The 288358-nt window shown below is 42.4% G+C and overlaps 3 protein-coding genes and 4 long non-coding RNA genes across 12 annotated transcripts; 4 read left to right on the forward strand and 3 right to left on the reverse strand.

The window, feature by feature from the left end:
• Positions 1 to 9220: 9220 nt before the first annotated feature.
• LOC119566566 lies at positions 9221 to 107070 on the reverse strand. Its single transcript, XR_005225758.2, has 6 exons — positions 102739 to 107070; positions 84330 to 84584; positions 82391 to 83066; positions 80452 to 80533; positions 39319 to 39380; positions 9221 to 11314 (listed from the first exon to the last, which is right to left on the reverse strand). It is a non-coding gene; the product is annotated as an uncharacterized LOC119566566 (long non-coding RNA).
• On the forward strand, positions 99087 to 117941 carry LOC119566565. Its single transcript, XR_005225757.2, has 3 exons — positions 99087 to 99343; positions 101101 to 101166; positions 116101 to 117941. It is a non-coding gene; the product is annotated as an uncharacterized LOC119566565 (long non-coding RNA).
• On the reverse strand, positions 111720 to 118772 carry LOC119566564. 2 transcript variants are annotated; one of them, XR_006291296.1, is made up of 4 exons: positions 118633 to 118772; positions 113377 to 115557; positions 112343 to 112429; positions 111720 to 111734 (listed from the first exon to the last, which is right to left on the reverse strand). It is a non-coding gene; the product is annotated as an uncharacterized LOC119566564 (long non-coding RNA). The 2 variants fall into 2 exon arrangements; XR_005225756.2 differs by lacking the exon at positions 111720 to 111734 and having other exon boundaries at positions 111742 to 112429.
• Positions 118773 to 118925: 153 nt separating this feature from the next.
• VLDLR (very low density lipoprotein receptor) lies at positions 118926 to 140989 on the forward strand. Of its 2 annotated transcripts, XM_007065587.4 has the most exons (19): positions 118926 to 119178; positions 126249 to 126368; positions 128449 to 128571; positions 129685 to 129807; positions 131072 to 131443; positions 131611 to 131733; positions 131822 to 131944; positions 132439 to 132558; positions 132642 to 132767; positions 133387 to 133558; positions 134040 to 134264; positions 134558 to 134676; positions 135367 to 135506; positions 135895 to 136036; positions 136433 to 136579; positions 138031 to 138120; positions 138702 to 138779; positions 139337 to 139509; positions 140364 to 140989. In XM_007065587.4, exons 1-19 carry the CDS (start codon positions 118926 to 118928, stop codon positions 140397 to 140399), a joined length of 2805 nt encoding a protein of 934 aa, XP_007065649.2. In that variant the 3' UTR covers positions 140400 to 140989. The 2 variants fall into 2 exon arrangements, with proteins under 2 accessions (XP_007065649.2, XP_007065651.3); XM_007065589.4 differs by lacking the exon at positions 138031 to 138120.
• Positions 140990 to 159132: 18143 nt separating this feature from the next.
• On the forward strand, positions 159133 to 170425 carry LOC122466082. The gene is made up of 3 exons (XR_006291317.1): positions 159133 to 159187; positions 161791 to 161935; positions 169905 to 170425. It is a non-coding gene; the product is annotated as an uncharacterized LOC122466082 (long non-coding RNA).
• Positions 170426 to 186357: 15932 nt separating this feature from the next.
• Positions 186358 to 220632, forward strand: KCNV2 (potassium voltage-gated channel modifier subfamily V member 2). The gene is made up of 4 exons (XM_043546474.1): positions 186358 to 186413; positions 190760 to 190837; positions 213429 to 215198; positions 219273 to 220632. The coding sequence occupies exons 3-4, from the start codon at positions 213651 to 213653 to the stop codon at positions 219555 to 219557; spliced, it is 1833 nt and encodes a 610-aa protein (XP_043402409.1). The 5' UTR covers positions 186358 to 186413; positions 190760 to 190837; positions 213429 to 213650; the 3' UTR covers positions 219558 to 220632.
• A 13094-nt stretch (positions 220633 to 233726) lies between these two features.
• On the reverse strand, positions 233727 to 272534 carry PUM3 (pumilio RNA binding family member 3). Of its 4 annotated transcripts, XM_007065590.4 has the most exons (18): positions 272228 to 272534; positions 270648 to 270739; positions 267962 to 268144; positions 264013 to 264148; positions 263346 to 263421; positions 262261 to 262354; positions 261920 to 261986; positions 260389 to 260563; positions 258553 to 258656; positions 257796 to 257874; positions 255985 to 256083; positions 254348 to 254401; positions 249852 to 249932; positions 245211 to 245353; positions 243772 to 243994; positions 241803 to 241890; positions 239437 to 239527; positions 233727 to 233994 (listed from the first exon to the last, which is right to left on the reverse strand). In XM_007065590.4, exons 2-18 carry the CDS (start codon positions 270727 to 270729, stop codon positions 233865 to 233867), a joined length of 1905 nt encoding a protein of 634 aa, XP_007065652.1. In that variant the 5' UTR covers positions 270730 to 270739; positions 272228 to 272534; the 3' UTR covers positions 233727 to 233864. The 4 variants fall into 4 exon arrangements, with proteins under 4 accessions (XP_007065652.1, XP_043402410.1, XP_043402411.1 ...); XM_043546475.1 differs by lacking the exons at positions 249852 to 249932; positions 272228 to 272534; XM_043546476.1 differs by lacking the exons at positions 257796 to 257874; positions 258553 to 258656; positions 272228 to 272534.
• Positions 272535 to 288358: the final 15824 nt, after the last annotated feature.

Consider the following 288358-nt stretch of genomic DNA (forward strand, 5'->3'; position numbering starts at 1 on the left):
TATATGTAGTTTTGATGGTTGTTGCCACTGTTTTCTGAGTAGGTACTTAATCAATGTCCCAGCATTGTTCTACAGAGCACTCTGAAGAAGAAGGTACAGGCCTAAATTCTATTGTCAGTTACATTGGTGTAAATCCAGAGTAACTACAATGGAATTACTCTGGTGGGACTGACAACAGAATTTGCCTCACCACCTTTCAGAAGAAATATAAACTCAAGGCCATAATTTCCTGTGGCTATAACATCCTGTGACCTTTTTAACAAGAGTAATAATGGCACCTAGCCATCTTGCAAATTGGGTAATTAATACTCACTATCTCAAATTCCGATTGTATTTTCAATTGGAGAAGCTGGTCTCCTTCCCCATGAAAACTGCTGTGTAGCATGACTGGTACAAAACTGATGCTGCATTATACCAAGAGGTGGTAGCATATCAGTGGTGGGTAAGTTATCATATAAATAAAGTGTAGCATTTGGAAATCCTTCAGGATGAAAGGCAGTGTATAAATGCAGGTTAGTATACACTGTTGCCATTTCAAAACATTGTCTTTTAATATCAAGTGTCTCAATGACCCAAGGTAAAGAGAATAACATAAGCTCCATAAGAATCTTCACCCAAACCATTAACAAAACCATTTTTATTCTTTGAGTTTTGGTTAAGTTTAGCTCACTCCTTTCCAACCTTTGCACTCCTTAGTTTTGGCCACGATGTGAAGCGTAAATGTCAAAGTACCCCAAGCAAAGCTGTTCTTATGCTATTTCTGTACCAGGCAGTACTAGACACAAAATTGTCAGTGTGATTTCTTGACCCAAAAAAATTCCCATAAATTTGGATCAGGTGGGTTGGTTACCTGAAGCAAACTCCGAGTTAGATGTTATGATCAGACAAGTGACATGGTAGAAATGGCACTTTGTATAGTTTGTTTTTGTTTTGAAAGGATCTCAGATAGTTTGTTGCTGGTTAATCTGAAAACCAACAGAGCTCTCATATAGGATTATAGGATCTCAGACCTTGCAGGAAATATGAATATGAATGAATGGAAATGCAAACAGGATTACAGGCTCAAGAACCTCTTCCTACTAAGATTACTTACAATATGGCCTCATTTTTTAGGGAGTTTCCCTTTGACTCTCCAATTAATTGAAACTTCTTTGCTTTTTGCTTGTCTCCATTTTTTAGAAGATGAAATTACTGTGAAATTACTGTGTTTGCTCCCAATGGACAAAAGCCTGAAGGGTGCAACTGCATAAAGCCCAGACGTGGTAGAAATGCTGTATTCATGCTGCTATAGTCAGCCAGGCAGTAGAGAACCCCTGCAAGCGGACTCTGGCCCAGATCCAAGCCGTCCGAGTCCCTGTTTTGGCTCCACTGTGATCTACAAAACTCCTGCAGGCTCCTACACCCACTCAGTGCCTAACTTTTCAAAGTAAACATGCCCTAGATGCTATTGTTTCTGCCTCCGGGCATGTCCTGCCTCCATCTAGATGCTTATCTCCCCTCTAAAGCCCAGAGCAATCCAGGAACCAGGGAAGATAACTATTTGGGCTACCTAAGTTGAGTGCAGGGCCTGATCCGGTAAGTATCCAGAAGCCATATACAGGATAGGGTCTCATTTGAAATCCAGCAGGAGAAGGCAGTTTCCACCTTCTAACTTGTAGTCCAGTGGTTAGAGCACATGCCTGGAATGGAGAGACTCAGGTTCATTTCCCCCACGCTCTCTCCCCCGCAAGGGAGAATTTGAACAAGTGTTTCCCATCTCTCAGGGGAGTGCTCTAACAGCTGGGCTATGGGGTATTCTGATGCAGAGCTCCCTCAGTTTGGCCTGTTGAAACTATTCCACTGTGGATAAATAATGAAAGAGGGACTGGACCCAGAGTCCCCCATCTCCCAGGTAGGTGCCCTAACTACTGGACTGTAAAGTCTCTCTCCAGCCCAGTGTCTGTTCCATTGTGGATAAATGCTTTCAATCATTGAGTCAGAGACCCAGCGAGAGGGAGTCCTACCCTCTGTGCCTTGGAGGAAATCTCCAGAGAGGCTCTTTGCAGTGTCACAGGGGTGGGGGTAAGCGATGCATGATGGGTGCATTAGCACCCAGTATGAATCCAGAAACCCTGCATCGGAACGGAGTAGCATCCTGCATCTATAACGCCATTCCATATCCTGAAGCAAATGGCTTAGAGCTGACTATGCAGGTTTGGAAACTCTGCTCTTTATGGACAAACCCTGTACCAAAGGGCTGAAACCCATAATGTTCTATAGACATTTAATAAGAATCTGTAATATATATAATAAAGACCAAAAGAACTTATAAATGATGTATAGTTTTTGAATCCTCCTATTGCTGGGATATAGTTCTCTGATAAATTCTATAGCAGGGGTGGGCAAAGTACAGCCCATGGGTCGGATCCGGCCCATCAGGGCTTTGGATCCAGACTGCGGGATTGCCACCCCCGTGGCGCTGTGGGTCCTGCACCGCTCCTGGAAGCGGCTGGCACCATGTCCCTGCGGCCCCTGAGGGAGGGAGGGCAGAGGGCTCCGCACACTGCCCTTGCCTGTGGGTACGTCCCCCTGCAGCTCCCATTGACCGGGAACGGGGAACCGTGGCCAATGGGAGATTCGGGGGAGGTACCCACAGGCGAGGGCAGCATGTGGAGCCCTCTGCCCCTTCTCCCCCAGGGGCCGCAGGGCTGTGGCACCGGCCACTTCAGGGAGCCTGCCCTGGCCCCGGTGCGTGCACTGCCACCCCGGAGCCGCTCCAGGTAAGCGGCGCTGGACCAGAGCCCACACCCCAACTTCCTGCCCTGAGCCCCCACCGCACCCTGCCTGTACCCCCAACCTCCCGTCGCACCCTGCACCCCTCCTGCACCCCAATTCCCTGCCCTGAGTCCCCTCCTGCACTCTGCGCTCCTTAGTACACCCTGCACCCCTATTCTGCCCCAACCCCTTGCCCTGAGCCCCTTCCTGCACACCTCACTCCCTCCCACAGCCCGCACTCCCTCCTACATCCCAAGCCCCCGCCCCAGCCCTACATTCGTGGCCCTGCATGCAATTTCCCACCCAGATGTGGGCCTTGGGCCAAAAAGTTTGCCCACCCCTGCTCTATAGGACAGTTCAGAAAAACCTTGTGATAAGTCCCACACTGGCAATGAGAGGGTTAATGAAAGCTTACAGACCCAGTTTGCCCCACCCTGCCAGGAAATAGCAGGCATGGAAAGGGGAATTAAAAGGTGGAATTCAGAGCTGCCCAGAAAGGATTGCAGAGCTCAGCTTCTCTTTATGTGAGAAAACTCTGGCTGAATCCTACTAGCGTCCTGAGCTAGCTTGCTGGCTGGCCTGCCACACCCCTGTTGGAAGTGACAAATAGACACACGGGGGACTTAGCACACACCTCTCAGATTGGGATGTCCCATTGGCCACCTTAGGTGGCTCCCCACATGGTGTGCTGACTTTGTGGATCACACTCTGGCTACATCAACGCTACACACCAGTGTCGGTGGCATGTAGTGTACATGTAGCTACACACTGCAGTGAAAAGCAATCTGTGACCACCCCATGGTGTGTAGCTACATGTGTCAGTGAAAGGCTCCGGCAGGGGGAAAAGGCTCTGCTTTCCCCGGGCTCCAGCAGCAGGGAGCTGTAGACACTTTCCTCTGCTGCCTCCCTGGTGCCGGAGTCTTTCCGTGCAGCAGGGAAAGGCTGCATCAGTGAGGAGGCAGGAGGACCCTATCCTGCTAAACATAACAGTGTAGATGGGGAGGCATGGCTTGGCCGTGTAGAGATACATGTAGATTATACACTCAATTACATACCCACACCCTTCAGGCATGGCTTTACTCTCCTAAACTAAGCCTCATGTTCTACACTGCTATTTTTTATACCTGTACAAAGGAGGCTACACAGGTATGAATGCTCTACACCCCTGAAAAAAGCATGCAGTGTAGATGTACATTCAGAACCGATGAATTTGACCCAGAAAGTCCATGGCAGAGTTAGGAATAGAACCCAAATATCCTAAATGCCAGGTCAATACCTTATGCACAAGATCTTCCTCTCCATCCTACATTCCCCCCCCCCCCCCACATCAGTTGTCTCCTGCCAGCTGCACTCCAGGGATGGGAGGAACTATTGGGAGGGAGGCGGATATATGCAGCTGGCTCTAAGCTGCCACACGCATGTAGCCATGTACACCTCTACCAAACCAAACCTATAATGCTCAGTTTAGATTCAGTTACCAGAATGCTGGTGCTTCAGGAAGTGTCAGGTTCTCAGCTCATCCAAATAATTCTCCCATCCCTATTCTGCATATTAGTTGATTTACAATTAAAACAATCTCTTAACTTAACTCCACTTTTCTGTTAAGTGCTTTAGTTAAAGGGTGTGGAGCTGGATTTTCAAAGCTCCCTAGAGGGTCCAATTCCCATTAATTTCTAGTGAGAACTGAGCATCAAAGACCTTTAGGTGGCTTTGAAAATCTCAGTCAGGATGATCAGCAAATACATTTGTATAAAATCAAACTACTTTTTGTGCCAGTTGTCCCTAATAAAAGCACAGATATCCCACTTGTTGACAAAAAGCTGTCTTCGAGGTACCATCAGATGTTATGTAAAACTGGTCACTAAAGATCCATAACACATTTTATAGGAATTATTACATTTTTCCATACTTAGCCCCACCCTCCTCTGTTGGACTGAAATTCAGCACGTAGAAGATGGGTCTAACAAATCTTTATTAAGGCAAAACACTCAGCAAGTAATGATCAGTTACTTACAAGTGGGAAGTTTATTGGGATGGTCTCTCACAGTTGCCTCCGGCGTTGGACAATACACGGTTTAAGCTTCCTTTTATTAGGCTGCTCATTTATAACTTTTGTTATCTTGTCTCATTTTCATACCAATTCTCCACCCCTGTAACTAACTCAAACTGCGTGCTGTGGTGTTAGTTTTTTTTAGCTTTCTGGTTACTTTACCTTCTGTTTTCGCCACAAACATGATTCCTTTTCATTTTCTTACATATATGCAACGCTAAACATGATTACTCTGCAATTTCTCACATGTGCAACATCACTTACGTGAAGCAAGTTTTAAGATGAGAAAAAAGTAATATTTTACCTAATTGTCAGATAAATAGATGAGACAATAACCAGTTTGGTTTTACAGTAAAAATATGATGCACGCTTGCAGACCACTACCGTGATTAATATCATTATGTAGGAAGTGTGATTTAGTGGTGATAGCTAGAAAATGGAAAACAAGACTTCTGGGTTCTATCCCAGACTCTGATGCTGACTCACTGCAGTGACCTTCAGCCAACCACTTAATATTTTTGTGCCTCAGTTTACTCATTTGTAGAATAAAATATGTACCTCAAAGGGGGTTTGTAAGGCTTAATATACTGTTTATAATGGAAAGGGCTTTAAGGTCCTTTTATGAAAGGTGCTCTGTAGAGTGTAGCATTATCGGCAGTAGTTTCTAAACACTTTCATTTTGTGAATCACTTCTTAAGGAAGATTCTTTCATAGATTACCTTTCCCCCAGTCCTGATTCCACAATTTCTCTCTGGCAGCTATATAAAACCAAATCCTATTGGATTCTGTTAATTGTATTATATGGAGGACTTCAGCATTAGAGATAAAATTAATATAGGTTTTATCCTGTTATGCAGCCAGCACCACGAAATAGCAGTGACTGTCAGCACGTGCAATAAGCTGTAGTTAATTTTAATGTTTCAGAAGGTAGGAGTGAGGCATAGATTTAAACTGTGACTCCATGCTTTGACTTCCACAAGTTCCCCCATTTCCGTACAAATGATATACTTTAATTCTGGAAAGGCAGCTGAAAGTGCAACAAATTGAGAGGAAGAACAGACCCATTTCAGCATTTGGTTATTGAATTATGTACTTGTTAAGACTTGTGTTTTGTCAGTGTGTACCCTAGTTGTGAAGTATTTCCTACACTTGACAATCCGCAGGCTCCCATTGCAGCTGCTAACTAATGTCAGTACAGATGAACCCAGTCACCCCCTCAGCTTGGAGTCTTTGCAGGATACCGTACCATTTTGTTTTACTTCTATATACAGCTTGAATAGACCTAATGGATGCCTTGGTACATTTCGCCTCAGTCCATGCTTGAACTCCAGTAATGATTGTGGCAGAAGATGACTACAAATCTTACTGATTGTCTATGGGTTTTTAACCAACTCATTTATTTAGCGGTAAGCAAATGGGTTCAGATCTTGGTGTATGTGTGTACACTGTATACAAACAAACTTTTAAAAGTATTACATAATTTTGAAAAATAACTGTAGCCAAATCATCCCCTCAATGAGAATAAGCTGTATGAGACAAGAAACTCCATAATGTTTGATATCATCTGGAAAGGGCAGAGACTGCATCCCCTATCTGTAGATTGCCTGAGATCCACATGCATCTTGAGGATGATCTGCAAGAGGCATCCACACAGAGGTCCTGTGCATCGTTGCAGCCTTCCAGACTCTTATAGCCCTCTACCAGCCCCTTAGCTGCATAGCTCCAATGAAGCCGTGCTCTAAGACTTCCCCTCCGGCCAATTGTCCCTGAAATCCCACACATGGATTTATTCCATAGCATATAGGGACACAATACCTAAGTGAACTCTAGCATTAATTTTGATGTCGAATTCCCACAGGCTTGTGTGATACAATGCCATGGAGAATAGCCATTTCTTCAGCTGCACTCCCTCCCCCAATTGCCCATTCCCTCCTCACACTTGGATCCAGATCCTTGCAGAACCTTCAGTAAGGTCAGAAGAACCGGGAATAGTGCTGGAAAGGAAGCACTGTCCCATATCACAAGGCATCCACTAGGTTTTTTTCCCCTTCCACATGCAGAGGAGGAGGGGACAATTTGTCTCTCTCTATTTTAGTTACGGTTCCAAGTTATACATGGCCCCTAAGCTTAGATTGACGGATGCAGGTGCAATATCTAGAATCCCTCAATTTTTATCTTGCAGAAAAATAGAATTCTACCTTCTGAAAAACACAGATTACCTATTGGCCAACTATCAAAGTCCTCGTCTTGTGGATGCAGGTAAAAATTAAGCAAGGGAGCAATTAAATCCATATAGTGACAATTTAGAGAGTACCATTAGTTTAATCCAATGTAGGAGTATCCCTCCCTGCTCTGCCATAACATTTTGTAACAATTGTCATCTCACTGTTGCACAGTCATAATAACCAAAGGAGGAAATGAGATATGACCATTTAGATTTAATAAAACTAGTCAGTTAGAAGTTAACATTTTTGGTTATGATTTCACAAAACATACAATAAATCATCATTCACAAATGTGAAGCCATAATTTCCACATACTTCTTCACTCCCTTCTAGTATTTTCATGGTGCTGATCAGTGTCCCTCCTGCTCTGAGAAACTCAGTAGTATTTCCTCCTGCTCTAAGGCGGTGAAGGTGGCCTCCAGGTCCATGGACAAGGGGCATCAGCCTGGATTCTAGGCCTTCTTTCCTCCCAGTAGCTCAGTAGTGTTTTTCTTTCCAGTTGCATGGTGGGAGCAGAGAGTCTCTGGGTTGTTGAACTTCTGTACCTTATATGCTTGATCCATCACCATGAAAATAGAAAAATAATAGACATGTCACTGAACTCTACCTATCTCTTAATAGACCCTCCCTCCTGGGTTCCCTCCTCAATCTGCTAGTGATACTGACATTGGCCTGAAGTGGAAGAAATTAGACCCATGTCACATTACAGAGATCCAGATTTTGGTTAATGTTTATTAATATTGTGGTCTAAAAAAATGGTTTAGGCAAATAGGTATGAGGATGCTTAAATGCAGCTTGTATCTATTACAGTGTCTTGGCAACAACAATAAACAAGTCTTTACACTGTAATCAAACCCAGTAGAAATACATTTTAAAAATATCTGGCCAAGCAGGATACATTTTTCCTCCTATCAATTCTGAATTATCCACACTAATCCCTATAAAATGGTCTTTTGAGATGACTAGAGCTGTGCTTTCCCAGCTGATGAAATAAAAAGCAGATGGGGTGAGTGGAAATGCTGCAGATGTGACTGGTATTTCTGCTCGATCTGCCTTGTACACATTCCTCTGAGAAAACACTAGCAGATAGATGCAAACTACAAGTGTATATTGGGCTCTTGGAAATATCCCCTTTCATTCTGGATTATTAACACTACCAACGCTGACTACCACGGGTTAGGTTTGAACTGTAAAGAGTAAATTACTCATGTGGAGCAAATTCTGCTCCTCCCCATTCCAAGGTGTGCTGGGTCCTGCATACAGCAGAAATGGGGTGGGATGGTTTGTGAGATGCCTGCCCATGGCACTTGCACTCTTCAGAGTGCTTGGGATCCAATATCCTAGAATCATAGGGGTGGAAGGGACCTCGAGAGGCCATCTAGTCCAGTCCCCTGCACTCATGGCAGAACTGAGTATTATCTAGACCATGCCAGACAGGTGTTTGTCTAACCCGCTCTTAAAAATCTCCAGTGAGGGAGATTCCACAACCTCCCTAGGCAATTTATTCCAGTGCCTAACTACCCTGACAGTTAGGAAGTTTTTCCTAATGTCCAACTTAAACTTCCCTTGCCGCAATTTAAGCCCACTGCTTCTTGTCCTGTCCTCAGAGGTTAAGAAGAACATTTTTTTTCTCCCTCCTCCTTGTAACAACCTTTTATGTACTTACGAGCAAACATATTGGGAGCAAAGGCATAGTTAGGCCTCACAGAAGCCTGCTGCGGTTTAACTCTTTTACAGTTTAAGCATAAGTAGCGTTGCACATGTGTAAGAAAGATGCAGAGCAATTATGTTTGTGAGGAATACAGAAGATGCTAGCAACTACAGTAGGGTTGCCAAGTTTGGTTGGATGTATTCCTGGAGGTTTCATCACATGACATAATCTTTAATTAAAGGAGAATCTTTAATACCTGGAGGCTCCAGGACAATCCTAGAGGGTTGCAACCCTAAACAACAAAGCTAAAACAGAACAGTTAGAGTTAGTACACACCTTGTACTGACAGGAGTGGAGAATTGATAGGGAAATGAGAGACTAATACATATTTATAAGAAAAGATAACAAAAAAGATATATATGTCAGCCTGACAAAGGGAAGCTGAAACTGTGGATTGTCCATTGCTGAAGGTGACAGGTGAGTTCATCCTGATGTGCTTTCCACTTGTAAGTAACTGATCACTACTTATAGGTGCTTTTCCTTAATAAATATTTGTTTGACATTCATCACTCGGCAGATGAGTCTATCTAATATAATTTTTCAGGAACTTCCTGCATACAGCACAGAGGAAAGCTTGTGGGATAGGCTGAAGCATGTAAGCATGGTTGGTGTGTGACTACATGGCCTTACTGGCCATTTCTGCCTGCAGAGGGGACATTCCAGCCACAGGGGCTATTACAGGCTATAGTCGTGGCTTTGGGAAATGATTCCTTAGCTCCTTTCCCCAGAGATCTCCCCAGAGCACAAGCCAGTTTCTCAAGCTGTCTTCTTGGGCCAGACTTTGAGCTGCAGTGAAATAACAACAAAGACTCTCAGCCTCACCAAGAACAAGTGTGAGGTAAAATATCAATATTTCCTCTGGTAAGAACCAAGAGACTTGGTTTCTCCTTACATATTGCAATTATTTTTTATGCAGTAACACATTGACAAAAGGTACGGTATTGATATCTTCACCCAGCGTGATCAGGATTCAGGCACTTCGTAAACATTAAAAAATGAAGCCTTAACACATCCCTGTAAGGTAGATAAAATAGCCATTTTACTGATGGGTAAACTGAGACATAGTCCAGATGAGCTCGGTATAGACTCCAACCAGGCATCTTGACCACTATCTCCCAACTTTAACTAATAGACAATGCTGCCTCTCCTTTCTCCTGTCCTTCTGCCCCCATAAATTGCTCCAGGATTTGGCAGGATGAATATTTAAGGTTTGTTCATTGATCTAAATTGGCTTGTCCATTCCTTTCATGGCTTTAACTCATGGATCGAAGCAGCCAGACTATGGAATTCTGATGCAGAGAGACTTGGCCTCAGGGATACACACATCTTGGCACAAAATTAAGTCTAGTACTAGAGGTCTCTTGTTTACCACCAGGTCTGACTGGTGAGATTTTTATTTACTGTATCTTCTAACTCAGTTTTACTTTGATGTACATTGAAAGCTTGTTTATCTACTTTATAGACGCTCTCTCTCTCTGGTATTATGACATCCAGCAGGATAACTAATAGACTTCAGTGTTTGGAATCATTCTCAATATATTACCTACAAGAAAGCCCTGGGGGCGGGGGGCTAGCAAAATACACTGATTTTAGTTATAACTTGGAGAAATTGTATCCAGTTCTACAAAACACATATATCTGTAGGAATCTCATTTTTTATTCATATTGTAGTGGCTTTTAAACTGATTATATAACAGAAAAAATATAATACATGAGTATGATATGTATAAAAATCCAATGTCCTGAGCATAAAGCAAGCAAATTAAAATGGCATGAAATAGCTAAAAAGAAAAAAATGGGGGGAGAGTGACAGGGCTACAAAATGCTTCAAAGTTTTAAAATCTATCAAATAACTTTCACACTTACATATGCACATAACATGCTCTGTGTAATTTTAGTTTGGTCATCAGAGGTGTCCATAGTTATTTAGCTATATGATCTTTGTGGACAGCAACAATTTCATATTTAATACTCAAATCTTAAATGAAGCCTTGCTGTAAATTTTACTTATGAGGTATATTTGCAGTTATTTAAAGGAAAACTACAGTGATTTTTTACAATTGCCTTTGATGGTTTCAGAAAAATCTGTGTAACTTAAGGAAATGAAAAGCAATATTTTTAAAATACCTGAATTTTTAAAAAAATCTTTGATATTAATTAGGCAGCTGTGAGATCCCCGAGGATTCTCATTTTAATGATTAGGCAAATTTCCTTTTAGAATTATGACACATATCAAAATGTCTCATTTGTAGTATATGAAGGATTCATGTATCATGTGCTGGGTAATAACACAAGAGAACTGCATGCTGGTAAAACTAAACTAGCTCTTTTATTAAGAGAATATTTACAAAGATGCTGCAACTAGGGCTAGCATTCCAGCCATATACATAATGACTAACTTCCTGGTGCCTCTTCCAAACTCTTACCTTCTGCAGCCTGTGCTCTTCACTCTAAGTTCCCTGCAGGTTGCTATAGAGATGATCAGAGTTTCATCCAAAGACACAGGAAGCTGCAGCCAAAAACGGATGGAATGTTTTGGATACCTGTAGAGAGTTGGATCTGGCAAATATGGTGCTACATGAATGTACAAATGAAATTAAATTAAATCAAATAAAATAATTAAATAGAAACAAATGCAGAACATAAATAAAAAGAGCTATGGACTTTTCCTGATGCTCCATTTCCAACTTCCTATTAAAAAGACAAGGAGGGTGAGGTTATTAATATCTTTTATTGGACTGACTTCTGTTGGTGAAAAGGACACGTTTTTGAGCTACACAGAGCTCTTCTTCAGACCTGAAGACCTCAAAAGCTTGTCTCTTTCACCAACAGAAGTTGGTTCCATAAAAGATATTACTTCACCCACCTTTTCTCTCCAACTTCCTCTGTCTGGCTGGAGCTCAGTCTTCTTAATATGTGTCATCAGCTAACAAACTGGCTGCTTATTGTTTCCTTATGACTCCACAAAGAGTCCCATGTATTTCACTGGAACTAATCATATTGAGATTCATATTAAGATGCTACCCACTTTGATAGCATCTTACTCTGCAAGTAGTCCCTTTGATTTCTGTGCAGAGTAAACTCCTGCTTAGTTGGCAAACAGCTTGTTTGGTGTGTGGTTTCTCTGGTCAGTGAGTGCACTGAGTAATTTTGCCTGAGGGGGAATAAAGTTTTGGATTGAAGATTTTGTATAATATGTAATTAGAGATGGACCAATACTGAAATCTCTCTAATCCAACCCCCTTTGATTTGTGTGTGTGTGTGTGTGTGTGTGGTGGGGGTGGGTGGGGGGAGAATTCAGATCCAAATCCCCAGTTTCAACTGGCACCAGCAGCTTTACTTTCTGAATGGATCCAAAAAGGGCCTTTTTCCTGGATCGGGTTTTGATGCAGCCAAAAATCTCACAAAATGGGTAGCTCATAGAAAGAGGCTGATGATGTTGAACCTGAATCCAAACCCTAGCCCTGAGTCAATCTTGAATGTGAACCCTAGTGTACACTAAGAGAGGCAGTTAGGTGTTTGGATCTAAGTGGGATGTAACACTTTATTGTGGAGGTGGAGTACAGGATATCCATGTCTCAAGAGGGTTTTTTGATAATGTGCCATTTGGTTCAATCTGGTAGATTTTGAAAAGTAAAATGTTGCTATTTATTATACCTACAGTAAACAGTGTTAATCTCTGTATGTACTATTGCCAAAATCTAGACACGAAACTGGAGGAAAAAATCTCTTCAGTCCCTGTGTATTAAAGAGAATTGCCACATGGACTTAAAATGGGAGAAATATGCTTGTGAAGGGAGCCAGGAAAGGCTAAAGGACACCTTGACTCCTCTTGTCCTAAAGCCAGTCACTGCACTGTACTGCAGGGGCACTGTCACAAAAAAAAAAAAAAGAAAAAAAGAAAAAAAAAATCTGGTTGTTCTAGTCCACGGACTACTCAGAGGAAGAGAGGTGGATTCTGCAATGGCTAACAAGTGACTGGCACAGTACTGCTGCCTCCTGGCATGTTTTGCAGCTGACCAAGTTATTTCGATTCTTAGTGAAAGTTATTCCCATGAAAGCAACCAAAACTGCTAGTCTGATTCTTTTTTTAATGAAAGTTTCCGTGGTCTAATGGGGACATTAATATAAAAGACAGTCAGAGCCAGGGATCAAATTAATTCCAGGCAGGGTTGGTTTAACATTCCAGGGCTGTGATGGAGGTAAAGATAATTTTCTTTTCTGTCATAGCAGTATCAATCAGCAGAACCATTCCAGATAGGAGATTGCCTAGTAAATCCAGCCTGCCTCACCTCAGAAATAGAGGCGAGTGTTTCTTGTTTTTAAATATTTTCCAATTTGGGATAAAAGTTGTTCAGCCCTGAATAACTGAACTGCTTCTGTGGTAGAAGATTCAGGGGTGAGAGTCAGGACAGATGCAGTGTTAAATCTCAGATGGTTTTTGCTCACCAAAATTCAGACTTCCTTGAGATGAATGGGGTACGGAGAGGTGAATTCTCATCTTTATTACTAGTATCTGGCTGGAGACAGCTTTAGATTGACTTATGTTACGATGGCTGCATCATTACAATGAAGGGTAGAGATTTAGGGCCAAAGAGAGGCATCCCCGAAACAGTGTCCGCTTCTGGAAATTTTTGACAAATTTTATTTTAAAATGAAACTGTAGAATTTATAGACTATTCAGAATACAGCAGAAATAGTTTAGAGTCCCTATCTCATGATCCTTAATTTTTACCCATGCACGCTTATTTCCTGTTCCTAATGTTAAGGTAAAATAACTCTCCTGAGGATTTGCTTTGCATATCAGTGTGACAGTTTTTTCTCCCTCATGTAGAGCCTAGTTCTGTAAAGAATGAAGCCTGTGAGTTTTCCATTGACTTCAATGTGTGTTAGGGCCCAGTGTCAGGATCATGGGCGAATGTAGGCGGGACTAGTGGCAGGAACAAACACCAAGGTTTGGAGTCAGTATCAAGGTCAATGATCAGGCTGAAGGGCAGACCTGGACAGGTAGGGGATCAGGCTAAGGGTCAATACTAGGTATCAGGGTCCATGTGGATATTCCGGGGTTCAAGTGGGAGTCAAGGCTCAAGTCAGAGCTGAGGTCAATACCAGGAGTTCAGGAACAGAGAATGCAGGGTGGTCGTGGCAGCTAGCTAGTGATCCGTGTTGTTGCATGGACACTTCCTGAAACACCCCTTGGGTTTATATAGGGCAGGGAATTAACCAGGCACCATAAGGCTGCAGTTTGTTGAACCCCTTGAGATGGGACTTCCTGTGGTCTGTGCCCGCAGCAGATTGTGGGTAGGGGAGCATGAGTTGGTTACAACTGCTGCTGGGTAGCAGTGTGGAGGTGTTAGCTGCCTGTCAATTCTGCAGGCCTGGGTTTGAGACCCACCCGGCTTTACAGACAGATCTTCAAAGGTAATTAGGCACCTAGTTCTCCATAAAATCTATGAGGCCCAGTCCTGCATGAAGCAAAGCACAGCGCCTTCAACTGTCATTAGCTGGCGGAAGGCACTGCCCACCTTGCAAGATTTATCTGCATTTTAATTTGGATGCAATATTTGCCTCCTGTTCTGAACTGTTGTGTAGGGTTTAACAGAGCCTGGTAAGCGTTGCCACTTTCCATCCCAGGGACACCTTATTTTTCACAATGGATGAATTGAGTCCTGTATATGTTAAGTTGGTGATGTGCCTGGGGATCCTGTTGGATGAAAGGCACTATACTTTATCAATGTAAGTTATTGCTGTTGGGTTACAGTTTCCAATGGGTGTCTGAATTCAGTAATTTTCATACACCAAAGGGTCACTTGGGTGCCTACCTGGCCATATACTTCATGGTATGGAAGAGGCATAAAGTCAGAAATGAGCGACTCAGTGGGAAACTGAATGAAAACACAGGTCAGGAAAGTAGCAGGGTGGAGTGTAGAGAAAGCAAAGCTGTGCACTATGTATACGCTGATGTTGAGGTTGGTACTGTACAAGACACAACTAAAGACTTAGGATGAAATCCTGGCCCTGCTGAGGTGAATGACAAAGCTCCCATTGACTTCAGTAATGCCAGGATTTCACCTTGCAGGACACACTTTTATTTTTAATTGGGATAGTGGCGACAAAGGCTAGCATTTTCAGAAGTGGCCTTTTGAGAAAGATTTCAGTGCAAGGAGAGAGGGAGCCTGGCACACTGGGATTGGCAGGTTCTATAGGGAACAGGGGATGGCTTGGATGAAGGCACAAGCACAGGAGTGGGAGAGGTGAACAGTCAGAATGATGAGTCTGGGGATCATTGAGTGTCTACTAAAGATACAGAAAACAGTCATGGAGGAAATCACGCGAGAGATTTTTCTGTCCCACTTATGTAACATTTAGGAAAACACAGACATTGGCCTTATTGTGTAGGAGACATGCCTTGCAATAGGCAGTTCTTGTGAACGTGCTGACATCGACTGACTCGGGAGTTTTTTAGAGCTTCACAGCTTCAGGGTGAGATGAAATTATCCTTTCACTGAACTACCATGCTATCTCATCATGAAAAAATCACTGTGTTCGGGGATGAATAAATCCAGCATAATTATTTTGTAAAGATACAAGACTACATGCAGCTTGCTAATGCTGAAAACAGAGCATCTCCTGATATTCGTGCATGACGTAGACAATGGATTTTGTACTGAAAGCGCAGACTTCAGACTGTTCATTTATCCTTTTGGTTTCTCTCAGTAATATTTTTACTACTGCTCCAGCCCACTTCCATCACACAGACAGGTGATGCAAGATAGGTGGAATAGATAGAAGCAAATCATTATAACTTATCTTACAAGTATTTATGATAAATAAATAATAAATGCTACTCAGTTTTTCACTTCTGTCATTAGCTGAGTTTTGTTAACAAGGCTGAGAACGTTCATAATTACTATGTTGTACGTTACAGATGAAGTAACAAGGCAGTGTGTAATCATTACGCATCAATGTAATATGAATTCATTCAACTTTGCTAGATAAACAAATTAAATATGAATGGAGTGTTTGATTCTGGACCCTGTGTTCGCTTTTAAAAACCTAAGGGCTGTCCCATAGTATGGGATCAATGTCAGACATAGAACAGAGGAACCATGTGGGGAATGACATGCAGTGATTTATTTATGGTTGAACAAATAGTATATAGTGGCTTAATTTTTCTGCAATGTCCCCAATTTGCACAATTTTCTACCAGCTTTTCTTCCCTATAACAGCTTATCATATTATTAGACATTTCACTATGTGCACAACTCCCAGTGATTTCACAACTGGGCCCTTTTGTTCAGCTTGATGGGAAATGTGATTTTTTTTCCCCCAACAAAAGAACCATAAAACTTTTGACTTACTATGAATATTTATCTGCAATTTCAGTTGCATGCAATATTCTATTTCACTTCCTTTCTTAAACTGTAGGATAGCATTGCAGGATGCTGCAAAAATTGCATCCAAGGGGAACATAAAATGGAGCAGTGAGTGAAGTGATGTAAAGTTAGTAAACATTCTGCAATCTTACAGAATGCAAAGGTCTGTTCTTAATAAATGTAAAATAATTATTGGGTCAGACTTTGAGTTGTGTGTACCTAATACTTGCATACATATTTCATGATTGTGTACATGAATCATGTATTTTGCTTGCATGTGCACAGGAGCACAGGGACTGTGTCTGTGACTGGCCCCTGTGCCCTACGCCACCCCATACTAGCCATGCTGGTCAGTCACAATCTGGCCCAAATTGTAGCTGGGCTTTCAGAAGTAAAAGTTTTAAAGTCTCTATTGGTTGGAATGAATTATTTTCTCCTCTTTTCTTTGTTTTGGGAGGACTGTGAGGAAGACTGATGTTCAAGGATTGCTTGAGTTCTGACGACAAAAGGATGTGTTATTGCAGCACCACTGGTAATCCAAAAATTGCCTAGGGGATGATGGCTATTTATTGACCAGCCATTGGGAAGGGAACTGAAATACAAACTCTTTACGTTTCTGAAAATGAGTCTCTGAACACGGCAAGCATGGAACCATTGTTATGCTTAACAGTGATTTGACTGATACTATGGATTGCATTCTTTATGCTGAGGTAACTTGGTTTTTAGAAAATCAATTTTAGATGACCACTTTTAACTATGTACTTACAGACTCACTTCACTGAAGACCTGAGCACCAGTAACAAATTTATCCTCACATCCCCCATGTAAGGTAGGGAAATATTGCCATCACTATTCTACATATAAGGAACTGAGGCACAAAGGGATTCAGCCAACATGCTCAAAGTTACCCAGGGAGTCTGTGGCAGAGCTAGGAACAGATCTCTGGAGTCCCCATCCGGTGCCTCAACCACAAGACTATCCTTCCTCTCTGCTTAGTTTACTTCCGGTATGGGCCTTTGAAGCTCCATATATTTCGGGATTACAATAGCTTCATTAGTTGCCCACTGCATGAGAAAATTATTTGTATCCATGAAGCTACAGGCTTATGCTTCATCACTTCCAGGTACTTAAAGCAGTCTAGAGGAAGGGGTCTTTTCAAAGCGTGTTCCTAAAGTATATATGTGCTTGTGTATCAAGTAGCCTTGTTAATGTTTCCTTTTGAAAGGCCTTGCTCTGCAGAGGGACATTGGGATTTAGTGGCAAGGGGCCAGATTTGAAAAGAATTTCGGCACCTAAAGATACAGGTAGGTTCTTCTGAAAAACCCACTAGGTGCTGCCTCTTTAGACACCTCCTAAATACCTTTGAAAATCTGGCCGTTGCGCTCTTTCTATCTTGGCAATTGTGGATAAACTGCTCACCATTGCGCTTGCACTGATATATCTCCCCAGTGCTATCAGCCGTAGGAGCTCTGGTGTACAGTGCCCAGAGCCATTCCCCGCACCGTGTTGTCTAATGTTGTCTGGGATGAATGTATCGAGTTTCTAGTGTGAATACAAAATTCACTTTATAAGTGCAACTCTGCAATGTTTGTTTAGAATTTTCTGTGTCAGCAAACACTTCCCACGAGCAAACTCCTTCACTAGAATAATTATGGGAAGGGTAGGCAAAAGGGATGTGAACATGGGTGACTGACTGACATCCATTCAAAAATCAAAATTAATATTTAAGAATGCTTTTCTACGGTATTCACCCATGCAACAGGATCATCAAATTAATTTGTGGGACAAACTCTCTCTGAAAAGCTTTGCCAGTCAGGTGTAGCCTCCTTTATATCTGCGGGGATAGGAGGGGAATTTTAAGATGCATGTCTTATTATGAGAAATGTGTACATATGTTTTGCAAGCTGCCTAGGCAAACCATAATGAGATGGCACAAACTTTTAGGCTCTGATCCAGAGTTCATTGAAATCAATGGGAGACTTTCCATGAACTTCAATGGACCTTGGATCAGGACCCAAATGCTTAAATATGAATGTACTTGAACTGGAGACAAGCTGCTATGTCTTTTCCTACAATGATCCACATTCCAGTGAGATCACATATATCAATTCGTATTGCAAAAAGACCCTAAAGTATTTCTAGTTTCTGACCAGCCACCTCCTTCCTACCGCAGACCTTGCTGAATAGCCCCTGGTACATCATCTGTGGAAGACATTATTACAGATTCTTTTGCTGGTTTTTACACTTTTACAATGGTTTTCCAATCATTGGCTAGGCCCTCCACATTTATTAGATCATTAAGATATATTCCCTGTCACCTTGATCAATCAGTTCATCAGCCCTCACAGAGAGAGCGCTGTTCACAACACGTCATTCTAGCCAGTCCTTCGGCCACTCACTGGCCAGGCTGTCAGGGGTACCGGACGCCGGATCAGCAGAGTGCACTGCAGCTGAGCAATCCGCCAGCCTCAGCCTCCCAAGTAGCTGGGATTACAGGCGCATGCCACCGTGCCCAGTGTCTATATTCCCTGTAGCTGATGATAAATCCCTTGTGCTGTTCGGTTTTTTGAAACAATGCTTGATTGTCTTCTGTTGTTAAATATTTTCAATCTGCCCATTTTGAATGCTGAAGGCAAATAAGGATAATTATATAGAGTTATAGATCTTGTTCGCCCTCTTCTTTTCTGCGGTCTTTCCAGAGGACATTGCAACTGCATCTTTTCCTTTGAATTTTGATTTGTTTAAGTTTTTCTTGAATGTTTTATTGTATAACATTGACTCTATTTGTCGGAGTGCTTTCAGAGACGTTTTACGAAATATCTGTAAAGTATTTTAAAACTTGCTAGACCTGATCCCAGGTTGTAATTAGCCCTAGCTTCTACATTTGTGAATGAACGGCTGTGCTGTCTTTTGTAGCACACAGTTCCTTATATGTTATAATTCCAACTCGGCTTTACAATTAAATGTGTAAACCTCTGTATGTTTCAGTTAAAATAACCATAATACAATACTCTGGATTGCTACACTACCTTACATTTGATCTCAGGCCATACCACAGGTATGCAAATAATAAACAATATTTATACAGCCTGGTTACATCAAACAAGTTGAGCTCCTATTGTGAAAGACACTGTACAGACACATAGTAATAGACAGCCCCGGCCCTGAAAAGCTTATAGAAAAAATATTGGAGGGAACCCAGGCAGAGAGACTTTAGCCAAAGCTCTGTGCCTATATCACAGAGCAGAGCCAGGAATAGAAGTGAAGTCTCCCAAGTGCTAGATCAATGCCTTTTTGCTGGACCACACTACCACATCTAATATTGCTTAACCTATGCTACATCCCTGTAAAGAAGGGAAGTGTTATCTTCATTTTACATATGTGGAAACAGAGGTACCAAAAGGCTCAATACCTTTCCTAAAGTCACACAGGAAATCTGTGACAGAGCTGGGAACAGAATCCAAATCCTGTGTTCTAACCATTTCATCACAAGAGGCTCTCTATGATTTTTATTTTTTAATGTTTCTAGTCAACCGAAAAGTACCACAAGAATAGATTTTTTGCATAGTAGTTTGCAAACCATCTATGCATATGGTTCGGGTCCATGTTAAAATCTAAAGTGAGTCACAAATATATTTGTTTACCTACTTAATTTTAAATCTTTAGCTCCTTGAAGGGTCTGTTTCCAGACAAGCAACAATGGGGAAATGAGGAATATAAGCCCTGTAAGAAAGGAGGGGAAGGTAGGGAGAGAGCTTAAAGATAACTCACATTTTGACAGAATTCTTGTAGGTAAATTGTATGGTTTTCCCTTATGAGAATTCCTTCATCCATTATTTATAAACAGATCACAAAACACATGTAGGCCAGTTTACAAGCAATAACGTTTATATTCATATCTGAAAAGGGACATCTTCTAAAATAACAAAATGGGCAATTGTGCATCAGTTTCTCTTCACACTAGTTGGATATAAACAGGTGTACTGAGTTGAATTGCACCTGAATATGTACTTTACCAAGGGCCCAATTCTGCAAGTTGCTGGGGAGCCCCCAGAGCTGGCAGGCCACATGGAGGGAGCATCCCATAGCCCCTTAAAAGAGATAGCAGTAGACATGCTCTCCCTGCATGCAGAGAGTTCCAAGAGGCGCTCTTCTAGAGCTCCTGCCAGTGCAGCTCTGTACTTCCCTCAGTGCAAAGCTGTGGCTCTAAGGGACAAATGAGCCATTGGGCCCCAGTCTTGCCATCAGCTCCATGTCCGTACAAGCATCCACCTGCGTGGATACCAACTGAAGGCAGTGGGTACCCACATTGTCACAGAGGGCCACACACATGGTTCAGTTTGCAGGATCCAGCCTTAACTTGTACTTAGAAACTGAAAAAGACACCTTTACATGCAATGGGGCATGTAAAAAAAAAAATCTGAAAATGTCCCTTTATTTTATTTAGTTTTAAAATTAAAGTTAGTGCTTGAGAAAGACAGAGCACACTAAGGACTAAACAGGGGACAGCCTGGGCACTGGCAATGTAAGCTTCCCCTGACAAAATGTCTTGATCCTCGCCTGGAGGGATCACCTCTGGGGCTAAGAGAGTATTTCAGTCTCCATGACTATTCATTCATTAGTCTCTCTACTGACACTGTGTCAGCTAAGGATGGCAGTTAGGGCCAACCTGCACCACCTGTCTACTAAGAACAAGACTGTGATGATTGTTCCATTTCACATAAGTCAAAGAACTTATTACAAGTTAACTTTTACAGTATTATCATTCCCCCTAGATTTCACCAAAGTATTGTACTATATAGGCATGATGAGCACAATGTGGTAGTCGAATGCCATCAGTGTAGATCAGTATTCTGGTCTTAGCTGCTTATGTTGCTTCATCCCAGTTGTCATTTTTACCGTGCAAAAGGGGCATAAGTTATTTGGCTTACAGTACGGTCTGGCACTGGGCCTGTGATGCTCTCACTCTATTCTGCCAGCTGGACAGAGGAAGACTGGCATATTACTCAGTTGTAAGCCTATAACTCTCTCTTGTTGTTGGCTTTGCATTAGACTGAAGGAGAGAGAAAAAAGTCTCTTGCTTGAGAGTTGGCTGCTAATATTTGTATCATGGTAGTGCCTTGGCACGTTGTGAGATGCACAGAAACAGTTCTCCCTTGCTGCAGAGTCAGCAGAGCAGGTAGTCTCTGGTGGTTATAATAATGGAGAAAGAAGAAGAGTACAGCATTATGCTGCTCACTGAGATGCTGCTGACACTGTGCATAAAGCAACACAATCCCAAAAAAGCACAAACAGTAAAAATTCACTGAGGAGTAGTTTCTGTTTACATCCCTAAAATGTCTGGAAGTACACGCACGGGGATTGTCACATGCAGGGAGCATTAAGTCCACTGTATTGTGTAACTATCAGCATGATGAGATCTTAGATAGAATGGAAATCACCTCCACTGTTCTGGATTGTAGTGTGAATGTTGTTTTTCATTAGGGGAATTTGAAGAATGGCTGCCCCCACCCCCATAATTATCCAAAGCATTATTCAACTTGACAAAAGGACCTTTAATTTCCATGGGCTTTTCTATGTATTTGACACAGAACTACCAGGATGCAATGCAGGTTAGCAGCTGTTCTCTATCAGACTGCCTCTGATTACTAACCAGAATAATATGAGATATAAAGAGAGTCCCATTCCACTCCCTCCCATCCTGTTCCTCCAGAAAATGCTTGCCTCTTAGGTAAAGGAAGCAAGTTATCATTTAAGAAATTAAAATAAAGCACTGTCACGCTATGGTTATTGGCAGTAAACAAAAATAATTGTGTTTTTCCTGTGGTAATCAGAGATAGGAAAGATCTACAGCTTTAGGCCATCTTGTCCTTTATCCTGCAAATGCAAGAGAGTTGCCTACTACCGCTTCCCTTGGGTAAATACAGAATTCAAACTCACTGCCTTTGAAATATCAGGGAGACCTCACACTCTGACTATAACTATAGGGCTTTGTTGGTGTGAAACTGGCCACAGGGCTCTCCTACTGAAGAGTGGAGGTTGACAGATGGGATGTAGAAATGTCAGATTAATATAGAAAATATGTAAGCCCAAATTTCACTAATTACAGGTGGCTCAGTTTGGGGTGCACTGTATGAGAGACACCCAAAAACAGTGGACACTTTAACTTTCACAAGGGCAAAGCAATCCTACGTTTCCCCTTAGCTCTGGTTCATTATGCCCATGTCTTGAACTGATTTCAGTGGTTTGCCATGCAATAAAAGACAGATTCTCCATGCCATCAATGAGTGGATGTACATGGGCAGAGTGGGAAAGGGGCATATTGCATGCTGCGTAGGAGGTGTCTGTCTCCCCTTCAAATCTTACCCCTTTATGCAGAACAGTAGTATGGATTAGGCTGCCAGGGAACCCTCCTCACTTGTGGCATGACAGACAGATTTTGCACCCAAAGAAAGGTCTTAAGTGCAGTGACTTTCAGCTCTGTGTACTGAAAGCATTTCTAAAACCAGGGGACAAATATGGCTATCACTTTTTATGGAGGGTCTGGAAGCTTCCTTGGGCTTGACTCCAGCCATTCCTGTGAACCTCATGAGAATAACTGTTCTTCACAGTTAGTAATTATTTGTATGTCAAGAGCCCCTAGAGGCCCCAACTGAGATCAGAGTACACACAGAGTACAGTGAGGCAATCTCAGCTCATAAGTGTAGTCTGCCTTGTCTATTCAGATTGTCAGAGTGAGAGGGGAAGCACAGGTACAAAGAGGTGAAGTGACTTACCTAGGTCACATAGCAGCTCAGTGCCAGAAGCAGGAACAGAATCCACATCTCCTGAGTCCCAGTGCAGAGCCCTATCTACTAGACATTGATGCTACATGCTATAATCTATAGTAACAGTAAAAAACACAGCTAAGCTTACTGCAGTCTATAGTATTCTTGACACTGGCAGTAGTGCTTTGATTAAGGATATAATTTTCCTGTTTATGGGAGACAGCAATATTCTCTCAGCGCTTTCATTACATCTCAAGTCTGTTACATATAAAAGTACAGCTGTAGTACGGTAAGTTCTTGTTGTTTTCAACATTTCATAGCAAGCCACTGCACACAGTGTTTGCATTAATTTAGCCTTAAAAGTATTGTTCACATGCCAATGGGCAGAGCTGTGGGAAGGGAATGAAGTGATGGCTTTTTCCTTTACAGAAACCTTGGGGCTGAGCTGTATAAACATGACAGAAGCATTTCTTGTTGGAAGATCTGACAGCCCAACTCCTGATGGCTTAAAGCACTGGGGGGTATCTGCTCTTCAGCACACGTGACCTCGTTTCACTACTGGCTATAACGAACAAGGATGATCTGTGGCAGCTTTGTGCTAAGCCACACTTTAAAAAAAAATCTAGAGGCAAAAGGCCAGAGTGACATCAAGGCAATACTGTACAATGTGTGGATTCCCAAGAATGGCTATCTCCTTCTGCAAGTCCATGGCTGTGCCTTTCCCTCTTTGTTACTTAATTTCTATCCACTTGTCTCGAATGTAGAAAATTATCTGTTTCAAATAATTGTCAGAAAGTTTATCAGCTGCTATCAGCACGTGCCACTTATTGGTGCGTAAATTACCAATTGCAAATGTGGTGTTGTAAAATTACACTTGTTTCTCTACTTTTCTTTTTCACACCAAATCTCATTAACAAATTGATTGAGCTGGTTGAGAGTATAACAGAGTAAGTCAAAACCCAGCACTTTGTCCTGTTAACAGATGAACCAAAAAGGTGTTGGGGTGTCTGCTAAACTAATGAGGTAATGTGAAAGAATAGGAATAATGGGATTTGAGCAGTGAGGGGTGGTTTGTTTCTCTGTGTTGCCTAGCCTATGACACACTTTCTGTCCTTGTAAATGAACTTGTTTTTCCTGTTTCATTCACTACACAGTTGTTTTAGGTTGGTATAGTTCTCAAGTGGTTTGTTTCCTTTTTTTAAGACAGCATATTGTACATGAATGATATTGAATAAACGATGACTGCAATACAAGAGATAGTATGCCTGTTATTTTCTAGTACCAACCATTCTGTATCTTTTAAAAAAAAAATTGAGTTTGCAAAGGAATGAGTCAAAGATGAAATCACCATTATTTAAAGCAGCGAGTGCTTCCAGAAGGCTGCTCTGCCTTCCAATAACGAAAGTTCAAGTGGAAATATTATTTAACTTTAATATAGATTCTTCTGAATAATTCCTACTTTTTATGTTTAAAATGATTTGCCTAATGCAAATACGCAAAATTAAACACACAGAAGGAGGTGACAAGGACTAGCTTGTGCTTCTGAACCAGTCCTGAGCACAGGATGGTGAATGAATTCCACCAATCTTGGTATAACTCAGGAAGGAACTGTGACTATGATGCGTCGACATTTGAGCTGGGAGATATGGTTCCCATTCACAGATGTACCTGCTGTCGCTCTGCTTGGGCGAGGGCCTAAAAACGAAGTGAGTCTGCAGTGGCACAGGTTGTCCACTCGAGCTAACTGTCAGAGTGCAATCCCTGGGTACAACCTCAAGTGGCTAACCCGAGATGCCAGCCATATTGCCATGGACACGCTGCTATTTTTAGGTGCTAGCTTGAGCAGAGCTAACGAGGGTATGTCTATGCAAGCTGGGAATCACACCTCCCAGATTAAATGTAGCTGTATCCTTAGAGGCCCACATCTGAAGCATAATTCTTTCTCTGCTTCCCCCTTGCTTCAGGAGCACATTAAGAGGTGGGGAGGGGTTAGCATTTTTCTGAGGCTTATGCCAGCAGCAAATTATCAGACCTTCCATGTCAGTTTAGTCTGGCTAATGTATCTGGGAGCCATTGATCTATGCCAAAAGTGGGAGTAAGCATGTGCACAAACTCCAACTTACTGCTGTGTGCCTGGACGGTCCAAAGTCAGGGTATCCCCCTGTTGTAATCATTGGGCCTACAAATTTACCCAAATCATCAGCTCAACTGGGAGAAAGTGAATAAAAGTTCACGAAATGCTCCTATCACATATAATGATAAATGCTGATGGCGGGGAGAAATGCGAAAGGGAGACAGACTAAATTAGTCCAAATGAAAAGGCTTACTGATATAATTCAAGGACTGTGTTAAGATCATATCGGATAAAGAAGAGAAGTGGCTGGAAATCAGTGACCCAAAAATGGCATGTCGGATATTATGCCTAATGTGGACAAAATAATGAGAGGACCAGCTATTCCGTCCATTATTCCCTTTCTGGGGTTCTCAAAAAGAGACTTTGGGCAGCGGAAAGCTGACTACCATGATACTGGCTGACTTAAAGAAGGGGAAGAAGCAAGCTTCTCATAGCTCCCACCCCACCCTCTCCTGGGACCCCAGAATCCAGTATTGTGCCTTCACTGTCCTGATCCTGAGAGGTGTCCGGACCAGACCAGACCAGGGCAGAGAGAGGGACCCAGATGATTCCTCCATCTCCACAGGCTCTGGCTAAATACCGAATGCATCTGGGATGTGAGATTTTTGTCACACCCCCTCCCACCCCCCCGCTTGTGTGTCCTTTTCCAGTTCCTCCCCCGCTTTATTTTTTCCCTTTCCTATCCCACTCCTTTTGCCTTCTGTCTAATAAGAATCTGGTTTAGCTGGGGAATAATGTAACTTTTGCAACATTACTGTAAGCCTGTGACCAGAAGGACAACTAGAATCAATGCCCTACACAGCCCAATGCTGGTACAAGTTTGCCATGTCTCAGAGTGGCTAATAAGACCAAGTGCTATGCCTGTGTTTCTCCAGCAGTGAGGTGGCAAGTAAAAGTCAACAGCAAAGACAGAAGCTGCATTTTAAGTGTGTGTGTGTATGTTTTCTAGAAAATGGGAGTGGACTTTAACAACAATAGCTCCAGCCTCTTTCAACCAGCTTCTTCTCTGTTCTCCAAAAAGGGCAGTTCTCACCATCTAAGAGACTGTCAAAGTGGGGAGGGGATCCTTCTAAAGACTCTTTCCAGGAAAGAGAACAAGGAATGATGTTAAAATAAAAGCCTTACTTAAAGCATTTGAAATATATGGTATTTAACTGTTTTTCATTCTTGTACTGTATCCTTTTAATAAAAGGCTAAAGAATGTTTCATGGTGTCTCTTTGCCAGGCTGAGCTCTCTGAATACCAAATCCTGAACTTTGTCTAATACTGTTTAATGTTAGACAGTGACAGGGTCACATTAACATCTTTGGCTTTTTGGGCCGATTGAAATTAATATTACACTCCACAGGGATATAAAATTGGGGTTTGCTTCCCTCTGTGGGCCTGATGTCCAAAACACGATTTAGCACCATGATATGACAAGCCAGATGATTCTTCCAACTTCACTCATGTTGAGTAGTACCTCACTCTGAGCTGTCTTATTGAGGGAAATGGTGCTATTCCTGGAGTAAGGTATTAGTGTGATCATGGGCCAGCTTCTGCCACTTGTAATGACCAACAACTACTTCATAATGTACAGTGTCCCAGTGGAACATAAGAAAGAGGCTCTGTCTTACAGATGCTTCTAAAGGACCCATTCCTCTCCCAGCTAAGTCAATGGAAAAACTTCCACTGAAATCAGTGGAAGGAGGATGAGGCCCTAAACAAGGGGCCTACCTATACTATGGGATTCCAGATGTTGAAGAACAATTCTGTTTTGTCATGCATGGGACCATATTGTCTCCAGTCTTCACAAATTGAGATGAAATCAATCCAATGTTCTATACAATTTCCAAAATACCTTTCTAGTGCTGAAAGATTATTTTGAAGTCCAAGTTTAATATCAAATAGGTTGGGGTTTTTTGGCACATACCCACTCAAAACACTGAGCTAAAGTTGCTGAATTTAAAAAGTATTAATGGCATGGTTAAAATTCGTTTTAGTTAAAATTCAGAGTTGTCAATAACTTGGTAACAGAATGATCAGGCTAAAGGACATAAAGACTGTAACTCAGGAAAGCACTTAAGCACATGCTGAACTTTAAATATGTGCTTAAGTACTATTAACTTCAGAGGAACTTAAACACATGCTTAAACTTAAGCAGATGCTTAAATGCTGTCCTAAATAGGGATATTTTCCTGAATCAGGGCCTAAAATGATGCAATGAAGTGTACCACTTGCCACCCAACAAGATCAACAACAGTCAATATTAAATATCAGCTTTGTACATCCTGACTGCTGTACTTAGTGCTTAGTGACTGGATACAGATGGACATCTGTGGAGAAAGTTTCTTCAAATGTTGGGTTTAGGTCTCTTGAGATAAAGTAGTACTGGAGTGTATTTCCCAACTGATTTGTACTCCCAATAAGGGATCTGCAGACACAGAAATACATTTAAAGGCTACCTGCGGTAAGATGTTGACATCATAGTTCTGAGTGCCCCCAGTCATCAAATCTGTATGCCATCAGTAATTTTTAATTTTTCAGCATAATTTCATTTTTGTCATTTCTCTCTGTTCAAGGTCTACTCATCCCAGCTGAATAATTCTAACAAGGCTATAAATGCAGAAAGTATGTTTTGACTGGGGATAGTAAAAATAATTTATATCTCTGGAAAGTTACTACTTATACAAGTCAGCACAACTGTATATGTCTAACATTTAGGGCATGGCTACACTTGCAGATGTAGAGTGCTGTGAGTTAAACCCACCTTCGGAGAGCGCAGTAGGGAAAGCGCTGCGGTCTGTCCACACTGACAGCTGCAAGCGCACTGGCGTGGCCACATTTGTGGCACTTGCAGTGGCATTGGGAGTGGTGCATTATGGGCAGCTATCCCACAGAGCACCTCTTCCCATTCTGGCGCTGTGGCTTGTGGGAAGGGGGTGGGGGGAGCACGGCATTCTGGGTCCTGTCCCAATGCCCTGTGATGCATCGGTTCACATCCCAGCATTCCCTTTGCTTCCGTCCACATTTGGCACCATCTTTCAACATTTTTCGTACTGTGCACTCTGTCTTCCCTTTCGGTCTGCGGGAATGGAGCCCAAACTGCTGAGGAATATGCTGACGAGTCTCGCCAGCACGTCATGTTTGGCAGTCGAGTTATTCCTTAAGATCCAGAGTGACAGTGAGGACTCCGATGATGATATCAACTCGAGTAACGCAGACAACACAAGTTTGCTTTGGCATTCACGGACATGCTCACCACCGTGGAACGCTGCTTTTGGGCTTGGGAAACAAGCACTGAGTGGTGGGATCACATCGACATGCAAGTCTGGGATGATGAGCAGTGACTGCAGAACTTTCGGATGAGAAAAGCCACTTTCATGGGACTGCTTGGGAAACACAAAGGGCAAGGGGGTGGGGTGGGGCGGGGAATGGTACAATCACAGATTTGCGTATGTCCTGTCTGGAGTGCTGTGCAATGCGTGCTGCACTTCAGGATGGCTATACTGCATGGTGATGGGGGTTGAGTGCCGTGGGTACGGGTCATTGTTTTCAGGGCTGGGTGGTGAAGCTACAGGTGTTGGAGGCAGCGGGTGGCAGTAAGAACCTGGATGTTGGGGAAAGTGGTTTGGAGGTGACATGGGGGCACAAGAGAAAGAGTTTTGGGACAAGGGCTGGGGGTGGTGGCAGCGGTAGTGCTCCGCCTGCATGGCTACGAGTGCCTGGATCGAGTCCGCTTGGTGCTTCATGATGCTTATCAGCCGCTCTGTGCTTTGGTGCCAGCGATCCACATTCTGCTGGTGAACCCTCCTTTCACTCTCCCGCCACTCCTGTACTTTTTTATTTTCATTAGTTGAATGCTGCATGACTTCATGCAGCATGTCCTCTTTGCTTCTAAGTGGCCTCTTCCTGATTCTTTGCAGCCTCTTGGCCGTTCATAACACGGACGGCTGAGATCTCAAGGTTGCATCTGGAAAGGCAAAATGCAACACGTAACAGAGGCAGCATTGTTCACACCAGACACAGCAATGATTCCCCCGTACTCAAGGGCAAACACAGTCTACACAATAGCATAATTTGCCTGTCCCAAAGCAAGCACACATAACCCATGGGAGCCCCGAAATGGTGAGTAAGCCCAGGGTCAAGGGGGACTGATTGTTTCACGGCTGTACTGTCCTCTGGATTTCTGTGCCTTGGGGAGAGCCAACAGCAGCGGGGGCTTCTATACTGAACACTGTCCTCACATTTTCCACAGGACTTGGTCCTGGAAGATATCTCGCTGCTGAGGGTGACCAGGGAAGCAAGGGAGGGTCTTCTACCACAATGCGGCTTCCGCCCTGGCCCATATGCAGCTTGCCTGTGTGCAGCAATGGTCTCCCCTGCCCCTCGGGGCACAGTGGCACAGACAAGTTAGCCTTACTGGGACAAGGACCACAGTGGTTCTCCCGAAAAGCCTGCGCAAGCATATTGCCCAAGTTCTGGATGAGATCTTTGAAGAGATCACTGAGGTTGATTACCGTGATGTGAGAGAGCACATCAAGGCCCTATTCCGCATCTAGGCATGCATTCAGCCCTAGCCCTCCTCAGCCCAAGAGCCCTCACCGAATAACTTCCTTCCCAAAATAAAAGCCGCTTACCGGGAACCTCCTCTGGTGTTTGTCCTTCCCCAAGCACCAGCCGACACGACTGGCTACCTTCCTCCTGGCTTGAGAACAGCTCCTGGCTGCATGCATCTAGGGATTCCAGGGTGTCTTTGTCCACCGGAGCACCCTCGCTCCTTCTTTGCTGGTCCTTCTCCTCCTCCTCTTCCTGCCTTGTTGCACTGGCCTTTGAGGTGTCCATGGTGGTACTCGGCATGGAGGTGGGGTCACCCCCAAGTATCATGTCCAGCTCTTTATAGAAACAGCAGGTCGCAGGGGCAGCACTGGAGCGTCTGTTTGCCTCGCGGGCTTTGCAGTAGGCATTCCACAGCTCCTTCACTTTAACCCTGCACTGCAGTGCGTCCTGGTCATGGCCCCTTTCCAGCATGGCCCTTAATATCTGCCTGAAGGTATCGTAATTCCTGCAGCTGGGGCGCAGCTGGGACTGGACAGCTTCCTCCCCCCAAACACTGATGAGGTCCAGCACCTCGCCATTGCTCCATACTGGGGATCACCTGGCACATGGAGGCATGGTCACCTGGAAAGATTCGCTGAGAACACTCCACGCCTGGCTGAGCAAACAGGAAGGGGATTTTCAAAATTCCCAGAGAATTTAAAGGGCAGGTCTGACGGTTGGTCACCTGAGGGCAGGGCAGTAGAGTTCAAAGTGATGACCAGAGTGGCTAGAAAAGGCATTGTGGGACAATTCTGGAGGCTGATCACAGTGCAATAACAGACCAGGGTGTCCACACTGGCGCCGCGGTGCTCCAGTGGGGATGCACCAAACGTTATTCCCCTCACCGAGGTGGAATACCAGCAGCGCTGTAGCCATGGAGACAGAGCCCTCTACGTGCCTTGCCAGTGTGGACGGGTAGTGAGCTAGTGCGCCCGGGGCTCCTTTATTGCACTGTAACTCGCAAGTGTAGCCAAGCCCTTAGATACATGCAATTAGCCAAATCCTGGACTCGCTCAAGTCAGTTGCAAAATCTCATTGACTTCAGTGGGACTAGTGCTTAGACACCATATTTATAGGCACTTTATAAATATCAATGGCTCCAATCCAGTAAACATTACTAGGCATAATTCTTACTAGCAGGACAACTGTCATTGAACTCACTGGCAGTCCTCATGACAGTAAGCACTATGCCAAATTGTATATTTAGGACTAGGCACTAAAATAAATAGATAAGATAAAAGCTCAATGCATGTAGAGCACTGCACTGCCTGAGACTTGGTCTAGACTTAAAAATTAGTTTGACATAGCTACATTGGTCTGGGGTGTGAAAAAATCACACCCCTGATCAGCATAGCTATGCTGACCTAACTCCCAGTGTAGACGCAGCTATATCAACAGAAGAATTTTTTTATTAACACAGCTTCCGTTGATTGCGGAGGTGGTGTTCCTGCACCAACTGGAAAAACCCCTTCCAGGGATGTAGTCTGTGTCTACACTGTGGGGTTATGCCGGCAAAGCTATGATGATATAGCTATGCTGGTATAGTGCTCTGTAGCATAGACAAACCCTGATGCTGATGTTGCTACATTTTAGTATTTTTGTTTCTTCACAACTGTCATGATGCGAACTTGACCTGATTAAGCTGACACAAATAAATGTTCTAAACAGTTCGTTTTCAATGTTTCAGTTCTCTGTTATTTTGATGGCCTCCCCTTTCGGGGCCAGCCTTGGCAGGAATTAATCCAACAAGTTTGTATTATCTTCATAACAAATCTCCCCATTATTCTTTATACTGTGTGTGTGTGTACACATGCATACACATAAAGATCATAAAGTTTTAAGACTAAATGTTTTGAAAACATCTTTCAGAAAGAACATGCTCAACAGTTCACAAGAGGATTAGTAAATGTAGTTTAATTTCTTAGAAATCACCTGTATTGCATTAAAATTCTAACCATTATCCAGAAGTAGCTTGTTTCTAATGTTTATCTTGCAGTTTGCATTTTTAATGTATTTAGGCTGTGACCTTGTGAGATAGAAAAACAAGGTGGGTGAGGTAATGTAAAAGACTGGGCCAACTTCTGCTGGTGAAAGAGACAAGGTTTCGAGCTTCCACCAAACTCTTCTTCAGTTCACATTTTCTGTTAAAACTATATTTTCAAAACTTTGCCATTTACAAGTTTAATCCAATCACCAAAGCATGCAGATCTTTAATGCAAATTTTGGATGTTGTAGTGCATTGGACAACTACATCCAGAGCAGATTTCCAGCTAGGAAGATGTCAGTTCACCCACTGCTATGAAGTGAAGACCTGTAAAATGAGGAGGTCATTTTAGAGGTCAACCTAGAGGGTGGGTTGTAGAACTTCTGGCCAATGTACATGTTTTTTTATTTCCTTCTGGTCCAGGTTGTATGGTACATTCTTCCCAACTCCAATTTAGGGAGAGGTGGATTGAAAGTGCAAATTTTTCAGTGATTTCACTCTCTCAAAATTTCTCTTCAAATATGTTATGTTGTTTTCTTGTTTAATTTTGCCAAAATGCAATGTCACTAGGCTGTCTTGTGCTGTGACCTTCAAATTCTCCCTGAATGAGAAGGTTAAACATCTTGGTGCCAGACCAAGAGTTAAAAGCAACACAGCCAACTTCCTTTTGCTCCATTCAGTGCCCGCCAAGTCACAACCTCAGATCTATCTTTATTCATACAGGCTGGGAGAGATTCACCTGCTCTGAGGCCAGGCTACCAGAGGATGTCACTGCAAGATGAAGTCTGTCTGTGCAGGGGAGAGGAGTTTACATCTGCTGGAGGGATTGTGATGTGTCTGTCAGAAGGGATCAATCTTTGCTAGATCTGAAGAGCTAGTCCTTTACTCTCATAGGATAAAGGGATTAGGCATATTGTAAGCCTCAATATAAACACCCTGATGAGCAAACATGACTTAAACATGAGCAGGACTGTTGTGAACACTTCTAAGCACAGGAGAAATTAAGATTTCTTAGGCTTCTTTATCCCAGTCTTCTCTCTTTCTTCCCATCTCCTCTCTTTCCCCTCCTTCGTGCATTTACCTTCTCGTAAACTCATTCTTGGTTTCTCCATCTCTTCCTTCATTTGTTTCTCAGGCCCAACTTGCTGTGTTTGTTCACCGAACAACAACGTATTTCAAATTGTGTAGTTGGGGGTGATGCAACTAAGCATAGCATAGTACCCTGAATCACTTGCCTTGCCTGGCACTTACATATTTTTCTGATATAGTCTAAAGGTATTCCTCATCATGTTTTAACAGAAAATAGACTCTGCAGGCCTGAAACAAAGTATGCAATTATTGATCATTAATTCTTCGAGTCTTATAGTGCTCGGTTCAGTGTGTCCAATGCACCTTTTCAATAAAGCTGTTATCAGAAATGATGATCTTAAAGAGACGCTGAACACACACCAGTGCACACTTGTGTTGTAGAATAATCGAAAGAGAAAGATGCCTCTCTGTTCTGGGCTTTTGCACGCATTAATTTTGGCCTATGTACCATGGGGATAGGCTGTATGAAAATGCAGAAGATAGACTAGATAGATTAACTAGCTAGGAACTTTCTGAATGATTAGAAATATTAATAAGAAATGTTTCATCATTGAACCCTATTGGTTATTTTTATATCATAGAATCATAGACTTTAAGGTCAGAAGGGACCATTATGATCGTCTAGTCTGACCTCCTGCACAATGCAGGCCATAGAATCCCACTCACCCACTCCTGTAGCAAACCCCTAACCTATGTCTGAGCTACTGAAGTCCTCAAATCGTGGTTTAAAGACTTCAAGGAGGAGAGAATCCTCCAGCAAGTGACCCGTGCCCCACGCTGCAGAGGGAGGCGAAAAACCCCGGGGCCTCTGCCAATCTGCCCTGGAGGAAAATTCCTTCCAGACCCCAAATATGGCGATCAGCTGAACCCTGAGCATGTGGGCAAGATTCACCAGCCAGACAGCCAGGAAAGAATTCTCTGTAGTAACTCAGATCCCACTCCATCTAACATCCCATCACAGGCCATTAGGCATATTTACCCTAATAGTCAAAGATATTATGTATGTTTATATAAAATGACAATTAACCTTTGTAAAAGCATGTTTCAAAGAGTGATCCATTTGCTCATGATGGGGCAGATTGTGCAATTTACACACAGCTCTAACTAGAAAGTAGTATGGAACAGCATGACCCTGGGACAAGCACTGGAGGGATAGTGTCTTGAGAGGCATAAGAAAGCTGTGCTGGAGTTTCTCACTATGCTTGAATTGTGCATTCTCCTAGTAGCGTCTAGTGCACTGGGTACAACACAGACATGTTGAGAAAGCAGATTGCACCCTCAGACCTACTATACTGGGCTTGCCCCAGCACCCAATTTTCTTTCAGCCACTTGTAACAGGTAGGCGCAGTTTTAAAATTTAGATTCTGAGCTTTAAAATGACACCCAAGTCACCTGGATATTCTAGGTGTAAAGAAGTGGAAGTGAATAGTGTAAACAGATTTTTAAAAACCCATTAGATTTCTTGCCTCCCCATCGCCCTCCCCTACAAGAAGTAAAGAAGGATGGAAGACTCTGCCTAGTTTTGTATTAAGCTTTCAATTCCATGAAACAACCCTTACTCATGTGAGTAATCAGTAGTCTTTACTGACACGGGTCGACTACTCACGAGAGTAAGGGTACCAGCATAAGTGCCTATTACATTTTTACCCGATGGAAGCAGAATGTAATGTAGCACCTGTTTGAAATAGTCTTTTGCTGATAGACCACAGAACCAAGAGACCACAGTTCCAAAAAAGGGAAGCTGGAGTTCACATACATAAGTGTTCCTGCAACTGCACACAAATTTACCACAATTATATGTGGACATGAGTTAACTATGTGTACAAAGCAATAGGTAGGTGCCCAAGTGCTCATTTGCACATGCACTTAACCAATGAGTTTGCATGATTCACATCTATTAATTTGCTGGTGCAAATGTACCCATGCAATTATTGCACCTTATAAGTATGAAACTGAAAGGAGGCACACAACTGAGAGAAGATGGAATGATTACTTTAGTAAATGACATGATGTGTGGGCTAAATCCATCCCGCAGATATGCAAGCATAGCTTTTACTGCCACAGGAACTGCAGGTGCATTTCTGAGGCCACAGTTCATATCACTATATTATCCTGTTTCAGTATATAGTTATGTGTACATGTTGTATCTATTTGTGGTATTGTTGACTCAGTAGGTGGCACTCTTTTCTCTAAATTAGTACTTAGCATGTGCTTCAGTCTCCTGTTAGGAGATGCCAAAGTGATGGTTCCTTCATCATCAAAGTGAGATATAAAACCAAGGTCTAAACTACTTTGGTGATTAAAGATCTGACACTTTTTGCAAGGGAGTTATTGGGGTGTTAGCTCCAATAACAGAGGCAGGCTGGAACCTGACCACCACAATTCCATATGTAGTTTGTACTGGACACCCTATGACTTATTCTCATCTCACTTCTACTTTTACACTGGTATAACTTCAGTTGAGTTACAGTTGATTGACACGAGAGTGAGTGAAATCAGAATCAAGCCCAGTGTTCTTTACTTTCCATCCTAATATGTTGGGTAGTGTTTCTGGGTGCTGTTAAACAGGTGCTGTACTTCATTCCAGGAATGGCTGCATTTTAGTGTGAATGACTGATTCATACATATTAAAGGCCAAATTCTGCAGTCCTTATTCATGCAAAAAGAAAAGGAGTGCTTGTGGCACCTTAGAGACGAACCAATTTATTTGAGCATAGGCTTTCGTGAGCTACAGCTCACTTCATCGGATGCATACTGTGGAAAGTGTAGAAGATCTTTTTATACATACAAAGCATGAAAAAATACCTCCCCCCACACAAACCCACTCTCCTGTTGGTAATAGCTTATCTAAAGTGATCACTCTCCTTACAATGTGTATGATAATCAAGGTGGGCCATTTCCAGCACAAATCCAGGGTTTAACAAGAACGTTTGAGGAGGGGGGAAGGGGGTTGGAAAAAACAAGGGGAAATAGGTTATCTTGCATAATGACTTAGCCACTCCCAGTCTCTATTCAAGCCTAAGTTAATTGTATTCAATTTGCAAATGAATTCCAATTCAACAGTCTCTCGCTGGAGTCTGGTTTTGAAGTTTTTTTATTGTAATATCGCAACTTTCATGTCTGTAATCGCGTGACCAGAGGATTGAAGTGTTCTCCGACTGGTTTATGAATGTTATAATTCTTGACATCTGATTTGTGTCCATTTATTCTTTTACGTAGAGACTGTCCAGTCAATTGACATGAAAGTTGCGATATTACAACAAAAAAACTTCAAAACCAGACTCCAGTGAGAGACTGTTGAATTGGAATTCCTTTGCAAATTGGATACAATTAACTTAGGCTTCGATAGAGACTGGGAGTGGCTAAGCCATTATGCAAGGTAACCTATTTCCCCTTGTTTTTTCCTCCCCCCCGCAGACGTTCTTGTTAAACCCTGGATTTGTACTGGAAATGGCCCACCTTGATTATCATACACATTGTAAGGAGAGTGATCACTTTAGATAAGCTATTACCAACAGGAGAGTGGGTTTGTTGGGTGGGGGAGGAAACCTGGATTTGTGCTGGAAATGGCCCAACTTGATTATCATACACATTGTAAGGAGAAAGAAAAGGAGTACTTGTGGCACCTTAGAGACTAAGCTTATGCTCAAATAAATTGGTTAGTCTCTAAGGTGCCACAAGTACTCCTTTTCTTTTTGCGAATACAGACTAACACGGCTGTTACTCTGAAACTTATTCATGCAAAACTCTCATTGGGATCTCAGATACTACTGTGTGGTACCCAGAGCTGAGCAAATAAATCATATAGATGAAAGAATTAGCCTCTCATTCTACTTACAAGTTATCTGTAGATATTTATATCTTAGGTGAATTTGAAATTATCTATTGAATAGTTACTTCAAATATTTATTTATGTGTAAATTGATCTGCAGCAGTTGATTGCAATTACTCTATCAGAAATCCAAAATTAAAGGTTTGAGTTTTAATTGGTCATATGGATTGTATGGTATTATTCCCGTTAACTTGTGGGACGGTGTTTCTGGAACAAATACATTTATAAGTTCAAAAACCAATTTTGATAGAGTCAGTTAAAATTTGCTGTTGCAATGAATTTCTGTCTGTGAACTCATGCATTAGGATATTCTTTGGAAAACATAAAAAGGGAGAATGCAGGGAGTGCAGTTCTAGTTTTGACTGAATATTTATGAAAAATGTCTTGGTGTTTGTCTTGCTGTTGGTAAATGCAGAATTTTTAATGCCTACCCCCTTGAAGGATCCTAATCCCCTTTACACATTTTGTAGTCATTACTCAGGAAAAAAGGCTCCCACTGGAAATGTTTGGGCAAATGGCATATTTTAAAAAAGCAATCTGTGAACTTTAAGTACAAAAAAGTTTCTCTTTAGAAGTCCAGGATCTTTGTGAGCCAGGGGTAAGAGTAAGTTCTGGCAGGGATGCTTTGGTAGGATCCAGAGAGCGAACTACAATCCATTGGAGGCAGAAAAATTCCCCTCATCTCTTCTTCCATTAAAATACTAATTTATTAGAGGAATATCCTTTAAAAGGGGCACCTTTAAAGTGATGGGAGAGTGAAAGTCTTATCCCCATTTTACAGGTAGGAAACTGAGGCACAGGCTGATTAAGAGATTTGCCCAAGTTCTCACAAAAAGTCTAACAGAGTCTGGAACTGAACCTAAATCACCCAAGCCCACTGCCTTAGCCACAAAAACATCCTTCTTCCTCCAACCCAAAGATTAGAAAGATCCAACCACATTGTTTGGATGACTATGCGTGCTTGTAGAGCACTTGTGTTCATTTAACTGGAGCATTATTGCATGGCTCATTGGAGCAAGGTGGAGTGTAATTAAATAAGGTATAAGGCCTGGTCTATACTTGAAACTTATGTCAACATAGTTACAGTGCTCAAGGGTATGAGAATTCCACACCCCAGAATGCTCTAGCTATGCTGACCTAACCTCTGATGTAGACACAGGTAGGCTGCTGGAAGAACGCTTCCGTCAACCTAGCTACAGTCATTTAGGGAAGTGGAGTTCCTATAGCAATGAAAAAACCCCTTCTGTCACTGTAGTCTGTGTCTATGTTACAGGGGGTTCAGAGGCATAGCTACGGGTAGATGTGGCCTAAGAGACTACAAGCAAACATATTGGCTTCTCAATTTCGATTTCCCGTTTTGTTCATTACTTTCATTTTAATGCTTTATTAGTGCCTTTGTCACATTCACCCCATCCAAATATTATATACTGATGGCAATGAACTTGGCTGAGGGATATTATCCAGGAGCTCTTGCTGGGGAGGTCTTTCTGTAGCTCATAGAGTGTAATTAATCAAATACTATATTGGAAATCTAGTTGGACTGAGTGTTTGCTCAGCCTCTTCTATAGGCATATACATATATGGAAGGATAGTTGCAGATCTAGAGAAGTAAACCAATCAATTTAAGAACCCAGTTATCATATGGGGAACGAGGTGGGGTGATAAAAGGGAGCACCCTCTTCCTGGCCTTACAGTGGTACTGATTGGTAATGTAGTACCACTGAGTACTCTGGAACTAATCTGGCCTATGTCTCAGTGAGAGGTCAAAGAAGTTAGAATGGCATTTATAAGAACTGGTCATTCAGCAAAAGCCTGAGTCTTGACACATCCTGAATTTGTTAGCTCAAAAGCAAGCTTTTATAGAGATTGCTGCTATTCAGGCTGGCAACTGAATGGAATGGGGGCCTCTGTGATGTAGAGAGCAGAGTAAAGGTATATGAAGCCCTGACACTGTAAAACCTTTATGCTCATAACCTTATTCACATGAACTGTCCCATTCAACAGCTTATGTGAGTAACTGTACTCAAGTACATAGTGTTTGCAGGACTGAATGCTTAAGGCCCAGGCCTGGTCCTATTGCAGTCAATGGCAAAACTCTCTGGCAGTGGAACCACATGCTCGAATGCTTTTTAGACCTGGATCTGAAGTGATGAACCTAAGATAAGTACTAGATTGCTAAGCATGACACCTAAAAGTGAAACCTATCCAAGGCATAGGGCTGCTGATATAATCCTCTACAGAGCAAACATCTGAGATGTAGGTGCTGAGAGATTTAACACCCATAAAAAATGGAAGAGTACTATTCAAAACCAGGAAGGTTTCATGATCTTTTAACCAAGGTTTTCACAAAACCGGAGCGGGTTGCCTAGATTTGCTTTTAACATATTGTAATTACTGATGTTGGAATTACACTACGATTAGTTGGGGACAAAACCTGAAGGTTAAAGGAGAAGATTTCTATGATCGAGATCAGCCAAGAGTGGAAGTTAGGGCATCTGAATGCAACCTAGATTGAAAGCCACATTGTACTGACTTGTCTTAGCCCTCTAGGAGGAGATGCCTGTTTCTTAAACAGGCAATAATCTGTATGCAGCCTCTAATATTGAAACTTTGGTTTTAATAAGTATTTTTCCGCAAATCATTAGAGAAAATTCCAAGTGCATTACAAGTGACATGGTTTATTTTCAGTCCCTGTCCCAGAAGAGAGACATACTGTAATTGCTTTCTGTATGTTACAGGACCACCTGCTTATTGCTTGTGAAGATAAATGCCATGAATAATTCTTCTAATTCTAGTGAGAAGTTTCATTCACACTCACCAGTTGGAAACTGAGTCAGAACACTTCACTTCACTGGGAGAAGACATGGGTTCTTGCAGGCTCTATAAAAGATTAAGCAGTCTATGCAAATAAAGCTGTTGAACATTTCTTGTGACCTACGGTCCAATGCAGCATACAAAAAATCAAACATAAAGTTCATATTCACAAGCATTAATCTTATACATAGTGGTGGTTCTTTGATAGTAAAAATTAGACACATTTCTCAGGCCACATCCTCATTTGATGTAGTCAGCTTAACTCTATTGACTTCAGAAGAGCCAGCCAGGGATCTGGCCCTGCTATAGCCACCTCTAAAGGACACCTACTTCCACCCCAGACAACCTGCTCCTGGCTGGCATTTATCTCTCTAAGTTGCCAGTGCTGAAATAACATAGGATTGTGTGTAAAAAAGGAGGAACTAGTAGCCAATATCTGTGTAGTTTAGAGATGAGATGTAAGTTTATGTAATGGATAGATTGAGTTCCCACTCCCCGCCCAGTTTAGCTGCAGAATAGATTCCCAAGACATAACAGCCTATATATTATTATTACCTTAGTAAAGCTTATTACAACTCAGACTGCTGCTAACCTAACAGCAGGAAGAAAAGATTCTTGCTGCTGCAAAGAATGAAATGATTACATTTTCAACAGGGTAGAGAAGAAAAGCATTTTCACTTCCATTTCCTGGAAGCCCCCTGTCCTTATTTGGGAGCACTGTCTGAGTCCCAGAACATAAAATTCATGCATACTAGACTGAAAATAAGCCACCTTGACTGCAACCATCCTGAGAGCAGGAAATAAAAAATAAAAAAGCATAATGTTTTACTGTCAGATCTTCTGCTGATGCACACAAGTTCTGTCTTCTGTGCAGCTTTCCCACCAGATTCAAGGACAGTGACTTCTTTTTGGTGAGGTATGGAGAGGTTTTTTATTATTATTATTATTATTTATTATTTTATTTTATTTAAAGTCCAGGTTTTTAAATGCAATTTGTTTGAGGGATTACCCAGCCTGATACCTGAAGACACCAGGGATATCTCTTAATTCATTCCCAACAGTGCTTCCTCTGGATTTATGATTGACAGCTTGAGTGTATCACTCTTGCAACCATCATATTGTTCACAGTCAAGCTTATATAGCTCAAATAATTGACAGGATGGTCTTGTGATTAAGGTGCTGATCTGCAGCACAGGAGATCTGAGCTCAATTCTTAGTTCCAGCATGGACTTTCTGCGTCAGTTTGGGCTTTGATGTTCAAAACTGGGTACCTAAAATCAGGCTACTAAGTTAATTCTTACCGAGGCACCTAAATAAAGGGCCAGCCTTTCAAAAGTACTGTTGACTTTAATGAGAGCACTTGAGAGCTCCGCACTTTGGAAAATTAGACCATTTATTTAGTTATCTAAAAAAAGATTTATAGCCAAACTTTAGGTACCAATTTTTAAAAAATCTTGGCCTTAGTCGCTCTCTGCCTCAAATCCCCGTCTGTAAAATGGGGATAACACTTTTCTCACAACCTTTGTCTATCTTGTCTATTTAAATAGCCCCTTCCCAAAGAGTTTACAATCTTACTTTGTGCACATCGAGCGCCTAGCACAACAGGGCATTGATCTTGCCTGGCACTACTGAAATACAAAAAAAAAAATTGTACTAAAACTTGTGAATAGGTAAGGATATCACCGGGGTATAGGGCAAACCAGAAAGTCCTACTTCAAGTAAGAACTCAGTTTGTCTTTTAAGTGTTCCTTATTATGTGATTATTGTTGCACCATGGCTGTCGTTTTGTGCAAATGTGGCTCACTGTCATCCTTGCCTATTTTTAGTTATACAGAAACAGCAATTAGCAGCTCAGGCTGCTGTCTGTTTTCTGATGTTATGCTTTCCCATACATGTGATCCTTCCTGGGTTCTATGAGTTACATGTAAGCTAAGACATGGGTTGGAAATGAGAGATTTTATTATTGTGTTAGGTGAATTCTGTGTGTCTGAAGAGTGCTAGATTTACAGACTTGGAACCTAAATTCCTTTATTCAGCCACGGAAGAGGGAAAACACAAGCAGTACAAGATTCCTTATATTGTTCTGCCAATAACTGTCAATCCTGACCCGAATGAATCACCTCTAGAGTGACAGGGTAGTTCACTTTCCATTCCCATTCACTCCTTGGCCTCTTAACACAGATGTTAATAGTGATGGCAGCTTTTGTAACGTAGACCCGTGTCCACTAGAAACTGGACTAAAACTACCACATTTTTCACACAAGCCACTGAGCAGCCATCTGACATCAATTATTGGTAGAGGCTAGAGTTGAATCACTGGAGGTCAAAGGGTCTGTATGCCAACTTTAATCCCTGCAGTCTTCCAGTCCCCTTAAATACAAGCTATTGACAACTTCAGCCAGCAATGAGACTTTTGATTTGCTAGAGTTCTTTTGATTACTCCCCTCTTGTGTGTGGTGGGGGTTTAGGGGGAAGACTTCTATGTTCATCATCACTAAGCATTCCAGTCTGCTCCTGGTCAGGCTCAGAAAAAGTCAGTTAAAGAGAGAGATAGAGGAACAGCACTCAGCTTGAAAGAAGTACTGGGAAATAGTAGGTTTCTGTATGGAATCTTGGACTGACATGCCTGTCTGTCTCCAGCGAGGAGTGGGGGAGCACAGGAGAAGGTTCACTTTTTAAAAAGTATTATTATTTATTTGGTAGCATTATCACCTGTGGACCAGGAAATTCTGTGGGAGGTCAGAGCCTCTTCCAAACCTTGGTGTTATACTCGGTGCTGATGGAGCCATATGGTACAAACCTTTAGAATCTGAGTTTCATAGTGTAAGGACAGTGCCCCTTCTCTGACTGCAAGCACCTACCAGTAGCATAATTGGGCACCAAGAGAAATAAGCAATAAACAACGATAGCTATAGGGGTGCCAAGGTATTTGAACAGGAGTTAAACCAAGATACAGTCAAGGCAGGAAAAAATTTAGGGCCTTCCTGTATCAGTAATTTACATAGCATTGAAAGAAATCTTTTTCCCTTAAAAACAACAAGGAGTCCTTGTGGCACCTTAGAGACTAACAAATTTATTTGGGCATAAGCTTTCGTGGGCTAAAACCCACTTCATCAGATGTATGGAGTGGAACATACAGTAGGGAGGTATAAATACACGGCATTTGAAAAGATGGGAGTTGCCTTACCAAGTGGTGAGTCAGTGCTAATGAGCCAATTCAATTAAAGTGGAAGTGGGCTATTCTCAACAGTTGACAAGAAGGGGTGGAAATTATTTTTGTAGTGCTAATGAGATCAATGTAAACAAGGTGGCCAATTTCAAACAGTTGACAAGAAGGTGTGAGTATCAGCAGCAGGAAATTAGTTTTTGTAGTGAAAACTCCCAGTCTTTATTCTAATGAAATTAGGCCTGAATAAAGTCTAATTAAATTAAGCCTGAATAATGGATCTGTGATCATTTACACCAGCTGAAGATCTGCCCCTGGGTTTTTTCCATAGATTCTAAGGCTAGAAGGGGCCATTGTGGTCATCTAGTCTGACCTCTTGTATAACGCAGGCCACAGAACTTCCTTATAAAATAATTCCTAGAACAGATCTTTTAGAAAAACATCCAATCTTGATTTTAAAATTGTCAGTGATGGCGAATCCACCATGACCCTTGTAAATTGTTGCAATGGTTAATTACTTTCACTGTTAAGAATTTTTTTTTAATCTGACGTGTAAGGAAACCCTCAGACTGTGTGTGTGCGTGCACGTGCACACACTTTGCACACAATTCACTTGAGTTCGTAAGTATCATGTGATGTCAGTGTAACCTGTTTCAGGAATATTGGAGTTTGTGTATATAGATAGATATAGATATATGATATTACAGGAAGTAACTTTGTATATGAACATGCACCTGCAATTCAACAAGTATCCAATCTTTCCTGCCTGTTCATTTTTTCAAACACAATTATGTGGTCATTTGTTTACAGTATTTATCACTTACACCTAACAATGTTCATATTACTATGCATTTGGGTGACATGGTGCTGTCAAGTGCATACCGATACCTGCTTTGCAGTTCCATGGCACTGTTTGCCCATTTTGTTTGTGTATTAGTGGCAGCCCCAGTGTCCTGGCTAACCTCCAGCTAGCAGATTGTTATCTACCTACTTAAAATTTCCTTTAATTTAATTTGGATAAGTTATTATGTACTTTTTAACCTGGACTGGTGTGGAGTGTTGCTCTGCAAGGCTGCCACCTACTTCTACCTTCAAGGCATTTCCATGGTGGATGGGGTGATCTCTCTGTATACCTAAGCTATGTATAGTGAACAGGGGCAGCAAACCCTGGGGGTGAGTTTGTTATTGGTTTGTTTGTTGTGTGATTGCTTGCTTGAGGTTTATAGTGTGGTCTGTTCTGGGGGCTGTGTGCTAAGCAAGCGGCCTGCTAGGCTAGGCTGACACTTTAATAACAAGGTTCTAGCCTGCTATCTTTTGATCCCTAATCCCTTTCGGATCCCTTGATAAGGAGACAGTGCTAACTGAAGGAGAACAGGGGTTTAAAACGCCAGCTCCTAAGAAACCAGAGGAACTAGCAAACAGGGAGTACATAAGAAAGGCCATACTGGGTCAGACCAAAGTTCCATCTAGCCCAGTATCCTGTCTTCTGACAGTGGCCACTGCCAGGTGCCCCAGAGGTAATGAACAGAACAGGTAATCATCAAGTGATCCATCCCCTGTTGCCCATTCCAGTTTCTGGCAAACAGAGGCTAGGGACACCATCCCTGTCCATCTTGGCTAATAGCCACTGATGGACCTATCCTCCATGAACTTATCTAGTTTTGGAAGGGAGTTTAGAGAGGGAGCGTGAGAGGCAGCTACACCTAGCAAACATACTCTAAAATTAGGCCAATAACCCCTCATTCCCAAAAAAACAAACAAAAAATAAACCCGGCAAGAGTAAAACTAATGCAGGAAGAAGTCTAGCAACCGAGTGGGGGCTATCCTGCAGCATGTATGATTACCTATCTTGTGGGCGGGTGGCGTATGTGTGCATTTGGTACAAGCAACTCATGGCCCTCAGAGACCAAGTACAGGCTCTTTAGACCAGGGCAGCTGAACTGGAGGAGCTAGAGAAGATAGAAAGTTACATAGAGGAGACTTCAGAGACACAGTAGAGCAGTCCCGCCCCCCCCCCGCCCCCACACACACAGTCTGACAGCCTCTGTGCTGTTGAGGAAGATGAAGGTCTCAGAGAAAGAGAACATCAAGCTGTAGCAGAGGGAACCCCATAGTTGGGACCTTCCTTCCAGATGATGTCATGGTATCCTCTCGCACTCAGAATACCCCTCTGGGGATTAGGGGGGTGGCAGTTATTGGGAAGAGACAGATAATAGAAATAGGGGATTCAATTATCAGAAAATATAGTTTGTGACGACTGGAAGAATCATATGGTGAATTGCCTGCTGGATGTGAAGGTTGCAAACCTCTTGAGACATCTTTATAGACTTACGTACAGTGCTGGAAGCAGCTGGTGGTTGTGGTACATTAGGTACCAGTGACATATGGAAATGTAGGAGAATGGTCCTGGAGGCCAAATTTGGGCCACTAAGTAAGAGATTAAAATCCAGGACATCCATCGTAGCATTTTCTGAAATCCTTCCAGTTCTGTGTGCAGGGCCAATTAGACAAGGAGAACTGCAAGGTCTCAGTGCATGGATGAGACAATGGTTCTCATTGGGAGGAGGATTTAGGTTTATTAGAAATTGGGGAACTTTTGGGGAAAGAAGGAGCCTATAGCTGAAGGATGGGCTCCACCTAAACCAAAACAGAACTAGATTCCTGGCATGCAAAATTTAAAAGGTTATAGAGAAGTTTTTATACTAAGGGGTTGGGGGAAAGCCAGCAGATACAGAGGAGCACATGGTTTGGACAAAGACATTCCTTAGGGGATTATTGATTAATGGGGATGCTGTATATCTTAGTAAATAGAAGGGGGTGGAAGTTGATAAAGCAAAGTTAGAAACTGCAGAGAAACAGTCAAATGAAAAAGAGTCCCCCACTCAATTACATCACATGAAGGCAGACATCTAAATATTGACAAATTTTATAAGTGCTTGTATACAAGTACTAGAAATCTAAATAGTACGATGACTGAATTTTAGTGCCTGGTATTAAATGAGGATGTTGATATGATAGGCATCACAGAAACTTGTTGGAATTATGATAATCAATGGAATACAGTAATATCGGGGTACAAAATATATAGGAATGACAGAATAGGTCATGCTGGTGGGGGAGTGGCACTATATGTGAAAGAAAGCACAGAGTCAAATATAGTAAAAATCTTAAATGAATCAAACTGTACCATAAAAACTGTACGGATAGAAGTCCCGATAGGAATATACTACTGACCACCTAATCAGGATGAGATGGTGATTGTGAAATGCTCAGGGATATTAGAGAGGCTACAAAAACAGAAAACCCAGTAACAATGGGGCATTTCAACTATCCCTATTTTGACTGGGTACATGTCACCTCAAGACGGGATGCAGAAATAAAATTTCTAGACACCATTAATGACTGCTTCTTGGAGCAGCTAGTCCTGGAACCCATAAAGGGAGAGGCAATTCTTGATTTAGTCCTAAGTGGAGCACAGAATACAGCTAAACTGCTTGGTAATAATAACCATAATGTAATTAAATTTAAACTTCCGTGTAGGGAAGAAAATACCAAAGAAACCCACCACAGTAGCATTTAGCATGAGGAAGCTAGTTAAACAGGAGTGAAATGCCTGAAAGTTGCATGAAAGCTATTTAAAAACACCACAACGGGGCTCAAACAAAATGTACAGTAGAACCTCAAATTTACAAACACCAGAGTTAACAGACTTACCGCTCAACCGGACACCCTGTGAAACTGGAAGTCCTCAATCAGGCAGCAGCACAGACGGGAGGGAAGAAAAAAAAAAGCAAATATTGTACTGTCTCTGGGTTTTAGCCCTGAGGCTCCAGGTTTCAGTCACTGAGAGGTTGGGGCTGCAGACGCAGGGGGCAGGTCAGGGCTCCAGGCATAGGCATGGGGTGGGGGTGGGGCCTAAGGGCTTCTGATCCTAGGGATCACTGGGGCTCAGGGCTTTAGACCAGGCGGAGTGCTGGGGCTTGGCATTCCTGACTTCAGCCACACGGAGGGTGCAAGGGCTCAGGACTTCAGCCCTCCGGCTCTGTTCGCAGATTCAGCCCCACCGAGGGAGCTGGAGTTCGGGGCTTTAGCTACCAGGGGAGTGTCAGTTTCAGCCCCAGTGCTCCCCCCAGAGCTAAAGCCACGAGCCCCAGCGCCCCTGCCCCCCAGCTGAAACTGGGAGCGGAGCCGTGGGGCTGAAGCCCCGGCACCCACCATGAGGCTAAACCAGGAACGGAGCCGTGGGGCTGAAGCCCAAGCCCCAGCACTCCCCCCCAAGTCTAAAGCCTTGAGCCCTGGTTAGAGTGACCAGATGGCAAATGTGAAAAATCTGGACAAGGGATGGGGTGTAATAGGCACCTATATAAGATAAAGCCCTGAATATTGGAACTGTCCCTGTGAAATCGGGACAGCTGGTCACCCTAGCCCTGGTGCTCCCAGGGGGCAGAAGCCCTGAATCCCACTCGCCCAGAGTCCTAACCCGCCCCCCACTCTGTGGCTGCAGCCCCAACTCTCCCATGGCTGAAGTCCATAACATCTTGTTCAGAGTTATGGACCATTTTAGAGTTACGGACAAACTCTATTCCCAAGGAGTATACTACAAATAAATAAAATAGCAAGAGGACCAAAAAAATCCCATCATGGCTAAACAGCAGAGTAAAAGAGGAAGTTAGAGGCAAAAAGACATCCTTTAAAAATTGGAAGTCAAATCCTACTGTTGATAAATTGTAGAGTCAATTGCTTGGCCACACTTTAGGTTTGTTATGAAATATAGTCAAGAGGCCAAATAACTAATCTCAGTCAGGTTTATTGCTGGAAGCCAATAATAATAGAGTACAGGGAAAAGGTTCCATATGATCGGGAAGCCATCTCACGCAGCAATGTCAAATTCACCTTACGCAGAAGGTGTGCTCCCAAAGATACACATTTCAGCTGGTATTTTTATATGATGATTTTACAAGTTAGACATCTCTTTACATGTCACTGATATTCAACCCCTTTGTCCCAGTCCCCTAGCTCATTAAGTCTGTTCCTCCTTTATCTTTGTTTTGGTTACTAGCATTTCAGGTACTGGTCTGTGGAGGTAGTTCCGTAGCTTGTACTAAGATATAGAATGAATGTATCTTGATTTTGACAAGTTTTCTATCTGCTTATGCCAAATGTTTACTTCAGCAAATGCAAGGTGTCATAGGGTACTTAGCATAAGTGAACAGGATTGTGGTATAAGCTATTTTAGGCTATATCATTGTTACAGAACTTGTGCTTAATGTTATTGGTGCTTAATGCATACTAATTATATGGTGAGGGTAATACAGATATTATATATATATATATATATATATATATATAAAACCAGCATATATTAGTCAATGCTACTGAGGAAAATAAAAAGGACCCTAAACTTTGGCAAGTCAAGAGTAAAGATATAATTAGGCAGGCCAAAAAATAATTTGAAGAGCAACTAGCAAAAGACACAAAAACTAAGAGCAAAAAAATGTTTTATGTACATCGGAAATAGGAATCCTGCCAAACACTCAGTGGGGCTACTGGACAATCGAGGTGCTAAAGGAGCACTCAAGGAAGATAAGGCAGTTGCGGAGAAGCTAAATGAGTTCTTTGCCTTAGTCTTCACTGCAGAGGATGTGAGAGAGATTCCCACACCTGAGCCATTCTTTTTAGGTGACAATCTGAGGAACTGTCCCAGATTGAGGTGTCAATAGAGGAGGTTTTGGAACAAATTGGTAAATTAAATAGTAATAAGTCACCAGGAACCAAGAGTTCTGAGGGAACTCTAATATAAAATTGTAGAACTCCTAACCTGCCTCTTAAAACAGCCTCAATACCAGATGACCAGAGGGTCCAGAGGTGATCCTTGCAACTACAGGTCAGTAAACCTAACTACAGCACCAGACAAACTATAGTGAAGAACAGAATTATCAGATACATAGATGAACACAATATGTTGGGGGAAGGATCAACACAGCTTTTGTAAAGGGAAATCATGCCTCGCCAGTCTATTAGAATTCACTGAGGTTGTCAACAAGCATGTGGACAAGGGTGATATAGTGGATATAGAATACTTGGACTTTCAGAAATCCTTTGACAAGGTTCTGTGCCACAGGCTCTTAAACAAAATAAGCAGTCATGGGATAAGAGGAAAGGTCCTCTCATGGCTCAGTAACTGGTTAAAAGATAGGAAACAAAGGGTAGGAACAAATGGTCAGTTTTCACAACAGAAACAGGTAAATAGAGAGGTTCCCCAAGGACCTGTACTGGGACCTATGCTGTTCAACATATTCATAAATGATCTAGAAAAAGGGGTAAACAGTAAGATGGCAAAGTTTACAGACAATATTCAATTATTTAAGATAGTTAAGTTGAAAGCTGACTGAGAAGATTTACAAAGAGATCTTGCAAAATTGATGACTCATCAAAAATGGCAGATGAAAATCAGGGTTGATAAATGTGAAGTAGTGCACATTAGACAACATAATCCCAACTATACATACAAAATGATGGGGTCTAAATTAGCTGTTGCCACTCAAGAGAGTGAATTTGGAATCATTGTGGATACTTCTATGGAAACATCTGCTCAATGTGCAGTGGCAGTCAAAAAAGCTAACAAATTAGGAACTATTAGGAAAAGGATAGATAATAAGACAGAAAATATCATAATGCCACTATATAAATCCCTGGTATGCCCACATCTTGAATACTGCATGCAGTCCTATTCACCCTATCTCAAAAAAAAATTATTAGAATTGGAAAAGATACAGAGAAGGGCATCAAAAATGATTAGGGGCATGAAATCACTTCCATATGAGGAGAGGTTAAAAAAGACTTGGTGCTGTTCAGCTTAGAAAAGAGATGACTATGGTGAGATATGGTAGAGATCTATAAAATCATGAATGGTATGGAGAGAGTGAATAAAGAAGTGCCATTTATCCCTTCACATAACACGAGAACCAGGAGGCACCCAATAAAATTAATAGACAGCAAGTTTTTAAAACAAACACAAGAACTATTTCTTCATACAACACACAGTCAACCTGTGGAACTCGTTACCAGAGGATGTTGTGAAGGCCAAAAGTGTAACTGGGTTCAAAAAAGAAGGATATAAGTTAATGGAGGACAGGTCCATCAATGGCTATTACCCAAGATGGTCAGGGACATAAACCTGTGCTCTGGGTGTCCCTAAATCTGACTGCCAAAAGCTGGAACTGGATGACAGGATGGATCACTTGATAATTGTGCTGTTCTGATCATTCCCTCTGAAGCCTCTGGCACTGGCCACTGTCGGAAGACAGGATACTGGGCTAGATGAACCACTGGTCTGATCCAGTATGGCCATTCTTAGTTTCTTATAAACACAATGTGATAGAATTGCAATGGGAATCATAACTTTCAGTTCCCTGACTTTTGTGGACCTGATTCTCATTTACACTAAGGTTCTTTTATATCAGTCTGGTTAGTGTAAAGGGACATTGGGGTAAGTGAGAATCAGGTCTTGTGTGTTTCAGTCCTCAATCATAGCATTGTATTAACATAGATTTTGCACTGAATATATTTTGGCCTGTATTTCCTTGATGAAATACCACAGCAGTGGCAGCTGAATCTCACTGGGCTCTTCCCTGGCTTTGCTGCAGATTAATGAGCAGATGGAGAGGAAAGGAAAAGAGTAAGTTGGTTTTGAGAGAGATCTGCTGTCATTGACATCTCTCTGCCAATATTTTAGGACACCTGTAACCATGGGGAACTAGCTTCATTTTATTTTGTAGCAATCATCTACAGATTCTGACATGCTGCATGCACAGTAGGAGTTCCCTGTGCTGTATTTTTCAATACTTGTTCATTTTGATGAAGTAACATTAACCATTTTTCTCCTTCTCTTTTGAAATAAGTCAGTGGAATATTGGCAATAATAAGGCTTTACACAGACACTCATGCATGTGATACAGGGTGGGTTTTGATAACTACAGTGTAGCCTTCCAAACAATTTAAGGACTGCATCTGTCTCTTAAAATACCAATGATGAGATCAGAACACTGAAAATAGAGGGAAAGACGTGAGACAATGCTACGCGTCTCTTCCAGTCTGCTCTCAGGTATCCTGGGTTGAAATGCACAAGTAAGGTTCTTGATTAAGTCCTTTTAGTTCATATCTACAAAAAACACCACCACCACAGCAAAAGGAACTTCCCACATTTCTCAGACCAACCCAGTTAATTCAATCTCCATGAACCAAACCTAGGCCTCAATTCTGCAATTTTTCCCTAGAAAATCCTTAGAAATCAGTAGGTGAAATTTACCCCTGTGCAGAAGACCAGCTTCAATCCCCATACATCACTCAAGTGCAGTTAAGCCCTTAGGGTAAAGTTCTGTGCAGAGGTATAAAACAACTTAAATCTTCGAAGTAGGACATAAGTGGAATTTAAGTGGTATGCTGTCTTATGCTGGTTCTCTGCACAAGGGAGAGTTTCAACCTAGATGATGAGCTTTGATTGAGACAAACTGATGTAAAGTTCCTTTCAGAACAATTTCTTATGATGTTTTTCTTAGGAAAACCTATTGTATTTTCCTTTAGCCCCTATTCTCCCTGAAAAACTATTTTGACATCATTAACAATTGCATTTTCACAGCAGGCAGCATCTACAGTTAAACAATTGTTTGTAGAAATCAAGTTTCATTAGTATATTACATTCCATTGATATGACAACAGACTTTATACAGTCCTAATAATAGAAATCCAAAAATTGTCAGATTGTTCAGAGTATTTACAGTATTGACAGGGGGCTCTGAATTTGTGAATGGTCGGACATGAATTTTTCGAAGATTACAGCAAGTTCAAAGCCCTGGTATGTCATTTGAAATGAAATTTTTCCTAGCATTGAAGTAAGGTTTTTGATTTGACTTATGACCCCAAAGTCTGATGGTTTGAACATTAGTAATATACCCATTTCTCTGATGGGTACCTTTGATAGTTTATTATTAGCTAGCCAAGTCAGTATTTTTCTGCCAACCATGGTAAGAGAAAAGCTCCATTGGCACAGTCACCAAGAAACTCTTGGGGAGACCAAGGGAGTCATTTTGATCTGAATTTAGGGGTAGGTGAACTTAGTCTGGCTTTGACTCCTTTCAGGCTCCCCAGGCATCTCTGGACAGATTCCCTTCTGTGTTCCCCCAGGCTTCCCCAGCGGCAGAATTTGTCTGGTGTTTGTAGTCTCCAAGAACTTCTCTTCTCAGTCATTATAAATACATCCTTTAAATTTCCCTTGCACTGTCCTCCTTTCACTGCCTTCCTTTCCATGTCTCCTCCAAATCCCATCACTCTCTTCTCCCCTTACCAAGTCCTATGGTGTCTTTTTCCTCCCCAAACTACCTCACTTTCCTTGCTGCCCCCCAGTAGCCCAGGATCTCCTACCTCTTCCCTGATAACCACCCTTAATCTCTTTTCCCTGTCCCAACCCCTCTTTCCTCTCACTCTTTTCTACCTGCCCCAAAACCTTCTGACTGTCAACTCTCCCTCCCCAAATCCCTTCACACTACACTCTTCTCCCCTTATCCAAAAACCTGCTCATGCTGCTCCCTCCATCATCTCCCCTAAATCTCTCCTACAGCTCCTCTATGTTGTTCCTAATCTCTGCTTCCCCTAATCTGTTTGGCCCCTCCTTCATTCTTCCTGCCTAGCTCTGCTTTGTGGATCATAGTGTTGTTCCTGTGATTTTCTAGACGCCTATGACATTCAGCATTGCAACACCTAAATCCTTTTGTAGATTCCACCCATTGTTTTTAAATTTCCATAATAGTTCACTACTTAATTTGCCAATATGAAACACATTAGACCATTTTCCCAAGTCAAGTGGTTCTCAGCTAGGGTTCTGGGCTCCCTTGGGAGGCCATGAGCAGGTTACAGGGAGTCTGCCAAGCAGGGCTGGCGTTAGACTTGCTGGGGTCCAGGGCAGAAAGCCAAAGCCCCACCGCATGGGGCTGACACCCGGGGCCCTGAACACCACCATCCAGGGCTGAAGCCAAAGCCCAAGCAACCTAGCTTTGTGCCCCCTGTGGCAATTGCCCTGTTTGCTACCCCCTAACACCAACCCTGGCTTTTATATGCAGAAAAACAGTTGTTGTGGCACAGGTGAGCAGTGGAGTTTTTATAGCATGGTGGGGGGGGGATCAGAAAGAAAAAGGTTGAGAACCCCTGCCCTAGTCAAACACATAGCACATCATTGCATGACTATTGTATTGATGTTAAATCTCTTTGAACTTCAGAAGAGATTCCTGACCTCTTTGATTACCATATTGTATCTTCAGCATGTAGTGGAGTTTACAGGTAAATGCTTTCTCAGAATGCAACCTCAACCCTTTCTGAGTGCAGACATCAGATGGATATTACCAGCAAATGTGGCCTATTCACTCCTTTGATGTGGACCTAAATTGTTTACCAGGTTCCCCAGCTTCTCATTTCAGCCTCCCTCACCAGGTGTGAAGAGCTAATCTCTTGAGATCTCAAGAGCTATTATATATAATTAACTACCCCATCCTGTTTTTTTCCCTTGTAAGATGAACTTTCAACAACCCTAGGAGCTCTCCTTTTGATTTTGATAATTCTGTGTTAAATATTACAAAGCATCTCCACATAGACACACATTAATTAATTCAAATTGGCTTGGAAATGAGTGCTGTCAAAAGGATTGCAAATGGGCTGAAAGACTGTAAACCCAGGATAATGAAAAATGTCAATGTATCATCTTGTGGGGAGGTATACAGTCAAATATAACAGAGATAACGGGAGACCCAGTAGTCTCATTTAACATTTGCATTAATGGACTGGAAAAGGGAGGGAAGTTTACAGCTGATGCTAAATTGGCAGATGTTGTGAGCACCAGTGAGGATAGAGAAAATAATGCAAAGGGACCAAGAGAGATTAGAAATACAGGTAGGAAGTAAAATGAGATCCAGTTTGGAAATATGAAAGCTAATAATACTTATCCAGATAAAAATAATCTGGAATACAGGTACTGTGTTTAATGGGAAGCAGCTGGAAAGCAGTAATGCTGAAAGAGATCTAAGGGTGGCTACAGTGAATTAGGTGCAAATCTGCAATGGGATATGACAACAACAAAAGCCTGTGCAGTTTGGGAATGCATAAGCCGAGCATCTTCTCAAACACATCAGCATCCCTCTTTGTGTACAGCTGCAGGAAGCACAAATCTAGAGTACTGTGTTTAGTTCTGGACAGCCCAGTGCTAGAAAAATGTTCATTAGCTGGGATGGAATTCAGAGAACAACAAAAATGGTTAGGAGTCTGTCTATAGGGGTTGATATAAGCAAAGATGAGATCTCCTAGACTGTGGAATAGTTTCCCAAAAGAAACGTAGAAGCTCCATCCCCTGAATTATTTACATTTGGACTGGGGAAAAAAGCTGAAAAATATATTGCTGGTAACAATACTGCATTGGTCTAAATTACTTGACCTAAAAAGACATTTCTCTCTTTAATACGCTGACTAGCATGGTATTCTGGAAACTTTATTTTTAAGTAGAGCTTGCTTGGTAGACAGAAGAAATATTTCTCGACTCCTTTGGGGTTCATAGAAGAACTAGAAGCACTTTTATTTGTCTCAGAAAAATGTTACTGCATTCCTATAAGTATGCATCCGATGAAGTGAGCTGTAGCTCACAAAAGCTTATGCTCAAATAAATTGGTTAGTCTCTAAGGTGCCACAAGTACTTCTTTTCTATAAGTCTTGGTTGCACATCTCAAGTGCCCATGCTCACTGCAGAAACTGGTGGAATCAAAGGGATGCTCAAAGATTATAATAATCCTATTCCTGAAGAATAGAAGGGCATATCAGATGAGGACATGCCTTGCAATTTATTATTAATACAAAACTGCGGGAAGCAGTTGTTTCTGTGAGCTATATCTGAACTGTGATGGTGCAGGCGGGGGGCTGGGGGAGAAGGCAGCTGGTCAAAACTGATCATGGAAACAAAGTGCCTAGCCCAATTAAAAGCCAATATTCTTCAGCTTCATTTGTGACAGCTATTTTTGTGCAGAGCCCTAGGAGATGTGAATATAATACAAAGCACAGAGAGCGGTAAAGACTTGAAGAAAATGTTTCACTTACCGATCTTGGAGAATTATTGTAATGCAATACACTGCAACAGTTCTGTAACAATGGAGTCTAATTAAAGATATTAAACTGAGTAAACAAACCTCTTATCAAATGAAGTAGGAGCTGGAGGATGAGATCACTCTGCCTTTGGGTTTAGTGATTGGAATCAGTGCTGCTGGTACCAGAGCTGAATCTGATGCAAGAGGGAAATCCTTGGTGGTTCCCTGTTAACACAAATATTTGATCCTGATTCTACCATCAATCCTCAGCCACAATCCCCACTGAACACATTAGGATCCGATGAAGTGAGTTGTAGCTCACGAAAGCTTATGCTCAAATAAATTTGTTAGTCTCTAAGGTGCCACAAGTCCTCCTTTTCTTTTTGTGGATACAGACTAACACAGCTGCTACTCTGAAACCTGAACACATTAGGGACATAATCCTGTTAAATAGTGCACACCAACTGAAACTCCCATTAAAAGCAATGGGAACTTAGGGTGCACAGGACTCTGTAGGATTTGGTCCCAGTTCTGCACACGCAACAATGGCAGGTTGAGTGGTAAGTATCCAAAAAAGCTTTTAAGCATCGAGTGCCCTTTTTGTGTGGAGATACCTCCTCCATATGTCTGAGTCTCATAGAAAGAGTCCTAGAAGTTAAACTCAACTGCTTCTGCCATAAGGAGTTTGGAGAGGTACAACCTTTATGATGCAATCTATTCCTCCCCATCTCCAGCGCTCAGTGTACCCAAAACAGAGAGAGGAGGAATGGGCCCTCATCTCCACCCTGCCCACAATGGGCTGATGTGCACACCTAGGAGTGAACGAAAGGAGCTGTCTCTGCACTCCCCCAGTTACGCTGCCCTTGCATAGGGTGCATGGCGGCTCCTTGTGCCATCCTCCAGTCTGTACCATGTGAAGCCCCCAAATGGATACCCACCCACTTAGATTTTTACATATATATTTGGGATACACAAAATTGGCCCGATTCACCAAAGCAGATGCCTAAATTATGCAAATCTGGGATTTATATATACAACTGGGCACTCAGGCAAGTAATTACTGATTTTACCTGCCTGAAGTGCCAGGCTGCATGTGAAAATGTAATCAAATTAGACAGTCATGTCTGAAAGTTGGGCTCAGTACATGATAGTGGTATGTATGCAAGTCCAGAAGGCAAGAGAGTGAAAAGAAGATAATGCATTTGTTTCAACTCTGGTCCACTATGTTTATTTTACAGTTTCCCATAAAGCTGATGAAATTTTAGTTTTTAACAGGATGATATAATCTTCCGTATACAAACACAATACATACAACTCTGGCGACCATTTTTCAGCTTGTCTCTTTTCTGTGAATGCAAAGCTCATCAGTGCATATCTAGCTGCTCATTTAGCTTAAACACATTTGGGTTTTACATGTACAAAGTAATTGTAAAGGCTGTTAAAGGAAGAATGGATACTGTGAATTCTTTGTTTGTCCATGACTTCCTGCTGCAAGGCTCTAAGGGAGCAGCCAGGACAAATTTGAATGATTGGTGTTGTGACCGGTGCATGGGGTCACAGTACCACTCACTCATTTGTAGCCCAGTCGCCCTGAGCAGCACTGCAATTTGATGTGCCAGGTTGCAATGCCTGAAGTGGGAGAGCTGGGGCAACCCCCAGGACACAGGAGCTTCTGCTAGGATGTGAGTGTGGGGTGGGCTTGCACCCCACACCCACAGCCTCTCCTTGTCATCAGTCTGGAATTAGGGTTGGGTGCCAGGCCACATGGTCCATGCCTCCTTGGCAGGGCAAGGACAAGTCAGCAGCAGAGGATGATGATGACACTGGCCTATGATTTTAATGATGTATAGTTGAATTTCATTTGTCGTAGAATTTTTATCAAAAACCATGAAACCTGTGACTTTTATTAAATTTACTGAGACTGTTCCATGATTTTTTATTTTAAAATTCTGTGATAAATCTGCAGCCCTACTTATCACCCTGCTAACTTACAAATTGATAGTTTTATAATTTGTTCCAGTATCTTTCCAGGAAGCAAAGTTAGGCTGATTGGTCTATAATTCCCCAGGCCCTCTTTGTCTGCCTTTTAAAAGATAGATACAATATTTACCCTTCTCCAGTCCTCTGGGACCTAACCCATCTTCCATGAGTTCTCAGAGATAATTGCTAATGGTTTTGAGATTACTTCAGTTTGTTCTTCAAGTATTTTAGGCTGAATTTCATCAGGCCCTGCCAACTAGAATATGACTAACTTATCTACATGTTATTTATCCTGAGAGACAAGGTAGGTGAGGTAATATCTTTTATTGATTAAAGATAATAGATATTACCTCACCCACCTTGTCTCTCTAATATCCTGGGTTTGACACGGATACACTACATATTATTTAACCAGTTCTTTCCTTATTCTACTTGTGTTCCTTTCCCCTTGCTGTTAAGCGTTCAGTCACAATTAATTTTAATAGCAAAGAGTGAAGAAAAATAGGCGTTAAACACCTCGGCCTTCTTGGTGTCGTCTGTTATTAGATATCCTTCCCCACTACGTAGTGGATTTATGCTTTTCTTTGTCTTTCTCTTGCTCCTACTGTATTTAAAGAACATCATCTTATTCCCCTTTATGTCCCTTGTAAGAACATAAGAAAAGCCATACTGTGTCAGACGAATGATCCATCTAACCCAGCATTCAGTCTTCTGATATTGGCCAGTGCCAGATGCTTCAGAAGAAATGAACAGAATAGAGCAATTTCAAGTGATCCATCCCCGGTTGTCCAATCATGGCTTCTGGCCGTTTGAGGCTTAGGGACACCTGGGTCATGGGGTTGCTTTCCTAACCTTCTTGGCTAACTCACGGACCTAACCTCTGTGGACTTCTCTTTTTTTTTTTTTTTTGAACCCAGTTATACTTTTGGCCTTTACAACATCTCATGGCAACAGTTTCCATAGGCTGACTGTGTGTTGTGTGAAGAAGTACTTCCTTTTGTTTGAGTTTTAACACTGTCACCTATTCATTTAACTGGGTGACCCCTAGTTTTTGTGCTCTGTGAAGGGGTAAATAACACTTCACTTTTTCCACACCAGTCATGATTTTACAGAGTTCTATCATATCTCCCCTTAGTTGTCTCTTTAGCCTTTCTGATTTTGTCCCTTCGTGCTTGTGCTATTCATTTGTTCTCATTCTTAGCAATTTATCCATGTTTCCATTTTTTTAGGATTTCTTTTTGGTTTTCAGGTAATTAAAGGGCTCCTGAGGAAGCCATATCAGCCTCTTACACTTCTTCATACCGGGATAGCTTTTTTGTGCCTTTAATATTGTCTCCTGGAGAAAGTGCCAGCTCTCCAGAACTCCTTTTCCCCTTCAGTTTTCTACCCATGAGATCTTACCTATCAGTTCTCTGAGTTTGTTAAAGTCTGCTTTTTTTAAGTCCATTTTCCTAATTCTACTGCTCTCACGCCTTCCTTTCCTTAGAAATCGTGAAATCTATCATTTCCTGATCACTTTCACCAAATTGCATTCAACCTTCAAATTTGCAACCAATTCTTTCCTGCTAGTCTAAATAAAGTCTAAAACACCATCTGGTGGTGCTTCCACCACCATCTGAATAGGGAAGTTGCCCCCAACACATTCCAAGAACTTACTGGACATTTTGTCTTTTGCGCTGTTACTTTTCTAACAGATGTCTGGGTACTTAAAGTCCCCTGTTGCTAGTCTTGTATTTTGGATTTTTCTGTTATTTGTCCTAGAAATGCCTCTACCACCTCCTCCTCATGGTTTGGTGGTTTATAGAAGACCCCTATCGTGATGTAATCTGTTTTTTTCCTGCTTTTATCTACCTAGAGACTTTCAATGGTCTGCCTCAAACCTCGTTCTGAATCTCACAAGAAGTGTATACATTCTTGATGTACAATGCAACACTTCCTCCCTTTTTCCCCTACTTGTCCTTCCTGAACAAGCTATATTGCTGTATAACAACATTTCAGTCATAAGATAGATCCCACCAAATCGCTGTGATGGCAATGGCATCATCATTTTGCTTGTGTACTAAGATTTCCAGTTCTTCCTGTTTATTGCCCATATTCCTAAACATTTCTTGTTCCCTCAGGTTTGGGGACCATGACTTTGGTAGTCCCTACCCCACTTTCATTCACTTGATACAGTACTTACAATCTGTCCTTTTGTTCTCTCTGCTTCACTATAATTAACAGCACTTAGCAGCAAACAGCTTCCCCGCTGTTTCTCCTGCAGTCGCTTTAGAATGTTGCAAGCAGTTCTAACTCACCCATCTAAAACCCAATCCATTTTGTTCTCTTCTGCAGCTTCCAGAAACTTCTTGGCTCACAGACATGACTGCTCCTCTAACTCTAGATATATAGTCACACTCTGAAAGTGCAGTGGTATTTTGTTTGTTTTTTTCCCCCCACATCTTGCACTTATTATTCTTTTGTGGATCTTTACTTGCACTTTGCTTGTGCGAATGTGGTTATCTATTCACGCTCCACACCAAAACCTGGCCAAAACCAGGAAGCATAGATGTGCTCCCTCAGGTTTTGTCTACACCCAGGCCTGTCAATGGGTGGGCAGGGCAAAGGGTGCAATTTAAAAGGGCCTGGAGCCCAGGCCATTGCTGTAGCAGCAGTGGTGGCCAGGAACCCCGGGCCCTTTTAAATCACCCTGGCGGCCTGCCAGGTCCCAGCCCTAGCCAGACCCCGGGCACTTTCTCCATCACGCATGTGGAGTGGGAGCCGCTGCTAATCACCGGGGAGTGCGGTGCCTGTACCCCTTAGCCCCGGTGCCACCGCCTCCACCCGGTGCCCAGGCAGCCGCTCAGTATGGTCAGCAGAGCTGCGGGGCGCGGACCCAGGGAGAGGAGCTGAGTGCTGGCAGGGGGATGAAGAGAGACCTGCGCTGAGCCCTGGGGATTATTTCCAGGGCTGGCCTTATCCATACACAAAGTACGCAGCTGCGTAGGGCACCAGGAAATTTGGGGCACCAAATTTTCTGGTGCCCTGTGCAGCTGTGTGCTGCTCCAGCCCCTGCTCTGCCTCTTCCCCATGGCCCCCGCCTCTTTCTGCCCCTGCTCCGCCCCAGCCCCACACTCACTCCACCCCTTCCCCAAAGCCCCCGCCTCTTCCCAGCCCCGTCCCTTCCCTTCCCACCCCTGAGGAGTGCAGTGGCCCGGCTCCAGCTGTCCCACCAGTGGGTGCTGTGGGGTTCCCCCCTGCACCCCAAGCCAGCTCCATCCCCCCCATGGAGGCCTGGGTCCCCACACCCCCCCCCCCCACGTGGGGGCTGTGTAGGGCCCCAGAATAGCTAGGGATGGCCCTGATTATTTCCCAGCCCAAGATGAGGGACTGGAGCTGCCGGCCCCGGGCAGCAGCCAGTGGGCATCTTGGGCCGGGAGAGCCGCTGTCCTGGTGTTGCTCCTCACCCACTTCTGCCTCAGCACCGTGGTGGAGGATAAGAAAGGTACCAATCATGCCCCATTGAGCTGGCCATACTGTGGGGAGAGGGGGCGCACCCTAGTGGGGTGGCTCATGGGGGAGGGGGAAGGAGCCCTGCTGCCTCCAGGGCTGGAGGGTGGGGAAGCTTTAAACTTTTCCTCTGGTAAAGTAATCCCTCCCAGCGTGTCTGCTGATCATTTCCACTGTTTATCTGTTCGGCAGAAATACACCAAGGAAAAAGCTCACTATGTGTCTGTTCCCCCAACTCTTCTTAAAAATGGGAGGAACTTATATATGTGGTGCCCAGCCTAAACAAATTGGCAAGTTTTATGAATAAACTGCGTGTCTCTTACTGTCAGCTGCGCTTGCTGTTTCTCTTCCTATCCCCTGTATGGACCTAGGCATATTGAGAACTGTGCAGACTAGGTTGTTGCAAGGTTTTAATACATTAAGGTACCAGTTTCAGTGTTGGGAGAAAAACAGCTTCTGGGTGGTCAAACTCTTTTTTTTTTTTTTTTTGTAAGTTTCAAGGGTAGACAGCTAACTTCAGTTCCAGGCGAAATCATCTTTACCTTGGAAATCCTCCAACTACAACACAATGCAGATTTTTGTTTTTAAAAAAAACCGCTTGAGAAAAAACCTGATAGTTTTAGAAAGTCTGTTAGAAGAGCTGAGCATAAGTGAATTTGCATTTCGTGACTCTGGACAATAAAACCATCTTTGAAAAGGAGAAACAAGCCTTTTAGAAAAGCCAATTGCACAATCTTGAAATCAAGAGACACTCTGGTTCCAAGAAGCAAGTTTGTACCTGGTGTTGATGTAACAAGGGCAGGGTCTGGGGGAGGAGTTGACTCCCTTTGCTGTGATTGTGCAGCTCAGATAAAATGGTTTTGAAACACGGAATGAGTTTTACAGTTCCTGCAGAATTTTTAGGTGCAAGGGTAATACTAAAGGTTATAGTGGTAAGAGGTAGCAATTATTATTATTTTATTGGTGTTACTGTCATGTCTAGGAGCCCTAGGTATGGGCCAGGACCCCATTCTATGACTCTTAAATAGTCAGCAGTAAAGAAGTGATATCCAATATGTTTTTTTCGCTGTATAATTAATTGTTTGGCAGTAGCTTTGCACATCAGGAGAGCCAGACCTGTTGATAAAGATAGAACGCAGTATGCCATCTTCAGAATACGAGTTGCCTGATTGTTCTGGGTTCACTGTAATGTGTGATCACTAAAGGTGAGCAGCAGAAGAGTGCTGTTCCTGCTTCCATTGAATTAACTGGTAAAATTACCATTGAAGTCAATGATACAGGATGAATCCTCATTTGAGAATCATAAAATAACAGTTCTAAATTTTAACATTTGCCTTCAAAGTGGTAGGTGGCTGATAGATCAGACCATCTTCATGACTCAAGAACCTGCCTCATGGTTCAAGTACATGGGATCATCTTTTTGTTACTACATAAACTGGGCCCTGACTCAGGAGTGCTGGAACTAGGGGTGCTGGGGGCAGCGCAGCTGGCAGCAGCTCACTGGGCACCAACCAGTGCAGATGCAGCACCGCCCAAATGTCAGGCAGACCGCGTCCATGCTTGTGGTAGGGGGCCCATTGACTGTTCTGCCCTGGGGCCCGGAATTGCTGTTGATGGGCCTGTCTTCACCTAAAAGTTGTACCACTTTAACTATATTAGTATAATTAAAGTGACACAATGCTCCCTCGTGTGGATGCAGCTATGCTGTATAAAAGTGCTTTACATTGGTATAGCTATTCCCAAATGGGAAAGGGAATAATCTATAGCAGAATAAGGTACCTTTACACAGTAACTCCTTGCTTAATGTTGTAGTTATGTTCCTGAAAAATGCTACTTTAAGTGAAACGATGTTAAGCAAATCCAATTTCTCCATAAGAATTAGTGTAAATGTGGGGGTTACGTTCCAGGGAAAAAAATTTTGCCAGACAAAAGACTATAGTTTTTATATATGCATATACACAGTATAAATTTTAAACAAACAATTTAATAGCGTACACAGTAATGATGATTGTGAAGCTTGGTTGAGGTGGTGAAGTCAGAGGGTGGAAGAGGGGGGATATTTCCCAGGGAATGCCTTACTGCTAGATGATGAACTAGCACTCGGCTGAGCCCTCAAAGATTAACATGTTGTTAATGTAGCCTTACTCTACAAGGTAGCATGAATGGAGGGAAGGGAGACAGCATGACAGAGAGAGACAGAGACACACACCCTGTGTGTGGGAGAGAGAGACGAGCATTGCCCCTTTAAGTATGCTGACTCCACTCTAAGTACACTGCCTTTTTAAGTAGATCAGCAAGTTGAGACAGCAGCTGCTGCCAGTAAGCTCCCTCCATCCTGAGCCCTGTCACGCCCCCCCTGCTCTGTGGAGATAAGGTACAGGAGTGGGGGGCAGAAGTGGGAGGACAGGGACACCCTGACATTAGCACCCCTTTTCTTTCCCTCCCCCTGAACAGAAAGAGGCGGGCTCCTGGGAGCAGCTCCAAGGCAGAGGGCAGGAGCAGCACATGGCAGTGGGGGGAGGGACAGCTGAACTGCTGGCAATTGGTAGCCTGCTGGGCGGCTGCTGCACAGGGAATTTAGGGGAGCTGATAAGGAGGCTGCCTTCCACCCTAGTTGCAAGCCCCCACCAGCTAGCTCCAATGGGCTGCTCTTTCTGTAAGCAGTGGACAAAGCAGGCGGCTGCCAAACAACATTATAAGGGAGCATTGTGCAACTTTAAACAAGCGTGTTCTCTAATTGATCAGCAACGTAACAACAAAACAACGTTAACTGGGATGACTTTAAGTGAGGAGTTACTGTAATTGCATTCACAGTATGGGTGCTTTGTATTTCAGTAAAAAAAAATCACACTGGTATCTGAAATAACTACACTGGTACAAAATCTGAATGAAGACCAGTCCTACAACTCTCTTGTTATAGGTACAACATTTCCACTCCACTCCTAACCTGTGCTCAACCAGATTTCACTATGGCACTGAGAGAATTAACTAGTAAATATAATACCCTGCCTTGTGATATTAGCTGAGTCCTGCCCACGGATGGGGAAGGGGCAGATATAGGGCAGGAATGGGAGAGGCTGGTGCACATTGTCTTCACTCTGCCCCTATGGACAATCCTCCCAAAAGATAACACAGCCAGGGACAATACTGACCAAGGGCTGTGAAGTGCCATTTAAAGTGGGGTGAGTGGCACAGATTTGCTCCACCACCACCTGACCCTCCTCTTCCCCTGTGAGGTGCACCCCCATCTCAGCTGCAGCCTGTCCCCCTGGTCCATGAGCCCCTACATCCAGCCCCTTAAAAATTGTATACATAGTGATGCAACCTGGCACAAGGAATCGCAACACAGCACAGGTATGGCCCAGCCAAAAAGCGGCCAGGCGACAGCCTGGGTAGCCACCCCCAGCTCCACAGCCTTTGCTATATTCTCTAAAGAGCCCCCAGGTGTCCAAGAGGTAGCCACAGGAGCAGTGGTGCCTAGGATTGGAGGCCTGTTGGATGGCAGAGCTGCTGCAGAGGCACAGAGCCTCCCCATGGATGGCCCGTGGGGTTCTACAGATCTTAGGGGGACTGCCAGTTTAGTGGATGGGCCCTGAGACCAATTCTTTGAGAGGACAGCTCTGCAGCCTCTGACAGGAAGCTATGTGAGGAACTCTGGGAATGGGATGATTGTGGCAGTTTCCCTTCTTCATTTCTTTTCATACGAGAGGTTGCTCTGAGCCAATATGTTTTATTTTCAATTTCACTTCTTGATTTAATCATTTGGTTCATATCCTGGGTCATATCACCAGACTGCAAGAGGATGCATAATTAATCATTTATTTTACAGACCTGACATTCCCCACTGCCATCTCCACTCCCTTCAATACACAATTTCATGCTTATATACTGTCTTAAATATGTTTTACTTCAGTGAGTATATTTACATAATCACCAGCTGACCTATTCACCCTTTAATGAATCTAAGTTTTTTTGTTTGTTTGTCTGTTTTTTCTCAGGTTTCTCAGTTTCTTTCAGGTTTTTTCTCAGTTTCTGAATCACCCTCCCTGGTAGGTGTGAAGGACTAGTCTCTTGAAATGTCAAGCTATATGCTGTGGCTTATTAACTCCCCTGTCTTCATTTTCTTATAAGAATGACTTTAAACAGCAGCTGCAAATCCCACCTTACTTTGAGACTTTCATTTAAGTGCAATGTGTTGTCAACCCATGCAAACAGAAAGAATGAAAAGCTACACTCAGTTTTTCAATGCTCAAACAATTGAGGCTTAGGTCAATTTCAGGCAAAAGTTCAAGCCAGTTCTTACTTTATTCCATAAATTCATTCAGCTTCAGAAGTGGGGTCCTTAGAGACAGCCTGGCTCATGTAGGTGATAAAGAAGTCAGAGACAAATCTGCTGGCTAGGCCGCAGAAGCAAACTAGACATGGAGAGGAAACTATGTCCCTGCATCCCAGTGCACATATATACATGTAATAGGCACTTTTACACAGAGAACACATCCACCAAATGGAACTTTCAGAATTTCCTTCTCCCAGGACCCAATCCTACAGATTTTCTGTGTCAGGAGGTGAAACTCTCACACTCTCTGGGTTTAGATGGAACATAATGCCTTAGGGAAATTTTTTTCAAATTCTTTGATTTGGGCTCCTAAAAAGCCATAAGTCTCTTCATCATATACACAATCATTGATTGGAGTCAGGCTTTCAGTGGGATAATATAATCAAAGGACTCATCACTACATTTCCTTTTTCTCTCACATTCATCAAATTAAGGTTCGGTTTGTCACCACACAAAAGGTGCACTGCTTTAATTATACCAGATTAGTTAAACTGATACAACCCATCAAGTGTGGATGCAGTTATATTGGTATAAAGAAGCTTTATATCAGTATAGGTATTCTGTATGGGAATGGGAATAAAATATCCTGGTATAAGGCACCTATATACCAATTTAACTGCAGCCACACTACAGATTGTATGGTATAACTATTTTGATTTTTTTTAAAAATCACACTGCAGACTTAGATAGTTATACTGGTACCAAAGGTGTGCCTAGACTAGGCCTAAGAGTTTTCAGAATACATTCCTTGTAGTAAAGTGGTCATAATAGGGTTAACTGGGTTACCAGAGTATTATGGGATGGAGCCAGGCTCCACCTCTCTCTTGCTTCCTGTTTTAGTCAAGGAATTGAATATTAAAATAAAAAACGCTGGGAAAGGGTAGGACTAAATCAGTGGAAACTTTTATAGGAAATTCATGATTTTCTGCACCTCAGGAATTTATTAAAATTACATTTCCCTCTCTGGATTTAAAGACCTAAATAAATGTTCAACAACAGTGACTAGTGATTTTTAGTGCCCACGTTGAGACAACGTCAGGAGGCCTGCTTTTCAGAAAATGCTGAGTACCTGCCATCTGAAAATCCCAATTTAAAGTGTCCCAAATTGGGCGCCCATAATCACTTTCAAAAATTAAGCCAAAATCTTTCATCATAATCAGATGACCCTAAAATTTGTTCTCAGGGCAGGAGAAGTCTTTTTGATTTTGAAACTCTGTTGATCCTCAATCCAGTTGGCAGAAAATAATTTCCCAAAGATACAATATGCTATTGTCATATCCACTATAGGTTTTCTAATCTACAAAGAGAAAAATATTAATATATGGGATACACAGTTAGAAACCCCATTCATAAATATACACTGGAGAATTGTATGGAGAAAAGCAATCTCTTCCTGAATCCAAGAAAGCTACTATACATTTATGTATCTATGCATTTGACTCATAGGCACCAACTCCGTGGGTGCTCCGGGGCTGGAAAAAATAGGGGGTGCTCAGCAACCACCAGCAACCCTGTGGATCAGCGCCTCCTCCTCCCTCCCAGCACCTCCTGCCCACCACGATCAGCTGTTTGGCAGCATGCAGGAAGCACTGCGGAGGAGGAGGAGGAGTGGAGGTGGGAAGAGGTGGGGGGAGGGGCGGAATGGGGGTGGGAAGAGGTGGGGCCTGGGGCAAAGAGGGGTTGAGCATCCCCAGGAACAGAGGAGGTCGGCGCCTATGATTTTGACTCCATTGAGAATATATATGATTTGGCCTTCAATAAATGTTGGTGTAATTATGTTAATATTGGTATCTTCTTACATATTTGGTGGAGCTTTATTATAATCCAGCATGTAGCCCCTGCTGTATAAAGAATTCCCCAAATTCAACTCCCCTGAGACCTATTTTTCCTCTTAATTAGGAGTTTCAGTTGAAAAAACATAACAGGAGGAAAATTATTTTAACAGGCTACAATGTCACCTCCTTTGTTAAAAGCTGCAAGAGGGACTTTCTGTGAGGAAGTCTCTATGAGGATTCCCCTGTGGTGATTCCCTCCCATTGGGTAGACGGGGAATGCATTGAGAATAGTTGTGGAGCAGTAATGAACACTCTCTGTCTCCTCCATGAAATAAGCCACAATAACTGAAGTGGGAAAGTCCAGGACTGAAGTATTTTAGAAATGTATCTACTCTTTCATTGTGTTATTTTTCATTATCTTTGGACCCCTTTTTATGAGGTCCAATTCTTACCGAACATGCGATGCTATATAAAGTGGGGGATCGTAGATTGTATGTTTTATATGTGACATTGCTAGAGAGACAGATATACCATACAGAATATTACTTATATGGCACCGTATTGTAGTCATTCTTTTACAAAATAGAAAAGATACTTATGTCCAATTTCCTTTTTGACTCCATTTGTTGTATAATGTGAACATTTTGAGACATAGGTTTTTTTCCATAATTGGGAAAAACAAAAATCCTCTCCTCCTTTTTAAACCCCTGAGACATTTTCTGCAATGCAGTCGTACCATATACATGGGATGTTCATGCTGACTTACAGTAATATGCAGTAGGAAGCATCTGTATGGAAACTAAAACAATGCACTTTTTCCAAGGACCTACAGGAATCAATACATTTTGCTGAAACCTGCAAATTTGTTTCATGTATTTGATTCATTGGTTGCAATGGAAAGACATGAGTAAATGCCACCTTCTCGGTAAAAAAGAAAGATAGTGTTTCTCTAAGACATATTGATTGTATGTTTTAGGGGTTTGTTAAATGCCTCAGAAAGAATTGTATGTATTTAATTAAAGGGCATCCACTTGCTACAGAATATGTTTTCTAAATGAACTTTTTAAGACAGGATTTAATGAAGACCTTTTTTAACAATCGGATTTTATTAGGTGAATAATTCTTTCATTCCCATATCTAATATTTCATTCATATTCTTTGTTTTCTGCATGCTAGAATCAGTTCTCTTTGTCCAGCAGCCATGCAGGTCCTATGACAATAAAAATGATATTACCTGGAAATGAGGAGATCTGCCACTTTCTTTGGGGAAATCTGGTACTTTCATTTTTAGCTCTCCACTTCCAAAATAGAAAACAGTGTTATGAAGATCACTTCTAAAAATATCCAGAAAGACAAGGTATTGCAATACAAGCGAGCAGCAGAAGGTACAACACATGCTGCAACAACTGCAGAATGCCAGTGATCTGAACTGTACAGTGGACTTTCTTAAAAACACAAGATTTGCAATAATCACTGTCCTGCACTAGCGCCTTTCCTCAGTAGAGGATGGCACCCTGGTAACTGTAGGTACATGGCGTGGTGAATATTAAAATGCTGATGACGCCCCTGCGTAAGGGTTATATGAAACAGATATGCTTTGAATGATTAATAGCTACTGATTCCTTTTGGCCCAGGTAAAATTAGAAAAGCTATTCACCTCTGTTTATCACAAAATAGGATCCACCTAAGAAGTAAAGACAATAAGAAAATGGTTCACATGAGACACTTTTAGGAACTACAGATCTGCCAAGGTTGGGAGTTCCTCTCCCCAAGAATAGAAACTACAGAAACTAAAATGGCTAAATAAGGGTATTGTTAATCACCTAGGCAAGAATCTCTCATAATTTGCATATGGATAAAACCTTTTTCTCCCTCCCAACCTAGCTAAAAAAGAACCCCAAGTTCCCAAGCAAGGGTCAAACGCTGCTTTCTTATGCAAAGTGTTTTCACCCCCAAAGTATAAACTGTATATTATGTTCCTGTAAATCAAATATACGGTGAATAATCTTTCACCCTAAATTAGAATCTACACATTTGTTTGCCTTGGGAGTCAGATCTACATACTTCTATATGTGAAAAAAGTCTCTTGTTCTATTGTAAGTCCTAAATAAGGTGAAATGCTTATGTACACAAAGAAGGTATGGAGTATGTCCTCCAAATTTAGAAGATTCTAAGGATTTTGTTGGTTTTCATTTTAAATAATTGTTGCACTCTAGAAGTAACAGGAATGATCTGGCACAAGGAAGAACAAACATTAAAAGATATAAACCAGGGTATAATTTTGGGATATCAAGAGAAATGGTTTAAAATGAGGGATCCCACTTGATAGTAGGGGCAAATAATGAAATACAGTCTTTGAAACAAATCAAGTTTAAAAAGCCTCTGATAAAAGGATTGAAGAAATTTGTTATACACCAAGATCATTTACTGGGTACCAGTGGAAGTGGCAGTGAAACTGAAAGAGCTAAAATCTAAGCACTCACTTGGCACGTGTCCAGTGAAAATAATAGGGTGGCCCCCTCCTACAAGTCCTGAAACTAGGGTATATTCACTGAAGTCACCATGTGTGCAATAGAGTTGATTGACTGAACCCAACACGAAGCTGAAGAATCCTAAGTGCAACTGATGCCTGGACCAGCTATGTGAAAAGGACTTTCCCTTATCCAAGGGTTAAGAGAATAAGAAGTGGTGAGATTTAATTTCAAAGCTTGTATTGCCCCTTCTATTCTTTAATATAAATAACAGTAGGCTATCTTAGTGAAGCTATGCTCTTTATGGAGACCTCAAGTTACATATTTTAGATTTTAACTCCTTTATAACTCCGAGAAAATTGATCTAAGAGATTGAAAAGAATTGTTTTAACCAATTGCTTTTAAACTTGTCCCTTTTGGACCAATCCATTCAAACTGTACTAACCACACTCTTCAAAGTGCCTTGAAGACAAGTACATCCTTGGAAGTCTGATCAATGTGATCGGCATTAAAGAATGGAGAAGTGATGATCATAAGTAAATGTAATAAGAAATCCTGGTAATTTGCATTGTACCTTGATGTAACGGCTGAATCTCAACTCTAATCTGTGATGAGACTGGGGTGTGTGTGTGTGTGTGTGTAATATACATTTAGAACATTGACAGTGTCTACATTTGAGTGGTGAACTAGTGTTTATATATTAATGTGGTTCTGAGTGAATTAATAAATTGTTGGGTGGTTAAGAATAAGCAAATGTTCTGATTTGAGAAATACTGTTCAAGTTAAAAGATGCCCTGAGGAGAATCCAGGGTTAAAACTAGTAAGCGAACGCTCCAGGCACTAAATAAAAAGGGGTTATCCTATTGGATTCTCTTATGTATTGGCTAACCTAGTTTGTTAGATTTCAGCTTTAAAATCTAACTGGCACTGTGGCAAATTGATAAATTGACCCCCTTTCACGCTTACAACTGCATGTGTGAGATATACATATAGATAATGTGTAAGAGATGGGAGAGAGAGAACATGATGGTGTAGTATGATTTATTTTAAAATATATTTATATAAACAATAATGTCAATGTGCTAGGTGGTGGCTTTGCCACCTGGCCAATATAAGGGGTGCCAAGGAGCTACTCTGCCCTTGGAGCACCACAGGGAAGGAATCATGTCTCAACAAGGCTCTCCCTATTCGCTCCAGGAGATAGTATTTTGCTGCTGGTCCTTGTCACTACCAAATTATTACCCCATCTGCACTTGTTCTGCTCTGGTGGCCAGCAGCTTGGGAGGAGCCAGAACCAGGGCTTTGTGGGGAGTCGCTATCGTCCAGTATCTGCTTCCCCTGGTGTGCCTAAAATCAGGGTATCCCAAACAGGAGCATAACAGGTGTGTGACCCTGCATCCCATATTCATCATAGTGGTATCATTATAATATAATTATAACATAGTTATGATGCATCTTGTGCAAAATCTGTCATGTGAGGTATCTATGAAAAAGTTATGATTTGCTGAATATGCTCATCCTATTTGTGTGCATGTATCATTTTTGTATCTGGTTATAATATTGACTATGTATCTGTATTTCAGATGTGGTTACACCTGGATGACACCCACTAGGCAAGATGCTTCCAGTCTATACAGCTGGTTGTGAAGGGCCTATTCAAGGTAATAGGGAAGCTTCCCCCACCTGGTAAGCCTTCCCGAGAATGCTCCAGACAGTCTATAGATAATGGCTGCTATGACTCAACAAGGCAGGCAAGGGCATGTGATCAGACCACATGACTCTGAACTCCATTTTGGTACCTGCATTTTCCCATTAACTGGACTGGGAACTTAACTTGGAACAAAGGGTTCCCGCCATATGAAAACACTATATATGGTGGGGAGTGACATCATCTCTTGACCACACTCCCCACACAGGAGAGTGCCTGGAAACACCTGAGGAACAAAGACTGAACTGGGGGAAGTGCTGGTCCCAGGCTAAAGGGATTTCTAGTCTGTGTATGAAAATGGACTGCTTATATCATCAGTCAGGGTGAGAGATTACTAATTCAAATCTTATCTACCCAGTATACTAGTCTTAGTTTGCATTTTTGTTTATTTGCTAGGTAATTTGCTTTGATCTGTTTGCTATTACTTATAATTAAGGCTAAATTTTTGCCATGGTTATTTTTAGTAAAAGTCACAAACAGGTCACAGGCAATAAACAAAAATTCATGGCATCTGTGACCTGTCTGTGACTTTTGCTGCTATGACTCTATGGTTTCCCCTATCACCATGGTGGCTGGAAGCTGTGGGGTACCTCCTATGCTCACAGTGGCTGGGAGCTGCAGGGTGACCATATTTCCCAAAGAGAAAACGGGACACCCCAGCCACTCAGCCGAGGTGTCCCCCTTTCCCCTTCTCCCCCCACAAGGCTGTCGCCCATCACTGGAACCCTTAGTGAGGAGGGCCCCCTCAGGAGTCTGTCACCTATCACTGGAACCCTGTCACTGGAACTTTGCAGGGGGCCCTTGTTGATTGTCGCTGCTGTCACCTGTTGCTGGAACCCTGCCAGGGCCCCACTGGTTGTCAGCTCCTGAGTCCTGGAAGCCCCTGCGGCTGAAGCAGAGAATGGTACTGCAATCTCTGGAACTCATGGATTCCATGACTTCCATGACCTCTGTGACATAAATGTAGCCTTACTTATAATCACTTAAAATCTATCTTTCTGTAGTTCAACTTGTTTTATGTTTTATCTTAACCAGTGTGTGTTTAAGTGAAGGGTCTGGGACATCTCAGTTTGGTTAACACAGGCTTGTGTGCATATCTTTCCCACATTGAGGGGAAAACTAACTATATTAATGAGCTTGCATTGTACAGATCCCTGTGCAGTGCAAGACAGTATAATTCTGGGTTATATTCCAGCAAGAGTGCAAGGCTGGGAAGCTGGGAAATTGGGTGTTGTTTCCTGTTTGTCCTTGAGTGGCTTAGGTAAAGCACTCAGGTAGCTCAGTTAAGTGTGTGGCACCATCTGTTGTCATGTTGAGTGATAACAGGGCCTTGCGAGGCTGGCTGTTTCACCAGCAGAGCAATGTGAGAGAGGCCAGCGAAGCTGAATGTTTAGGGGGCACAGCTATTCCACCGGCTCCCAGACTGCATTCCAGGAGTGACAACCTGTCACAAGATTGAAACCCATGACTAATGGACAATTTTAGAAGGGCTGAATCAATTTTAGATGGGTAGAATATAATTATCTACACTGGGATACATCCAGGGCATTGTTACAGTCTTCTTGCCCCGATAACTCAGTGGTATGACCATCCAGGGCTACCCAATATATGGGCCAAGCCTATGAGGTGTTATGTCTTGAAGGCACTCAATATCGTGCAGGATCAGCCTTATGATGCAGTCTAAAACTTTGAGACACCCACAACAGCACCCCTGTGCTACAGTTTCTTGAGACCAAGGGTTTAGCTGTGTGCCAGGATCTATGATTCGAATATCTTACTATCTGCACAGCTAATGGGGTTGAAACAGTTTGTCCAGAAAATGCAGGTTGTTTCTTGGCTAATGTGCCTCTAGGGCTAGGAGATGCTCTGAGTGGGTACTCCCTTATGATGGATGAATTTGCAACACATGGGCTATTCTTCACAAAAAGAATTAGGATTCTTAGAGATCCTAGCGTGAGGAGCTTGCAGATATGCAGGAGTCTGTGTGAATAACTCAAAGTGACTGACTCTGACCCTTTTAGCTCACTGTGACAGAGGTGGTCCATCCCCTTTAAGGCCAGTGGGGACTAAGGGTCAGCCAACCCCTGTTCCATGGCATGGCCCTTTAAGGTTTTGAGGGTTTGGATATACATGAATTGTAGGAAGGGGCAGAGGCAGATACTGGGAGAGAGGAAGTTGTCCCAGGGGAATAATTAGTGCTTGGGGGAAAACCCATGATACTGTCCCTTTAAGGGTTTGGAACTAGGAGCTTTTTAGTGCAGAGTGGGTGCAGTACTCCTCTCTCTCCCAGACAGCTGGGACAAATCCTGAAGTGAAAGACAGCATATATGCTGCTTCCTTCTTTATAACAGAGACACACCACCAACAAGAGGAAGCTGGGGTCTGGCTAAACTGGTAGGTGAAAGGACTGAGTTAAAAGGGGCGAGCTGGCGTGCAGCTGGCCTGAATTATAGCCCAGCTTCAGGGTGCAGGCTCCAGATGTCAGCAACTGAGTCTTTTGAACTATAACACAGCTCCAGGAGGAAGCTTGTGGACTCCTGATCTAAGGAGAATGAGATTGTTTGTATTATAGCAGTGGGCAGGAGGCTGGGGACTGCTGAACTTGGGAGAGGATACTTGTCAGCCTAATTAGGAGGATTTTTTGTACTCTGTAAAAAAGAATTAATAAATGGGACCCCACCAAAATTATCTTGCTCTCAGTATATGGGTCTGAGTAAACGATTGTAAGCATCCAGTGGGAGCTGAGGACTTTGTACCTGCAGGGCCATGAAGGGGTATGCTCGAGGATGGAGGCCTGCCACGCTCAGATTCCTAACTCTACAAAGCTATTCCCTATGCTCTCTCGAGGGTAAGATTGTCCAGTAAGATTGTCCTAACCCTTGACTGCCTGTCCTGGCAGACTTTAAATACCTCAGCTGACATATACAGCTTTATGAGGGAGTGTGTAGATGCCTTATCCATGGGCTTGAGGAAAGTTACATCATAATCCAGTCTCCTCCCTCCATCTAGGAACTCTACAAAGAATTTTCATCTCACGCCCCAGGCAGGGACCCATAATTAACAGAGTTCTTGCCCTTCTGTCTGCACGTTACAAACTCAGTGCTCCACAACAGATTGAGGCTGAGATAATGTCAGACTTCTTGAGCACGATCTTCTTGGTCAGAGGTCTGTGGAGGTGGTACCTGACACCGCTTCCCAAAAGTGGAGCCAAACCTCCCCTGCCAAAGCCTATACCCAGCCTTTCATCTCTTTGTCTGAGATCAGAAACCAAATTAGATGTAAAATTTAATTTCTCATTCTAGATACAATTAAAAAGAAAAAAGTCACAAATGCATTTCATATTGCATCAGACTCCTGTTCTTATAAACTGTAACAGCTTTGATGGCCATGAGTGGCCAGGACCTTGGTTTTATGTCTCATGTGAAAGTTGGCACTTCTAGAAGCAGAGTGCTCAGGAGCTGAATGTTTTACTTTTCTTTCTGCCTTTCACTCCTTAGCTAGCACAATTTCCTTTTGCTTTTTTAACTCCCTTTTTGTATGTCCGCATTCCTTGGTGGTTGGCCCATAGCTAGTCCTTCCAATCTCCCCTCTCTTCTATTTCCAGTTTAATTTTTCTTTGTTTCAGTTCTTTCAAGTTGCCTTGCCTTCAGCACAAATTTTTTAAATATTTCCTTATATTTTGACTTTGTGCTGTCTTTTCCCTTGTGTTAAGCCTTTAAGTTTCCAGTATTGTGTTTTATAAACTCTCCCATCCTGCCCATCTCCTATTCTAACAAGTGCCGTAGCCCAGACAGTGTATTACATCAATGCGTAACACACTGCACAGCCAGCAAGATGTTAATGCACGTAGAATAAGTAATGTCATGAAAAAGTCACAATGCCTGCAGTTTCTAATTTTCGCAGCTTGCTAGCAAAGTTCTTTTAAATACTTTTAATATTTTCATTTTAAAGATTACTTCTAACTAAAAGCAAAATAAAACAAAAACCACCATACCAAACTGACTTAAGGAAAATTAAAATAAAAATTCTGGAGCTAAAACTTGCAGGACCAATAACTTCGAAGCTGAAATATATACCTTTGTCTGGTATATAACCCCCTGAAAGCAGTTTATAATGGATGGATGCAATAGCACCACTACTGTATATTCACAAACACGCAGAGTACTATATTTAATACAGTGTGAAGAGTCTAGGCCTGATTCTGCTTTCAGACAAAGTAATTTTATGCCACTGTAACTCAGTTGATATAAATGAATTTAACTCTGGATTTAGCACAGTAGATGTAGGAGAATCAGGTCCTACGGACCAGACCCTCAGATGCACCTGGGCTCCACTGGGAGCACCTAAGGAGAGAGTATAGCTGGTTTTCCCCAAACTCTCCTCCTGCTCCCTATCCTGAGGACAGCTGGGGCCCACTTTTTACCCCCACCTCAATGCAAGTTAAAGCACCCTGAGGGCTTCCCTAACTTGTGCTCTTCTGCTGGTCCAGGATAGCTAGAGTGCAGCATGTTCTGGACATGCCCCCTCCTACCCGTGGCAAACCAAGAACACCCTATAGTCCAGGGAGGCTAAAAGTGTGGGGTGCAGAGTCCGGTACATCAGCCATTCCCCATCCAGAGATTCTCCCATGCAAGAAGATTCTCCTACTTCTATTTGGTAATCTCTCTATACCTTCTGCATCATGGGAGCAGTGCAAAGGGAATCGAGTTGGGGCTGAGGAACTGGCCCAAAATGTTCATATATACAGCAGGCACATTAAAAATGTGAATCTGCAAAGAACGAATGATCTCTAGCTAATGGCCTAGGTTAGTGCTGTGTATATTTTCACTCTTGACCGACCATTTTAGATGGCTCTCTTCCAGTTTTTTAACAAGTTAATGATTTATCATGCTTAGTGCTGAGCACTTGCAGAGGGTTGTCTGATGGAGATAAGAATATTTAAGCCAACAGATTAGGAGGGGTGCGTTCTCTTCTTCAGTTAATAGTTTGAAAAAAATGGCCAGTTTGTCCTCAGCAGCCTGCTACAGTTGCAACCAATATTAAAACAGCAAAATCAATGGCTGAGATTGTGACTGGTTGGGTCACAGAAACCCCCTGGGAGTTGCCACCTGATGTGCCAAGACTACTTCTGCCCCTGCTTTCCCCGACAGTTTGGGACTCGAACACCTTGTCTTGCTGAGCCAGACATGTCAGTCTGCTCCAACACAGACCCAGGGTCAGAACCACATACCCAAAAGCTGCAGACTTCACTGAAAGCAAGTTAAGAAGTATTCCTTCCTTTAACACTCAGATGCCCAAATCCCAATGGGGTCCAAACCCTAAATAAATCTGTTTTATCCTGTATAAAGCTTATACAGGGTAAACTCATAAATTGTTCGCCCTCTATAACACTGATAGAGAGAGATGCACAGCTGTTTGCCCCCCCAAGTATTAATACATATTCTGGGTTAATTAATAAGTAAAAAGTAATTTTAATAAATACATAAAAGGTAGGATTTAAGTGGTTCCAAGTAGTAACAGACAGAACAAAGTGAATTACCAAGCAAACTAAAATAAAACACGCAAGTCTATGTCTACTACAGTAATAAAACTGAATTCAGACAAAAACCTCACCAGTTCCAGTAAGCTTTCTTTTACAGACTAGTTTTCTTCTAGTCTGGGTCCAGCAATCACTCACAGTCCCTGTAGTTACTGTCCTTTGTTCCGGTTTCTTTCAGGGGTGGAGAGGCTCTCTCTTTAGCCTGCTTAAGACCAAATGGAGGGGTCTCCAAGGGGTTTAAATAGACTTTCTCTTGTGGGTGGAGACCCCCTCCTCTCTCCTATGCAAAGCCCAGCTACAAAATGGAGTTTTGGAGTCACCTGGGCAAGTCACATGTCCATGCATGACTGAGTTCCTTACCAGCCAAGCCACATTCCTGGGAAAGCTCAGATGTGGATTGGCGTCTCCAAGTTCATTGTTGGCTTAAGGGCTTCTTGATTGGGCACTTACTGAGAATAGTCTTTTCTCAGGAAGCTGACCAACTGCTTCACCAAAACCTACTTAGAATCAGACAAGTATAGAGCCAATATTCATAACTTCGAATACAAAAATGATACATGCATACAAATAGGATTCATAGATTCAGTAGATCATAATCTCTACAGAGATATGTTACATGGCAGATGTAGCATAAAACATATTCTAGTTATGTCATAGATATATACATTCATAAGCATATTTCCATAAAGCCTTATGGGGCTCACCATCACAGAGATAACCCAGCGTGTACAATGACTTTAGAGTCGTCCCACCCCACCTCTAGGATCACATGCCACAATACATTCTCCAACCAACTCTGGCTTCACACAACCTCTACAAAGGTCCAACCTCTTCTGCCTTCTCTCATTTTAGAAAGATCCTGAGTCTTCAGTCAGGGCCAAATCCTAATCTTTGCACACAAGATGAATAAATGCACTGTGTGCATTTCGGACAGCTGAAGATGGGCAAATTTTGATCAAGGAGGTTGGGGCACAGTTCAGCAGGGCTGTTCTGCAACTGCTAATTCAACCAAGGCAATACTAGCTTCTGCAGTTGTGGCATCCCTTCCTCCTTAGTGGGAGATGTGCATGGGCCATCCAGTTTTAAAAAGAGGGGTGATTTCACAGTCTTGGGCGGAGGAGCAATAATGCAGTTTTAAGGCACTCCTAAAAACATCAACAAGTTCAGAAGAAACATTTAGTCTGTAGCCAATATGGCCAAACTGGATATGCAGGCATCCTATGTTTGTAGTCTGAAATGCAGGGTAAAATGCAGGGTAAAATGGTGCACGTTCCTTTGCTCTGGTTTGAGGTAGGTATATTGTAACCCTTCATGTTGTGCATGTTGTGGCCACAATACCAGTTCTTTAAGTACCTCTTCTGTAAAATTTAATTAGAATCTTTGCTTTCTGCTACACTATTTGCATTCAAATCCTTATTTAGCTACTTCTTGAACAAAGATTTGTTGAACTTGTAACTTTGAGCTAGTTGAAGTCTAGCATGTGCACTGAATACCAGTGTGTGCCTCCATACCAAGTCCTCTGACTAAATTGAAAGCCTAAGAACCTTATTCCAAAAGTATCAACTTCACATATTGAAGTTTATTTACTATAAATTAAAAAAAGGAAAGGAAAGAGTTCTCCGTTAGGCTGACAGCAAGCATGCAAACTTCCAGCCAGGAAGGAGAGTTTTTCAAAAAGTTATGATGTGAAAAGAGAAGGCTGTAATGAAACACCTGGGTTAGCTGAGACAGGCATTATCAGGCACTCACTGTAATGATGTACTGTTCTCGAGATTACGGGTAAAATAATTTAAAACAATTTGGCCGCTGCTTCCCAAGGAAATATTCAAAGCCGTTCGAGTACATTATAATCACTTGCCAACTTTTATATTTTAAATCAAGGGGCAGTTTCTGGAACTCCATGAAGAGGTGCTCAAAATGGGCACACAAACAGTATATAATGAAAACAGCATTAGTATGTGTCCCATATGTGGCCGACAGCAGCCCCACACATAGCCCATCCCTTTCCCACCAATACATAGGAATAATCTATGCCTGAAGGCATTCTCAGAGATGGGTCCTTACTCCAAGGACATTCCCTTAAGAACCTCACTCAATGTCCCAAAGAATCATAGTGACATAGAATCGTACAACTGGAAGGGACCTCGAGAGCTCTTCTAGTCCAGTCCCCTGCACTCATAGCAGGACCAAGTATTAAAATTGAATTAGAATTCTGAATTAGAACCAAGACTCCTGTTGCAGAACGTCTGCAGAATGGCTTTTCTGTAAGCCAAACTGATCTCAGTGGTACCAGTGTAACTGAGAGCAGAATTTGGCCCCACGTGCTTTGGAATAGGAAGCCAGTTTCCACCATATGGTGCTGCTGCTCAGCAAAAGCTTTTGGGTGGCACTGAGCTCTGGCTCTTTCACAGCACATGGAGTGACTGTAAGAGTCAACTTATTTCTTAACCCTTATTGAATGCAATTATTAGTGTGTGTTGCTAAGCTGTGTGTTGGGGTTTTATTCCATACTGTGCCGCATTCATTAACGTTTATTACAAATGTAGTTCAGTTTAATTTAAAAATATATTAGATTCTTATTATCATCCAGCTCATGCCTGCTGGGAGGGCAGCATGTGTCATGTGGATAGGAGCATGCTTGAAACCTCCCATTTTTGTATATTCTGCACCCAGGCTAGTCACAATTGCAGTGTCTGACCCAGGGAGCACAGGGACTGTTCCTTACCTGTGCCCTAAATCATCCCAAAGAGGATTAGGAGGCAGAGCCATGGCCCCACTCAAAATGAAGGTGGTTCAGCCTGCACAACCATTCTGTGCCCCAGGAGTTCTGTGGAAGGATCGCATCCCCTGAAAGATCTTACTCAATGCTGAGCCTCCAAGGGACACCATATAACCTTGAATTTTAAAAATAATGAGTGTGTTCCAGCACACCAACTTCACCAGCAACCTGGGACAAAGAGCTGTGAGAAAGGTATGTATGGTATTACATCTGCATGTACAAAAGATCAGCTTGGTACATACAAATAAGCATTATGCATGCAGTGAACTGTTCTATGGGTGTGGTTATTGCAGGTGGAGTTTAGGAGAGTCCTTTGACATTTTAGGCCCAGCTTATGAAAGGTATTTAGGCCCCTAACTCCCAGTGATTTACATGGGATTTAGGTATCTAAATACCTTTAAGGATCTAGGCTTTAGAATCATAGAATCATAGAATATCAGGGTTGGAAGGGACCTCAGGAGGTCATCTAGTCCAACCCCCTGCTCAAAGCAGGACCAATCCCCAATTTGCTTTAGTCTATAGCATTTTGGATCAGGACACCCAAAACTAAACATTTTGCAAGTAATGAGTACTTCTTTTAGAAATAGTATTTATTTAATGATTTATCAAAATGTACACATTGTAAGGTCTCTAGCACATGTACAAAATAGCACAATCTCTAAAGGAGGCATGTACATAAGGTTTAAAGGAGACCGCAATGGTAAATAAATATAACAAAGTACCTAGACACTGTAATGGTAAAGGGTGTTATCTCTGCCCTTTTTCCTCTTGTCCTTGTGTGCACTTTGGCCATTGATCTGTAATACTTGCAGAGATCTAAGATTTTGAAGTTCTATATTACATGAAACTTTTGTTTCCCATCTCCCACCTGAACATATTTCCCATAGAATGTTGACTTGTAAAAGTTTTACCCCACCTTTTCTCCATCCCTGATAACGACTGCTGGGCAAGTCCCATTTCGTACAATAGGTTCAGTTAGGGATGGAAGCTTCAGATGAAGTGGGAACTGAAGGAATTTCAGGGCGAGGAAGGAAGGAAACAATGGAAGCCTAGAATAATGGAAGCCATCAGAGCTTTAGGATATGGATAGAATGCTACAGAGGAAACGGAAAGCAGGGTCAGTTGAGGGACCTCTGAACAGAGTGGGAGTAACACTGGCAATGAGATCCATTGAGGAATTGTGAGGGAAGGAAAAGAAATGGCAAGGGAACAACTCGATCTGGTGACATAAGACTCCTCATGTCCAGCTTTTTTTTTTTTTTGTAACGTCTGCTTGCCAACATGGCGGGAAAATGGGAGACATTGCAAATATGGTAGTTGAGTGAAGATTTGGTTCTCTCTACTGGTAGGGTTTTCATTTTGTTATCCTTATAGCTCATTATTGATGGGACCACTGTACTGTATTTCTAGGAGTAGGCAAATAGAGGGGGTGTTGACAATGTTTTTGAGTGCAGGTAGTGGGTATTATTTGTCAAATACTGCCTTTTCCTGGAGCAGGCTTTTCCCCAAAGACAAGAAAATTGTAAATGATGTGTGTATATGTTGGACCAGTGAGTGGTGGGGTTATCGTCTACATATCTCATGGGCAGCAAGGTATCCCTTTTACAAATACCTTCACCAATAGTATAGCTCCTCCTCTCAGGAAATTCCCATTAAAGCATTCAACCTTTGGAGCACTTTTGCCTATAGGATTTTTTCACCTCAATGGATGAAAAAACTCCCAAAATATTTTGGCAGTGTGTTGGAAATATGAATAAGATCAAAAAAGTCTTATTTACTGTGATAACACACGAAGATGGTCATTTCGATGCTCCTGTTTCATCAGTGATTGATGCTATTCCATGGATCACATTAACGGCACTGAAACAGATAGAGCAATAAACAGTGCTTGAGGCTCATTAAACATCGAAGCAAAGATCAGATGTTTGATCAACTGCAAAAACTGTTTATTTCAAACACAGTGTAACCCTGTTTTTCCTAAGGGTTTCAGAGGCGTGAGAAACCTTTAGGAAAATAAGGTTTAGGATAGAGAAACATGTCTCATCCTTCATTCACCAGGAATTTTGGCTAACTGAAGGTTGATTAACTGGGGTTTATATAAATACCATAAGCAGTGTTGCTATGATACAACAGCATAAGCAACGGATGTGAGGGAAACTTTCTCTATTTTAATTAAATAAAGGATATTTAGCCAATGTTGTTCTTCGGTTAGGGCTTCAATATGTTGTGGCTGCTGTTGCCATCAATGACCAGTCAGAGAATGAGAAGAAGGGGTAACAAAGGCTCCCTCTCCTATCATTCCCGAAGATCTGCATGATAGCATTACTGAGCATACCGCCCTGTACTCAGTCATAAAAGCAGCTACTGAGCAGAATGAGATCACAATCCCTACCCCTTGCCACAACTTGCAGGCAGCCCACTGGCTTTGAGCTAAATGGAGGTGACGCTCTGTCCTTGCTCAGAAAGAAGTTAGCTGGCTGGCCCTACAGAATTCTGCTGCCTGGAGTTGTACACTTCACTCTAAGGGTATGTAATCCACATGACCATGCCCTGAATTCAAAGCCATGTGACCCCTCTTTGAAGTCAGGGGGAGCTGCAGATGTTCAGTTCCTCTCAGGATCAGCCCCTAACTTTCGTGCATGTGTATACATTTTTAATAGCTCATGTGGTGAATGAACAGTGTCAGTACAAATTTTAGTTTAATTCTTAAAAGGATAATAATAGAATCATACAAATGTAGGGCGGGGAGGGACCGCAAGAGGTCATCTAGTCCAATCACTGTACTGAGGCAGGATCAAATAAACTTAAACCATCCCTAAGAGATGTTTATTCAACTTGTCCTTATAAACCTTCAATGATGGGGATTCCACAACTCCCTTGTCAACTTATTCCAGAGTTTAACTACCCTTATCGTTAGAAAGTTTTTCCTAATATCTAACCTAAATCTCCCTTGGTGCAGATGAAGTCCATTGTTTCTTGTCTTACATACAGTGGACATGGAGAACCATTGATCACAGTCCTCTATATCACAGCCTTTAACATATTTGACAATTATTTTCATTTCCCCTCTGTCTTCTTTTCTCAAGATTAAACATGCCCATTTTATTTAACCTTTACTCAGAGATCAGGTTTTCTAAACTGTTATCATTTTTGTTCCTCTCCTCTGGACTCTCTCCAGTACCCACATCTTTCCTGAAGTGTGGCACCCAGAATCGGTGACAGTACTTCAGCTGAGGCCTCACCAATGCCAACCAGTGCTGGACAATTACCTCCCAGATCTTTCATATGACACTCCTGTTAATACACCACAGAATGATATTAACCTGTTAGAGAACTGAATCACATTGTTGGCTCATATTCAGTTTGTGATCCACTATAACCACCAGATCCTTTTCAGCAATACTGACACCTAGCCAGTTATTCCCCATGTGGTAGCTGGGCATATGATTTTTCTTTCCTTAGCACTTTACACTTGTCTTTATTTAATTTCATCATATTGATTTCAGACCAATTAGCTGATGTTTCAAGGTCATTTTGAATTCTCATGTTGTCCTCCAAAGTTTATGCAAAGTGTCCTCCAAAGATGCATAGACATCTAAAATGTTGAGGCGATTCCTCCACTGATTTCTCTCTTGTTGCTCCTACGACCCTACTGTAATTTTCCATGTCCTCCCCAATATTTAGCACTCTGTTAAGGTCATCTTTTTTTATGCTTACCTGTGGACTTTTGTCATCTGCCCCTTTTGATCCTGGTTTGAAACACTCCTCAATAGGTTGGTGAGTCGGTATGTGAAGATGCTCTTCTCTTTTGTGGTGAGGTGGATACCATCTCTTCTGAGCTGTCCTCCTTCCCAGAAGAGCATCCCATGGTTGAGGAAGCTCACCTGTCTACACTGTCTGCACAGCCACGCACTCATCCCCAGGATGCACATGTTGTAATACTGTTATTCATTTGCATTTATATAAGGATCTGGCCTACTGAAAAGAGTTTTTGGACTTGGTTGGTTTGGCTGGTTGTTTGCCGGGGTGGGTGGAGGGACCAAGGGTTTAAAGTTCTCCTGCATCGTTTGCAACCCAAATATCATACCATGGTGCTGAGGTAATATAAGAGAACCAGAAAGTTTCACCAGCTAAAAATATACCAGTTTAGTTCTTTTTTCTATTAATTTTTCATTTTTGCCACTGTAATAATGGAATTTCTAAATGCAATGCCATTCTTGTAATGATGACAACTCCCCATCCATTCCACCTATAAAACTTCTCAGTGTTACAATGAAAACATGGCAGGGAGCTAATTAGAAATAGTAAGAGTTTTAATTGAAGAGCGCCTGGCCGTTAGAGCATTTTCAATTTCCAGCAGCATCCCAGGTGACATTGTTGTAGGAAGGCATAACTGAAAAGAAACAGAGAGACTAATTGGAACAATTAATTGAAACAACACACAGTTAATTTCAATTATGGCAATCCTGATGACTCTCCTATCCCTTGCTGTGGGGGCTGGTTGCCTGAGGATTCTATCCCTGTGGAACGCTTCAGCTAGCGCTGCACAGGGCCTTGATTCAGCACCTATTAATTATTATTTTTATTATTATTTATTATTTTATTACCCTCATGCCTAGGAGCCCTAGTCATGGAGCAGGACCCCATTGTGCTAGGTGCTGTACAAACACAGAACAAAAATACAGCCACTGCCCCAAAGACTTTATAATCTAAGTAAATTAAGGCATATGCATGACTTCAAGCACTTGAGTAATCTCATCCCTATTCAACAAAGGTAAAAGTTAAGTCTGTGCTTAAGCGCTTTGCTGAATTGGGCCTAAATGAGGGAGATGAGAGCACCAAGTACCCCTCTAAATATGAAGTCACTTACTGAATAGGCAACTGTCTCAGCTATTCACTAAATCCTGGCAACATCCCACAAAGCCTGTTTGGTGCAGGCAGCAACATATACTTTGCTTTTCTATTAGCTGTGTTCAGTGCAATAGAAATCCTGTTGTCATAGGCAAAATCACATGAGTTGGGCTGGCTCAGAGTCATCACATTACTCAGTACGATGCTAGTTCCTGCAGCTTCTTTCATGGCAACTTGCATGTGGTTGGTGTGGCTGATGGTCATTTTTAGGGTAATTGTTCCCCTTTTCCATGTGACCAGAAGTGAAATTCTGGCCCTACTGAAGTGATGGCAAAGCTCCTATTGATTTCCATGGGGGCCAGGATTTCACCTTATGTCTTTAAGAGCATGCATAAATGTTTCTGCAGAGTGAACAAACCTATATTCACTCAAACACCATGTGCACTGCTATCGGAGAATTACATTTAAGTAATATACATTTGCTTTCAACTTGCATAGGCCTGGGCTGGATTTAGCGCCAAGATTTTAGCCATGCTGTAAAAACTTTGATTTTGTTACTAGCTTTCACTTCATAGGCCATAATGGCACCGAAGTCTGCTAGGTGGATGGTATATACACCGGCTATTCAGTGAGCCTGGGACATGAGTAATTATAATTTTACATCATTGAATGAACCAGGGATGGTATCCTTCAGGAAAGGGTTGCCTAGAGAGTCACATGCATTCATAACATGCACTGATATTTTATCTTGCTTTGTCATGCACTGTGTTCAGTGTAGCTTGTGACAGAAACTATTATTACTCACTTGCAATGAGAGCTCTGAATTTCTCTCCTGGATGGTTACACTCTCCCTCTCCCTTCTCTTCAGGGGCTTTCACAACTCTCTACTGTTAGGCAGGTGCAGGGGATAGATTCTGAGGCTGAGTCCATTAGTAGCCTCCCATCATACTGATGGAACCGCAGCATGACCGTGGCAAATATGTAAAAGTTTGCAACCCTCTTTTAGTGTCAACTGCTTTAACAGCTTCTGGATCTTTGAGACATGGTGAAGATAGTGGATCTGTGTAAGAAAAAATTCAGAGAATTCAAGTTACAGGTAATAAACAGTACTGATAGTATCTTAAATGTACATAGTATCCTTTACCCTAAAAATAACAAGCATTTTACAAACCATGAACCAAGTTTCAGCCTAATGTATCAATGCCACCATATACTGCAAAAGTAGCCATAAGGTGTGAATGTATTCTGGGCAGATAGGTCCTCACATCCAGATTATTCCTGCCCTGAGAAGGAATCATCCCACTTGTATGGCAGTATGCATTAGTTCTATTGCCAGGCCAGGGGAAGCACATACCCCAACATGTGGACAACACTCTCTAAATCCTAGAAGCCTGCTAGATATGCCCTTCCTTAGTTCCTGTGGCAGATGATCTTTAGAGCAGCCTCTCTGTAGGTTTTTGATGGGAGTCATAAATGGGATGGAAACCTTTACCCTAATCCTTCCCCAAAGTATGTGGATTTTTAGGCAGCCATCCTGCCAGAATTTGGCCCTTTGTATACATGGAGGAAACACTGCATCACTAAAATGGAGTCACCTTTGGGATGGAGAAAGGTAGCTGGATGGACATCCAGCGCCCACTAAGATGAACAGACAATAAATTGAAAGGGAAATTCTCAAGCAAGGACATCAGGATGAGCTACTGCTTTTACTAAAATACCCTGGAGTCTTTAATGTCCAAAGACAGCAGGCAAAAACCCGTTTCACAAAGTCTTGTCCAAAAGACTCAACTAAGTAAACTTTTTTGTGATACTCAATTTATCATCTTGGGAAAATGAAAGATTATGGAACATTCAAATCTGGGGTTTCCTTAAATGCAAGTATTTCGTACTTGATGCTTAGGCCACTAAGCCAACCACCCGACTAACTGTGGGCTCCATCTAGCAAGATGGTCCCCACAGTGCAGGTACAAAGCCAACGTAAGGACACCAGAATTCGTTTTCACTCTTTTGTTTCCTAGATTTAATAATCATTGTACATTTTTGTAGTGTTTCCTAGCCCTGGTATATTTTTATTACTCAAACCATCCACAACTGGGGAAAAAATGATCTATTCAATAAATTCTCTTTATTAAATATTCCTAGTCCTGTTTAACAGTTAAAAACTAATATGGAATCGGCTTGTAACAAAGGAGAAAAAAGGGATCATGAATTAAAAACAACAGACAGAGAAAATTCTCTGTATTTTTCCTGTTTGAGAGTGGTAGTGAAGGGGGTAGTGGGAGGAGACCATGACTTAAATATAAAAATAATGTATTTTACATTTGTCTATTAAAATATTATTAATTATTTTAGTTATCTAGCTCAATCTAATTGTCTGTTCCAGAGATGGTGGACCATTTAATGCCTCCTGGTGGAACATTTAATACGGTGTTTCAATGGAAAGACTCCCATTGACTTTAACTCAACTTGAATTAGGCCCCTTATTTAGTGTTTGTTTTTTTCTATTTCTACACGGATACTAAAGAATAGTGATAAAACTAGTTATAGTTTTTATTTAGCATACTCTTCTTCTTCCAGGGAATTAAGCTCTACAGAGAGATAACACCAAATTACAATCTCTAAATTGTTCGTGCAAGCTAAAATGATGAAAAGTGTGATAAAAATTTTTGCTTCACGGAATAAACTGTGCATGTGGCTCAGGAAGGAATTTTTCCTCCTATATACACATATTGCACAATTAACCAGATGCATTGTGGTAAACCAGTGTGGTTACCTTTCTCAAAAGCATCAGACATTGAGTATTGCTGAATGCTGGACACGAGATTTGAACCAGTATTCTAATGTGGAACATCAAACCATCTGTTCTTATATTTCAAACTTTACATTGGATTTTGAAAACCACACTATGAATGACATGCCTACACATATGCTAGTAAGATTATATCTCGTGTGCATATTCTAAATAGTTATTTTTCAAAGCTTTTGGTAAGCTAAAAATTTTTTGCGCATTCTCTGAGTTTAAAGAAAAGGAGTACTTATGGCACCTTAGAGACAAATTTATTTGAGCATAAGCTTTCGTGAGCTACAGCTCACTTCATCGGATGCATTCAGTGGAAAATACAGTGAGGTGATTTATGTACATAGAGAACATGAAACAATGGGTTACCATACACACTGTAACCAGAGTGATCACTTAAGGTGAGCTATTACCAGCAGGAGAGCCGGGCGGGGGAGGGTGGAAACCTTTTGTAGTGCTAATCAAGATGGGCCATTTCCAGCAGTTGACAAGAACATCTGAGGAACAGTGTGGGGTGGGAGTGGGGGGATAAACATGGGGAAATAGTTTTACTTTGTGTAATGACCCATCCACTCCCAGTCTCTATTCAAGCCTAAGTTAATTGTATCCAGTTTGCAAATTAATTCCAATTCAGCAATCTCTCGTTGGAGTCTGTTTTTGAAGTTTTTTTGTTGAAGTATTGCCACTCTTAGGTCTGTAATCGAGTGACCAGAGAGATTGAAGTGTTCTCCAACTGGTTTTTGAATGTTATAATTCTTGACGTCTGATTTGTGTCCATTTATTCTTTTACATAGAGACTGTCCAGTTTGACCAATGTACATGGCAGAGGGGCATTGCTGGCACATGATGGCATATATCACATTGGTAGATGTGCAGGTGAACGAGCCTCTGATAGTGTGGCTGATGTGATTAGGCCCTATGATGGTGTCCCCTGAATAGATATGTGGACACAGTTGGCAACGGGCTTTGTTGCAAGGATAGGTTCCTGGGTTAGTGGTTCTGTTGTGTGGTGTGTGGTTGCTGGTGAGTATTTGCTTCAGGTTGGGGGGCTGTCTATAAGCAAGGACTGGCCTGTCTCCCAAGATCTGTGAGAGTGATGGGTCGTCCTTCAGGATAGGTTGTAGATCCTTGATGATGCGTTGGAGAGGTGAAGGGGGCTGAAGGTGATGGCTAGTGGCGTTCTGTTATTTTCTTTGTTGGGCCTGTCCTGTAGTAGGTGACTTCTGGGTACTCTTCTGGCTCTGTCAATCTGATCTCTGAGTTTAGTCACCGATGCCTTTTCCTGCCTACCAGTCATCACATCAGAATGTGGTATTTAGAGTTATATGTACAATATATATTGTTAAACAATAGAATACCAATAGAAATTTATTAAATATTTTGGATGTTTTCTACATTTTCAAATACAAAGTGTACAGTGCTAATTTTATATTATTATTATTTTTATTGCAAATATTTGCACTGTAAAAATGATAAAAGAAATAGTATTTTTCAATTCACCTCATACAAGCACTGTAGTGCAATCTCTTTATCGTGAAAGTGTAACTTACAAATGTAGATTTTTTTTTTGTTACATAACTGCACTCAAAAACAAAACAATGTAGGCTCTAAAATTTTACAAGTCTACTTAGTCCTACTTCATGTTCAGCCAATTGCTAAGACAAACAAGTTTGTTTACATTTACCAGAGATAATGCTGCTGCTTCTTATTTACAGTGTCACCTGAAAGTGAGAACAGGCATTCGCATGACACTTTTGTAGCCAGCGTTGCAAGGTATGTACATGGCAGATATGCTAAACATTCATATGCCCCTTCATGCTTCGGCCACTGTTCCAGAGGACATGCTTCCATGCTGATGATGCTCATTAAAAAAATAATGTGTTAATTAAATTTGTGACTGAACTCCTGGAGGGAGAATTGTATGTCCCCAGCTCTGTTTTACCCACATTCTGCCATATATTTCATGTTATAGCAATCTCGGATGATGACCCAGCACATATTCATTTTAAGAACACTTTCACAGAAGATTAGAAAAAAAGCAAAAAAGATACCAATGTGAGATTTCTAAAAATAGCTACAGCACTCAACCAAGATTTAAGAATCTGAAGTTCCATCCAAGATCTGAGAGGGATGAGGTGTGGAGCATGCTTTCAGAAGTCTTAAAAGAGCAACACTCAGGTACAGAAACTACAGAAGCTGAACCACCAAAAAACAAAAAAAACTTTGTGCTGCTGGCATCTGAATCAGATGATGAAAATGAATATGCATTGGCTGCTCTGCTTTGGATCGTTATCGAGCAGAACCCGTCATCAGCATGGACGCATGTCCTCTGGAATGGTGGTTGAAGCATGAAGGGACATATGAATCTTTAGCACATCTGGCACATAAATATCTTGCAATGCCGGCTACAACAGTGCCTGTTCTCACTTTCAGGTGACATTGTACACAAGAAGCGGGCAGCATTATTTCCTGCAAATTGTAACCAAACTTGTTTGTCTGAGCAATTGGCTGAACAAGAAGTAGGACTGAGTGAACTTGTAGGCTCTAAAGTTTGACGTTTTATTTTTGAATGCAGGGGGTTTTTTGTACATAAGACTACATTTTGTAAGTTCAACTTTCATGATAAAGAGATTGCACTACAAAACTTGTATTAGGTGAATTGAAAAATACTATTTCTTTTGTTTTTTACAGTGGAAATATTTGTAATAAAAATAAATTTAAAGTGAGTACTGTACACTTTGTATTCTGTGTTGTAACTGAAATCAATATACTTGAAAATGTAGAAAACCTCCAAAATATTTAAATAAATGATATTCTATTATTGTTTAACAGCGCAATTAATCGCAATTAATTTTTTTAATCAATTGACAGCCCTACTTTAAATGTAATGTACACACACTTTACACTGCCACAGTGATGTAACAGGGCCTCAGTGTATGTCTACACCACAAAGAAAGATCCGCACACTGAGTCTCAAAGCTTGCACTCCAGCCTGAGCAGAAACATCTACATTGCTATTTTTAGCCCCGCAGCCTGAGCCACATCAGCCCAAGTCAATTGACCCAGGCTCTGAGACATGGCGCCATGGATTTTTCTTTCCAGTGTAGACCTACCCTTAATGTAAATGAAAATCAGGCCCCATGTATTTTTATGTATGTGGTCATGTCATGGGTTGTCAGAGTCAATCCAATTTGCTACTTGAGACAAATCAATATCCATATACCCATGACTAATCATGCCTTTTTGCTTCCATGTATTATAAATGTACATGACATTGGATTGAGAATCACAGTAGAAACTCAAACCTAGTTAGAAAAAGAACCTGATGTGGAATCTGGGGCACTGAAGCTGATATGGAATCTGGGACACTACTCTGATGCTACTATGTGTTGCAAATTTCATTCTTCTTGAGTTTATACAGAACTATGGTCCATTTCTGTTCTCACTGACATCAACATCAGCTTTAATAGGTACTTTTTATTTCCATTTTAATCGGTAGCCTATTTACAGATAAATAATAGCTAAAATCTACAAAAATCTCCTACTTCTCAAGGGATATTTTTATTGAACTAAGTCCTGTTCTGTCAATTGTAATAGTAACTGTAACAGTATATGGTGTCTGATTTGCATATCACTTAGCATACCCATGAACTAGGGAACAGACTTAAACAGAAGCCTCTAGGTATTTTTGATGCCACAGAAGTAGCTTACAGTTAAAGCTGTAACTGAAATTGACACACACTCCCTTTTCTTCAGAACAAAATCCAGCTGACTGATATTCTTCATACTTGGTCTTCTGCCAAAGGAATTTGGGGGGGAAAGTTTGAGGGTTATCAGAAAAGGCATTCATGAGATATGGGAGTTAGGAGATGTAGAGAACGTGAAATGCTTCTAACCTTTTTTTAGACTCTCATATGTCAAAAATGGATTGGTCCACTCTACGTTTAGTTTTTTTAGATGTTCTGAGTGATAACTCATATTCTCCTGTGAGCATATTTTGGGAAAGTAGAGATGGGTAATTCTGGAGTTATTTGACAGGATTTATTTGAATCTTTGACAGTCTGTGACTCCCTTATGGAGTGCATGGAAGATTAGAAAAACCTTAAACATGTATTACCATACGTTCTAGTATATATTTTTAAAACTTAATTCTCAATTTAGAGTTTCTTGGCCTTCAAGACTCTAATGGTATTTTTATTACTTGTATTTCTTTATGTATGATTGGAATTTAACTTCCCTGTCTCTCTACCTCCCAGCACTACTGATAAGGCCTTATTCTTCACTGCCTATGCAGTCGTTTGTACTTGTGCAAGCTGAGAGCAACATGGGTGCCAAACATTTTACACCTACTGTGCACAGGTATTAAATGAAGACAGAAGATGCAAGGCAGTGACAAACTAGGCCCATTGTTTTTATAGGTTGGGTACAAACCTGAAAACGGATACACCAATGTAGCATCTGTCTATGAATACAATATCTTACAACTAAACAGGTGTTCTTGTTAAGTCGTGTCTATCTGGCAACTCCCATGCATGATATCTTTGTTCTTGAGTGCAAAGTACATTTAACAGACACATACCCAATGTACCCTTATAAAGTTCAACAACTTTTCCACCTGATTTATGAAACTACACTATACATATAGTATACAGAATCTATACAATATTAAGAGATGCTTACTTTTTTAATGTGATGCCAATTATTTTAAATTGAGTTAGAAAGTGTGACTCATAAACCAGATACACTAACCAAAACCTCTTTATTTTAAGAGATGCCAGTACTAATGTATCCTTAAACAGCTGGGCCAATTTTACTGGAACAATAAATGTATTTAAGCATTTGAATGGACACAATGAAATTAGAAACCTTCAACTGATTTAATTAAGCATCTGAAATTAATGAGTAAATCTGGTTTCCCTGCAGTGAAAGAGACAGCTCAGTTACCCAGGATCCAGTAGAGGAAAGGAAACAATCAATATCTTTTTCTCTATGACAGTGGAAATAACATATGAGCTAGCAGCAGCTGATACATTAAATTAGCAAGAAAAGGTATCAAGTTTTCACTAAAACAGTTAAGGGGTACATTTTTTAAAGTGCCTAAGTGACTTACGAGCCTACACTGATTTCAGTGGGAGCTAAGACACTTTTGAAAATCCTACTACACATCTATCTGCATTTTTAGGCACCTAAATACCTTTGAAAATTTGGCTGTAAAGGGGCAGTGACTTCAATGAGAGAAGAATCAAGCCTTAAGACAGTGTGGACCTAATCCAAGACCTGCTGAAGTCAATAGACTGAGGATGTATGTATGTTACGTCATATCCTTTATATTGCTTCCAAGGTTCACACAGTACCATTGCATTTTTTACTAAGAGGCACTCTTAGGCCTTGTCTATGTTAAGGAAATTCACATCAGTGCAAGTACATCAATACTATAGTTACACCTGTGCAAATCCCTAATGTAAATGCGCTGCATTTGCACAAACCAGGATTTATGGAAGTGTAGTTCATCTGGTAACATACCAGAATAAACTGGATTGATGTAAACTCTGCTGGGTGCCATTTTGGCTTCATCATTGACAGAGAAAGGATAGTCAAGTGGTTAGGGTACTAGCCTAGGACTTAGGAGGCCCAAGTTCAATGCCATGCTCTACCACAGACTTCCTGTATGCCCTTGGCCAAGTCAGCCTCTTGGTGCTTCAGTTCCCCATAAGTGGATAATAGTATTTCCCTACTTCAGAGGAGAAGAAAAATACATTAAGGACTGTGATGTGTTCTGATGCCCCAGTGATGGGAGGGCACTGACCATTGTAGTTACACCAAATTTCCTTAACATAAATAGGGTGTTACTAATATGTCATAAGACTTGTCCTCAGTGTTGGGGGTGGGGAATATTCTTTAACTGGCTAGTTTAAAAAGTGAAAGCTAAGCAAATGCAAGTAAAAAAAAAATGAATAAAATAGTGACACTCTATGCTAATTAGAAATGGCAATATAAATACTATTCGTAAAAAAAAAGAGTACTTGTGGCACCTTAGAGACTAACCAATTTATTTGAGCATAAGCTTTCGTGAGCTACAGCTCACTTCATCAGATGCATATGAAGTGAGCTGTAGCTCACGAAAGCTTATGCTCAAATAAATTGGTTAGTCTCTAAGGTGCCACAAGTCCTCCTTTTCTTTTTGCGAATACAGACTAACATGGCTGCTACTCTGAAACCTGTCATAAATACTATTGGAATTCAATTACTTTTTAAAAGAAAGAGGTCACAGATCACAGTTTCTGGTATTACAGAAACTAATTCAACTCCAATTCAGCCATTTCACTGTGCTTCATTTACTATACAAGTTTGGGTTTTTTTTTTTAAACTCAAACTAGATTAGCATGTTAGTAGGTCATAATGGAACTATTGTTCTCCTATCACATACATTCCAGTGCAATTCTATTACTGATAACAACAGCAGTCTGTGGAATTCAGGTTGAAAGAGAATGCTACACTGTTACATCCAATTATCTAACAAAGGAAATGTAAATACAACACAGGTTTTTAAAATGTCAAGTGCTGACAGAAATATTTCCTTCTTAGTATAAAAATATTCACAGTAACTGTGGAATCTACTGTCTTGGGGATGAATTTGGTAAGCAAAACTTTGGGCAGGCATGTATACATCCAGGACCTAACTCACCGCCCCTACCACAACTAGCCATCCAAAGTAAAGACTCGGGATTCCTTCTGGAAAAAAAAAATGAGAACATATTGGACTACATTTTAGAGACCTCCAAATCTAGCCTTTAAAACTGTGCAGCCAAGTAGCTGCACATGCAGTTTTGGACACTCTCGTTTGAGCAAGCTCTAAAACTCTAACAGAAAATCCTGACTTCACAAGGACCTTGAACCCCTTGGAACTGGGGCAGTTCCACAGCTTGTGGAGGGAAGGATTTGGGGAACTTCTGAAGAGTTCTGCACCTCACCTGGGGGTGTCCTGTGCCGCAGGAGATTTGTAGTGAAGTAGGATGTGGGCAGTATATCTATGACTATGCAGGTCCCACCCAGCTCCCCCAAAATGGTGATGTAGCAGCTGATGAGTCGCCTACAACAACAACTATCATATGACTTCACTGGCTGCTGCTAGAATTGCACAGGTGTAATGGAGTGGAGAATTTTGCCCTGTAATTGAAACCTGTTAACAATTAATAGAATTCAGCTCACTCTCTCTTCCAGCTGTGGAGCAAGTCTGGAGAGGGGACTAATACCATGTGCACACACACAGCATGGACGGACAGATGCTGCTATTCCAGCCCATAAGACAGATTGCGATCACAGAAACACTGCACCCTGGCCCCAGATTGAGTGTGGGTGGTAGATTTCACGCCCATCTGCCCCATGTGCATTTTGTCTCTATGATGCAGTGTATTTCACCCAGAGGGAGTAGATCTGTTGAGTTAAAATGTGACACTTTTTTGCATAGTCACTTTTCAGAGAAGAAATGCACTTTAATGCATAAGAGGAATCTGTGTATAAACCTTGTATTTCTTCTGCCTCACACAACAGCTGAGACTGAAGATTTGAACTCTGTTAAGTGTCCTTGAAAATATTCCATACACAAAGATAAGAGGTTTAAGCAAGAGCAGGCTTGTTTAACCATGAATAGAACTGCAATTTAAATTTACCAACTACATCCAGTGCATCCTGTCAAGGTTGTACCTTATGCTTATACAACTAATACAACAAAATTGTATCTATCATATACTGTTAGTTCCAGCAGAGCCCACAATGTGTCCACACATGGGAGAATAAAGTCTGTGTCCCAAAGAGCTCAACTCAGGCTGCAATGAGTCAAGAGTCCAAATGTAAGGACAAGTTCTGGAGTCAACATCAGTTTCTACTCATTCCTCACTCTGGTAAAACTGCCACGGGAGTTGACTAAAAATGGAGCGAAGACCTTAGAATCTGTCCTATAATCTACATTTGAGAATGATTCATGCAAAAGGGGCAAATTGGTGCTACTAAAATGTGAATCTTCACCCTAATTTGTAACAATACCCCCCAAATGAATTGATGAATGAATGGAGATGTCAAAAAGTTTCAGTAGCTTTTTAAAATATTTTGTGTGTTTCTGTGCTTCCTGATTTCAGCCATAAAGGAAGCAGAAATTCTGAACCACAATGAGAGAAGTTATTGTTGTGGACCAAGCTATTCTTGTGAACCTTTCAAACTCAGAAACTTTCAGGAGAAAATCTGTACTTGCAAAATTTCCAGTCTGTTTTCATGACTAAAGAAGTTTAGACATTTGCCCACCTCCAGCTATACTGTTGCTAAATCCTACCTATTTTTCCCCTCCAATATCTCCAAAGTCTGCCCTAAAATCCTTGCTCAGGCCCTGATCATCTTGGGCTTTGACTACTGCAAACTCCTCATCTCTGACCTCACTGCCTCTCACCTTGCTCACACCTTTGCCTTACCCCTGTCAAAATGCTGCTGTGAAAATAATCTACCTTGCTCACCTCTTTGTCAATGTCCAGGCCCTCTTTAGCACCCTTCACTGGCTCCCCTTATTTTCTGTGCCTTATCCTTAAAGCCAAAGCCCTCCACTTTAGCTCCTGCGTATCTATCTATCTGCTCCATCATTTCACCTTCCTTTTGCTCTCTCCACTCTGCCCACGCTGCATGAGTAACCAGTCTTTTTAGTTCCTTCTCCAATTCTCCTTTTCGTGTGCTCTTCCATTCCACAAAGATCCCTCTCCTAACCAGATCTGTTCCTTAGAGACAGTGAGTGAGTTCTTGAGTGTGTTTGTTGCTTGCTGGTTTGTTTTCATTTGTAAAGTCTGGTGGGGCAGCCTGTTGTAAGAGAAGTAGAGCCTTTGGTCACAGTTGAAACTTCATTAGGGAGTGGAGCTTCCCTAGGCAGCACACCTATAAAGACAGTAGCTGTCCAGCCAGTGGCACAGGAGCACAAGCCATCAAACAGCTGAAAAAGGGGAGTTTGAGTGGGAGTTTAGGGGACAGGTTATGTTGTGTGTGTGTGTGTGTGTGTGTGTGTGTGTGGCGGGGGGGTTGTTTGTTTTTTGTTTTCTTCTTGATAGGTGTTTAAGAAGGAAGGCTATGACAGCTACGGATTCCTGAAGAATGGAAGAGACAATGAAAATGACTGGAGGTGGAAGCTGTGGGATGTACATTATTCTGGAGAGAATACCTGAAAGGGGCTTCATTTATATGAAGTGCTGCCTGACAGATCTGATGAAAGAGAAGATCCAGGGTTTAAAGATGCAGCTAGAAACTACGGTTGAGTTTCAAAGGGGATTTTAGGGGATGATGGAGGGAAGGAGAGAAGAGATTGAAGAGAAAACTCAAGACTTGCAGATCTATGCTGGACAAGAAATGGCTGGATGAAGAAAGTGCTCGTGGAAGCATGTGACTATGAGAACAAGACAGAGGAAAAGATGGGCCCGTGAAGAAGAAGAAACACAGCTGAGGAACAGGTTCACTGAGTTGGAATATGAAGGGGAGAGGCAGGCAATAACAAAAGATGGGAGAGCAAGGAAGAAGGGAAGAGACGGGCAAGAGACAATGGAAATTGACAGAGTTTGGAGCCTCAGGACGATAGAGAATGACTCTCAGAAGATTGCAAGTGGGAACAGAAGATAAGAAGAAGGTGGAAGGTCAGAGAATAGCACAAAGAACTGCAAAAGACAGGCCTACAAGACTGGGGACTACCTACTAAGAAGAATGGATAGGCCTGTCACCAGAACTGATCCAGAGAACAGAAGGGTGTGTTGTCTGCCAGGAACTAAGATACAGAATATAGACTGAGGCTGCAGAGGATCTTAATAGGAGCAGGAAAGAATCCACTGATTGTCCTTCATGTGGGAACAAATAATAGTGCTAGATTCTTGCAGGGATGCATCAAGGAGGACTATACCAGGTTGGGGAAGATGCTTGAAAAAATGGAGGTTCAGGTGATTTTCAGTGGGATTCTATCTGTCCCTATTGGAGGAGAGCAAAAGCGAAACAAGACTATGATGATCCACAGATGGCTCGGGCAGTGGTGCAATAAAGAAGGCTTTGGGATGTGTGACCACTAGGATGTATTCATGGACAGAGGACTGTTCTCATGGGATGGATTCCACCTGACTAGGGAGGGGAATAGACTTCAGGGATGGAGGTTGGCTCAGCTGATTAAAAGAGTTTAAACTAGGAATTCAGAGGAGATGATTGGGAGATGCTCATGTAATCTCCATGTCTGATTCTAATATTGAGTGTAAGGACCCAGGGAGGGAGAGGAGTTATTTAAGTTAAGGGCCAGTCCTGGCACAAGGAGAAATGGATATAAACTGACTATCACCAAGTTTAGGCTTGAAATGAGATGAAGGTTTCTAACCATCAGAGGAGTGAAATTCTGGGATTGCTTTCCAAGGGGAGCAGCAGGCAGTTGGCGAGGGGTCGGGAGGGGAAAATAACTTGTTTCAAGACTGAGGTAGATAAGTTTATGGAGGGATGGGGTTACCTACAATGGCATGTGGTCCACCTGCAACTTCTATTAGCGAATCTCTCCAATGGCCGGATATGGAACACTAGATGGGGAGGGCTCCGAATTACTACAGAGAAATCTTTCCCAGGTGTCTGGCTTGTGGATCTTGCCCACATGTTCAGTGTCTAACTGATCACCATATTTGAGGTTGGGAAGGAATTTTCCCCCAGGTGAGATTTGGCAGAGACCCTTGGGGGTTTTCGGCTTCCTCTGCCGTGTGGGGCCATGGTCACTTGCTGGTTTGAACTAGAGTAAATGCTGGATTCTCTGTAACCTGAAGTCTTTAAATCATGATATGAGGACTTCAGTAACTCAGCTAGAGGTTATGGGCCTACTACAAGAGTGGTGGGTGAGGTTCTGTGGTCTGCGATGTGCAGGAGGTCTGATTAGATGATCATGATGGTCCCCTCTGGCCTCAAAGTCTATGAGTCTCTGGTTCCTCTCCTCATTTAACTCTTACTTAAAACACACTTCTTCCACAAGGCCTACAAACTTTTGTTTTCCTTTCTTAGGTCCCACTTTAGCAAGGCACTTCAGTGCATGCCTATTAATTGTGTGAGTAGTGACAGTGACTTCAGTAGGACCACTCACGTCTTTAAAGTTAGGCACATGCAGCTTGCTGAACTGGGGCCTTTGTAACAAAACCATGTAAAAGGTGTAAGGGGGTCTACAAACCCCATACAGAGCACAGATAGAATGGGAAGGAGAGTCTCTCCTGTTCAGAAGCAAGCAGCTTGATCACACCCCCACGCAGCTGCCGGAGTTGCCAGTTGTCATACATATAAAGGAAAGGGTAACCACCTTTCTGTATACAGTGCTATAAAATCCCTCCTGGCCAGAGGCAAAATCCTTGTACCTGTAAAGGGTTAAGAAGCTCAGGTAACCTGGCTGGCATCTGGCCCAAAATGACCAATGAGGGGACAAGATACTTTAAAATCTTGAGGGGGGGGGAGGCTTTTGTCTGTCTGTGTGATACCTTTGCCAGGAACAGATCAAGGATGCAAGCCCTCCAACTCTTGTAAAGTTAGTAAGTAATCTAGCTAGAAAATGCGTTAGGTTTTCTTTGTTTTGGCTTGTGAAATTCGCTGTGCTGGAGGAAATGTGTATTCCTGTTTTTGTGTCTTTTTGTAACTTAAGGTTTTGCCTAGAGGGATTCTCTATGTTTTGAATCTGACTGCCTGTAAGATTATCTTCCATTCTGATCTTACAGAGTTGTTCTCTTATCTTTTTTTGTTCTTCCAATAAAGTTCTGTTTTTTAAGAATCTGATTGGGTTTTTTGGGTGTTAAAAATCCAAGGCTGGTCTGTGCTCATCTTGTTTATTCTCGAGCCTCCCCAAGAAAGGGGGTGTAAGGGCTTGGGGGGGATATTTTGGGGAAATAGGAACTCCAAGTGGTCCTTTCCCTGTTCTTTGTCTAAATCACTTGGTGGTGGCAGCATACTGTTCAAAGACAAGGCAAGGTTTGTGCCTTGGGAAAGTTTTTAACCTAAGCTGGTAAAAATAATCTTAGGGGGTCTTTCATGTACCCTAGAGTTCAGAGTGGGGAAGGAACCCTGACACCAGTCATGGAGGCAGGCAAGGCCGGATTACCTCTCCTGCGGGCCCAGGGCTATTAGATTTTGTGGGGCCCCTGTATACAAGTCTTTTTTCTAATTTAAAACAAAATGATCACAATTATGGCATCAAGGCTATTAACACTAAACTAAATTTGCCTTTTAATTAACATAAAGCTGTTCTGTGGTTACATTTCAGTCTTTAAACATGTAGAATATAGTTAAGTTAATTCAAAATATCCTACTTCTTACCTTAGAATAACTGTTATATTAGTTTCTTTCTGGGAGGGAGTTTGGGTGCAGGAGGGGACTCCAGGCTGGGGCAAAGTGTTGGGGTGTAGGAGAGGATGAGGAGTGCGGGGTCAGGGAGGGAGTCTGGGTACAGGAGGGGATTCTGACCTGTGGCAGTGGGTTGGGGTGCAGGAGGGGAGTGCAAGGTGTAGGCTCCATCCGGGAGGCGCTTACCACAGGTGGCTCCTGGCTGGCAGCACAGCAGGGCTCAGGCAGGCTGCCTGCCTGCCAGCCATAGCCCCACGCTGCTCCCAGAAGTGGCCGGCTGCTGACATGTCTCTGCGCACCCCTAAGGGCAGGAGGACAACGTGTCTCCATGCGCTGCCCGCCCCCCCAAGCACTGCCCTGCAGTTCCCATTGGCCAGTTCCCGCCAGGGGCCGCAGGGACTTACCAGCAGCCGGCCACCTCCAGGAGTGGCGTGGGGCCACAGTATGCAGGCAGCTCCTAAAGCCCCTGCGTTAATCCAGCCCTGGAGGCAGGCACCAACTGCTGCAGCCAATAGAAGAAACAAACGCTGCTATAAAGGAGAGAACAGAGACAGAAGGGGAGGTAGAAAGGTCTGGGACAGCAAAGGGGTGACATCCTTGCTTCAGGCTCCCTCCATGAACACAGCCAAGAGACTGAAGCAGACTGCTAGACTTAATTAAAGGTGAGTGTCCAAGAACTGCCCTGACCAAGAGCAAACTAAGGAGGACCAGTCAGGAGAAGTAGAGACCCCCTCAAAAAGACCATACAGGAGAAGGTGACAAAAGGGTATTTAAATACCTTCATAAAAATGTCTGATGCAAAGAGATAATTTGTGTGCAAATTTGCATTGTTTATAAGAATGTTTATTTTTGCACAGAGAGCTGAGTTTCACTTTTGAACCTATATGTTTTGTACTTTGCCACTACAGAGACAACAAATAAATAAGCAAATAAAAATAAATAATACAATATACTCATTTGCTTATTTATTTTTCAGCTCCATTGAAAACACAGGAAATAATGTTTTCCAAATGCAAACAACAAAATTAGTATGGAGAACGTAGTCACTAAGAAGTCCTGCAAACAATGAAGAAAAAGATATTATAAACTAGCAGTGTTCCCTTTAAAAATTAAGGAGTAAGTCTAGCTGATTCATCTCCTGATAATACAGCACAGTTGATATTATATCATTTGAAGAGAATTTTACTAACCAGCACTTTGGCTTTACTCCTACACAAAGATTCAATTTACTGATACTTACAAGTTTTTTGTTAAAATAACGATCTGAAGCCATTGCTAACCCCCTTTTAAGTTTATTGTAAAATTGTAATCGGCTAACAAAATGACAACTTGATTATTTCCCCAGTTTCTAACTTGGAGTTGAACATAATGCCTTTGGCAAATAACTAAAGCTTCCCAGAGAAGAAAGCCTTCAGCCATTTAAGCCTTGTCCAATCTGGGAGCAGAACCATGCTTGCTAGCTATATTCAGTTACCAAGCGTGGGTCTGGAAAAATAGTATTTGACAATCAATTCTGATTTGTCGAGTTGTCGCTAGCGGAGTTACTGTCATGGTGGATAAGGAATATGGACACATTTGTCAAACCGGAGTTAGGCTCCTAAACCTATTTAGCCTTCATTGTGAGCCGCAGGACACATCTATTTAGAATTCTAAATATGAAGTTTGAAGCTTAACTTCAAGCACCTAGGTTTGAAAATGTTGACCAGTTTGGGGGTTTGTGTGTTTTTTGTTTTTATGTTTGTTGTTAACAAACGTACCAGCAGCAAAAATCATGCTGTTGGCTGTCTATAGCATGGTTTCTTAACAAGGCTGTAAACTAGGGCCAGAAAAAATTTACATAAGGGATTAACTCTCAGTTTCCTTCATATTGTCCCATCAGTGGGTAGAGCTTACCACCTCATCCTCTCACAAAGCAGACATGAGGCTTGGTCCTCAAAACCCATAGATACCCTGAGATTGGCAGGGAAGCATCACAAATTTCAGGGTGTCCATAGCGACCTGGGGCACTTGTAGAAAGGCCCATTTCTTCACTCTGCTTCCCAGGCCTGCTCCCTAAGGAGCCCCTGCCAGCAGCTGCCCCAACTTCACCCTAAAGAGGTTTCCAGAATGTGAGGGGAGAGGGGAACACATAAGATAATGCTGGGCAGTTTGAGAGGCAGTGATGCAGCAGAAAGTGGCCACCCTTCACCCCAGGCTAGCACTAATACCCTGTTCCCTCAGAACCAACACACCTGCAGTCACGTGTCTGCTCCTCAGTTCCCTATCTAGACATGCTACTCTGGACCACAGGAGGCTTGTGAGGCTTAATTAACTAACACTGGTGAGGTACAGTATGGTCACGAGCACCACCAAAATGTCTCCACATAAGATTAATAAAAAACACCAGCATCCAACGGACACTAACTGCCATCCTTCTCAGCAGGGAGCCTGAGGACTGAGTAGTATTGCACTACCCTTTACCCCTGGAGGTGTCTTTACAGATCATGTAAGTAGTACAATATGGGGGAAATATGCAGTGTCACTACCTGTGATGTACCTAATCTGTAGTGAAGTAGACAGCTTCCATCAGGGCTGTCAATCTGCCACCTTTTACCATCAATCGATTCACATTAAAATTAAAAAATAAATAAGTCAGATGAGGAAAAATATTATGAAAACATCATGACCTGTTATTCAATTAAGTAAATCACACACACGAGAATCACTACCATCCACAACAAGACGAAGGTAACTAATATCTCACTTTCCCTGCACTGCCCAGTGATAATATGGGGGCCGTTGTCTGCATGTGCAATGCCCCTCTTGCATGACAGCTTGGAGAGCACTGTGTACCGGACTGTGAGAATGGACTCGGCCTAATGAGAAATAGGAAAGCAATTATTTTGTAATAAGTTATGGACATTAGGCAAACAGCACTCTAAAAACTGAAACTTTTGAAATATTCCAGAGTTGTGTAAGCATAATTCTAATGCATCTTGCAGACTATCAAAATTCAGTTGTAAGGATTTATTTCAGAGAATAGCTTCAATTAACAATGACAGTTTGCTGAGGCTGTCTGGCAATTAAAAGAAGAGCAATCTCAGTAGTTCAGGTAATATTTTGTAAAACATTCTGGCATTTCAGAAATATAAAATGTTATTTATTGTACTGTACATTCTCTGTTTGTTGCATTTACTGGCTATTTCCCATTAGTAAATTACAGTAACGCCTACATAACAAAAATGTCATTAATAAAAGTAAGAACACAAATTACAGCTGCATTTCTTGTTGTAATGAAAAATAAGTAGAGAAACTTACATAAATGTTATACTTTATAGCAGTTATGGAACAACAAATATTGGTATTTTCTCTGAAATAACTGATATTCTTCCTTGGGATATTATTATGCCACAAGTGGTCTTTGTATGTGTTTTACCAATAAAATAAAACCCAACAGGATCTTTTAAAAGGGGATAAGACAAAATGCCGTGTTTACTGTGAATACAAAAAGAGGCACAGTAAACATGTAATCATAAACATTCTATCCCATATTCTCACACAAAATACCAAAAGAGGCAAAGCAAGTAAAGAGTCATATTTTATTGAGATGATGTTGAAGTAAAAAGAAAACGGTACAGAGTTTAAGCATAGAAGTTTCTGGTTATCAGAGAATAAGGTATAGATTATCAAGGGGTCCGAAATTCGGTTTAGGAATGGGTTGCATAAGGAATACATAATCTTCAGTCTCCCCGATTGGGGGGTAAAAGGTTAATGGGTCAAAGTACAGGCATTGAGATATGGGGGTATGTTGTTCATATAATGGCTATGTTCAGGCGTTTAGTATAATGAGGGGATACGATGATAATGGATTTACCCTCATTTGGTGAGATTTAATGTTAAGTGAGTTTATGGTTCCAGTTCATATGGTCCAATGGAAAAAGTCTCTCAGTCCCTTTCCCACAGTTGATGCATGATGTCATACCGGCTTACACCTCCTAGTACTGTCGGTGGCCGGTACTACATCCTATTCACTCCCACACACATACACACACAAGTTCTGCAAAGTTGTTATAGTTACCCGCCTAGCGGTTGCTCATGCCAAGTTACTGGCCAGGTAACCTGGACATGAGGGTGCAGCAGAGTCTTTGTCAGATGCGCATCTGATGCTCCTGGAGGGTGGTTGTAGAACCAGACTCAAAGTCCTTAGTCTTTAGGGTCTGTTTTTATAGGAGTTTTATTCCTATGCCAGTCTATGGAGGTGGCTTTATCATGCTGTTGCTGAATCAATCAGCAGATGGCACCTCCCTGACGGCTCCATGCTGCCAGATGTTATATTGTTCTTCAGTTCTCCCATCCTTGAGGCTGTTGGGTGGATTCCAGTCTGCCCTCCGGGGGTCATCCGGTTATCTCCACTTAGCACATTCTTCGGCCAGTCGATACTGAAGTGGTAACTCTTAGGCTGGCACTCCTAACCGTTCATCTTCTATTTACACACCACATCCATTCACATGCATTTTCGAACTTTATTTCAACATATATCTCCTCTGACTTTAACAACTCTTATAGGGTGTAACGAAATTGCTTAACCCCCTTAACATATTACATAACAAGGAAGATAAAGAATGTGAGAAGGGTGGGAGTCTCTGTGTGCTGTTCCGAGAAACAGTTGTTTTTGCAAAATCTTATCTCTGTCCCAAGATGTGCTGAGCAGTTTGGCCTTCTCATTAACATTACTTTGGAATCTTTAAACTATATAAAATTAAAAATCATACAGAAATCCTCTGTTAGAGTAACATATGCAGTGCCCAAATTAAATATTAGTTTGCTACATCTTTAATACCTTCTCTATATATAATCTATTTTATTGCATAAAGCTGCATTTCAGACACCTATCAGTGGAATAATGTAACAAGTTCCAATTTTTATGTATCTCCGAGTGAAAGGATATTGAGCATTCTTTGGCAACCCTCACCCCCGACTTCTATTAGAGTTATTAGATAAGCACTAACAATGCACCTGGTGCTGCACAAGACAGAGAGATAAAGATGGTCCCTGCCCCCAGAGATCTTACCAAAAGGCAGAGAGAGAGAGAAGACAGGACATACTGGAAAATCCAGAGGACAGAATAACTGTTATTATGAAAAAAGAACAGGAGTACTTGTGGCACCTTAGAGACTAACAAATTTATTTGAGCATAAGGTTTCGTGGGCTACAGCCCACTTCATCCGATAGCCCACGAAAGCTTATGCTCAAATAAATTTGTTAGTCTCTAAGGTGCCTCAAGTCCTCCTGTTCTTTTTGCGGATACAGACTAACACGGCTGCTACTCTGAAACCTGTTATCATGAAGTCATTTCTGATTACTACTGGGCAAATTATCTATCTAAAACAAAGAAAAATGTATGTAAATGGAAAATGCAAAGGGCTTGATCCTCCAGCTGAAGTCACTGGGAATTCTGCTCCTGAGAGCAGGAGTGATTCCAAGATGATTTTCTGTTACAAAAAGATGAATGGTAGTTGAGGGAGCATATGAGAGGTGATGAGGATGATGTACTGAGCCTGGGCTGGGGAGTGACATTTGTAAGTTCACAAAATCATAGACAGATGGAAAAGGCCACACAGACCATCTAGCCTGACCAACTGCACTTTGCAAGAATACTCAACTATATTATTCTCATTAACATCATATCTGCAGTGATGGTTACTCAACTGTCTATTTCACTGCCCAATTGCTCTGATAGTTAAGAACCCTTTCCTAATGACTATCATTTTCCTTCTTTAGCTTCACGTCATTGCACCTTGTCCTTCCATCTTCCAAGAGTGTGAATAATTTCCTTTCTTCATTATACCATTCCCTTGAAAGTATGTATACTCTGTGATCATAAATCCTCTGGGTCTTCTCTTTAACATGGTTACTTCTGTTTCTCTTCATGCCATATCTCTTCGTCTTCATTCATTACCTGTTACCAGCTTTGTATCATCTCTAGTCTTTTTATACCATCCCTAAATTGTGAAGCCCAGAACCGCATCCAGTATTTCATGTGTGGTTCCATCAGGGTGACACAAAAGAGAATTACTACCTCCCTAGTTTTGTATTATTAACCAGGTGAATAAAAATCAATTATTTTTTAAAAAAATCAGAGTTTTTTAAATTGGATTTTTTTTATTTAAATACATTTTCTTTTTTAAAATAAATCTATTTAAAATTAGGACAAATTTTAAGGCCTACATTTACTATACTATATTACAATACTTTAAATTAAATTAAAAATAACATTAACCAATACATGTCTGCTGCAAAAGTTTTAATGAAATTCAAACCATTCAACTGGCGGAAGCCACTGGCTAAGCACCTGGAACCAGAGCTGTTGAAGTGCTAAACCAACTTTTGACTACAGCTGCTTTTTCAAAAGGTACAGAGAGAATATTTTCTTTGTTTCAATTTATTCAGCTAGGTCAGTTCAATGACAAGTTAACTCAAAGTTAAGAAACTGATTGGGAGTTGGGGAAAAAAAAGAGAAAACCTGGGTTTCCCTTTCCAGTCTCTGAATAAAAACAAAGTGAGAAAGGAGGAGATCTACTAGTTCTAAATCTTGAATAACGTGGTGACCAGAAACTATTAGGTTAATTCTATAACCACAGATTATTATTATTATTATCGTAGCATCTAAGAGCTTGGTTCATGGCCAGTATATAATACTTTTTTTTTTAAATAATCAGTTTTACATGTAAAACATGTTTTTATAAACTTATAAACATTTAAGGTAGTTTTATTTAATGAAAAAATATAAATGGGGTTTTTTTTGCATTTTTAATTTAATTCCAATTTCCATCCAAACAGAGCTTGACACAAATCATGAGTAAAAAATTAATCTAGTAGATCACAAATGCATCATTCACCATCTTCTATCATAACAAAAAACCTAAATATTAAGAATCTGAATAAATGTAAGTTAAGCCACATAATAGCTTAAAGAAATGCGTACAGATATAGTACCAAAATTTAGTGTAAAGCCTGTATTTAGTTGCAAATCAACATGTTTTAATGGTTACCAACCCATACGAATCAACCTTTCTTTACAAAAATAGCTAAGAAGTACAAATGCAAATCAAGATTAAAATTGATTATTTAAATAAAACATTCCTGTTTGCTGATATAAATCAAGATTAAAACCAGTGATTTAAATCCATCAAAGCACACTGATTATAACTTGGCCAAATTTGGGTTGATTTTTATGGGAACAGCAAAAGGCAAATTCCTACATCAAAGCAATCCACAGGCAGATTTCAAGTCTTTGTTCCAAAGTCTGGGGGCACTAGAAACTTGCACTTCAACAGGTTTAAGAAAGGCAACCTCATTTTAGGAAAAGAAAAAGAAAAGAAACCTCATTTTAGCTGAAATTTGTTTGTGTAATGTTAGGATTGGTTTGTGAATTATTTATGAATAATATAAAGTTCGAAATGTGTCAAATAATATGTTTTTAATTAGACCAAATCTAATTATGGTCTATATGCTGCCTATATAGCTATTTGTACAACACCCATCACTGAAGTATTTGAACATTTAATACTCATTAATATAAAGTAGGGAAATATTATTACCCTGCCTGGACAGGGAACTGAAGCATAGAAAAATTAAGTAACTTGCCCAAGAATATGCAGAAAGTCTTTGGCAGAGCCATGAAGTGAACCTAGATCTCCTGAACCCTTGTCAAGTATCTTAAATGTAAGACCATCATTCTCCACTACAAGAACATCCTTTCACATGAAGACATAGTACTTGTCTGTTTAGAACACAAACTATTGTAACTGCATGTATATCTGTAGAACTTAAAGCATTACTCATAATGTACAAATTAGATTTATCCACTTGCCTCAAGGTGCTGTATACGCAGTTAAACAAGTAATATTAACAAGTGCCACAAGATACCCTTCTCCACGAAAACTCAGAGAAAGAAAAATATTGCAACATTCTAAGAAATTATATTTATATCTACAGCATATATGCATAGTTCAAAACATCCCAAACCTTATACAAGCTTATTTTATACATCAGAAAAATGAAATTTGGGAGCTATGTGGTTAGTTTAAATAAATAGCTGGGTGATTTTTATTATGTACATGAAAACAGATAAAGGAATTTTATGAGGTTATTTATTTATTTATTTATGAGGTTATTTATTTATGAGGTTATTTCATCCTACCCAGACGATCCTTTGTAAGCAAAGCATAACAGCACTTCAGTATAACACCCATAAAAAAAGAGTATCAGCACTGATCAATTTTAATGTAATTTAAAAGTTAAAAGAAATGCTATTCAACTTCATTACCCAGGTATGTAAATCTTCCTACTGTTTCTTTCAAATCATCACCTACATCAGACAATAGCTTGATGATTCCTCTGCCAAATTCTTTTATATATATCTACACTATGAAATTAGGTCGAATTTATAGAAGTCATTTTTTTAGAAATTGTTTTTATATATTCGAGTGTGTGTGTCCCCACAGAAAATGCTCGAAGTGCATTAACTTGGCGGAGTGCTTCCACCGTACCGAGGCAAGCGTCGACTTCCGGAGTGTTGCACTGTGGGTAGCTATCCCACAGTTCCCGGAGTCTCCACTGCCCATTGGAATTCTGGGTTGAGATCCCAGTGCTTGATGGGGTAAAAAACATTATCGCGGGTGGTTCTGGGTACATGTAATCAGACTCTCCCTCCCTCCCACTGTGAAAGCAACGGCAGACAATCGTTTCGCGCCTTTTTTCCTGAGTTACCTGGCCAGATGCCATACCACGGCAAGCATGGAGCCCACTCAGCTCACGGTCACCGTATGTCTCCTGGGTGCTGGCAGACGTGGTACTGCATTGCTACACAGCAGCAGCAACCCATTGCCTTGTGGCAGCAGACGGTACAATAGGACTGGTAGCTGTCATCGTCGTGTCCGAGGTGCTCCTGGTTGCCTCTGTGAGGTCAATCAGGAGCACCTGGGCAGACATGGGCACAGGGACTAAATTAGGAGTGACTCAACCAGGTCATTCTCTTTAGTCCTGCAGTCAGCCTTATTGAACCATCTTATGGTGAGCAAGCAGGTGATTCGGATGGCTAGCAGTCCTATTGTACCATCTTCTGCCGAGCAGCCATGAGATGTGGATGGCTTGCAGTCCTGCACCGTCTGCTGCCAGCCAAAGATGTAAAAGATAGATGGAGTGGATCAAAACAAGAAATAGACAAGAAATAGACTAGATTTGATTTGTAGTCATTTGCTTCCCCGCCCCCCGTCTAGGGGACTCATTCCTCTAGGTCACACTGCAGTCACTCACAGAGAAGGTACAGCGAGGTAAATCTAGCCTTGTATCAATCAGAGGCCAGACAAACCTGCTTGTTCCAATAAGAACAATTACTTAGGTGCACCATTTCTTATTGGAACCCTCCGTGAAGTCCTGCCTGAAATACTCCTTGATGTAAAGCCACGCCCTTTGTTGATTTTAATTCCCTGTAAGCCAACCCTGTAAGCCATGTCGTCAGTCGCCCCTCCCTCCAACAGAGCAATGGCAGACTATCGTTCCGCGCCTTTTTTCTGTGCGGACACCATACCACAGCAAGCATGGAGCTCGCTCAGCTCACTTTGGCAATTAGGAGCACATTAAACACCACACGCATTATCCAGAAGTATATGCAGCATCAGAACCTGGCAAAGCAATACCGGACGAGTAGGCGACGTCAGCGCGGTGATGTGAGTGATGAGGACATGGACACAGACTTCTCTGAAACAATGGGCCCTGCCAATGCAGGCATCATGGTGCTAATGGGGCAGGTTCATGCGGTGGAACGCCGATTCTGGGCTCGGGAAACAAGCACAGACTGGTGGGACCACATAGTGTTGCAGGTCTGGGATGATTCCCAGTGGCTGCGAAACTTTCGCATGCGTAAGGGCACTTTCATGGAACTTTGTGACTTGCTTTCCCCTGCCCTGAAGTGCACGAATACCAAGATGAGAGCAGCCCTCACAGTTGAGAAGCGAGTGGCAATAGCCCTGTGGAAGTTTGCAACGCCAGACAGCTACCGGTCAGTTGGGAATCAATTTGGAGTGGGCAAATCTACTGTGGGGGCTGCTGTGATGCAAGTAGCCCACGCAATCAAAGATCTGCTGATATCAAGGGTAGTCACCCTGGGAAATGTGCAGGTCATAGTGGATGGCTTTGCTGCAATGGGATTCCCTAACTGCAGTGGGGCCATAGACGGAACCCATATCCCTATCTTGGCACCGGAGCACCAAGCCAGCGAGTACATAAACTGCAAAGGGTACTTTTCAATAGTGCTGCAAGCTCTAGTGGATCACAAGGGACGTTTCACCAAAATCAACGTGGGATGGCCGGGAAAGGTACATGATGCTCGCATCTTCAGGAACTCTGGTCTGTTTCAAAAGCTGCAGGAAGGGACTTTATTCCCAGACCAGAAAATAACTGTTGGGGATGTTGAAATGCGTATAATTATCCTTGGGGACCCAGCCTACCCCTTAATGCCTTGGCTCATGAAGCCATACACAGGTAGCCTGGACAGTAGTCAGGAGCTGTTCAACTACAAGCTGAGCAAGCGCAGAATGGTGGTAGAATGTGCATTTGGATGTCTAAAAGCGCGCTGGCGCAGTTTACTGACTCGGTTAGACCTCTGCGAAACCAATATTCCCACTGTTATTACTGCTTGCTGTGCGCTCCACAATATCTGTGAGAGTAAGGGGGAGATGTTTATTGCGGGGTGGGAGGTTGAGGCAAATCGCCTGGCTGCTGGTTATGCGCAGCCAGACACCAGGGCGGTTAGAAGAGCACAGGAGGGCACGGTGTGCATCAGAGAAGCTTTGAAAACCAGTTTCATGACTGGACAGGCTACGGTGTGAAAGTTCTGTTTGTTTCTCCTTGATGAAACCCCCCGCCCCTTGGTTCACTCTACTTCCCTGTAAGCTAACCACCCTCCCCTCCTCCCTTCGATCACCGCTTGCAGAGGCAATAAAGTCATTGTTGCTTCACATTCATGCATTCTTTATTCATTCATCACATAAATAGGGGGATGACTACCAAGGTAGCCCAGGAGGGGTGGTGGAGGAGGGAAGGACAATGCCACACAGCACTTTAAAAGTTTACAACTTTAAAACTTATTGAATGCCAGCCTTCTGTTTTTTGGGCAATCCTCTGTGGTGGAGTGGCTGGGTGGCCGGAGGCCCCCCCACCACGTTCTTGGGCGTCTGGGTGAGGAGGCTATGGAACTTGGGGAGGAGGGTGGTTGGTTACACAGGGGCTGTAGCTGCAGTCTGTGCTCCAGCTGCCTTTGCTGCAGCTCAACCATATGCTGGAGCATATTGGTTTGATCCTCCAGCAGCCTCAACATTGAATCCTGCCTCCTCTCATCACGCTGCCACCACATTTGAGCTTCAGCTCTGTCTTCAGCCCGCCACTTACTCTCTTCAGCCCGCCACCTCTCCTCCCGGTCATTTTTTGCTTTCCTGCACTCTGACATTGTCTGCCTCCACGCATTCGTCTGTGCTCTGTCAGTGTGGGCGGACAGCATGAGCTCAGAGAACATTTCATCACGAGTGCGTTTTTTTCTCTTTCTAATCTTCACTAGCCTCTGGGAAGGAGAAGATCCTCTGATCATTGAAACACATGTAGCTGGTGGAGAAAAAAAAAGGGACAGTGGTATTTAAAAGACACATTTTATAGAACAATGGGTACACTCTTTCACAGTAAACTTAGCTGTTAACATTACATACATAGCACATGTGCTTTCGTTACAAGGTCGCATTTTGCCTCCCCCCACCGCGTGGCTAACCCCTCACCCTTGCCCCCTCCCCATGGCTAACAGTGGGGAACATTTCTGTTCAGCCACAGGCAAACAGCCCAGCAGGAACGGGCACCTCTGAGTGTCCCCTGAAGAAAAGCACCCTATTTCAACCAGGTGACCATGAATGATATCACTCTCCTGAGGATAACACAGAGAGATAAAGAACGGATGTTGTTTGAACGCCAGCAAACATACACTGCAATGCTTTGTTCTACAATGATTCCCGAGTATGTGCTACTGGCCTGGAGTGGTAAAGTGTCCTATCATGGTGGACGGAATAAGGCTGCCCTCCCCAAAAACCTTTTGCAAAGGCTTTGGGAGTACATCCAGGAAAGCCGCGAATGCAAGGGCAAATTAATCATTAAACATGCTTGCTTTTAAACCATGTATGCTATTTTAAAAGGTAGACTCACCAGAGGTCCCTTCTCAGCCTGCTGGGTCCGGGAGGCAGCCTTGGGTGGGTTCGGGGGGTACTGACTCCAGGTCCAGGATGAGAAACAGTTCCTGGCTGTCGGGAAAACCGGTTTCTCCGCTTGCTTGCTGTGAGCTATCTACAACCTCATCATCCTCGTCCCCAAAACCTGCTTCCATGTTGCCTCCATCTCCATTGAAGGAGTCAAACAACTCGGCTCGGGTAGTGGTGGCTGAACCCCCTAAAATGGCATGCAGCTCATCATAGAAGCGGCATGGTTGGGGCTCTGACCTGGAGCGGCCGTTCGCCTCTCTGGTTTTCTGGTAGGCTTGCCTCAGCTCCTTAAGTTTCATGCAGCACTGCTTCAGGTCCCTGTTATGGCCTCTGTCCTTCATGCCCTGGGAGATTTTGACAAATGTTTTGGCATTTCGAAAACTGGAACGGAGCTCTGATAGCACGGATTCCTCTCCCCATACAGCGACCAGATCCCGTACCTCCCGTTCAATCCATGCTGGAGCTGTTTTGCAATTCTGGGACTCCATCATGCTCACCTCTGTTAATGAGCTCTGCATGGTCACCTGCAGCTTGCCACGCTGGCCAAACAGGAAACTGAAATTCAAAAGTTCGCAGGCCTTTTCCTGTCTACCTGGCCAGTGCATCTGAGTTCAGAGTGCTGTCCAGAGCGGTCACAATGGAGCACTCTGGGATAGCTCCCGGAGGCCAATACCGTCTAATTGTGTCCACAGTACTCCAAATTCAACCCGGCAAGGCCGATTTAAGCGCTAATCCACTTGTCAGGGGTGGAGTAAGGAAATCGATTTTAAGAGCCCTTTAAATAAAAAAAAAAAGGGCTTCATCATGTGGACCGGTGCAGGTTTACATCGATTTAACGCTGCTAAATTCGACCTAAACTCCTAGTGTAGACCAGGGCTTAGAGTAGACCTTCATTTACTTTCATTGAGCAAAATACTGGAAAAGATTGTGTAGCCCAGGTAAACTGGATGTGACCTTATGAACATGGCAGAAATGTCCTGGGACTCAGAGATTGAAATACCTATCTCAAATATGCAGTAAATGACATGACCAAGCCACAGTCACTATTGCAGGGGGAGAGGGACACAGCAAGCACAGTTCACTGTTTCTTCATATGGCAGGTTGGCCCAGTACATCTAGACTGTGCACAATTCCACTGGCAACAACCCCATTTGACCACATTCTACCACTCTCTGGTACCATGCATGGACCCACCAAAAACCTCTGTGCTCTAGAACATATAGAACGGGGCACAGTCCACCTGTTTTGGTTCTCTGCTGCTTAGCCCTCCTGCACAGCAGAAACATGATTTTCCACTGCATTTGTGGCCTCACATGGATGCAGCAGGCTATTCAGAATTTTCTGCATCTTAACTAATGTAACTGTTGCAACTCATCTGCTCACCCATTCATATTAACTGGAACATACCACTCTCTTCACATAAATCTTCAGTGGCTCTCTGTCCATTTCAGCATGAAATATCACATCTCTCTCCTTGTTACACCAATAAAATAAAAAACAGCAGGATCTTATTAAAGGGAAAAAGGCAAAATACCACATTTATTGTGAATACAGAAAGAATCATAGTAAGCAGTTAGTTATAGCTATAACATTCCATTCAATCTCATATTTATTCACACATTCATTCATACACACACACACACACACAGGTTCTGCAAAGTTGTTCTCATAGTTACCAGCCTTAGAGTTGCTCATGCCAAGCCACTGGCCAGGTAGCCTGGACATGAGGAGGGAGCAGGGCCTTGTCAGATGCTCATCTGATGCTCCTGGAAGTTGGTTTGCAGAATCAGACCCCAAAGTTCTCACTTTCTAGAGTCCATTTTTATAGGAATTTCTTCCTATGCCAGTCTATGGGAATTGCTTCATCATGCTTTTGCTGAATCAATCAGCAGATAGCACATTCCTGACGGCTCCGTGCTGCTAGATGTTATCTTTTTCTTTGGTTCTCCCATTCTTGAGGCTGTTGGGTGGATTCCAGTCTGCCCTTCGGGGGTCCTCTGGTTGTTTCCACTTGACACCTTCTTCGGCTGATAGACACTGGATTCTTAGGCTGGCACCTCCCTGATCATTCAGTTATTATCCACACCAAGCATCCATCCACATACATCCTCTATCTATATTTTAATCACAATTGTTAACAAAACAAGATGAATACAACAAAAGGGTGGGGAGTCTCTGGGCGCTGTTTCTGTTGTTACAGAGTATTGCTTTGAGTCTCTCTCTGTGTGAATTGCTTTGAGAACAGACTCTGTCTTAGAATGTACTAACGCAATTAGCAGCTTGCAAGTTTCACACATAGAAGGAGAGAAACAGTACCAAAAACCAAGAGACCTCTTAATTAGTAATACCCTGGAATTTAAACTATGGGGAATCAAACTCTGTGATTTTAATACAGAACTTCTTTAATGTGATCCAACATCCTGATCTATAAGGAACTTTATGGACTCTTCCTACCTTCTCAGCCACATTTCTCTCTATTCTCCAACATGCTCCCTGTATTCCACTATCACAGTAGCCTAGTCTTTGACCTTTTAACATTTTAAATTAATAATTTTTCAACAACAAAATAAGTCTTACATTCTTGCAGGGGAATAAAACACATTATAATACACACAATTTGGGTATCTGGTCTCAGATTTTCCAAAGTGTGTCCATGCACTTTTGCATAGACCTAATCTGCACACAGACAGCCATGAACTTTTAAAAATTTAAGACATGAAGTCCCTTCTTTTCCACTGGTTCGAGAGCTGTGTGTGTTGGGGGGGGGGGGGGTCGGGGGGACAAGAGATGAGAGACAGACACACACAGCATCCACTTGAAATTTACTAAGCTAAAAAAATATGAATTAAAAATATTTTCAGGTTCTACACTTTCCCCGGAGTCCCCCTTCCAATTTTGTGGTTTCTTCATATTTTCCTGTTTTTTCAAAAAAAAAAAAAAAAAAAATGTTCATGTGGTTCTCTCAAGCAGTGACCAGAGAGAGCCAAACAGTGGAAACTACCTAAGTAACTGACTAGACAGATTTCAGAGTGGTAGCCGTGTTAGTCTGTATCAGCAAAAAGAATGAGGAGTACTTGTGGCACTTTAGAGACTAACAAATTTATTTGGGCAAATAAATTTGTTAGTCTCCAAGGTGCCACAAGTACTCCTTGTTCTTTTGACTAGACAGAGGAAACCATGACAATCTGATTTATGCACAAAAGGGTGAAATCCTGGCTCCACTGAAGTCAATGACAAAATTCCCATTGAATTCCGTGGGGTCAAAATGTCCTTTTACAATTCTCTCTGCCTCAGCTTCTCCATCTGTAAAATGAAGATAACATGTGGCCCACAAAGATTTTGAAAACCTTACATGAAAGGTGCTGAATGTGTACCGCGCACAATTAATTATTTGTATATTAAAAGATTCTAGAAAGCAAATTAGGGCAGTATGAGTGTGTGAATCATGCTGCATGCTTCAACAACTATAGAAACTTCCAAACAATCCGAAGGGGGAAGCTTTTAAAGCAAGTCAGATATTTTTCAGAGCAAAAGGTCTAAGGGGCAAATTCATCCCTCAGATACACATATACATTCCACTGACTTCAGTAGTTGTTGCACACATACGTAATTATTTTAAAGGGACAAATTCTGTTCTGACTCATGCGCTGTGAAACTCCACTGGTCAATGCTATTTCATTGGGTAAGTCAGAGTAGAATATGGCCCTAAATCTTCAATGGACAGCATCTGAATCTGCCTCTTTCACCTACTCTGTTAATTCAGCCATACACTGATCTATGAAATGATTAATATCAGCTTCAGGTCCAAATAAACATTTGTTGCAACCATGGGGACCCCTCAGTTTTGCAAGTGACAATAAGGCAAAGTGCTGTCCCATGCTGTGCAGATTTTCTTCACAGCCACAAAGACATTTGTTTTCTTTACTAGATTAGCGGCATGCTATGGATATAACCTTGCTTTTTCTCCTTGACACCTTGCTTCACCCAAGGTCCTGGAGGCTTTCAAAATCCTACTTCTTGTGTTAAGCGCAGACTGTGTAATGAGAATTATCCTCATAGCAAGCTGTCAGTGGTATAAGAGAAGCAAAAAACTCACTGATTCTAGAAGAAAGGTCTCAGGGGGAGTCAATCCCAGTGCTGCCGGTACCCCTTTTTTGGAAAAGGATGTTATGGGATCTTTCAAGCCAAAAGAACTCAGGAACACCAACCCTACTAAGATTTCTTGTGCATTGCTTGTACTCCAAAAGGTCCATCCTGTTCTTTACTTCTTTATTTTCTTTTGTAACTTCAGTAAATACGAAATCAAGCCTCTAATGCTGAGACTTTATCCTCCAAAACAGACATTCTAAGAGTAACAGTCTTAAACTTTTGTTCAGGTAAATTGTTAAAAACCTCATTGTCAGGTCTGAGGTGATCTGAAAGCCTCTTCAGCCCTGGGTCCACCAGAAATCCAGATGGCAAAGTTAATGGTAAGGCTACGACCCTGGTGATGCCATTTGTTTTTCCCTGAGTCACTTTCCAAGACAAGGACTGTGGATGATAGGTTCATCTTGCTTCTTGGAACTTCCATCTCTTACAGCTTCTCCAATAGTATTTCACTAAACATTCAAGACAAAAACCCAAATATCCATCAGTTATAAGGCTGAAAACATACGTAAAACAGAATTTCCCCTGGAGAGTTCACTAATAATAAAAATAAGTAATATATAAATTATAGTACTAATTATTATTTCATATTTTACACTATATACCATTTCAGATTTTAAAGGACTTTGCACACATTAACTAATTAATCATCACAACAGCCATATGAGCAAGGTAAGTATCTTCAGATCCAATTTAAAAAATGAGGAATCTAAAACATAGAGTCAAATTAATACCTGGGCGTAACTACACTCAAGTTGTGACCTATCCAATGAAACAGAAGGCATCCGTGGTTGAACCAGGATTAGAATTCATTTCCCCAGGTGTCTAATCTTGTGAGATCTCAGAAACTACGCAAGGTTAATGTCCAGATGCTACAAGAAATAGCAGTTCAGCACTCTACACATTCTGTATATTTTATGGTTTACATATAACATTAATATTTTAATGCAGAAGACAGATGGCTCAGATCATAACCCCTAGTTTTGCATGCACAGGGGACCCTTTGCTTGTCGATCTCCCCACTTCCACATGAAACGAGGTCAACAGAGACCAGAGCTGGTGTAAAGGTGCAAGAACTCCATGCAGATGGCCCTGGACTCCCATGGATCTCCAAGGAACCCAATTTTGGGGGCAGGCCACACCACCTTTTTTATAAAGCGCAAACCCCAACAGGATGATGTTCAGGTGATAGAGGGGTCTCCATTAGGATGTCCTCATGAAGATTTTCTCTCTCCAAGACTCCTTCCTGTGGGTATCAGCACAGAAGGGGATGATCTAGACTAATATTATTGTAATTATTTTCTGTGTTTTAGTCTAGGTGAACTACTGTTGTTTTGTTTGTCTGTTTGTGTGCTTAAACTGAAGATACATTTTGGACTCTAAGTCTATTTAAATTCATACACGTGAGCAGGCCTATTGGCTTCAAAGGGATTACTCACATAAATAAAATTATGCACATTCTTCAGTCTTTGCAGGATCAGGGTCTAACATTGTGTCGCTGCACTGAGTGTATAGTATATAAGATGTGTCTATAAAGAGAATAAAATATTTACATGGTTGTTCAATTTTAATAAAGCAGACCATGCATATAACCCAAGGAAATATTGCATACTTAAAATCTACAAGAAGCAGCAATGTTTTTACTATAGCCACTTAAATTGTCAGTGACTAATCAGCCCTCCTGAAAACCCTAATCCCCGCCTCCCACACATACACTCTTTTTCTTACTTGAAATGGTATGAATTTGCCAATACAGTCTTATGAAAACCCCAGATAAAATGTATATGTATCCAAGCGATTAGACTGTTTTGTAGCATCTGTTGATGCAGCATATGAGCCGTGTTGGGAGCACAAAACCCCAAAAGGCATGAGGTAGTGTAACCTACACACCTTCTGGGTGTGGTGGTCTGTCCCATTTAGCGGCACCGAGACCACTTAGAGAGAAAGAGAGAGAGAAAATAAGTCTGCTCTGCAGCCTTAGCTAATAGCCAGCTGGCTTTTAGCTCATGCGGTAGAGGCTCATGCACTAAGCTCCAGAGGTCCTAGGTTCAATCCTGCCTGCCAACCCTGGTCATCGGGGTTACAGTAGCATGGGTGTTGGGTGGTAGAAAATATATGCTCATTCCTCATACAGACATTGGTATTAGAGATGTGATCCCTCGATTCATTCCAGATATATGAAATTAAACATGGTCTCTTATAGCAAGTACCAAGCCCAGTGACTACTGCCCATTTGGGGCCTGGAGGTATATTCACTACATCAGTTGAAAGAACAGGGTCCATTCCAATGTGGTAGTACAATATGTCTTTCATGGGATCATGTAAGATGGCATAACTTGATAAGATCCAAGAAGAGCATCACTCTGAAAACAGCATACAGGGAAATGTTACAATATCCAAGAAGTCTAGAAACTAAGAGATACTGTTCCATCAATGGACTCACAGGCACAGCTCTAAAAACATGTATTTTTTAAATGTAGGCTAAGAAAGATTTAGCATGGCATTTAATGTCAAAAGACTGAAATAGCAACCACCTCTTTCCATTGTTTTTAGGATTCAGCAGCTTGAGAAGCTTTCTGCCTACACCAAGGAATTAATAGCCTGGTATATAATATTAACATAAAATAACAGCTCTACTAAAATATGTGGATGAGAAAACAGAGAAGCACCAACACTTAATTATAAATCCTAAAAGTACCATAAAAAACAAATGTGTTTTATACAGATCTCTTTTCTTTCATAAAAACTTATAATTGAATGTTAGAAAGTCTACAAAAGAAGAATAAAACTACCAAATCTTCCCCTTAAATAAAAGGTTAAGTCTTTAATTCTAGGACCTCAACATATAATTTTGTATAATTAGCAATTAACTATAATCCTTGATGAGAGAATGTAGAAGTAGCAATTTTCTTCCTCAATAGTAGTGATGTGTTATTTTAAGTCATATTCTATTATAGAAGGAAAACCACATGTATGTATGCATGCATACATGCATGCATGAATAGAAGTCTAAAAGATAGTTATTTTGAGAAAAATCAGTTTGCAAAGTAAATTTCAACATGCACTGTTATTAATAGGCAAACTAGAATGGTGGATGAGAGAACGCAGAAGAAGCAACTTTCCTCTGAAATATGTTATTTTGGGTGGCTTTCTGTTGCAGAGGATAAACTACATGCATGCAACAAAAAATCAAAGGGAATTGTATTTTCAGAAAATGCTCAGTTTTCACTAGAGTGAGTACATGTTTATATGCAAGCTTTTAAATATACCCACTAGAAACCTGGATGAGCGATCTCCACTGATGCTTATTATTAATAATAACATTACAGACATTAACCATCATAACTCTACATCCTTCCCTGTCACAGAGGGCAAGGCACAGGCATAGCCAGATAACCCAAGGGGCGTACATACATTCCCCGTCAATCACTTCCCATCAAGTCTATGTTAAGGTGCAGAAGCACAGGTGCCCCCCACGCTTTCCCCCCGCCCCCCAGGAAGCCCCTTGGCGGGAAGTCACTACTTACTGCGGCAGCCGCTCGCGCACAGGTGATGCCAGCAGCTCGCACCAGCTTCACCTGTGCGGCCGTGCCCCTGCCTGGCCCAGCAGCAGCGCCCGGCGGGATAGAGGAGCGCGCACAGCTGCGTTGGGCAGGTTGCGTGGATCAGGAAATTAGGGCAGGCGGCGGGGATTGGAGGCGCTCGAGAGCCAACCAGCGGCCGGCGGGGGCCCCCGTGAGTCACCGGCGGCCGCCGCCGCCGCACACAGGAGCTGGGCGGTTCGTATAAGAGCGTCGTGGGGACACCCTCCCCCTTGTGCATGTCTCCGGCTCGCTGCTCCCCACCAGCCTGGGCCAGCGCGCGCGCTTCCCCTCTCTCCTGCCGGAGCTGCCTTCCCTGCAGGCGGCCGGGCAAGGTGCCGAAAACCGGGAAGCTCCCGTCGCCCCACCTCCGCGGAGGCTGCAACTTGTGCGCGCAGCAGCTGGTGCACACGATGGGCACGTCCTCGCTCCGGGGGCTCTGGCTCCTGGCGGTGCTCTGCTGGCTGCTGGGCGAGCGCGGCGCTGTGCGCGGTGAGTAGCGATGGTGGGGCTCGGGGCGCTTTTATTGGGTGTCCCTCTTCCCTCCCTGGTGTGCCTCGGCCCTGCGGGTGGGGGAGGGAGAAGGAAGGGGGGGACCATGCTGTTGAATTGACACTGAGCCCGTTTTCACGTGAGGCACCTCCTCGGGGACAATGGGGATTTAGTTCCCTTCCCCACCCGCGGCGCGTGCCGGGGAATCACGCCTTCAGTCCACCCGCATGTAGGTTACTGGGCTGCTGCCTCCAGAGGGTCCCAGGGGAGGAGAGCAGGGCGCGCGAGCGCTCTCAGGCAGGCTCGTGACTCGCTGTGGGGGGGCCCACGCAGGGAAAGAGGAGTGGTGGAGCAGCTGCTGCTCCTCCATAACTCAGTAGCCGAGTAACAAGCACACGGATCTTGTCGCTCCTGAGCGTGCAGGGGCATGGGGAAAGTCGGAGCCCTGTGGCCTAAAGACCTAGGCAGAGGACTAGTTTAGGGCGGGGATTATCCCTCCCTCTACCTTTACGTGGGAGGGGAATGGTTCCCTGTCAAACCTGGGCCTGCCAACAGGGGACTGCCCCACTTGCGGTGAATCAGTGGTAGGTGGGCCCCAATCCCTATGGCTTGATTAGCTTGCTAGCTGAACAATAGGCGTTGAGGAAATGACTAAGTCTTGTAAGAGCCCATTACAGGATTTTACTCTATTTACAAACCCTGCAAGAAGCATGGCAGGGTTCACAGTACTCATCACCCGATAACTGGGGCCAATTATACTTGGATAATTACTCCTTACTCCAGCTGTAGGATGATTGGGTGTGAGGAAAGAGGCTGAATGGATTGCATAATGGGGGGCTGGGAAAGAGCGGTATGTGCACTTATGAACTAGCTAATATAGCCACATACTGAATGGGTATCTCCCAGGTGGTGTCTGGTTGTTCCTGTGCTACTCTAGTAGCTAGTGACACTGGCCCCAGCTCAGGCCAGCTGCAGTTTCTAATTTTGTGTAAATGCTCTTTTGGCTGGCATTGTGGGGGCGGGGGTGAACTTTGAGTTTAAAGTCACAAACTCAGGCTATGTAGGTGAGCCTCTCCTCTCTCTTAAACACAAAACCACTCTTCTGCCTATAGCTGCTAAACCTCATATGCTAGTTGCCTAAACCAAAAAAGCAAACATTTGCAATGACACCTTAGCGATTGGTCAGCCAACTAGATATCCAGTCAAGATGCTAACAACCATCAATTAGGGTTCCCCTGACCTGCATTTCTTGTCTAGAAATGTACTGGCTAACTTGAGAGAGATTTTTAGGATCAGGAAACGGTGGGTTAGTGGGGGGAGAAGGCATTTCAGAAAATGCCACTTGTCACTCTTATCAGAGGCCTTGCTGACACTGGCAGTAGCTATTCCTTATTTCAGACAATGGGCATAGTCAACACCTCCAAGCTGATCTCCTTAGTCAGTATCAGCACTTGGGACAACACTCAAGCTCCTTGCCAAAGAGAAAACATGAAGTAGCTAGAACTGCTCCCAGGGATAAAGGGAAGAGCATATAATATTCCCTCCACCATATACAAAGTGGAAAGAAACAATGCTCATTACTAATCTTGAGTGGTGTAACAGTGATATCACTGTTACAAAGCATGACCTTAACAAAAGCACTGAGCCCCTCTGCTCACAGAGGCTCCCAATTGGGTGGGGAGGGGACTTGGGGGAGGTCAGTTCCCTTACAGAAAGGGGAGTGCCTGACCATCACAGGGGGGTACTCAATATTGTAAATGAGGAAGACTTCTGCTCCATGTGGGCCTCCTAAATACTGCAGCAATGGTTTCTAGAACCTGCTTCCCACCCAGGGTCATCTTGCTTGCCCACTGTGCAGACAATAAAGGGGCTTAGCTATGTAAAACTACAACCGAAGTGGCTTAGGCTGAAACCAACTGAAGCAATTTGATAAGAACTGCCTTGAAGGGGATTACCCATTACTTTTTTTAAAGCCTACTTTGATAGGTCCCCAATTCTGGTTCTTGCTGTAATCAGGTTATTTGGCCCTCATAACGGTCACTTCTAAGAACAGAGTCTTTTCTTCCAGAGTGGTACTTGACAGCCCTCAGGGAAGACAAACTAGACTCCTGCTTGAGCTTCCTCCACAGCATTTTGCGATATGTACTGCAAAGTGGTGTCAGCACGTTCTTTTATATATGACCATTACAGCAATATCACAGCCTCAGATGAAATTAGCTTTGCTTTTCCAAACTCTGGAAAAATTGAACATCTTGGTCATACAGCCCCTTAAATAGGAACAGAGGCAGCAATTTGCCCAGAACAACGTATGCTGCTGCTTTACTGTTTGTGAAACTAGTAATACATGCACTCTGAGAAGAGGTATAGGACTAGACATTGCCAACAGTCTAACCTGACTGATTTCTAATAGGTACATGGTGCAAGTAAGTCTTCCTGTCCTGCTTTGTAAGGAACAGACAAATCAACAGTAACCTTTCTCCTTGAGCTTCCTGCTACAAGGATGTAGACTTGTGGGAATGTGGTCGATATAGACATACTGTATGAATAACCCTTAAGGTTAAAAGAAAAAAGGAGTACTTGTATAGCTCACGAAAGCTTAGGCGCAAATTTGTTAGTCTCTAAGGTACCACAAGTACTCCTTTTTTTCTTTTTGCAGATACAGACTAACATGGCTGCTACTCCGAAACCTTAAGGTAAAGGGGCTCATGCATCCAGGTTTGGAGTCTGATCTGTAATATCGAAGTACTTAAAACACTAAAGATGTGATCTTGCCCTTTCATACCTATGTCCCAATATAATCAGCAACTTCTGCTTCTAGGTTACAGTTGCTAGCCAACTACTTATAGCACTTTGCAGAACCCATTCTCAAAGTACTAGGCAAACTCTCTGCATTAGATAGCAGTATCTAGTATGTAACAAATCCAGGGTGGAGGAAGAAATCCAAGGTAAAAGGATTGTCACACTGGGACAGTGGCAGAGCTAAGGACAAGTAGTTCTGTCTAAAGACCAAAATGCAGACACTGGTGCTTAACTTGACTGCTCCTCTGGGGGTGTAGGCCATTCCTATTCTTGTTCTACACCAAAATGACTAGATTAAGTTTGAAGTGTAGCTGGTTCAGAGCCCTGATACTGGAAGTCTCTTGGAACAAAACATTTCCTAAAAATAGTAAAGGTTAACTACTAGCTTACTACTACAGATTGGTAGTACTATTGCTTAAATGATGAACTTACAACCCTGAACTTAATCACTATTGCTGCAGTGATTAAGTTCAGGGTTGTAAGTTCATCATTTAAGCAATAGTACTACCAAACTGACATATCAAGTGATTAAATTTCCTCTGGAGTTAAATGCTGAAATGCAGACTTATGTAGAATGCAGATGTCACAAGAGTTGTTACATCAGCAACTAGGCATGCTTTCTGAATGTGGTATTTAAAACTTGCTGTTAAGCTTTTTTTCCTTGAATGATCCCATTTTGGCATGGGAATGACAGGTCTCAAAACACTATGGAACTCTCATGCTAGATTAGAGACCTGTCATGATCTTCATCTGCCCCAAACAATATGCTTGCTTCTGACTAACTTCCCCCTCTACTCAGTGATTAACGCTTATGATGATATTGAGACTCAAGACTGAAATATCAAACTAAAATTAAAGATTAACACTGCAGTAGCTAGAAAGCAGCTTCATAGTTTGTATACTTCTGGCAGGAAATGAATGTCCTATTATCCAGATTTAACCAGTCACTCCACTTCTAAAACTGTCTTGCAATCTTTCTAAACTTTGCGAGTGAGCATCCTTAATCTTTGAATCACTGTCTCATGTGAGTTTAGGCCAGACCTAAGTCTTGGCAGCATAGCTATTTTACATTGCAGGAAGAAAGTCTGACATCACTAGGGCTTTTGCCTGCACAGCTTAGGTGTGGTAATAACCACACAAGAGCCTTTGGCCAGTATAGCTGATACCAGTTCTCCCTAGCAAAACAAGCTAAGTCAACAAAAGGACCTCTTTTCCCCTCTCTACATTAAAGGCTTGCCAGTATTGCTACACTGCCATACCAAAGTGTAAACAAGGCATAAGTGCAAGGAAACTATACATCAGTGAGACTCAAAACATCCTATGTAAACAAGCAATAGTGAAGAAATAAGATATTCCTCAAACTAAGAATGGCCTGATCCAGGCTTAAACTTCAAGTTTTCAAAATCTGAAATCTCTGTAAGGAATGCTATGCAATAATTAAGTACCTACAATCCCTAACAAAACAAGACTACTGGCAGTGGACTCGACCTAAGCATCTGAAAACTTGCTTTAAAGATCACATTTGACTGACCAAAGTGATAGTGTTGACTTCTAGACTGTGTTGCCTTAATTTATGATAGAATAAGTCAACTGTGCAAAACTCATAATTCCAGGCAGGGCAATCTAAGTGAGTAAAAGATCCTTCATCACCCACCATTCTCATGGTGAAGAACAGACTGTATGGCTGAACTTCTGCACAACATGCAAGGCTGGAGTAGATAATCATAGCAAAAGATCTGCCTATTAAATCAGTTCAGTTTAATTGGTATCTTACTGCTGTAACACTCCTATAAAATGAGGTCCTGACAGATCTAGTCAAACACTAATCTAGTTTCATCTGCTTGTCAGATGTTGAAACTCTGAAAGACAACTTGCATACAAAACTTGAAATACAATGGCTTCTTAATGTAGGCTGGCACTGGGCAGCACAGCATGTATTGACAACATTGGAAGTTCTGCAGGGAGATTGCACTTGCCCTCACCCAATTTGTTCTGCCAGTACTTCTGGGACCACCTGGTGGCAAGTTGATGGCCATCCAGTGTTACGCAGTGGACTTACTAAGTCAGCAAGTTGACTGTGCTCTTATGGTATAATTGAAGAGACTTGGTATGCTGGCTTGCATTTTCTGCTTACTAAAGTAGATTGCAAACAACAAATGGTGTGGGGTTTTTTGAAAAAGCTAAAAATAGATGCCTTCTAACTTTTTCTTGGCATCAAGGCAACTCATCAAATGATGCAACAAACAAGAGAAGCAGGAGTCTTGCATCATGCTATAGTCACTTCTCTAGACCTTAAGACATAAATGTAATGCATGTAAGCACACGAGACAAACCTTGTGTTTGTGCAACTGCTCAAGAGACAGCTGCTGTACTGAAGTTGATACTGATTTGATATCAGTGTCTGTATGGCATGATATGAACCTCCTATGAGGAATAGGGTCATTCAGCTTCACTAAAACAAGTTGTATTGGGAAAACATACTTATGAAACATGTACAGAAAGCTGTAGCTGATTCCAGCTTGCAAATGGAATACATATCTAACAGATATCCATCATAACAAATACCATAACAGAGCTGTAAACATTCATACCCATCTTTCTCTAAATCAAACACTTGGCAAACAATTCTAGTGCAGAAAATAAAACTAATGGTGTCTTACTCTGACTTTTGAAGTACTGCCTTCAAATGGATTGACAAATACTACAAGCTTCTAACTAAAACCAACCCAAAAATTAGGGAAACAAAGGAAATCTAACAAACTGAGCTGCCCATGTACGGACAAGGTCTGCATGAGGCACAACACTTATTTTGAACTCTTAATGATTAAAACTTAAGAGTGCTGTAACTTAATACTAAGACCATATGTCCCCTCCCCACCCTAAGCATTGAGTATCCTTGGGGGAGAAGGACTTGCACCTATTCCTTAGTCATCAACACATGCTAAAACTGAACTTTATGCTGGGGTGCTGTCCACATAGTAAGGCTGTGGTCATGTAAACTTCATGTAACTTATCGGGATCTAGTAAAGAAGCTCACCTCTCAAACTGGTAACATATCTTTCACTAAAGCATCATGGGGTTGTCTGTGAATTGCCACAGCTGTCAGTCTCATTGCAAGGGCAAATGTGTTGTGTTGGAAACAGTGTCTATTTCTGCCATAGAGTGAGGTAACATGAGATACTGGCATGGAGAACATAACTGTATGTGACCAGTCCTTCTTGAAACTTCCTAGGCTTAGTGGATTTCAACCCGCTAAATTTGACTCTACCAAACAGTCTACTAAATAAATATTGTCCAGAACTGTCAGAAATGAACTCTTGTATAGTTCAGTGATACAGAGTGAGACTCTTGCATTTGAGGTTGGAGCAGGCAATCTTTCCCACACGCTAATTGATTTTGCTTCTGAGTAGAAAAGGCACATGAAAAGAGGCTTTCTTCCATCTGAGTAAAACACACAGGCTCTACTACAGAAGTATCTTGTATCTAAAAATCCCTGAAACAAGTATTGTCTTGTAAACTGCAAGACAATGACTGCAGTCCTTTAGCATCTGCACCATTCTAAGTCTCTGGCCTTTTGGCAACTGTCAGGAAACTTCTCCACTAAATTCCTGGTTCAAATGTGGTGTCAATAACCCAGTCTTGTGACACTTCACTGGCCTGAAATATGACTACAGCAACAGACACAAATGATGATGCACTATTAGTGATCAAAGCCAGTGGCTCTCAAACTTCAGTCTAGTGTGCCACTTTCAGGTAGCTGTCTTGCATACTTCTAAGTTTACCTCCTTTAAGCTATTGCTTACAAAATCAGACTTAATACAAGTGTCACAGCACACTATTACTGACAGATTGCTTGCTTTTTTACCATTTAGTTATTAAAAAGTCAGTTGGAATATGAATATTGTACTTGCATTTCAGTGTAGAGCATGTATATAGAGCAGTAGAAACAAGTCATTGTCTATGTGGAAATCTTTGTTTGTACAACTTTGCTAGTGCTTTTATGTAGCCTGTTGTAAAATAAGCAAATATCTAGATGAGTTGATGTGCCCCTGGGAGTACTCGGGTCTTCTGGGGGTATGTGTACCCTTGGTTGAGAACCACTGATCTAAGCTAATGAACATCTAAGCATTCTTATTGACATCTGCAACCTTTGTGAAACAAGGGATTCAGTTCTTGTCCCACTGTCCTGATCAAAAGCTTCCAGTGCTAACCTGACACATCAGTAAAATGTAGCTATAGTAGCTTGACTAAACTGACTTTCTTAATCCCAGGTGCAAGAGCAAAATGTGAAGAATCTCAATTCCAGTGTAGTAATGGACGCTGTATAACTCTGTTATGGAAGTGTGATGGAGATGAAGACTGTTCTGATGGCAGTGATGAGAGCTCCTGTGGTAAGCCCTTGTGCAACTGCAAAATGTTCCTTGAGTAAGCACTCCATTGGAGGGGCATAACAAAGCATAGCTTAGGAGAGTTCCACTAATACCAATATCTGGCTAGTGAGTGAGGGAGGCAGTAGAGTCAACAGGCTCAAACCAGGGTTTTATAGGATATCCAAATCTAATGGCATCTCAGTCATGTTCAAGAATTGTATATTCTCTCACAGGTGTAGCTTTAAAGCTTGCAGTCAGGCTTCTGCAGGACTGAGTCAGGCAGCTATAGTGCCCTTCTAGCTGAACCTCAAAGCAACCTGTTCTGTCTAGTCAAAGTTAATTGACCCCCTCCCATGGCTATAAAGACCTCACTTAAGATGTGCTCAAATTTGACACTTAAGCTATCTGTCTCTGATATGACTAAAACTGAACTACCTACCTAGATGGTTGGACAGCTAAAATATCAATACCCAAAGTAGCCTCATGGGGCACCCAATGAAGTACCTTTAGGGGTACCCCTCTTTCCAAATATGCTCTGACTGCAGTAGTGTTCCATAGCTCTTGCTTTGTCCAGGACAATCTCCTTAAAGGAAAAGGGTTGTAAAAGGAAACTGACAAGAACTACTCAGCTTCCTTCTGTCCTGAGCTCCTTACAGCTGCTGCCTGTGCAGTCCTAGACCATTTGGTCACCAATCCCTTGACACCCATGGAGCTGAAAAGGGGGAGAACTAGCTAGAATGCTGTGTTCCTTGCTTTCTCCTGCCATGTCCCTCTGAACTAGCTACATAGTTCTACTTAAAACCAGTTTACCACTGCAGTGCAACTCTGCCTTCAAGAACCTGTTAACTCAGAGTTGGATTTATCTTCTAAAATAACGAATCATAGCAGATTAATATTAATCAGTGAAGTAATCGTTATGGATTACAGCCTCCATTTCCTTCCCCTAGCAAATCAGGTAGTATTAAATTCCCCTGGTATCCAATTTCCACCATGTCTAATCATATGTTGGCTAATCACTAAAAACAATACTTGCATTTTGTTACAGGGCTGAATTGAATTTCCTGTGCAAAAGAGGAACACTCCAATCTATTGCAGATTTAGCTCTTCAAATGCAAGAGTTGACAGTTTAAGTCTCAGAGCACCACATCAGGTGAAATTTCATTTCACCATCAGCAAACATGTAACCTACAGTGGCTGTACATCCCTGCTACACCTACTGTTTTTCAGCAAACATCTTGGTCAGATTATTCTTAATGTCAATAGTACCATATCTCTCACTTGAAACAAATATGAATGACTGCAACTCCCTTCACCTTCCCCATAACTTTAAATGAGAGACCTGATATTCAAAGGTAACATCTTCACTAACAAACTAGACTTCTCTTGCAGGGCTGAGGCTGTCCTCTTAAAAGTAAAGTTGAAGTGCAAAAAAGACCAAAAGAGCTTTTCCTTTCTAAGTACTTAGTAGCTTGGTTGGCAAGTGACTTTTATATTTACTGTTTTTTAAACTGTAATTCAGAGGTGAAAACAACTCTAATTCAGTCAGACTTTATTGAAGTCCCTCGTGTGTGCAACTTAGAATTCTTGCCTGTTACTATCTCAACCTAATCTAGACTCTAAAATTTGGACTTAAATCTAAGATGTGCACTGATCAACTCAACATTTATGAATTTGCTGTATGTGTGCACTATAATCTTACAAATGCAAGACATCTCCTTGTACCCAAGCTTACTTTAATAGCTTGGACTCTTTGAAAAGACCACTTGCTTTGCATCCAACATACTCCAACTACTAGTGCTTTATAAAGCAGTTTTGCAGGGAGGAGTGAAGATAATGCTCAGTGGCAATTCTTTGAAAGATGTAAAAGCCATAATATCTCACCACTTATAGCTGAAGTATGTATTGGTACAATTCTCCAGAAGTCCACTCCATAACACAGGAGTTAAGTATCCTAAACATCTATTAGGCTTGCCGTAAAAAACACTTGTTGCATCTAAAGACTAAAGTTCTTGATGATCCTAGGAGATTAGCTGTTAAATATAATTGTACTTCTTGCAAGATCTAGTTTGCAGTTAAACATACTGGGACTCTCTCTTTGCAGTGAAGACAACCTGCACTGAATCTGACTTTGTGTGCAACAGTGGTCAGTGTGTCCCTAACAGGTGGCAGTGTGACGGGGACCCAGACTGTGAAGATGGATCTGATGAAAGCCCTGAACTGTGCCGTGAGTGAACCTATCATTGTGCTGACAATCAAATTAAAATAATCTGAGCAGGAAACTGAAATCTCTCAACCAAAAACTGTCCAGCTTTTAGCATGTCATCATAACTCTAGGTTTAAAGCTAGCATCTTATTATAAGCAATCAGTTGCATATACCTGCTACTTGGTGGGGCAGGAGAAGAGCTCAAGTTACCCTTGACTTCAGGCTAGTACAGTATTATTAGCCTCTTTGCAAGCCCCTTCAAAGAATTAGTCTTCAGAGTTACAGATATCTCATCAGGAACAGGGGAAAAACTTCAGTGTCAGATCAATTAATGTATCTGCATAAAGCCCCCTGTAAACTACCTCTCTGTAATCCTAGCCAGACCTATGGGCTATTAAGGCTGCTCAAGATTTCCTTTTATGTGGAAATATAACAGGGGTATCTGTAATAGAATGTCTGAAGATGTTTGAGCATGTCCTGGAATTGCCTTGTCCTCCTGCCCTTGATGCATTCTGTAGACTCTAATTTCATTATGGGAACCAGAGTAGAGAACCTTGACTCAGTTTCTAGCCCTCTTGATTGTGAATACAGCACTCTAAAGGGTACCACATGGCCCTGGCCGCACCTAAAAGTCAGTTCATGTACCCATTGCTACAGTATTAATGAAGGGAAAGTCTGAGGAAAAATTTCAAACACTTGCATGCAACTGCACATGCAGACTTAACTGCCTTCTTAACTAACTTAACGCTACCCTCTATCACGCCTCCCCTGAGAATGAAACAGTAACTCTAAAATAACTACATGTGCCATACAGAGACATCAGAAATACCTTATGAATTATGCTGATGGTAACCTCTAATTCCATAGCCCAGATAAAACAGTTCTTCCTCTCCTAGAAAGACCTGAAGCTCTTCTCAGAATGACCATTTCTAATGGTCAAAGTATTAGAACTGACTCTACAGTTGTCATTGTCCATTTACTGCAGCTTTACACTTTCACAGAAAAGCAATATCTGGATTTAAGCACTTGTCTGAATCCTAACCTGCTTTCAGTAGAATCTTTAAAACCTAAACTCTAGACCTCCTAAGTAGCTCTTGAAACTGACCTCTCTCCCCCAATCCACTCCTCAATAGACATGAGAACATGCCGGGTAAATGAAATCAGCTGTGGTCCTCGATCAACTCAGTGTATCCCTCTGTCCTGGAAATGTGATGGTGAAAATGACTGTGACAGTGGTGAAGATGAAGAGAACTGTGGTAAGGGAAGAAACAAATGGTAGCCTGTGTAGCTTTTTTTCCCAAATGTACTTGGCCTGAAGGTGAACTAGCTGTGTAGGGTAGCCAACTGGTGCTCTTAGAACTAGAACTTCTGTAAACTTAACTGTAGTGTCTGATAGTAATCACATCATACAATCAAACTCTCTGCTCTTCCCAGTCCTGTTCAGTTGAACTTGCTATAAGTGATTTTAAAACTTGTTTTGTTTATACAGTCAGTACTACACTTGTAAGTGCTACTATGGATCTATATCAGACCAATTTAAAAGGCTAAAATAAGTGCCTCTAAGCAAGGACACTGCCTCCCTAATGTGAAATCTGAATTATAGTTTGAGTACCTAACTACCAGATTCTCTCTGCAGTGGCTAAGTAGTAACCCATTCTCTCTCCAAATGCATACACTCCAAGCAATGGAATGAATTAGCAATGATTGCTTCAATAGCTCTCAAGACTCAAAGCAAAAACTTCTTGAGCTATCCTAACTATTATACAGTTCACTGGAGAGCAAAACTAAATGTAATTTGCTTAGTGGTGATCCACTCAGTACTGTAATACTCATGTGGCAGTCCCCTGTCATTTGGACTTCATAAATCTGCTGTTCTGTAAAGCCTCTTAGCAGATGGCTTTAGCTGCTACACTAACAAATTCCCCCCTAAACATGTACTAAAAAGGCTCTATCCCTAGATTTAGACAGCAGCTTATTTTCTTAACATAGATGTCACCAAAGATAATACTAAAATCTAGCTTTCCCTTAGACTGTACTTTCAAAGGAAGTGTGCAGAGCAGAACTTCCTCCTACTCTCTTCCCCACTGCCCTCAGTCACATGTTCAAGAACCAACCCACATGTCATGCTGGCATCACTGAATGCCTCTTCAACCCAACAAAATGCACAGAGGATCTGCAAGTGCCAGAGGCTCACTTTCTAAAACAAAAGTCCTCTGACTTGATACTGTAAGTGTCTCTACTCTGAAGCTGGGCATAGTGTCTAAATCTTAAAGGTTTATACAGGTATACATTAATAGAATTCCCAAATATGGGACACAAACCTAACAGAATGCCAATAGTTTTAATGACTGCAGTGGCGACTGGAATTTCTGAAGTAAATGCTTGCATAAGTGACCTTCACCACTACCCCCTTTGTAGAATAACTTGAGTTAGGTCAATGAAGTTAAGAACCTGCTGTAGATGGTGCAGACATAGTTCTAAAATCCTGACACTAATTGAACTCCCTCTCTCTATTACCAGGCAATATAACTTGTAGCCCAGCAGAGTTCACTTGCTCCAGCGGGCAATGCATCTCCAAAAACTTTGTCTGTAATGGCCAAGATGACTGCAGTGATGGTAGTGATGAACTGGACTGCACACCACCTACTTGTGGAGCACACGAATTTCAATGTAAAAGTTCTAGCTGTATCCCTATTAGCTGGGTATGTGATGATGATGCAGACTGTTCAGACCAGTCAGATGAATCTCTAGAGCAATGTGGCCGCCAGCCTGCGCATCCTGTGAAGTGTTTTCCTAGTGAAGTACAATGTGGCTCAGGAGAATGTATTCACAAGAAGTGGTGGTGTGATGGAGACTCGGACTGCAAGGATGGAAGTGATGAAACAAACTGCCGTAAGTAACTGTTGTACAGTCCCTGTTAAAAGGGACCAATTCCAACTCATTACCTCTTCCCTAGTTCAGTCACTGGCTCTTCCAAAACATCTTAAGGCTTTGATTACTTCTATAACTTAGTCTCCAAGACCTTCAGGGTTCTAACTCAGCAGCACTTCTCTCTTCAGCTTCCCGGACTTGTAGACCAGACCAGTTCAAATGTGAAGATGGGAATTGTATCCACGGTAGCAGGCAATGCAATGGTGTAAGAGACTGTCTAGATGGAACTGATGAAGTCAATTGTAAAAATGGTAAATACAGAACTAAATGATACTCTTGTTTATAACAGGGCTTTCTAGATTTTTATCTAATGGTCCTTTCCCTCCATTATCTTGACAGTCAATCAGTGCTCTGGACCTGGCAAATTCAAGTGCAGAAGTGGGGAATGCATAGACATCAGCAAAGTGTGTAATCAGCAGCAGGACTGCCAGGACTGGAGTGACGAACCCCTCAAGGAATGCAGTAAGTGAGCCACCTACTTGGAATGTCACTCACAGGCTTGAGATTAACTGAGTCTTGTCTGCAAGAATCAGAGTGCAAATGCCATTAGTAAGTAACTCTCCATGGTTGGGAGACTCTAGTTAAAGACTAAAGGATCTTGCTTTAGTTAGAACTGAACAGTGACTTGCCTGCATCTTCTAACAACTGAATTGACTAGTGTGCTGCTTTATGCTTAGTCATGAACCAGGCTGCAGATAACTGTAAAACATAGTACAGAAACTCTAGCTCCAAATAGCACTGAGCTTCTCTTAGCTGAAATCTGCAGTTGGCTCACTTGATGTACTTGCAGAACTAGCTACATGAGCACCAACATGCCCTATAGGACTGTTAATGTCTACAGTGGGAATCTTGGCCATCCTTGAATTTCTGGTATAATCTAACTTGGACAGGCATGCACTGCCTGAGATGGCGGTTAACTTGCCACAACTGTTCCTGGGTCTCTAACTCTATTCCAGACTTGAATGAATGCCTGGTGAACAATGGTGGATGCTCTCATATCTGCAGAGACCTAGTTATTGGGTATGAATGTGACTGCCCAGCTGGGTTTGAACTGATAAACAGGAAAACATGTGGAGGCAAGTATCTACTACCATCTTGACCCCTAAATGAGGTAGTTGTCTTGTTCTTGTTTCAAGACTAACTTTACAGTCTGTCTTAGATATTGATGAATGCCAGAATCCTGGGATCTGCAGTCAAATCTGTATTAACTTAAAAGGAGGCTACAAATGTGAATGTAGCCATGGCTATCAAATGGATCTAGCTACTGGAGTGTGCAAGGCAGTAGGTAAGTACAACTAGCATACTCAATTTATCAAGAGCCCAAAAGCATTAGAAATATAAGAAAAGGTTACCTCTGAAGAGGCTGACAAAGGTACACCAGAGTTACTGCACCTGGCTGGTCTACAGTACATAGCTCCCCATAGCAAATACACTAAAGGGCCAATTAAACTCTGCCTAACAAATTGGGTTCAAGGATTTGCTAAATCCACCTCTGCTATTAAGAGCACAGAGGCTGAAGACCTCACTGCAACAAGTCATTTGTACCATCACTCTCTCTATCTTTCAGAGGCATTTAATTGAGTACAGTACTTTTTTTTTTATCCTTCAGTAATCTTGAATATTGAAGACACTGGGGGCAAAGGAAAAACAGTTGACAATCTTTCATGTTGAGCTATAAACTGCAGGAGAGGTCCCTCTAAGCACTTAGTGCTGCTAGTGTAAAAGCATAGGAGCCAATGGAGGCTGAAGCTTGTAAGATCTACTAATATCTCTGCATGTGGTGGCCGCTAGACTCCTGTTCTAACACTGTACTCAAAGCTTCTAAATTTCTGGGATGACACTGGTATACTAAGAATGACTTGTGTCAACCTAGAACTGCAAGTAACTTCTAAATCCCCTTTCAGGAAAAGAACCATGTCTGATTTTCACTAATCGTCGGGACATCAGGAAGATTGGCCTGGAAAGGAAAGAATACCTCCAACTAGTAGAGCAGCTAAGAAACACTATAGCTCTAGATGCTGACATTGCTGAGCATAAACTCTTTTGGGCTGACTTCAGCCAAAAAGCAATTTTCAGGTAAACCTACCTGCTTCAAACTTTCATCTTAAGTGTTTGTCCTCCTGAAGTTGTAGCTCTTAAAGTTTTTAGTCTTTAGCCAGTCACTTTCTGACTTAAGTCAGACAAGCATTCTCTCCTGTCTACAGCTCAAATCTCTCGAATTCCTAACTTCAGTAACCATAGCCTTGAAGTCAAACACCTATGCAGTGGGATACTCTTACTCAAAGCTGTGCATGTACCTCTACTGAAGTTGGAGTTGCAGCCAAAGTATGAGCACATTCTGAGGCCAACTGTTCTGACCTTTTGAACTAAACTTTGAACAAAGGGCAGCAAACAACTTAAGTCTAGTTTAAAAACATCTTTCAATTTTGAGGCTAGCTACTTCAAATCATGAACACAAGAATTCTGTAATTATACCTCTAGACAGCTATTGGCTTAACTGGCACATCTCTAGTGTGCAGTGGTTGAAACTAAATTTTATCCCTTTTTTCTCTTCCAGTGCCTCACTTGATAGTCGTGACAAGGTGGGCAAACACTTAAAAATCATAAGCAATGTACACAGTCCTGCAGCAATTGCTGTTGACTGGGTCTATAAGAACATCTACTGGACTGATTCAGCTTTAAAGAGTATCTCTGTGGCTAGCCTTGATGGTGCCAAAAGAAAGATCCTGTTTAATACAGACCTAAGAGAGCCAGCCTCTATAGCCGTGGATCCTCTCTCTGGGTGAGCATTACACTGTACAGCCAACTAATGCCAAGTCCTCCTTGGCACTGTACTAACCTAGATTTGTAAGCAAACTACAAAACAGTAAGCTGAAAGCTGATAACCATTTTGAAGGTGACAAGTTGAGCCAAGCATACTCCAGTGTGCTCAGTCTTCTATCAAGCCATAGTGTGTGGATTAATTCCAGGCCTTCCTGTAGCTATAATAAATACAAGCTAGTATTGCTGCTTACATGTTGAAGTATATTACAATATAGCTAAACTGCAGATGCCTAATGACTTGTCTCTTTACAGCTTTATGTACTGGTCTGACTGGGGTGAACCAGCCAAAATAGAAAAGGCAGGAATGAATGGACTTGGTAGACAGCAGCTGGTGACAACAGAGATCCAGTGGCCTAATGGAATTGCACTAGGTATTTCATGTTCTTACAAAATTAACTTCCCTGTGAGCCCAAAATGCCTTTCAGAAATACTGAAGTCACTAGCTCTTTAAGAAGGAATCTCAGTTTGCAAGTCAAGATTCCCTGAAAAACTTGTGGAAGTTCACATTAACATGGTAACAATGAGAAGGCATTGAACACACTAGGACACAGCCATGGCTATTGTGCAGCCATGGCTTCTAGGCACTATGCATTCAAACTTCTTCCAGGTCTAAAATGACCAGCTTTGGTCAAAGCATTGGCAGTTGTTTCAAGTGTCCTCCCCATTAATGACAGCTTGCTTGTAGCTTGACCCATAGCAGATGCTGTCAGATAAAATGCTACACCATTCATGGGGTAGCCCCAATGCATGGACTATATTGATAACAACACTTGCCCTAATCGTAGGGCTACACTCTTCACCCAGGGAACATCAATCCAGGTGGTACTGTGGTGATGCAGCTGCCTTCTAATATGTCAATTAGTACCTCTTTTCCTTCATGTGAGGAAACCTACTAGTGGAAGCTAAGCGCACATGCACTCTAGATAGCATTCGTCAGCGCTTACTAAACCAAAGTTAAGTATCCACACACCCCCCAAGGCAATATCAGTGGTGAGGTTTTCCAGGTAACACATGCTTGTGATCAGATTCAATGTACTAAAATGCAACTTCTTTCCTTCTAGATCTTATAAAAAGCCGCCTTTACTGGCTTGATTCAAAGCTACATATGCTGTCCAGTGTGGATCTGAATGGCCAGGATCGTAGGATTGTGTTAAAATCTCACGAATTTCTTGCTCATCCTCTTGCTCTAACAATATTTGAGGTGAGAATAAGTCTCCAAGCATCCAGTTAGGGAACTGACTGTAGGCTCCCTTTGGAGTGGCAGGGTACAGCAAGAGTCTAATAAATGGAAGACTGCAGAAAAGCTGCTGCAATGGGATTACTGTAGCCTCTCTACTGAGGCAGAGATAGAGTAGCAAATACAAAACTGAATATATTCCACACTAAGGCTAGTTATAAGTTTAACAATTTCATGTTGCCTCAGCAATAATGTGAGTTGTCCTAATCTAGCTGAACTGCATCAATACTTCAGAATACTTGCACTCACTAAATCAGATTTACCATGCACAGGGGACAACTAAACCATCCCTGGTAATGGACAAACCAAACTGGTCCCAACCATAATAGGGTGCAATAACTTTATCTCCTAGGACCGTGTCTACTGGATTGATGGAGAGAATGAAGCAGTCTATGGTGCCAATAAATTTACAGGATCTGAACTGGCTACACTAGTGAACAACCTCAACAATGCTCAGGATATCATTGTGTATCACGAGCTTGTTCAACCCACAGGTAACAGATGTAAACTGGCAATGTTAGACTTTCATACTATGAACCTCTGCCTTGCTGCTATTAAATCAGGTAGGTAGTAAAGCCTAGAAAATCTCCCTCTAGGGGAGTGAGGTGGAAGAGTTCCAATCTGACTGGCCAAAAAGCACACTAAGCAGAACTAGCACTACAGTAGAGGTGGTAGTGCAGGTGGGCTGTCCAGGGCTGCTACTTCTGTTCCAAGGTCCCCTGTAAAGAGTAAAGCTGTATATTGTGCTGCTGCATGGCTTGATCTCCGTGGCCTAGAAACTGTCCTGTCATGTATGGACAGTCAGTATATCCTCTGCCATGTAACAACACTAAACAATTGTCTGCAAGACTAAAGCACTGGTCTGCTTTAAATTTGACTTGTGTCAACAGGCAAGAACTGGTGTGAAGAGACCACGAAGAATGGTGGCTGTGAGTATCTGTGCCTGCCTGCTCCTCAGATAAACGAACACTCTCCAAAGTATGCCTGCACATGTCCTAATGGATACAACCTACAAGATGATGGCCTAAGGTGTAAAGGTATAGTGACAACACTGAAATTACTGTAGAGGGGTACCTAATAAGGGACTCTTGTGCAATCAAGACTCATACAGTAATGCTGTCCCCTGACAGTGGATTTAAGGCTCCACTGTTGCTACATGATTAGCATTTATTTGGGGACTTAAACTGTGGCATTCAAACAAAATGCAAACTCTTGCAATGACTGTATTACCTGCAAGTCTGTGCCTGCTTTCTGCCTATTCATCACCATATACTATGATCAGACCTTGTGCATTCCATCAGAGTGGGGGGAGCTGACTGAGCTACTAGATAGCTGGCTCTTTTTAGAGCCTTCCACACCTTGCCTAACTCAGTGGTTCTCCACATTTCCAGTCTACTGTACCCCCTTCAAGAGTCTTCTTGCGTACTGCATATTTCACCTCACTTAAACTACTTGCTTACAAAATCAGACATAAAAAGACATGCATCACTGCACATTATTACAAAAAAATTGCTCTTTTCTTGTCTGTATAAAATTGTAGTTAGTATTGACTTCACTAGTGCTCTTTATGTGGCCTGTAAAACTAGGCAACTATCTAGATGAGTTGATATATCCCTGGGGGTATGCAGAGGCCTTCCAGGGAGTACATGTACTTCTGGTTGAGAATCACTAGCCTAACTTGTAACTCCTCTAACTAATCAAACATTAATGGGTACAGACTTTGGGGGGAGGTCCTAGCATTTTTAACTGGAGGATTCATTTATGCTTCAGACAACAGGTAAGTGCTAAAGTTGAATAGGTTCGTACTCTGTTAGGAGTTAACAATCTCCTGCCCAGTTAGTCTAACTCATTGAATGGCCCTCTGACTGCAGTTACATGGCAGGCAAAGCTCTTGTACAGTAATAAAATTCCTGTAGGCACTCCTTAAATGGCCAGAGGAACTCGAACTAGTTCAAGCACACTGTATACAATGTGTACATTGCTACTTAGTGTGACATTCTGCTAGAGTTCATGATCAGCACTCCAAAAACTCATCCCTGTATGACTCTTGATTTCAGCAGTAATCGGAGTGAGCAAAACCTCTAAAATGTCCTGTCAAACACAGTGGCTACCTAGCTTACATTTTACAGCTTTGGATAACTACCAGCAACACCAGAAATCTGGCTGACCTATTTCAAAGCTTTCTTTTCAGTGAAAATTGATGGATCCTAAAATCTAGGAGTATTAAACTTCTGCTGCAAGCTATTGGCTTCTAAAACTGTCCTACCATACTTCCCAAAGCATCAGATTTGAGTGCAAAAAAAACCCTAGCAGCTGAGACCAACTTCCTAGCAGAGTAAACCTATCAAAATCCTCAGTCAAGATCTTGTCTAGTAAAAATCTAAAAGCTGCATGACCATTCTACCATCTGCTAAGCACTCACAACCACCACTTAATAGCAAGCTGTTTCAGAACTTCAGGATTAACTGGGTTCTTGATTTATAACCAGTTTCAGGTGCTGGAACTACTGTGGCTTACATTGAGACAAAAGATACCAGCACAACAGAAAAACCGCCAACTGTTGGACCAGTTCCTGGAGGTATTGGTCCCAATAACTCACTTTCAATCATGCATTACAATGACTGAGCAGGTACACAAACTGGTCTCAGACAGCTAACACAAACATGCTAAACCTGCACATGCAATCAGGAAACATGTTGGTCAGCCTTCATGTCACTCAAATGGCAAGTGAGACTGTGTTAAAGCTAGTTCTAGCATGTGTCCTCTTGTGATGTCCAGCATCTCATGTTGGACATGCAAGTTACCAGTGAGACTCTTTTCCTAGGAAATCCAAATTCATACAACTGCAGAAAGTGGAAGAGTACTTAGTGGGCTACAATCTCTAGATAGTGCTTCTCAAGCTATCTGATGTGGGGGACTAGCAATTTTTTCCAACGTGGGCACAGACTGGCAGCTGATGGCTCACAGACCAGCACCCGTCCATGGACCACCACTTCGAGTAATACTGCTCGAGAATGCATTCTTTACTTCTCACTCACTGAACCAGGAGTATAGACAAGGGGACTCTTAGCTATGGTCTGAGGAAGCTGCTAGCCTTGGACTAAATTCTGCCAGCCTAGCGGTAAATAATACATGAGATTGTATGTATTCCTCTTCCAGGACATAATTTCAGCAGTGCGGTGTCAGAAGTCAGTTCTGCCAAAGGCACTTCAGCTGCCTGGGCTATTCTTCCTCTGGGTAAGTATACTTGGGTGCAGTCTCTTGATAAGACTTTGAGTAGCTGGGTACAACTCAAGGCCATTCCAAGGGATTGACCATCTGGGGGGAACATCCATCAAAATAGATGGTTTCAAAAGCAGAACATGACATTCTGTGATGTCAATGCTAGGGGCACTGTCAGTTTTAAGAGTTTCAAAACTAGACACTAAGCCCATCTACAACTACTCCTTGTTCCTGACATTCCATACAAAAGGGAACCATGCACTTGTAAAGATTTAGTCATTAAAGTCTTGAGCATTATCACTTAATCTGCTGCTATCCTATTTGGCCAGTCCTAAAACAGTCATTGCGTGGTAACATGTCTTATAGTAGGGTGGGGGTGCAACTAGAACAAGTATAGCAACACAAGCCTGTTCTAAAAATTCAGTTGAGGGAAAACTAGCTTCTGGCTGGCAATGGCTTGCACCCATAGAAAGAACTAAAACTTGACTACCCCAAGACTGGTTTGGCTTAGCTCACTAGAAATCATTCTAGCTGAATGTCCAACAACTCATTATTTGTCTCCTTTACTGCAGTATTACTGGCACTGGCGGCGGCAGCAGGTGGCTACTTCATGTGGCGTAACTGGCAACACAAGAATATGAAAAGCATGAATTTTGACAATCCTGTCTACTTGAAAACCACTGAAGAAGACCTCACTATTGATATTGGGAGACACAGCAGTTCAGTAGGACACACTTACCCTGCAGTAAGTACAGATATGTGGTTTCTAAATGAGTCAAAATAGCAGCTGGAGATCATATTCTTTAGTCTCAAATTGCCAAAGATTGACTTGGTTCACTCCTGACAAACTTGGCCAACGTTCCTGTAACACAGTCAGAAGGCATGATCTCCGCTTTAGACTTGACAGCCTCCTTCTTATACTTCAGTAGGAGACCAAAGGAAGACCCATAGCCAGAGCATTGGGCTGAACATGGCAAAAACTAATGCACAGCAGTTATGATATACTACTTTTTAGGTAGCTGAGACCAGGATTGCCAGCATGGCCAGGCAGCATGTAGAATTCCTGGGAGATACTTGGTACATAGAGCTGTAAGGCATTGGGCTTGCTCTCAAATGAGCCTTGAGAAATCTAAGACTGCAGCAGGGATGTTTGCCATACATTTGAATGGCTTACCAACAAGTTAGTTACTGTAAGCAGGGGTCCCTCTACACTGTCCCTCTTACCAATATTAATTGGCAGGTGAAGTGAGGCCAGTGCCCTACATATTTTGGGAGGGTAGGTGATTCTAGCAAGTCTAGTGGCTCTAGTAACATGCAGAGCTGCAAGCCTGGATTCATCACTTCAGCTACCAAAAATACACTCAACACTAGACTTAAAGCTGTATATAACAGACTTAAAGCAATGTTTTATGTTGTAATGTAGCTCTAGCTTGCCTTTTTCCAAAGATAAACCTAAAACTAAATCTTGCAAAGATACAAATTGTCCGTCTAGACAGGACGGATTTTACAAATGATGTGAGCAGACTCTTGCACAGTATGAGTAGACTTGTCTTGCAACCCAAGACTTGCTTTTAACACACATTTGCTCCTTCCATACAGATATCTGTTGTAAGCACAGATGATGATCTAGCTTGAATACCCTAGTTGGCAATCTACTTGTGTTCTACACTCTTTGGGATGGTAACAGGCAAGTAGCTGAAGATTCTTCCAAGATGGAAGAAATGAAGAAACCTGAATGTGTGGAGCAAGCTTGTGTAAATATCTTATACGAATTACCAGAACTCTGTAAATATTTGTCCACAAATCCGCTTTTGATGGTTACTGTTTATCTGTAACCCTTGAATTTGTCAGTACTACCACTGACCAACTATTTAAAGCACTTTCCATAGAAAGCCATATTCCAGGAACAACTTGTGCTATAGTGTACCACCTGTACATATTTGTATAGGCCACTTGTAAATATTCCTGAACAATCACTATTAAGCACTTTGAAATATTTCAATGTAAATTATTGTAAACTCTTTTTTCAATGGTTGGGTCAATGGCAATAGGAGAAAACGGGTTATTCAGATAAATTGCCAAAAACTTGTAAACATAAGTAATTTTGTATGTGAATTGTGAATCTTTCCTGCCTGTGCCACCTTAGGGCTGCACAGAGGATGAATGCTCTTTATCAAAAACCACTGTAAAGTTAAATACTAAAATTAAAACAAAGTGACTTGTCATATTCAGTGAACCTTATTATACACACTGGAATTAAAGCAGTATCTTGGTCTCAGCTAGATAAGTCACTTAAATCTTGGCCCCTTTCTTGTGAGCCTAAAGCAGGAGTGGGCAAACTTTTTTTTGGCCCAAGGGCCATATCAGAGTGTAGAACTGTATGGAGGGCTGGGTAGGAAAGGCTGTGCCTCCCCAACCAGCCTGGCCTCTGCCCCCCTCAGAACCTCTAACAACCCTGCTACTTGTCCCTGACTGCCCCTTAGGACCTGCCCCTTTACCATGCAGCTCAGAGCAGCAGGAGCTCACAGCCCTGCCAGAGCTGGTGTGGCTATGGGGACAGCAGGGGAGGGGCTGGGGGCTCAAGGGCCAGGCAGGACAGTCCTGCAGGCCATAGTATGCCCACCTCTGGCCTAAAGCAAGAAGAAATATTCTTCTTTCTACCCTAAAACTCAAATTGGGAAAGTTAGTCTAAAAATATACTGGAAAATTAGAAACCTTATCTGTTTTGGCAGTATCCCAAAGAGCTAAGGCACCTGCCAGATCTCTGCAATTTATGCACTCTACTAATGCTGCAATGTAAGGGTACAGTTCAAGATGGAGCTGCTAACTGTAGAACTGACTTCTGGGGAAGTCAAATCTAGTTACCTTAAAGCCATCACATTGAGGGCTTTCATTGCTGTTTTAGCATTGCTGATGGCACTATACCTTATGCTATCTAAGTTCTTGGCATGCAGCAAACTTAGCTTATAGCAGCTAGTGCAGGGGTGGGCAATTTTTGCAGGGGGGCTACTCCATGAATTTTGCCCCACTATAGTAATGGAGGGGGTTTAGGTGCAGGAGGGGGCTCCAGGCTGGGGCAGGGGATGGGGTACAGGGTCTGGGAGGGAATTTAGGTACAAGAGGGATTCTGACCTGGAGCAGGGGGTTGGGGTGCAGGAGGAGGTATGAGGTGTAGGCTCTGGCCAGGAAGCATTGAGCACAGTGGGCTGCTCAGGGAGGCTGCCTGCTGTGGCCCCATGCCACTCCCAGAAGGAGCTAGCTGCTGGCACTGGCATACCTGCACACTCCTTGGTGAGAGGGGGGCAGTGGGTCTCTGTGCACAACCAGTGTCTGCAGGCACCACCCCCACAGCTCCTATTGGCCAGTTTCCAGTCAATGGAAGCAGTGAGGATGGGGCTTGGGGTGGCATACTGAGACCTGCTTCCCCCAGCACACAGACATGCCAGGAGCAGGCAGCCTCACTGAGCTTTGCCCCAGGACTTTGTCTCAGTGATTTGTAAGGGGGCAGCCAAGGAGCCTGGCAGGCCACATTTTGCTCACCCCTGCATTCACGTGTTCATATTTCACTGCCTGGCTTTTCTCCCTACAACTCAAGACTTGTGGGACTTGTGCCAAGTCACATTTGCTTGGGTAGCCTGGCTTGGGTAAGGATAGGTAGAAGCTTTACTGCATATAGATACAAAAGCTCAAACTGCTGAACGATTTTTTTTTTTGTAAGCAAAGCCATTAATTCTGCATAATTTGCCCTCTTACAACTTCTGATTCAGGACAAAGCCATTCAAATGCTTCAAGTACTTCACTTTTTGTCTGTAGCAAGAGATTGTGGCACAAACTTAGTCTAAAGTGACAAGTGGCAGATCATTTTTTAGCTGTTTGGGGGTAGATCATATCAATCGCTCATAAGAAGAGCAGCTGGAAATATGGGCAAATCTGTAATGTGCAATTGTTGAAAGTCAACCTGAAATTCTGCTTAAGTAGCCTGAACTCCAAAAGGCCCTGACTAGCATCCCTTAAAACTGGCTTCCATGCAAAGGTAGCTGGATGACAAAGCTTGGAAACCTTGCCCATAAGGGCTGTCTAGCACCAGAGTGCATATATAAATGCAGCATGGAACTAGGGCCAGCACCCTTAAAGCATCTCTAGAAGAGCAAACTACTAGCTGATTTGCACCTTACTGCCATACCTTGTTGTGTCTGATCTAACTCAGATGTAGAGCTGAATGGAAAACTTCCTGTAACAGTCTTAAGCTAAAATGGCTCCATCCAATGAGACCGTACCTTTTTTTTTTTAGAGGGTCTTTATGCAAAAACCTCTTACTTGGTCTACAAAACTCTAGTTTCACTTAATGCTCATAGCAAAATTTAAAATGAATTTGTAACTAGCTCTGAAATGGAGCATTATGATCTAGTAACTTGCTGGGCACAAATCTCCATGGTAATTGAATCTGAAGTTTTTCTTTAAAGCATAAAACTACTTTAGTCCTGCTTCCACACTACCCACCTCGGCCATTACAGTAGCAGGCCCCACAGGAGGCCAGTCACCCTGCAGGGCTCAACACTAGTCCTATGCAGGGGTGTCTTTCTTCACTCTGAAATGCCAGAAACTGGCCTAGTGTTAGGTTAACAAAGGTGAATGACTGTTCTCAGGGCAGCTCTATACTACAAACTTGCAGTAGCACAGCTGCTGTAGGTGCTCTAAGCCACCAGGAGACCACTTGCCCATCAGCTTAGCTACCATCTCTCATGGAGGTGGAGTTATGTCAGTGGAAGCAGCTCTCCCACTGACCTAGCACTGCCTAGGGGTTAAGGTTGCTAGATTGTATTGCTTGGGGGTAGATTTTTCACACCCCCAAGTATGACTTGACCTTAGTCACAAATAATTCCCCTAAATTTACCACAAATCAAATGATGCATTGCTTCAAATCTCACTATGCCAAGTGAAAGGCCCACTTTCCTCCTATCTAACCTTTCCAGATGACTACTTCATCTTAAGACTCTCAACACTAGCTCTTGATTCAGAATAAGAATACTATATCAGCTAATTCAGTTTAAATGCTTAAAGAATGCAGACCTCAACAGGAAAGAGCTGGGACCAGGCAGCTCTTGTCATTTAGACTACAAGTAGGACTACCCAACTGGATAATAGCAAACAAATACAGTTGTCTACTACACAAGGATGAAGTAACAAAGGAAGCATAAAACTTGTAAATGAGTAAGGTTCCTTGTCCACTTGGGTTTGTTTGGGGGGGAGGGAATGTTTAAAAAAAGCCCAAAACCTACTTCACCTATCTCACAGGAAGCCTGGGCCCATCATGAGAATGAGTTAAATATCTAATCCCTTGACTAACCTGCTAAAATAGAAAGTTCTGATCTGGGGGGAAGAATAGCATGGGCAATATTAGAATGGAAGAATAAACTACTCCAGTCTGGATAAGCCTGGGTTACCTCTAAATGTCATAGCAGCAGCTACAGAACTCCCTAGTGCTAACAAACAGAATTGTCCCAGTTTATGGATATTTAACATTGAAGTTGTAGATCCACATAAGCAGAAACATGAGCTTGGCCTTAATCAATAGGAACCTCTTGTCTTACTAAACATCTCTATTCAGATGGCAAGAAACTAGACTAACCGGCTCTGTAAAGGACTATTTAACTCCATTTTGGTTCTTTCTGCACTTTCCATCTAGCTGTAATGTCTCCTCTTTACATTGTTTTGGAAAAGACCTGAATGTAGCCAGGCTTCCTCTACTATAAAAACCAGCATGACATTATTTTTCACACAAAACCAAGTATTGCTTCCTTTTGAATAGCTTCCTTTGTGCAGGCCAACAGCCTTCTAGTCTTTGCTTTTTTGGTATTTCTGTTTTCATGTCAATTTGGCAGTATTTCACCTTGTACTTGAACAGGTTTTTAGCTGGTAAACAGCTTAAATGATACATGCAGGGAGCCCATTGGCCAGGATTGTTCACAATAGTTTGCAGAAACAACATGCTCATATAAACCCCTTGCAATCCCATGCCAGTGAGTCAAAACAGACAAATCTACCTTCTATACAGCTGATAAAACAGTAGTCATTATGAAAATTAGGTACTCAGAGGGCTGGGAAGTAAATAACTAGGTTGAAAAATTAGTCATTCATCTGGAATCCTATGCTTCAATGCTGTGTCTTCATCAGGCCGCCTCCTGAAAATCTACCACAGAGAAGCTCTGCTACTACCAAGAGCAAGAATGTTGATGTCAGCGGTCTCATCCTGACCTCCTCTGTGCAGCCTTAGATACACTGATTAAAAATACTGGCAGCAAGTCTATTCTATGCTCTTGCTAGCAGCAGTGATAGAACAAGTGTGAAAGGTTTGCGGAAAACATGAAGTACAGACAGCTTTCTTGAGAATTCCCTTTCACAAGAATTATTTTGCAATACTAGAATTTAGCATCATTCTGGTTGTCAGAACTCATGACTTCCCTTTTCCCTACTACCAGCATATGTTTCCTGAGCAACAGGAAGTTACTCCCCATCTAGTAACCACCTCCTTGAATAATATTTGCTTTCCCTTCCTTACTATTTCATTTTGGCTTGTTATACTGAAGTGGATTGGTTTCAGCCACTCAGGGCAGGGATACTGTAGAATTAGTGACATGTGACAAATTTTTTCCCCCCTTTACATTCTGAGCTTTCTGGTTCTGAATGATTATTTGCATAATCACTGCTCCTGTGTCTGACTGTACTGTATGTAAATCCCTGCATGCTGGTTAACAACTATAAGCCAATGAGAATGCAGATATTTACATAATCATTGATTATTTTATCAGCATACTATAAATATGCAAATCTCTCCATTCTGGTTTCTATCCCTCTGCTCCAATTCCCCAGTCTAAGAGTATTCAAGCTGCTTGCCAGCAACAAACATGCTGCTTCCTACTTTTCTCTTGATTAAGCCAAAGCAAAAAACCTGCTAAAATGACCTGAAATAGAAAATAAATTAAAAACAAGTGTAAAATGTGTAAAAGGATTTTTTTTACTAATTTCCTTTCTTTTTCTCAGATCCCTCCGTATATTTGTAGAATAACTCACATTTATTTGTGTTTATAATAGAACTCCATTCTCTTCCATCTAATGCCCCTTTGAAACACAATGCAGCCTAAATCATTAGTTACTCCAGTAGGAGGAGTGGAGATGGGAAAGAGCAAAACAAGGGAAATTAGTGGGGAAGGGAGAGAAGACTTAAATTATTGGACGTGGGGCAGTTCTACCTAAAATTTAGGTTCCCTGGCACTTCCCGTTATAAGGATGTTTTCAGTTGCTTATAACTTTACTAAACTGAGTTTATGCTCAAATTTTCTGTATCAGGTGTTTGCCTGAAGCTGTGTCCACACAGACATGTACACATGGTTATTGGGCCTCTTGCATGCTCCCCATAACTGTGCCCTGCATCCACATTATGTTGTGCTGGAATGTGGGTATAGCGCTGTGTATGCATGTTTACCTGCATTCACACTGCCCTGTTGTTACACAACGTTAGCGCTACCATTTCAGGGGCAGTATCCCAGGGTTCCGTGCATCACAAAGAGGGACTCTGGGAACTGCTTTGCTGTGTGATGTTGGTACTGTCCCTCACCATCACACATTACCAATGGCAGTTCCTGATCACCTTTCTTGCCTGCCAAACTGGATGGAAGACGTGGAGCAATGGAATGATGATCTGGTTTTTCTCCTTCTCCTTATTGTGGGGTAAATGGTTATGTATGGGAGTAGTGGATTGGAAGATTCTGGATAGAATTTCAGCAGAATTTTCTGATATGTCAAAAATGGCTGATCTTGAGGGTCACTGAAAATTCATTCTGCTCACATGGCACAGGTATGACAGTATGACCTTGGGTGGATCATTGCTTCTGATGCAAGAGAACCAGCACAGTGTGGTGGAATCACATCATTTTGAAAATCTGGAATTACTAACAGTGGCTTCAGAACCTCCAAATGAAGAAACAGACATTCATGGAGCTGGGTGAGGAGGTTGCACAAACCTCCAGCACCAGAACACTCAATTTAGGGAGGCCAGGGAACTATTGAAGCTTTGGCTATTGCTCTGTGGAAGCTGGCCTCACCAGACTACTATACATCCACTGCAAACCACTTTCGGATCGGAAAGTGCACCACCAGGCTTGTGGTTGTGCAGGTTTGTGTGGCAATTAACACTGCCCATCAGTGGTTGTTATAAGAAAAGGTCCAGAAATAACAGCTGGATTTGAGAGGATGAGGTTTCTGTGTTGGATCATATTAAAGAAGTTCTGTATTAAAATCACAAATGAGTTTGATTCCCCATAGTTTAAATTCCAGGGTATTACTAATTAAGAGGTCTCTTGGTTTTTGGTACTGTTTCTCTCCCTCTATGTGTGAAACTTGCAAGCTGCTAATTGCGTTAGTACATTCTAAGACAGAGTCTGTTCTCAAAGCAATTCACACAGAGAGAGACTCAAATCAATACTCTGTAACAACAGAAACAGCACCCAGAGACTCCCTGCCCTTTTGTTGTATTAACAATTGTGATTAAAATAGAGATAGAGGATGTATGTGGATGGATGCTTGGTGTGGATAATAACTGAATGATCAGGGAGGTGCCAGCCTAAGAATCCAGTGTCCATCGGCTGAAGAAGGCGTCAAGTGGAAATAACCAGAGGACCCCGGAGGGCAGACTGGAATCCACCCAACAGCCTCAAGAATGGGAGAACCAAAGAACAAGATAACATCTCGCAGCACAGAGCCGTCAGGAATGTGCCATCTGCTGATTGATTCAGCAACAGCATGATGAAGCAATTCCCATAGACTGGCATAGGAAGAAATTCCTATAAAAATGGACTGTAGAAAGTGAGAACTTTGGGGGTCTGATTCTGCAAACCAACTTCCAGGAGCATATCGATGAGCATCTGACAAGGCCCTGCTCCCTCCTCATGTCCAGGCTACCTGGCCAGTGGCTTGGCATGAGCAACTCTAAGGCTGGTAACTATGATAACAACCTTGCAGAACGTGTGTGTGTGTGTGTGTGTGTGAATAAATATGAGATTGAATGGAATGTTATAGCTATAACTAACTGCTTACTATGATTCTTTCTGTATTCACAATAAATGTGGTATTTTGCCTTTTTCCCTTTTAATAAGATCCTGCTGGTTTTTAATTTATTGGTATAACATTTTGGTGGAGAATTGTGAAAGGGGGAATATTGGTAAAAAACCTCAGTTATTGTAAATATTGGTGTGCACACTGCCAGCTCTATTGAGCTAGGCATTTCTATTAGGTTAACCAGACTTGCTGGCCTCCGAGAAGGTAGCAGGGGACCTGCTGGCCTCCGAGAAGGTAGCAGGGAAAACAGACTAAACCAGACCTGCTGGCCTCCGAGAAGGTAGCAGGGAAGAACAGGTTAACCGGACCTGCTGGGCTCTGGGAAGGTAGCAGGGGAAAAACGCATAGATTAAGCTATGATTTCTGAATCTAGGCTGTGTCACTTGCTAAGTAATACCAGCAGTGACAAAGAGATTGAAATATCCATGTAAAGATGTTTAAAAGAAAACAGGGTAAGCCAGTACCAGAGGGAGGAATGGAGTCAGAAGGAACTCCAACCTCACCTTTTGTTAAAGAAATTACACCTTTTAAACAAATCCTTCAAAAATTTGGGCACAGTCCTTGGACTAAACAAGCCCTAGCTGATGTCTGCACTATTTCGGACCTGGAGGATAGATTGGCTCAGTATATCCTCATATACAAACCTTCTAGTGCTGCCAAAAGAGATGCAGCAGCAATTTGGTTGTTGTGGGAGGCATGTAAGGATTCTTACCTCTGCTTGTCTTCATGTAAAGAGGAAAAGGCACAAACGGAAAAGGGAGCAGACAATTGGAAGGTGCTGGCTACAAATACCCAAAGCCAGCTGAAAATAGTGAAAGAGGCACTCCAGGAATACAAAAAGAGTGAAAAAGTTAACTCTGCAGAGGCTGGAGGGACGCAGGTAAAGGGGGAGAAGGTCCTATGTACGGCACCCCCAGGCATAATTACAAAGAGAAAAGAGAGTAAAAAAAAGTTAACTCTGCAGAGGCTGGAGGGAATTAAGCAGCTAAACTTTGTGAAAATGTTAAAAAGGAAAAGTGTTAGAGCATTCTTTGTTTCTTTGCAGCCATTCTGAAGGGGAAATGGGCCCTATTCCAAAGGAATGTCTGTAAATTAGCCAGGCAAAAATAAACTATCTGATTAAAATCATTTGACTGGACAATTTAGTCAAATTTGCTAAAAGAACATAAGGGGGTTCTATTGGAACTTAACTGCCTCAAATGTATAAAGGGAATGTAAGATGTAAAAAACAGAGCAGTGTGGAAGGGATGTTAAGGAAAAGAAAATTTGTATGTATCTATCTGTGTGTGTGTAAATATGTAATGTAAAGTTCTAAGGACCAGTTGGTTTTGTTTTTGTTTTAAATAATGCCACTAAAAATCCATTTGTCTCTTTAATTCAAAGTTGCAAAACTGACAGACCTTTTTGCTAGACACAGGTAATTAGTGTTGTTTGGCTTTGGGATTTGGCATTTAACCCTTAAAAGGTAACTCAATGCTTTACAAAATTTAAAATGTTTTTAAGTTGTGGCTGCAGCAGGGCAGTCAAAATCAGGAGAATAGAAAAAAAAGTTCTGGATTCTTTTTGTTTGTTTGTTTTTTGTTTGTTTGTTTTTGTAACAAAATAGCAGATGAGAATTGTAGTAAAAAAAAAAATTAAAAAAAGACAGTGCCCCTCTGAAGCAACAGCAGGGGTGAGGTGCACGAAACAAAAAGAAGCAATGTTAGGAACACTGAGTCTTAAAATGGCTCTGAGTAATCAGACTGTCACTTTGATAAAGGTACATGAAAACTCTGTAAGCAAAAAAAGAAATAGTTACACCTTATGTAAAAATTGATATGGATAATGTTATAGAAGTTAAACTATGGAAGAAATGTGCATTTGCCCCAGAACATGTGCAGGGTATATTGTAGAAGGGGCAAAAGAAATGCAAACATACCATGCTACTTAATTAAAATGCTATTAGGGCTCCAAAGGGAGCCATAATAGGTTGGGTTTTCTTTTTCAGATTGCTGTGTGTTTTGGAAGCAGAAGTTAAAAGTAATCAAAACTCTGGTGAAAGTTGATTGTGTCCCTTTTAAGACAGAGTCTCTGAGCTGCTGATGGCTTTAAATCCAAAAGCAGGAAGTGTCTGTGAAAATGCAGATTACCTAAATGATAAAGAAAGGAAAGAACTAGCAGCACAAAGGAGCTGCAGATAAAGGACACACCTGGTCAGCAAACAAATTGTCTAAATAAAAGGCATGGGATCACAAGATAATTTTAATAAATTTAATGATAATAAGTATCCCTGTAACAACGTATAGTGTGTATGATTTTTGGAAAAACCCTTTAACGTTGTATGGTAATGATGCTTCTCAGTTATTACCTGTAAATAAAACTTAAAGCTTGACACAGCAGGAAAAACATTATAAACTCGGTCTGCTGTATAAGAAGGAAAACTTAGGGATTTAATGACTAAACAGTGGGATAATTTCCCCATAACCCTTAAAAGATAAAAGCCACTGAAACCTGGCCTGCCTATAGAACAAAAACAGGAAAATGTGGGGGCAATTCCCCTGTTTTGCCTGCAATCAGCAAGGGTATTTGTAAAAGAAATATTTTAAGCAATAATCTGCCATCCCAAAAGGGGTAGAAACATGTTCTTTTTGTCTTTCAGAAAATCAGGAAAAGCTGATGCCAGCTGAAAAGCAACCCAATACCATGAATCTACTGTCACAATATAAATTGTGTTTTGTGTTCTATGTTTTGTCTTGTGTTTTGTCTTGTTGCTAGCACTGTTGTGTGTTTAAAATAAAATACTAAAGACCTGCAGGTAATTAAAAATAAATTAAGCTTTCTGTCCCAGCTACAGGACAGCCTGATACAAAAACAAGTACATGCCAGTGTAGAGTTGGTCCAAATTGGTCTAGGTAACCTAAAAGGCCGATGGAATCTTTGGTAATGGCTTAATACTTCCACATGGCTTATGCATAAGAAAAAAATTTAGAAATAGGAAACTACACTGCCATAGCTATGGGATGCACGGAAATGCAGATACTTGCCCTAGCTACTTTGGAACACAAAATGTTCTGGGTCATATTTGGAAATATTAAGGGTTTGATGCATTTGTTAAAACAAAGAAAGAGATCATTGTTTGACACTTATCAATATGAATGGATGCAATACGTTGTAAAACCAGACTTGTTAATGGGAGAAATTGTTGTCAAAATTGCACACCAACAGTCCCTGGAGGCAAAGGTATTGAAGGTTAGCCCACTCCACATATTACACATAGGATCCTTCTGGCTACCCTGGACCTCGAGCCAGTGGGCTGGGGAGGGAGGGAAGCTATTGGACACTAGAGGTTGTACTGAATGGACTCCTCAAAAGTGGGTGTACCTCACTTTGCCTGTTGCCCCAGAACCTTGTAGTAAAGATACATCACTAGGATCATGTATGTGGGATGAATTGGAATCACAAACTCAAATTGCCTCACAGTACCTTCTCTTGAATAGGCTACATAGAAAGTGACACTGACGATTATAAATCTTAGTGTGAAAAGGGGGATTATGTTGGATCATATTAAAGAAGTTCTGTATTAAAATCACAAATGAGTTTGATTCCCCATAGTTTAAATTCCAGAGTATTACTAATTAAGAGGTCTCTTGGTTTTTGGTACTGTTTCTCTCCCTCTATGTGTGAAACTTGCAAGCTGCTGATTGCGTTAGTACATTCTAAGACAGAGTCTGTTCTCAAAGCAATTCACACAGAGAGAGACTCAAAGCAATACTCTGTAACAACAGAAACAGCACCCAGAGACTCCCTGCCCTTTTGTTGTATTAACAATTGTGATTAAAATAGAGATAGAGGATGTATGTGGATGGATGCTTGGTGTGGATAATAACTGAATGATCAGGGAGGTGCCAGCCTAAGAATCCAGTGTCCATCGGCTGAAGAAGGCGTCAAGTGGAAATAACCAGAGGACTCCCCGGAGGGCAGACTGGAATCCACCCAACAGCCTCAAGGAATGTGGAATGTGCCATCTGCTGATTGATTCAGCAACAGCATGATGAAGCAATTCCCATAGACTGGCATAGGAAGAAATTCCTATAAAAATGGACTCTAGAAAGTGAGAACTTTGGGGGTCTGATTCTGCAAACCAACTTCCAGGAGCATCAGATGAGCATCTGACAAGGCTCTGCTCCCTCCTCATGTCCAGGCTACCTGGCCAGTGGCTTGGCATGAGCAACTCTAAGGCTGGTAACTATGAGAACAACTTTGCAGAATCTGTGTGTGTGTGTGTGTGTGTGTGTGTGTGTATGAATGAATGTGTGAATAAATATGAGATTGAATGGAATGTTATAGCTATAACTAACTGCTTACTATGATTCTTTCTGTATTCACAATAAATGTGGTATTTTGCCTTTTTCCCTTTAATAAGATCCTGCTGGTTTTTATTTTATTGGTGTAACAAGGAGAGAGATGTGATATTTCATGCTGAAATGGACAGAGAGCCACTGAAGATTTATGTGAAGAGAGTGGTATATTCCAGTTAATTTATTGGTATAACATCTGAACTGTGCAGAGGCCATCTGTGGTACCCATATCCCAATACTTTGCTTATCACAAGGGACAAGTGAGAGTGTGATCCAAAAAGGCTACTTATTTGTTCATTGTACAAGGCTTGGTGGACCACAGAGACAGATACATGAATATAAACAACTGAAAGGTTCGGGATGCTGAGAAGATCTAATTTGTACTTGAAGGGGGAAGAAGGGACTTTATTCCCCAGAAATGATATTGTGCTTTCTGGTATGTTTGAGCCAACTGTTATTTTGGAGTACCTTGCTTACCTGTTAATAACTTGACTCATGAAACCATACCCTGACAAAACAATGACAAGAGTGGCCACTTGACTTAAGGGGATTATGGGATGTTTCCAGAGGTCAATCAGAGCGCAGTAATGCAACACCTTGTCCACACTGGCGCCGCGGCACTCCCGCGGGGATGCACCAAACGTTATTCCACTCGCCGAGGTGGAGTACCAGCAGCGCTGTAGCCGCGGAGTCAAAGTGCTCTACGTGCCTTGCCAGTGTGGACGGGTCGTGAGCTAGTGCACCCAGGGCTCCATTATTGTGCTGTAACTCGCAACTGTAGCCAAGCCTTAAGGCTGCTGCAGTCTCCAGGTTAAACTGAAGCTTGTAGCCTAAAGAAGCTTCACTGTAGCTCAGACCTCAGAGGAATCAGACATTCTCTCTAGGAGTTTTCCTATTCCTAGAAAAGGTAAAAAAAAGCGTCTGACTTTTCCTCCTCTCCTTAACGAAGAGAGGGAGATTCACCAGGCCTCTTTCTCAGAACCAGAGACTGGGTAATCTTTCTGTCTAGGCATTAAGATTGTGCTGATTTACTGTGATCCTGGAGCACCTTTGTTCCCAGAATGTTCTCCTAAGAGGCTGATTGTTCTTAATTAAACAAGTGTCAGAGAAACCACAATCTTCTTATGCTAAAGAACAGATGGAGTAAATAAGACATGTTCTGACAAACTGACCCCGAAGGCATAGGATGTGGTGCATTCTTAATGCGACATTCCTGTCACCACGTGACACTGGCAAAACTATGAACATAAGATAGCCAATATCTTGTCTGACAATAGGAGAACGGGTGGCTAGTACTGGATGCTTCAAAGGAAGTGCATAGTTGACATTTATGGAATAATCAGCCATAGGGGAATAGTTTGTAATTCCTAACCCCTTTTTCTTTTCACCAGCCTCCAGCGCCTGTGTAACTTATGTTAAATGAGCGTTGAGAAGGAACAGCTTTTTAGCTGTTTATTTACCCATAGCCCATAATGGTGTCATGAGAACTGCTTTTTAAAATATTTGATATACTGCTTCCACTTCAAAGAGAAAGAACAGTACCCAAAATACACAGCTCTCACTGCCTCAGGTACCAAGTGAAAATAGCCACCTACTGACAAAGACTAGCATTTATGTATCAGTTTTGACTATCACTGGCTAATCTGCAAGCTATAGGCACGTACAGTTGTATGATACCAAACGGAGGCCTCTTGTTGACTTGCCAGAATCTTTAAAAAGAAATTGTTAAGCACTTTAGGTACAAATGGAGCTTATCTTAATATTATTTTATTTAGGAACCTATACCAGTATGTTTGTACAGCACCCAGCACAGTGAGACCTTGCACAGTGAGACCTTAGTCCAGATAGGGGCTTCTGGGAGCTACTGTAGCTAGAATATGAGCATAAACAATGTTTAATTTATTCTGCTCTTCATTGTCTGACTCTTCAGCTGCAGTTAGCTAACCTAACAAACACTGCCAGTCTCAGATTTCTGTTTATCCACCCACCATGTTTGCACACAACCAGAAAAAGAAACAGCAGACCCAGGATTTTAGAGTCACTTTTGCAATCTGCTCAGGGTTTAGCTGATCACTATATTTGGGGTCGGGAAGGAATTTTCCTCCAGGGCAGACTGGAAGAGGCCCTGGAGGTTTTTCACCTTCCTCTGTAGCATTGGTCACGGGTCACTTGCTGGAGGATTCTCTGCTCCTTGAAGTCTTTAAACTACGATTTGAGGACTACAATAGCACAGATATAGGTGTGAGGTTTTTTGCAGGAGTGGTGGGTGAAATTCTGTGGCCTGCGTTGTGCAGGAGGTCAGACTAGATGATCATAATGGTCCCTTCTGACCTAAATATCTATGAATCTATGAATCTGTGAATTTTTGCTGTCCTGTTCAATGTTATGCAGACTTTGAGCCTTTGCGTAAAAAACATTGGGGTCAGTGGAAATGCTCAGTGGATTGGGACAAAAGGTGTCTCAAAGCCACTTTGGCAGCTCCCAGATCTTGATACTTTGTGGGAGCTGTTTTAGGGCTACAGTTAATTTTTACCAGCTGCCGTAGTCCCCAAGGGGCCTTTCCAATAGCTAGGGATTGCCACAGTGCAATGCCTCCTTCTCCTCAATCTAATGTTCCCCCAAGCTGAGGGAATGCTCTGTTTTGTGGTGTTGGACTGGATAGTTTCCATCTTTTTCCATTGTCAAAATGTGAGCAATACAGCTTAGCACAAAAAAAAAACAAAACAAAAAATGTTTACAGACAGAGCAGAAGCAGCAACAGCAAAATCTTTAATACAGAATTTTAAGATAACACAATTATTTTCATGTTATTGATCAGTACATTTTAAAGTTGAGGCTACTAACTCCTCGTCATGAGCTTGGTCATATTGAGCCTATCCTGGGCACTTTGTACTAAAGATTTTAAACCAGAAATTCGCATACTAAATTCCAAATTTAACAAGAAGAGGAAAATACTCCATACATGCAACATCAATCGATAGGAACTTTGGGCTAGATTCACAAAAGGACTTAGGTGCCTCACTGCCACTATAACTCCTTAAATCCGGCCCTAGTAGAATTCACAAAGCTCCCACTCAGCTGTTGCTAAATCTTGTTGTCTCCTAATCTCACTTCACAGCTACTTTTTTGCAGTAGAAATTCCTTAGGCTCCTAAATTTCTACCTTTAGGCACGCAAACTGCAGCCCTACATTAGGTGTCTGGGTGCCTTAGTGCACGAACCGGGGCAGGGGGAGAAAGTTAGGCATTCCTCCCTCTTGCTCGCCTGCAGGGCCTGATCTGATAAGAGTGCTCAGAGCTCACCTCCTGGATCAAGCCTCCATAGATGAGCTTACACAAAATGGCTGGAGGGGGGCTCAGAGAGGAGAAGTAGGATGAAGACTTTCATAACTTTTAGCCCAGTGATTACAGCACTCATCTGGGATGTGGGAGACACCTATGTCAAATCCCCCCTTTGCGTGAGGGGGAGAAGGGATTTGCCACCCCTCAGCTGAGTGTGCTCACTACCAGACAACATCATTCTCATGCTCTTGCTCTCTTTCTGGCTCAATGATTCTTTCATTATTTATCCACAGTGGAACAGCTTCTACATTGGGCCCAAGAGAGAGAGAGAAAGCAAACATGAGAATGACTCTATAGCCTGATGGTTAGAGCACTCCCCTGGGAGGTGGGAGACCCAGGACCCTGTTCCAGTGCATTTTTTGGTTGTATATCCACAGCACATCAGCTTGAACAGACTGAGGGAGCCCCACATCAGACTATCCTATAGCCCAGTGACTAGGGAACTCACCTGAGAGGTGGCAGAGCTCTGTTCAAATCTCTTCTCCTCCTCTGGCATAGGGGGACTCAAATCAGGGGGTCTCCCACATCCCAGCTGAGTACCCCATCCTCTGGTGTTTTTCCACCCCAAAGAAACGGCGCGAGTGCCCAATGCCATGAGAAGCTTTGCCGTTGAGAAACCGAAAAGGAGCGAAGCCCCTCCGTGCAACCCGGACTTAGGCACCTGTCTCTGAGAGAGCGGCAGAACTTCGCACCCGTCCCTTGCCTGGGCACCTCCCTTCGGCCAGTATTGGTGAGGAGCCTCCTTGCATACTGGCTTTTGTAAATCCCATTCTAAGGTGCCTCTCTCTCCCCACTCGTTGCATAGGGAGCCTCGGCACCCAGCTCAGACTTTGTGAATCCCAGTGATTTTCTAGGCACCGAAAAGGTAGGTGCAATGATGCTCGGCCTCACCACATCTACGTTTCTTTGTGCCTCTAGCCCTTTAGCTGTGGCATGGCTAGTCTTTCTCTTTGTTTCAACTGTGTAACACTGATGTTACATTAATACAGTTTTTTCATTTAACATTTTGTGATTTCCACAAAGAATGTTTCTACTGTTTGCTATTGCAATATGCTGCTTTTTTCATTATGCGGGTACAGTAGGGACAGCTTAGAAAAGGAATGTGCATTTAAATCATTATTCCAGAATGGAAGGAAGTCAGGCAGACAGTCTAGGTCACTGAGAATTTTATAATCATGTTAACGGGTCTATAAAGAGCTGAATTCATCATAGTTTGTATAAATCAGTTTGGACTTAAAGCAATAGATCTTTTTTCTTTTCCTTTGTATCTTTTTTACAAATCACAGTCACATTCAATCAAAAAGAGATGTCCTAATTCTTATTTACACTACGGTGTACTTTATACCGCTTCAACATTGTAAGGGGCCTTACCTACTTTAAGGCCCTTTATACTGCCAGTGTGGCGTAAACTGGCCTTTATGAAAATGAGAATGAGGCCCAAAGTATTTTGTGGCACCTGGATGGTTTAAAAGATTGGCAGTCATATAAGGATACAAATTTACTCTGTCATTGTCTCTGGGTGACACAGATACCATCATTCCCTCCAATTTTTGCAGCGATTGGGTCTTACATTGACTTTTTGAGCCATTCCAAAGCTTGATTTGGAGAAGGACCTGGCTGTCTCTGTTGTTGGCAGATTCAGAAGATGGTGGCTGGTGGTCAGTTTCATTTGCTTCTTGGGGAGAAAGGACAGGTCCTAGGCAGGCCTGAAGTTTTGAGGGGGCTAATTCTGTCTGCTTCTGGGATGAGACGGTGTGGGTTCAGAAGAGGGGAGCAGATAGAGACTGTTCAATGCATTTTTTTTTTTTTTTTTTTTTGGAAGAGGAGAGAAATTCACTAGTTGAGAACCTCTGGGGTATTATACCCCAGTGCTGGGACTCGGTATCCAGGACTTTCCAGTGACTTGCTTTTTACCTCTAACTCCCTCCATGAATTCTGAGGGTACGTCCACACTGCAAATATAAAATGTGTGGTGAGTCTCAGAGCCCAAGGCAACTGACCTGAGCTCATAGGGCTCATGCTATGGGGCTAAAAATATCAGGATAGACGTTCTTGCTCAGGCTGGAGCCTGGGCTTTGAGAACCACTCTGCTCGACAGGTTTCAAAGAGTGGGCTCCAGCCCGAGCAGGAACAACTACACTGCTATCTATGTTTACGCCTGTAGCATGAGCCCGAGTCAATTGATTCACTACCACAGGGGTCTTTAGACTTGTGACACTTTTAAGTAACGTAGATATGCTTTTCATGTCCACCATAGAACTCACATACAAATTCAGCCTTCATCGGCAGTGACCCAAAGCCACTGTCTGGAAAAGCTAGAGCACGAGCAAGGCACGGAAAACCCTGACATTCAACTGCTGAAGTAGCCACACAAAACTATGCAACACAGACTATGAAAACAACATGATAACTAAGAAAAGGAAATCAGCTTCTGGAAGGTTTCCATGCTGCCTGCCGGTGATGTGCTTTCGTGTGTACTGAGGGAGAGAAAATTCCAGAGAGGCAGGCCCTTGAGAACAAGGCCTGGGCTCCCACCCTCTTCATGAGTGCGCAGTACAGTGCCAGCAATTCCGCATCCTTCCATCTCAGTTGACACAAAGTGACCTGGAGCTAGATGGGAAGGGGAGGTCCTGTACGTTATTTACAGCTTTAAAATGTGCATAGTGAAACTTGTAATGCAGAATAAATCTGGTTTCCATAAAATCTATTAAAATCTGAGGAGAGGCCGCCACAGAATTGTTAACTCATTTCTCACCAAGCTTTTGCATTGTAACATAGAGATTCCTCTCAGTATTGAGTGTTATTTTATGAGCTGCAATACTTTTGGAGGAAAGAAATATTAAGGATGGAGTGGCAATCTGGATTTTCTCAGTTTAAACCTGTCATTTAAGATTATTTTGGGTTTCTAGACTCGAAAATGGGAAGGAGCAATAGATTGCTCTGATGGTTAAAGGAGGGTGGGTCCTGTGATTTGTGTTCTACGCCTGATTCTGCCACAGAATTCCCATGTAATCTTAGGCAAATCACTTAACTTTGCCGTGCCTCAGTTTCCACATCTGTAAATTGAAGATAATTGAGCATTGTAAGCATTAATTAGAGTTTGTAAAGCACTTTGAGCTCTTCAGGTGTAATATACGATCCTTAGATATATAGATAACTGTATAGATATATGTGGATATATGATCTGTTCTCCTTATATAGTACAGTATAGTATAGTGTGTTTGCATATGCGTGTGCCTGTATACACACTGTGCAGTACTATATATATAGTATTAACAAATGACTTTTTGCTCTCATTGAATGGTCTCAGGGGAAAGGGTTAAATGAGTTCTTTTAGCATTTAGCTCTGCTCCTCCCCAGCAGTAGTGTATTTGATGTGCACCATCTGGACATTTTCTTCTCTATTAATCATACATGTTTAAAATATGTGCTTTCTGGAAAGCTGTATGGCAAAAAACAAAACTCTGTACTTTGTAGTTACATTATAACTTCTAAAATTACTTTTTTTGCCTCTTGGCTCCTCAGAAATGGCATTTCACCACTCTGAGATGCAAACTAAGAGGTGAACTGGAGAAAACTGAAATTTACAAGAATTCTGGTGAATGAGGACTTCTGGTGCACAATGCTCTTTGGTAATCTAAAAACATCTGTACAAAAAGTTGCATATATTTCCTTAAACATAATTATACTTCTGTGGTTCTACCTCAATACTTTATAGCTTACAAATAGCTACAGTCTACTGCTTTATTACCTCATACTACAGCAGCTTATTTTTAAGAGAATCTTTTGATTACAGAAAAACAAAATCTTCTTGTATGGAATATGTTACTGGGTTTGTGTCTGAAAGAAATATTTTTGAGTATGTAATTTTTAATCTGCCTTCTACTTTTAAACTCAAACGAAAATCTTTTCCCAATGAGAAAAGGAGTACTTGTGGCACCTTAGAGACTAACCAATTTATTTGAGCATAAGCTTTCGTGAGCTACAGCTCACTTCATCGGATGCATTAATGCATTAATGAAGTGAGCTGTAGCTCACGAAAGCTTATGCTCAAATAAATTGGTTAGTCTCTAAGGTGCCACAAGTCCTCCTTTTCTTTTTGCGAATACAGACTAACACGGCTGTTACTCTGAAACCTGTCTTTTCCCAATGAGTGAATATTAGTATTCTCTGTATATTTAAGGTGCCATAAAAAGCATAGGATTATGCTTTTTAAATTAGTTTTTAATCATCATTTTCAAAGTGTAGGACCTGTGTAGAGTGGCCAGTCATTAATGGGGAAAATGGGGAAGTCTCTTGATTCTGGCTGCTGACTTTAGGCTTCTAACCTTGTAAATAAAACTTCAGGACCAAAGTTCTTAAGTATGTGCTTAAGTCCACTGCTATTCAGTAAACTACTTTAGCACATGCTTAAGTCCCATTGACTTGGGTGCTTTGCTGAATCAGGGCCATTGTCAATAGTTTCAAGGAATGAGTTGTTAAATATGTTCAGCATAAGTAGGAGGCTCAAAAATAACACAGACTTTCCTTGTGTTGTCTGAAAGTCACTCATACATACCCACTTGATTTATTATAGATTGACCTCTTACAGCTTCAGAGCAGTTCCCAAAGCAGCCAGCCAAGAATGGCATAAAACAGTAAAGCTGCTGATCTCTGGGTATTCATATTCTATTCTGCGGGGCTATCTGAGAGAGGAAAATTTAAAACAGCAAAGCAATACAGCCCTTGGAAAACATTAACAATCCTTCCAAAATATAAAGATGCACATAGTATTCCTGGGGTCATGACTCTAACTGATCACCTTGCAAAAACCTCTTGTCCTTAAGGAATAGAGATGGAGAGTCCAAGTCTGGCAACAGAGAGAAGGAACTTTGCAAAAGTGTAGGGGATGATGGAAAAAGGAAATGTGTGATGGGCTAATCAGCTCATTCACCAGCTAGTGAAATCAAATGATTATGGTTTGCATTACTGAACCATTTTTCTTATTAACAAAGGGCATTGGCACTGAAGCTGGATGAACTGTACCCACCTCACCATCTGTTGCTATATTAAAAGTGGCAAGTAGAATAAAATCTGCTGTCAGAAAACTGTTTGATGGTACAGTATTTAAAAACCAGCAGCAATTTGCTAGACCCTGGCTAATGCTGCACTATTGAATACTGTACATGCCTGGCTTCCTGATTCAAGAAAGCTGTAACTTTCACTTTGCCAAAACACGGGCCAAATCTAGCATTAAGTTACTCAGACAATTAGAGTTCCATTAAGGTGAAGCAGGATTTGGGCACTAATTGTTAATCTTTAAGACAAGCACAATGGAATGGTTTCCTTTTAAATTTGTTTGCTCTTGTGTTTGCATTGCCTTCATGGCTCTTTCATATTTAATTTCCCGAATGTCACTTCACCTCTCAACAGGCCTCTTAGATCATTAACAACAGTGAACATTCTGGGATAATTAATGATTTATGAAACAGAAGGCAACCTCCTATAGGAGGTTAGGTCAAGCATGAATTGCTTAAAATAGCCAAAAATTGCTGAAACTAGTAAACAACCATGGGCTTTCTAGTTGTTTTGATAGTATTTTTGGTTAAATCATATTCTGGAAATGGAAGGTTTACAATTAGCTGCCCCTTTGCAGACAATGAGCCAGGTCCTGGCTTATATCTATCCCCTTTGCTCTGCTCCAGTTGTGCAAAAGAGATATAAATCTGCTCTCACAGGGCAGCTGAGAAGTCCCACAGAACTGGAGGCATATGTAGAGGATTGTGTGGCTAGGGATAACATTTGGCCAAAGCACGGCTGCACTTTGGCAATCCCTGGCCAACATAATGGCCCTTTGGGGCATAACCAGTTTAGATAGAGCTGCCCTGATTTATGCTGGAGGATTAACTGGCCCCCAGGAATCAGTGGAGCACAAAGGTCATGTTTGCTTTGTCCCTTTCCCCACAGTTGGGTCACATGCGAAGCACAGCCTGGCTAGACCCAAGGATCAAAGCCACTGTGTTCATTCTCTCTGTACTGGGGCTGCGCATTCTCATTCCCCAGGAATCCAGATAACTCAGTGGGTTTTGTTTGGTTGTTTTTAAATATGGAGACTCACTTATGCAGCCAAAATACAGAACTGGGGGCCTGATTCTCCATTGTTTTGCATTTTGAGCAGTCATTTAATAAGGAGAGTGGAAAATGTGGGTAAAACACTACCAAACCAGAATTCACCTTTTGCATTTGCTTTGTACAGGAGTAAGTGACAATAAATGGTGCACAAGGCAAGATGGAATCAGGTCCAAAAAGGGGGAAGTGTATCCTAGCATGGTGTATAAAGGCCTGAGGGTGCCTGATATACAATGTCACAATTGCTCCAAAGCCATCCATATTCCAATCTAGTAAGTAAATAATTATTTCAAGGGGAAATATTTTTTGAAAAACTAATACTGAAAATTACTGCAAAGCATAGCCTCCAATAATTGAGAGAAATAAAGAGGCACATTTCTAGTTTTCTCGTGTATACAGTCTTTGCAGAGTTGTGCCTAGACAGAACAGAGTGAGGAGCACCTCCTGTAGGGGCGGTCAGAAAATGGTATTTTCAAGGTATATTTGGGGGGGGAGGAAGCAATATAAAAAAATTTCCTGCACATTTTCATGAAAAAAACCACATTTTTCATTTTTTAAAAAGGAGCAATCTGAATATTTGTTGCTGTTCAAAAACTGAAATATTTTTTGGTTTTTAGTAAAAATTTTGTGTCTTTGTTTTGAACAAACAAACAATTACTGAAAACATACATTTTTGGTTTTTGAAACATTGAAAAATTTTAGGGTTTTTTAAATGAAAAATGTTAGGTTTGGGTTTTTCTTGGAAAACCTGGAAAATTTTGAAGTAAGCAAAATTTTTCCATGAAAAATTTCATATGGAAAAAAAAGGACTTTTTTGTTTAAAAAAGTTTCAATGGATAATTTTTTATCAGACCTACCTAGGAAAAATCTAAAGGGGGTGGGGAGGTCACAGCACATGGTCTGCCTGAAAAACATTTAATTAATAATTTCAAAATATTCAATTTTCAGTCATCTTAGAAGGCACATTTTAAAATGTAGATACCAAACTACACAAGTATGTGTGTGTTGCTTTGATTTTTATGTAGCCTACCAAATTCACAGCCATGAAAAACGTGTCACGGACTGTGAAATCTGGTCTCCCACTGTGAAATCTGGTCTTTTGTGTGCTTTTACTCTATACTATACAGATTTCACAGGGGAGACCAGCGTTTCTCCAACTGGAGGTCCTGACCCAAGAGAGAGTTGCACAGGGGGTCCCAAGGTTATTTTAGGAGGGTTGTGGTATTGTCACCCTCACTTCTGCACTGCCTTCAGAGCTGGGCAGACAGAGAGCAGCGACTGCCAGCAGCAGCACAGAAGTAAGGGTGGCAAAACTATACCATGCCCTCCTTACTTCTACGCTGCTACTGATGGCAGTTCTGCCTTCAGAGCGGGGCTCCCAGCCAGCAGCCGCTGCTCTCCAGCTGCCCAGCTCTGAAGGCAACACCAGCAGCAACGCAGAAGTAAGAGTAGCAGTACTGAATTCCCCGCCCCACAATAAGCTTATAACTCCTTTTTGGGTCAGGCTCCCTTCAATTACAACACTGTGAAATTTGATTTAAATAGCTGAAATCATGAAAATTAAAATTTTTAAAATCCTATGACCATGAAATTGGCCAAAATGGACCGAGAATTTGGTAGGGCCCTAAGCATAAGTAAGGTCACAATTCAAAACCCTAAAATGCACACATTTGCCATGATAAAAAGGCAGGAGTCTCATGTCTTATCTCTCCCAACACCTAGTAGCAACTTAATCTGTCCCCATTTCAAGCGCCCATCCCACTTTTGAGAAGAGAACTAACCTGAACTCACTCCTGACTGGAGTCAATGGAGAGAGACAAAAAACAAAAACAACTAGCCACATGGTATCATTTTTTAAAGTAATGGAATATAGGGAAATTCACATTCCCCATGGCTTCATGACTGAGCTAGGTACTTAATTGTGATGTTTAAAGATCAGTATCCATATTTCCAGCACTGCCACCACCGCAGAGAAAAATCAGCTTCAAAATTCATGGATAGACAGGTGTATTTTTGACAAAAGTCTTGCAAAATTGTTAGGAAAATGTCTCAGCCCAGAGACAAAACCTACTCACCACATATGGCCAAGATAACAAAAAAACTACTTCCCTCACTCATCCTCAAAAAATTACTTGCCTTGCATGAATAGGTGGGTAGAATGACACACACTTGACTTGATTATGAGAGAAAAATAGTAAGAAACTGTACATATGGGTATGACATTCCAGGTTGCAATCCAGACCAGTGAGGGGCTGTGTCACCCCTGCCCTGCAACACTGGATGCCTCGCAGTGCTTTGCTGTTGTAGCTCCCACATCCTGCCAGCATCCAGGTCACACCCTGAGTATCTGTGTATGGCCACAGTTCTGGTTCAGCAACTCTGATGCCAACAGTCCATCAGCAAACACCAGCTACACTCTGGCTCCCACCAGCCTTGATTATTACTTTCAGGGTGACTCCAAAATGCCCCCAGTCCTGAATCCCCCCAGCCCCAAATGTGTGTTCTGTACTGTCCAGCCCTTTCCTGGACAGGTCAGATATTTTTAGGTCCATTGTCCTTGTAAGGGAACAATATATAACAGCTTGCCACCTTAAATGTAGTTCCTACACAGTTCACAACACTGGATTAATTTTGATTAAAGAACAACAAAAGTGTATTTAACTACAAAGAGAGAGATTTTAAGTGAGTACAAGTATTAAGGTATTAAAATCAGAAATGGTTACAAGAAAAATTAAGATAAAATGCTTCCTAGTACTAAACGTAACAAACTAGACTTGGTTTAAAGTGAAGTTCTTACCACAGGTTCCCAGTATCATTGCTGACCAAGTTTCAGGCCAGGATCTGCACCCAAAGTCCATAGGCTGTTTCTTTTATCATCTTAGGTGGAAAAAAAGAGATGGTCAGGGAGCGATAACTTGGGGTGTTTTTGCCCCTTATTTTTATAGTTCAGTCACCCTTTGAAATGCATTTTCCTGAGAGTGACTCCTAGATAAAGTTCTTCCCAGCTGAGAGCAAGGATACATGTAGTCTGAGAGGAACAAGGTGGTATGCTATTGCTTTTCACCTGTGTTTGCTGAAATTTTCTTTGTCTTCTTTCTTCGCTCCCTCTCACTGTCTGAGGACTTTTTTATAGCTTATATGCAAAATGAGGTAAACACACTTTCCTTTGTTTAAGACAGGCTTGCTTGACCAGTTATACCTAAGTGGGGCTACGTGAGTTTGGGCATGTGCCTTTAACGTCATACATGGGAGATTTCATAAATTTACACACAGTCTTATTACATGCATTTCACCATGATTCTATTGACCTATGAGTTATTAATTTTCAAACGATGCCTCACAAGGCATATTCTGTAGAAAGATTATTACAATAGTATGTAGAGTGTAAATACAGAGGTGCTTTCCTTCACAATGGGGCATATGTGTTTGTTACAACATATATGAGACTAAGTCAATCATATATCTCCTTGGGGCAGGGACTGTCATTTCTTGTATGTTTGTATAGTGCCTGGAACAATGGGGACACAACTTTGTTGAAGCTTCTAGGTGCTATCTCAATATGACTGCTTAACAACAACAGGAACAATCACTGTATAATAATAAATTAAGTCCAAGGGGACACATTTTACATACGTTGAATCTCCAGGACACACAGAATTGCTTGAGTCGTGCCTTTGCTAATTAAGTGAATTATTAAAAATGTGAGAGACAAGGTGGGTGAGGTAATATCTTTGTGTAAGCTTGAAAGCTTGTCTCTCTCACCAAAAGAAATTGGTCCAATAAAAGATATTACCTCACCCACCTTGTCTCTAAAACATCCTGGGACCAACACCGCTACAACACCACCATACACTTATTAAAATGTGTCAGTTAAATTCTCAAAAAAAAGTTTGCCATTTTGTTTAATTATGAGGTATTGAGTTGAATGTTCTGTGTGGGATACAATGCAACTTTGTACAACAGGGAACTTTTTATGATACAGTAAAGGTCTGGAGCACATACTTACTGTGTAACAATTTAATCTGCTTGATTTGATAGGTGTTGTAACAATGGAATGAGAATAGGAGACTATTGAAGCTTTAAAGTCATGCTCTGTGAGATTGAATATACCTCCGATAGGAGGGAAATTTCCATCTGCCTTTAAGAAAAAAAGGTGTGGTCTGGTTTAATGGGTTTCGCAATCTATTAGTAGCGTACTGTGTTTCATTGACATTCTGCTGCATAGGGGATCCCGTGCTTGAGTTTCTGGTAATAAAATCCTCTTATAAAGGATTCAGAACAGTCAAATGGAGCCATTGCAAAATTCAACCTTCCTTTGAATTATTAGTACGACAGGGTATATCTTCAAGTTTTTAAATATCTGCCGAAAGTTATCCACCTTTATCACATTTTTTTAAAGATAAACTGACCCCACTAAAAGAAACTTTTTGTGTTCATATGCTCCTTCTGGCATAGCTGACATGGAGGATGTTGGCTGAAAAAAGTAGGAAACAAACCAAACCTGCCATCTTCATTTCAGCTCCACAGAATACGCAACACACACACACGAATACACACACACACACAGACCCTCAAATTTTGTGAAATAAAAAAGCATAATGGTAAAAAAAAACACCTTATTTTTTATCTGGCTAAATGGTATTATAAACAACTACTGGAGAAAAATAATAAAAATAATAACAACTGACTAGCAGTAACCTAGAAGCTGTCACACTTGCAAAGTAGTATTAAGGCTTTTATCTTCTGCAGGCTGCAGCCACGAGAGTTTGAAATGACGATGCACATACACTTTGAAGATGAAAATACTGTTCCTTGTATTCAGCCACTAGAGGGCAACAAAATAACACACAATAAAGTAACCCTTGGCGTTCATCCAAAACAGGACAGTGCTATTCACAGAAAAAGGAAAGTCCAAAAACTAATTCCATGATGATTGTATCTTTTCTGGTTTTCCTCCACCTTTTGCCTAGGAAATACCTAGAAAATTAAATGCAAAATACTATGTTAATGCAATGCTAAGACTAGAGGATCAGGCACTCAAAAAATGAGGACATATGAACATAAAAACAGTCATACTGATTCAGACCAGTGGTCCATCTAGCCCAGAATTCTGTCTTCTGACCATGGCCAGTGCCAGGTGCATCAGAAGGAATGAACAGAACAGGCATTCCCTCTTGTCCACTCTCAGTTTCTAACAATCAGCAGCTAGGGACACTTAGAGCATGGGGTTAATCACTGATCATCTTGGCTAATAGCCATTGATGGACCTATCTTCCTTTACATTATCTAGTTATTTTTTGAACCCTGATGTAGTTCTGGCCTTCACAACGTCCACTGGCAATGAGTTCCACAGGTTGACTGTCAGTTCCGTGAAGAAGCACTTCCTTTTGTTTGTTTTAAACCTTCTGTCTATTAATTTCATTGGGTGACCCCTGGTTCTTGTATTATGTGAAGGAGTAAACAACTCTTCCTTAGTCACTTTCTCCACACCAGTCACGATTTTATAGACCTGTATCATCTATAGATGACTTTGGTCATCTCTTTTCCGAACTGAAAAGTCCCAGTCTTATTAATCTCTCCTCATCACAAATGTTAATGCTACTTCCAAAATGTTAATGCCTCTCCTTTGTACATCCTGTATATGTCATAGTATATAGTAATAACAAATATTTACATTTAACAAAGAAATGGGGAATCAAAAATAAATGCAATGTGACTGATGTTAATTTTACTAGAGTTAATGTTACTAGAGTAACCATACTTGTGTTTTTCTTGATCTTGGAACCTTTATATTGCACCTTTACACAGCATTAACGTCCTTGTTGTCCCTTAGGAGAAACAGAAAGGCAGGGAAAAGAAAATCTGGAAGTAATCGCCTTGCACAGTTTACAAGCTCCATTACCTTTGCTACCAAACTCCTAAATTCTTTGATCTTTGCCTATTCCACTTGTGCACCTTACAGACTTACATGCAGTGCTTCTAAGTTCCTTTCTCCACAAATGTCCACTTGTACAATTTTCAAGTTCACTGGTTTGACCCACAGAGCTGGTAAGTTCTCTGAAACAAGTGTGCACCTGACCAACTATGCACAGATGCTCAGTGTATCTGTGCTTAAAGCCAACAGTTTCAAACTTGGCTGCCTACAGTTAAGCTCCATATTTGGACACTGAAATTCAGGTGGCCTGATTTTCAAAAGTGGTGACCACCTGCCACATCCATTGACTTCAACTGAATTTGTGGGTGCACTACATTTCTGAAAGTCACTTTTATTTAGAAGTTAACTATGGGAGCCAAGTTGACAAACTCTGGCTCTGGTGCCCACTTGGTGGAAATATTCTACTGCACATGATTCATTTTTCAGATATTACCCGATGACCAGGCAAGTTTCAAATGTCAGCTTCTTAGTCCTTTTTAAATAGAATTTTACTTATGGTACTTATTTCACCCTTGCTAAACTCATATATGGCAGAAGAGGTTTTGCTCAAATTGTTTAGAAATAGTCACCTTCTGGCAGCCACCAAAACCGGAAAATCTCAACCCAAAAAGGGGAATGTTTTGAAATATTTTCAGAATAATGTAAGGTGAGGGGCTGTAATGGAAGCTCTTTTGCAAACTTAGATAGAGTCTAACACGTGCTACCAAGTGCTTCTATTTACTAGATGGAAAGAAACACAACAATAATATATTTTCATATAATTTTAGTTAAACTATGGAACTCGTTACCATGGAATGTCACTGAGGCCAAAAACTTAGCAGGATTCAAGGAAGGATTGGACATTTATATGAACAACAAGGTTCTCCAAAGTTATAATAGTTGATGCTAAATAAAGTTTTGGAAAGGACATAAAATCTCACCCAACAAGTTGCTAACTATTAGGAGTTTGGATGAGACTTTCATGGGGGACAGATTATCTCTTATCCTACTGTTGGGTTTCATGCACCTTCCTCATCATTATCTGTTGCTGGCCCCTGACAGAGGTAAATACTGGACTAGATGGACTGTGAGTGTAATCCATGGCTGTTCCTATGTTGTCCTTTTATGGTTTTGAAAGACAGACAGCAATATTTCAATTGTTTTGATGTAACAGATGGAGGTTGTATAGCAGGTTTGGAGAACTCTAGCCCAACATTGGAACACATAGGGATTCTTGTAATGAATAAGAAATTGAAAAGTATCTCAAGAATTGATGAGCTGGAAAATACTGGTGTACAGACTACGAAACATTTAAGAGTGATTAATATTTTTGAATGAGTGATACAGGAAGATACTATTTGCTTCACTGGCTGCTTGGATTAGATCCTGTGATAATGAGTGGCACCACATTGTTTTTTACATGGAGCCTGCCAAATATGAAAACTTCTACAACACCAATGCCACTGACAGTCTCATGACCTGTGAATTACTGTCTACTACACAGGCACTGACTTTCCAAAGTGCCAGGGGGTGCTTGACCCCCAACTCTGCCCCAGGCCCCGCCCCCCACTCCACCTCTTCTCCAAGGCCCCACCAATGCCCTGCCTCTTCCCACCCCACCTCTTCCTGTCCAGTTCCACCCCTTTCCCCCGAGCACATTGTGTCCTCGCTCCTCCCTCCCAGCCTCCTGCATGCCACGAAACGGCTGTTAGTGGCAGGCGGGAGGCACTGGGAGGAAGGGAGAGGCGCTGATCTGCGGGGCATGCTGGCAGGCGGAAGGCACTGGGAAGGTGGGGGAAAGCTAATGGGGGGCTGCTGGTGGATACTCAGCACCCACCATTTTTTCCCTGTTGGGTGCTCCAGCTCTGGCACCTATGGTCTACTAGAAATAAGAAATTGTCACCTATCAGGGATAAGCCAGGTTACAGATACCAGACTTCATCACATTTTCTTGGTCTCAGTGAAGTCTTGGTTAGGTACAGAACGATATTTTCAGAAAATTTGTACTCTTAATTTGAATGCTTTTCTCTCTTGTAAGCAATGAGGCTTGGGTTTAATTGGGCTGAGTGGTCATTTTTAAGTATAGGGAATTTCCGGAAAAGGAAGAGATTGTTGGAATGGAGGGTGCTAATTTTATTTTGGTTTATCTTCACATGGAATTAAACTATAGAACTTATCTTGAACTTTCAATTTAAGATTTTAAGATTTCATATCATGATTGTATTGTGCAACTGAATGTCTTTGCGATTATAATCTTGCAAATAGCACTGAAACCACCACAGGGATACTTATTTTTCCCTGATAATGGTATTCTGTTTGCTTTCCAGACTAGATTGTGACTTGAACTACATGCCTGCAGAAGGAGGTAAGAATTTGCCTTATGCCATTGTGTGGGTTACCAAGATCTTGGCTCTGGGAAGGTAGAAGAAGGCAGGTGTCACGTGCCTGTTTACTCCCTATATGGAGCAGGGGAGAAGGGAGGAGGCAGGGAATAGGTAAAGCCTTGGCTCAATCCTCTACTCACTGGCCACCAGCAGTGTACCCTGCAACAAGTTTCTACCACACAAGGAGCAAGGAGAAATACTGTAAGTGTAGAAATTGTGACTTAGGGGTGTATTTCTGAGTCACAGCGCCTCCTGGTGCCACAACCACAAGCTCAAGGTTGTGTCTAATCTTTAAAGGCTCAAACTCACCCATACTAATTAGATATGCTGACTGCACTGAGCAACTAGCTATCATGCCAGATTATTAGGTTTTTGGCTTAAACTTCCTTTGGAGGGGTGTTCTTGCCAGACTGTGTTCCAACAAGCATTTTTTACCCCATGGACTCTGTACCTCTGAAGGAATATTTTGCCCTATTAATATAATTTGGATATACTCAAATAAATAGTGTGTTATCTCTCTGACTGAAATAAAGATTTCTTTTGGTTTTTATGCTTCACTATGAATCCCTCACATCTGGTTTCAATACCAAAAGGACCTCACTAATATCTCAGGAGGATGTTAAACAGCAGCTAGTAAAGTTAGTCATTTTTAAACCAGCAGGCCCAAATAACTTGCATCCAAGAGTTTTAAAAGACCTGACTGATAAGCTTGCTGGACCATTAAAATTGATTTTCAATAAATTTTGGAACACTGGGGAATTCTAGAAGACTAGATGAAAGCTAATGTTCTGCCATTGTTTAAAAGGGTGAATTGGATGGCCCGGGATAATTACAGGCCTATCAGTCTGACATCAATCCCAGGCAACATAATGAAGCAGCTGATAGTGGACTCAATTAATAAACATTTAAAGAAGGGTAATATAATTAATGCAAATCAATATGGGTTTATGTAAAATAGATCCCGTCAAACTAACTTTTTTGATGAGATTATACGTTTGGTTGACAAAGGAAAAAGTGTTGATGTAATATACTTAGACTTCTGTAAGGCATTTGACTTGGTACTGCATGATATTTTGATTAAAAAAATAGAAAGACATAAAATGAACATGGCACACATTAAATGGATTAAAAGCTGGTTAACTGATAGGTCTCGAAATGTAATTGTAAACCGGGAATCATCATCGAATAGGTGTGTTTCTAGTCGGGTCCCACAGAGATCAGTTCTTGGCCCCTACGCTATTTAAAATTTTTATTATTGACCTGGAAGTAAACATAAAATCATCACTGATAAAGTTTGCAGATGATACTATAATTGGGGGAGTGGTAAATAATATCAGGTCACTGATACAGAGCAATCTAGTTCACTTGGTAGCTAGATGCAAACAAACAATATATGCTTTAATATGGCTAAATGTAAATGTATGCATCTAGGAACAAAGAATGTAAGCCATACTTACATGATGAGAGAATCTGTCCTGGGAAGCAGTGACTCTGAAAAAGATTTCGGTGTTATGGTGGATAATCAGCTGAACATGAGATCCTAGTGTGATGCTGTGGCCAAAAGGGCTAATTCTGTTCTAGGGGATGCATACAAAGGAGAATGTTGAGAAGCAATAGGGAGGTTATTTTACCTCTATATTTGGCACTGGTGCAACAACTGCTGGAATGCTGGGTCCACGTCTGGTGTTCACAGTTTAAGAAGGATGTTGATAAATTGGAGAGGGTTCAGAGAGGAGCCATGAGAATGATGAAAGGATTAGAAAACACACCTTATGGTGATAGACTCAAGAAGCTTAATCTGTTTAGCTTAAGAAAGAGAAGGTTAACGGGTGACTTGACTAGTTTATAAGTATCTACATGGGGAACACATATTTAATAATGGGCTCTTCAAGCAGCCAAATGTATAACATGATTCAATGGCTGGAAGCTGAAGCTAGATAAATTCCAACTGGAAATAAGGTGTAAATTTTTAACTGTGAGAGAAATTAACCAATGGAACAATTTACCAAGGGTCATGGTGGATTCTTCATCAGTGACAATTTTTAAATCAAGATTGGATGTTTTTCTAAAAGATCTGCCCTTGGAATTATTTTGGGAAGTTTTAGGACCTGTCTTATACAGGAAGTCAGACTAGATGATCACAACGGTCCCTTCTGGCTTTAGAATCTATACTTTCTACTGTATTTTATTTATAGACTATGCTTTCAAGGCGGTAGGTGATTGTTTTATCTACACAGAGTAGGAATATTGCCTCCCACATTTGTAGATTTTATCTAATTGCTAGTTCTGCAATGGCACAATTCTCTTGCAATTGTGTTTTGATCATACTCCCTGAGACAGGATTACGTAACTTGACTCTGGTTTTACTTGCTTTCAAGATTCATTTCTAGTCTTGTTACGATTGATAACTAAGATTATGTTGTATTCCATTAAGCTGATTGTAAGACTAGCAACTCCAGGCAAAATCCTGCCCTAATACATCAAAATGAGTGAGAAGAGCATAGTAGTAATGGCTACACACACCTTTAGTTAAACCAACACAATTCTGCACATGGACAAGCCCTTCGCCAGGCTCTGCTTTACTCTCAGACACGTACTTCACTCTGTTTCTCCAAGGGTTTGATAAACTCCCTGCACCTGTTACACCTTCAGTGATGAGATTCAATTTTGAAGGAAAATTTTATTTGTTCTTTGAATTCTGACCTGTCTTGGGAGCTTCCTGCAGGCCAACTGCTCCTTGTTCCCAGCCACATGACAGCTTCCCAACACAACACCACATACTTCTCTCAGCTCTGCAAGGGCCTCCTGCAGGTCCCCTCATCCTATCTGTAATGGGGCAGCTTTCATTTCTTGCAGTATAGAATGTAGATAGCTATTTACCAGAATTTCCCACCACCACCCCATTTCCTCACTGCATGTCCATTTCCTGCACTACACTAACAGTCACATGGGCAAAATAGACAGAGCCAGCAACAGGAAAGGAGTAGAGGGAATGCTTAGACTTGTATGAGAACTTCCTCACATGACTGCAGCCCAACCTCTCCAGGGCCAGGATTCTTCCTCCACCAATAGTAACGCTTTCTTTTCATCGTCAGGCTGGGACAGATTTTCATTGGTAATGTTGAAGTGAAAGTCTCATACACATTACTGGTGCCACAAGCTATCCATTCTTCCAGTGTAATTATTTCCAGATTATGAATACTGCTGGCTGTGTAAAATGATCAGAGAAGCGATTAACAAATCATCACACAAACATTCTTATGAAGACATGCAAACAAGGGGGAAGGGAGATGCTGGCTGTGTTAGAGTTAGCTTCAGCAGTGTGACTTTTTAATAACACGCATCCCCCATGACTAACTTAACACAGCTGGAGGACTTTCAGATGAATTTGTAACATCCACCAAAGCCTTTTTTGTAAGTTGGCCAGGAGAGAAATGGAGGCAAAACATAACTTTGGATGCCAGCAGGGAAGGAGCCCCAGAATTCTGGACTGTTCCAAAAGCAAATTTCTCTGCATGCTGAATGGTCTCAGTTCCCTTGAAGGATTAGTATATGAGCAATGCCCAGATATTACAGGGTGATGAGGGCCAAAATAAATGCTATTGATCCACTCCCGAGTCTGAGATGAAACACTGGGCCATACCCTCAGCTACAAAGGAGCAGATCTCAGCACAGCTGAGGGGCTGGATGATCCAAAGGCGCCTTTTGCATTTTGCAGCTGGAGGGCAACTCTCCACTGGGCATGAATTAGAGCAGACTTTGCACATGCTGCTAGCAGGTGCTAGGACTGGCCTGGGGTTCACCGGGATGCCCCTGCGACCATCACCATCCCCTTAGCCATTCCCCATGCCAACAGCTGAGGGGGATGGGAAGGTTTAAGAGCTACTGTAGTGTCTCCACAGCACCCAGAGACACCCTTTCAGAGGAAATCCTCCTGGAGCTGGCTAAGCCAGGTTTAAGGCTGTTCCACACACCACTGCTAAGGCAAATCAGGCAAGGATCTGGCCCCCTGCAGTGACTGTGGGAGTGCAGAGTGCATGGTTTAACATCTCTGCTTTGTCTTTTGATTAGAACAAAGGGATATTGCAGGCAATGCATATGCAAGTGATATGTTGGTGGCCATGTGGCCGTCCATTGTCCTGCCTGGCAGGTAATCTAGTGGAGAAAAAATGTAGCAAATGTGATAAATTACTGGGGGCTGGGCCCCGGGCAATTTTAAAAATATTTATTTCTTTATGAAAATGATTGTGCCTGGTGAAATTATTAGGAATACTGAACCTCTGATTACCCTCTGGTTTTTAAATTCACTTTTGTCCATAAGTTCCGAGTTATTTTGCAGACTTTTATTTTTATTAATTATCTCTGTAATGAGCATATAATGTCCCTCCATTGTCATCTCCTGTCAGGAAACACTTTTCTCTCTCAGGCAACCCCTTCTCCATATTGTCTCATTTTTAGCTTGACTGATATAAGAGTTGCTTTCCGGGAATCCAATCTTTAATTAAGCAACTCATTATCAGACACTGTCTATAGGCTATACTTATAATTTAGGGAGATTGTATTCAACTTTTTTTTTAAAGTGGATTTATTGCGGGTGAAAGTTGCTGACCTGGTAACCCTAAAGTCCTTTATATACCCACATGCCCTTATGCTTCATCCCGTTAGCAATACGGTTGTTTGGTCTCCATGACCACTCAGCCTTTGTCAACTCTACTGACAATGCCAACTAGTGCCTTTTTAAATATAGAGACCAGCTCTCTAGAACACAGACTGAGGCACCAACTAATTTCACATAGATCACCAAACAGCCAGCAAATAGTAATGACTTTGGTCATCACCTGGCAGAAGGTACTGAATTCTTCTTAACTATTCAGTTTCCTATAGGTTATAATCCTACAGAGATCCAAAAGTGGAAGTTGCCCCCAAATTTATTGATTCATCTCTGGTTAGAGAAATATTAATTTTAAGAAAACTCTGTACAGTACCTATCCCTGTGGGCCCTGATCCAGAATGAGTAATAATTATAATGCTTTTGCAGCCCTTCAAATATTGTTTTATGCATGCATCAGCTGCAAAATCTTTTAAGATGTCAATACTGATAACTTTACTCCAAAGAGCATGAAAATATAGATGGAAATGAGCTAAAATGCTAAATAGGCTTGCAAAATTCACAGACATGCATATTATGGTGTGAGGGGCTGTGCCTTTAATGGAACGACAGAGAGTCTGAACAAGGCACTGTGAAGTCATTGTTATGCTGAGCCAGTTGGAACCAGACATAAAATAAAGAGATCTCTTGCAAGCGCCTTAGCCACTGAGTGATCACTGAACACCACAAACATACTTTCCCAGAGGTAGCCCACATGACCCACCTCCAGAAGGTTATAATAGTACCTCTAATTCAGCATGAGACAAATACAATGACAGGTGTGAACATTGTTTATCCTCAGATAATCCTGCAACCTAGTCTTACAGTTCTACAGTTAACCATCAATCAGTTTAAAGGCCATAGTCTGTGGCTGCCAAGGAAAATAAACAAATATTTATACTGCCCTGGTATTTCTTTATTTTATAAGGTGCTCTGCCGGATACAGTATACTTGTATAACTGTTAATGTCAATAGCTAATCACTGTAGTGGTCAAAAAATCTACTTGATTTTCATGTAGAGTTATATATTAAAAACTTTGTTATTGTATATTTTATAAACTTATAACAATGAATACAAAGCTGTGCACCATGAAAAGTCTGTTCATTCCCAGAAAGTTCAGAGACACATGTTGCAAAGTCCATATACAGTATATGATGCTGTCACTTTAAAATTAGGAACGGGAGTACCATTCTGGTGGTTTTGTGACATCTTGGGTGTGGATGTCATTTGGTTCAGTGACATTACATTATCTTGTGTGATGGGCTGCAGTACAGGTAGAAGAATGTGCTCAAGAGAATAATCGTATCTGAAAGGAGTCCATGTTTTCAAGCAGGTCAGTAGCCAGCCAAACAAGGGTGTGTGCTTGCGTTGTGGGGTGGGGGATGCATTTGTGAATGGACATGCAAGTGTAGAGTCTGGAACTATATAGGGAATAAAGCTTGTGCTCCCTAATATACTCCCCAAACATACATCCCACTATGAGGTATCAGGAGGAGAGAGGAATCTGTTTCCTTTGGATTCTGGCTACTGGAGGAGAAGCTGATGGTAGAGTTTCCCTTTTCACCTGGAGTGGATGGAGAACGAGAAGTGAAAGCTCTCTTTCCTTCTCTGCCCCTCTAGTGTTCTCTCATCAGACACAAGTTAAGTAAGTCCACATTGGGCCTCAAAAGGGAGACCTCAAAGGAAAAATGTACATTCCTGAAAAAAAGTGCTGATGGCAGTTCAGTGGGGTGCCATCCCCGTGTTATGGGTCAGTATTCATCCAGTATACCACATACAGTGAGAAGAAGCGCTGCGTGTAGCTGAAAAACTCCTGTGGTTGAACTCCTGTTCATTAACGATCCTGTGAAACTTTTCACATGAGTAGGAATATCTGTCTCAGCCAATTCAGGATCAGTAATTACAATCAACCTAAATAAATCCCATTGTTTCTTTAATCAGTTATGATGTTCTTCTTCACATCCTGTCATTGAAAGCGTTGCTGGATCCCATGAGGTGGCCACATGCTACTGTTTAGGGAATGTTTATAGTTTATAATTCTATGAAGCAATAAATGATAACTATGTATATATGACAGGCTGCTAATGTTATACCATATTAGTGGGGAATTTACATACAAGTATGGCATAGTTATTATTAATTGTTATTAATATTGTGATATAGTTCAAAGGCTCTAATAAAAATCAGGGCTTCATTGTACTAAATGATACGGAGATATAGCAAGATGTGCTCCATGTCCTGAAGGATTTTCAGACTGCTGAGTTTATATATATAATAGACTGAGTATCTGGACAAGACAGACAAACAGCTTACCTGGGAAATGCCAAATGTATACGTCTTGTTAGTGGTGATGAGCATGATACAATTAGATGTAGATAGAAAAAGGCATAACTCGCCAATCAGAACATGGCTTTGGACGGTCTTTCCCCAATCTCATTTTATATTAAAGATTTTTAAACAGCCTATATTGAGGCTTTTTTATTTCTGAACAGTGTCAATAATTATATTTCAGGTTTCCGTGACTGCATATTCTCCCAGTCCTGCTAAGAGACCATCTACAACTTTTTGGAAGGTGGCAGGTGCATTTCACAGCCCGAAAGGGAGCACATTAAATTCATACAGCCCTACATGGGTGATGAAGGCTGACCTTTCCTTGGTGGATTCATCTAGCGGTACTTGCCAGTACCCCTTGGTTAAGTCTAAGGTAGAGATGAACTGGGCATGCCCCAGTTTCTCCAATAGTTCATCTGTGCGTGGCATTGGATAGCTGTCTGGCTGAGTTACAGCATTTAGCTTACGGTAGTCCATGCGAAAGCATATCTTCCCATCTGGTTTGGGAACTAGAACCACTGAAGATGCCCAGGCACTGTCAGAGGGATGGATTACACCCATCTGTAGCATATCCTGGATCTCCCGTTCTATTGCAGTTTTAGCTTGAGGAGACACCCGGTAAGGTTGGTCTCTAATTGGGTGAGCATTACCTGTGTCAATGGAGTGGTATGCCCATTCGGTCCATCCTGGGGTGGCTGAGAACATCGGCGCGAAGCTAGTGCACAGCTCCTTGATCTGCTGGCACTGCACACGTCCGAGGGTCATTGAGAGGTTCACCTCTTTCACGCCACCATTACTTTTTCCTTCATAGTAGACACCTTCAGGCTACCTTTGAGTACGTTTTTTCAATCAATTGTGCACCCATCTTATAATAATTTAATCTAGACCAGGGGTCGGCAACCTTTTAGAAGTGGAGTGCCGAGTCTTCATTTATTCACTTTAATTTAAGGTTTCGCTTGCCAATAATACATTTTAACATTTTTTAGAAGGTCTCTCTCTATAAGTCTACATAATATATAACTAAACTATTGTCGTATGTAAACAAGATTTTCAAAATGTTTAAGAAGCTTCATTTAAAATTAAATTAAAATGCTGATCTTATGCCGCCGGCCCGCTCAGCCCGTTGCCGGCCTGGGGTTCCGTTCACCTAGGCTGGCAGCGGGCTGAGTGGGGCCTGCGGCTGGCAAGGGGCCGGCAGCCAGAACCCCAGACCAGCAGTGGGCTGAGAGGGGCCGGTGGCCGGGACCCCAGACTGGCAGTGGGCTGAGCGGCTCAGCCCGCAGCGGCTCAGCCCGCTTCTGCTCAGCCCGCTGTCAGTCTGGGGTTCCGTCCGCCAGCTCCTGCCAGCCAGGGTTCCGGCTGCCAGCCCCGCTCAGCCCACTGCCGGTCTGGGGTCCCGGCCCTGTCCACACAGAGTAGGTAGCTACCTTCTCCCTGGTTCTAGCCATTCTCTTCCTCTCTCTCTGCACTGAGCTGAGGGTGGGAGTGCACTGAGCACAGGGCTGGGGGTGAAGGAGCAGGCTGGGGGTTGGGGTGCAGGGTCTGTCCAGGAGCTAGAATGAGGGAGGGGGCTCAGGGTTGGGGCAGGAGGTTTGGGTGTGGAGCACTTACCTGGGCAGCTCCCATTTGGTGCAAGGGGTGCAGGTGGGAATGTGGGTGTGTGTGTGTGTGCAGGAGCTCCCGTTTGCTGCTCAGGGTGGGGGTGGGGATGTGGTGGGGGCAAGAGTCAGGGCATGGGGTGTGGGGGGGGCTGGGTATGTGTGTGGGGTGCAGGAGTCAGGGCAGGCGGCTGGGGGTGTGTGAGGAGGGTTCAGGGGTCAGGGCAGAGGGCTGGGGGTGTGGGCTGGGGTTGTAGGGGTGCTCCCAGCCCCCTGCCCTGAGTGGCTCATAGCAGGGGGCTGGAGGGGATATACCCTGATTCCACCCCCTTCCCCAAGGCCCCCAGAGCAGAGAGTGCCCTGCAGCTCCATTTTTACCTCTCCCGCTCGTAGCAAGGGCCGTCAGCTGATCGGCCGCAGGGAGGGAAAGAAGGAGGGGCAGGAACCCAGCACAGTGGGGGAAGAGGTGGGGGAGGCAGGGAGGGAGAGAAGGAGGGGCAGGAACCCAGCACGCTGGGGGAAGAGGCGGGGGGAGGGGGAAGCTTGCCTACCCTGCAAGGAGAGAGCGGTGGGTGGCGGGCGGAAAAGAGCGGGCCGGGCTGGGCAGGATTTTTAGTGGCATGCTGCTCTCTGCCCAGGTCAAACAGACAGCAGGGTGCCATTAAAAATTGGCTCATGTGCCGTGTTTGGCACGCGTGCCATAGGTTGCCGACCCCTGATCTAGACCATATTTCTCATTTGCTTATGAGACTGTCATCTGGGATTGTGTCTAAAGCCTTACTGAAATCAAGATATATCATGTCTACTACTTCTGCCCTATCTACTAGACCAATAACCCTGTCAAAGAAGGAAATTAGGTTGGTCTGGCATGATTTGTTCTTGACAAATCCATGCTAGGCTATTCCTTATCATCCTATTGTCCTCTCGGTACTTGCAGATTTATTATTTAATAATTTATTCCAGTATCTTTCCAGGTAATGAAGTTAGGTTGACTAATTTATAACTCCTCAGGTCCTCTTTTCCCCCTTTTTAAAGACAAGTACTGTGTTTGCTCTTCTCTGGGACCTCACCCGTCCTCCATGAGTTCTTGAAGATAATCAAGAATGTTTCCAAGATTGCTTCAGCTAGAGCCTTAAGTATCCTGAATTTCCATCAGGCCCTGCTGACTTGAATACATCTAACTTATCTGACTATTCTTTAACCTGTTCTTTCCCTATTTTGGCTTGTGTTCCTTCCTCCTTGTTAATATTAATTATGTTAAGCATTCAGTCACAATTAATTCTTTTAAGGAAGACTGAAGCAAAATAGGCATTAAACACCTAAGCTTTCTTCATGTCGTCAGTTATTTGCTCTCCTTTCCTGCAAAGTAAAGGACCTACATTTTCCTTCATCTTTTGCTTGCTCCTAAAGTATTTGAAGAATGTCTTCTTATTGCCTTTTATGTCCCTTGCTAGGTTTAACTCATTTTGTGCCTTAACCTTTCTGATTTTGTTCCTGCATGCATGTGCTATTCATTTGTACTCCTCCTTAACAATTCATCCATGTTTCCACTTTTTGTAGGATTCCTTTTTGATTTTCAGATCATTAAAGAGCTCCTGATGGAGCCATATTGGCCTCTAACTATTTGTCCTATCTTTCCTTCTCAGTGGGATAGTTTTCAGTTGTGCCTTCCATATTGTCTCCTTGAGAAAATGCCAGCTCTCCTGAACTCCTTTATCCTTTAGATTTTCCTCCCATGGGACCTTACCTATCAGCAGTAGAGTGCTGTGACAGTTTTAGTAAGGCATGCCTTAAGTGGTCCAAAATGGCATCCTCTATGTGGCATGACCTTTCACATATGGTGCGCACAGCTGGTATGGCACACAGGATATGCAGTGCATTCTTTGCATACATAGCCAGCATGCTACTGCCTATCAGTTCTCTGAGTTTGTTAAAGTCTGCTTTTTTAAAGGCCGTTTTCCTTATTCTGCTTTCTTTCCTTAGAATCAGGAAATCTATCATTTCATGATCACTTTCACTCAAATTGCCTTCCACCTTCAGATTTTGCTACCAACTCCTCCCTGTTCATCAGAATCAAAGCTAAAATGGCTGTCCGCTATTTTCTGAAACAAAGTGTTGTATCCAATACATTCCAAGAACATCCAACCGATGACCGGATAGTTAAAGTCCCACATTACTACCAAGTTTTGTGTTTTAGATATTTCTGTTATTTGTTCTAGAAATGCCTCATCCACCTCCTCTCCCTGGTTTGGCTGTCTGTAGTAGACCCTCACTATGACATTACTGCTATTTCCCTCCTCCCCTCTTTTATCTTTACCCAGAGACTTTCTATGGTATGCCTCTCACCTCCTTCTGGACCTCCAAACAAGTGTATATATTCTTGACGTATAATGCAACACCTTCTCCCTTTTTTCCTTGCCTGTCCTTCCTGAACAAGCTATACCCCTCTATACCAATATTTCAGTCATAAGATTTATCCCACCAAGTCTCTGTGATACCAATTAAGTCATAATTTAGCTTTGGTGCTAATACTACCAGTTCTTGTTGTTTATGCTCCATACTCCTTGCATTTGTGCGTAGACATCTAAGATGCTGAGCCAATTCCTCCCACTAATTTCCCTCTTATTGCTCCTATGACCCTATTATAATTTTCCATGTCCCCACCCAACATTTAGTTGTCTGTTAAGGTCAACTTTTTTATGCTTACCTGTGGGCATTTGTCACGTGCCCCCTTTGTAGGTAGTAAAAGCCCTGCTCACTAGGCTGGTAAGTCGGTGCACAAAGGTGCTCTTCTCCTTCTTGGTCAGGTAGACCCCATCTCTTCACAGCAGTCCTCCTTCCTGGAACAGCATCCCATGGTCAGGGAAACTGAAGTCTTCCCATCATTACCATCTGTGCAGCCATGGATTCATCGCCAAGATGTACATGTCACTGACTGATACCTTCAAGTAGGAGGATGTACGTGAACACATTCTGCACCCCCCAACTCCTTCATCCTTTCTCCCAGAGCCCTGTAGTCACTGATGATCTGCTGAGGGTCATATGTGCCCACAATTTGTGCCCACCCATCATTAGTGCCCACATGGATGAGCAACAGGGGGTAGTGGTCAGAGGATGGATGAGCCTTGTCAATCTTTCTGTAACATCTCAGATGGAGGCTGCAGTCAGGCAGCGTACCTCTGGGACACTATGTCAGGTCAGCAGATGAATGCCTCCATCCCCCTAACAAGGGAGACCCCAACCACCATCACCCTACGCCTTCTCCTCTTGGCTGTGGTGGTTGTGATCCTCCCAGCCTTGGGGACAGGTGGCTCCTCCTTCTGAGCCATTGGGATCTGCTCTTCACCTCCAATTGCCCATACAGCATATCAGTTCTTGACTGCAAAGAACAGGGGGCCTGGGTGAGAGGTGGAGCACCTAGGTGGCCAACAGCCAGTTTCTTCCCCATAAAGCAGTTGGTTCCTTCTCTGATGCCACGGTTGTTATCTGAAGTTGGCTAGCATCCTGTGCATCCCAGATGTTTCGATATTCATTCTGTTATGACGTCCTTGTGCTGCCAGATGCTACGCAGATGAGCCATCTCCTCTTTCAGCTCTCTTACCTGCTTCATGAAGCACTCCAACAACAGACACCTCTCACACAGGGTGGTTTCCTCCGTCTGACTTTCGTCAATGGAAGCATGTAGACCAGCCCTCATTCAAGACCAGGGCCTGAATGGAAGCCTCCAGGGTCAGGATGCTGGTCTGGCTGGCGCGGGGCCCACGGGTACAGACAGAGGAAGAGCTAGCAGTGGTGTTGGCAACATGCTGTTTTTCTCCCATTGCAGGTTCTTCCTTGCAGAGTATCTGCAAATTAAGGAAAGAAAAAAAGGCTTTGTGCCGTGCCAAAGGGATATTGTATTCTTTTGTCATGTCCTACCCTCCACATTTGTGTAGACTTACTGTCCACTCCTAAATAGCTGATTACGTGCTCTCAGCCACCTGGAAGCAGTCGTGACTCACTGAGGGTGAAGCAATCGATTTACATAGTTTGTATGAGTTTCTGTAGCAGTGTGGGGGTCTAAATTGACTGGATCATAGCCTCAGTTGGTGTAAACCAGTGCAACTCCATTAAAGTTAATCAGCTATGCTGATCTACTCCAGCTGGGGAATCTGGCTAGGTGGGTATAGTGGAGTTTGGATAACATTAATTAGATCAGGTTTCAGAGTAACAGCCGTGTTAGTCTGTATTCGCAAAAAGAAAAGGAGTACTTGTGGCACCTTAGAGACTAACCAATTTATTTGAGCATGAGCTTTCGTGAGCTACAGCTCACTTCATCGGATGCATACTGTGGAAACTGCAGAAGACATTATATACACAGAGACCATGAAACAATACCTCCTCCCACCCCACTCTCCTGCTGGTAATAGCTTATCTAAAGTGATCATCAAGTTGGGCCATTTCCAGCTCAAATCCAGGTTTTCTCATCCTCCGCCCCCCCCTCCCCACACAAACTCACTCTCCTGCTGGTAATAGCCCATCCAAAGTGACCACTCTCTTCACAATGTGTATGATAATGATTAATTAGATCAGTGATTCTAATTCCATTGTACATTGTATGCTTACCACACCACAGGACTTACAGATAACAGGCTTGCACTGTTTGCAGTAGTTTAGCCATTTTGTAAAGAAAAAGGTGTCCAGTGGTCAGTGCAGTGGTCTTTCATTTCTGAAGCGCTAGGTTTAAAGTTTGATACAGGAACTGAACTGAGTTTAGCAATCTCACTTTTTGAACCTTCACTGCATCCCCAGGAGAACTGAGATACCTGCTTATCTGAGAGCCTTCTATAGCACTAATTAAATACAAGTGTGATTTTGTTTCATAGAGCCTAAGGTAGTTGAGTCAAAGAGGTCAGCGGGGTTATCCAGCCTGACCCGTTACAGTCTGTTGAAATAATCATGCTTTTCCATCTTTTTTATGACCTTCATTATTTGTCTTGACAGTGCCCAGAACAGACCCACCTCCCTTCTCAGTTCTGCAAATGATTTGGAAACATTTTTCTGAAGAATTATTAACTTTGCAGGGTGTCATCCAGATAACTGCAGTTAGATAATGGGATGACTGCTGAGAAAATTATTCTTTTCCTTCTTATTTTCTGAATCCTCTCTGCATGAAAATAACCAAAATCAGACTGATGTTCACATTAGCAATCTGAACCTTTGCACAGAGTGATACTGTTAGCACCACTGACTCCCAATCATATCAGATACAGCAAATCCAGTGCAATTCTGATCACGCCTTCCTGTGATATAATACACATCTTGCGTCTTTGTACTTGTAATAGGATAACATACTCAAAACTTCAATATTTTTCCAGGTGAGAAGGTTTAAAGGATCGAACTCCCCCACTCCTGCCCTCCCATGCATTACCCATGATTGTTTAAGCCTAATTCTGAGGCTGGATTTGCCCCTTCAGGCATAATCCTAAACCAATAAGGTGTCATGGGTGTTACTGAGGGCATAATTTGACCTGCAGAACCTTTATTACAGGTGATGATGTGCAAGAGGGGGAGAAACTGGTGATGATATGCAAGGAGGAGAAAACTGGTATTGCAGGGGACTAGACTAGATGACCTCCCTTCCAGTTCTATGATTCTACGATTCTATGAAAAGCAGCTTGGCTTTCAGATCCGAGGATGAGTTTGCAAGGCTGGCCGTTTAGAAAACACCTTTTTACTGAGCAGCTTTGCTCTAGTAATCACTGAGTGAAAACAAATATGGAGGCCATGATGCTCTCTTTACCGTTGAACCACAGGTTTGGTGTGTGGATCCAAAGGTCACACTCTTATCCCACTTTTATACCGAGCTGAAACACAGCCATGAATCTGAATGCCCCTTAACACTGAGGAGGTTAAAATCCAGACTGAAATCTGTATCTTGCAGCTGAGGCTGATGCCTTTTAAAAAAATTAAATAATGGCAAGAATGGCAAATGTTTGATGAGTAAATGACAAAAATTAAATACTGAAACCCATTGATCACGTACTTTTACCCACTTTCTTTCCTTCCCATTTGTTTTGAATGTGGGAAGTAATTAAGTAGTAAGAACAGTAATATAAATGGCTTTTAAAAATGCAAGCCTGATCACTATAGTATGTTAATTGCTAGTTCTTTCCTTGGATATTTTCCTCCTATGAACAAACTAAAATTGAACTTAGAACTATGGGAAGTTTTTATTTGGATTAGCCCACACGCACACTTCATGTACTTCTCTGGAACACATCTCCACACTTCATTTCATCTCATGAGCTCCAGCATGCTTAGAACTCTTTCCTTCACGTGGTATAACACGATCCCTCCTTTCCACCTTCCAGTCCCTTCTTAAAACACACTTCTTCCTAAAAGCCAGCAAACTCTTGTCCTTAGGCCAGAGAAGTGTTAGCACAACACTGAACAAATCTGAGCAAATATCACAGCACAGCTAACAAGTCTTGTGCTAACTCTACCATTCTCTCACTTTGGTCCCTCTTGTGCCCCATCCACTATCCTTTGTCTGTTCGTTGTCACTTGAGGTTGCAAGCTTTTCTTTCCTTTTCTTTTCTCAGTGCCTATCCAGAGCTCTGGGTACTTTTCAGGCCAGGGAGCTTGTTGTCACACTTCTCTATTAAGCACCCAAAGGTATCTAGGCACCCAGCGATGCCTAAGGAGGCACCTAAGGAACTTTCAAAAGTACATTAGCAAGTTAGGTGCCTCACACCCATTGAAATCAATGGCTCTTAGGTGCCTAACCTCCTTAGGTGCTTTTCAAAATCCCACTAGATGCCTATCTGCGGCTTTAAGTGCCTAAACACTTTTGAAAATCTGATCCGTTCCTAGCAAACAATTTTCTCTATACAAATTCACTAATTAATTTGGATTACAAACCCCCTTACTGTCTGTGTGGAATTCATCCCCTGAGCAGAGAGCCAGCACAAGTCCTATGCACCAGTCAAACTCCATTTAAACCCTACTCTGAGGCTTTAAGTGGAACTTTACGTGGTTCATAGGCCTTGTGGTGCTCTCTAAGGAGGACTGAATTTCACTCTCTATGAATAATCTCACTGAGTAGCATGAGCTGTTATTTTTGAAATATCTACAGATGAATGCTTACTGTACCTTCAGTGATTGACTTTATGCTACATGTCTTAGTTAAATAAAATAGTTATTTTTAAAGCCTGAAATACAGGGGGGACTGTGATGCTGGCAGGCCAGATGCCAGCTCTTGCCCAGGCTGCAGACATTAGCTAAGAACTGACACCCTCATAGCGGGAGACCAGACCAGGTTCCCTATATGTTAGTTTTGTTCAAAACAGGTATTAGTCTTATAAGAATGTATTTAGTGTTTAGACGCTTTGAAATGTTTGTAAGTTGCTGCATGCATTAATCACATGTGTAATGTCTGTATTCCATGCTATAAGGAAATATGTAAGTTTTGCTTTATAACTTTGAAAATATTTGCCTTGAACTTGTGAACTCAGGCACGAGAATCATTCCTTCCTTTCTCCTTCCCACTTTCCCACCACCCATCCAGAAGGACTATCAAAATCAGATGAGCCATCAAGAATCATTGCAATACAAAGGCTGGTTAATTGCCCTGTGATGTGGTGTTTGTCCCACACAAGTGCAGAAAGGGTTAACCTCAGCAGGGGGCAGTGAAGGTGAGTCCTCTGAGCAGCCCAGAGAGACTGCATGAGGTGCAGCCAATAGGAGAGAGGCTGCAACAACCATCCAATCAGGGCCCAGCAGGCTTACATAAAAGGACCTGCAGGGAAGCACTAAGGCCAGTTGCTGCTGGGAGCCCAAGGGGTGAGGACTGTGTCCTTGGTAGGCTGAAAGAAAGCTAGCACCATGGACAGGTCAGTTGCTGGCAGGGAGGGGGAGCAAGAGAGAGCTCCTATTGGGCTGCAACGATTGAGCAGCTGAGTGCCCTGAGGCAAGGGCAAAGAAGGTGCTGGGGACATAGGGAAGTGGCTCAGGAGATCATAACAGCAGTGAGAGGAACTAGACGCACAGCAGGAGGCTGCTATCCACAGGGTTCCTGGGCTGGGCCCGGCCCCACTCGCCACTGGGAAAGTGGTATGATTATTGGACTGAGACACTAACCCCTGGAAGGGGGGAACACAGATGTTGATGAGCCCAGAGGGTTGAGTCATGAAGAGGATGCTGCAGTTCCTGAGGCTGCGAGAGGGCCTGCAGGCAGACAACAGGGACAGGGCAATGGCGTGGAAACCATGGATGGAAGGGTGTTGGCCTCAAGCTAATCCCGAGCGTAACCAAGAGGAGTCGCCGGACCAGCAGTGAGTGACACACCCCGTGACATTGTGGTGGAGAACGCAGGCATACAATCACCCCTGACACAAGGGGACAGCGAAAGACTGTGGAGATGAGTGCCCCAATACAACAGGAGGTAGCAAGACTTAGAGGGACTGTGGAAAAAACTGCAAAAGGCAGGGAAAGAGACCATGGAGCTGCAATACGGGGAAGCATGTTTTGCTGAGGGCTCATAAACCTTCTCAGGCTGGACTCCAGAGTTGGTGCCCCTGTGGAAAGAGGCTGACAAGCAGCAAGGGTGGCACCAGGCCCTGCTGCTGCAGGCACTCAAAATCCAACAGAGACAGTGGGAGTCACAGGAATACCTACAGGCCTATTTGGCACAGCTAACTGACCAGCCACTGTATATATTCAAGCTCCCACAGGAAGAGGCCACTAGAAGCAACAGAGAGCAAGAGGGCCTGCAAGGTACCAGGGCCAGGAGGCTGTCAGCTGGAATAGGACTGTGTTACACCTGTGGGCAACAGCAACCCTTGAGGAGGGAGTGCCCCAACCAGGATGGGGGACAGAAGCCTCACCCAGAGAATGGGAAGAAGAGAAAGCCCAAGAGAGTCCAACCTGTGAAGAGAACAGGGAAGGGATGATTATGTTAGGCCCGTAGGCAACAGGGGCATCTGCAGAGAGAATGCCAATGCATGAGTTATGGTGTCAAGGCTAGCCTAGGGGAAGGGGCTGAGCAAGAGAAGGACAATGGGAGACCCATGGCCAAGACAAGGCAAAGAGTTTGCTTTTGGTGCCTTGGGGAGGGCCCTATAAAAAGGCATTTCCCCCTTAGGAGAAGGCAAGATAGAAAAGGGGAAGACGGACCCTAATGAAAGAGAAAACAAGGAAAGTGTGTCTGCCCTGTTTTCTGACAGTCTGCCCTGGGGCAGGTACTCAGTCATGAGCCACTCTAGATAATGTGACAGGGACCATTTTGCGAAGGGTCCAGGACTGTCTTTTGTTTTCCAGTTTCTCCAGCACTACTTCTTCTCTTGCCATTCCAGCAACATCTCTTCAGTACTTTGGTGAACGAGTTGTTATGTAGTTAGGTTATGTGCTGCAAGAGGGAGACAGAACCATATGGTGTCTCATGACAGAATGTTCCTTTGAGAATATTTTATCTTGGATGTTGATTCTATAGTACCTGTAGTAATTGACATGGTACTCTGACTTTGCAAGACACTGTGATTCATTTTTCTGGACTGTTGAGTGGCTTAAGTTCTACATATATGCAGATGTTATATTTAACCATACACATGTTTTTGTGCATCTTGGGAGCAATTGATGCAGTTGGTGAAAGGTGCCATAACTGTGGTAAATTGTGCTCACAGGACAAGATACAGAACAAAACAACAAGTTAAGGAACTGGTACAAAGTGGTGGGTTGGATTTTAGTGAAGCGTAAAGAGGTTTTTTAACTTGTAAAATCATACTATGAATGCTACCGGCTGAAATGTGTATCTTTGAAGCACACCGACTGTGTAAGACAAAGGGGGCCCCATACCGGTCTCCTTTTCATATAGTACTGCTTTTGTCTTTAGATGATAAATTTTGGTTATTTGAGCTCTTGGTTTTGAAGAATGACGCGCAGGTGTAATCAATCAGTTGTGCATTTGAGACAATATTATGCCTTGTACTTTTTGAGCTATGAAATTTCCAGTATTTCACTGGGAATTCTAATACACAGCTATCTCACATGTAGCCGTATTTATACTCACTACTTAGCACATTGCTCACAGACAGGGAAATTGTGAAGTCTCTCTCCTTAAACATCTCACAATATTCATTCAGGCAAGAAGTGAGACTCTGCCTGGTCTCATCAGCATACTAAATATTACACTCATCACACTGTGCACAGCGTATAACTCCAGGTTGATTAATTACCTAAAGTACTTCAGCTCTCAGAAACACAGTAATCCATTAATATAATTTAACTTTACAGCCAACATTGCAAATTAAAATACAGAAACAAATCCATTTTTTTCAGTTCATTAGATAGGGCATAAACTATCCTGTGAGCAGGCCTGATAGTTGGAACTTCCCTTCAGGGTGTTACTTATGAAAACTGACAAGTGTAACATTTCCATCCAGCACAGTGCTGAGTTTCCATCAGCAAATCCCAAACCCGTACACACTTCCAAATTGCTTAGAGGAAGATTCCCCTTTCTGTGGATCTCATTAGGAGCCCTTTCCCTCATAAAACATATCTGGACTATGACATTGAGGATTCTCAGTGGAGAGCCTGTAGAAAGCCTTCAGGCATGGCTTGTCGGCAGGAGGCCAGGTACAATTTGATTAAAAATAAAAATTCCAATGTCTTGCCAGCTAGATGGACGTGCTGTGCTGGTGCTCACTAGAGTGTAGGGAGAAAGGGGAACCTTTTGCTGAACTGACACTTTATGCCATAGAAAGCCACTATCAAGTTAACCCATCTATCTTTTTCTGCACCCAGTCACCCTGGTATCTTGTCCCAACAAAAACCTCTCTTTATGTATTGTCTACATATATAGGGCCATCTTTCACCTCCAGGGCCAAATCATGCTTGCATTGCCTATCCAAATACAGTAGTCCCGATGGCTTCAACTGGGCTACCTCTCTGACTTAAATGAGCAGGATTTGGCCCATAATAATGATACACGAGAATCAAATCCTGAGGGTCTTTACTCTATTTTCACTTGGGCAAAACTCCCATGGGATTTTGCCTGAGGAAGAAAAATAAAAGGAATCTGGTTTGTAATTATTTATCTTACCTGTTATGCAAACTAGCCTCAATTCTGATTTTAAAAAAGGAATGTAAATATATTGGGCCACAGTCTCAACTGACGTAAACTGTTGTACTCCACTGAAGTCCATGCTATTTTTATTACATATAATAGCATAATGGTTTACACTAGTTTAAATGAGAGGAGACTCAAGCCTGGAAAGTACTAAGTACTGTTGTTGCGATGAGGGAGACGTGTTAGAAAAGAATATGTATCTTCAATTATGCTTTTATAAATTAGACTGCTGTCAAGTAAACAGTATACATTTTAAGCTTCTGCAGTTACCAATAGATTATCACATCTCTCAAGGAATCATTACCATTTAGTCTGTAAGTGTTCATGCCTTCGTGGGATGGATATTTATTTGCTCTTACTGCACTTTCTGAAAAGGTAGCTGTGAAAAAAGGAAATGGAAGTAAATAAATTCCTAAGTTAAACTGACATTGCCAGAGCAATTTAAGATCAAAACTTAGCTTTTACAAAAGCATAGTTTTAAAAAAATCTAAGGTCAATAGAATCATTTCTTTTAATTAAATTCCAATAATTATGATTTATTTGAAATAAACAAATATTTGTCTGTAGTGTTGGTGTGATGGAATTGGAGCTGTTCTGTGACAATTTCTGAATACTTTTGTTGGCCTGTTATTGGTGTGTTTACTATATGAACATATTGGTTTAGTTCAATATGAGCCTGTCTAGAAAAACAGGCAGGGGGGAAAAAAAAGAATGGTTCAAGATAAGTCACCTCTCAGCAAACATGTAAGGGTTGTTAGGAGACAATGTCAGAACTATTAGCTTTGGCTGGAGACAGAAAAAAAAATATCAGTCTACAAAACTGGTTTAGGCCAGGAACAGAAAAGGCCAAAAACCACAGAAGAACAAAGAACGATAGCCACTTTTAAATTGGAACATCCTCAAGAGAGCCTTTCAGGGAGAACCAGAAGGAGATTCAGGAAACTGTTAGGGATGTCTGGAGAAGCGAGTCCTGCCCAGGGCACCATCAAAGGATGGTAAGGCTTTCGGTAAGACAGATGTGTGTGGATGGTTTGTTCTTTAAAGATTTTTTTTTCTAATTACTTTGTTCCTGCTGATAAAATATAAAGCTGGTTTTTATTTTTTTTTAAATAGGCAGTCTGATCACTGGATACCACTGGCTGCAGGCTCCCTAAGGGAAAAGCCACAGAAGCCTGCACTCAGACCTGCAGGGTAAGTACAACTGATGCACAGGGTACTGTAGCCCAGGGCCCAGTCTAAGGGTATGTCTACACTACGAAATTAGGTCAAATTTATAGAAGTCGGTTTTTTAGAAATCATTTTTATATAGTTGATTGTGTGTGTCCCCACACAAAATGCTCTAAGTGCATTAAGTGCATTAACTCGGCGGAGTGCTTCCACAGTACCGAGGCAAGCGTCGACTTCCGGAGTGTTGTACTGTGGGTAGCTATCCCACAGTTCCCGCAGTCTCTGCCGCCCATTGGAATTCTGGGTTGAGATCCCAATGCCTGAGGCAAAAAACATTGTCGCGGGTGGTTCTGGGTACATGTCGTCAGGCCCTCCCTCCGTGAAAGCAACGGCAGACAATCGTTTCGCGCCTTTTTTCCTGAGTTACCTGTGCAGATGCCATACCACCGCAAGCATAGAGCCCGCTCAGCTCACGGTCACCGTATGTCTCCTGGGTGCTGGCAGATGCGGTACTACATTGCTACGCAGCAGCAACCCATTGCCTTGTGGCAGCAGACGGTGCAATAGGCCTGAAAACCATCGTCATTGTGTCCGAGGTACTCCTGGCCGCCTCGGTAAGGTCGGTCAGGAGCGCCTGGGCAGACATGGGCGCAGGTACTAAATTAGGAGTGACTCAACCGGGTTATTCTCTTTAGTCCTGCAGGCAGTCCTATTGCACCATCTTTTGGTGAGCAGGCAGGAGATGAGGATGGCTAGCAGTCCCATTGCACCATCTGCTGCCAGCCAAAGATGTAAAAGATAGACGGAGTGGATCAAAACAAGAAATAGACCAGATTTGTTTTGTATTCATTTGCTCCCCTCTCCCTCCCTCCGTGAAATCAACGGCTGACAATTGTTTTGGTGAGGTCTGTCAGGGGCACCTTGAAAACTTTAATGGAGATTCAATCCTGCCTGAAATACCAGAGGGAGGGATAGCTTAGTGGGTTGAGCATTGGCCTGCTAAACCCAGTGTTTTGAGTTCAATCCTTGAGAGGGCCATTCTGTGTGACAGTTGATGTAAATAAAATGTAACACCCCCTTTGTTAATTTTAATTCCCTGTAAGCCAACCCTGTAAGCCATGTTGTCAGTTGCCCCTCCCTCCGTCAGGGCAACAGCAGACAATCGTTCCGCACCTTTTTTCTGTGCAGACGCCATACCACGGCAAGCATGGAGCGTGCTCAGATCACTTTGGCAATTAGGAGCACATTAAACACCACGCGCATTATCCAGCAGTATATGCAGCACCAGAACCTGGCAAAGCGAAACCAGACAAGTAGGCAATGTCAGCGCGGTGATGAGAGTGATGAGGACATGGACACTGATTTCTCTCCAAGCACAGGCCCTGGCAATGTGGGCATCATGGTGCTAATTGGGCAGGTTCATGCGGTGGAACACCAATTTTGGGCCCAGGAAACAAGCACAGACTGGTGGGACCGCATAGTGTTGCATGTCTGGGACAATTCCCAGTGGCTGCAAAACTTTCGCATGCATAAGGGCATTTTCATGGAACTTTGTGACTTGCTTTCCCCTGCCTTGAAGTGCAAGAATACCAAGATGAGAGCAGCCCTCACAGTTGAGAAGTGAGTGGCAATAGCCCTGTGGAAGCTTGCAACACCAGACAGCTACCGGTCAGTTGGGAATCAATTTGAAGTGGGCCAATGCAATCAAAGATCTGCTGATATCAAGGGTAGTGACCCTGGGAAATGTGCAGGTCATAGTGGATGGCTTTGCTGCAATGGGATTCCCTAACTGCAGTGGGGCCATAGACGGAACTCATATCCCTATCTTGGCACCGGAGCACCAAGCCGGCGAGTACATAAACCGCAAGGGGTACTTTTCAATAGTGCTGCAAGCACTGGTGGATCACAAGGGACGTTTCACCAACATCAATGTGGGATGGCCGGGAAAGGTATGATGCTCACATCTTCAGGAACTCTGGTCTGTTTCAAAAGCTGCAGGAAGGGACTTTATTCCCAGACCAGAAAATAACCGTTGGGGATGTTGAAATGCCTATAGTTTTCCTTGGGGACCCAGTCTACCCCTTAATGCCATGGCTCATGAAGCCATACACAGGTAGCCTGGACAGTAGTCAGGAGCTGTTCAACTATAGGCTGAGCAAGCGCAGAACAGTGGTAGAATGTGCATTTGGACGTTTAAAAGCACGCTGGTGCAGTTTACTGACTCAGTTAGACCTCAGCGAAACCAATATTCCCACTGTTATTACTGCTTGCTGTGCACTCCACAGTATCTGTGAGAGTAAGGGGGAGACGTTTATGACGGGGTGGGAGGTTGAGGCAAATTGCCTGGCCGCTGGTTACGCGCAGCCAGACACCAGGGCAGTTAGAAGAGCACAGGACGGTGTGGTGCGCATCAGAGAAGCTTTGAAAACCAGTTTCATGACTGGCCAGGCTACAGTGTGAAAGTTCTGTTTGTTTCTCCTTGATGAAACTCCCCACCCCTTGGTTCACTCTACTTCCCTGTAAGCTAACCACTCTCCCCTCCTCCCTTCGATCACCACTTGCAGAGGCAATAAAGTCATTGTTGCTTCACATTCATGCATTCTTTATTAATTCATCACACAAATAGGGGGATAACTGCCAAGGTAGCCCAGGAGGGGTAGTGGAGGAGGGAAGAACAAGGCCACACAGCACTTTAAAAGTTTAAAACTTATTGAATGCCAACCTTCTGTTGCTTGGGCAATCCTCTGGGGTGAAGTGGCTGGGTGGCTGGAGGCCCCCCCACCGCGTTCTTGGGCGTCTGGGTGAGGAGGCTATGGAACTTGGGGAGGAGGGTGGTTGGTTATACAGCGGCTGTAGCGGCAGTCTGTGCTCCAGTTGTCTTTCTTGCAGCTCAGCCATATTCTGGAGCATATTAGTTTGATCCTCCAGCAGCCTCAGCATTGAATCCTGTCTCCTCTCATCACGCTGCTGCCACCTTTCAGCTTCAGACCTCTCTTCAGCCCACCACCTCTCCTCCTGGTCATTTTGTGCTTTCCTGCACTCTGACATTGCCTGCCTCTGCACATTTGTCTGTGCTCTGTCAGTGTGGAAGGACTGCATGAGCTCAGAGAACATTTCATTGCGAGTGCATTTTTTTCACCTTCTAATCTTCACTAGCCTCTGGGAAGGAGAAGATGCTGTGATCCTTGAAACACATGCAACTGGTGGAGGGAAAAAAAAAAGGGACAGTGGTATTTTAAAAGACACATTTTATAGAACAAAGGGTACACTCTTTTACGGTAAACCTTGCAGTTAACATTACATACATAGCACATGTGCTTTCGTTACAAGTTCGCATTTTGCCTCCCCCCACCATGTGGCTAGCCCCTCCCCGTGGCTAACAGCGGGGAACATTTCTGTTCAGCCACAGGCAAACAGCCCAGCAGGAACGGGCATCTCTGAATGTCCCCTGAAGAAAAGCACCCTGGTGACCATGAATGATATCTCACTCTCCTGAGGATAACACAGAGAGATAACGAACGGATGTTGTTTGAATGCCAGCAAACATACACTGCAATGCTTTGTTCTACAATGATTCCCGAGTACGTGCTACTGGCCTGGAGTGGTAAAGTGTCCTATCATGGTGGACGGAATAAGGCTGCCCTCCACAGAAACCTTTTGCAAAGGCTTTGGGAGTACATCCAGGAGATCCGCGAATGCCAGGGCAAATTAATCATTAAACATGCTTGCTTTTAAACCATGTATGCTATTTTAAAAGGTACACTCACCAGAGGTCCCTTCTCAGCCTGCCGGGTCCGGGAGGCAGCCTTGGGTGGGTTTGGGGGGTACTGGCTCCAGGTCCAGGGTGAGAAACAGTTCCTGGCTGTCGGGAAAACCGGTTTCTCCTCTTGCTTGCTGTGAGCTATCTACAACCTCATCATCATCATCTTCCTCATCCCCAAAACCTGGTTCCGTGTTGCCTCCATCTCCATTGAAGGAGTCAAACAACACGGTTGGGGTAGTGGTGGCTGAACCCCCTAAAATGGCATGCAGCTCATCATAGAACTGGCATGTTTGGGGCTCTGACCCAGAGCGGCGGTTTGCCTCTCTGGTTTTCTGGTAGGCTTGCCTCAGCTCCTTAAGTTTCACACGGCACTGGTTCGGGTCCCTGTTATGGCCTCTGTCCTTCATGCCCTGGGAGATTTTGACAAATGTTTTGGTATTTCGAAAACTGGAACAGAGTTCTAATAGCACGGATTCCTCTCTCCATACAGCGATCAGATCCTGTACCTCCCGTTCGGTCCATGCTGGAGCTCTTTTGCGATTCTGGGACTCCATCATGGTCACCTCTGCTGATGAGCTCTGCACTTACCTGCAGCTTGCCACGCTGGCCAAACAGAAAATTGAAATTCAAAAGTTTGCGGGCCTTTTCCTGTCTACCTGGCCAGTGCATCTGAGTTGAGAGCGCTGTCCAGCGCGGTCACAATGGAGCACTCTGGGATAGCTCCCGGAGGCCAATAGTGTCTAATTGCATCCACAGTACCCCAAATTCGACCTGGCAAAGCTGATTTCAGCGCTAATCCCCTTGTTGGGGGTGGAGTAAGGAAATCAATTTTAAGAGCCCTTTAAGTCGAAAAAAAAGGGCTTCGTCGTGTGGACGGGTGCAGGGTTAAATCGATTTAACGCTGCTAAATTCGACCTCAACTCCTAGTGTAGACCAGGGCTAAGAGTGAGAGCATTGTGAAATTCCACGCTGCGAGAGGTAAAAGCACAGGACCTGACACCTGAAGGAGTGCACTCAGAGGGACCAGAAAGGGGACAGAGGTGCACCTAGCCCTGTAACACACTTTGCAACATAGACATTGCAGAATTTTGCTACAGCTGGGCAGTCTGAAAATTATACTGACTAGGGACAAAAGTGAAAGTGACTGATCTATTTTCGTGGTGCAAGTTGAAAGAATGGAAAAAGTTTTAAAAAAAAAAAAACAACAACCCAGCATTAGTAGTGAAAGGAAAATTCTGCCAGTTTGAAAACAAGTCTTACAATGAAAACCATGTATGGACTCTGGCCCCTGCACTGAGAATCATGTGAGCTCAGATGCTAATTGAGAGCTGTTCATTAGTGACCTTTTACTGTATTTTGGTTTTTCAACCAAGTGTTACACATCCATTGGCATATACGTACACACTCACGTGCACAGACACATGTATATGATCAGAGTCCCAATAATTAATAAAGTGTAAGGTTAAAAACATAAGAACTCTTAATCATCAGTCTTCAACTGTCAAATGCAAGGTGGTCTAATGAAGTAGATAAAACTCAGAAGGATAGGTTGAATGAGCCTATATATGTTTAAAAGGTTCCCAGATTTTGGTCATAAAGAACATTCAGAGGATACCAGAGACAAATTCTCTATTTCTGGGAATGGGATAGTAGAAATTGGGATCAGATTGTTATAGTATATCATTGTTTCTTGAATTGTTCCCTTCTCCTTAAAACCCACCTCTGCTGTGTTGTCTACAAAACACTCAATGTTTAGGCAGCTGGTGAGCTCTGACTGCTGCTTATCTGAGTGATCACAATTATTTCATTGTCACCTTGTGCTTCGCCCATCTGTTTGTCATATCTACCTGTCTCAAACATAGATAATATCTTTTGGGCTGGAGCCTAATTATATTATTTTATAGTATCCCACAGCCTCCTTTGACACAGATGGATTTCTATTCGTCGTTCCGTTGCTCATATTCAACAATTCTTTAATTCTTCAAAGTCTGCTTTCCTGTAACCTAATACTCCTGTATTTTGTAAACATATTTCTGACTATACTGAATACAAGGAGTTCACAGTCACTGGTTCCAAGTTTCCCTATTCTTCGTAACCTGTTGGTCTCTATCAGGAAGGAAGTGGATCACTGAAGGTTTCTTCTGTGGCTTTGCTCTCTGCTTTTGGGATTATAAAGTTGCCTTTTGCAACTGAATCTCCATGAGATGAAACTTAAAGAAGAGACTGACCCTGAGTCTCTGGCTCCCATTCGGTGCTCTAAGAGGAGAATAGCCATGTCTGTCCAGGCGCCCCTGATCGACCTCACTGAGGTCTGCCAGGAGCACCCAGGAGACGTACAATGGCTATCGGTCCTACTGCACCATCTGCTGCGAAGGCAAGGAGCTGCTGCTGTCTAGTAATGCAGTACCACGTCTGCCAGCAGCACCCAGGAGATGTACGGTGATGGTGAGCTGAGCGGGCTCCATGCTTGCCGTGATATGGCGTCTGCAAGGGTAACCCAGGAAAAAAGGCGTGAAACGCTTGTCTGCCGTTGCTTTCAGGGAGAGAGGGAGGGAGGGAGGCCTGACGACATGTATCCAAAACCACCCGCGACAATGTTTTTGCCCCATCTGGCATTGGGAGCTTAACCCGGTATTCCAATGGGCAGCAGAGACTGCGGGAACTATGGGATAGCTACCCACAGTGCACCGCTCTGTAAGTCGATGCTAGCCGTGGTAGTGAGGACGCACTCCGCTGACTTAATGCGCTTAGTATGGACATACGCAATCAACTGTATAAAATCAGTTTCTAAAAATCGACTTCTATAAAAGCGACCTAATTTCATAGTGTAGACATACCCAGTAAAAGTTTTGTTGTTCAGGGGTGTGAAAAAAACACCACTCCCCATGCCCCCAAATGACAAAAGTTTTACCAACGAAAAGCACCAGTGCGCTTTGTCAGTGGGAGAGCTCTCTCCCACCAATAAAGAATGGCTACACTGCACAACTTTTAGCAGCTGTGTCGCTAAAAGGTACATAGTGTAGACCTAGCCTTCGGCCTGGTCTACACTGGGGTGGGGGGGATCGATCTAAGATATGCAACTTCAGATATGAGAATAGCATAGCTGAAGTCGACGTATCTTAGATCGACTTAAAATCACTTACTTCGCATCCTCGCGGTGCAGGATCGACAGCCACCACTCCCCCGTTGACTCCACTTCCGCCTCTCACTGTGGTGGAGATCTGGAGTTGACGGCAGAGCGATCGGGGATCGATTTATCGCGTCTACACTAGATGCAATAAATCGATCCCCGATAGATTGATCGCTATCCGGCGGGTAGTGTAGACATGGCCTATGCATCACCTCTAATTTTCTAACAGTACAGGTTTGCATTTCAAAGTTCTAGCCTATCTAACATGGAATGGCCCTAATTACCATCTACATACTTTTCTGACATGTCTCGAAAAGTTGAATCTGAGTCAATTAGCCTGCAAGCTGCTGAACCCTTTCTGGCCATGTATCACGGACTGGTAAGGTCTTCAAGGTAGGGAATATTTATAAATATGTTCTGTAAAGTGCTGAATATACCATGATCTCTACAAATAAATAATAATTATACTTTTTCTTCCCTTTCTATCTCCTGATGCAGATTGCATGGTGATATTCTAGTTAGGAGAATAATTTCACTGTTTCAGTTATGCCTAATTGATTATACAGTCGTCCTTATTTATTAACACTATTAGTATGCCTGGCTTGTTTTCCCCCAGATCCCTCTTATATTTGTGAATAACTTGCACATGTTGGTACCTTACTGCTGTTGTTATTCTTCATTTGCTGTTTCAGTACAACTCCATCCTCTGTTTCATTTTATGTGTGGGCAGTACATGCCAGATCATTTGAGTTAAGCAAAAGATTTCCCCCTCCTCCCTTCCTACTTAGTTTTAAGACCACCTAATATGCCCTACCAGTTTTGATCCCTGAAGGATAGCACCCCATCTGCTTAAGTGGAGACTGTCTAGTCCTAGCAATCATGTCCCATCACAAAATGCATTCCAGTGCTGTGTGAATCCATAACCCTCATCTTTGCACCATCTGAACATCCATCAGTTGCTCTCTAATGTCAGTTTTCTCTTCTCTTCACTCTGTACTTGGCACCAGAGGGTTCTCTGAGAAGATCTGGGCTTGTCTTGTCTTTACTTCTCTCCCAGGCTCCTGAAGTAATTCTTGATTATATTGATGTATATTAAATCAGCTTTCTCGGATACTATTTATTCCCCCTAGAACTACAAGCAGTGGCAGATTTCCAGCATGTTTAGGGTATCTGGAACCCTGATTTTGACATCCTTTATCCCAGTGTCCAGGAAGCAACATATCATGTGCCAATATTGTATCTAGCAGCTTTGTATTCTACTAAGAATTCTCACATGACCCTCGTTTTGCAGACAGCTGGTATACTTTCTTGATTTTATTCTGATTTCAACATATTTGAATAAAATATTTAAAAGAAGCCAAAGGCAAGGAAATGCATAATGAAGGATGAAAACTCCATGTTAATTCTTATCCTCCCTGATGCTATTTGCCTGGCTCCTGATATTTAACACTGTGTGTTTAAGTTGATGCAGTTCCTCGGTCAGGTGAAAAGAAGGAATACTTGTCTTTAAGGCACCAGGCCAGATCCTCACCAGGTATAAATGGTCTCAGCTCTTTTGAAGCAAATGAGTCTCTGACAATTTGCACCCGCTGAGGATCTAGCCCACCTACTTTTGTAGAGCATAAACACCACAGCGGAGGGGGGATAAATCCCCCTGCATATCCCAGTGGGGGAAGTCCTGGCAGTTTGGCTACAGTATGATCCCTGCCTAGGGAGCAGAGGAAATGGGGCAAACTCCACCTCAGTGGTGGTAGAATTCAGAGGAAACTGCTGTAGGGGACATTCAAAAAGTTTTCCTTCCCCTCAGCACTTCTGCCTGAAAATCAGTGATCTAGCCCATAATTACTCTCTGAAGTACCAGCAGCATGTTCCTACAGAATACTTGGTAAATACTGTCTGCCAAGTAAATCTGAGAATAACTACCTGGCCATGTGGAGGTTTGAGATAACCTGGCAACTCTGGTATGATATAAAGCATCATGCAATTAACCAGTCATTAAGTCTTCATCAGAAATTAGCATTCAGTGTTAATAAATCAGGCTTCGGGGTCTGTTTCCAAAAAAGTGGTGACTACTGTATTTTCTAAAAGGAATCATTTTCAGTATGATTTTTCTAAATGGTATTTTATGATGGTGGTAATGAGGTTAAATAGGCAGTTGGCTTTCCCTCCTCTTCCAGTGACCTTCTGTAGATCACTCAGCTGCAGATCGGTCTGCCTTTCTTTCCTGCTGACTATCCTGAGGGTGCTGCAGCCTTTTCCAAATGACACAGAAAATGGAAGTTTAACAAAGGGTATATTAATGCTTCTCCTTTCCTTCAGAGACGGCACAGGCAAAAGGTCTTTTCTGTCTCTCACTCTCAAAGCAATGTAAGGAAACAATTTCTGAGAGCAGTAGAGGGAACAGAAGTTGAACTCTTGGATAATTACAATACCTTGAGAATGCAGAGGAGTACAGAATTAGAAATTGAACTTTCAGCCAAGAAACAATGGTCTAGACTGTAAATCAAACAAGCAGTACATAGTGCTCAGTGAGTGTGGGAGACTATCAGACAATGCAAATAACCTTTTAAAACCACTCACCTATAAACTCATGAAATGCATGATGAGAGTTCAGGCTATTAAAGTGACTGACAAATGGCACATGGTTATGGTATGGATAACAATTCTGAGAATGTGAGGGAGACAGAGAACCACACACACAAACTATGACAGGAGTCCAGGTTGCAAAACCCGTCTCTGCCCATATAGACTGATGTATGCTTCAGTATACAGCTCTGTCACCTGAAGTGCTTTGCTGTGCCATTCTATTTGCTCTCAGAAAACCTCCCTGCAATTTAAAATCAGAGCTTATTACTGACTGAAGCATCTTCATCAGGAGTGAAATCTCTTCTTCCACAGCACAAATTCTTTAATACCATTCATTTTCTCTGAAAAGTCCCCTGAGTAGCTTGTTTATTTTTAAACAGCTTTTTTTGTGTAAAGAAGTGCAAATAATTTTGCAGCCAAATATTTCAATATGTATGCTAAAACTGAACAGAGTGAACCTCACACTGACAGCATATTAAATTCTCATAATGAATCTGAGCGATAAGCCCTTTAGTGTGCTGTATATAGAGTATATTTCATTCTACAGACGGACAAGCCACAGTTGAAATAGGCTCAGATCATTGGTTATACCTGAAGGGGCAAACCTTGGTTGCCACTGCACATACGCGTATGCAAGGTAGAGCACATGGAGTGAGAGATTCAAGACCGCATAAGACAAGAGCACTATGTGCAGAATAAGTAGCCAATTACCAATTCTGGAAACAAGTGGCATAAAGGCAGTTATGTTGCAGCTGATGTGTGAGCCCATAGAATGGCACAAAGTGGTGGTGTTTGTGCAAATGAATAATCCACATGCATGAAAAAAAACAGCTGCACAAACCCCCCATGTGAGCCTAGAAAACCCACATAAGTCTGCAGCACCAGAGTATTCCATCTCTGAAGTGGAGTCAAAGGGGTCCACAAATGGGCTGAGGTGAAAGCAAACATATCCATGACATCCTTCATAATAAGGAAGCTAGGTTCTGCTCCCAGTGGGACCAAGGCAGGATCCCTGGGATGTGTGTCTTGCAGTTACAAGGGTTCTGGACACAAGAAAATTCAACAGCAAAGCAGCAGACCATGGGGCAGAACACAAGGGTGAATGATGCCAACTAATTGCTAAGTGAAGTGCCTCACTCAGCAGGAAAATCAAGGACTCAGGACTGGGAAGAAAAAGAGTCCATCCCTACCAGCTGAGAGGAAGGGCTTATCTAGGGGCATGACTAGGATGGAAGTGTCTGTCAAAGTAGGCAAGACTTGGAGGAAAAGTCTGTCAGCAGGTTCCCTAATGTTAGTAGATCTAGACCCTGTTGAGGCTTTATCCACTCCTAGAGGGTTCTGCTGCAGACCACACACTTTACCTTTTTCCTGTTACTATCCAACTTCCATGATGACTGCCTCTTATATTGAGTATTGGTGCCTCTAGACTCAGGCTAAAGCAGGATGGAATAAATCATGATGAACACAATGAGAACAGGCATTCTGAGCCCACGGATTGTCTATTCAACCCAAAGCAGGTAGGTGTGGACCTTGTGGTTCTACCATCTTGTCCAACATGACACCATCATTTCATCACATTGAGTCCACAGCCTGCTGATCACATGCACTGTCCCATCTGTCGTGTTTTCTGTGCAGAGATGGGGGTGTGGGTTGGATCCTGACAATATGGCTCAACAATGTGCCTGGGATTTATGGCACCTGTCCTCAGAATTACAGCCACTACCCAAGTGGCCATGAACAGGAAAAGCAGTTCCTGCTGTCAGATGTGATTATGCAGGGCTGTTGGCAGGCAAACAGAGAGTAGCAGTATGAGAAATGTGGTGAATGGATTCATGAGATTCTTTCAAATTGGGTTTACAGCAGTGAGGTGGCCAGGTACCAAAGCTCCAGCACACCATGTTGCCACACATATTTTACCAGGAAAATCATGATCAGTAAGTTATGAGTTTTCAAATGATCCCTCTCAAGGCATACTTTGTGCAAAATTTAGCATAGTCTTGTAAAAGGGATGAACATCAGAGTACAGACTGTCACAGCTGCTTACTGCTGCATTATCACATACATGTGCCCTGTTTGTTCTGGCATATGTTCAATATGTACTATATATTTCCATGTTGGTTTTCTGCTCACATTGGTTGTCTGCATAACTGATACTCGTGAATACATGGCATGTGAGCATCTTAGTAGTCACAGTGGACCAGATTTGTCCCTGGTGTAAACCCACTGAAATCATTGGAACTATGCCAGAAGTTGACATGGCCCTTTCTGTAGTATTGTTCATCCCATTTTGACTTATTCTGCTGGTTTGCATTATCATGCATGTCTTACTCTCTGTACTGCTGTCTCGCTGGGATCCAGATGTGTGTGATTTGCAGGGACATGAATTCATGTTGTCATTTTCTGGCTACATGAATAGTTTTTGGCCTGTATTGTTTTGGTATTCATAAGCAATTGCAGCCAGCCTGTCTGGTCTTTGCCAGTGTCAGGCTTTGATATGTCTCGCCTACTACTGTGTGTGTGCATTACATTGCTAGTGGGATGCAACCCTGCCTGCCTGATTGGCTTGCATAGCTATTCCATGGCTGTGTAGTGCAGAGAGTGTCTTGCTGGGATACTAGAGGAAGGACAGCAAGGGTATGCATCTTACCTTTATTGTGGCAGCTCCTGTACAAGGATGGCCAGAAGGAGACCCAGTTTAGGGTAGATAATCCCAGTTTATGGAGTGGCTATTATGATGTTACTATCTGATTATCTCTCTGTACAGAAGCAGCCATCCTCACCCAAGTATATGTAAAGCTACAATGGTTGTTTTTGTAGTCAGTATGGTACTGATAGTTTCTTTCCCTTTCTGGCCTTCCATAAAAGTACCTATTCACCCTCCATGTTTATGCAGCCCAGTTCTTTCAGGGGAGTGAGTCGAATTTGAGGGCCTTTCCCACAGCCACCTCTGCACCTCTTAGGGGATGTCTACACTGGGAGTATGCTTCCCTGTGTGGGTAGACACACACACGCTAGCTCTGCTCATTTTCACTCGCTAAAAATATCGGTGTAGCTGGGGTAACACAGGCAGCCATCCAAGTACATACCTGGGGGTCCGGGTGGGTTTGTACTCGGGCAGTTAGCCCAAGTAACTGTCCCTGGTAACCCAGCCACACGGCTATTGTTACTGTACTAGATGAAGCAGAGCTAACGTGTGACTGTCTACCTGCACAGGGAAGCATGCTCCCTACTGCTGTGTAGACATACCCTTAGTGGGGGTCACCATGGCTTTGCCATAGCCACAATGTAGCCCTCAGACAGGATGCTGTGTGGATCAACATTCAACGGCACATGTATCAATCAATGATCCTTATGCTCCGACTCCCCATAGGTTTGATCTCTTCCCATCCCCAGTTATTCATAACCCCTTTGTTTGCCTAAGAACTGTTTTATTCTGTTGAACTTTGATGCTTTCTGCACAATGATATTCTGATATCCTTCTAATATTTTCAAGCATCCTGTTTTGGTCAGAGTTCTCTGCTCTCTAGGCAGCATCATACGCTTTGTGTGAGCCAGGCCTAATTCAGAATAAACAGCCAACTGCTTGTAACATACTTCACATTACTCACTTTTCCAATGACCAGCTCACACTTTCTATTTTGAAGATAATGTCTTACCTACAAATGCTTTTCGGATGACATCACCGAGAGAATGACTGACTCCGTATGTCCCTCACTGGGCTCTTTTAAGTGCATCTGGGGTCCACTTCTGATTAAAATTGTATAGTGTGGTTTTATTTTATTAAAATATGTGCAACTTCTATAGAACAGGACAGGTTGACTGGAGGCAGGAAAGAGGCACTACAGAGCCAGCTGGCTGAGAAGTGAGGGAGAAAGAAACGGATAAGGACAAGGATGGGTTGGCCGGACAGGATTGTGTGCTGGAGCAGAAAAAGGAAGCAGCAGACAACAATGAAGCCCCCAAGTGAGGGAAAACATAAAGCACCTGGGGAGGGGTGGAACGTAGGAGGAAGTTCCCAGGGACTGGAAGAGGCAAGAAGCCCCAGAGGAAATCTCCAGGTGGGTGTCGTGTGAAGGAGTCGGGAGTGGGCACTTGTGACAGTCTCTATTTGGAGGCAGCAGCAGCTGGAGCATGCATGGAAGAGGAGGAAGCTGCCACAGAGGAAACCCCAAGTCAGCAGCAGCATAAAGAGCTGGGAGCAGAGAAAGTCTTCAGCTGAGGACAGCAGGGAGCTACAGGAGACTGACCCCTTCCCCAAACCAGAGCTTCAAACATCCCCTTGCCCACTGTGGCTTGTTTTCATGCCTTACATAGCTGGACACAGGGGAGGTTCTCAGCGCTGAGTAGATCTAAGTCTTGGCATGGCGCTAGTTGAGGACTTTTTTTCTTTTCTTTTTTTTTTTTGACAATCACTCCTTATAATGGATTGGTGTGTGGAGGAGGAGAAGCAAACAGCAAGCATGAGCAGAATGCTAATGGTGCTCCTCCTTGCGAGGGCCCCTCCCCACACACAACCCTCTGTCTAAGTCCTGCTCCCTAGTCTGCTTTGTGAGTGTTTACAGCTCATGTAGAATTTCTCTTGTCCAAATTCTCACTGGAGCCTAATGGTGAAATCCAGACCTATTGAAGTCAATGGTAAAACTCCCATTTTCCCAGTTTTCACCTGAGCTCTCCAAGCCCATTACTCCGTACTGAGACTGAGTGAAAGAACTTACACCGAATCTTTGTATGTTTCATTTCACTGTATCATGTTCATCAGCATTACCTAGGGTGAGTTTCCAAAGAATTCCCCACTCACTAAGCCTGAGAGATTGTTCATATCGTGACTGAAAATTAAGCTTAAAGGCCCATTTCTTGCCCTCACATATACTAGTAAAAATCTAACTGAAGTCAATAGGAAATGCATCCATACCTGAGGGCAAACTTGGGGCCCTAGCTATTTTGATAATTATTCCCTTTTCTTGGAACTTACATCCTTGACAGATTTAATTTTTTTAATTACTTACCACATTCGGGGGGAGGGATAGCTCAGTGGTTTGAGCATTGGCCTGCTAAACCCAGGGTTGTGAGCTCAGTCCTTCAGGGAGCCATTTAGGGATCTGGGGCAAAAATTGGGGATTGATCCTGCTTTGAGCAGGGGGTTGGACTAGACGACCTCCTGAGGTCCCTTCCAACCCTGATATTCTATGATTCAGTCTTAATCTATGATTAAGATTAATTAATCTTAATTCTATGATTCAGGCTTTGTGCCTTGTTCAGTTTACAAGTAAAAATGTTTTTTCTAACTGCCAACCTCACAGAGTCACCCTGGGATCTCAGAACCAAGCTGGGTTCTTTCTGGTTTGTGCATCACCAGAAAACAAAGGTCCTGCAGACCAAATGCTGCTCCCCATTACACCTGTGCTGCCCTTCAGTGTCACTCTGCAAGTGTAACTGAGCACATAATTTGAAGCCCATAGGGTTGAACAAAGGCTCATGTTAATGGAAGTTGAGTTAACTTTAGTTGAACCACAATTAATTGACTGCAATGCAGGGATTACAGGGTCAGGGTGTAATTCTATGGTCAGTGTTGGGTAGGACATCAGACCTGATTATCTTAGCAGTCCTTCCTGGCCTTGACATCTATGAACAATTCCTTCCAATTCACTTTCACAGAGCTGTGCTGGTTGTGCAGGGCCAGGGGCAGTAAAAAGTAGTAAAATCATACTTTCTTTCAACCAAGTAAGCAGATCTGGCTCTGGATACACACAGCAGATCTGCTCAGTAAGAAAATGCCACTTTTATACAGTGACTTTTCAAGGAGGAGTAGGTGCACTTCATGACTTGCTTGCTCAGCTTTGTTTTCCCATGGCCTTTGTCCATTTTAATGCTATTTTCAGGAAGTCTGTTATAAATGTGTCATCTGATTGATCAGTCAACATTTTCTCAAGGGATGCTGGCCACTGCCTGGTTACCTAAGCCTACTTTCTTCTTCCTCCAGCCCATAAAAAAAAAATCTGCACACACATAATTACTGTACATAATTGAAAACCTGTTACTGCTATGACCATAAGCAATAAAACCTGTACTGGTCAATGCCGAGTGCTGGGTGGCCGTTAATTAACCCAGAAACCTCAGGAAGCGCCAACAGCTTTGGGCTGATGAGCGCCTGAGGGGGGTAGTGGAAACCTTGATGGAGGAAATCCCATCAAAAAGCGGTTGAGCAAACTCAGTGTTTTTGCCAATGACATCCACACAGGACAGATTGGGCCCTTCAGCTGTGGCTGATAACCAATCTAGGAGTGGAACCCTGAAAGGCAGGCAGATGGAAGCTCTCCTCTGCACTGGCAACGCCTGCAGTGTAGCTGGTTCCAAATGTATCGACGCCCGTCCTTCCTTTGGTCCAAACCAGTGAAGTCAAGAGGGAGATTCTGACACATGGGCAAAGCAGCGCCTCCTTATCAACTGCCCAGGCTATTGCAGCCACATCACATGGCGAGGACACTCCATCCTTGATGGCAACATGGACACAACATGGAAGGTGGCAGTTACAGGTTATAAGCTCTCACTTGATTGGCGTAGAGGAGGGCGCAAAGGGTCAACGGTGGGAGGAATCACTGCGTTCCATTGGTCAGCCACAACTTGCCACAAAGCTGGGCAGCCCCCAGACAGTTAGGTACTGACCTGCCATGGTCTGTCCGCCTAATGAGGTGTATGGGGCTAGACCAAAAGTTGAAAGGCTGATGGGAACCTTGTACCTGGCAAAAATAGGAAACCAAGAAAAGAGTCCGTAGGAAGCAAGCAGCTCCCAACCAAGATACATACATTTTCAGTAACTGCCAAATATCATGAAAATCTCAGATTGGACTATTCTGTCACATGAGACATTGCAAACCATCTACATCATAGGCTGCAATTCCTACCATCACAGACCAAAGGATGCCAATTTTCTGATTTGTGAACATCAGGCTTTTATCTTTTTCTTTTTTCCCCGTTCCTTTTACTTTCTTTTTACCACTAGGAAATGTCGGCTTGTAATAAAAGCTGATGGTGGACAGATGCTCAAAGTATTGACTAAAGTGGCTAACAAGAAAGGAAAATTTGTTTTACGTGTTAGTTTATTTCCTCAGAGACAGCAACCCACTGTCCGTCTTATCTACAGAGGCTTGGTGCTCATCACCTTAATACCTGAGCAACTCCCAAGTGTAAGAATCACAACAACAGCATCTCTCTCAACCTCTCCGGTCAACAGGAAGCAAGTTTAAGGGTGTGTATTTTCTTCCAATTGTACATAAAAACGTGTGTGCACTGGTGTATGTAAGAGAAAAGCTCATGAGAAAAGCAGAGACAAGGAGGTGTGTTATACATTTAGTCCTGGAAGAGGAGAGGTGAGTGGTAATTCTTCCTCTTTCTAGTAGGCATTTCCATGGTCTTGGTCCAGCCCCTGAAAAGAGTGTGTATCCCTCAAGTCACCCTCTAGTAGTCAATAGATGTATTGTTCCGGTGGAATGTAGCTACCTGGTGAATAGATTTCTCAGGTAGCTAGATCTGAGCCCTCTTACAGCTTTGCAAATCAAGACAGAGATCTTGAATGGGGAGCTACAGCCAAGTGGCAGCCTAGGGTAATGATTTCCTGTTAGCCTTCAGACTGCTATGTTTTGTACAAGCTGGAGCTTTTCCAGGACAGAGGGTTTAATTCCTAGATATAAAGATAAATAGTCAAGACTGGGAATTACAATTATTTGTCACTGTGGCCAGATCTGTGTCTGATAGTATTGGGCACAGTCTTCTGGCCAACCACAGATTGGAATGGGCATTTTTTGCTATCATATCTATTTGGGTATCCAACTGCAGTATGGAGTCTAAGAGGCTTCCGGAGCCCCCAAGCCATGGATTGTGTTAACAATCTGAGGGCAGATATCTTTAATGAATGGTCTTGTGATGGAGAATGAAAACATTTTAAGCATGTGTTTTCCCCTCCCTTTCCCAATCAGCCTCACTATAGTCTGGGTTCAGTTTCAGCCAGCTGCTGTCTGCCTGGCTCCTAATCACAGTTAGGCCATTAGAAAGCTGTGTGGTGGTGCTGTTTATGATTATGGTAAAGGAGGCATAGAGCTGGTGTCCTGATCTTTGAATCTGCCTGTCAGCCTGTCTTGTCTCACCCCCTGCCTTAACAGATTAATAGAGATATTGAATAAGAAGATGGAGAGTATACTACAGAGCCTTCCAGGAGCTCATTTGTAAGGGTCCTGGAGATGGAGGAGCAGATGCCCATAATAACCCTTTGGGTTCAGTCTGAGAGGAAAGACCTGAGCCATTTCATTTCCATTCACCCCTACAGACTGTTAGAGCTGGAACAGGGGAGTTTGGTGATCAACACACTGAGTGTCACAGAGAAGAATGGCAGGATAAGTATGGATGTGCTTTCTTTCTCCGTGGATGAAAGGAGGTCATTCATCAGGGCAACAAGTACTGTCTCTGTATTGTGCCCTGGCATGAAGCCTGATTAGGAAGGATGCAGGATTTTGGCAGCAGAAAGGTGGCATTGTAGGATATTTTTGGCTAGTTTCTCAGCTGGCTTAGAAAAAATAAGCCTGGAAACTGGGAATTAATTTGCAAGGTTGCTGGTGTCAAGTGATGGAGTACTGAATGTTTTAAAGTGGTAGGTGGATTTACTTCTACAAAGAAGGTGTTGACAGTCCCTGTTAATAGACGCCTTACTCTCTCTTTTAGCAGCTAGGAAGAATCCAACAGCAAAATGCTTTCATACAAATCCAAAAATTAGTAGCTAACAATCCAGTCCTGATATTGTGATGTAAAGGAAATTGTAATCATTCAGTGCAATGCACATGATGCAGATTGGAAGCAGTGGTATTATAAAATACCCGGCCTGTAGCATTTGCCTGTAGGGGACCATCTCCAACAACACAAAACTATATGCTGGAATAGAGAAGGAATGCCTGGTCATTGTTTTTGCATGCCCTGAATTGCATGCACTTCTGGGATGTGATCATATACATGGACACAGATTCCTAAAGTTTGCAATCTATCTTCAAACAGTCTTTCTTATCAGTCCCAAAATCTACAAAGAATGTTAAAGAAAGTTGAAAACTATTGCTGGAATGTACAATACAAAATAACATCTTTGATGTTCACTGCAGACTTTCTTTCTAGAGCTGCAGTGCCATAAAAGTGAATGACCCTTGACTATGAAACATCCAGTGTGCACCAAAAGAAGGAACTTGATTCCAGTTAACCAACCTGAATTCCTTTGTGTGACAGATCAGCAGCTTCTGTAGATAGACATACTTAGACAAACACCTAGACCTATAGAGCCAGATCCTCAGCTGGTGTAAATTGGTGTAGCTTCATTGATGCCAGCTGAGGATCTGGCCCATACTACTTTTATATGGAGCTCTTATAAAAGCCTAGGGCAAGGATCATTGCTACTGCCATCACTGCTTCTTGTAAGAATGGTTTCAAATTATTTCAAAGAGGACATTGTGTTTCTTGGCCTGAGCTTGATTGGCTGTTTCAGGAGACTCAACAGGCCTGGATGCACACTCGGTTTACATAGAGTGACCATATTTCCCCAAAATGACTTTCAGCAGAAAGAGTTGTGCGGGGCAAGACTTTGTTGTCTCTGTGGCAGATGAGAAGTAGGTTCCCTTTGCTTCCATCACAGCAGTGGCAGAGGTTCAGAGGAATTCTGTTCCCGAATCTGCCTGTCACACAGAATTTTTCTCCAGTACTTCTCAGGTTTTCTTCCTTCTAGCTTTTTCTGTCACAGGTCATCCATGAATGACACCAGAGCTGTAAAGCTCCCACGGGATAACATCTAGGGTGCCACCTATGAGGTACAAAAAACAGGATATCTGAGATGATCCTGATCCCATTAAACTGGACAGCTAGCAGTGTGTACTGAGCACCTGTACAGAGCTCCCGTGACAGCTACCTCCAAAAGGGGATGATCTTGGAAACACCTGGACGGAGGGCAACCTTAATAACATCACAGGTGTGCTACGATGAGTGGAAGTGGAGAAAGAGGGTCAGGTTTCGGGAGGCACATGATTTAGTGCATTACCTGTGGCTGAGGAACGCAAGTTCTGACCATGCTACCACTCAGCAGGTAACATTAGCCTATGTGCACGTTTAGTAAAGATCTCTTTCCTACCGTTCTGCCTGCCTCTTATGTCCCTTATTGCTAATGAAACAGTGGGAACCATTGCCTTTTCCCAGTGTTCTCTAGAGCATTTTATCTCAGAGCTGTAAGATACTAATGATGCAAGTTAATATCTAGAAACTTTGAACAAGAGAAGATTTAATTTAAGATAATGAACTTTAATAAGTCCCTTTCTCTTACTTTTCAGTCTGTCTTTCTAGGTTGTGAGTCTGTCAGAACAGGGATCACGCTTTACTTAATTTTTTGCACAGTATTTTATTTTAACACACTGAACACTACTTTAAACAAATAGTAATAATTAATTATGCCAACATTGTCTGAATTTGCATGCCTAGAATTAGGTACTGAAATCTGTATGTGTCTTCTATGTTGACACCTACATAAAACCAACCTAATTTTTCAGTGGCTCTGAATGCTCCCATTTAAGTCCCAGTGGAGTTACAGCACTGTAAAACCAGAATAAGTGTATTTATTAATATATTTCGCTTTATATGGAGTGTAATAAAAGAGCACCCATCCAAAGCTCTGAATCCCTGCAATATCTTTGGGGACCATCCTCTTGAAAAGATTTTAAAAAGTAGCATGATTAGCACTGACACAAAAATACACATTTTTAACACTAACATCAAGTCTGTCCTCTGTGGAGCAGGGTCGTGGAAATCCACAACAGCAATTGATAAGAAGGTCGACTCATCCCATAGTAAATGCCTGTGAAAGATTTTCAGAGTCTATTGGAAAGAGTTTATTATAACATTAGAAATTCTAAGTAGAGTACATCACCTTAAAGTATCAAACATGGCAAGAAGAAGACGATGGACATATTTAGGACATGCTTTAAGGATATCACCAACATGACTTCTATGTCAACTGACAACATGGACACGAGCTGGAAAGACAAAAAAGAGGGTGACCAAGAGAAACATTACAAAGGTCAATACAGAAAGTAGCTAAATCCATCAACATGACACTTGGAAGCCTGAACAGACCAGCACAAGACCAAAATAAATGTCGGAAACTGCTGGATGCCTATGCACCTGCAGGTACAGGAGGATAAAGAGAAAAGAAAGAGATCCGAAGTTCTGGTCCTCCTTGAGAATTTCTTTAAAATACATTAAAATAAATAGACCTGTCTGGTCCCCCTCACTAACCAAATACACAGCACCAACATTAATATAACTGTAATTAATTGACCCTGCACACAATCCCCAAAGTCCACTGCCATTGCTATCCTTTCCTGACATCCAGCTCCTCACCAGCCAGGAAGAAAAGGACACCCCTGAAGACAAACATAGGGATGAAATGAGTTCCAAAGGTCCAAGGCCCTACCAGAGAGATCCCTGCCAGCCATGGAGCGTGGATAAAAATCAATTCTTTTTTCATTTAAAAAAGCCCAGATTTTGCTGTTTAAATTAAATGCACGATTTAAAAAAAACTATTTAAAATGAACTTTGACATTGACAATGTATAATGAGTTTAGGCCTTAACATAACATATTAATCATTTAAATTAAATACAAAAAATAATATTAAGCAGTACATGTTTGCTGCCAAATTTTAAAGAAAGTGAAATCGCTGAACTGGTGGAAATCACTGGTGTGACTGAAAGCTTCTGTATTCACACACTCTGCACCCCATCGTAATAATCTTTGTACAAAATATGGCTGGTAAGTTATCATTTGAAAACTAATTCCTTGCTGGTCAATAATATCCTGGTGAGATGTATGTAGCAACATTATAAGTAAAGTTATAAACATAAGCTGAAATCACGACTGAAGTGTGTTTACCACACAAGTCTGGGGAAAGGATAAACTTGTTTCTCAAAGATAAAGGACAAGCTGACACCTTTAGCCAGGTGTCAGCAAATGCATTTCTGAGGGGGGACTGAACTACAAAAGGAAGCGGCAAAAACAACACAAGTTCTCTCTCCCTATCCATCATGCCCTCCTTCACCCAAGAAGATAAAAGAAACAGCCTTTGGGAGCAGATCCTGAGAATTTGGTCAGCAGCGTTACTGGGAACATGTGGTAAGGGACTTCACCTTGAACCAAGGCTAGTTTGTTAAGTTTTATATTTGGAAGCGTGTTGTCTTTATTTCTCTTGTAACTATTTATAGTTAACAGGCCTTAAGGGGCCATTCTGGCATCCAGGGATTCAGAGTATTGGGACACACCCTTAACCCCCTGCATTACAGCAGCTCTATACCACCTGAGGATTCCACAAAGCAGGGAGTGTCCTCATTGGGCCAACTAATGTGGCATTAAGGCTGGTTAGCATGGCTGGAGCTACGTGAAGTTGCTGGATCAGGGCCAAGGATCTGTCCTATGATCCATTTCAATGGGTCCAGAATAATGAAGAAGAGAGTTTTGTCCTGAATGATACCCAGCCTAATTTTACACTTAAACGTGACTGGTACTGGGAACATTAAATGGCCTTGTACCCCTTTTGCTTCTCTATGATGCATAAAAAAGGCTTGAACGTTGGGGAGAGGGGCAGAATTGGGGGAGAGGGGAATCTTTTTTTCTGCCTTTTAACTTATCTTAGAAATATCAGGAGTGCCAAATCCGAGCTTCTCTGGTTTTGTTGGAGCAGTCCTTAGAGGGCCTGTATGCGCAGTGAGTTTTCTCAGCCCTTCACTGAATAGGTGGTATGTTGATTCTCCAACCGCATTTTCGTTTTGCCAAGGGAAAGTGGGACTAAATATACTCACCCACCTTTTGCAAAGAGGTTTAAGAGCGATGGGTGACCATCACTAAAGAAGGTCAATGTATAATAATGATGAATTATTTTTATTACTATTATGGAACATTCAAACAATCTGCAGCTGTGTCTGGTGAAAGGCATCGATACTATTCCCTATTTCCCCCTCACCCTCTTTTTTCAGGTTCAGAGAATCCTGAGCCATACAAACTGGGGGTTGGGAAATGCCCTTTTTTATTAGCAATAAAACTCTGTCTTTTTCTCCTGATTATCCACAGATTTATGGATCCATAATCATTCACGTCACAGACTGAGGGAGCCGGGGCTGAAACAGGATAATAGCCTTTAAATCCCCTTCTCTGAGCACTCAGATCTTCCCTGTCAGCAAGATTAAAGCGGTCAACAGCAGTCCCCGTGTGTCTGTGTCCCTGCCTGAGCTTTAACAACAACTGGAGGTGGTGGCTGGACGGGAGAGAAATGTGAAACTGCCGCTGTGTTTGATGCTCCAGAGGGAAAGAAAGAAGCACTCTTTGTCTCAGTGGTGGTGGCAGTGGGGACTGGTGTTAGTCCCTCAGTCAGGTGGAGGCAAAGGAAGGAGAGGAGGAGGAGAGAGAAGCATCATGTTGAAGTTTAACCAAAGGAGACCATTCCCATTCTCAGACTGTAAAGGAAGGGAAGGAGCTGCAACAAATATTGTTCCCCCAGAAACCAATGCGGGAGAGGAGAAAGAAAGAATGCGCTCACAGACGAAGAGTGTGGTTTCTGCTACTACTCCATGGGCCTCTCAGTCTGTGCTGCCTGTGGGAACTGAGGGGAACTACCACTATTATGTGGAGGAGGAGGAAGAAGAAGAGGAGGAAGATGAAAGGCAGCTGCAAAATCCGTCTCAGGAGAGAAGCAAGTTCTCGTCACCATTTCCCAGCCCCCCTGCCTTCTCCTCCAGAACAACAGCGTCTGCTTCTTCCATGCTGAACATAAATGTAGGTGGCAAAAGTTACCGCCTCACCTACCAGGCAGTGGCCATCTACCCTAAGACCCGTCTGGGCCGCTTGGCCACGTCCACCGATCGACGTCGCCGGCTGGGTCTGTGCGATGACTATGCGGTTCAGGGGGATGAGTACTTCTTTGATCGGGACCCCGCTGTCTTCCAGCTGGTCTACAACTTCTACGCCTCTGGGGTGCTGCAGGTGCGCGACGAGCTGTGCCCACTCAGCTTCCTGGAGGAGCTCAGCTACTGGGGGGTGCGGCTCAAATATACACCGCGCTGCTGCCGCATCTGCTTCGAGGAGCGGCGTGACGAGCTGAGCGAGCAGCTGAAGGTGCAGCGGGAACTGCGTGCCCAGGCGGAGTCCCAGGAGAGCGAGCAGCTCTTCCACCACATGCGCTACTATGGCCCCCAGCGTTGGCGCCTCTGGAACCTAATGGAGAAGCCCTTCTCCTCTGTCAGCGCCAAGGCTATGGGGGTGGCCTCCAGCCTTTTTGTGCTCGTCTCTGTGGTGGCACTGGCTCTCAACACTGTGGAGGAGATGCAGCAGGTGGACAGGAAAAGCGGAGAGAGTCGCCCTGTGCTGGAGCACGTCGAGACGCTGTGCATCGCCTTCTTCACCCTGGAGTATCTGCTGCGGCTGGTCTCCACCCCAGACCTGCGCCGCTTCGCGAGCAGCCCCCTCAATGCCGTGGATCTCATCGCCATCCTCCCCCTTTACTTCCAGCTGCTGCTGGAGTGCTTTGCCGACGATGACCAGCCCCGAGGCCGGGGCTCTCAGCACAAGCATGACATTGAGAAGGTGGGACGGGTGAGCAAAGTAGGGCAAGTGCTGCGCATCATGCGCCTGATGCGGATCTTCCGCATCCTCAAGCTGGCCCGCCACTCCACAGGCCTGCGCGCCTTCGGCTTTACCCTGCGCCAGTGCTACCAGCAGGTGGGCTGCCTCTTGCTCTTCATTGCCATGGGCATCTTCGCCTTCTCCGCCATGGTCTACTCTGTGGAGCACGACGTCTCCAGCACCAGCTTCACCAGCATCCCCCATGCGTGGTGGTGGGCTGCTGTAAGTAAATGCATTGCACTTTGCTGGGTAGCCATTGCTCCCTCCCCTGCGAGAGTGGCTGCCTGTCTTGAAAACAGTAGGGCCATCCCAGATTTGTGAACATCTGTTCCGAATTCTGAGCTTTGCTTTTACAGGACATGAGCTCTCGCACACACACACTCACCTCTGCTGCAAGCTTACATTGGTTACTGCATCAGGGTATAATCAGTGAAGCAGAGCTGGAAGTCGGTGGCTATTTGTGACTATGCCACACACATCCGCTTCCACTGCTGCTCATTAAAGAAAGGGGGGGAGGATTTGTATGTGGGTGGGGGAAGTGTAGCATTTCTTTCTAGTGTCAGCATTGCAGAGAAGTATACTGCTAGTAGTTTGTGATAAATGTATTGTACAGGGTTCCCCCCCCCTTTTTGGGGGGAGTTTGTAAAAGGCTGCACTGACCCAGCATGACAAAAGGTTGTTCTGATTACATCTCTCAACATTTAAATCCTCCAACTTTATGGAAGTTGAAGTAGTTGCAGATGCCTGGCCCTGTAAAATATTTTGTAACGGGCAGTTGTCCAACGGTAGGTGGCATCTCTACAACACACTCAAAATGGCATTTGGTTGTAATTTATACAATACCAGTGGCAGACAAAAATAGATCAGGTGGGGTCTGAATGGCTCAAGGGATTGGTAATGGGATACAGAGCCTTTTGCATCTAGGTCACTAGTTTCAATCTAGTATAGGTCAGTAGTGACAGGAAGTTGATGACGTGACATGTCGTGGCTGTTTAGGAGGAATGAGTAGGTGGTCTCAGGCTAGTTCCTAGTGGGCAGAGGTTCATATTGCAAAATCACCAGTGGCATGGTTGCTGGTGGTCTTAGCTGAGAGGCCAGAGACTGAGCTGACATGGAACCTGAGGGACCTTTTCATCTTTAGCGTTTACATTTGTGGATGAGGTTTGAGGCACAGGGGCAAATCTGCACAGGGAATCTTTCACAGCCATTGTCTGTGCTGTATTTGTGACTAAACAGAGGACTTCAGTCTGTTGCACAGCATTTCCCAAAATGGGGGACGCACTCTCTTAGGCTGAGCCAGGGCCCATTTGTACAGATTTTCCCCATGCTACCCTACTATCATGGCAGGGCTGAAGGCTGGCCCACCACTGACTTTACTCTGAGGTGCTGACTGAGTACCCCTAAAAGCCAAGCTAGGAGAGCCTATGCATTAGCAGTGTCCCACAGAACCTTTCTTCTCAGCCACAGCATTAAACATGCAGGGACTCATAGTTTGGGGGTTGGGGAGGAAGAGATTGTTCCTTTGCGAAGTGGTCTGCAGAATGAAAGAGCGGGAAGGCCACAGGTCTATTGTTATTCTGTGATAGCTGTGGCAGGACAGCATGGCGCATGCTAGATTGTCAGACTAGAGTGAGAAACGGACACGCATGGTAATATGGCTAGTGCTGAAAGAACAAAGGGCTCAAATCTCAGCTGCAGCCAGTATTGTCTGGGAGGAGCATTTGTGGGGAGAAGGGGTGCAAAGGCTCTGCTTGCAGTTCCCTGATTCTAGGGCCAGTCCTAGCCCCAAAAACAACAAGGAGTCCAGTGGCACCTTAAAGACTAACAGATTTCTTTGGGTATAAGCTTTTGTGGGTAAAACCCACTTCTTCAGATGCATAGTTAGGGCTACTCCTTTTTACAGCAGCTGACTCTGGCCTCTAAGGAGCCATGGGTCAACTCAGAATAGCCAAACTGCAAGTCTGCTGGCCACATCCCTGACAGACACCCCAGACTGTGGGCTACAGCTGTGCACTTCTTTTCTGGCTCTCTGCCAGCTCTGGAAGCTCTAGCTTGGGAGACCGAGCTCCTTTCCAGTCCTTTTGCATCACTCCAGCTACCAGCAGAAAAATGTAGTTGCATTATTTTTTAACTTCATGTGCTGAGTGCCCCTGAGCCTGGCTACTGGGGTGCCCAGCACATATTGGAAAAGTTACTGGAATGCAACATTTTGCCTTTGCAGGTTCCCATTTAATCAACAGATATAGGACACCCAGAGGTTATAAATTTCATGCTGAACACTCCAGTGGAATATTAGGACAGTAAACCAAGACCCATGGGTGCCACTTTTCTGCATACATCCAATCATTCATAGAGCCCGGAAGCAGTAAAAATACATACAGCCCAATCCTGCAAACGCTTATTGATGCGAATAGTCTTTATTCATCCAAGTATTCCTGTTAGACTTAATGGGATTCTGTTAAAAAAGGTTTGTACATAAGAGCAAGGGTTTGCAGGACTGTTTTTAATGTGCAAATAGTAATTACGTGGCATGGCTCTCTTTTACCCCCATGCATTATAGGAAAAAATTAAGAGATTCAGATAAGTTAAATAGTGGATATCTTTGTCAGTCACACACACAAATGATTATATCCTCAAAATTCTCATGTGTAACACAAGAGTGAATGTAAGAGGACTAAACCCTTAGCACAGGATAATAATCTTGTAGGGGCTATGGTAGATATATATCTTGCTTTCAACTCAGTATTTGAAGATATTGAGCCTTTATGATCATTCAATGCCAGTGACTTCAGTGCTATTAAACCAAATGCCTAATGCCTTTTATGGTACAGGTGCAGCCCCATGTAATCTACTGTTTCATTCATCTGAAATAACATTCTGTCTAAAAGGTGAGAAGCTGGCACACTGCCTGCCATAATGTTCAAAAATTAATTCAGTGCTATAATCACAAGAGCACTGGGCTGGGACTACACCTTCCTGTGTTTTAGCCATTTCTGCTAGCATGTTTCTTATTATTATTATACACAGACACAGGATTATGAATTAAATGAAAACAAAGTTCACAAACATCAAAATGTATGTAGTAGACATAGACTGGTAATTCCCTCTTGGGATCTATGCTAGACCAAATGTTATTGGGGCAGTTCTAACTGTTGAAGTATTTCATGTCAATGTAAAAGCCAGCATAATACCTTCCCCATCAGTGTATGGCAGAGCAGGAAAAAAAATGCTCCTGGATGAAGAAGGGCATTCATTAAAGTCTCAGAAGAGCTATGGATAACGAGATGGTAAGATTCACACTTTCACGTAATATGGTGGTGCCTAAAGAATTATTTCCTGAACTTTAAAAATGATTTCACTGAAACAGCTACGGTTGTCACTGAGATCTGGTGTCAAAAGGTTTCCCAGTGCTCAAACTTCAGTTAAAAGTCCCAGGGCAATCCTATGCACTCAGCCACCATCCCCTCTGTGCCTGTAACATGGCAGAATTTGAGCAGGAAGAATAATCACTCACTTACTGACATACACTTCAAACAAAACAAACTTTTAAGCAGCTGAAAATTCTCTTTGTTATTTACACACTTCCTTAGTCTCCTTAGTTTAAAAAAATCCATATTAAAATGAGCTGATGAACCGTTCTTCCCAGAGGCAAGTGTTTTAAAATGTATTTCACTGCTAGAGGACACACCTCAAGTCTGGTACCCGCTCTTCACCACATTCACCACTTTATGCACCTGACAGGTAAAGGTAAAATTCACTTCACACATACTTCACCCTCAAAGCCCAAGTTATTGGGCTGAAGTGAATGGGGGTTGGGGGGAGGGGTGAAGACCAGTCCGTTCCTTAAAAACAGGGTAAGGGCACAAGGCTGTCATGCAGCTTCAACCCAGCCTCTACTGCAGCTAGTTGCACAGAGTGGGAGGGTCACTGGATGGGTCTGGTCATAAATCTGTGTCCATGCCCCTGGACCTAACACACACTACCATCTATGCAGACCTGCGTGTGGTTGGCTCAGGGATGCTGTCTGCAGCACACAGCGGAATCCAGAGGTCTTCCTAATTACAACAGTGGGTTTAATTATTTAAGGATAGTTTTTACACTTTGGGATGGTAACCTGTGAGGGGGCGGGGGGGAACAACGTAGAGTCAGTGTGTAATAATTCAGGCTTTTAGTATACAAATGTTCAAAATATCTTAACTGTGCTGAAAAATCCGTATTCCCCAGCTGGCTAGATTAAAGAAAGGTGTGTGTGTGCTCCTCTGTTTGGCTAATAGATTACTATTGATTTGCCTATAGGTCAGCATCTCTACAGTGGGCTATGGTGACATGTGTCCAGAAACTCACCTCGGGTGCCTGTTTGCTTTCCTCTGCATTGCTTTTGGAATAATTCTGAATGGAATGCCCATCTCCATCCTCTACAATAAATTCTCAGATTATTACAGCAAACTGAAGGCCTATGAGTATACAGCTGTAAAGAAGGAAAGAGGCAAGATTGACTTTATACGACGAGCCAGGAAGAAAATGTCTGAGTGCTGTGAAGAAGGCCCAACCCATTATTTACCAAGGCCTAGATACAATTAATACTTCAGGAAAGATAAAGGGACAGAGGAGCAGAAGGGGAAAGCAGAGGAAACACTATTACAACGGATCACCCAAGTCAAATAAAGATAAAGCAACAGCTCTAAAAGGAATAAGAAAATACTGAAGGCAAATCTCAAACTTTAGTCTTTTTAAAAAATTACAGATCTATTTTACTACAGTTTCTTCTCAGCGTCTTTTTGCCGGTGCTCGTTATTACAGCAACAATGCGCCTGGTTTATATGTGCGACGTCAGTGTTGATGGCGCTCGATGAATTATCCAGCCAGAGACTTTGAGTTGTACAGCTGACTCAGGGCTGTAACGCCATGCCTGATACACATCCTACAATAATGACCCACCGTGGCCAAATCAAAAGAAACCGAGTCTGTTCCCATGCAGTGGCTGCTACTCAGCAATAGGCAGGATGACTCTTACCTCAAAAATTAAACAGATGTAGAAGGGGGGAAAATATATTGCTTTGCAGTGCAGAAATAGGTTATGTATTAGGTTTTTAAACATGGCGCGGACACAGATAGTATGGACCCGCTATAGCTACATCGTTGCTTTCACATATAAACAACGTCTTTCTTAGGTTTTTGGACCTTATTTGTCCTATACCACATAGTTCATGGTTCGATTTGCCAATATTATTTTTAATGCAGCCTTGCAGAATTGTACTTGCTTCCTGGCCCAGAGCGAGTAACTTTAGGAGTGAGAAAAATGTTGATTTTATTCTTTTTTGTTTTTTTCATTAATATCCGCCCTAATGGCAAAGAACTGGTTAGTAAGTTTGGCTAAATGTTTGTGATAGATTTCCAAGCCCATTTTAATGCAAAAAAATCTGTTTAAGAATACAGATGTAAACTAAATGTACTTTATATGAGCAACCGTGTTTAATGTTAATATCGTCTATTAGTGTGTTAAGAACTATATGGGTTAGTTGTGGTTCAGATCTAAGTTAAAATACAGTTCTGAAAACATAAGAGCGGGCATACTGGGTCAGACCAAAGGTCCATTTAGCCCAGTATCCTGGCTTCTGACAGTAGCTAATGCCAGGTGCTTCAGCGGGAATGAACAGAACAGGTAATCAGCAAGTGAGCCATCCCCTGTCACCCATTCCCAGCTTCTGGCAAACAAAGGCTAAGGACACCATCCCTGCCCATCAGAAGGGAAAGGACATGGTTAGCTAATAGGGCATTTTCTTCCCCAGGATCTTAGCAATAGATCTTCCAGTAGTTTTGAAACTATACTTATAAGAAAAGAAGCATTTGAATTTGTTTCAACATTGATAAAATCATAATAAATGAGGATATGAGTATACATTGATCCGCTTGATAGAATCATGTACATACTGAGGATCTAATTCTCTCTCTGTCTCTCACACACACCCCCAGTCACCTTCAGTAGTATTGTATTCCATGAGAACAGCATTTGAAATCAATGGGCTTATTTGCATAACAAGGTCTACCTAATGCCCTATTAGTAAGACTAGCAGACTCTGACTCTAAATTAGCTACAGCCAAAATCAAGTGGACATAGGGGTTCATTAGTTTAGTTCACTGGGAACATTCTTTTCACATAAGACAAATCATGGTGGGGGGTTAAAATAGGAATGAGGGCAATGAGCTGAACATTAGAAATGTTATTTATGTGCCTTCATATATGGCGTAAAATGGGGAAAGAGGTCAGCTCTTTAGAGGAAGTAATGAGGATTGATGTCATTTCATAGCAAAATAACATGACAGGGGATGTGCATTTTAAATGGCTCGGCTCTTGCTTGTTGTTTGCATTGTACAGCTGACTGTAAATTGCCAAGTTCAGGTCTTGAAGGCCCACTGGAGACCTCAGTGTGAGGCAGTCTCTCAGACAGCTGAGACAGAAAAGGGAACAGTATTAACTCTGCCGTAGCCATGAACATTAAACGTGGTGTTAAGCAGGGAGAACTATTTTTTTTAATCAATGGAGAAGGCAATTAGCAACCCAGTTGCTTTTCTCACTCTCTCCCACCAGGCAAACCTGTTATAACCCCACCTGTCAACTCTCACTTCAAAAGCAGTATTCAGAGTACGAGGGCTGGCGGGAGGGAAAACAGCACCCTAGGTGAACTTGTATTTTGGCACCCCCTGTCTCCCACTACCACCCACCGCCTCATTGCCCCAGCCCCTACTGCGTGCCTGGGCTCCATACAACAGTCCAAGGGGTGGCCCAGCAACCAGAGGGCAATAGTGACAGAGGAGCATGGTGACCTGAGAGCCCCAGAAAAGTGGGGGGCGGGGTGGGGGGTGGGAACCAGAGGAGTACAGAGGCTCACTGGTGTGGGGATGTGGGGGGTGAGCGACATGGGGGGAGGCTCCAAAAGGGCAGATCTCTCCCCACACCCCAATACTGAGCATCCCCCTTCACGTGCTCCTTCCCAGCCCCAGGGAAGGTAGGTTGTTGGGGGATGGAGGCAGTTCAAATGCAAACGTTCCAGTGCACTGAAGGTAGCTCAGGTGGGTGGTGATGGAGGAAGGTTTGTGCCTAAAAATATCTCCAACCCCCTGCACTACCACCTCCCTTTGGGATAAGCAAGAAAAAGATGGAGCCCCTGAGAGCTAGGGAGAATGCAGAGCTGAGGTCAGAGAACAGCCTGGGGGAACAGCAAAGACCTGGGGGACACCCTGAGAACTGGGGACAATGGGACCTAGAGGCAGTGCCACCCAGCGGATTCAGGGGGCCTGGGCCAAGCAATTTCGGGGGCCCTTTCCATAAAAAAAAGTTAGTTTTGCCGCCCCAAGCGGCGAAGAAGAAAAAAAGAAAAACCCAAGTCATGCCACCGAAGAAAAAAGAGGACAGGAGGACCTGCCACCGAATTGCCACAAAAGACTGAAGCTGCTGCCAAAGTGCCACCGACGAGGAAGAGTGGGACTGAAAGACCTGCCGCCGAATTGTTGCTGAAATTGCCCCTGCCCTGTCTGCGGGGCCCCACTTGGCCCCTTGCACCCCGCCCCCCCGCGGCCCTGCCTCGGGGGCAGAGGGAGGGTGGCCTCTTGAGAGCTAGGGGGGCTGGGACTTGAAGGCACAGGGAGGGAGCCCCTGGGAGCTAAGTGGACATGCAGAGGTTCTAAGGGGACAGGGAGCCCCCCGCACCCCAGGAACTTGAGGGACTGGGACCTGGGGGCACAGGGAAAGAACCCCCAAGGAGCTAGATGGCCATGGAGGGCTAAGGGGACAGGGAGGGGCCCCTCTGGGCCCTTGAGGGACTGGGAGCTGGCCGCTGGGGAAAAGCGGGGACCTGGAGGCACAGGGGGAGCCCCCTAGGACCTGGATAGACATCGAACAGGGCTGGGGGCACATGGAGGGGCACATGGAGGGACCCCCCCCCAAATGCACTGGGTGCGGCTCAGACCTGGAGGCACAGGGAGGGACCTCTGGGAGCTGTGACCTGGGGACACATGCACAGGACTACTGGACACGGTGCGGGGGCTGGGATGGAAAGGCACAGGGCGAGGTGCCCTTGGAGATGGGGGGAACCCGGGACTGGGGGGCACAGGGACTGGGGACTGTGGGGGGGGGCTGGCCCCCGAGGGCACATGGAGGGGGTCCCTGGGAGCTGAGCAGTGGGGACCTGGAGGCACAGGGAAGGCCCATCACAGAGCTGGTAGGGGGTTGGAGGCACAGGGAGACTGCCCTGACCACTAGGCTCAAAGCTGTGAGGGAGGGCCTCACCCTACTCCTCCTCCCCATGTTCCCCCCACCCCCCTGGCCATTTTGTGTAAGCTCAGCCATGGGGCCAATTCGGTAGGTGAGCGCTGAACCCACGCACTGGCTCAGGCCCCACAGGTCGAGCCCTGCAGCCCCACGGCCAGCCGCTTTATCTCCGTGAACTGTTCCCGCAGGTGCTGGTTCACATTTTGCAGCTGCCCAGGGCTCTGGCAGTTAGCGTCAGGCAGGCAGCTGTGATGAACCGCGGCATGGATCCTCCACATGCCCGGGGCAGAGGGGCAGGGACACGGGCCGGAGCCTGCTCGGCCCCCCCGCCCAAGGTAGGTAGAGGGGCCACTACGGCTCCCCACAGCTACCCGACCAGGCTTCAGGGAGGGGGGATGCGTCGGAGCCTGAATCCGGCCCCTGGTGCAGAGCCCCTGTCGAGCTGTGGAAATCCACATGTGCAAATATCTGCAGATAATTTTTGCGGATCGGATGCAGATACACATTTGCGTATCCATGCAGGGCTCTACTTCCAGGCTAATTAGGCAGGCACTTAAATCCTTGTGTGAATCTAGCTCTAGGTGCATTCATTTAAAAAGTCTTCATTATTCTTACCTCCTCTTCCACTCACAAAGGCTTCCATGTGTGTACTCAGTGTATTAAGCTTACTAAAATGAAAGTCACGTACTGTATGTCAAGGATCTTAAAACCATCCAGTGCAGCCTTGGGTGTTTGGACACCAAGAGGACAACAGTAGTTGGATAATTGAAGGAATCTTCCATGCTTGTAGTAAACATCAGAGGAAATACGAGGAGGGGCAGAGCATAAGACCTTAGCTAGATGTCCTTGTTTTGTGTAACAGAGAATTTGGTATAGTTAAGATGGTGGGTTTTTTCATGGCATTGTGAAATTAAAATTCTGTCCTGTTAATGTGCCATGTTTGAGTTTGTTGCATTGTAAGCTATTACAGACACTAATGAGCCCTTGAGGGAGACTAAAAATACATTATTTCCATGTGTTTCAATGCAGGCTTAGCGAAGATCTTCACTCCAGTATTCAAGGGAGCAGCCAGTGTTCAAGACGGACTGGTCTAATCCATTAGAACAATTAATTATTGTTCCCCCCACCTTATTTTAACCCTACAGGATTAAAAGGAAAAGCAGACCTCCAACGTTGCAGACCCCAACATTAAAAGAAAGCCTCATTGGAAAGAGCTTTTGCACAGATGCTTGTTTGAAAAGATCATCACTCTGTAGGTGCAATTAAGCATATAAGTTTATTTTTCTAATGTAGAAATATAGCTGTTGAAGGGGCAACCAAAGAATAATAATTTAATGGGGATCTGGTACTAGTCCCATGCCTCCAAAGCAAGTAGTAATTTTTTATCTTAAACTAGGCAGTTTTAGGTTTAAGAATCATAAAGAGAGTTATCTAAAAAAGTTCAAATTTTTAAAAAATGAAGGGACTTTATTAAAACCCAAGATAATGGAAACCTCTTTTGCTCACTTCAGATAGCTTAAAAAATATCTTTAGCTGTTTTGGTTACTGAGTTTGTCCTATTTTTATGTAACCTAAATTATATTTGTGCCATGCTTATCTGTTACTTACACAACCTTTATTAACTTCCTTATTCACTAGTAGAGAAATTGGACAATATACAACAGTCATTTAGGACTTTAGCTTGGATTGGTAAATGAAAGGTCAAAGGCACAGAGGTTGTTGGTTTTTTAATGTATTTTGGAACACATAATTTAAAGTAATTTAATAAAAATAGTTTGAGTAACCTAAAAATAATCCAGGTGACTTTAGACAGGGGATTACCAAACACCTCATTATAAAGCTACTGACAGTTGATGTTCAATTCCACTCCATAAAGCGATTTTGGAAGAACGGCAGTGTGAGGTTCCATATTTACTGTCTCAGTAAATTCCACATCTAGTTTGCTCAGTTTACAAGCAAAAGAATTTTTCCCTCCCTTAACTGCTGCCTATGCAAACCCAGGCTGTGATCTGAAAGTCAAGTTCTGTTCTGTCCTTCCCACCCCTTGTTACCAGTAATAATGATTCTGCATAGTAAGTTTTCTCCTCGTTGTGTAACCCGATTGCCTTAATTGATTTTGGTAGGTGAAACTGGCTGGAATATGTCTACTGCTAATTGACCCGTGGCCACTGGGAGCTGCGGACAGTCAATGTAAACAAACTGTTAGATTACCCTGGCAGGCCACAGGTGCCCACCACTGCTTTAAGGCAACAGCATGTGCTGGAAGCAGGTTAAAACCAGAACTAAGAGCACTGCACGGTTAACACCAGATTTTACCTGGGTTCTACCCCACTACTGTCCATACAGAAAACTCTATGATCTGGGTTTGGCGATGCTTTAAGACAGGGGTTCTCACAACAAAATTTTTGGTGGCCTCAGAGTGTGGCTACCAACTCTTGCTGGTGGCCACTATGACAATTTTTCCTAAAATACTTAATTAACCTTAGAAAAAACATATAAATATGAACATATACATGTCCAAATCATTGTAATCTATGTAGGGTTTTTTTTGTTTTTTTTTTGCAGACAATAATAAAAATCATGTACTGTTGTCTCTGTTCTTTACTAGACCTAAACAGAATAGATATGGTGCTTTGCATGTTCTTGTCTTATTGTTTCTTTTGGTTGCATTTTTGTTTTAGCCTTGCTAGCTAGTAAGTCTACTTCTGTAAAAAATGTTATTTTTATGTTTGTTAATATCACTTTTCACAGCAGCAGACTTGTTAGCTAGCTGGGAGGCAGTGAAACATGATATTAACAAACATACAGATATCACTTTTCACAGCAGACTTACTCAGCCCTGGCAAGCTGAGGGACAAATTAAGGGCTTGTCTACACTATGCACTGGATCAGCGGGCAGTGATCGATCCAGCAGGGGTCGATTTATCGCATCTAGTATAGACGTGATAAATTGGAGGCTGAGCACTCTCCTGTTGACTCCGGTACTCCACCAGAACGAGGAGCGTAAGCGGAGTCGACGGGAGAGCATCTGCTGTCGACTTACCGCAGTGAAGACACCGCAGTAAGTAGATCTAAGTACATTGACTTCAGCTACCTTACTCACATAGCTGAAGTTGCGTATCTTAGATCGACCTTGCACAGTAGTGTAGACAAGCCCTAAGTCTTGAATGAGGAGGTAGGGAGGGAGGCAGCGGGGGCCAGGGTGATGGGGTGGATGGGTCAGGGGATGGAGCCCACCAGGCCCTGCAGCTGGGGGCCTAAGCCTGTGGACAGAGATGAATTTCCCCATTCATTTTACTTGCATAAGACAATGTCGATGCCTAAAAACTTCCCAAAAAGTCACTGCACAAAACAGAGCTGATTCCAGGCACTGGCCCAGGGAACTTCAGGGATTTGTTTAATATTCAGCCTGCATGTTTCAAAAAGGTCAGTGAATGTTTTTACAATTTCACTGCCATTTTTTTTCCTTTTAGGTCAGGGCCCACATGTTCCAAGTTTAAAAGGAAGTGTAGATAAAATAAGAAAGTGCCAAAACCCAATTAACAAAAGAAAGAAAAACAAAAACCATCACCACAGCTGATTCACTGATGGCACAAGCTAAAGTTACTTTAATGGTAGGTTGAACGTACTAAGCTTTCGACCAGCTTCACTAATCTTCATCTTTTTGCTGATAGGATTAACAGGCAGCGAACAATGCACATTCTCAAAATCACAAACATGTGTTTCTCTGCTTTAAAACAAGATATGGCCAGAGCCAAATGGCAAGCTCGGGAGCTGTAATGGAATGGTGGATCAGAAAGCCAAAATGAGCTGGCTTTCTGAGTAAATTCTTATTTTGCTGAATGGGGGGCTATATGAATTAGTAACTCTCCATGCACTGGAAGCAATACAAAATCCTTTATGACAGTGCTGATTTAATGTAAATCTCTTATCTGGTCTCCCAAGAGCCCAGGATGCAAAATTCAGTGCTTTTAGCACCCATTGCTCAGACAAATTACACCTCTCTGAACACTTTCAATGGCTCTCTCTTGTCTTCTGCATCAAGTTCAGCCTTCTCATCCTCCTCTTCAGAATTCTGCCCCTGGCTACATCTCTGCTCTCTTGTCCCCTTTGCTACACCAACACATTCTACCACATCACTCCCTTGCTTCTGTGCTGTCTTTCCTGCTGCTTTCTAGGCCTGAAATGACATCCCCGACCCAAAGTGCCAGGTGCCAACTCCTCTCCTCATTCAAACCCCTCCTTCAAGTTCACCTCATTCACAAAGCCCACCAATGCTGTGTCAATAACAATGCTGACAATCACCCTAAAAATATGGCCCTCTAAACTAGAACCATCCCCTAGGCCAGTGGTTTTCAAACTTTTTTTCTGTGGACCCAGCTGAAGAAAATTGTTGATGCCCAACAGAGCTGGGGATGAGGGGTTTGGAGTGTGGGAGGGGCTCAAGGCTGAGGTGGGGCGGGGCCAGGAATGAGGGGTTCATGGTGTGGGAGAGGGCTCTGGGCTGGGGATGATGGGTTTGGGGTGCAGAAAGGGTTTTGGGTTTGGAAGGGCTCAGGGCTGGGGCAGGGGATTGGGGCAGGGGGTTGGGGTGTAGACATATCTCCAGCAGCTCCCAGTCAGTGGTGCAGCCGGGGTTCAGAGGCAGGCTTCCCACCTGTCCTGGCACCGCAGACTGCGCTGCACCCCGGAAGGGGCCAGCAGAAAGTTCGGCTCTCGCCCACAGACACCGCCCCCCTCCCCTCCCAGTTCCCATTGGCTGGTTTCTCGGGGCAGGGGCAGCGTGCGGATCCCTGTGGCCCCCAAGCCTAGAAGCCGGACCCGCTGCTGGCCGCTTCCAGGGCGCAGTGCGGTGTTGAAACAGGTAGGTCCTATCCTGCCTTAGCTGGGCAGCACCGCCGACAGGACTTTTAACGTCCCGGTTGGCGGTGCTGACTGGGAGCAACCTAGTGCCTGACATGCGGCAACCCAGTACTGGGTCACGACCTGAAAAACACTGCACTAGGCCCCTCTGCACATTTTGGGTATGATTTATGGTTTTGTCTGTTTACGCTCTCAAGCTGTTTCATATTAGGGACTACACTTAAGATACCGCTCAAGCTGCATGGACCTTACCTATACTGGGAAAAACACCACGTTAAAATTAGGGTGAATTAATCGCATGAATAAACTGCGATTATCGCCAACCCTAATATAAAACTAAATATTTTCCCCATCATACTGTTTAAATCTGAATGTATAGTACTATAGTAAATGAAACAATGAATTCACACTACTCTTTCGGGTAATGTTGATCAGTAATTCGGCTTTTGAACCACTGAGGTCTGAGTATCACTGACCTAGAAGGAGAATCATTTTTCCTCTGGCTAGGTGTTTTAACACAAATAAGAGCTCTAAATTCCTGAAATATTCTTGTAACAAGCCATTTTCTTCTCTATTAGAAAAACAATAGTTAACAGTACATGCTAAGTATTGGCAATATTGTAAGTTACATTATCTAATATATGTAACATGAGTGGCTCACAGGTACAATATTTCAGAGAGGGAAGAACAAGGAAATACTATCAAGGTCTTTTAATCACCATGTCTATCAATCTCCATCTCCCCATACAAAGGAGGTCCCACAGCAGACGAAGAAATGAACGACATGGTGTCTGTTAAATTAGTTTCACCAGGGATCAGGAAAATTTATCTCCCCTCCTCTGCCCCCCAGTGTCAAATCCTTTTTCTTTATAAGTAATTTATGATTTACATATTGCATATGAATAGTTCCTTAACCCTCAAAAAAAGTCCCTTTCATAATAGATGTGAAAAATCTTCCTCCCCATCTCAATCAGTTTTCAGAGATGTTGTGTGACACTAACAGAAGTTTGACTTGTTTCTTATGTGAAAACAGTAGAAATTTTAACATAAGCGTAACAACATCTTATTGCAGTGCCGAGAGGCCCCTTTATGTTAGCTGCTGCAAACACATGGTAAGAGACAGTCCTTGCTCCAAAGAGCTTGCACTCCAACTTTCCTTGGTAGCTGCCAGTAGATGTTCTAATAAAAACCAACCGCTTGAAAACAAAAACGAACTTCAAGCCAAGTGGTCATATTTGCATGGGATACAAAAGGAGGAATAACCTAATAGGAATTCAGGAGAAAGAACTGAGTGAAAGTGTCTCTAGACAGAGAAACATATAATCAAATTATGAATCAAACAACAGCAATCAGTTCTAGAGGCATTAGGATAATTTGGGGGCAGGAGGAGAGAAAGATAGGGGGCTATTCAGTCAGAGGTACTAGTATGTGGAATTGAAGAAAGTAAAGACCTACCAGGATAATATAAGCAAATATTCGTATACAACTTTGCAATTCAGTCTACCACTGGTTATCTTTAGTGGTATCTTATTTTCTCTAACGCCTGTAAGTTCTCTGGACAGAGAAATATTCATATATGCCAGACATTTTTCTTTGATTGTGAGGCAGTTGAGGAAAGTAGCTAATGATCTATTTATTATTCCATCACTGCTATCTATCATTACTCACTCAGTCACAAATGCTGCTACATGTTTCTGTCAGGTTCGTTATTTAGGGCAGTAATTTTGGAAACACTCCACTACAGTTTAAATTCATTATCTGATGCTAATTAAAATTGTTTCACTGTCACAAGAGAAAATCCAGTTAAAGAAACGGATGAGTTGCAACAGCCCTTCAATAGCTGATCCTGGAATGGATACGTGTACGAACATTTGATGTCACTGCCAACTAGGTCTAATTGGGATTAACCTTTAAGTGTTTACTACTATTTATAAGATTAAGTGGGATCAGAAAGAAGCATAGTCAGCACAGTATGGCCACATCAGTAGATATGAACTGAGATAATAGTGGAATCTATTTGCTTTAATTATGACATGCAAGTGTGCACTTCCAGGTTTAATTAACCTAATATTCTATTCATCTATTTATTGGTTAGGACTTTTGGTTTCACAACACAACAGAGCTCTTTATACAGTAACTCCTCCCTTAACGTCGTCCCAGTTAACGTTTCGTTGTGACCGATTAGAGAACATGCTCATTTAAAGTTGCGCAATGCTCCCTTACAACGTTGTTTGGCAGCCGCCTGCTTTGTCCACTGCTTGGGGAAAGAGCAACCTGTTGGAGGTAGCTGGTGGGTCCTTGGAACCAGGGTGGACCGGCAGCCCCCCATCAGCTCCCCTAAATTCTGCGTGCAGCAGCCACCCAGCAGGCTATCAATTGCCGGGCAGTTCAGCTGTCCCTCCCCGCATTGCCCTGTGCTGCTCCTGGGAGCCTCCTGTTTGCTGTGCAGTGGAGAGGCAGGGAAGGGGTGCTAATATCAGGGTATCACCCTCTCCCTGCTCCTTTATCCATCTCCACAGAGCGGAGGGGGGAGGAAGGGGGATGGACACAACAGGGCTCAAGACAAAGGGAGCTTGCTGGCAGCAGCTGCTGTCTCAACTTGCTGATCTCTCTCTGCCATGCTGTCTCCGCTCCCTCCATTCCTGCTGCCTTGCAGAATGTGAGGCTACACTAACAACGTGTTAACGCTTGAGGGCTCAGCCGAGTGCTAGTTCATCATTTAGCAGTAAGGCATTCCCTAAGAAATATCCCACCCTCTGACTTCACCACCTCAACCAAGCTTCAGAATAATTTCCCGGCACCTAACCCCCCCATTTACATTAATTCTTATGGGGGAAATTGGATTCGCTTAACATCATTTTGCTTAAAGTAGCATTTTTCAGGAACATAATTACAACGTTATGCGAGGAGTTACTGTATAGCGTGTTAATCTGTGGATAGTTGGAAAGCAAGAGAGATTTGCTTCTCATGAAGATTACACAATGTGTTTCATTTGTTTTAGGATATATGTGTGTTAAACATAAAACTAGAAATTAATGCAGATAATAGAACCTGCAACACTGAATGGCTTTTGTTCCCTTAATTTTTTGCATGCTGATGCCAGAATTGTTAAATTTTCATGTGTAAGGCCAGGCACCGGAACCCACATTTAGACACCCTAAATAGGTAGCCTGATTTTCATAGATGAGCCCTGAAGCTCCTATTGAAAACTTTAGTCTGAAAAAGAACATGTGCAACTCTACATATTTGCACATTAAATTGATGCTCAAAAGCTACCCAGCACCCTAAAAGAAGTTTTCCATTTTAATAAGGTACAAGTTATTCTTTCACCAGCGAAATAATCTTTGTCTAGATCAGGGGTGGGCAAACGTTTTGGCTCGAGAGCCACATCTGGGAATAGAAATTGTATGGTGGGCCATGAATGCTCACAAAATTGGGGCTAGGGTGCGGGAAGGGATGAGGGCTCTGGTTGGGGGTGTGGGCTCCAGGGTGGGGCCAGAAATGAGGAGTTCAGGGTGCGGGAGGGGACTCTGGGCTAGGGCAGGGGAGTAGTGTGTGGGGGTTCAGGCTCTGTCTGGGGGTGCGGGCTCCAGGGTGGGGCTGGGGATGAGGAGTTTGGGGTGTGGGAGGCTGGGACTGAGGGGTTCAGAGGGCAGGAAGGGGATCAGGGCTGGGGCAGGGGGTTGGGGTGCAGGAAAGGGTCCAGGCTCCGGCGGGGGTGCAGGCTCTGGGGTGAGGCTGGGGTTAGGGTGCGGGAGGGTGCTCTGAGCTGGGATTGAGGGGTTCAGAGGGCAGGAGGGGGATCAGGGCTGGGGCAGGAGGTTGGGGCACAGGGAGAGGCTCAGGGGTGCAAGCTCTGGGTGGCGCTTATCTCAAGCGGCTCCCGGAAGCAGTGGCTATGTCCCCACCCCGGCTCCTATGCGGAACCGTGGCCAGGCAGTTCTGCGTGCTACCCTGTCCGCAGGCACTGCCCCTGCAGATCCCATTGGCCACAGCTCCCGGCCAATTGGAGCTGTGGGGCAGCGCGCAGAGCAGAGCCCCCTGGATTCCCCTACACAAAGGAGCCGGAGCGGGGCCATGCAGCTGCTTCCGGGGGCAGCGTGGAGTGGCCCCCGACCCTGCTCCCTGGCTGGAACGCTGGAGTGGGGCAAGCCCCAGACCCCGCTCCCCAGCGGGAGCTCGAGGGCTGGCTTAAAATGTCTGGACCGTCGGTTGTAGTTTGCCCACCCCTGGTCTAGATATAAACCTTTTAGAAAAACCTAATTTGTCATGTATTTCAATTCAGTAACAGCTATACAATTTACAATCAAAGTTATATTATTCATTATCTTAAACCAAAGGAAGTTATATTTTACCAGAAAACAATGGTTAAATATTTGCTGTTATAAATATGGCAAATTTTTAATATACATCCCTTCAAGATTGCCAAAAGTTTCAAGCCACTTCAAGGTTTCATCCTTCAAGTGATAATTTCTGAACTTGCATTATTAACTCATACTTTTTATATAAATACTTGCAGATACTATGTTACATTTCCTGAGTTATAAGTTCATGTAATTAAAGGCTGCAATACTGCACAAGTACAGGAGGTAAAAATACTGTCACAACGCAAATCTTAACCCTGAGTTTCCTGATTTTGGGGAGATAAAACCTCAACAGTATTGCACTAACTATGGGCCCAGTGCTGCTCTCAGGAAGTAAATTAATGGAATTTTACTTAAGAGCAGGGATGGGCTCAAATACTAGGGCTTGGATCCTGCATGCTTTTCTCTCAATGACTTCACTGGGACTTCTCACGAGAGCAAGTGCTCAAATACTAGCCAAGGATATATCCTATAAAGAAGTGAATTAATCCTGTGCCAGATGTGATTACGCTGTGTTTTGTCATATTTCTACATTCTGCTGGGCCAAGAGATTATATGCATGTTGTGGTTGGCGGCACTGTACTGTTCTATTTTTTCCAAGGCTAGTTAAAATGTATCAGCCAACAGTAATTGTAAGTACATTAAATTCGTTCATTAAATTCACTTTTGTTTCCACTAAAAGGAGGAGAGAAACAGGAAATTCCATTTGCTGAACACCTCAAATGTTAAGCTAAAAAAGCCTATGCTTAGTGGAGGAGTGAAGAAAAAGCATTTTGCCGGTAAGAAATCTGCATAACCCATTACAAATAACTACTGACCCCTTTCAGATCTATTTGAAAAGCCAAAGCAATTTTTGAGAGCTACTATCAGGATCTCTCAAACTTTGCATGTCACATCCATCTCTGTTCAACAGGACAGGGAGGGATTTTAAAACAAGGCCAGCCAGATGGAGAGGATCATTATTAAGAACGGATGGATTTGTTCAGTAAATAAGAATATCTCCAGAAGATGTGTTTCAGTTTATACTGTAATTAGGTGATCACTTTTAAAAGTATATATAATTATTAGCAGTATAAATAGATTTTATACAAGATAATGGGAAAAACAAGCAGAGATTTAAATTTTGAGCTAGATGTTCAGATGCCTTGATAAACTGTTATTAGTCTGCGAGAGCTTAAAATCCCTGATTATGGATTCAGTGTCATTCAGGTTCTGAAACTAGAGACAACTGGATTTATGAGCAGAATAGCCAAATCATTTTAGAAACAGTTTAATTTACAAATACACTTTTACAAAGGATATTACAAAAATAATCAAACACTGTGCAAAACCTCCACTGACTTGTATTTGGTTACAATGATAGGAAACTGGTCTTTCTGAACCTCATTTAAATTAGGAAGTTAACATCTCTAGCAGAGCCTCTATTCCTTTTACATTTTTATTGCATTTCAATTTCGGAATGAGGCTTTTTAGTCCTCCTTTGACTTTATTTGCCACTTCTTGATCTGTGCTTCGGAGAAGGCTACAAGAAAGGGGGAGAAAACATTATATTTCAAAAGGTCAACTTTTAAGTCAAACGAAAATATTGTCAGACAGTATAAATAAAATCATTAACTATTTAAAGAGAGACCTGCTTCAGGCCAGGTACTGGTTTTCTCTCTCTCACACAGAGACACACACAAAAAAATATGGAAGCAATTCCACCAGGCAGTACACAGCAAATGATGGCATAGCTCTATAGTGGATCTAGTAGTCTCTACTTGACACTCTGGGCTTTCTATACTCCAGGACCATAGAATAAAAATAAACCATGTAAAGTTCTGTTACCCTGGAAAGCCAGTTTCCTCGCTTAAAAGTAGTATTATTTCAGCAGTGAAAAGGATGTATAACTAATAGGAATGGAATGAAATTAAGAAAAAAAAATTAGGATGATCATCAGGAAAAAAGCTTCCCAGCAGTGAGGTTAGTCTACACAGAACATTTTCACCTAGGTAAGCAGCAGTAGGATGCCCTGTTGCTTAGGACTTTACACTATGAGGAACAAACATCCATTGGCTAGGTGATGGACTGAATGACAACAGATCTTTAACATCTCCAACTTCTACGGTTTTTACCATGAACTTGCGATTAGCCAACTATAACCTCTTGTTAATTTGTTAGGTTCTTAACAAGGATAAATAGACCAAGCATGGAATGTGAAAAGAGGCATTAATATAGTTTGTTTATATACAAATCGGTCTCCTCCCTATGACCTAAAATCCCACAGAGGCTGATGGTACAAGAGCCATGAAGCCACGCCACATCCAATAAAGAGCAGTTCTATTTTCAGCTACTTTATTCCGAGATGTAATTCTTTGACTATGGACTTATAAGTCCTACTGGGAATTTCTGTTAAGCTTTTAGTTATAACTAGAAGTTCTCTTACAATCTAAGGGGGAACTTTGTTTCTTTTAAAAAAAAGAACCCAACACAGATAAAGGTCATATTCATATTGCCTATCCACAAGCAACACAAACTAGTAAGGAGCACAAGAAGCAGGATACTGAAAAAAACATGCCAAGTATGTAGAAAATTAACATTCTATAAGGTAAAAAGCAAGCAGAAACTGTTATGGTTTACCATTTAGAACAGAGCATATTACAGTGTAATCCACTCTGGACTGCTTTTTATAAATTTCTGATGAAAAGTTTTATTTATCAACTGCTCACATGAGCGGAGTTTTGTATAGCAGTTTGCAAGCTTTTTGAATTAACAAACTGAACAGGAATTTCAGATCCCCATATTCTTTAAAGAGAATAATTGCTGAACATTTGCAATTATGTATTCTAAAAGGGGCAAAATATATGTTGTCCTCTTTGACTCATAAGACCTCTTACTTGCATAAAAAGCCTTATGTATTTTGCCGATACAATATACAGGAATTCTAAAAGCTATGCCTGTTATTCTTGACACACATTTTTTCATGGTCTCTCAATACTGGATATAATCCTTATGTCCAGGTTATCAGGCATTCACATACCATGGCAATGGCTGAAGTATAAGAACTTAAAGAGAATAGTATCATTCATGTAGTGGTTCCATATAATTTTAATTCTGAGCAAGTTGCCAATAGGAAATTGCACTGTGCTATGTGCACAAGTGAACTGGATTCTGATCTTATATTAGCTGAACACTCGTGTAACTCCACTTAGATGTCAATAGAACTACGCCTAATTTACACCAGTCTGCGATCAGAACCAGGAGACCTTTGATTCTCCATTATAAAATCCAGTTCATCAAGGGTGACAAAAATATCAGAAGTGTTCAGCACATGCTATGGTGATTAACAGACTGCACATTTGCGACACAAAATAGGGCAGCAATTTAAGCTTCTATAAATACCAAAGCCAAGACCTTCAAGTGAATTGGATTGGTAAAGCAGAGATTTAGATAGGCATATGAATAGATGCTTCTATAAACCAACAAAAAATGAACAAAAAATCAAATTCTGCAGGCAGAAAGGGCACTTTTAAAACAGGAACAAACAAAAGACAGGTAAAATCCTACAGCCATTTGGGCTCCTTACTGGCAAAAGGAGAAACTGACAGAAATATCAGGGGCACCTTTTATATGTACATCTTTGTTTTGTTTTTTGTATTTCAACAACATTTTAAATATTTTATGTAAAAAAATATTGTCGTCATTACCCGTATCTGATTAAAGTACTTTTTGAGCTCAACACTGCTGTATAATTTAGGCAGCATCTTTAGACAAAAAGCACGCAATTAAGCATGGATAAGATTAATTATTACACATTATGGAAGTTAAATGAGTGCCACACAAAATGAAGGAAAAAAGCAGCTCGTCAAGTTGCTCTGAGCATCTTACAATAACAAAAAAATAATGCATGAAAAGCTGATAAAAACCTGAAAGTTGTAATTTATTAATTAGCAAATAAATAAATAAATGTGAAGCCCTTGAAAGAATTCCTATCTACAAAGATGAATTTGTGATGAAAGCCTGGAAATTCTAGTACAAGAGGAAACTACATACTTATAAACCAGTGTGTATGTGTGTCTCCCTCTCCTTTGGGGAGGGGTTAGATTTTAGTATTGGTGAAAGACATTGGATTGACAATCTTGGAAAACGAATTCCTCTCTGAAGCCACAGAGCATCAGTAATCCACACTTCCCAAACAACCTCCCTCAATCGTGACCCAAATTACCAGCTCCAAGGGTAGGTAAGGTTTCCATTCACATTCTGTCCTTGGTCTCTCCACTGAGATTACTACCAAGTGTGTTACAGTCAGCACTAACTGTTGTAAGGTTTGAGGGGTGGATGCTTGTCTACTAGGAAATTAACTGAATCTACAAACTGTTAGGGCACCAATCAATGTTTCAGTCACTAATGACCTGAACTTGTGACATAGCAATTAAAAGGTCCCATATCCATTACAAATCCTGTGATTTATCCAGTTTCTCTTAATACTAGTGACCAGGCTTGGTAATTTTCTGGGAGAATTCAGAGAAGGAAATGTGGCAGTCTACAAATTATTAAACCAAAGTGAATTATGTATATTTTGATGGAACACATGTACAGTCATATGATTTTAGACACAGCACCTGTAAAAGGTACAGATATATTTTTTTAAATCAAAAAGTCAATGTGACTATCATACAGCGGTATATGAATCATCATTAAGACTACGATTTTGTTGCGGAAGTCACGGAATCCATGACTTCCAAAGACCTCTGTGACTTCAGCCCTGGAGGCTGGGAGCTGCAGGGTTCCACTTCCTCCCGCAGCGGCAGGGAGCTGTGAGGTACCCCTGTCGCTTGAGGAAGCGAGCCCCCAACCTCTGAGCTGCCTCGGGCAGCAAGGGCACCCCTGCAGCTCCCTGGCTGCTGCAGGGGTAGGGGCACCCTGGAGCTCTGAGTCCCCACTGGTAGTGGGGGCTCTGAAGATCCCAGCCACCCAGCCCCTTCCCATTTTATCATGGATATTTTTAGTAAAAGTCAGGGACAGGTCACAGGGTTCCATGAATTTTTCTTTATTGCCTGTGACCTGTCTGTGACTTTTACTAAAAATATCCATGAGAAAATCTTAGCCTTAATCATTAAAACGTGAAGGGTGAAGATAGACAATTTCTTGAATGCTCTAATATGTAGGATGAAAATAATTCAATAAAGGGTACATATATAAAGAAAACTGCCAATGGCACCAGGGATGAGTTAATCTTTTAAACAAATCTCAAAGCCCTAAGTTAAGGACAAACGTTAAGTAACAACATACTGTCAATGTACGAATCATTCTACACAAATCCTACTGAATATCTGTGTGCAGGATTAGAGAATTTAAAGGAATTAAATGTGCTCATCAAACATTAGGGGTTTGTTTATAAAAGCTAAGGAAAAAAAGATGTGAAAACTCTTTGTAAGTCAAACAATTCTATCACAATGCAGAGTTTACTAAATTAGTTTGAATGCAAATAGTATGTTTCACGACCAATTCCCATCAACAGCAACCCTACTGAAGTTTGCAAAACAGAATTAAAACTGGTTTCAGAGTAGCAGCCGTGTTAGTCTGTATTCGCAGAAAGAAAAGGAGTACTTGTGCCACCTTAGAGTAAAGTGCCACTAAGGTGCCACAAGTACTCCTTTTCTTTTTGAGAATTCAAACTGAACTTGGATCACAATCACATTTTCATCACTTAAATCGTTTCTAATTATTTACAGAATCAGTCTGAGCATCAGACTATCCTTACCCTACAGCAATAGGAATTAGAGTTGGAAAGCAAAGAGACAGAGATTCAACTAAATGATTTTTTTTTTTTTTTAAATTTACAAAGGATATTTTGTCTACTTCAAGTTGCTAGGTGTGTTTGACTCAGTTCTGTCAGATACTTATGAAAAGCTAATTAGGTAATTTTGTTATCTCTGCTCAACTGAGAGTTTTGAAACCTCACAGGTTAGATGTTTAGGGTTTACTAAGCCACCTATTTCCAGATTTCCCTGATGTGACACTGAAAGTTTCTATTACAAAGTGAAACTGACACCTATTTCCTAAATGCCAACAAATGTATTAATAAGCAAAGTAGGATGCTTGGTGTGATGGTCTAATCCTGGGGAGGTGAGGAAGACAGTGGGCTTTGTGGCTCATGACTTTATTACAGAGAACAGATTGGCACATAATACACTTTTGCATGGCTTACTCTAAGAACCACCACCCCTCCAGCCCAGGAAGAACAACACAAATGTAACTCCAATACCACAGGAAAGGCCTTGAGAGGCAGCCTGTACAACAGACAAACTGAACAACATTTTACAGAAGATGCCCGAATACCTGTTTGCTACCTTTGAATACAGGCACATCCAAGAACAAAACATATTTAGTATATACTGGCATATTGTTTCAGGATTTTCATACATGTGGTAGGGACACTGGTGGGCACAGTGTTAGAAATAAGTAAGTTTTTCAATCTCTAGAAGGCTTTTCCAGCACAGAGCTATTTCATAGCAGTACCAAAGCTTGAGCTCAGGGAACTAATAGGTTTGGTCTGTGCTTGCATGTGCCAAGTGTTATTCTCTACAGCAGTGGTGGGCAACCTGCAGGCTGCACGCAGCCTGTTAGGGTTATTGGTGGGCCGCGAGACAGCATTTACATTGACCGTCAGCAGAGACATGCTGGCCACTGCTTCCCGCAGCTCCCATTGGTTGGGAACGGTGAACTGCGGCCACACCTGCGGACAGTCAATGTAAACACTGTCTCGCGGCCCGCCAGCGGATTACCCTGATGGGCCGTGTGCAGCCCGCGGGATGCAGGTTGCCCACCACTGCTCTACAGCATGCTTGTAAACACCACAATTAAAAGCAAGTAGGTAAGTGTGTGAAAACTGACTTATTTTGGCTGAAAACTTGAATGGCATTCTCTGTATAAGAGTTAAAACAATGGGACCCAATTAGAAACACACATGTGTCCTACATACCAACAAAGAACCATGGCACCTCGATTTACTTCTGCCCAGGACTTCATATTCTTAATGCTGACACATTCCACCAATGTTCTTGCAAAACATCCTATTAGATGGGAAAAAAAGAGTGAGGTGAAATTACTCAATGTGGCCTACTCAAAAGTCCTCTGTAACAGTGATTTAATCAAACATTTTAATCCAATCTATATTTAGAAGCTATTGCTTACTGTCAAAATAATTGACTATTCAATACAGTCAATACCTTTGCAAACGTGAGACTAATTCTAAGCAATGCTTAGAATTAATTAGACAATAGCAACACTGAATTGTATGAAAACTCACTGGTATAAAAACAGACACACATTTGTTTCTTTCTACTATTTAATCGTTTAACAGAGTACCAAAAGCTATTCATGTTTAAAAAGCATGTTTCTACACTGAAAAGGAACCTGGTAAAGGGTGCCTTGCTACTGAAAAGATCTGCTTCCTGCGTGCATTCAATCATCGTCACTTACTTTCAAGACCAAAACAAGATCAAGTTTTGCACCTGTTATCCCTGCTGTCAGCATGGCTAAGAGTAAGAAGGTTCTATCCCTTCTCATGCATTGCCAACAGAATTATTTAAATTTATTCCCATTACGGGCCTTCAGCTGCCTCTGTTCAATGCCACTGGAGCAAGAGAGTTTACACGTGTGTCCCTGAGGGCACAACTGGTCTTGCAGAACCATTGCTACTGGTGATGTGTAAGAAGGGAAGAGCGCAGTGTGACTTTCAGATCCCAGGCTGAATTTGCACGAGTGGCTTTTAGAAAAACATTTAACTTGTAAAATTATCATCAAATTTGATCTTGAAACTGAGAAACTATAAACACCGAATTCCATTTTAAAGTCACTTTACAGAGTAGAACTGCACATTAGGGACTGATCAACTACCAATTGTCTAAATTAGGCTGGTAGATAAAAGATATTCAGACCAAATTCCCCCCTTTAACATTTGAATGATGGAACTGACAAAAAGTTCTAATTCAATACTAATAAGGAATTAAAACTGTGCCAACCCAAACTCTGACAGAGAACAGTAGATATCAGAACCACAGCAAGACCAAAAAAAAAAAAAAGATAGGTTAAACATAGACCAATATAATTAATGCATCAAAAAAAGCCTAGTAACGTCCACTCCATAATCATCTGAACTCCTATCTCAGCTTTTATATCAGCATTAGAAGCAGGCATCTGGTAAAAACTGTGAAACCATACTAATAGGGATTTCTATGTATTGCCTTTGAAAGAAAAGTGTAGCAGGGGTTCAACACAGTTGCATGGAAATTGTCGCAAATTAAAGACAATTAAACACTGCAACAAAAAAAAAATCAGAGCTGCCTGTAGGACAATTGTTTCACAGCAACTTTTGAAATGTTTTAGTTCTGCACTGGTTTCCAGATTGGAAACCTGAGAGCTTCTGTGCACATTTTTTCCTCTCTCTCAATCGTAGGAAAATGTAGTCAAAACCAATATATTTCCATCTGTTCCATGAATTAACATCTCAAAAATATTTCAACCAGCTCTAATAAAAAAAAATACACACACTACATAATCTGTTTCCCAATCTGTTGCATTCGAGATACCTAATGGTGCTTAGTAAAAGCTCTCAGTAAAAAAACCATACAAGTTTTGCATAAAAAGATTATTTTACTAGGATGGTAGAAAGACATCTTAAGCCAGATTGAAAAAATCCACAAGGTGCTAGATTTTGTTGCTCTGTAGCAAAAAGTTGAATTAATTTTTTTTAAGATTACATTCCGGATGATAACATCTGTGCCATAAAATAGCAGAGATGTGCTATATTTGAGGTGAAATTTTATAATGCAAGTGGTAACCCAGCAGCAGTAACAAATACACTCTAGTAATTACAGGTCTGCTTAGCTGGTGATCACAATATTCATAAACTAGAATAAAACATCACATTTTCTAATTAGAAAGATGCCATCTACAATCTTGTCTATGTTTTAAAATGCCAGATAGCTTTAACATGCTAACATTTATTAAGTAAAATGGCAAAGGAATAGACTACACTCCTGATACCAGCAAAGCACATTTGGGATCTTCTGTTTCCTAAAAAACAGGTCAACCTCCTCTGGTGGAAAAAGTGAGCTTAGCTTCCATCACTTCACTCATACAGCATCTCACAACTGCACAGAGACAAAAATACTTTTTATGTACATCTGAAGTATATTTAAACCATTTATTGCCTCTTTGCCACCTTTTACATATTCTGATACATCTAAAAATTTACACAACAATCTTTTGTTTGAACCTACACAATGAGTTTAATTATGCTGAAAGCTGACATATGGTCTATTAAAGATGAATTTCCCAGCCTACCTTCTCTTCCATTATCTCTCATTTTTTCATCTTGCCCTATTAACCATTTCAGAACCAGATGGCCTGCTGGATGCTCTGCGATGTGAAGCTTTAAACAAATCAATAATTAACTGTTAGACTCAGGAGTCTTTCACACATGTATTGGTGCGCTTATGCTTGAAACGCAAAGTACACTGTCAGATGATTTTATAAAAAAAATTCCAACTTGCTCCCCCCCACCCGCAACACATCATATTGTGCCATTTCACCACTATTAGCGATGAGCAAATATCAAAACAGATGAGAATGCAAGTGTTTGGATGCTTATTCAAACATTAACTTATAGAGGTGCAACCCATTCCCCATTCCAGACTGTCAGTGCACAGACTACATCCTCTGCTCCTCACTAGCCAACCCTTTCCCCTGGCCTGCAAACACACCTTCAGCTTCCCAGTAACACATAAGTGTAGTTTCCTGGTCTAGCTGCCTCTATGCACATCTGTGGCTCTTCCAAATTTTCACCAGCTGACACGCACTGAAGAATGGCTTATATGGAAATCCAGAGCTTGTTGGAATATATAAGAGGTCCACGTGGAAGTCTAGCACAGATTGGTCATAAAATGGTGGAAGTGGGGGTTACGTGCAAAAAGAAGGAGATCAGAGATATGAGCTGTGAGAGAAATCACAACTAGAAAAGGTAAGTCAGTGAGGTGCTTTGATGGCAGTCTGGATATCATAGGGCAAGGAACACTGGTGGTCCTGAACTTTTATAAGTTGGTTTTAGTTCAGCTTGGAACAGTCAAGAAGTTTAAAACAGCTCTTATTTTATAAAGAACTATATTTGACTTCCATCCCTAATCATTAAACCAACTTCCTGTCTCCCTCTCCAACAGAATCTTGCAAGTGATCTAGTATCTCACAGCTCATATTCACAGGATCAGACATGTTCAGCTGGAAGGGACATCAAGGGGGTCACCTAGTCCAGCTCCCTGTGCTGAGCCATTCAATGTGTGCACAAAAACACGGGGGTAGAGAGGTGGTTTTCGCTGTGGTACCATGAATACATGCAGCTTTACATCTCAAAACTGGACAATGCATTATCTTTGCTTTCCCAAAAATCAGGCCAACTTGGGGAATTGGGCGAGAGCAATTTGGCTGAAAGTTCATTCAAGCAAGGCAGAGGGAATGAGGACTGTAAATGCTTGCCCAATAACACAGTATGCTGAGGATGCTCTTTGCATTGTGATGGAAGGGTCTATCGAGAGAGTTGTGCATTGTGACTGAGGGGTTTATCAATAAAGCTTGTAATCTTGGGATACTTCTAGATTCCCAGCTCTTCCTGGAGTCCCACATGGTTGTGGAAACCACACATGCATGTCTGAAGGCACAGTCTGACTTTAGCTTACTGATGAAGTTAGCAATATTACAATAAACTGCTATAGGAATCCAACCTTCTTTCCTTGTCAGAAAGTTAAGAAGTTGGATCTTGGTGCCCCTTCCCTGTGTGCAGGTGTGTGCTTATTTAGTAGCTCACACCCACTGAACTCCTTCACAAAGATAATATCTTCATTGTGAGCAGAAATTCTTTATAGTCTCATTTAACTGCTACCACTACAACTCTTGAGAGATTCTGTATAATATACATTTCTGCCACTCACAAAAAATGTAAATCCACTGTCAGAGAAAGACTTTTTACACACTAGTCTGGCAGATTCAAGACTACAAAGAACTAAGTACCCAATTCAGAGAGGCAAGTGAAATGCTTAGCTAAGCCATCATTATTTCAAATGCAGTTACAATATATAAATACACAAGACATGGCCAGAAAATGCAACAGAAAGTGCAGTTTCACATTAACAGGGAATGTTTCAGAGTGCAGCCAGTAAAGCATGTGTAAGGTAACTGTAGTAAATCTTATTTAAATGATACAATGGAAACAAATTCACAGCAATATCTCTACTGCTTGCCCTGTGTTAGATGTGTTACCTACCTGCCCATCTTTGCCACCTGGAACCAGTTCCTCTGCTGCCAAACTAGCAATTGCATTCATGGCAGGCTGGACATCACCAAGAGCAGATCCTAAAACATCAGCCACCAAGACGCACGTAGCTTTGTCCATCACCATTTCTTGGGCATGTTCTTGCAGATAACCTAACAAGGCCGGGGAAATGGCTTCTAAAAGTTCACAACGGCGGACATCTGAATCTTTTTTACTGGTGAAATAGTAATACACAATATGGTGGTCCGATTATTGCAGAAAACTTGTTTTGTATAAAAGATCAAGTAAAAATAAATTCAATCCATGTTTGCTATTAGACAGATGATGTCCTCATTAAAAGGTCAAATTAAAAAAACACAGTCCCTTTTCTGTATTCCACAGCAAATCAAGTTTAATATGATCTTTGGATAACCATCAGAGGTTTTAAAAATAGCCAGAACGAGAAAAGTGTCCAATCAGGTGACACAGTAGTCTTTAACTTCAAAGTGATTGCCAATGTGCCATACACACCAATTCCACCCTTTCATTTTAATTCTTATTTGTCCTGCCATTGTCATCATCTCAAAGCTCTAACAGAGACTGTGTAAGGAAAACTGTTCACAGAGCATTGTGAAATTGCCATCTCTGCAGTATTTAATAAACATCAGCATCAGTTAAACTAGCAGAATGGCAAAATAAATATCCTTCAAAATCCCACAGTGTATCTTGGGCCTGCCAGACTGGTTTATTACGGTCTCAAATAAGGCAACACAAAGAAGGGCTGCTGATGCACAAAGGAGAAATACAGATAAGTGACCAATGCATTAATTATTTAAGAAAAACTAAGTTCAGCTTTTTAAAAAATTATCTAAATTAGACCGTGGGGGGGAAGGGGGGGGGCTGAATTAGAACTAAAATCTTCCATTTTTACTGCTAGATTTCAAGTTTACTCTTGTACAACTTAGAACACCAATGATGGATGTCCCAAAAAAAAAAAAAAAAGCTTTAAATCTCTTCTGAGACTTCAACTAGTTTAGCAAAGGGTAAAAATTGTCCTCTCCTTTGTACAGTTGAAATACTACTGCAACCCAAATACAGTCACTATGCACATATATTAGGTATATATCTACGCAGAAATCACATCACAACTGTTACGATTTCTGTCAGATAGCTGACACACTTATTTGCTTTCGGTGGTTTGGCTTGTATGTGGGTTTGTAGAGTGAGAAGAAATAAAATGTTATAGAAACTGCAAAATATTAACTCAGCAAAATTAATGACATTATTTGGAAACCAATTGTGGTAACTGATCTTCATAAAGAAGATGTCACGGTCTTTAAACCAAAAAAACAAACAAACCAAAAACAATGACTAAGTGTCCTGTTCAAAAAGCTGGAGTTGGGAAAACGTGTGTGGATTGTTTCAGCCTGCCAGTTATGCATTTTAGTTACCTGTAAGCATTTCCATCTCCCTGTTGCAGAATTTTGACAATCTCTGGTAAGAAATGTGCAGGATCCCTTGGACTTAGCAAGTACAACAGGACCTTCCTTCCATATTTGTTGTTTACAATATTGGGCAAAGAACCACTTATCTCCTGTAAATATACAAACATCAATAACACACTGCTGGAAGAATACTTTTCAGCAACAAACCTGGTCTGAGTACTTTCAGACTGAAAGCTGGGGAAAGAGAGGTCATAATTTATAGTTACATGATACAATTCAAAACCCAGCGTGTAACGTCTAGGTGGAGTTTGTCAATGTACAGTGCTGAATGAGATCAAGTTTTGATATTCGATTTTTGTTTGTAAAATGCTCTGATATCCTTGGATGGAAGATAAAATAGAAGTACAAATTATTATTTGCATTACCATAGTGTTCAGACTTCCTGAAATCAGGGCCCCATCGTGGGAGGTGCTGTACAAACATGTAGTAAGAGACAGACTTCTCCCCAAAGAAGTTAGAATCCCAACAGACAAAAGGTGGAAGGGAACACATCATCACAGCACCCAGGGATAGCCAACACCACGAGTCATCAGGTGTGATTATCAACCAATTGTACATCTGTGCAGCAGCCAGCATGCAAAGGACAGTTGAGGATGGGGAAGAAGACAAAGAAGTTATCCTGAATTCAGCTAGGCAGAGAACATCCAGCAGCAATAATTAATTGTAAGTAACAAAGTAAGCCACATTTCTGCTAGGAGAATAACCATTATCACTTGTAGTTTACTGAAGCATTAGTAACAAATACAGAGGGCATTTCCTAGGGATTAATGGCTGGCTAGGAAAAATCATTACATAAACAAGAATGCTGGTGCACAACGCACATGTGCCCCTAGAGGTGTGTCGAAAAAACTCATTGATAGGCCACGATTTTTTGTTTTGTTTATTGAAGAGTGCCTATATATTCAAAAAGAAGTATCTATTACCAGCAGTACGTTTTCTGTGTGTTCATATTCTGTTCTTCCTGCTTTGTATACACACATTTTGTTTTAAGTTGGCAATATGATTTTGCCTTCCAATTGCAGGACATTGCAGGAGAATTAATACCCTGTACGTTAGCCAAAGAGTTTTCAAAAACTGTTACAGCAGACTTAAGGTAAATATTAATGCACATTTCAGTTATATTTTTTGAAACAAAAGGGATGGTGTTACAGAGCTCTGGATAATTTCAGTATATTTTATGTCCATACTGTTTGTAAGTAACCCTTCTGCTTTTCAAAATCCCTGGTTTCCAAAAAGGAAATCCTTCAACAACAGCTGGTAAAAGATGAAGTGAACAATTGAACCAGTACCTCTTCACCCTTTGTCTCCCAAAACACATGCTAATAAAGATTATGTTCTGTGGGGGGCAGGGTGGGAGGACTGGGCAGAAGACAGCAAGACTGTTATTACCTAAAATATGAAGAAAATGCACAAAAGCAGGTAAAATTTTGTTTAGTGGAAAAATGTGCACATTTTACACACACTGCTTTAGGATATCCAAAGTATTAATCTGGCACTGGCTTCTGGATTAGTTACTGAGCTTCTCATTTCTGTAGTCTTCACACTTCAGGCCTTGGCCAGAGTGTATTCTCTGTGCAATAAAACATTTACTCTCTTCTCACTAGGGGTTAGGACTGAGGCTTGAACATTACTGCATGAATGTCACTTACACTGTACATCAGAATCAACCAGCCAACAAAGACAAACAGAATACTTCAAAACTCAAGGTAGCAGTCATCTGAAATGGCTAATTTAGTAACAAAGGTATCTTGATGGTCATATTGACTTAACATAATAAAGACAATATATTCATCTTGAGTCTGAAATCAACATACATTACATAAGTTTTCAAGACCATAACTACTTCTTTGTTCACTGAAATAAAAGCATAACCCTAGTTATTTTTAATAAAATCTGCATTAGAGAATTTTGTGGCTTTTTGTTACAGGACCATAGAAAAATACTCAAGAAAAATTTAAGAAACACAGTCGTGTAATGTCTCGTTGCCAACACCTTCCATATTGCTGTCTTTAAGAGACTAGATACAGACTTTGCATCTATTACCACCATGAATGAGAGCTTTTTTACTCAAATCTTAAGTCCAGACATGTGGCTAGCCCAATTTACAGTTCCAACCATGAGGGCCGAAAGAAGCAGAGAGGTTTTTTGGATCTAGGATTAGGGCTCGGTGTAGCCAAAAGAGTTGACTGGAATAAAGGTTTTCCTTTTGCCCTTTAGAAAAAGTAACTTTCCCTTAGTTCCCTAACAGCCAGCAAGCCACATAGGGATTCAAATTTTGTAACACTACAAAAGCAGAGACTAGTTCTGTCAAACACCATAGCATTGTGACCTCCCAGTAATAAAGATTTATTTTCTTAGCATCCCAAGGAGTGGGTTTTTTTTTTAACATTCTTTTCACTGTAGAGGCTTGTTAGATTCATTTCTATATGAGATCTACTTCATCTGCATCTCTAGAAGGCTGAGACACATTTGTGACAGATATGGCAATTTCCTGAAATATTCCTGGAAGGCCTTATTGTATGATGTATCATTGTGGGCTGGGATCATATGCAACTTCTCTAGGCAGCAATTCTGAACCAGGGGCCTGGTTTCAGGTCTGCCAAGCAGGGCCAGCATTAGATGCACTGGGACCCAGGGAAGAAAGATGAAGCCCCACCACCCAGGGCTGAAGCTGAAGTCTGAGCAACTTAGCTTTGTGGGGCCTCCGGCAATTGCCCTGCTTGCTACCCCTAACACCAGCCCTGGCTTTTATATGTAGAAAAACAGTTGTTGTGGCACAGGTGGGCCATGGAGATTTTATAGCATGTTGGCGGGCAGGGGGCAGAGGGAAGATGAGGGACTCAGAGAAAAAGATTGACAACTCCTGCTCTAGGGGGTAGATATGACAAATGAGACACCTGGGAGCTCAAAAGACTATACTGAAAATTTGCAAGAGAAAGTATGGACTTTGGCGACAATAAGTTTTAAGTTGATTTCCTGTGGAATTCTTAGGGAAAAGTTAAAGCAAATTCCCAACTTGAGTTATGCAAAAACCCAGCCTTTTGAAGCTATGCACTGAGAAGAGGATCATTGTCAGCTGATTATCTATTACAGAAGGCCAAGATCAGTAAAGAAACGGCTGATCTGCCAGCCTCTGTTCTGGAGCTAAGAGAGATGAACTTCTATTCAAAGGGGAAAAGCCAGTTGTGGGTTTTGAAGAACTGAAACTGACCAGAGGCCAAGGCTGGAGTTTGGCGTAAGTTCTGGTAAGTTTTTTCACATGCGTGTAGGTTCTTTTATTGTTTTAATATGTTTTCTCTGTAATGCTTCTACCTTAGGAATAGATGTACTTGCTTAGAAGGAGCTGTGTGGTAACCTATACTTGTGGGCAATACACTGGTCAGGGCCCCCAGAGAGAAAGCAAACCACCGGCATTGGCCTTTTTAGGCAGTCTGGCTAGCTGGGGATATCATAATGTAAGGCAGGGAGCTGTGCAGCGTCCGGTCAGGAGGAGTACAACAAGCATCACCACCCAAGAGAGGGGATAACTGGGAGCTGAAAGCATAAAGTTGGTTGCCCTTGGTGGGCCATGGAGCAGGAATACAGGTGCACTTGCCCTGAAACTGTAATATTCTTTAGCCAATTTTAAGTTTGACTTTTACATGTCAAACCACATTGCCTACTCTCTGGTATATAGTGCCATCTCTCTAATAACCATTGGTCTTCATTTTTAATCAGAAGAGTTGACTTTTAGTCCTTACTGATAATCTGATGTTCCTATTTCCTTCTTTTCTTACTCTGTTCAGCTAGTTTGACCTACTATGTCGATACTTCAAGCTCTCGGGCATTATCTCAGATTAATGTTTTGTTCACCTGAACCAAAAATCTTTGAATTTTCTTGTTCAAAATAAACTACACCTTTCCCAGGTATTGGGCCAGGTTTCTTCAACTTCTCTTAGCAGTTTAATACAAATCTCTGTCACTTTGAGAAATCCCAGAACTTAACGTTATTTTTCAATTTGTACTACATTTCTACCAAAGACAAATCTTCATTACAATACAATGTTGCACAGTAAGAAACTACATAGTGCTCTGGGTGTAATCCTTAGATGGGTCAAATTAAATATCTGTTCGACAAAGTCTTCTAGCACTGAAGAAACTTAGTTGAACTAGCGAGAGCTCTCAAAGTCATCTATTACTTGCAGTCTATTTTGAAGAATTTCAGTTGAGAAAGTCCAGAATTTTCAATAAATGAAATGAAGTTCAATATACTTTAAATTTCTAGTACAACTAGTCCCTAGCTAAATCAGCAGAAATACAAAGTAGGGTTTCCAGCAGATTTTAGATCTAGTTTGAAGACTGTAGTAAAGAAGATATAAATTACATAAACATTCAAAAGTGTAGTCCTTCACCAAGGTCTCCTCATGCTAAGAAAAATCATAATAGTTGCTGTATGCATTGAAATAAAGATAGAGAAAACTGAAGACAAACAACGTTTAAAACCTGGCTAGGAAAGTCATATATTAGTATCCTAAGTATGAATGACCTCTTTTGTTAATTGCACTGGTAACATTTAATAGAATATGTTAGGAAAATTCAACTACTTACAGATATGATTAGTTGTTTCATGAGCTTGGTATCATCGATGCAATCAAATGCTGCCAGCAAGACCAAGTGAGAGAATTCACCCTGTAAGGGCAGGGCATCAAGAAGGTTTAGAGACATGCAGTGCTGCCCCACATACATATCATTTCCTAAATGTTAGCTGTGATGAAAACTTGTCCAAATTGCAAAAAACTACACTGAGATCTGATGAATGATTTCCTCTAATGACTGGCTGAAGTAGTCCTACGACATAAAATTATTTTCTGGAGGCAACATTTATAATAAAAGCATCTTGTTTAAAACAAAAGTGATAAAAATCAGAGCTGTCTCTATACACTGATGAATTTCCCTGTCTAGATAGCTGTGCAGCATGCTGCACTCTCAATAACTCTCAGCTGGATTCTATGAATACCCATCCATTTGAGGCCGAAGATTTGCTTTACAGAATAAAAAATAAAATTTCATTTCTCCAGTAGATTTACCTTACAGTCAACATCTCTCACCAGATTTCTGGGAGCAAATCTCAGTGAAATCTAAACCTACAGGATAAGGGCAAGACCCAACTCCCATAGATGTCAATGAGATACTTTCCACCAACTTCCTTAAGAGCACAACCAGGAGGTCTTGACACAGTTCTTAACTATTAGCTACATGTTGCCTCTCTCAAAGCGATTCATATATGTATATACTATAGTCTTTTTCATCTAACAAAACAGGAGCTTCTATACTGAAACAGACCAACAAGTCATGTCCATTAGTGGCCAAAGCTGGATGCTTCAAATAAAAGTTATTATTCTAATAATTCTCCAAACTGAATATGATACTGTGGAAGAAGGCAGATGGAGAAGGAAAGATTTCTTCATGATTCCAGATGGCAGCTAGCTTTTGCTCTGAAGCATGTGTCATAATAGCTAGTGAAAAGGAGCAGCAAACAGGGGAGTTCTGTGAAGGAGTTCTCCAGGTGAAGCAGGTGTGACTACATGACTCTTTGGGTAAGTTTGCTTGCTGTGTGCCTGCTTGAAAGAAGTTTATATTGTCGTCTGTTTGGGGGACCATGTGCAGAGCCTAGTGGTCTGGTAGACAAGGCTGAGAGTATTTTAATGAAACTTTGATCCCTAATCCTTTAGGATCCGTTAACTAGCAGGCAGGGCTACTTGGGGAGAACAGGGGTTTAAAAAGCCAGTTCCTATGTGACCAGCAGAGCTAGTGAACAGGAGCAGCAAACCTGGGAGTTTTGCAAGGGAGTGTGAAAGCCAGATACACCTAACATTCTCTAAACTTAGGCCACACACACACACACGCACGTGCGCGCCAAAAAAACCCTAAACCCAGAAAACAAGCTGATGGCTCTCAGAGACCAAGTATGGACTCTTGATGCCAGAGTGGCTGAACTGGAGGATATGAAGGAGACAGACAGGTGTGTAGATGAGAGTTTCCGAGACACAGCAGAGTGGTCCCACCCCCAGTCTGATAGCCTCTGTGCTGTTGAGGAAGGAAATTTTACAGAGGACAATATCAAACTGGAGCAGAAGGAAATGGTCCTGTAGTACCGGTGGCCATGGTACATGTAGGTACCAATGACATAGGGAAATATAGGAGAGAGGTCCTGAAGGCCAAATTTATGCTGCTAGGTAACAGATTAATGTCCAGGATCTCCATGGAAGCAGTCTCTGCAATGCTTCCAGTTCGACATGCAGAACTGCAGGGTCTCAATGCATGGATGAGACATTAAGGGGTATCAATAGGGGGCAGGGGCCAGGCCATGCCTGGCTGTTTGGGGAGGCACAGCCTCCCCAACCGGCCCTCCGTACAATTTCAGAAACCCGATGTGGCCCTCAGGCCAAAAAATTTGCCCACCCCTGAGCTACATGAATTCTTTGCATTGGTCTTCACTGAAGAGGACGTGAGGGAGATTCCCACATCTAAGCCATTCTTTTTAGGTGACAAATCTGAGGAACTGTCCCAGATTGAGGTGTCATTAAAGGAGATTTTGTAACAAACCGATAAATTAAACAGTAATACGTCACCAGGACCAGATGGTATTCACACAAGAGTTCCGAAGGAACTCATAATGAAATTACAGAACTAGTAACTGTGTATGTAACCTAGCACTTAAATCAGCTTCCATACCGGATGACTGGAGGATAGCTAATGTGATACCAATTTTTAAAAAAGGATCCAGAGGCAATCCCGGCAATTACAGGCCAATAAGCCTACTTTCAGTACCAGGTAAACTGGTAGAAACTATACTGGAGAATAGAATTATTAGACACAGATGAACACGATAGGGGAAGAGTCAACACAGCTTTTGTAAAGGGAAATCATGCGCCAACAATCTCATAGAATTATTTGAGGGGGTCAACAAATGTGTGTGTAAGTGTGATCCAGTGGACATAGTACACTTGGACTTTTGACAAGCTCCCCTCACCAAAGGCTCTTAAGCAAAATAAGCAGTCATGGGAAAAGAGGGAGGGTCCTCTCTTGGATCAGTAACTGGTTAAAAGATAGGAAACAAAAGGCAGGAATAAATGGTCAATTTTCAAAATGGAGAGACATGAACAACTGTGTAACCCAGATGCATCCGATGAAGTGAGCTGTAGCTCACGAAAGCTTATACTCAAATAAATTTGTTAGTCTCTAAGGTGCCACAAGTACTCCTTTTCTTTTTGTGTAACCCAGGGATCTGTACTAGGACTAGTGCTGTTTAATGTTCATAAATGATCTGGGAAAAGGGGTAAACAACAAGGTGATAACATTTGTAGATGGTACTAAATTACTCAAGATTGTTACTCTTTTGCTTTGAACTTGAGTAAGGGATCTCATAAAACTGGGTGACTGGGCAACAAAAGGGCAGATGAAATTCAATGTTGATAAATGCAGTGATGCACATTGGAAAACATAATCCCAACTATACATACAAAATGGTGGGGTCTAAATTAGCAGTTGCCACTCAAGAAAGATCTTGGAGTCATTGTGGATAGTTCTCTGAAAATCTCTGTTCAATGTGCAGCGGCAGTCAAAAAAAAAACTGACAATGTTAGCAACCATTAGGAAAGGGATAGATAATAAGACGGTAAATATAATGCCACTAAATAAATAAATCCATGGTACACCCACACCTGGAATATTGAGTGTAGTTCTGGTCACTTCATCTCAAAAAAGATACATTAGAAATGGAAAAAGTACAGAGAAGGGCAACAAAAATGATTAAGGATATGGAACAGCTTCCATATGAGGAGAGAAACAGTGGAACTGTTCAGCTTGGAAAAGAGATGACTAATGGGGGATATGATAAAAGTCTATAAAAATCATGAATGGTATGGAGAAAGTAAATAAGGAAGTGTTAATTACCCCTTCACATAACACAAGAACCGGGGTCATCCAACGAAATTAAGCGACAGCTGGTTTAAAAGAAACAAAAGGAAGTACTTCACACAATGCAGAGTCAACCTGTGGAACTTGTTGCCACGGGATATTGTGAAGGCCAAAACTATAAATGGGTTCGATTAAGAATCAGATAAGTTCATGGATGATAGGTCCAACTATGGCTACGAGCCAAGATGGTCAGGGATTCAACCCCATGCTCTGGGTGTCCCTAAACTCTGACTGCGAGATGATGAGACTGGACGGGAAGGGATGGATCACGTGATAATTGTTCTGTTTTGCTTGTTCCCTCTGAAGCATCTGGCAGTGGCCACTATCGGAAGACAGGATACTGGACTAAATGCATAATTATTCTATTCCTTAAAGAAGAGGCAACCAAGATTCCCTGCAATATGAGATTTTACCACTGTGGCTTTGGTATTTTTCCCTACTTCCTTCTTAATACAGTTTATCTTATTTGCCCTTTAGAATGCTACTGTGGAAACAGACATCTTCAATGATTTATCCACAATACCTAGATCTGTTTCCTGAGACATTACAGTCCAATTCCATCAATGTGTCCGATTAAGCAAACAGACACTTCTGTTTGAAGTTTTTTTTAAATCTTTCACTGTTGTGAGTGACACCTACAATTACTAGAACATAAAGAGACTGAGAAAAATGATCTTTCCCCCCATTTCTTTACTTTGTAACAGTACGAAGTGTAAAATAGTATCAATGTGAGCTTCCCATTTTGTTTCTTTGAGTATTTCACACAGTAACAAGAGAAAAATATTTTGAAAAAAAAATTAGAAAGATAATAGATGTGCAGCACCTGCACAAGGCGCAGGAAATACAGAATACTGGGTACTAGTAAGATATTTTACTAGCACAAAATACAACCCCAGCTAGTGTGCTTTTTATTCTTGCAAGGCTCTTTCTACAAAAATGTATATTAACATTTGATACAGTTAAGGATCAGTATTATAAGTCTAAGTTTATTATCAAGACTGCAGTTTCACAGTTTGTTCTAACTTCAGAGTAAATTCAAATTGATATTTTGTAAATTGGGAATGATGTGACAGTTATGAAAATGCATCAGTGACTACTTCAACATAAGGTTTATAAACACTCACGGTAGCTATTTTTTCAACATATGTCTTCATGGTTTTCATAATTATTTTTCTGTCCTATCCAAAAGAAGAGGGAGAAACATTAGTAAGCCTTTGTCAATAATTTAATAACTAACTTGCTATTTGCAGCTTCTTTATACGAGTTTAATTTCAGATCATTTCTTAAAAAGAAGAAATTACTATTATAAGCATTACTTTTGCAACTGAGACTGAAATGTTAGACCCAAATTCTATGGCAAGACTCAGCACAGTAGAGAAACCCTGGGGTTTTCTGCAAGATTGGGCTGGCTTGGGGGAGAACTAAGAAAGAGCAGCTGTTATCAAATTACATAAAGGTAAAGGCTGCTTGCCTAATGGACATCCCCTAGCTCCTGATTTCCTGCTGTGTACAGGAGAAGGTCAGTCTGCCAATCCCCCCATTCCTAGATAGTCAGTTCACTGTGGCACAACTCCTACAGAAAACCAGAGGGAACTCTTATCCCACATACCTCAACTCCCCCTCTAGGGCAGACATCTGCTCAGCAAGGCTTCTAAACTATGCATCAGCAGGGGCTCTGTTCTAAAGGGGCTTCATTAGGAGCATATCTTCCAAAAGACTTCCTCTCCGGCCTTCATTTTTGGCCCTTCAGCTACTGCTCTGTCCCTTTTTACCATTCTACTTAAGGGCCATGCCCTAGCAAGGTAGATAGACTTAAATTACAAGTTCATTTAAAAAAAATATATGTAACTATTTCTTTTCACTTAAGGTGTGTCTACATAGCAGCTGGGAGCATGCTTTCCAGCACAGATAGTGCACTAAAATAGCAGTGTAGCTTCTATGGTACAGGCTAGCTGCCCAAGTACAAGCCCACTCAACCACCCAGTACATACTTAGATGGTTAGCCTGAGATGCTGCTGTGGCTACGTTGAGTTAGTGCACTAAAAAGACCAAACAGAGCTAGTATATGTCCATTTACCTGTGCTGAAAAGCACACTCCCTGCTGCTGTGTAGACATACCCTTACGTGGAAGGTTCCATGTAAATTTCTGAAAGCACTCCTTACACCCCTAACACTTAAAGAAGAGCGGGTAAATGCTATCCCTTACATAGCTTGACATATCATCAACTCTTGAAGGAGAAACCCTAAACACCAGTCTTGGCAAGCAGAGAAGCCTTTCAGTTAATTTATAATTTTAAGCTTTTGAAGTTTTTACATTCTGAAGTTAAACATGTTCTATATTATGAGCTTCTTTATCATTCTTTCCCCACCTCCAAATTTCCTCCAGCTACAGGAAATCTAAGGGATAGATACTGAGGGAACTGTAACACATTCAAAAAGTTAAAAGCACTATCTGGCGGCCTCCATAAAAAAAAATTTTTTTTTTTAAAAGGAGTTTTTCCATTGTAAAAAATTGTGGGTGGCCATTTCCACCCTCAAATACAGAGATTACATTTGCTAACAGGTCAGGGACATGTTTGGCCCATTTTCATGCACGCTCTAACAAAGTAATCTACACAGGGTAATTGCATTAGTGCAAAGATCACGGGAAAAAGCAATACACAGCAGCCTCGGACACAAACAAAATCAAAGTTTCCAACGACAGCAGAGCCAATTAATAACCTATGGCATAGGGGCGTGTAGGCTAAAGTGCATAGTGTACCTTGGGTGTACCATGCCATAAAGCATGCATGGCTACACGGGCTCCATCATGTGTATGTGCCAGGTAGATTACTGCTTCTCTGATTGCTTCAATCATTTCCTGAGGAAGAAAAAATAATTAGGGGATTTGTTTTTTGAGAAGAGTCTTAGAGAAGAGATACATATTTTGCCTGTAACCTGTGAAGACTATCACTGTGCCTGGAGCCACACTCTTGCGTTGCGCTGGCCTATGCAATTGGCATCAAAAGGATCCTAAAGACGTAGAAATTTCTTTGACCTAGTCTACATGTAAAAGTAAAGTCGGCCTAGCTACATCGCTCAAGGCTGTGAAAAATTTTGAGCCCTGTGCAACATAGTTCATTTGACTTAACCCCACCGTAGATGAAAGTAGGCTGACAGAAGAATTCTCCCATCAACCTAGTTACTATTTCTTGGAGATGGCTTACCTACATCAATGGAAAAATAATTCCATCAACATAGGAAGCATCTGCACGACAGTGGCATTGCTGAAGCGCAGTAGCTGTGTTGATGCAGCGTAGACATATGCTTAGACTTCCCCTCTCAAAACTGTAATCACAAGCATGGTGACTGGAAAGGAGTTAATGTGTTAGAACCTCTGTAGGTTCTTAAGTCAACAGTCTGAACATCTTGGTATAGAATGTGAAAAATTTCAAAGGAAGGATGGGCAGGTGAGCAAGCAGCCATTTATATAGTATGGCCCTGCTCGTGCACCAATAAAGTCTTTGCCGTAGACTCCAGAGTGTAGAATCAAGACCTACTGTCACTCTTAGAGAACCACCACTGCAAGTAAGTTACCTTTGGACCAACTATTAAAGAATCACTGCACACTTTCAAAAAGACATTCATTTCAGTTATTATGGGAACTGCTTTTTTAGTTATTGCAAAATTTATTGTGAAATCTCATTAAAAATATTTGTTGTACACAATGGGACAAAATATTGTTTTATTGTGAGAATGCATAGTAACCATGAAATTACTAGAGACACATAGTGGCTAAAGTAATATCTTTTAATGGATCAACTTCTGCGGGTGAAAGAGACAAGCTTCTGAGCTACACTGAGCTCTTCTTCAGGTAGAAGAGCTCAGTGTAGATCGAAAGCTTGTTTCTTTCACCCGCAGAAGTTGGTCCATTAAAAGATATTACCTCCCCCACCTTGTCTCTATAATATCCTGGGATCACCACAGCTACAAACATCAAATTATTATGCATTACTGACATATATCTCCATCTCCTAGCATCTTCATAGGTAGAGAGAAACTTCCAATCAAGATGACAACGCTCATGTACATTAAGGGACTTCAACCTAACTAAGTATACGTGTAATAATGAAGGACAAGAGTATTTCTTGTTGCTATAAAAATTCCTAAATAGTATATTTTTGTAATTATTACTCAAATAAATTATTTGAATGTTTGTTTTAAAGATAACCTGCAGCAAAATAAAAATAAGGATATCCTATCAATAAGATCCTTGTTTAAGGTTGTCACCTAAAACAAGATAAAGAGGCTTATCACCATAATTTCATGTTTAATAACTTTTTGGTATTTGTTTCAGATCTCCAAAGCACAGAATCTTCAAGAGTCAGGCCAGTGTTTCAGAAGGAAGGAATTAGTGAATTGCTACTTCAGGAAACCTAAACACAACACACAAAAAACCCAGCAAAAACACGTATGTGCTGAATATCCCACCTAGTTCACTATCTGGGGCATTTAACAAAACTCTAGTTACTTAATAAAAATTACTGCAAGAAATTAAAACATTTATACTTAAGTCACTTTAGAAATACTTACAGATCTTTGTTTTGGGAGAGCATGGATGAAAAAGTCCAAAAATACTTTATGTACCAGTGAGTGCTTTATCACAGCCTCCCTGTGTATCAAGAGGAGTGGGGGGGAAGACAAGAAAGTCACACACCCTTTCAAAACACACAATTTCATTTCCTCTGGTCTAACTGTAGCTGGCAGTTATCTGTCTTATGATGCAGAAAATATTAGGATGCTCTTTCAGTTCAGGAAGTCAGTCAGAGCGAGGAAGAGAAGTTACAACCAGCAGCCCTAATGAGGCATCAGATAAGTGTCATAGACAAAGTATTCTTAGAGGCAACAACAAAAACAGTTCTTTTGAAGTGTGGAGGAGTCAATCAAGAACTGCACTTTTGCACACCTTGAGGGATGTTTTTTCAAGAGACCATTGGGTCAGTCTGCCTGATTCTCCTTTATAAAGAAATACCAAGCTGCTTAATTCTGTAGGTTGTTTCCTTTTTTTAAAAAGGCTGTAGTATAAAATATACCTGGAATTTACAGAGTTTTTAATGAGAACTGCATGAATTGTCTTTTGATAGCCTAGTATGTGAGAAATATGTCATACACTGATTTAGAATTCCTAGTGGGTGGAATTACAGTCAGTCACTATGGCTGCAGTAGTAAATGTGGCTGAACAGGAAAGCAAACAGTATTTTTTGCACTGTGACCACAATATCCCCCCCCTCCCCACACAATTTGCTCTGATTGTCATGTCTTGTCTTCAGAAAGTTATTTGCATCCTTACTTTTGTGCCACTGGGGTAAGAATCTGTTTCATTTCATCCATAATGGCCTCTTGCTTTTCAGGATGAGCCTCTAATACTTTGTCCAGTGTAGGGTGAACTGGGGACTGAAATGAAAACACCCCACACCAGGTTTAAATTATTACTGCTGCTTTTCAGGTTCTAAAGAAAAGTTTTCTTCATCATCCATTCACAATTTGAGAAGGAAAAACACCTCACAGTATATGCAACAACCTTCATATCTTAATTTAGTTTTGTGTGGGTTTAAACAACATTAAGTTACACCATTTTAAAGATGCCAAAAACAGTTATAATTTAAAAACTAAACAAAAGCAAACAAACTGATCTACACTTCTACACTAACAACATATACTCCCAGATATTCATAACATTGTCAGGCATTACATGGGGAAATAAGAGACTCAGCCAAAGGCAACATGCTAAGTACATATATTGATGTGCCTTTCTCCATTTAAGATTTCAAAGCATCAGTGCTAGGCATGGCAACACATCAGTTGGATTATAAATTACTATCCAACAGAACAGAAAGAGGAAATCTCCTGGAATTTTCCTATCCAAGACTATGCTGATCCATCAAATATGAGAGACTTGATAGCCCATCAATTCACACTGGTAACTATTCCAAGAGAAGCTGCTCTTAGCAGAGCCAGGTGATAAGACAGAATATTCCACTGACCAGCATCTCATTAAAAGGAAGGGGAAAAAAGAGCTGGAAGTCTTTATTAAGGAATATGCTATAAATCATTATGAAACCAAAGCTTTGAAGAACTCATGTCTTGCAATATTAGGATTCTTGGCTTCAGAAGAAAGTGAAATGATTTTCCAGGTCAGTTGTTAAATCTGGTATCTGTACAGAGAATGGACTCCCACACCCTTAAGTCTGGAAACATTAGAATTCCTAATAAACCTTTTTATCCTGTGACACTTCATCCAGTGCTCCTTCTCTAACATGTACATTTGTTACTTTTGTTTCCACATTAGGATAAAGAGAGTAATTACTGCAATTTGAAAACATAAGGGCAAAGATACTGAATTTCAAACTAAGAACACACTCACAAATGTTGCACAGGCAATTGGGGGGGGAGGGAAGAGACCAAAAAAAAAAAATGTATACTGCATTTTTAATTTATATCTTTAGGGTTCGTTTTATTCCCAGCTAACATTATGCATTCATAGCCAGGGGAAATTTTGCACATCTCTGATGATGCAGCAAAAGATTTTAGTAAAACAAATAAAAAGATGATTTGTCAAGGGAAAATAAATCCTATTGGCTCAGAAGACAAGTTGTTCTTAAAATTTAAATGTATCTGAATCAGAGTAGTAAATGCAAGTGGTAATTTTTCTTTATATCCAATATATTTGTGTCAGGAAGCAAAATCTCTCTCAAATGTTATTTTCTAAATGCTTGGCTAGTTTATGGTTGACTTTTTCCACTCCAGGTTAATTTACAGACTTCACATTGAACAATTAAAAGGTTACTTTTGTCACTTACATAATAGATTTGGTGTTGAATAGGATGATGGGGAAGACAGTTAAGTCAACGAGGGATGAGATTTTCAAAGGAGCCTGAGGGATTTGGGTGCCCAATTTATTTATGCTCCTTTGAAAAACCCCAGTCTAAGTTAAATGAAAGCAAAAACCCACTAATACATAATGGAAACGTGCATTAAACATGAATCTGAAACATGAAAAAACAAGTTTACAGGGGGGCCGTACTTCAGGACACAAATTAACTTAAGGATAGCAGATAAGGGCATGACACAGCAACATCAAGAATAAAATATCATAGACAGAAGCGGAGGAAGGACCAAACATTACCTTATAAACTTGGAACGTGTTCCCATAGAGCTCTTCTGCTAGCATGATCCTTTGCTCCAGGATGGCTTTATCATTGTATGCATACTCTACCACGGCAGATGCTTCAGAATGGCGGAGCATTTTTTTTACCTCACCTTTAAAGCTTTTAATTATTTCTGCAACTTGTGGTTTTGTTCTGTACCATGTGTAAAGATGGACACCGAGAGAGACAGGAGATTAGGGAAAAGGGATGGTATTAAATATATACATTTCCAAAAATAAAGCTGAGTGATTAAGTAGTAGCACAGTAATACAACAAAGACAGGCATCTACACCTGGGACCTTAACCAAACACCTACTACGAAAATACAATTAGAAACTGAACAAAAAGCTCATGTCTATAGTGTTAACAGTAGCTCTGCCACTGAGTCCCCCTGAGCTTCTCACTAGCATCCACAGATATGAAGGGAGCCCACCGTCAGTTAATACTACTTCAAACATCATTAACTGCAACTTAAAGTCTCTGCTTGGAAGTGTGTGCACAGAATAGATATGTTGACTTGGCGTGTTAACCATCTAAGTCATCTGGTGCCTATAGGTGGCTGTGTCTTGGATCCATCTAGGCATTCTCATCCAACCTTGTGTTTCTCTGTCAGCTCTGCAATAGCGTAGAAGCAGAGAGGGAAGGGTGTGGAGTACATGGGCCATGCCTACCCTACAGGTGTCATAGCTAGTCAGCATAACCTTGTATGCAAATGCAGATTACAGAGATAGAAGGTGGTTTTCTGTCACTGTAGGAAACCTGCCCGAGTGATGATAGCTAAAGCAATGGAAGCATTCTTCCATCAACCTAGCTGCATCTACATCAGAAGTTAGGTCTGCAGAGCTACATGGCTCAAGGCATGGATTTTTCACACCCATCAGCCCTGTAGCTATGTCAACTTAAGTTTTAAGTCTAGACCAGGCCACAGCTAAGCTCCATAAACCTAGCTGATCTAGCTGAAGGGAACAGAAGAAAAAAATGATCATTGACAATCTGTCCACCAGAGCAAGACAAGGACAAACAGAAAGCTCCTTGTTCCACAGTAAAGGTGCATGTTTATTTTAGGAAACTTCGGATAAACTCGGTGGCGGGGGCAGGAGACGGGGAGACACGACATTTTTCTGCACTACTGTAACCTTGACAAAGGGAAGGGCATATCTTTGTAGGACTTTATTATACATAAAAAAAGGGAAGGCTTTGAGTGTGTTTTCCCCCCCACCCTTTTTCACTTGTAGTCTTTTTTTTTTTTATTTATTTGCTGTCCAGAATTTCTGAGAAGAGAGAGCCTACCCGGTGACAAGGGGACTGTATTATGGACAGCAGGTAGTTTGCAATCCTCATTCCCAAATATACTACCAAGATAATTTCACATGGAGGAGACAGCCTGGGCCAAAGCCATTATTCACAATACACAGATTAATAATAAAGAAGTACATTCACATTCCAAAATTAACAATATAAGCAAGAAAAAAAAAAAAAAGAAGAACTGGTTTACTTCTTCATACCCACCCATACATGAGAAACTTCTTTACAATATTTCTGGAATATTTGGATTTGCTCAATTCTAGTAGGCTATCTGGGGAGGAAAAGAAAAAGAGCAGTTTTTATCACCCCTTGAAATCGCATGTTTGTTTACTTTCCTACAAAACAAAACTAAAAGCCATTGCTCAGTGACCTACTGCACCCAAGCAGGAATTAATTTTATGAGAAAGTGACACCTAAAGAGAAAAAAGTAACTCAAACGTGTGTACCAATAGAGTTTTGGGAGGAAAGAAGTACATTAAGGAGAGCTACATTATACAAAACAGTGCCAACTTCCAAAGCAAATACAATATAAAAGGGAAAAATACCTTTTAATTCTTCAAATGTTTCTTGCCTTTGCTTGTCATTGCCATACCGAATGAAACACTGGATAACTCGAGTTGAGTCATGTGCAAATGCCATCTGTAACAAACATTTTTATTATCCCAGCTTTTTGCATGACTTTACGTGGAAAAAGTTTATTTTAAACACATTTACTCTGTTAAGAGTATAGTTTTATGCAGCACATAGGAATACTCTGGGAAACAGATGCTATATAAATAAAATACATTATAAAGAAACAAGTTTTAAAGTAAGTGTAGTTTTAACAGTTTTCATTGCTCCAGTATTTCTTTACCAAACATACACTACAGTCAATACTGGCTACTGCAGGCAATGGAATGTTTTGTGATCATTTGTAAATATGTACCAAAAATGCTGAATATTTTATTGACTGGAATATCCCCATGAGATGCACAGCCTGTTTTCTTGAGACTCTCACAGGGACAGCAGTCACGCAGTCTCACCCTAGCACATGACAATATGATCAGGATGCTCAATCTAACACAGCAGGCAGCACCAATCAGCCAAAATTTCAATTCACTTTAAAACCCAACAGTTGACTATGCTTCACTACACTACACAGCAAACATACACACCTAAAGAGTGAAGTTAAAAATAATGAGACTGTTAGTATTGAAAATGTAATGGAAGAAATGTGCACCAGGGCATTAACTTTGTGTAGGTTTTTTAAAAGAATCAATCGCAAAAAATCCACTACAAGTACAACTCTTACTGAAACTGCAAGTTAACCAAAGTTCACTTACATCCAATGGGAATTTTACAGATTAGAATGCTGGTGGGCTAACAAGTCCCCTTTTAAACCAGCTGATCAGCAAAGTTTTCCTGGCCCTATTATCCTAAAAGACTGGGAGCACAATTTTCTTCATTCACTGAAACCTTGTTCTATATCTGGATATTTTCAATGTCCTCTGGAGCTTCTGGATAAACAGGGTTGTACTGTATGGTTCACAAGGTCACTTAGTGCAACACACTTATTCGCTATTCATAAACAGGGGTTTATCAACTTGCCCACTTTGATTTTTAATTACGTTTGTTACTGTATTTCTCTTACAGTTTTAATTTTCCCCTGGAGTAGTTTATGTAGTTCATTTATTAGCTTCTCTCGCTTCTTCTTGTCACAGTTTTTCCTACAAACAAAAACAGACAAGTAGGAGACTCTTAGATCAGAAAGCAGCTTTTTGGAAATACAAAAATAACTGGAAGTCATGAGCTAGAAAGCAAGGTGGCCAAATTTTTTTTTTTTTTTTTTAAATGAGCTCCCACAAGTCCACGTTTAGGTACCCATTTATGAAAGTTCTGGCCAGAAGCATAAGTATATTTCACTCACTCAGGATAAGGGCAGATTATAAAATTTCAAAGAGCCTCAACCAGTGAGACTAAGGTCCTGAGCATTTTACAGGATCAGGCCTCAAATTATCTTAATCTAAATGATCTCCCCTGAATTTATGCCCACTTACTATTATTGTACATTTTTACCAAGATCAACCCAGATGCCTCAAGACTACTTCTACCATCAGTCATCAAAATGTAACTTGAGACCTCCAGAGAATTTTAATTCAAGCTAATTAAATTATAATATATTCATGGAATTTACATGGAAGAAATACAAGCATACCCATTCATGAAGGTACCAAGACGGAATGAGCAACGCTTCACCACTGCATGAGTACTAATTAAAAAGAACTGTGTGAAAGAAAACATAATAGAGCCATTATTACCTTCTCACACTTTCCCATATCTGTTTTGATTTGATGATTACGTCATAATTTGTTTTGTCATTAAGTTGTCTGCTCTGCTTTAATTCCTTCTTTTTCCTTTTTAAATCATTCCATTTAGGCTTCTTAGGTACAGACCCTGATGATAAAAACAAAACATTGTTTATAACGAAGTAATAGTCAACAGATTGGGAGGCAGATCCTCAACTGGTGTCCAATGAAGTCAACAGAGCTATGACAACTGAAATGATCCAAGGATCCACCCCGACTGCCTAGCTAGCTAATCTGAAAGGGTTAATACATACTGAACACTTGGGGTGGGATTCTCAAGGGGATTTGGATATACAACTAAAGAGTGCAGTTAGGTAAGACCAATATTTGGGTGCCAGTGGCATTCACAAAACGCCTGCTCAGCTGCTGTAGAAGCCTATCTTTTCACTGATAAAATCATGCTTAATTCCTGGTGGGATGGGGATTCACAACCTCCACCTACAGGTACTGATCCAATAAACATGCTTAGAGGCTGCTTTAAAGCACATCTGACTGACTGGGCTCTACACAAAATGAAGGATATAGTAATGGTGGTCAGTATTCATTAGAGCAGGGACTGGTACCTTGTCTCCCACTTCCCAGGTATAGTCCGCAGCTCTCTGAATATCAAAGCATTCATACAAAGTGGAATGTCTTCAGTAGGACAGGTTGAGAGAGATCCACTACAGAATACCCCAAAACTCATTTATTAGGGAACTCACCTGGGAGGTGGGAGACCTGGGTTTAAGTCCCTACTCCAACTCAGCCAGTTGGCAAGTGGAGATGGTCTCCCACATCCTGGGCAAGCGTTCTAGCCGCTAGGCTATTGGGCTCTTCTTGAGCCCTGGCTGAAGTGCCTACTCCAGGTGAGAGTTCACTGCTGTGAATCATGAGTGGAGGGAGGTGCCATCCCCTGGCCTGGATTTAAGCACCTAACTCCTTTTGAGGAGCAGGGCTTAGACCATACCCCGTCCTCTGCATTTCCTATTGGCTAGCTTAGGTGACTCCACCATCAGCATGCTGACTTTTGTGAATCCCTCTTTTTACGCACCTAACTTTCCCCATGCATTGTATAAGGAATCTGGCTACCTAATTTTGGGTTGTGAATTCTGCAAGGAGGCAGGTAGTCTAATAGTTAGGCACCGTAATGCTCAGTTGTAGCTCCCTTCGTGAACTGCATCCTTGGCGACTTGCTAGGACTGGCAGCTTCTGCCTGGGAGATATCAGATTTTGGAAGAGCAAGACAACTGCCAGATTATTCTGAAAGCTTTGACAAAGGATAGAGGTAAGTTAAAGTCTTAATAGGATGAATTCTGACCCAGAATGCACCTACAGCCCCTCTAGTAACTTTACATCAGAATATGGCTCAACATATCCCCCCTTCTCTCCTCACTCCCCATCCCCCAAAAAGTGGGAGAGTTGAATTTTTTTTTTTACGAATATAACTTAAATCACAAATTTTTTGTGATATCTTAGATAACAAGGACTATATGCCCACAAAAATTAAACTTGGTGGGGTTCTTGCCTTTCACATTCTTGAGATAAACTATCAGAATTCAAAAATGTTGTGCTAGAAAAGAATACATTCTCAACTGCAAACACTACATCTGCCTCTGATCAATACCATTGGCACCCTCCTTTTATGATGGAATGTAGACAAAAAAATAAACATTAAAAAGAGGAAAAACGTGAAACTAAAGGCCACAATCAGTTTCTGAGCTACTGCCCTCTAATAAATGACAACTGTTCTTATACACAGATTTTGTCTCTTAAAATTTGTTCCTATTAACTTGTTAATGTCTTTTACTGGAATCTGTTCAAGAGGTTTGCAAGTACGTAAAGCACTAGAGGGGAACAAAAAAAGATTCTTGACAGATGAGTTCATTTATAGATTTAAGTATACCAGCTCTTACAATTACTCACTGCGACTTTATATGTAAAGCCTTCTTGCATGTTTAATCCTTTCAGTCAGTGGGATTCATTAGGAGCTTTTACTATACAGTGGCTAAAGACTGCTGCACAGCAAGATTATTACTTTAAAAGGATTCTTCATATGAGATGTCATAAATGAACTTTAAGGTACAGAAAAAGTTGACTAATGTTTGCTTTTAGCTTTAATCATCTCGTAGCAAAATTAATCACTATATACAATACAGATTCCCCGAAGTGAAGACTCAGGGGGCAAGGCATGCTAACTAGCACTGTGCAATTGAAGCCCAACAGAATGGATGAATTAAAAGCGCTCTCTCAGGAATAAATTGTTTAACAGTTTGGCACTACACACTTCATTTTTCTCCAATATACCAAACCTTTCCTTTTTTAAAGGATTGTAATTTAGTGCAAGGTATTTTAGAATCAGTTTATTTTTTAAAAAATGAAGTGAGCAAATAAGAGAAAAGTTAACAGAAAACCGGTCAGTCTCTTGACATAGTTGGTGACAACTGAAGTTTTGCTTGAAATCTGAATGACTCCAGAGCAAGACTGGAGGCTTACAGTTGTTTTAAGATAAAATCCATTAAAAAAACAACATAACTCTGATTTAATTCGTCCACTACCTCTATTTCTGTAAAGTTTTCAAAAAATACAAGTATTCCCCAAACTAAATCAAAGTTAAAACAGTGAAAAAACTTACAAAACAGAACTTTAATGTTATCGTACGAGCTTCCAGTTTCCCTCAATTATTAAGCCACACTTAATTTGTGACAGCCCTTTACATGCAGAACTGTACGTCTGCTGGGAAGCAGCAATCAAATGACAGCTCTCATTAAGAGACACCAGAACCAGAGAGTTATGAAACTATTAAAATAGTGACAGAACTAAATATTTACTAAAAAGTGTCTGTATATACACATACACAGAAAAATAAATTTATAAAAATGGAGAAACATCCAGTACATAACACAGATTTAACTGGTAAATAAATGCTACAGGCCTATAGACCAACAGTATAAATGGAGAATAAAAACCTTTGTTCTTCCTGTTTTGGCTACCATTGTTAGAAGCATGATAAAAGATAAAAACTCATGATTTTTACATTTTGATACCAACACCAGTGGTTAGTCAGCAGCTGGTGCTCTTGTACCAAAGGGGGAGTGGGGGGTTGTCTTTCCTCAAAAGGAGACCATCTCCAAATGGCCCCACTATTCATACTGTCTTTATTAGATCTGTGTAAAAATAATCAATAAGGTTGAAAGGCAGATGACAGAAAGAGTCACAGCTTTAATTTAGTCATGTAATACTTGAAGTTCTCTTTGTCACTACAAACTATTATGCATCAGTTTATGCCACCATACCAAGAAATTAGCCAACAGGTTTAGTTTACTGGTGGACTACCTATGTTAAACTGGAATTTTCACTGCCACAGACTGTGGGTCATGTGACTTGTCCAGTCATCAGTTTAAATTGGCGGAAATAACATTTTCCATTGGAAGTCCAACAGAGTGCTATGGAGAAGAATTTTTTTTATAGTTAGAGTTTTATTAGTATTAGAAATACCATGGAAGTCGGTGATAATATAGGAGGGTATTGAAAAGAGCAGTAAGACAATCCTCTTCTCCCTCTGTATTTCCAGTGCAAGCAGCTTGGTTCCACATATATTTATGATCATGGCTATCTCAAAATTTCTACTATGGGGTTCTCAGTAAAACAGGTGCACAGGCATGACCTAGTTACTTATGTCTATGGTGATTACAACAGAGAATAGTCAACTCATACAGTTAAAAAGTTTATTATACAATCTCACACAATTCAAGGCAATTATAGCATAGCCCTGATCCCACTTAAATCTATTAACATATTTTAAAATATATATTGTTGAAAGAAAATAAGCTTCCATTTTATTGTAAGTAAGTATACTTTACAGAGAATATATCTCTTCTAAGTAAAAAAAAACAAAACAAAACAAAAAACACAATATACTCACCACCCTCATTATCCTCCGGGAGTTTTCTCTTCCTACTGAACTTTTCTGGTTGCTGCTTACTCTTGAATTGTTTCACACTAGTCTTACCAAGTTTTTTGTTTCCTTTCTCAGACTTCTTGGATCTGAATTTAGGCTTTCCTTCTTCACCTCTTTTAGTATAAAACTTCTTTGGTGGACCAGAATCTATGCACAACAAAAAGAGAATTAGAACGGATATTATTTTCAAGTTTCATTCACTATTAAAAGTCTTAATAATTATTTTGTAACAATTAGATTACACATAATACACCAAAATCCATGCATGCTGATACAGAATAAAAATGATTCAGATTCTGAAAAGCCCCAAGCATTCTTACTAATCTATAACAAAATTTTATATTCCTCCCACCTAGCCTTTTCATCATAGCCTTATGATCCCTCTCCTAGTTTTGCCCTAAATCCTCCATATAGATGTAATGCAATACCAAAGGTGAAGAGAGGATAATTCTAAAGGAACAAAGGCTGCCTTATTTGTAGTAAGAATTTCACTGCCTCCGAAATCTAAGGCCCCAGTCTTGCAAACACTATTTGAAGAACAAAAGTAGTCTAATTGGTATAATGTGAATGGATGCACATTAGTTTCTCTCTGGCTTGTATCTGGTGGCTCTAGATACAAGACATGGTAATTGCTCACTCTTGGATGCTTAGAAAACTTCCACCAATGAAAGCAGCCAGGCATAAATGGCATAAAATGGCTAAATGTTTTGTGTGATGGTTGCAAAGCAAATTGTGGTAAACCAGCACACCTTCTAAACCAGGAGTGGGCAAAGTACGGCCTGCCGGCTGGAAGCAACCACCACCACGTTCCTGGGGGAGCGGGGGCAGAGAGCTCCGTGCGTTGCACTTGCCTGTGGGTACCTCCCCCAAAGCTCCCATTGGCTGGGAACGAGGAACCGCGGCCAATGGGATTTTCGGGGGAGGTACCCACAGGCAAGTGCAGCGCACAGAGCTCTCCGCCCCTGCTCCCCCAGGGACGTGGTGCTGGCTGCTTCCTGGAGTGGCATGGGGCTGGGGCCAGGGCAGGCAAGGAGCCTGCCCTGGCGTGCGCTGCTGCCACCCCAGAGCTGCTCCAGGTAAGCGGTGCTGGGCCGGAGCCTGCACCCCTCCTGCCCCCCGCCCTCCTGCTACACCCCACACCCTTCCTGCTTCCCAACCTCCTGCCCTGAGCCCCCACTGCATCTCGCACCCGTGCTGCACCCCAATGCCCTGCCCTGAGCCCCCAGCCCGCACCCCAACTCCCTGCCCTGAGCCCCCAGCTCACACCCCGCACCCCAACTCCCTGCCCTAAGCCCCAGCCCGCACCCCAGCCCCCTCCCACATCTTCACCCCTCTCCCCTGCCCCTCCCACACTCTGCACCACTGCCCTGAGCCCCCACCTCACTGTGCACCCCCTCCTGCACCCCAACCCCATTCCCTGAACTCCCTTGTATACCCCACACCCCTCCTCTGCCCCAACCCCTTGCCCTGAGCCCCTTCCTGCACACCGCACTCCCTCTCTCATCCCAACCCCTTGCCCCAGCCCTACATTCACGGCCCTGTAAGCAATTTCCGCACCCAGATGTGGCCTTGGGCCAAAAAGTTTGTCCACTCCTATTCTAAAGGGCCAGTTTGACACCAAGGACAGCAAAATACAGGAATACAACATATATACATTTTAACAGAAAAATTCCTCCTCTTTGCTGTTTATTAAAAGCCTCTAGAAAACACTTAAAATATCTGTGGTATTCAGGTAAGTGACAGCATAAATTGCCAGCAAGTAGGCACTTAGAACACTGCAAGAAAGTACAGCGATCTTACATACAACTCATCCTCTCAGCTGCACAATTAGGTTGTTTTGCTCCTTTTTTGTTTTTTTTAAACCGAGGCTATGCCTACACTGCATACCTGTGCCGCTGTAAGGTCTCCTGTGTAGCCACTCTTTGCTGGCAAGAGACAGCTCTCCTGCCAGGAAAATAAAACCACCCCCCAACAAGCGGCGGTAGCCAACAAAGAGCTGTCCACTCCAGCACTTTTCATCAGTAAAACTTTTGTCGGTCAGGGGGGTGGGTGTGTGTGTGTGTGGGGTGTGTGTGTTTTTTTCAAATGTATGCTTCCTGAACCTAATAAAGGACTCTGTTCTTGCTAATACTAAATTATTCATGTTATTTTCACAGTAAAACAGCTTTATATAATTAATCTCCCATCTGGTGAGAATACTGAATATTTTCCCCCTCGCATTTAATACAAATAGGCAATGCACAAATGTGAAAGTGAAGAGACAAGCACTAGCTTGAGCTATAGTTCCCTGAAGTACCTCAATCCTATCTTATTGCAATTTTCTTATTCCAGTTGTGAGAGATTCTCTTAAGCAGAGAATGCAAAGTGACCATATTCTTCAGCATAACTGGCAATTTGGAAAAACTTGGACTAAAAATGAGAACATTTTCAATTTTAACCCAATATAGTATTTTAGATCAGATTTTCAAAGCTGAAGGGTTTGCACCCTTAACCCACTTGCGCCATCTCAGCTCATTTTCAATATTATAGTTAAGGTATTGTTCATAAGATTAACCCACTTATGCAAATGAATTTGAGTTTGTTGTACCTGTTGCATTCTCCACCCTTCAGTAAGAACAGTTTTATGAAATATTATTCTTTGCAGACTTACCATTGTCTTTTTTAAATTTATGTTTTCTTTGTGGTGCTTTTCCATTTTTCCCCATAAATCTCTTTTTACCTTTGGCTTCCATAGCAGTGACACTGAAATATAGAAAGAGAGGCACAACTTGTTGGAGACCATGAATGGATGCGTCTGTTTTAGTTCAAAAGCATTATGACACCTCTAACTTTAAAAAAAAAAAAATCCTTTGTCATAAGCTATATGATAGAACAGACAAAATAAAACAAGTACTAAAAGACTGTGGCACTAATTCATAATTTTGTATCTCTAACTTTAAATTTATAATGAGAAAGGTATGTTTCCCATTTCTCTTGTAATCATTTGTGCATCTGATTACCAAACCAGGTTAACTAAGATTACAACTGCTTGACTAAGTATCCCATAATGTTCATATTCAATGCCATTCTCCCTCCCACCAAAAATTCTCCATTTTTAACAGAAATGATAAAATGCTATCACTAACTGAGAATTTTTGAATATTTTTGTATATCAGGCTGAACACTAAATGAATGCTATGTTTTATCACTGGGAAGTTCTGTTCTTCCATTTTTTAGGGAAACATTATCTATTTTCACTCCTAAAGATCCAGAACCTGCTATTAGATGCAGAATGGGGGCAGAAGTAAAAGCAAATTGTATATGAAACCTTGTTTACTAAATGTTTATTATTTGTACGGTGCCCAAGAGTACAGTAGGCACCTGAAGGTCTCTGCCCTGAAGAGCACAGAATTAAGTTAAGACTAACAAGTTAGGATAAATGCAAATAAGGAAGTGAGAATAGGACAAGGACACATAAATAAAGCCTCTCTATCCTGTAATCATTAATGTGTGCACTGAACTTTAAGCATGCGAGTAAGATTAAGCACACAAGTGTTTACAGGACTGGAGCCTAAAAAAGTACGATACACTTAGAATCGTAATAAGTACTTATTCTAAGCTCAAAAATAATACAGCCTCCCTCCCCCATCGAATCCAACCATTGAATCTGTCCAAACTAATCCTGTTGGGGCTGCTGCACAAAGCCCCGAGGAGGGGTGTGAAGGAGGAGAAGGCGGAGCCCTGCTGGACAGGTGCAGGAGGCCGTGCCCCATACGTAGGGGGCGGCCCCGAAGAAGCCAGGCACGAACGGCGCCGAGCGGGGTATGAAGGCGCGGCGGGGGTGACAGACTCCAGCGCCTAAGGGCTTTGCGAGCCCGGAGGCAGAGCGTGAGGCCTGGGCTGTACCTGCCAGCCCCAGTTCACCCCCGCCCCGAGCTCGCTTCTGCGGGCCCGCGCGAGGCGCAGGAGTTCAGCGCCCACAGCACAGGCCCGCGGCGCGGCCTCACCCGCCAGACGGGCCAGGCGCAGCGCGTGGAGGAGATTCTCAGCGGGCCCTGTCCCCTCACCCGCCCCCGCGAGGCGGGCACCCAGGGAGCCCCACGGGCGACCCCAAGATCTCTCTAGCGCGGTGGGGCCGGGCCGGGCTTAGCAGGGAGGTCGCCGGGGCCGGGGAGACCCACCCGCGACCCCCGCAACGGGCGGCTCCCCTCCCCGCCGCCGAGCCCCCCTCGACCGCCGGCCCCCGCTCACCCAGACACGCGCGCGGCCCCGGCAGACTCCGCACGCAGCCCTGCTTCCCGGCTAGCGTGCTTGGGGACGGGCGGGCGTCGCCGGAGCGTTCCCCATTGGCGAGCCCAGCGGAAGCAGCGCGACAGCGTCGGAGCGGGCTGCCGTAAAGCAGCAGCGAGGGCTGAGGCCACCACAGCCGGGGGGTGTTGGGGGGCTGCGGGGCGTCCGCGCCAGGGCGGTGCGGCGAGGCCAGGCCCGCCGCGCTCCCGTGGGCCATAGGCGGGGTGCGAGTTCCCGGCCGGGCAGGGGCATGTTCTCAACGGGGGCGCTCTTGGCTCCCTGTTCAGAAACCCGCCTCTTGAGGACACGCTGGGGCGGGGTTGCTGCTGCCTGCCCACCTCCCCCGGGATAAAGTAGTAAAACAACCCAAGTGTGGGGAGCCTGTCTCCCAGCTTCCCACCTGCGCAGAGACACAGTCTCTGGCTTGGTTTTGTGCCCGTGGTTAGTGCCCGTCTGGTTCCACTCACTGCATCCTCGCTCCCATCCCATGTGTCGCTTTGGGCCTGCCCGGGAGCTGACCTGAGGCTGGGTCTCTTTGCCCTGGGTGGTTCGAAGAACCCTTTGAACATCGCCATTAAACCACAGAGTATTTTCCTGTTGCAAGGTGTGCCATGCTGCAGTGGGCCTGTGATGGGCAGTGCTGGCCTACATGCAAAATCTAAGGAGTTTAATTTCCTCACAAATTTACTTTAGGTTCTTTTTGTCTAGGTTTCTCTTTAAAAATAAATCTCCTCTAAAAGATCACTGTTTGAAAGTGCTCAGGTCTGGTGCAGCTCCTCCCATGATAGTGCTGAAGTTAATTATACTGTAGTGGGTCACCTCAGGTTTTGAACCAGCTGTTGCGTGATACTTAAAGTGAGAGTAGGCTTTTCCCCTTGAGTGTTCCAAAACTAGCACTTCCAGGAGCAATATTCAAGTTAGTGAAAAGCTGCTTCTTTAAAATGTGTCCCATATATAATATGTGGGAAGATAAAGTTACTCATGCAGTTTTAGATTTTAGCTACTTCTTTGATTTCCCTGAACCTTGTATACTTAGTATCTTTTGACTGATCAGGAGGCCACTGCTAAAGTATATCTGTATTATTATGATGCAGGGATTTGTATTTATAGGTTTTGAGCTATAAAGCCGTCAATGGGCCTATAAAGTCCGTGCATCTCTAAGCCCACCCCTACCCCCTTTGTGCCATACTGCCACAGTTACAATAAGTGGCCCCCTTGTTTTAAAAAAAAAAGTTGCTAGCTGGGCATTCTCCTGAACTTTGGAATTCACTCACCCACTTAAGGCTAGGTCTTCATCCCCAGCTCCAGCTGTTTTGCGTTGCAAAGCAATTGGTAAGCTACCTTAAAGATGTAATTAAGGATTCCCCTACACCAGCCTATCATCGTGAACATGTAGAGGTGGGGAAAGTCTGTGAGTGAGAGAGATTTTGGTCCCTGGTTATCTCAGGGTGGGATGGAAAGGTAGCTTAGAGTTACCTTCCCCACCCCATGCTTAGCACAACTCAGCATTTAGCTCTCATTTCAAAATAACCCAGATCTGTTGGCCGGAAGGACACAATGAAAAGTTTATCTTCCCTCTTTCCCCAAGACTGGGATTGTACACTGAGGTTTGGGAATTGTGGCTGGAAAGGAACGTTTTATTCTCTTCCTAGTTTTATGGAGACTTCTGCCTTTATTTTTGTTTGTATTACTTTGTTTATATTTTTAATATATGGCAAAGGCATCTAGAGCTCTGCTTTGGAGGAGGCTATAGACTACTGTAACTGTATATTATCCAGGATAAAAGAAGTAGGTGATAAAGAAATGCATCCCACACTTAAGAGAAGAAGAAAATAAGTTGTACAGCAAGCAGATATTTCCCCAGTTTTACTGAATTTTTTTGTTTTACAGATTCACCAATATTTTCATTTTAAAAATAGATTTCCAGTCCAGAGGTAAGAGAAATTAATAGAGGAGATAGTGATGGGACTAGGGTCCAGCTCTTCGCCTTCTGAAATCAATGGCCAAAAAACACCAAGCCCACCATTTAATTCAAGAGCTGCAGGCTTGGGGCTACAGCAGTAGTTAAGTATAATTTTAGAAATGGATGTACTGTAAAATGATTAGTAGTAGTTATGTAATATCACAGATTTGCATACCACTTTACAAACAGAGCTGTCTTGCAGTCCACAGATATGTGAAACAAGTAATTTTTTTTCACTGAACATTTGCTTCAAAAAGTGTATACTTCTGCCTCTAAAATTAAAAATGTGTATTCTCTGGATACCTGCTGACACAGCTCCCAATTGAGTGCCCCCCTCTCAGCTATTCACTAGACTTTTGTGAGGGGAATCCAAATCTCTGGATTGCTAGCTGTATGAACTCTCCAGAGTCTGACTGGATCCTAACCACTGCCCCGTCTTGTGGTCTCTAGATATACTCTCAGGGCACAGAGCCTCTGTCTGCCACCCTTTCTAGAGAGCTGGAATCTGTTCCCATGGCTCAGTGCTGACCCTGCAGCCTTCCTCATAGCTTAAATACACCCTTTCACAGAACTCCACCCAAACGTGTGAGCCTTCTGGGTTACAGTTTAACTCTCGTGGGAGGCATATGGTAGTTGTGAAGTTTTGTAGTGTTGTCCTGGGAGGGACCTTTGTCAAGTGACATCCTGCTCAGTCTCCTCAAGTGATCACTGATCCTTGCCAGATGACTTTGTTAGCCAAAGTGACCTCTCCCCTGACAAACCAGTTCTGGACAGAAGCCAGCTTTAGAGTGCTTCCTTCTTGACTAGAGAACAATCGAAATTTAACAATCCTGTATTGCTAGGCCTTTGCCACTACCCCTATTGGAATTTCAGTCCAAAATGGAGGCAAAAGAATAACAGAGAAGACAAAAGGCTGTAACTTCAAAATGTGGTTTGCAGCTTCTTAAGGATATATATAGAGTTTGTAATCTGAGACAGAATTTATAAACTGTGTGGCTGGAATCCCCAAATGACCACGCATATACCCATCACTGCAAACCAGACCAAGAGTGCTTCAGAGAATGTATAAATGTTCATGACCAAACTAATTACGGCATGAGGTTTTTGGTCACAATTTCAGGGGGTAGGATCCACAAAAGAACGTTAGCATTTCAACACTGAGTTTTGCAGTATCTAATTTTTAGGTGCCTAGATAATCACAGGAACAACACTGCGACCTACAAAGGCTGAGTTAGGCGTCTAGGCTACTATACAATGAATGGGGAGAGAGAGGTACCTTAGATGGTGATCCACAAAACCAGCATGCTAGGCAGGGAGCTGCCTAAGCTAGCCAATGAGTGCTGCTGATGAGAGGGGTGTGTGCTAAGCTATGTCCTTCTCATAGGAATAGGTGCCTAAATCTGGGCTGCAGGGAGGAGCCTATCCCTGCTCGCAATTCACAGACTGGGGAAGATAGGCGTTCGGCCACTGAAGTCACACATGGAGCCCAAAACAAAATGGAGGCTCTCTATTATAGCATTTAGCCTTGGATAGGGTACTCATTGTTAGGATAAATTTGTTGGCCTGATTATCCTAATTGTGAGTTCAACTGTAAAAAGTATGTTGAAGTTCATAACCTATAATAATACCTATTGATGGGAAAAGGTACAAAAGGGAGACAAAGATTGAATTAGTCTAAACAAAAAGGGCTACTGACATAACTCAAGGACTATGTTAAGACCATGTTTGATAAATAAGAAAATGTGGGTCTAGAAATCAGTGAACCAAAATTGGTGTGTCAGAAACTAGTCCTAATTGGACAAAATAATGAGGGTATGGGCTAGTCCACCCATCAGTCCCTTTTTGGGTCCTTACATAAACAGATTTTGGGGGTGTGGGAAATATGGAAGAATGGAGATGCTACTGGAGTGAGCTTCACCATTGTGGGGGCCATGGGCGCTAGGTATAAGAGGCCGGGGAGGCTAAGACTCCCTAAACAGGATGTGGCGCACCTCCCTTTGGAGGCGCGCTGGCCTTCCTTGGAGTGCCACTGCTGAAAGGGCTCCATCCCACCTGTCCCTGTGGTGGCCATGGCCCCACTCTCGGCCCCTGGTCCCGACTGCATCTCCTGGGGGGGAGGGGGTTATGACATGAAGTTTGCAGACCACTGCGTTAAATTTTCAAACAAGCTCCTCTGTGCTTTATCCCATACTGTCTCTCACACTTGAAAGGACCCCACAAATATCTGCAAAATTAAAGCATTATCCCCCTTCAAATCTTTCCTTAAAACTCTCCTTTTCTATCATATCTACAAAAACCTTGACAATGGTTATAGGCTGCTGGTGTGCTGAGACCACTACTTATCATGGTGACCCATACTGACTCATTGTTTTCTTTTACCCCCTGTGCATGAATCTCTTGTCTTATATTTAGTTTATAAGCTCTTTAGGGTAGGGACCCTCTTTTAGTGCTGTGTTTATATAGCATCTAGCAAAATGGGGTCTGGTCTATGACTAGGGCTCCTACAGAAATACAAAAAATAAATCCCTAATAATAAATACTATATGCCACCAGATGGCACCATTATCTCTAAAATAATATACAGATGGTTGGCTCTTTGAAATGTCAAAGTCAGATCTGTTTCAGCTGATAGGAGGAGTTAGAGATAGCTATGTCACTTCCAAATGTAAAAGGATCCCATAGTCATACATGCAACTGTCATTATCCTTGCTTCATCATGGTAGCTATGAAATAAAGACAGAGTTTCACAAATACTTCTGCAATATGAGTTATAAATATAACTGACTACAGAAGTGATACAAAGAGACAGACACAGATATTAACTTAATGGGGGAAATTGTTCTGTTACTAATATTGGGGTTTTTTTTTTCTATTATTTTTGTCACCAAGAAACAATTTGCAAAACATTATTCCTTTTGAGGAACTGCTTGAGCTGTAAAAAAAAACCTACCTGTTAGGTGAAGTCATTCTCTTTTTTTAGAAAGAGAACTTTTAAACAAAAAGGGCTATGTGTAAAGTTTTATTATTATTATTCTAAGGTCAAGAAAGGGAGCAAAACTTTAAGAGGATCTTCACTGTTTAAACCCAGGGTGTCATAGCACATTATTTAGATTGCTGACAAGTTGCCGATGTAACCCTCAGGATCACACGTTTGGGCCTAATTCTTATGAGGCCCAATCCTACCCTGAAATATTTCTTCACTGGCATTTCTGGAACCATTTGAGAGCGCAACTATGTGTCGAGCAGATTGGACCACTTTTCTGAGGGATGGCCTCAGTGCTCTAGCTGTTTTTTCCCCATCTATATACAGTACTAACAGCCTTTATTTTTTAGCCCCTGTTTAAAGTAGTACCTACAGTATTTCATTACCATGGAATTGTATCACGAAATGAGTGCTCTGGCAGATTTGGAGAGGATCTCTTACTGTTTGACAGACCAGAAGTTTGGTTTTTTAAATCTGGCGTGGTCTGTGTTTTTGGAGTTCCTCTAATTAACATATAGTAATTGTGTGAGGTGCACGCTGCAAAGTTTGGCTCCCTTTATAAAATCTAGATCTGAACTTCCCAAAAATTGGTTGAGGGTTGGAGCTAGAATTCCAGTTCAAGCCCCTCCCTAATGTTAAATATACAATTCTCTCTCTAATGTCATGCACTGTCTCTAAGGGTCAATTTCTGTGATGGACTGAATGCCTTCAATTTCCATTTATATTATTTCTCAGCATCTCACAGAATTGCACGCTTAGTTATAACTATGCTTCTGAATGTTCCCCCACTCTACCCTTCTCCATTTTCCTTTCTACCTCCCTATCTGTTTTAGAGGGAAATGGTAAATATTTAAAAAGAAAAAAAATATAGGCAAAATATCATCATTTAGATGTCTCGCCACCTGGTACATGGGCACAGTTAGGTAGTTATCTTAATGACATTAATATTGAAGGTGCACAAAGACTAGCTTGAAGTCGTGCTGAAAATAAGGCACAATTTCATAAGCTCCCACCACAAATGTCTTGCATCAAAGTGTCATACATTTTCCTCTCGCATGTTCAGTATATGAGTGAAGTCTCACCTCCCCAACACGTTGACACACATTGCTTATTTCTTGTCCAGAACAATGACTATAGCATTACATCTCAAATAGGAACGAGTACTGCTACGTAAAGTGTCATTGCTATAACTGGACACCAAACAGGTCCCTTCCTATTTTGCATACACAAATGAGTGTTTGTATGTTTGGGCATCTTATGGGCAAAATGTACATACTTTTTCTTTAATATATAGTCTGGAATCTTTGATTAAAACATTTTCCAAATTAAAGGAGGGAGCTGGTTTTGGCCTGGGGGGCGGGGCGGGAGGGGAGGAAATCTGTGAGACCTGCTAAAGTGACAAAAAGGGAAGTGCTCTGCATTGCTTGAAAGACCTCTTGCACATGATGTTATGAGCCTAAGTAAGGGTATGTCTACGCCACGAAATTAGGTCGAATTTATAGAAGTCGATTTTTTAGAAAGCAATTTTATACAGTCCATTGTGTGTGTGTCCCCACTAAGCGCATTAAGTTGGCGGAGTGCTTCCACAGTTCTGAGGCTAACATCGACTTTCGGAGCATTGCACTGTGGGTAGCTATCCCACAGTTCCTGCAGTCTCCACCACCCATTGGAATTCTGGGTTGAGCTCCCAATGTCAGATGGGGCAAAAACATTGTCGTGGGTGGTTTTGGGTACATGTCGTCAGTCACCCCTCCCTCCATGAAAGCAACGGCAGACAATCGTTTCGCACCTTTTTTCTGTGTGGGCGTCATACTGCTTTCAGCAGATGGTGCGGTAGGTCAGCAAACCATTGTCGTCATCCACCGCTTCCGCTGCAACTCTGCTCTCCTGCGCGTCTCCCAGGCCGCTTTCGCTGCAACTCTGCTCGGCTGCTCTTGTCTCGCCATACCATGGCAAGCGTGCAGCCTGCTCAGCTGCTGTGTCCTGGCAGCAGACAGTGCAATAGGTCTGCAAAACTGGTCATCCAACCACCGCTTCCCCTGTAACTCTGCTCTCCTGCAGACGCCATACATACTACAGCAAGCATGGAGCCCGCTTAGATCATCATGGCAGTTATGAGCATTGTAAACACCTCGCTCATTATCATGCAGTATATGCAGAACCAGAACCTGCAAAAGCAGGCGAGGAGTCAATGGCAGCGTGGTGACGAGAGTAATGAGGACATGGACACATACTTCTCTCAAAGCACAGGCCTCGGCAATTTGGCCATCCTGGTGGCAATGGGCCCGGGAAACAAGCACAGACTGGTGGGACCGAATAGTGTTGCAGGTCTGGGATGATTCCCAGTGGCTGCGAAACTTTCACATGCGTAAGGGCACTTTCATGGAACTTTGTGACTTGCTTTCCCCTGCCCTGAAGCGCAAGAATACCAAGATGAGAGCAGCCCTCACAGTTCACAAGCGAGTGGCAATAGCCCTCTGGAAGCTTGCAATGCCAGACAGCTACTGGTCAGTCAGGAATCAATTTAGAGTGGGCAAATCTACTGTGGGGGCTGCCCCTTAATGCCATGGCTCATGAAGCCATACACAGGCAACCTGGACAGTAGTCAGGAGCTGTTCAACTATAGGCTGAGCAAGTGCAGAATGGTGGTAGAATGTGCATTTGGATGTTTAAAAGCGCGCTGGCGCAGTTTACTGACTCGGTTAGACCTCAGCGAAACCAATATTCCCACTGTTATTACTGCTTGCTGTGTGCTCCACAATATCTGTGAGAGTAGGGGGAGACGTTTATGGCGGGATGGGAAGTTGAGGCAAATCTCCTGGCCACTGATTACGCGCAGCCAGACTCCAGGGCAGTTAGAAGAGCACAGCAGGATGCGCTGCGCATCAGAGAAGCTTTGAAAACCAGTTTCATGGCTGACCAGGCTATGGTGAGACAGTTCTGTTTGTTTCTCCTTGATGAAAACCTGCCCCCTTGGTTCAGTCTACTTCCCTGTAAGCCAACCGCCCTCTCCTCCCCACTTCGATCACCGCTTGCAGAGGCAATAAAGTCATTGGTGTTTCAAATTCATGCATTCTTTATTAATTCGGCACACAAATAGGGGGATAAGTGTCTAGGTAGCTCGAGAAGGGTGGGGGAGGAGGGATGCACCGGGTGGGGTGCAGGAGGAGGGGAGGAGGGAAGGACAAGGCCACGCTGCACTTCAAAACTTATTGAATGCCAGCCTTCTGTTGCTTGGGCAGTCCTCTGGAGTGGAGTGGTTGGGTGCCCAGAGGCCCCACTACTTCCCTCCCCCCCCCGTGTTCTGAGGCGTCTGGGTGAGGAGGCTGTGGAACTTGGGGAGGAAGGCGGTTGGTTACACAGGGGCTGCAGTGGCAGTCTGTGCCTTTCCTGCACCTCAACCTACGCCGGAGCATATCAGTTTGATCCTCCAGTAGCCTCAGCATTGCATCCTGCCTCCTTTCATCATGCTGCCGCCACCTTTCCTCTTGATTCCGCCACCTCTCCTGTTGCTCCAGCCATCTGTCCTCACGTTCATTTTGTGCTTTCCTGGACTCTGCCATTGTCTGCCTCCACACGTTCTGCTTGGCTCTTTCAGTTTGGGTGAACTGCATGAGCTCAGAGAACATTTCATCATGAGTGCGGTTTTTTTTTTGCCTTCTTATCTCCGCTAGCCTCTGGTACAGAGATGCTAGTCGCAGCATTGAAACATTTGCAGCTGCAGGAGGAAAAAACGGGAGATTAAAATTGAAAAAGACACGACCATTTAAAAGAAGGGGCTGATGTTTTCAGGTTAACGTGCAGCACAAACCCAACTAATCCCCCCCACACCCAATTCTCTGGGATGATCGCTTCATCCCTCCCCCCACCATGTGGCTAACAGCGGGGATGATTTCTTTTCCACCACAGGCAAACAGCCAAGCAGGAACGGCCACCTCTGATGTCCCCTTAATAAAATTCCCCTATTTCAACCAGGCGACCATGAATGATATCACTCTCCTGAGGATAACATGGAGAGATAAAGAACGAATGTTGCTTGAATGCCAGCAAACACCGGGACCACATGCTGCCATGCTTTCTTATGCAATGATTCCAGACTACATGCTACTGGCCTCCTGTGGTAAAGTGTCCTACCATGGAGGACGCAATAAGGCTGCCCTCCCCAGAAATCTTTTGCAAAGGCTTTGGGAGTACCTCCAAGACAGCTTCATTGAGATGTCCCTGGAGGATTTCCAGCCCATCCCCAGACACATTAACAGATTTTTCCAGTAGCTGTACTGGCCGCAAATGCATCCCAAGTCTTCAGGGCAAATTAATCATTAAACACACTTGCTTTTAAACTATATTATATTTACAAAGGTACACTCACCAGAGGTGCCTTCTCTGCCTTCAAGGTCTGGGAGCCCGGGTTGGGAGGGTTTTGGCTCCAGGGTGATAAACAGTTCCTGGCTGTCGGGGAGAATGGTTTCTCTGCTTGCCTGGTGTGCGCGATCTTCAACCTCCCCCTCCTCCTCATCATCCTCATCCCTCTTGTGTGAGACTCCCTTGCAGGAGTCCACGTACAGTGTGGGGTAGTTGTAGGGGCACCCCCTAGAATTGCATGCAGCTCATCATAGAAGCGGCATGTCTGGGGCTCTGACCCTGAGCAGGCGTTTGCCTCTTGGGATTTTTGGTAGGCTTGCCTGAGCTCCTTACATTTCATGCGGCACTGCTGTGGGACCCTGTGGTAGCCTCTATCCTTCATGCCCTTGGAGATTTTTTCAAATATTTTGGCATTTCGTTTTTTGGAACGGAGTTCTGATAGCACAGATTCATCTCCTCATACAGCAATGAGATCCAGTACCTCCCGTTCGGTCCATGCTGGAGCTCTTTTGCGATTCTGGGACTCCATAGTTATCTTTGCTGATGAGCTCTGAGTGGTCACGCCACGATGGCCAAACAGGAAATGAAATTCAAAAGTTTGTGGGGCTTTTCCTGTGTATCTGGCCAGTGCATCCGAGCTGAGAGTGCTGTCCAGAGCAGTCACAATGGAGCACTGTGGGATTGCTCCCAGAGGCCAATACCATCGAATTGTGTCCACACTAACCCAAATTCGACCCAGCGATGTCGATTTCAGCGCTAATCCCCTCGTCGGGGAGGATTACAGAAATCGGTTTTAAGAGTCCATTAAGTTGACAAAAATGGCTTCCTTGTGTGGACGAGTGCAGGGTTAAATTGATCTAACGCTGCTAAATTCGACCTAAACTCGTAGTGTAGACCAGGGCTAAGATTATCTAAGGTATTGAACATTTTCTTTCTTAACACAGCAGATACATGGCCAAGAGACTTTGTAATTGCAATATAATAATTGTAGCAAATGTGGAATCAGTGTTAGCTTAGTTATACTGGAAACCAGCTTCTTGCAGGGCATCTATGTCAATCTGACATTGACTTGCAATCTAAAGAAACCAGTGGTAACAATGAACAGTACTGGGGCACATACTGTGCACTCGCTCCTGCTTCATTCAACAAGCTGAAGGGATAAGAGGTGTTGTAAAGATAACAAGAAGTTTAAAAATAGTAATTGTTTCAAGTTACATAAGGAGGCACTGAGTATTAGGATACCACCTCTGCCCATCTCGTTCTAGCCAAAATGGGATTATATGTTGTCACTGGTAAATGGGGGTGGAGGAAAAATAATGGGTTGACCTTTATTCATACTTGTGTTAACAGACCCCTCTCACAATTTCCCATTTATGTGAATGCTTTTGAGTATCTCAGAAACACATTGGATAAATAGAGCTGTGTGGTGTAACGGGGTTTAGCTTAATTGCTGAGGCAACTGCGGGAAGGATGGTAACAACGGAATGTTCTCTAGTGGCTTGCATGCCAGGACTCCTGGATTCTATTCCTTGCTCTGCCACCAATTCACTGTCTCTCTTCGGGCAAGACACTTGAAGATGGCCTGCAAAGCTAAAATGAAAATAGGGCCAAGCCTAGCTGTATATCATAGAGTCATAGAAAGGCCAGAAGGGACCACTGTGATCTTCTACTTTGACCTCCTGTATAACACAGGCCACAGAACTTCCCCGAAAATAATTCCCAGAGCACGTCTTTTAGAAAAAACATCCAATCCAAATTTACAACTTTGTCGGGAATGCTCCTACTAACCACATGGTGGGAGGCAATCAGCACAGAAACCAGTTTTCACTAACTTTTTATAATTTAATTTTCACCTCTTTGAAATTCTCATGGCATTGTCTCAGTCACTGAAGATATCCTAGGTTGCACTGTCTGTGGTGTTATAGAGATCAGTATGCTGTGTGCAGCCCATGCTATCTGTGAGGTAGGTTGTTCTGCTGCTCTCATAAACATATTGGTTGGTGTAACCCAAGTTGCCCTTTTCCTACCGTTCCTTATGATCCTTTGAGGAATGGACATCCTTCTGGCACACACATCTGATAAGCGGTTCCTCCTTCTACTAGTCCTCATCCCGTTCTGACACTCCCTATCCCCTTCTGACACTCCCTAGAGAACAGAAATTCTATTCTTGTTTCTAAGAATGGTCCACAAGCTACTCCAATAAAAACAAATTATATTATTATTTGAATTATGGTAGAGACCAATGGATATTGGGGCCCCATTGTGCTAGGCACGGTACAAATACTGAATCAAAAACAGTTCTTGCTGAAGACTCAAGGTCCCACAATGACATCTTGAGGTCCCTTCCAGTCCTATCCTTCCATGATTTGAAGACTTTACCATCTCAATCCAAAGTACCTTAAAGTAAGCAGTGTTTATTAGAAAATTGAGAGAAAATCAAAGGCACAGCTAGTCGACGGTCTGGCTAGCTATGGAAAAATTGACCTATCTTCTTATATGGCCACCATGACTGAATACCTCAAAAACATTTTGTGAACTTCTCCTCCTACCAGCTCTCATTATCCTCATTTAGAGATGGGGAACTGAGGCACAGAGATATAAAATGACTTGCCTACGGTCACTCAGAAGTCCACGGCAGTGCCAGAGACTGAATTCTGATCTCCTGAGTCCCAGTCCAGTGTCTTAACCACAAGATCTTCCACCATATTATAGTTACAGTTAATTTAAGCAAGCTTAAAAACTTACCTTCGGGACTTGAAGTGTCTGTCCCTCTTCCCCCACTAAAATGCATTTTTCCTGAGCGTCCTGGGTTCTGCATTTACACCTTTTCCAATAAATCTCCCTCCCAGCCAGGGTGCATCTCCTTAATTGTTAATGTAATCAGAGTATGGCACATCCACACATTCAAAGATCCCCTTGCTTTGTGGTTACTTTACTCAATTACAATTACTCAATTACTTCTGTCTGGTAATTCTGACTGCTGCAGTCAGTGACCAAACAGTCCAATATATTGCATTCCAGTGTGCTAAATATTCTACCAACCTGATGTCTCTGCCCCGCCCTGCTCCGGAACAAGTACCATCAAGGCAAACACAAGATTGTGCATTCAATGGTAAATCCAGGCCCCACCTCTGCAACTGACAATGGAAATAGTGCAGTTCTGCTGGCAGCGGCCAAGGATATGCACTATCTGTATGATGTGGCACTCGCTCCACGGTTGTTCTTTGTTCAGCAGGCCACAGAATACCCATAAGAAAGTTCAGCAGGGTCACAAGAGCCACTGCTTCACAGATGTGCCAACCTTTCCTCCTCTCACACAGCAAGGGAACACACTGATCACGGGCTGGAAGTAACACCATGAATCAGCTGAGGAGTTGTTGTGTGGTCCAGTGGTGGGTAGGATTCCTTATCCCATTGCCCTCTTGCTGAGACATTCAAAGCCTCACCCACTACTTCAGTTTGACACTTGATCTCTGGGTTAGTCCTAAATCCTCTAAATTAAAAAAAGACTGCAATGAATCAGTTGTAATATTCAGTAATTGGAACAAAAGTTAAGTATCTGACTGGGGTGTTCTAATGCTATACAAGTGCCATATATTATTTATGATTAAAATCATCTCTATTTTTAATATTAAGACTCAGAGAGGAAGGATTACAGAGGAAGATGATTCTGTAACATCAAATGTCACAGTCCTGTCATTTAACAGCGAGCTGTTTAGAGACCAGCAGCAGATGGAGGAAAGCCTAGAGGGAATAGGGAAGAGGTGATTAAGCAGGGGAGGCAGAGGAGTAGGGATTAGAAAGGAAGAGAGCACAGTCTGGACAGAGACAGTGATTAGTGTGTTTATCTGTCATGTCATATCCCACCAGTCAGCTGGCCACAGGGCTGTAGCAAGTGGAGAAATATGAGGGGAAGAGGAGACGGCAGAGCACCAGTAAGTATACATGTACTAGCTAGTAATTTCATAATGGTTATAAAGGTCAACTCTTTTAATTTGTATTAGGAAGTGAGAGAAATTAGGAAACACGTGTTTCCTTAGTTGTTTGGCATCATAGTTAGCCTCTTTAGTGCTCCAACTGGTTTTGGACAGACCTAAAGGAACTACTATTGCACTCCTTACTTTCTTAATAATTAATTCAGCCAGCTTCCCAGATTAGGCATTTTGGCAGCTAAAATTATACTTCTGATGAGTCTCAACAAAGGCAATAATGAAAGGGCTTAGTGGATTACTCTCTCAACTACAATTGTATGCCATAGCATCCTTAGCCCATCACAGCACACACACAAGACACCTCTGTGCTATAGACACAGCTAGTCAAGGCCATTTGTGTCTCTCTGCTGATCCAGCTACACTGCACCCAAGGCTTGTGGCTGTTTCTTTTTTCAGGCACTGTAGGAAAAATGAACCCTTACAGCAACAGTCAGTCAAATGTTGCAAATTTTGCATTGAACAATAATTTCACTAAATCCTTCCATTTGGTTATGCAAAAACTATTGATTTCTCACAGTTCTAATTGCAAAACATTGGTGTCCCTGTAATCTCTTGGTGGTCTGAAAGGATTGGGATTTTTCACTTCATGAATTATTTACAATTCACTGCAGTGATTCCACAAAGTCCTCAGACTCTGAAAAAATAAATACTTTTTAAAAAAATTCATGAACCTTTTTAGCAATTAGCACTAGTTACATTGGGACAGCTGGTCTCATAAGGAATTGCCACCGATTTACATCCATGTTACTCCCTTGATGTCTTGATTTACACTGTGTAAATGAGAGAAGAATCAATTCAACAATGTTTATAAATTGCAAAGGCTTGGGGAAATTCTATAAGTCTAATGTGTCAAGTAGTCACCTAGAAAAGCACAGGTCAGGCCTTTTAGAGCCAAAGGCTCTGGACTACCAGCCATCTTGATATTCATTTGCTGTTATTTTCAATTCAATCTACCCTGATTTTAATGTCTTTATTCTACTTGACAACTTTGGTGTATTATAAATCAAATTTTTCGCTGGACACCTCCAACAATAAACACGAGGCCAGATGTTCTTATCGCAGAAGTCTCCGTTTGGGGTGTAAAAGAGAGGAATTCTTACATCTTATCTGCCAGCTTCAGTGTTTGAGAGATGATTTCCAGGAACTTCTGATATCCAGAATTCCAGATGAATCCTGTAGGCGAGGACAGGCTCATTGATGATGACTATTCTTTCTCTTGTATTGTCTTCTATAAAAAGAACTGTGGCTGCTTTCTGAGCCATACGCTTGGCTTATTTGGGGGGCATTTTCCTGCCAGATCTCTGGAGGTGGCTGTTCAATTAAAATTCTTTTAACATTTCAAAAAGTATCTTGCTAAAGTATAGCAGGAACCTGAAGAATGGCTCCACCCCAGTATCGAGACACTGCACATGTGCACAACCTATTCGGCTTGCTATTAAAGGGAATAATTTGACCTTGTTGCGATTTTGGAATTTAGAGTTTTATTTACAAACTCTATACACAGACACACACACACACACGCCCTTTGAACTTTACTCTGGTTCATGAACCAATCTTGTGTTAGAGGCTGTCCAGCTGCTACCTTTTATTACTGCTGATACTGGAGTTCTAGCCAGAGTTACCAGGTTAAGGAACATCAAATGACCTGCATCCTGTTAGCTCTGGGTGGTAACCCTAGAACCCCAACCACAGAGCTGAAAACTAGTAACAGCAATAAATGCCTCCATTTTATCCTCCACTGAATGAACTGTTAGTGGAACAAGCATACAATCTCTTGGGATGCCTTCACAAGCATTACGACTAGGTGGTACCACATAAGCTGTACACCACAAACTAATTACAGAGAAGGTTAGTGGACGGTAAGTTCAAGTCAGGGTAAGTGAGAACACTGGCTTTGGTTCAAACATCAAGTTTATTAAGAGAGAGGATTTATCATCACTAGTTCCAGGGGCAGTGAACAATGCTCCCTCTCTTTTGTCCATGCAACAGTTGTGGGTGATCCTGACCCACCACAAATCTGGCCACTAGGCTGGTTAGCTAAGGGATACAAGCTCAAGGTATGTCTACACTTGCACTCGTCTTTAAGTGGCATGTAGTTGAGAGAGTACTTACATTGCTAGCCCCTCTAGCCTGGGTATAAATAGCACTGTAGATAATGAGGCACAGCTTAGGCAAGTAAAGACACACTTGAAGCCTGTGGGTATGTACCAGGGTATATACCCACATGGCCTCTTCATGCCCAAGCCATGCCTCCCTGTCTACATTGCTATTTTAGCAGTGCAGTGTCCCACGGCCTCCCTGCTGCCGGAGCCTTCCCCCATTGCAGGGAAAGACTCTGCCAGCTCCACACTGCTGGAGCTTTTCCCTGCCTTAGGGAAAGATTCCAGCAGCAAGGAAAGTCTCTGGAGGGAGGAGGCAGCAGGGAAAGGCTCAGCCCGCTAGAGCTTTTTCCTGACATGCGTAGCTAAACACTGTGGTGTGGACACAGCTTGTTTTTCAGTGTGGCATGTAGTTCCATGTACCCTACATGCCACCGACACTGGTGTAAAGTGTAGGTGTAGCCTTAGACACCTTCCCGTAAGCTGTATTATGCTTGCAGTACTGCTATTCCATCTGTACAACACACCACATGCCAGCTGCTTGACTGGCTGAGTTGAGAGAGAGAGCCATTAGAGAAAGGAATGAAGTCTTTTGAGTCTCACTGTTTAATTCATTGTCATTTATCCATTTACATTTGTGTCTTTTTTGGAGGTGGGGGTAATTCTTTCACTGCATTGGTGAATGTGAATACG

The sequence above is a fragment of the Chelonia mydas genome, chromosome 5 (genome assembly GCF_015237465.2).
Source record: "Chelonia mydas isolate rCheMyd1 chromosome 5, rCheMyd1.pri.v2, whole genome shotgun sequence".
Lineage (NCBI taxonomy): Eukaryota > Metazoa > Chordata > Testudines > Cheloniidae > Chelonia > Chelonia mydas.

What these genes read in the sequence shown, in the direction of transcription:
- PUM3 (XM_007065590.4), bottom strand. Translation starts at nt 270,729, where the DNA reads ATGGAAGCCAAAGGTAAAAAGAGATTTATGGGGAAAAATGGAAAAGCA. An exon ending in ATATGGGAAAGTGTGAGAAG is followed by an intron (nt 263,422 to 264,012) that starts GTAATAATGGCT and finishes TTTTGTTTGTAG; the next exon opens with GAAAAACTGTGACAAGAAGA. An exon ending in TCCAGGGGAAAATTAAAACT is followed by an intron (nt 262,355 to 263,345) that starts GTAAGAGAAATA and finishes TGTTTGTTACAG; the next exon opens with ATGGCATTTGCACATGACTC.
- VLDLR (XM_007065587.4), top strand. Translation starts at nt 118,926, where the DNA reads ATGTCTCCGGCTCGCTGCTCCCCACCAGCCTGGGCCAGCGCGCGCGCT. An exon ending in TGGAGTGTGCAAGGCAGTAG is followed by an intron (nt 132,768 to 133,386) that starts GTAAGTACAACT and finishes ATCCCCTTTCAG; the next exon opens with GAAAAGAACCATGTCTGATT. An exon ending in TGATGGCCTAAGGTGTAAAG is followed by an intron (nt 136,580 to 138,030) that starts GTATAGTGACAA and finishes ATTTATAACCAG; the next exon opens with TTTCAGGTGCTGGAACTACT.
- KCNV2 (XM_043546474.1), top strand. Translation starts at nt 213,651, where the DNA reads ATGCTCCAGAGGGAAAGAAAGAAGCACTCTTTGTCTCAGTGGTGGTGG. An exon ending in ATGCGTGGTGGTGGGCTGCT is followed by an intron (nt 215,199 to 219,272) that starts GTAAGTAAATGC and finishes ATTTGCCTATAG; the next exon opens with GTCAGCATCTCTACAGTGGG.